The 288,358-nt window shown below is 46.6% G+C and overlaps 6 protein-coding genes across 8 annotated transcripts; 1 reads left to right on the forward strand and 5 right to left on the reverse strand.

Moving 5' to 3' along the window:
• Positions 1 to 19,571: 19,571 nt before the first annotated feature.
• On the reverse strand, positions 19,572 to 21,091 carry LOC142498167 (chemerin-like receptor 1). The gene is made up of 2 exons (XM_075606676.1): positions 21,009 to 21,091; positions 19,572 to 20,595 (listed from the first exon to the last, which is right to left on the reverse strand). The coding sequence occupies exons 1-2, from the start codon at positions 21,089 to 21,091 to the stop codon at positions 19,572 to 19,574; spliced, it is 1,107 nt and encodes a 368-aa protein (XP_075462791.1).
• An 11,071-nt stretch (positions 21,092 to 32,162) lies between these two features.
• LOC142497915 (chemerin-like receptor 1) lies at positions 32,163 to 142,028 on the reverse strand. 2 transcript variants are annotated; one of them, XM_075606360.1, is made up of 4 exons: positions 141,892 to 142,028; positions 139,441 to 139,571; positions 36,407 to 36,514; positions 32,163 to 34,331 (listed from the first exon to the last, which is right to left on the reverse strand). In XM_075606360.1, exon 4 carries the CDS (start codon positions 34,328 to 34,330, stop codon positions 33,410 to 33,412), a length of 921 nt encoding a protein of 306 aa, XP_075462475.1. In that variant the 5' UTR covers position 34,331; positions 36,407 to 36,514; positions 139,441 to 139,571; positions 141,892 to 142,028; the 3' UTR covers positions 32,163 to 33,409. The 2 variants fall into 2 exon arrangements, with proteins under 2 accessions (XP_075462475.1, XP_075462476.1); XM_075606361.1 differs by lacking the exon at positions 139,441 to 139,571.
• On the forward strand, positions 53,342 to 61,204 carry LOC142496587 (putative G-protein coupled receptor 33). The gene is made up of 2 exons (XM_075603253.1): positions 53,342 to 53,575; positions 58,418 to 61,204. Exon 2 carries the CDS (start codon positions 58,424 to 58,426, stop codon positions 59,477 to 59,479), a length of 1,056 nt encoding a protein of 351 aa, XP_075459368.1. The 5' UTR covers positions 53,342 to 53,575; positions 58,418 to 58,423; the 3' UTR covers positions 59,480 to 61,204.
• Positions 142,029 to 207,823: 65,795 nt separating the features above from the next.
• LOC142496589 (formyl peptide receptor-related sequence 1-like) lies at positions 207,824 to 211,603 on the reverse strand. The gene is made up of 2 exons (XM_075603254.1): positions 211,538 to 211,603; positions 207,824 to 210,221 (listed from the first exon to the last, which is right to left on the reverse strand). The coding sequence occupies exon 2, from the start codon at positions 210,206 to 210,208 to the stop codon at positions 209,126 to 209,128; it is 1,083 nt and encodes a 360-aa protein (XP_075459369.1). The 5' UTR covers positions 210,209 to 210,221; positions 211,538 to 211,603; the 3' UTR covers positions 207,824 to 209,125.
• A 20,554-nt stretch (positions 211,604 to 232,157) lies between these two features.
• Positions 232,158 to 235,721, reverse strand: LOC142496590 (formyl peptide receptor-related sequence 1-like). The gene is made up of 2 exons (XM_075603255.1): positions 235,656 to 235,721; positions 232,158 to 234,305 (listed from the first exon to the last, which is right to left on the reverse strand). Exon 2 carries the CDS (start codon positions 234,290 to 234,292, stop codon positions 233,210 to 233,212), a length of 1,083 nt encoding a protein of 360 aa, XP_075459370.1. The 5' UTR covers positions 234,293 to 234,305; positions 235,656 to 235,721; the 3' UTR covers positions 232,158 to 233,209.
• Positions 235,722 to 268,955: 33,234 nt separating this feature from the next.
• On the reverse strand, positions 268,956 to 279,922 carry LOC142496591 (formyl peptide receptor-related sequence 1-like). Of its 2 annotated transcripts, XM_075603256.1 has the most exons (4): positions 279,830 to 279,922; positions 274,171 to 274,270; positions 273,967 to 274,103; positions 268,956 to 270,883 (listed from the first exon to the last, which is right to left on the reverse strand). In XM_075603256.1, the coding sequence occupies exon 4, from the start codon at positions 270,868 to 270,870 to the stop codon at positions 269,788 to 269,790; it is 1,083 nt and encodes a 360-aa protein (XP_075459371.1). In that variant the 5' UTR covers positions 270,871 to 270,883; positions 273,967 to 274,103; positions 274,171 to 274,270; positions 279,830 to 279,922; the 3' UTR covers positions 268,956 to 269,787. The 2 variants fall into 2 exon arrangements, with proteins under 2 accessions (XP_075459371.1, XP_075459374.1); XM_075603259.1 differs by lacking the exons at positions 273,967 to 274,103; positions 274,171 to 274,270 and having other exon boundaries at positions 279,830 to 279,895.
• Between the last annotated feature and the right edge of the window lie 8,436 nt (positions 279,923 to 288,358).

Genomic DNA, 288,358 nt, shown 5'->3' on the forward strand with positions numbered 1-288,358 from the left:
TAATGGGGAATATCACCATGACAGGCGTCTGAGGTAGTGTTCTGAGTCCTACTCACATTTGGTACAGCGCCTCCACCCCATCAGGATCCCTACAGCAGCAGGGAGGAGTATCTGACGGGGAACTCCTAGGTGCATCTTCTTGTGGAATAACTCCAGACTCACACAGGAAGGGTATCTTGAACCAGGGCATCTTTAATTGCATGTTACTTGGCAGACTGCCCATCACAGCGGCCGACACTTAGCCGCACATTTCGATGAGGTACTCCATGCAGAAGGTTCCTCCTCTCTCTCTAATCGAGTTGCTCTCCCACCTCTCCCCTAAGGGAGATCTCCAGCTGTGCCAGGTCCCTGGACACAGGGTGTAGTAGATTGTCACGTGCCACTCTGACCAGCAGAGCTTAACCTTGAACTTCACACTTCCCACATTCTTAGACCGACTAACTTTTGGCAGTGGTGTGTAATATATAGACTCCAGAAAGACCCATCTCTGTGTCACTAACAGTGGACACAAAGCATGCTGTCACTTCCTTTGCTACATATGACACTTCACCAGGGTTTGAGGGCAAACCTCCATGATAGTTACTGGCAACCCTGCCTTCTTACCAGGATTACTGCCAGCAAGAGAGAGATCTTTACACCAATTTTACACATGGCTACAGATATACAGTAATAAGAATGCTGATATAAACAGCCATTTTAAACAAGGGATTGTACATTGAACTCACAGTTGATCTTACAGAATAGATACAAAGACTAATAAATATAAGCACGCAGTGTGGCACAATATACAGCGTGACGGTGCATCAGAGGAAGCGCCCCAGATCCCACTCGGAGTTGAGTCCATGGGGTTGGAGTTGTACCCAGAGTGAAGATCCAATATGCCTCTCTCTGATGCAGCGTCCTAGCCCGGTTACCACCTCTCTTAGGGACAGGAATATGTTCCAACGCTATGCATTTGAATGATTCGAGAGAACCTGATTGACACTCCAGAAAGTGTTTAGAAACTGGATGATTGATATTCTCAGGGCCGCCAACAGAAATCATGGGGCCCGGGACAAATGAAAGGAGCAGGCCCCCCCCCCCCCCCAACCCATAGCGCACCAACCATGGAAAAAAATTTTAGCGCGAAACTTTTACTTAACCACCCAATACATATAAAAAATACACCCCCAATACAAATAAAAATTAGACTTACCTTGTGGATGGGGGGCCGGTGGCTGCTACTGGGGGTGGGGGCACCGGTGGCTGCTACTGGGGGGTGGGGGCACCGGTGGATGCTACTGGGGGCTGGGGGCACCGGTGGCTGCTACTGGGGGGTGGGGGCACTGGTGGCTGCTACTGGGGGGTGGGGGCACCGGTGGCTGCTACTGGGGGGGGGGAGCACCGGTGGCTGCTACTGGGGGGGGTGCCGGTGGCTGCTATTGGGTGGGGCACCAGTGGCTGCAACTGGGGGGGGGGGCACCGGTGGCTGCTACTGGGGGGGCGTGCGCCAGTGGCTGCTACTGGGGAGGGGGGCACCGGTGGCTGCAGGATGGCTGGGGGGGAGGGAATGGCGGCTATAGTCGCCAGGTGGCTTGTCCAATAATACTGAACACAATGCTAAAATATGCGAGACACCCCCAATACACATAAAAAAAATACCCCAACCCCCCCATTATATATAAAATACCCCAGCCCCCCCAATTAATATATAAAATACCCCGACTCCCCCATTACATAAATATCACAACCCCCCCCCCCCCCAATACATATAAAAAATACCCTGTGGACGGACGTTCACAGAGGTACACAATTAGGAGGCTTTATAATGTGAAATTATAATAGGCTTTATTGTGCCTGTTCCTTTTCATCAGGAAAATTATCCAAACACAAGGGGGGGAACAAAGCTTCCATTCACTTGGGAGTATTTCTAGTGAAACCCTATGCAATAATTCACATCTCCCTTAGTCAAGAATTTCTCGCAGCCCCAAAACATATAACATGAAATAAGTAGATATAAGCAGTCTCTTAAGAATAAAAGTCTTATCTGTTTCTTGGAGGGAAAATCTCACTTCCTGGTTCAGCTTCAGGAGTAGTAGTTTTCCCTGTGTTTTGAATTCAGCTCTGCTGTGCAGAGCTCAAGACCGGTCAGCTCCAGAGATCTGGGTTTCTTTTGGTCAGTCTCTCCTGGGACTCAAGAACCTCTGCTCTGTCTCTCCAAAGGTCAGCTCTCAGTCAGAGCTAGGGAGGAGTTACTTCCTGTCTCAAAGGCAGGCTTTTTCTACTACCTGTAATCAGGCAGGTGGTGCTAGTTAATTTGCTACCAGCAGTTAACCACTACACTGCTGGATTAGAGGCACCTTTGTGAACAGGGATAAGTCCCCTGTTACATACCCCAACCCCCCAATACATATAAAAAAATACCCCAACCCCCCAATACATATAAAAAATACCCCAACCTCCCCAATACATATAAAAAATACCCCAACCCCCCAATACATATAAAAAATACCCCAACCCCCCCAATATATATAAAAAATACCCCAACCCCCCAATACATATAAAAAATACCCCAACCCCCCCAATACATATAAAAAATACCCCAACACCCCCAAAACATATAAAAAATACCCCCCCCCCCCAAACAAAATATATAAAAATCAGACTTACCTGGGGGATGGTCTCAGGTCAGGCTTGGTGGCTGGGGGGCGGTGTGCCGGTGGCTGCAGAGGGCTAGTTGTTGGGGGGGAGGGGGCAGTGACCGGCAGTACAGGGGGGGGGCAGCAGAGCCCATTGCTGCATGGGGGGGCGGTTCTGCCGTGGGCAGGGTCAGTGGCTGATGGCACTACGGGAAGAGGGCCGGCCGCGGGGGATGGCGGTGCTGGGGGGGGGGGGGCGGTAGCACCCTGGAGGCACAGCGCGGGCCCAGCGGCGCTGGGGGGTGGGCGCCACAGCGGTAACTGCTGCGGGGGCAGCCTGGTAGCATTGCGGGGGCCCAGCGCGGCGCCTAGCGATGCTGTGGGGGGAGCGCCATGGTGGTGACTGCTGCGGGGGAGGGAGCACTCTGGCGGCGCTCGGGGGGAGAGCAGCGACGGTGCTTTGCGATGCTGCGGGGGCCCAGAGGCAAGCACCTGTTCCCCGAGGCTGCTCCCGCATGCGCCAGGCCTCGCTCTCACGCTGGCGCGCCGGAAGCTTACCCAGCTGCTGACTTCCGGCGCTGCCAATAGGAAGACCCGGCAGAGTTTTTTTTTTAAAAACTAACTGGCAAACTGGCGCCCGGCCGCGCAGGGGGCCCGTGCGGCCGGGCCCCCCTGACACCCGGGGCCCGTGACGCCAGTGCCATTTGTCCCCCCCTCTTGGCGGGCCTGGATATCCTTATTGGAGATCAATCTAACCTTTTCCTGTACACGCACCTTTTGTAGTTAATCCCACATATTGTTTAAGACAACCACATATGAGAAGATGTGTAACGGGACTGGTCTGACATGTAATAAAGGATGTGATGACATATTTAAAAGTTTTGTCTTTATTTTCAAAAGTTGTTGTTTTCTGAATATAGGGACAGATATTACAATGTCCACATTTATGTGAACCCTTAAGTGATGGGGGGAAAAAATCCTTCTTTCTAGTCATATTGCATGTGTAACGCATATCCCCCCACCCACAATCGCAGATAGAGTGCAGGTGAGGGGAATCTCTATATGTTACCAGGTGTGTGGTGCTTTTACCTGTCAGGTTCACAGGAGGCCTGAACATCCGCCATTGAGAGCCTGGGGTGTATCCTCTGGAACGATCTTGCATAACAGCGCCGCCACCTGTGTAGGATTCTAGGAGTGTAGAATGATCCCTGACACAGGACCCACATACAGTAACCCATACACCAAAGGTATATATAACACAGGTATACTATATGGGCAGATAAACACAATACACATACATCAACAGTAACCTTCAGTGTCACCCTGTAACACTACTAAGCACAACTATCCTCCACCTCGCAGGGCCTTAACCCCACACTGTATTCCCAAAGTCTTTGTACCCAAAAGTCCCACAACCCCACCCACGTGTGGGACAGGGTTGCCCACTAAGATGAGGTGTATGTTGGTGACCTTAGTGATTTGGATAGGACCTGCGTGGTGCTCCTGCAACTGGGTACTGCAGAACAATGGAAGAGGACCCGTCTGTGTCCAGCGCCGAAGCCTCAGCGATGGCGTCCTCCTCCTGGTGGATGGTCTCCTTCTGATCAAGCTCACCGCTCAGACTGTCTCTGCTCTGCAGAGAATGATTCACTGCAACACTGACCCTTCTGTCAGAGCACGCAACACTGCAGCTGTGTCCTTGACTAAGCTGACTGCTAACAGGGCAAAGTCTCTACCTAAGAGGCCTTACCTAGAGCAGCCACAAACTGAAGGGGAGTTGGGCCTAGGTGGGGCCTCGGGGGTAACCTGGCCTAGTGTAGGAGCACTGCTCCCTACACACACCTCCCCCTACCTTATCCCAGCACCAACTGACTCACATGGTCTGTGCGCAACATTGTATCTTTCTCCAGCAGGAGAAGCTGCAAGCCCCATTGGCTGTCTGGCTGCATGTGATAAGGAACATAGGGCAGTCCCCAGAGGCTGCTGGTTGTTGTAGTTCCCCATAGAGCTTTCTATCATTGGGGCCACATGCGTTATCTGTAATGGCCGCCGCTGCTAACTGCGCATGTGCGAACTGGGGGATGTCCCTGACTATGGAGCGCCGCTTCTGCCACTTCTCACTCCCTGTAATTGCTGCAGCATCGCGTCTTCACAAGCGCGAGCCCCCACACCTGCGCAGACACAATAAAGATGGTGGCGCCCTGCCACTGATGTCGACAGGGAGCCCCTGACGACGCAGTCGCCCCCGCAGCATCACACACGTAAGGGGAAAGGGAACCGGGAGACAGGGGGCCAGGGGGACCCTGGCTACACATGTTTGAAACATGCTTGGTGAAATACGATTACCTAAGGTTTGAGATTTAGAAAAAACTATTTTAGGATCATTAGATACCATATCATGTATATGAGGATCTAAAGAGAGAATTGATCAACGTTTTCTGATAATGGCCGATATACAGTAGCACATACCGTTTATCATAGTTGTTTCACATTTTTATGTTTTTGTTTGATTATTATCTCATATTTGTTTATCAACTTAGAGGCATTATTTGTCTTTTTTTTATTAAAATTGTTTATGTATTTTTTGTTTTTTTGACCATGGGAATACAATGCATAGGAGATACCAGCACCCCATAACGGGGCCTGTATCTCGGGAAGTAGGGGGTCCCCGGACCTGAAACCAACGCTGGAGACCCCTTGCTCACCTGCACAATGAATAAAATTAAAATGTAACAACTTTAATTTCCGGCGAGATCTGCAGCAGATAGAACTCGCCGAGGCCTTTTAGGAGGCCGATCATCTCGACACCGGCTAATCGCCATTTTTGCAAATGTTGCTATCACTTTCTGCATACCGTGATAGCAACGCTATAAAAAATGGCGACTTTTTTACCGGCCCTTAGTGCATAGGCCCCTATGACATTTTCTGTTGCGAATCATTCTTATATTTATATGCACCCAGAATATTTCATACTGTCTATTGAGTGTTTGATATCCTTTTTAAATCTGTAAAACTATAACCAAAGCGGGGGGGGGGGGGGGGGGGAGGAGTATGTTTAACTGCCTGTGCAGATGCATTATTAACTATATTGTTTCTAATGTGCCTGATTATGTAAATTATTATTAACAGTTTCTGTCTTCTAGTTAAAAACACATTTTTTGCTCCAATTTCTCTATTCTGTGTCTTGCCTTCCTAATCTCTGATCACTTTTGTGTTACTTTTTAACTAATTTCCTTTCAAAATTCTCTACCCTTTCATTTATTTTGTTATCCATATTAATAAATATCTCTGAATCCTTAAAATGATGCAGTTTCCCTTCTAATGTTTCTATTTCTCCTTCCACCTTTTTAAATGTTCTTATCTTTATATTCTATTTACAACCTCATTAGATTGTATGAACAACCTTTTAAAATATTATTCCAGAAATCAGTGAATTATTCATCATCAAATCTTGGATTGCTTCCAATTCTCAGGCCTCGGTGTTATATGTTTACTATTTAAATATTTTAGCAGTTTCTTTTTTTAATCAGTAAGTGGAGAGGGGATCCCTGCTCTAACTCTCAAAACATTAATAGATAGGGGGCGATACCTGGGACATAGCAAAAGATATTTAAAATTGTAGAAGGGCGTTCAGAGACGGCAGAGATCCTATACGGTGCTTACAGGGGGCGTAGCTACTGTATGGCCCAGGCAGATTGGGGACCCGTGCTCTTGGGGTGCCCACTCTCCCCCCCACCTCCCCCTGTCGGGCACCCACCTGTGTCTCTTCAGATAGAGACAGGCTTGGGCGGGTAAGGGCTCGTCCAGGGTGGCGCTGAGCGGGCAGGCGCGCTCACACTCGCCACGATGAGACACATTGCGACAATGTGTGTGGCCTGCGTGAGCGCCCGCCTGCGCGTGCCCGTGAGCTCAGATTTAAGAGTACAAATCTTTTGAATCTGTAGCTCCGACTTCTGATCACCTGACTTACTTTACCCAATCAGAGGACAGCAAGTCAAAACCAATGCAATACAAGCATTGGGAGCTTGTATTGTATTGCATTGGTTGTAGACTTGCTGTCCTCTGATAGGGGGAGGGACGAAACGGAGAGATGTAAACGGGCGGGGGGGGGAGAAACGGAGAGATGTGAACGGGGGGGGGGGAACGGAGAGAGAGAAGGGAGAGAGAGCTCTCAGGGGGGGTGGGAGAGAGAGCAGGGGCTAGGGAGAGAGAGCAGGGGGGGTGGGAGAGAGCAGGGGGGGTGGGAGAGAGAACAGGGGGGGCGGGAGAGAGGGCGGGGCGGGAGAGGGAGCACGGGGGGCGGGAAAGAGAGAGAGCGCCGGGGTGGGTGGGAGAGAGCGCAGGGGAGCGGGAGACAGAGAGCGCGGGGGGGGGGGTGGGAGAGAAAGTGCGCAGGGGGGGTGGGAGAGAGAGCTGGGGGCGGGAGAGAGAGCAGGGGGGGCGGTAAAGAGAGCAAAGGGGACGGGAGAGAGAGGGTGGGACGGGAGAGAGAGGGTGGGGCGGGAGGGAGCAGGGGGAGCAGGAAAGAGAGCAGGGGGGGCAGGAGAGAGAGAAGCGGTGGGGAGAGAGAGCAGGGGGGGGGAGAGAGAGCAGAGGGGGCAGGAGAGAGAGCATGGGGCGGGAGAGAGCGCAGGGAGGTAGGTGGGAGAGAGAGTGCAGGGGGGGCGGGAGAGAGCGCAGGGGGGAGACAGAGCACGGGGCGGGAGAGAGCGCAGGGGGGGAGGCGTGAGAGAGAGCGCAGGGGGGGCGGGAGAGAGTGCAGGGGGGCGGAAGAGAGAGAGAAGGGGGCGGGAGAGTGCGGGAGCGGAAGAGAGCGCAGGGGGCGCGGGAGAGAGAGAGAGCGCGGGGGTAGGAGAGAGAGCGCAGGGGGGTCGGAGAGAGCGCAGGGGGGGCGGGAGAGAGCACAGGGGGGGTGGGAGAGAGCGCAGAGGGCTCGGGAGAGAGAGTGCGGGGGGCGGGAGAGAGCAGGGGGGAGAGAGCTCTGGGGGGGCGGGAGAGAGAGGGCACAGGGGGGGCGGGTGAGAGAGGGCACAGGGGGGGGCGGGAGAGAGAGGGCACAGGGGGGGGTGGGTGGGTGAGGGGCAGAGGCAGGGGCGGTGGCGGGTGGGTGAGGGGCAGGAGGTGGGTGGGTGAGTGGCGTGTGGGTGAAAGGTAGGGGCGGGAGGGTGAAAGGCAGAGGTGGGTGGCGGGAAGGCAGGGGTGGGGGGAAGGCAGGGGGGGAAGGCAGGGGCGGGGGGGAAGGCAGGAGTGGGGGGGGAGAAGGCAGGGGCGGTGGGGAGAAGGCAGGGGCGGGAGGAGAAGGCAGGGGCGGGGGGGAGAAGGCAGGGGTGGGGGGGGGAGAAGGCAGGGGTGGGGGGAGGGGAAGGCAGGTGCGGGGGGGAAAGGGGGGTGTCACTGTGTCTGTCACTGTGTATCAGTCAGTGTGTCTGTCACTGTGTGTCACTGTGTGTGTGTCACTGTGTGTGTCTTGGGGGGAGGCAAAAACGGAGCTGGGGGAGGGCAAAAACGGAGCTGGGGGGAGGGGCAAAAACGGAGCTGAGGACGGGAAAAAACAGAGCTGGGGGGGGTGCAAATACTCACACGTCTCAATTAAGCCCCCCAGTAGTAACAGCCAGCACCACACCACCACCAGGGAGCATTACCTCACCTCAGGCAGCAGCAGCAGCAGTGTGGCCGGGGGTTGGGGACTCCTGGGTTAGAGCGCACCGGCCAATAAGAGCCGTGGGGGGGCGGGACGACACACGGAGGGGTGAGACACACCGGCCAATGAGAGCCGTGGGAGGGCGGGTGGACCGACGGACCAATGAAATTGTCTGCAGACACTCACAACCAAGATTTTCAGTTTTATATATATATAGATACACTGTTACTGCAATAGAAGCCTCCGCATCCCATTGATACGCCCCCGCATCCCATTGCCACGCCCCCCGGGTCCCATTGACACACCTCCGGGTCCCATTGACACGCCCCCCGCGTCCCATTGACACGCCCTCCCCCCTTGCAAATTTCCTCTTGCAGGACTAGATTTGTCTCCAGCTTACATGCATGCACATGGCGCCGGCTTCACGCTTCCCTTCACCCTGGACGCAGCCTAGGAGGAGAGAGGCAGAGCCTGGATACTGCGGAGTGCGGAGCTGATCAGAGAACAGCTGTAGCCAGTAGGAGGGAGGAGGAGAGTAGGGAAGTCTGGCTACTTAACCACTTCCAGGCAACAGGAGGCCCTGCAGAGCTCTCCATAGCTCCACTCTACATCTCACAGTTCCTTGTGTGTGTTGGTAAGTGTGTTTCTGTGTTCGCTCTGTGTGTGTTGGTGTGTGTGTGTGTCTGTGTCTGTGTTGGTAAGTGTGTGTGTGTGCCTGTGTTGGTATGTGTGTGTGTGTGTGTGTCTGTGTTGGTAAGTGTGTGTTTGTGTGTCTGTGTTGGTGTGTGTCTGTGTTGGCAAGTGTATGTGTGTGTCTGTGTTGGTAAGTGTGTGTGCGTGTTGGTAAGTGTGTGTATTTGTAATGCATATGTGTGTTTGATGCATTATGCACATATACATATATTGTATATTTTGTGTTTTTTATATGTTGAATATAAATGTGTATTGGAGAGGAGAGATAGGATGGGGGGAGGGAGCAGAGAGGATTGGGTTGAGGAGAGAGAGAAGATGGGGGAATGGAGGAGAGGGGGAGAGGATGGGGGGAGGAGAGAGAGAAGATGGGAGGAGAGAGGATGGGGGAGAGGATTGGGCGGAGAGGGAGGACATGTATAATCACTATATATAATGTGACTACATGTATAATAACTGTATATAACGTGACTATATGTATAATCACTGTACAGTATATAACTTGATTATATGTAAATCACTGTATACTGTATAATGTGACTACATGTATAATCACTGTATAGGATATAACTACAATTCCAAGTATACAAACAGGGAAAGTTGTAGAAGTTAATATATGAACAAGATACCACAATCAGATATTATACTATGAAATGAGGGTGTTCTTTGGGCCATACAGATTTTGGAGAAAGAAAGTTTCATCCGTGCACCCCAAAACTGGAACAACCTACCAGAGACTCTCACATCCACCACCAGTTTAAGTTCTTTCAAATCTAAGGCTGTCTCACATTTTAATCTGGTCTGTAACTGTTTCATACGCCCATAATATATATTTTCTTTAACTGTGCATTCAATGTCTTGTATATAATGTATACGCTGTTCATTTATGTAACTGTACTTGTAACCATGTATTATTTGTCCTAACTCTGTGCCCAGGACATACTTGAAAACGAGAGGTAACTCTCACTGTATTACTTCCTGGTAAAATATTTTATAAATAAATAAATCTGGGAGGAGCTGATAACAAAGTAACTGTTCATGTCTGCAGTGTATTTATCATGATTGCCATTTACAGATTAGACGGCAAAAATCAGGATAAATACTTTATATTTTGCTTGACTGATTGTGCAAACACAATTTTTGGTTACAGACAGATGATAACCCCAGTTGTTCTGTGCAGGTCCCCCCTGACCAAGCGACAAACTCATTTTCCCAACAGGACGCACTTGAATACACAGTGACTTTGCTGTACTTATTTATTTATTTATAAAATATTTTACCAGGAAGTAATACATTGAGAGTTACCTCTCGTTTTCAAGTATGTCCTGGGCACAGAGTAAAACAAATAATAAATGGTTACAAATACAGTTACATAAATGAACAGGGTATACATTATATACAAGACATTGCATGCACAGTTAAAGAAAATATATATTATGAGCGTATGAAACAGTTACAGACCAGATTAAAATGTGAGACAGCCTTAGATTTGAAAGAACTTAAACTGGTGGTGGATGTGAGAGTCTCTGGTAGGTTGTTCCAGTTTTGGGGTGCACGGTAGGAGAAGGAGGAACGTCCGGATACTTTGTTGAGCCTTGGGACCATGAACAGTCTTTTGGAGTCTGTTCTCAGATGATAAGTGCTGCATGTGGTAGCGGTGAGGAGCTTGTTCAGGTAGCTGTGTAGCTTGCCAATGAAGAATTTAAAGGCAAGACAGGAAAGGTGAACTTTGCGCCTAGACTCTAGTGATGACCAATCTAGTTCTTTGAGCATTTCGCAGTGATGTGTGTTGTAGTTGCATTGGAGAACAAAACGACAAATTGAATTGTAGAGGGTGTCAAGTTTGCTAAGGTGGGTTTGAGGTGCCGAGCCATATACTATGTCTCCATAGTCAATAATTGGCATTGGCATCTGCTGTGCGATACGCTTTCTGACCAGGTGACTTAGGGAGGATTTGTTCCTGTAAAGTGTTCCTGTAAAGTACCCCTAGTTTGGCATAGGTCTTGGTTGTCAGGGTATCAATGTGCATCCCGAATGTTAAATGGGAGTCAAACCATAAGCCCAGGTATATACAACTAGTGACAGGGGTTAGGGTGGTGTTAGCGTTGGTTCTAATCAGGAGCTCAGTCACTGGAAGCTTTCAAAATTTAGTCTTGGTCCCTGTAGACGGACGTTCACAAAGGTACACAATTGGAGACTTTTATAAGGTGAAATTATAATAAGGCTTTATTGTGCCTTTTCCTTTTCATCAGGAAATCCATCCAAACACAGGGGGGGGGGGAACAAAGCTTCTATTCACTTGGGAGTATTTCTAGTGAAACACTATGCAATTAATTCACATCTCCCTTAGTCAAGCATTTCTCCCAGCCCCAAACACATAGCATGAAATAAGCAGATATAAGAAGTCTCTTAAGAATGAAAGTCTTATCTGTTTCTTGGAGGGAAAATCTTCTCAGTTCCTGGTTCAGCATTTGGTTTTCTGCCTGAGTTCAGTAATTTTCAGTCTCATCTTTGGGTATTATGGCATTCACACTTCCCCGTAAGAGATGTCTTCCTCTTTATTGGACTGGAAGGGCCACTCTTCCGTGGGGTAGGGTTCATTACAGGAACGCTGCATCTTGTCCTCCATTTTTAGGCTATCAGGTGTCATTTTTTTCCTGACGCTATTGCAGCTGTTGCCACTGTTTTTGCTAGAACCCCCAATTGTGGTAGTCCTATAGGTGGGCATATTTTGCGTGTAGAGGTCGTAGCTCTCACAGGCATCTCTGTAGAATTTTTCTTTCTTTGATAAGTTTTACAATATCAGCAGTACTGTGCATGCATTTTCTCTTATCAGGTATACAAGATGTGCAGTTGCTAGGTAAAAAAGTCTATTTGCTTTACACCATTTACTTGTTAGGTACATCCCTCCGCTTCAGCAACAGAATTTGGTTTTCTGCCTGAGTTCAGTAATTTTCTGTCTCATCTTTGGGTATTATGGCATTCACACTTCACACTTTGGGTGTCTGTTTTTCTCCCAAGATATATATAGGCAGACTTTTTTTACTTGCAGAAAAAAAACATTCTTTGCAGTGGACTATTTCTTTCATTCCCGGCAGGGTGACTCAACACTCAGCAATTGGCTTTGAAATACCTTTTACACAGTTCAGAAATCCCTTTTCCCCCTATAGGGCAATTTTACACTCAGCATTTGTTTGCTAAAAATTCCCCTGCTTCAGCACAGTCTTGTATCAATTTTCATACTTTTCTGCATATACTCCATTCACAGCTGGTAGCCCTATGCGGTGTGGCAACCTTTATTTGCAAAATCAGTACCACTTGTGGGTCACCATCTGTATTCACTGCTTCAGCGAAACTTTTGAAAACAACAAACACCTATCCCTTTTTAAGGGCTGACTCACTTCTTGAACCCTGACTATGGCTGGAAGGTAACACCCCTATTTCAATGACCATATTACACTTTGTGATAGGCAAATAAGGTTTAGCTGCTTCAGCATCTCTCTCCTCTTGGGATTAGGGCAAAGAGTCCATCTATGGTTTTGTAAGTTTTCAGTGGTGTGTATCCCTTTAACTCTGATCTCTGCTGCATGAGGTTTTTTTTTCTAAGTTGCTCAGACTGTTTGTAGGCAAAAAGCATAAAAAAAATTTTCACATAAAAAATCTCCGGTCCTATTTAACTACAAAGACACCTCTCGTCCCACTTCGGACACCATATGTAGACGGACGTTCACAGAGGTATACAATTGGAGACTTTTATAAGGTGAAATTATAATAAGGCTTTATTGTGCCTTTTCCTTTTCATCAGGAAATCCATCCAAACACAGGGGGGGGGGGGGAACAAAGCTTCTATTCACTTGGGAGTATTTCTAGTGAAACACTATGCAATTAATTCACATCTCCCTTAGTCAAGCATTTCTCCCAGCCCCAAACACATAGCATGAAATAAGCAGATATAAGAAGTCTCTTAAGAATGAAAGTCTTATCTGTTTCTCAGAGGGAAAATCTTCTCAGTTCCTGGTTCAGCTCCCTTCCCCCAGGGTGTGTCAGCTTCAGGTTTAGTAGTTTTCCCTGTGTCTTGAAATCAGCTCTGCTGTGTCTTCTGGCAGAGCTCAAGACATGGTCAGCTCCAGAGATCTGTGTTCTCTTGGTCAGTCTCTCCTGGGAGACTCAAGAACCCCCGCTCTGTCTCCAAAGGTCAGCTCACAAGTGAGCTAAGGAGACACACTTCCTGTCTCAACAGACAGGCTTTTGTAAGCAATCTAAATCAGGCAGGTGGTGTTTATTAATTGACTACCAGCAGTTAACCACCACACTGCTAGATTAAAGGCACATTACTTGAACAGGGATTACTCCCCTGTTACATATCTCCCCTGTTTGTGGGAAGCTCGGGCTAGCCACGGCCAAAGCCCATCCTTCCACTCTCATTCTAGATATCTCTGTGACTTGAATGAGAGTGGATGGAGGAAGAGAACCCTCAGTCCTGCTGGGATTGGAGCCCTTTCTCCAGTTTATTTGTGTCTCCTCCTGAAGGTGCTTGAGATCAGCACCCCTCAGTCGCTCGAGGAGGACTTTTTCCAAGTGTAACGGTTTTTCTGGCCTGGCCTGACCCACCCAATCTCACATTGGCCCCTGAGGTCTAACCGGTCCCCATTACAGTGTGATAGTGTCTGGTGGTGCACCTGTTGGCAACAGGACTCCTGAGTCTCCCGCATGATGGTGTGTGGGGAGGACCCGTCCAGACAGGCAGCTGAGGTAGTGTGCTGAGTCATACCTAGTTCCAGTGCAGCGCCTCCACCTCATCAGGGTCCCTGCGTCCGCATGGGGATGGTCCTGTTGAGGAACTCCTCCGTGGTGCTCCTCTCTGTACATTCACTCCACACATGTACACGAGAGGGTTTGTGATTAAGAGCATCTTTATTGCTTGAGGTGGGCTAGATGCCCTCCACAATGGGGTGTACTTAGCCCTCCATCTTCCAGCTGCTTCCCTCCGAAAGGTACGCCTTCCCTTAATAGGTGGGTTCCCTATCCCCGCAGGGATCTCGGCCCTGTGCCAGGTCCCTGGTCACAGTTCTCTCAGGCAGCTTGTCTCTGTCTGCTTGTGCTGCCAGACTCACCGCTCTGCATTCAGACTACTGCAACAATGTTACAGACCTCCATCTGCCTCTTACTGAACACAGCAGCACAGCAACAGGAACTCCTCCTCTAACAACTCCTAACTTTGGATCAGTGCTGTGCCTTATGTATACTCTGGAGGCTGACACACCTCTGACATCACTAACCATGGAGTCAGAGCATGTGACCACTCCCATCCATACACAGGGCACCTCACCAGGGTGTGAGGGCAAACCTCCATAATTACTGCTGGCATGCCCACAACTTACCAGGCCTTACTGTCAGCAGGAGAGATGACTGCAGCCATTTTACATGACCGCTACACAAGTATAGTCTTTTTTTCTACGTGCGCGGTCATGAGATCTCCCTCGCGTCGGGTGCTCGTCCCACTGTAGGCATACTGTATGGCAGCAGTTGCAGAGCGTTTAAAAACAGCCCCGTGAGCCCTCCGCTCCCAAAGCTGTCTCTCTGCCCTTTTCCCACTCAATGGGGTTGCTAGTTCAGCCCCTTTTAGATTAAGTTGTAATTCCACACCCACTTCCAGAGAATGTCCCATCTTTTCAGCTTCATCAGCTAAGGATTCTTCTGGTTTTAATTCAGCACGTGTACCTTCTTTTGTTGCCTGCTGGGTGGCTGAAGGTTTTGCTAGTGCTTGTTTAGGTGCTTCAGATTTTGCAACCTTGTCTTTCAGATGAGCGGTATTCCCAGCTCTCACTGTACCCTTGTCTTCATGGGTTTTTGAGGCTGTGGGATACTGACGCTTAGTCAGGGTCAATACTTGTCCTTGTAGGACTGTAATCTCATCCGCGAGAGATCCCTGTTTTTTGAGTGCGTCTTGCAAGTCTCTTCTCAGGGAATTTATCTGCATGCTTTGCTTTCTCTGAGCTTGCTTCCACATTTTTATTGCATTGTGAAGCACTATGAACTTCTTTGCTTGGGCCACAGTTACTTGTTTCAGTTTCTGGACCTTCTTGTGCTCCCTTTTGTGCTGCGTCACCTGGGTTCTAAGCTTGACTTTTAGCGTTGCTTTGGTGATGCTCAGGGTAGCCTTCAGTTTCTCATGCTGCTTTGCGGGGACATACTGAGTCATCAGACGTTCCTGCAGCACTTGAATTTCTTTAACAGCCTGCAGATTGTCATACTGCAGAGTTCGCTGCTTCTCCTCTGCTTTCTCGAGGTGCGTACGCAGACCTTGCAGTTGGTTCTGCAGTCGGTGCTCTGCTTCAAACTTCTCACCTTCCAAAAGTCTATTTATTTCTTTAAGCTCGTGCAGCTTTTCATTTTTTTCCTTGACGTCGTTTGTCAAATTAAAATTTTCTTCTTTGAGTTTTATGTTTTTTCTTTGTAATCTTAAATTTTCTCCCTTTTCAGTCTCTGTATTATTCAGGGCCTCTTTGCAGTCCTCCTTCCATTTACGCACTTCTGCTTTGAGACTGACAGTCTCCTGGCGTGAGACATCCTTCTCTAAGTTGAGGGTCTGAAGCTCCTTCTGGGAGACTTGGAGATTTGTATTAAGATTGGCAATAGTTTCTTTAGCAATGTCCAGCTCCTCAGTGAGACTGTGTAGTTCCTTTCTGGAAACTTCCAGGTCTGTGCGGCAGCTGTTGGTCTCATGATGTGAAGCATCCAGTGCTCTGCGGAGTGTCTGAACCTCTTTCTGAGATACGTCCACCTCTATCCGGACACTGTTGACCTCCTGTCGTGAGGCATTCAGCTCTATGCGAAGAGTATGAACCTCTTGCTGGAAGACTGTCATCTGCTTCAGTGCCTCCTCATACTTCCGCTTTAGCGTAGCCACCATTTTATCAGATTGGCTCTGCTTTTCATTCATGGCGGAAATAGTAGCATTTGCAGTATCTAGCTCAGTCTTGAGATCGTCCAATTCTGTCCTGGCTAAAGAGTACATTGCAAGCACATATTCCTGTAGCTTCACGTTATTTTTCTGTAGCTCTGTGTAACCATCTTCCTTTTGTTTCAATTGTTCATGGAGCATATCACAGTCATGCCTGGCATTTTTCAGGGCATCTTCAGGGTTGGTCAAGGAATCGTCACTCACTGGTTCCGGCTCCACTTCCCTGGGATGGTTGGTTGAGGGTTCCTCACTGTTGGCACCGGACAGACACTTCTTTGGGGTACACGACTTCTGCCTTGGGCCCTCTGGATATTCGGTTAACCGCGGGACGAATTCTCCATTTTCTCTAGGCAGCAGGGCAACTAGGTCCCCCTTTTCCTCCACAGGATCTGCGGACGTGTCTGTTCCTTCCACGGTAAGTGAAAAACCGCTTTTCTTTTTCTTTTTCCGCTTTTTTGTTTTGGATGACTCCGTCCCATCAGGAATACTGGGGTTTCCTTTATTTTAAATTTTAGCAGCGTCACTGGATCCACCTGGCTTTTCTTGCAACTGTAATAGCTGACGGAAATATTCGGTGATCCACTGCTCCCGCTCTGTCTCCTGCTGATCATATTCGTCATCAAAGGGAGCGGTCTTTTCTGTTCGTGCCGAGTTCAGGCACCCCCACCATTCTTGGGGTGTTTTGTGGGTGTTACTCGGTTCGGGTTCCCCGTAAGAGATGTCTTCCTCTTTATTGGACTGGAAGGGCCACTCTTCCGTGGGGTAGGGTTCATTACAGGAACGCTGCATCTTGTCCTCCATTTTTAGGCTATCAGGTGTCATTTTTTTCCTGACGCTATTGCAGCTGTTGCCACTGTTTTTGCTAGAACCCCCAATTGTGGTAGTCCTATAGGTGGGCATATTTTGCGTGTAGAGGTCGTAGCTCTCACAGGCATCTCTGTAGAATTTTTCTTTCTTTGATAAGTTTTACAATATCAGCAGTACTGTGCATGCATTTTCTCTTATCAGGTATACAAGATGTGCAGTTGCTAGGTAAAAAAGTCTATTTGCTTTACACCATTTACTTGTTAGGTACATCCCTCCGCTTCAGCAACAGAATTTGGTTTTCTGCCTGAGTTCAGTAATTTTCTGTCTCATCTTTGGGTATTATGGCATTCACACTTCACACTTTGGGTGTCTGTTTTTCTCCCAAGATATATATAGGCAGACTTTTTTTACTTGCAGAAAAAAAACATTCTTTGCAGTGGACTATTTCTTTCATTCCTGACAGGGTGACTCAACACTCAGCAATTGGCTTTGAAATACCTTTTACACAGTTCAGAAATCCCTTTTTCCCCTATAGGGCAATTTTACACTCAGCATTTGTTTGCTAAAAATTCCCCTGCTTCAGCACAGTCTTGTATCAATTTTCATACTTTTCTGCATATACTCCATTCACAGCTGGTAGCCCTATGCAGTGTGGCAACCTTTATTTGCAAAATCAGTACCGCTCGTGGGTCACCATCTGTATTCACTGCTTCAGCGAAACTTTTGAAAACAACAAACACCTATCCCTTTTTAAGGGCTGACTCACTTCTTGAACCCTGACTATGGCTGGAAGGCAAAACCCCTATTTCAATGACCATATTACACTTTGTAATAGGCAAATAAGGTTTAGCTGCTTCAGCAGTCTCTCTCCTCTTGGGGTTGGGGCAAAGAGTCCATCTATGGTTTTGTAAGTTTTCAGTGGTGTGTATCCCTTTAACTCTGATCTCTGCTGCATGAGGTTTTTTTTTTCTAAGTTGCTCAGACTGTTTTTTGGCAAAAAGCATAAAAAAAAAATTCACATAAAAAATCTCCGGTCCTTTTTAACTACAAAGACACCTCTCCTCCCACTTTGGACACCATATGTAGACGGACGTTCACAGAGGTACACAATTGGAGACTTTTATAAGGTGAAATTATAATAAGGCTTTATTGTGCCTTTTCCTTTTCATCAGGAAATCCATCCAAACACAGGGGGGGGGGGGACAAAGCTTCTATTCACTTGGGAGTATTTCTAGTGAAACACTATGCAATTAATTCACATCTCCCTTAGTCAAGAATTTCTCACAGCCCCAAACACATAGCATGAAATAAGCAGATATAAGAAGTCTCTTAAGAATGAAAGTCTTATCTGTTTCTTGGAGGGAAAATCTTCTCAGTTCCTGGTTCAGCTCCCTTCCCTCAGGGTGTGTCAGCTTCAGGTTTAGTAGTTTTCCCTGTGTCTTGAAATCAGCTCTGCGGTGTCTTCTGGCAGAGCTCAAGACATGGTCAGCTCCAGAGATCTGTGTTCTCTTGGTCAGTCTCTCCTGGGAGACTCAAGAACCCCTGCTCTGTCTTCAAAGGTCAGCTCACAAGTTAGCTAAGGAGTCACTACCTGTCTCAACAGACAGGCTTTTGTAAGCAATCTAAATCAGGCAGGTGGTGTTTATTAATTGACTACCAGCAGTTACCACCACACTGCTAGATTAAAGGCACATCACTTGAACAGGGATTACTCCCCTGTTACAGTCCCAAATACCATTGTTACAGTCTTGTCAGTGTTTAAAAACAGTTTGTTTTGGGAAATCCAGTTTTCGAGTCTCAAAAAGTCAGACTGAAGTATGTGTTGAAGGTCAGAGAGGCTATGGCTGTGTGCATATAGGATTGTGTCGTCTGCATACATGTGTATTGAGGCTTCCTTACAAGCTGTGGGAAGATCATTAATGAACACTGAGAAGAGTAGGGGCCCCAGAACAGAGCCTTGCGGGATACCACAGGTGATATCCAGGGGGTTGGAGTTAGAGCATGAGATGGACACATATTGGGATCTTCCTGATAGGTAGGACTGAAACCAGTTTAAAGCATGCTTCCCTATTCCGGAGATCAGGAGTTTGTTAAGCAGGATAGCATGATCAACTGTGTCAAAAGCCTTTGCAAAATCTAGGAATATTGCACCAGTGAGTTGTCCCCGTTCCATTCCACACTGGATTTCATTGCAAACTTTTAGCAGGGTAGTTACGGTGGAGTGTTTGGGACGAAACCCAGATTGGAATTGGCTAGGGAAATTTGTCTTGGTATACTTGGAGATGCTGTAGGAATGATGATAATCCCTGAAGATGAGCTTGGTTAGTACAGATATAGGTAACATTTGTGCATCATTTGCAGTTTATTTTTTTTACAAAATGTGCACAAATGGCAATCTTTGCAAAAAAATCCCCAAGTATTAAAGTTCAATGAGTGAGGCCACAGGGTCTTTTATACCCTGCCTTTCACTGCCATATTCTGGTGAGAAGTGGCAACATTCAAGTGAAATTGGCAAAATATGGTGATATTGGTGAAATTCTGAGCAATGTGAACTAACATAACATTTTTTATAAATGCAAAATGAAAACAAAATCCAACACAGTTTGCAAAGTAAAATTGAAAACATTCGCACATCTCTAATGATTAGTGGGAATCTGAGCTTACAACTGGGATTCCTGTTTCCCAGCGATTACATTTCTATTTGATGCTCTTATACATTATTGTATTAGATTATTGTATCGGTATTGATCTGTAATAGCATTATTTGCACAAATTAAGTGTAAAATTACATGCACTTCTTTTGCTTTACAAAGGCCAAGTATTAAATACATATTGGGATCGCTACAGGAAATTATGGCTGGAAAGTCTCCAGTTCGGATCCAACCCTGGTCTGATCATGTTGACCCTCAAAATCAAGGTTACACCTCTCACTAAAGGTATTTTCCAGAAGAAATGGAATAGACTTCTTTAAGCTCTCCTTGAAGTCACGACCGATAAAGACATAGAGCAGGGGATTAAGGCAGCTGCTGAAGAAAGCCAAGCAAATGGAAATGCTAAGAAATTGGGAATCATAAATCCATTTATTGTCAATGTCCATGATTTGCAATAGATGGAAGATGTTGAAGGGGAACAAGCAGCAGAAGAAGCAAAGTACAATGGCAATCATAATCTTGAAAGGTCGCCAAGACCTGGAAAGACTTTCACTTCTCCTCAGCCTGAGTGCGATGAGACAATAACAGACCAGATTGATGACGAAGGGGATCAGGAACATGGACAAAAATCGGGTGATGGACATAGCAGTATGCCTCAGTTTCCGTGTGTGATAGTCAAATGTGGTCCCGTTATTCCTGGAGACATATGCAATATAACAGAGGGAGATATTCTTACCAGGGTCATGCAGAGTATCATAGAACGCGAGGTACGGGGAACTGGGAAACAGACACAACAGCCAGGTAACTATTGAAATGACGGAAGCTAACCTGGGTGTCCTATGATTTTTTGACCATACCGGGCAAAGAACAGAGGTGCAACGGTCAACACTGATGACCATTAGGAAAGAGACACTGACCAGCATGTTTAGCAAAATTGCAGTGAAGATGACCTTGCACATTACCCGACCAAAGGGCCAGTGATTATTCATAGCAAACCTAGTTATCTGAAGTGGAAGGAAGATGTCGAATAAAAAGTCGGCCACACCCAGGTTGAGAAACCATATGGTATTAACCATCTTCTTCATCTTCTTCATCATCTCCATCAAGTGGAAGGTATCGTCAACCAGAAAACCCTTCTCCAGATCCTCCTCTGGAACACTGGTCTCAGGGCTACTGATGGTGAAGGGAACAGGATGAACAGCAGTACCAATTTCTAGCAGTGTCCTGTCATGTGCAAGCAAAATACAGAGATTAATGTTATGAAACTAAGATGTTATCTATAATACAGAACTGGCGGGACTTTGAATGGATGTTGTGTTTTTAAACTTTTGTGCACTAAAGATGCCAGGCAAAGTGTGTTTCCATTTGTGTCATTGTATTTGCATATGGCCTACATCAAATAAATGAAATCTTTAATATATAATAAATCAAATTTAAATTTGTGGGGAACAGGTAACACATTTGAACTAATTTACTTGCTCGAACGAAGAATCTCTCAATGAAGGGAGTAGATCAGCGGGCACTGCTAGCAAAAAGATGATGAGGCTGGAAAGCGCTAAAAAATGCCTTCATTAAACCATGAGCAAAAATCAGGTAAAAAGAGGGCGTGACCCCCTGTGCGCGCTAACGCGTTTCACCCCTTTGCGCAGTCCAGCCTCATCATCTTTTTGCTAGCAGTGCCCGCTGATCTACTCCCTTCGTTCAGAGGTTCTTCGTTCATTCATCCCAAACAGCTTGGAGCACGCCTATCCGGACGGAGCAGCACAATTGGAGTAAGTGACTCCTTTACATATTTTTTCTGTCAAGCCACCCCAGGTGCACCAGCCACATGTGCGGGATTTATATGTAGAGGGGTCCGTAGCCGGCTGAGAGACCGCCTTCGGTCAGCCCTGCGTTTACCGCTAGGCTACTCCCACATTAGGGGTTAAGTCAGGAGACTTTGCTTGCATTATGTGTTCATTGACTCCTTATTGTCCGGAGCTGTTGGCAATAAGTATACAGACTGCATATCCCTGGATTGTATACTCTGCAGCACACGTCAGGTTGAGGGGGCTCATCCCTCCCAACATCATTTTTTTTTTCTCTTTAATTTACGTGCTCATTTGCATACACTGTGCTAAATATATTGCCAGCCTATTGCAGCTGTAACATTCTCATCCTCACTGCGTCACCACTGTGATACAGAATTAGGGAATAGGTTAATAAATAAAATTGGTGTTAAACACTAATATTCCCAATTTTTCATTTAATCGATTATTAGTGAATTTAGACCATAGGGCCCTAGGGGAATAAAGGGGATTAAGAGATATTTGTCACATTCCTCTGCAAACTATGATAAGAAAGGGCAGTTATATGTTAGATTGAGAGATAGTTGGTAACACGAGATGAGAAGAACGACAGCACGTACATGTAACACAAGTTTAATACGCCTCCCTGAGATCAGAGGGCCTCTATATATGGGATATTAACCTGAAGAGCTGGCACTCTGTCCTGTTAGGCATGTATAAAACTAACCCCATTACAGCTGACTTTCTGATACCGATAATTAGATGCTTGAATGCACAGACTGGCAATGCTGGGTCTCTCATTCTTGTGCCCTTCTCATTTCATGCTTACTATTAAGGTGCCAGGATCCGCACACTGTGCCCCCCTCACCGAACATTACTGAGATGCCAGGCTCTGATCTACTGCACTCATCCTTATCTACTACACTCAACTACTTGCCCACTCTCCACCTACCCACTCTCCACCTATCCACTCTCCACCTACCCACTCTCCACCTATCCACTCTCCACCTACCACCTCTCCACCTATCCACTCTCCACCTACCACCTCTCCACCTACCCACTCTCCACCTACACAGTCTCCACCTGCACACTATCCACCTACCACCTCTCCACCTATCCACTCTCCACCTATCCACTCTCCACCTACCACCTCTCCACCTACCCACTCTCCACCTACACAGTCTCCACCTGCACACTATCCACCTACCACCTCTCCACCTATCCACTCTCCACCTACCACCTCTCCACCTACCCACTCTCCACCTACACAGTCTCCACCTGCACACTATCCACCTACCACCTCTCCACCTATCCACTCTCCACCTATCCACTCTCCACCTATCCACTCTCCACCTACCACCTCTCCACCTACCCACTCTCCACCTACACAGTCTCCACCTGCACACTATCCACCTACCACCTCTCCACCTATCCACTCTCCACCTACCACCTCTCCACCTACCCACTCTCCACCTACCACCTCTCCACCTATCCACTCTCCACCTACCACCTCTCCACCTATCCACTCTCCACCTACCACCTCTCCACCTACCACCTCTCCACCTACCCACTCTCCACCTACCCACTCTCCACCTACCCACTCTCCACCTACCCACTCTCCACCTACCCACTCTCCACCTACCCACTCTCCACCTACCCACTCTCCACCTACCCACTCTCCACCTACCCACTCCATGACAGTAGCAGGTTCTCTTTCCCTGCATCCTTTACATTATTTTCCCTCCCCCTAAAAGGGAGAAACTTCACATAATATTCATTCTAGCGTTTCCTTGGTTACCGCTCCTATAAAAGGTATCTGCCTGGATTTACCAAGACTGGAGCTTATTCAATAACATGCCGGCAAAAATTAATGCTAAGATCTAAATCCCTGCACCCATCTCATGAAGTGTCCGGTCCCAGCCTTAAAGGAGCAAAGTATTTAATATCCTACATACAGCAAGTCTTATTTTTTTTTTCTTTAAATAAAATCAGTTTTGTAGTATTAGATAATACTTACTGCATAAAAAATATAAAATGTAATGCTTAATGCCATTTCTAGTGAGTTTTAATATCCTGGGCATCCTTTGGTGTTAGCTCACCTCAGCAGTGCAAGATATTTAGCAACAAATAATCACAACCAGTAAAGTGAAGCAATGTTCCCACCAGGAGACTGCGCTGAGCTGCAAACTGTAACAATACACAATGTTACCTTAGTAATATAAGGATACATTGTAGCTGCTGAATTACACTGATTGAAGGATTGACTGAAAGTGAAATGCGGCCGTAACATGAACTCGGGTGAGCAATATCTTAGCTTGATTACAGAACATATTAATCGGCAGCTTGGTAATTGGTTTTCATTAAAGGTAATCAAATGCTGCAAATATTAAACAAAAGCAATACAACTTTTTTTTAACCTTTTTTTTAAAGTAAAATGGTGACACACAGCAGGGTACATTGTTATTTTTATGCCATATTGCATGTTCCCCTGGCATATTCTGTCAGTCCTACCTGTGCTGGGGTCTTTGGGGATTATACATGAAAGTCTCACAGCGGCAAAACAGGGGCAAGAGCAGCGGGAAAAAACTGCACCCGAATTAATCGGGTGCTATTTTTTGCACTGCTTTTGCCCCAGTTTTGTAGCTGGGAGACGATAGTAAGAAGATCCTTTTATTCTTGTGCCACTTCTCTGCGTTATAAGGATTTCAGCATCAAAGACTGAAACCTTTATATCTGCAGCACTTATTCTGTCATGTTGGGTGATGCAGAAACCTCCAATGTAATATCTCTGGGGAAGGGCCATATGCAGCATTGTTTGGATGAATACAAACTAAGATTCAAAGGGGGTTATCCATTAAACCGTATTAGTGCCCATCGTGGCACTAACACAGAACCTACCATTGAGCTCAATTGTACCTTCCATGCAATAGTGGCCCGATTGGCACTATTGCAGTTTAAAGAACAAACCACCTACAGTAAGTGTCTGAGGATTTATTACCTAGAGGTGACACTGTCAGTACTTTATTACACCATAGCATGTTTATACTGCAGATCAGGACATTGATGATATCTCTTTTACAGTAGAGGCAACTCTTATTCTAACAAAAACCAGTGGCAATTCCCCAAAATACCCAGGTACATTCTGAATACACGCCTTAAACTTTCCTTAAACTAGCCCCAGCATTTCTGCATTGATTAATGGCCTATCAGATTAACAGCGGGGGTCCCTGGCAGTCCCATTCAAACTGAATTGGACTGCCAGGGATCCCTGCTGTGTTAATCCTATGGGTCGTTAGTCAATGCAGAAATGCCTTAAACGTGCCTCAAACTAGCCCAGAACATACCCAGCACATACCCAGCACATACCCAGCACATACCCAGCACATACCCAGCACATACCCAGCACATACCCAGCACATACCCAGAATGTAACCTGGCTAGTTTACGGCAAATGTTAGAATAAACGTTGCCTCTACTGTACTGCACCGACACACTTTATTCGAGCAAATACCCGGTATGTACCTGGCAGATACCTGGAATGCGCCGCTCCTCACCTCTGACAAGCCCCGTTGCGTTTGCCTTCCCAGCCTGGGTTCATGCCTGGCTGACGGGCGGCTGATCTGTTAAATGATAATGATTAGGATTTAATAGGCTGCAATGCTTCGCGTGTCTACCAGATGGCATAAATTCATGAATTGTAATGCAGTATATATATATATACTGTGCAGTATTGCAGCCAGCAGGAATAAAATGCTTCAATCCCTGCCTGGAAAATATCTCAATGCACTCGGGCAGAAAACAGTCACAAACCTCAATACACCCGGGTATACCCGAATTCGTGGGACTAGCCGAGCTCGAATAAAGTGTGTCGCCAGTGTATATATATATGTGTGTTCTCGTGAGGGGACATCTCGTCTGCGGTGGGATCCTCACAGGTGGAGGCGCTGCACCCTGCACCCCAAGCTCCCTATGAGCGGAAACTTAGGCCCCCTGTATCCCCAAACAGGTTAGCACCACAGAACCAGTAACACCCAGTACAATCAGATCTCCATTAGGGAGGGGGATAGGGGTGTTACAGCTTCAGCAGTTTTTATTATACAATACAAAAATATAAAGTAAGATGAGATCAACCCCGTGTATATATTTCTATGTCCAAAAGCAGCGTATGTGTAATTCTTATATACGCTTGCGGCCAAAAATGAGGAAGAATATACGTACCGAGCGTAGCCTGATTTCTATGCCTCTGGTCTCCCAATCTGGGATAGCTCTCTCAATACATGACTACTAGTCTACATTATATATAGGCAATTATTACTTCCTCTTTCCTAGTACCCTGATTTACATATTTGTGCTCTTGCCCACTTCTAGTCCATTCTCAATTTCTGGGATAACCTGACTTTTTATGCCGAATAAGACATTGTTCTGCGGCGTTCTCATTTTGTGGGGCTTATTCACTAAACTTCGATACGTGCATTATAGCACTATAAATGCCCTTACAGTGCGATATTGCATGTGCAGCTATTCACAAAGCTCCAATAACCGTGCAATATCACACAAAAACGACTTTTTATAGTACTATAAAATTTTGGCTAGAACAAGCCGTGCGGTAAGTCAAAAAATGCCCCAAATAATTGCTATTGACTAAATGCCAAAATGCATATAGTACTATAAAAACTTGCAACCTTCATCACATAAAGGTTGGCGCTAAAGGAATTACAATATGCAGAGCAAGGAGTTTCTTTTATTTGTACTGCATAGTATTGATATTGGGAGTCCTCGGGGAGTCCTGCGGGTCCCCGGGGGCCCCCACATCTCTGCGAGTACCCGTGGGTCACCGCTGGTCTCCGGAGCTGACCAGCGTATTTCTTTCAGCCCCGGTGATTCCCGGATTCAATCCTCTGCAGTAAATATAAAATTACAGCCAGTTTCATTACCTTAGCAGCTAACTGGTAAGGCAATGAAGGGGATAAATAGCAGGCATTGCTTTGTTGTTGATAGAGGGGTAGATGAAGCTTGCAGTTGACCCAGGGAGGGTGTTTACGCCTCGCAAAAGGGTCGCAGTAGGAGTTAACCCCTTAATTACCTTAGCGGTTACAACCGCTATGGTAAGGAATGGGTTAAACCCTCGCGCTACCCTCCCACAATGCCTAAACACCCACCCAGGGGCAACTACCCCCTTCACCCACCCGCTCCCCGTACCAACAAAACCACACTGCAATGGGTAAAAATGCTATTAGCCAAAGATGGCTTTTCCCCATTCAAAAAAACATAACAGTGCAATACAATACAAATCAATACAATCACATTCTCCCCCCCCCCCCAACACATACAGTGGCGGCCGCCTTTATCCTAAAACGGCCGCCACCGCGGGAATTTTCAAACAGTACAGAAATGGGCAAAATTCCTATTATCCAGATATTGATAATAACGCATTTGCCCATTAAAAATAAAACATTACCCAGCCAGCATAAAATAAATGAAAGTGCTACTTACCCCTGCCAGGATGAAGGCCATCCTCATCTTCCTCCTTGTCCTCCGCGGGCAACAAAATAACAATAAAAAAACAAACTAATGGCCACTAACCCATTAATCACCTTAATATGGGAATGGATTGCCACACTTACAATGAATGGGCAAGCTACAAATAAAAAAATAAGCACTGAATAAAAAACATTACATTTATAAACAAAATGCCAATAAATCAACTGATTGGCACAGTGGTAAACCATGCCCATAATATGGGCATGTTTTGCCACTATTGCAGTCAATGGGTAACCTAAAAAAAAAACAAGCGCCAAATAAAATACATTACAGTTATAAAAAATGCAAAAAAATGCATTGCTTGTCACTGTGCTTATTTATATCCAGAAAGGGGAAGTCAACAGGCAACCTAAAAAAAAAACCACAATGAAATAAAATACAATCAATGTGTTTATTACCTTTGCTGTCTTCACCCTCCAAATTTTAATCCATCAGCAGCTCTTGACCCACGACACAATGCTCCTCTAACAGCCGATGCAGAGAAAGTCCATTATCATATGTTGATTGAAGAGACGTCTCCGGTAAGTTAGTCCTTCATTTCTTCCTTCTTCTTTCTTTCTTTTCTTCCATCTTCTCTTCTGTACTGTATACAGGGCTAAGTACCCCCTTCACCCACCCCCTCTATTCCCAATAAACCAGCTAATGTGGCTTAACCCTTTCCTTAAGGGAGGTCCTGGAGGATATTGTCAGGCCCGCAGACAGATTTCCCAGGGCCCTGGACTAGAGTTATGTCCGGCCCCCCTCCCCCCCGGTGGTATTGACAGCCTCCCCCCCCATTTCCCACCCTCTTCCCATGTATTTCTCTCCCCTCTATCGCACTCCCTCACCCCTTATCACCCACTCCCGCCTCGCAAGTATTTATCTCCCCTGCATCTCCCTCTTACTCCCTCTTTTCCTCACTCACTCCCTCCCCCCTCTCTCCTCTCACTCGCCCCCACCTTCCGTCAATTACCCCACTCTCACTCAACCTCCCACAAAATACATAATAAAAAGACCCCCACTCCCCCAATACATAATAAAAAGACCCACTCCCCCAATACATAATAAAAAGACCCACTCCCCCAATATATTTTAAAGAGACCCCTACTCTCCCAATACATTTTAAAAAGACCCCCCACCCACCAATACATTTTAAAAAGACCCCCCACCCACCAATACATTTTAAAAAGACCCCACACCCACCAATACATTAAAAAAAAAACCTACCTCCCAATACATATACAAAAGACCCCCCACCCCTCAATACATTTTAAAAAGCCCCCCAATGCATTTAAAATGACCCTCACCCTCCAATATATATTAGAAAGACCACCACCCCTTCAATACATATAAAAAACAGACTTACCTTGTGGATGGTCTGTGTGGGGCCCGTCCGGCTAGCACTACACACAGCTGTCGATCCTTTCGTGGCCGGGCCCCACTCTCCCTTGTTGCAGGTCTCTATCCCTTTGTCCCACACAAGATGGTGTGCGCCGGGTCTCCCTCCATGCCGTCGGACGGCGGAAGCTGGGCCAAGCCTACTTCTGGCGCGCTGACATCAGAGAAGCCCATCAGCGTGGGACAAAGTAGAGGCCTGCAGGTGCAGCTAAGGGAGAGCCAGGGCCTGGCTGCGAGAGGACCTGGCCAGAGGTCGGACCCAACTTTCGCCGCCAGCCCCTGATATAGTATTGCATAAATCTTCTTACCTCCTAGTGTAGACCCACTGCGAAGCTCTAAGTCCTGTTGGCCATTGAAAATAAAGACCGCTCATCCGCGGGGGTATAGGAGTCACAGGAAGTCACAGTAAAACTGCAGCAGGAGATCCAGAGCACCAGCGCAAAATCACAGAGACAGCGAACCCAGGTAATAAAAATGACGCAAGGCTTTACTGAGACTTTAAAAGAGGTGGCAGTGTGAGAGCAGACAGTGTCCTCCTGTGATGGTTATGTATCTCTATAAGACATGTGATGTCACATTCAGGGTCAGACTCACACATCTGTCCAGTGAGCTTTATTTTAACGGAGTCAACTTGCGCTTATACTGACTATTTATAGACCCAAGTTTTATATTTAAATCAAAAAATGTGAACTCTGGCAAAGAATATGTTAACTCTGTTACACTCTCGAGAAAAGTAAAGAATGTGGACATGGTGCGTGTTATGAAGACAGATTGATGTCTTTGAAAGTGTTTGCACATCATATGCTGTAGTAAGTTTAGTCCAATAAGCAACACTTCTAAGTATGATAACAACCACTGACCACATGCGAGCAAAGAAGGAACACGCAGTGCTGCTTAACCCGGAGAAAGTCTTCCTGGGAAACTGACTGAATGAAGTGATCACTTGATCCCTCGGCTGGAAGAGAGCCAGCATCTCGCACAAGATACTTAGCAATTTATTTATTACTATGACATGTTACTTGGGAAGATAAAGAGATCTCCCACCTGGTGGGGAATCTGTACCAAGGGGGTTATTATAATCGGAGATGGGTGAAATGTCAAAACTCAACCCGCAAATACTTTGCGTCACTGTTCTTAGAGTCCCAAGTGCTATATACACCCCCTCAAACAACACGGAGAGAGACAACTGTGCAGAAAATGGGCACCCCTGAGATAACGGGAAATTATGCTAATCGGATATGCAAATGACTCCTATTAGCATATTTCCCAGGTAACTTAGGGAGTGCCCATTTCTCTCTCTCTCTCTCATACAAAGAGTGGCCAGTGGGAGGAATTATATACATTCACACGGATGCTTAAAGACATTTTTAAGATACTGTAGGCGAATGTCATGTTTTCCCCTTAAATCAATCAGCGAATATTTGAATGTTGACGAATAATTTGCCCATCTCTAATTAGAATTGGTGACACTGTTAGAGAAGATTTGAGGTGATAATTAAGATTGATAATGTCAGAATTCTGCATTGTGCATTCAGAGGTCTTTAGATCTGTCCCGTGTGTGTCTGTGTGTCTGTGTGTAAAGTTCTAGTGACTGCATTGGGCGATGACATCTTTTCAAGGAAGGTTAAGCAGTGCTGTGGTTGTTGTGCAAACAGTACGTGTCACCGCTATTAGTCACTGCTGGGATTCAGTGCCCACACATTGTACTATTAATTAATGCTTTTGGGGATATTTTTGTGATGGAACTCCGAGATCTTCTAGCACCTCTTTTTTAAGTATCCATAAGAAACTCCATATAGGATTGTGAAATGATTAAGGAATGGGGTTGGAATGATACCTGGGAATGGGATAGAACCGGGGTGTTCAACTCCAGTCCTCAAGCCGCCCAACAGGTCAAGTTCTCAGGCCTAGAGACCATCAAGCCTTAAGGCCCTATAATATCGGGGCAGCACATCTAGAAGTCCTGGGACATTGGAGACACCATACTGCTGCTTTGAAGAGCTGCTGCAGCTGTGCACAACAATAAACCCTGTTCAACTATACCTCTCAAAAAAATGTGTGTGGTGCTCTCAAGACAATACTTAAGCCAGATGAGTGAATAACAGGAAAACAACCCTTGAATGAATATATATATATATATATAGTGTCTCTAGGAATGTAGCCCGGTAATGACAATCCCACAGACCAGGTAGTAAGGAAATGTCAATGACACCAGCAGGTGACCGGTAGAAGAAACATCCTATGACAAACTATATTGTAATAAGGGCAAAATGGAACGAACTCACTTGGGAATCTTCATCCACCATAAGCAGTAAGTCCAGTTGGGTTCCAGTGTCCAGGGTTGAATGTGCATCCGTAACAGTACTCAGAATGTAGAACAGGGAAGAAAAACGAAGCACCAAGTCCAGCTGTAGAATAGCAATAACACCAACAGGGATACGTACCAAAAATAAGCTATTTAATAGGATCCAGGCAAAGTAACAAACACACCTACGCGTTTCGGACCTCTACAGTCCTTTATCCTATCCTATTAAATAGCTTATTTTTGGTACGTATCCCTGTTGGTGTTATTGCTATTCTACAGCTGGACTTGGTGCTTCGTTTTTCTTCCCTGTTCAACTATACCTCTGCCTGGTGTCAGTTCCTGGGCAGGAGGGGTAAGGAGTGCAGTGATGGGGACTGACATCCAAATACCATGGGTCTCATCACCGCTGGAGGCGCTGAACCACTGATAAGAAGAACACAGAGATCCCCCTAAGCCTGTCCAGGTCCCTTTACCATCGATGCAGACGATCAGTACTCCCCCCTGGGATAGACACTTTTTCAACCACATCGTTATTTAAAGCTAACCTATTTATTGTAGTTTATATATAAACTAGCTTTTGTGCCCGGGGAATGCTGCTGGATGTAGTGTGGGGTGAGATTTGTCTCTGTCTATGTGTGTCTATGTGTGTCTGTCTGTGTGTGTGTATATGTGTGTGTGTCTGTCTGTGTCTCACCCCGCTGCCGGAAATGGCCCCGCCCCCCTCCCCCCGCTGGTGGCACATCTCCCCGCGCTGCTGTGGCATGTCCCCTCGCTGATGGCCACCGCCCCCCATTGGTATCTCTCCCCTCGCTGGTGGCACATGTCACCCCCCCGCCCCGCTTTCTCATCTCCCCCCGCTAGCTTGCACATCTCCCCCTGCTAGCTGGCACATCTCTCCCCTCCCCCCCTGCTGGAACATCTCCCCCGCACATCTCATATCGCACACACACACAGCCCAAATCCAGGCAAGGACATGCCCCCTTCCTTAGTAGCCACTCCTCCCGCCCCTGCTCTAACAAATTTGCTGGACAGCCGAGAGAAACTTAGAATGTCCATAATTTGGGAGGTGATTCACATTAGAGGCTCAAAATAGTTGCGTTGACCTACAAATCCGCAGCAGAATGTACTGTACAGTGAAGGTTTTGTTGTGCTACGTGGTGCCGTTTCTGAGATTTCGATGCTTCGGACATACAAACAAACAGACAGAATCCAACTTAGAATTATAGTATAGATGTATTTTTCTATGCACCTTTTCCCTACAAAACATCCTACCTACATCGCCATAGAGCGAGAATGTAGGGGGAAAATGTAGTAAAGAAACTAAAAGGAAAGGGGGAATAGTGGAAGATACAAGGAATACAGGAGTACTGTATCTGGGGTATTAATAACAAAGCATTGAGCTGTTTTTTGGCATCACTTTATGGCTATAGCTCTCAGGTGCACAATGACAATAACATTGTTTGCAGGCCGAGACTACTAAATATTACTCCATGGGAAGCCCATGAAGTTCTGTTTACTGGAGACTATTATGACCATTTCCTCTGATCTCCAGGAAGTCCCAAGACACTAACCTATACTTTGCATGCCTTCCAAGCTACACACGGTGTATGGGCTGCTGGTTGTCATGGACCGGCAGAGTACTGGTACTCATGGCAGGAGTGGCTTAAAATGTCGAGCTTGGAGAACCCAGTTTGAGACCCAGAGCGAATTTCATGTGACTTTGAACAAACTAATTGATTCCCAAGCACCAAAACGGGGAGTCAGTAACAGGATTAAAATATACAGGGAGACCCTTAGGCAATTAATGTGAAAGTGATTGCATATTATGCAGACAAGCCCCCACACAAGATTTCTAGGCCCGGACTCTTGATGGGGGTGTCAGACGATTTGTTGAGCAAGGAGAGAGGATGCTAGTTTAAGTGTGGGGCGTAATCAGGAGTGGGTATAGTGTTGTGGGTAGGGAGTTGGTCTTCAAAAAATATGTTTGTGGTTTAAATCCCAGCCAGTCATTCTTTTCTTAGTCTGTAAACTCTTGAACGGTAGCTTATCTATTTATTAAATGTTTTGCCAGGACATCATTCATTGAGAGTTACCTCTCGTTTTAAAGTATGTCCTGGGCACAGAGTTATAACAATACATAGTTACATTACATGAACTGGGCTATACATTCAATTCACAGACATTTCATGGACAGAGAGAGTTGGAAAATTGGGTACAGGGGATAAGGGGCAGGTGAGTTTCAGATTGAAATAGAGAAACTTTAACATCAGCGAACAACAGCAAACGGCTCAACCCTCTCAGGTAACAAAGGGAATAAACATATTGGACTCATTTCACAAGACTCCATAACACGATCTATACCAAGGACACACATGGCTTTAAAAATATACACAATTCATGGTTTAATATGAGCACCATGCAGCAGGGACAATCGGATCCGAGGAATGATACAGCTGGTCTGTGCTGGTTTCCATTCTGTCAGACTGTAACCCTGTCTGTTATATTGCAGTGTGACTATCCCCAGATCTAGGTACAGCTCAGAAGTTATTTATCTCAGTGAGTCTAGAAGGTTATCTACTGTGTACCATAACTAGGATAGAGGCTCAAATAACGATTCTTGGTGCCCTAAATTTCAACCATATGATTGTAGGATTGGGTGTGATAAAACCCATTATTCACTCAACTAAAATCAGAGGGCTCGCTTATACAGTATGACACTGTTCTTCAATGTGAGGTAGAGGGCGGAGAGGGGGAAGGTTTTAGATTAATTTCAGTTGTTGTCTATTCTATTCCCTCACTATATCAGCGGTTGGATTGACCAGTGCCAGACATTTCCTGGGGTTTCAGTCTATAGGCCGCAGTACATCCTGCTATTGTAGTGGAAGTCTGGTAGCAGCAAGGAGAAGAAAAGTCAATCAGTTGGCTTTTGTTTCCAATTGTTCTGCATAATCCGGACAGCTTCTTATTTAGATCTTGTTTCTATCGATGGAGTCCCAAGTCTGACAATTATACATTTGTTGTCTCTTTACTAGGGCACTTCCTCAAAGGCGGTTTTAAAAGCTTGGGTCAGTGACCTCTTGACTGCATCTTTGAATTCCCGTCCAACAAAAACATAGAGTATAGGGTTGATGCAGCTATTGAACATGGCCAAGCACTTGGAGAGGGGCACAGCTACTAAGTTGACCAAAAGAGGTAGCCCCCCCAGAGATACCCGAGCCAGTGCCAAGGCATGATAGGGCAGCCAACATAGAAAAAAGGAGAAGACCACTGCAGTGACAACAATTAAGGGCTTGCTGGACCTGTTCAGCTTCTTCCTATGGAGTGTGCACAGAAGAATGGCGTAGGAAATAAGTATAATGCTCAGGGGGACCAAAAACTGGTAGAGAAAGATACAGACTGTGAAGATTCCGGCCTCTCGTCTCTCCCAGTCCTCAAAAACATCCAGGTTTTTGCAGGAGCTGCGGTTCCTCTCTGTGGACATCTCTGATAAGGTGTAGGAGCCTGGTACCAGAGCCACAGACAGGATCCAAATCACCAAGCACATTGCTGACACGAGCCTGGGAGTGCGATAATTTTGGCACCAGACCGGGAAGAGCACCAGCACACAGCGATCAATACTTATGGCACTCAGCAGGAGGATGCTGGCATAGATGCTGAGTCCAAAGATGCAGTTAACCAGCTTGCATAGGATGGGCCCAAACGGCCAGTGGAGGTCCAGTGACAGGTAAAGGACAGTGACCAGAACCAGGAATGTGGAGACAAAGTCCGCCAGGGCCAAGTTGAGAAACCAAACTGTATTGATGGTTCGCCGGAGGCGGCAGCTCGTAATCCAAATGACAGTCCCGTTCCCCGTCACTCCCAGAAGGAATATAAGGCTGAAGGTCACTGTGACCGCCACCTGTACGACATGGCGCAGCTCGGCGTTTTCAGAGTCTGTTGTGGAGTTCATCCTGTAAAGCAGTCACGGGTTTCAACACAGGAAAACCTACCGTGGGTTTCTTTCTCAAATACATATTTATAAATGTGGGCATTATATTCCAAACAGAGTTAATGTACACACACACATAAATGCACACACTCGCACATAAATGCACACACTCACACATAAATGCGTGCACACACACACACACACACACACACACTCACACATAAATGCGCACACACACACACACACACACACACACTCACACATAAATGCGCACACACACACACACACACACACACACACACACACACACACACACACACACACACACACACACACACACACTGCCTTGCCACTCGCTGCTGCATGCGGTCTACCAACTATAGTCTCCCAGCTGCCTAACTGGAGAACAAACAGACCACAAACCGCACCGTATTTATAAGAAAAGGAATCTCATTTAAAGTTAATTGGAATCTTCATTGTGATAAATACGGTGTAATTTGTTTCCACTGGTTCTTCCCCTGTTTTACAGCACAGAGACTTTAGCAATCAGACGCTTGTGTGTTTGTAGACCGCACACACTGCAGCCAAACATCCCTCATACAGTATACATAGAACATACAGTTTCTTCCATGTCCCTATGTGGACAGGCCCACTGCCATCATTCTCCCTCCAGCAGAGGTAAATGAGTTTTTTTACAGTTAGTGTTAGGACCTGCTTACTGGTCATGCTGTGACGTGGCTGCACACTGGTCATGCTGTGGCTTGCAGGCTTATAACGCTTTGGCCAAAGGGTTTAATTAAATGAACCTTACTCACGAGAATATTGAAGTATTTTACTATGTATTTTGTCACACTGGATGTAGTATTGGGCATTTCTGTCTTATGTTGTATACATTTGGCCACGTTCTGTAGTACTCCTTTTGACACACACACACACACACGCACACACGCACACACGCACACATGCACACACGCACACGCACACGCACACGCACACACACATACTAGAGTACTACTACTGTGTGTACTTAGCTGGACTGTCTGTCCTGTCTATATATGGAGTGGTAGTATGTTCTATGTATTAATAAACACAATCCCAGCAAGCTCAAAACCCCAAAACCCATTATATATATACAGTTGTGTGATATAGAAAGTACACCCTCTTTGAATTCTATGGTTTTACATATCAGGACATAATAACAATCATCTGTTCCTTAGCAGGTCTTAAAATTAGGTTAAATACAATCTCAGATGAATAACACATGACATATTACACCGTGTCCATTAAGGTTGAAACAGTCTGGCTGTGGGTGGGTTTTCTGGCTATGCATCTTAACCCTGGCTGTGCTTAAATCTGTGACCATGCAGCAAGCTTAAGCCTATAGGGAACCATGTTAAAAATGGTTTTGAAGCAAAAGGTGACACTGTGTGCCCATTTGCATGTCATTTCCCAGAATCCCTTGCTGCAGTGGAAGTGCTGTGTGCTGGGTGATAATGGTGAAAGGCGGGGTTGCAGACCTGTCTAAGACATGCAAATGAGCATGCAGGAATATTTTCATTTTATATATATATATATATATACACACACACACACACACACACACACACACACACACACACACACACACACACACACACACACACACACACACACACACACACACACACACACACACACATATATACACCTACACACACATATATACACCTACACATACACACCCCATATATACACCCACTGCCCTACCAAACACTCCATATACTGTAGATACACACAGTCCTGACAAAACACTACATATATACTGTACACTACACACATACAGTTCTGTGAAAACGCTCCATACATTAACACACAAAACACAACACACACACACAAAGCCTTCATATGTACACACAGCTCTGACAAATACTGCATACAGTACTGTACTGTATATACATACACATCCCTGACAAATACTCCATATGTACATACTGTACACACACAACACAAACACACACAGCCTGGACAAAACACTTTGTATACACACAAGAAGCTCTGTTTTTAAAAAGAAGAAACCATGACAGGCAGAAGAAGTTTCCACCTTCACATCTCACTTACTTTGAATGAATTGAAGATCACAGCATCTGTACAGTATGTGCAGCTCCGATGTCAGCCTCCGATAACCACCTCTCCCACCATGATATGCAGCATCCCCATGCAGAGTAACTGTATAGGAGGGTATAGGCACAGACATGCAATTTAACACACTATGGAGGGAGGCGGGGTTATTAAATTGTGACTGAGAATTGCGACACTAACACAAACTCCAACTGAATTCAATGGGAGTTTCCATGCGATGGTGCCCCAATCAGAAACTGTTTTGGACATTTTTCCTAAGGAAATGCCAAGGCAAAAGAAGAGAAACTAATTACACCAACCCACAAACCTGCATTCCATTACTTTCCCTCATTTTAGGAGCACGGATTTAATTTAGAAACGAGAGCATGGGAAGATCCATAATACTTTTACATCGCTTATTTTTTTTGTAATTAATATCTATTTCTATTGGTACAAATCCCAAATATCAATGTGACAGCTTACTAGGAAAAGCCGTGGGTTCTTGGCACACATTCCGAGAAAGCCAAGTTAGGAAAGTACAGTTTGATATATTTGTAGCTCTGAGGCCCTTATTCAGGGCCGCCGACAGGGGGGGACAGTCGGGACAAGTGTCCCGGGCCTGGTGGCTGCGGGGGGCCCGGCGGCTGGACAAAGCAGTTGAGTCTGACCGCTTCTGGCCACCAGGCCCAGGCTCTCCCCAAGCTGCGGCCTCCCTACTCACTAACTGTCCCACGCCGGGCCCTCTGACATTGGCGTGCACCGGAAGTAAGCTGGGCTACGATTTCGAGGCACCAGCATGAGGGAGGCCCGTTGCGCTGATGTCAGACGTTTGGCGTGGGACAGTGTGAGGGAAAGGCCTGCAGCTTGGGGAGAGCCGGGGCACGGCAGCCACGAGAAGTCGGTCCCAACTGCTTAGTCTGGTCACCAGGCTCCCTGCAGCCAGTGGGCCTGGCCAGAGGCCTGACACCTGTAACCAGCAGCAAGGTAAGGGTTTATATGTATTGTTTATTTTTCTATGTATTGTTTTTTCTTCTATGTATTGGGTGTTTTTTTTCTATGTATTGGGTGTTTTTTTCTATGTATTGGGTGTTTCTTTTCTATGTATTGTTTTTTTTCTATGTATTGTTTTTTTTCTATTTATTGGGTGTTTTTTTTAAAATGTATTGGGTGTTTTTTTTCTATGTATTGTTTTTTTCTATGTATTGTTTTTTTTTTCTATGTATTGGGTGTTTTTTTTTCCTATGTATTGTTTATTTTTCCATTTATTGTTTTTTCTTCTATGTATTGTTTTTTTCCCAACGTACAGCTCAACCCCCTTATACCGCTGTGCTTGGGGTCCAAAGAATCACATCGCGCTATAAGCGGATCACGTAGAAATAATGTACAATTATTTCTACATTGTACAATAAAGTATTTAAGATACCAATAACCGTGTTGTAAAGTATTCATAAGTATGCAAATTGGGAGCCACGCTTGCATCGCACTATATGCGGATCCACGTTGTAACGGATCACGCTATAACGGGGTTGAGCTGTATTGTTTTTTTTTCTATGTATTGGGTGTTTTTTTCTATGTATTGGTTTTTTTTTCTATGTATTGGGTGTTTTTTTTCTCTATGTATTGGGTGTTTTTTTCTATGTATTGTTTTTTTTCTATGTATTGTTTTTTTTCTATGTATTGTTTTTTTCTATGTATTGTTTTTTTTCTATGTATTGTTTTTTTCTATGTATTGTTTTTTTCTATGTATTGGGTGTTTTTTTCTATGTATTGTTTTTTTCTATGTATTGTTTTTTTCTATGTATTGTTTTTTTCTATGTATTGTTTTTTTTCTATGTATTGTTTTTTTCTATGTATTGTTTTTTTCTATGTATTGGGTGTTTTTTTCTATGTATTGGGTGTTTTTTTCTATGTATTGGTTTTTTTCTATATATTGTTTTTTTCTCTATGTGTGAGTGGGGAGAGAATGAGTGTGAGGAGGAGGAGGGATTGAGAGAGTGGAGTAATTGATGGGGGAGAGTGAGAGGAGTGAGGGAGTAAGAGTGAGACAGGGGAGAGAAATACATGTGTGGCTGGGACCAGGGATTGAGTGAGAGTGGGGTAATTGATGGACGGGGGAGAGGTGAGACGAGGGGAGAAAAAAACATGGGAAGAGGAAGGGAATAGTGGGGGCTGGCGAGGTGTGAAATGGGGGGGCTCGCAAGACCAAAGACGGGGACCCAGTCATAACTCTAGTCCTGGGCCCCGAGAAATCTGTCTGCGGTCCTGGCCTTATTCAATAAGCCCTTTCCTGGAGAAGATTTGAGTCCAGTCCATTTGAATGGAGGGGAACATATCTCAAGCACTGGGAAGCCTTCTTTTAATGGAGGCCTGCGAGCTTAAACAGCATAAATCCTTCACTACACTGGCTGTTTAACCCAGTGATTTCTCCATACAATAGGAAGACTTCCTGGACACACTGCCAGTGCCACCCCATCGCTAAATCAGAAGTGCGGCGTGCCGGGAAATAGTGGGTGAAGGTCCAGGGCCACACATACAGTAACTATGATTGTCCAACAGCAAAATGCAATAATATTACAGCTATCTACTTGTATTCGCGTTTAACCCCTTCAGTGCCATAATGACGCATGGTGCCCATCAAGAAAAGAACGACACCAGGACCCATTTGATGCCACTGTACGTCATTACCCTTTGTTTGGGTCCTGGTCGTTCCAAGGAGCGGTCAGGTGGCCAGGAAGTGCCGGAGGGAGGTGGTACAACCCGCTGGCAATGAAGGGGTTAGTAAGGGCTATGAAACTCTATAATTCAGGGTCAGACTCACGCATCTGTCCAGTGAGCTTTATTTTAGGGACGGAGCCAACATGCGCTTATACTGACTATTTATAGACCCAAGTTTTATATTTAAATGAAAAGATTTGAACTCTGGCAAAGAATATGTTGCGCTCTCGAGAAAAGTAAAGAATGTGGACATGGTGCGTGTTATGAAGACAGATTGATGTCTTTGAAAGTGTTTGCACATCATATGCTGTAGTAAGTTTGATCAAATAAGCAACACTTCTAAGTATGATAACAACCACTGACCACATGCGAGCAAAGACAGAACACGCAGTGCTGCTTAACCCTGAGAAAGTCTTCCTGGGAAACTGACTGAATGAAGTGATCACTTGATCCCTCAGCTGGAAGAGAGCCAGCATCTCGCACAAGATACTTGGCAATTTATTTATTACTATGACATGTTACCAGGCAAGATAAAGAGATCTCCCACCTGGTGGGGAATCTGTAACAAGGGGGTTATTATAATCGGAGATGGGTGAATGCCAAAACTCAACCCGCAAATACTTTGCGTCACTGTTCTTAGAGTCCCAAGTGCTATATACACCCCCTCAAACAACATGGAGAGAGACAACTGTGCAGAAAATGGGCACCCCTGAGATAACGGGAAATTATGCTAATCGGATATGCAAGTGACTCCTATTAGCATATTTCCCAGGTAACTCAGGGGGTGCCCATTTCCCTCTCTCTCCTACAAAGAGTGGCCAGTGGGCGGAATTGCATACATTCACACGGACATTTTTAAGATACTGTAGAGAAATTTCATTTTTTTTCAAATCAATCTGCGAATATTTGAATGTTGATGAATAATTTGCTCATCTCTAATTAGAGAGAAAGAGATGGGAGTCCAACACCCCCTAGTGGCGCTTCTCAGTAAATTCCAAACTCTGTAAATACATGAGCATAATAATCCTTTGTCACAGTAATCGCCTAAGTGAAGTGTCCCACGTAGCCACAATGTAACACAGTGGTCAGGTCCCCCCAATAGCCTCTGGCATGAGGTATGTCTTGTATGAGCAGGACCAACAATAAACCGGAATTGACTCACTGTTTGGACGTGGGCTCCGGACGCTGGCGGTGACGGCGTGCTTTCTACCGAAGGTAAGCAACGGAAGACAGATTGGTGAGGCGGTGCAGCTGCCTTGTGAAAAAGATGCAGACCGGCACTGGACTCAGGTCAGTGCAAATGCTTTAATGGCACATAACAGCAAAGAGATCCACTCTTACGCGTTTAGCATGAGAAATCGCGCTTTATCAAAGAGTACTCTTTAATAAAGCGAGGTCTCCAGTGCGAAACGCGTAAGAGTGGATCTCTTTGCTGTTATGTGCCATTAAAGCTTTTGCACTGATCGGAGTCCAGTCCCGGTCTGCATCATTTTCACAAGGCAGCTGCACCGCCTCACCAATCTGTCTTCCATCTCTAATTAGAATTGGTGACCCTGTTCGAGAAGATTTGAGGTGATAATTAAGATTGATAATGTCAGAATTCTGCATTCAGAGGTCTTTAGATCTGTCCCCTGTGTGTGTGCGTGTGCGTGTGTGTGTGTGTGTGTGCGTGTCAAGTGTCACCGCGGTGATTCAGTGCCCACACATTGTACTATTAATTAATGCTATTGGGGATATTTTTGTTATGGAACTCCGAGATCTTCTAGTACCTCTTTTTGAAGTATCCATAAGAAACTCCATATAAGGATTGTGAAATGGTTAAGGTATGGGGTTGGAATGATACCTGGGAATGGGATAGAACCGGGGTGGTCAACTCCAGTCCTCAAGCCCACCCAACAGGTCACGTTATCAGGATATCCTAGCTGAAGCAGGGACTGATTGAGCCACCTGTGCTGAAGCAGGGATATCCTGAAAAGCTGACCTGTTGGGGGGGCTTGAGGACTGGAGTTGAGCCCCCCCGGGATAGACACTTTTTCAACCACATCTTTATTTAAAGCTAAACTATTTATTGTAGTTTATATATAAATGTATTTTTCTATGCACCTTTTCCCTACAAAAACACCCTTCCTACATCTCCATAGAGGGAGAATGTACGAGGGACACAGTATATAGTGAAGAAACTGAAAGGAAAAGGGGACTAGTGGAAGATGGAAGGAATACAGGAGTACTGTATCTGGGGTATTAATAACAAAGCATTGAGCTGTTTTTTGGCATCCCTTTATATAGCTCTCAGGTGCATAATGAGAATAACATTGTTTGCAGGCCGAGACTACTAAATGTAACCCCTTTTCCCCCACCCGAAGGGAGATTTGGTTCTGGTTACCAGGTGTATTGCTGCTCACCTGTCAGGCTCTCAAGTGTAAGAGCATCAGATCCGAAAACCTGTCCTGTTTATCCCCACTAACATCGGCGGAAGCTCAGAATTCGGAGAGCCTAGCAGGTGAGCAGCACTACACCTGGTAACAAGAACCAAATCTCCCTTCGGGTGGCGGAAAAGGGGGTTACATAAACATTACTCGATGTGCAGCCCATGAAGTTCTGTTTACTGGAAACTATTATGACCATTTCCTCTGATCTCCAGGAAGTCCCAAGACACTAACCTGTACTTTGCATGCCTTCCAAGCTACACACGGTGTATGGGCTGCTGGTTGTCATGGACCGGCAGAGTACTGGTACTCTTGTCAGGAGTGGCTTAAAATGTCGAGCTTGGAGAACCCAGTTTGAGACCCAGAGCGAATTTCATGTGACTTTGAACAAACTATTTGATTCCCAATCACCAAAACTGGGAGTCAGTTACAATATACAGGGAGACCCTTAAGGCAATTCATGTGAAAGTAATAGCATATTACGCAAAACAAGCCCACAGGCAAGATTACTAGGGCCAGGCTCTGGATGGGGGTGTCAGACAATTTGTTGAGCAAGGGGAGAGGATACGAGTTTGTGTGGGGAGCGTAATCAGGTGTGGGTATAAAGTAGTGGTTCGGGAGTTGGTCTTTAAAAAATATGTTTGTCGTTTGTGGTGTGGACCCTTGAAGGGTAGCTCATCGTGCCATATTTTAGTATGTCCAACAAAGCATTCCATGATAATGTGATATTCATTTATTATCTCGTGTTGCATCATATATGAAGTGCTGTTTGTGATGCTGCTCTTACACACTCCTCTAACTGAAACCATCCATAATTGTGGCTGTGATCTTTTGTCACTGTGGTTACTTGGTAGATATGCTAACGTTACTGGAACAGTGAGAGACATGCCAGCTACTGCATGTGGCATGCCAGATCCCATAATAACTTACAAGAGGATTTCTTGGAGGGATATTCTATACATTGAAATCCTGTACATAGTACATTAGGTAAAAAAATAAATAAATACATACAGTTGTGTGAAAAAGAAAATACACCCTCTTTGAATTCTATGGTTTTACATATCAGAACATAATAACAATCATCTGTTCCTTAGCAGGTCTAAAAATTAGGTAAATACAACCTCAGATGAACAACAACACATGACATATTACACCGTGTCATGATTTATTTAACAAAAATAAAGCCAAAATAGAGAAGCTATGTGTGAAAAACTAAGTACACCCTTACTGCTTCCATAGGAATTAAGATGCTAAGTAGCAGACAGGTGCTGCTTGATTAATTGATCATCAGCAAGTGTGACAACCTCTATAAAAGCCGAAGTTTTAGCAGTTTGCTTGTCTGGAGCATTCAGGTGTGTGTTAACACAATACCAAGGAGCAAAGACATCAGCAATGATCTTAGAGAAGCAATTGTTGCTGCCCATCAATCTGGGAAGGCTTAAAAGGCCATTTCCAAACAATTTAAAGTCCATAATTCTACAGTGAGAAAGATTATTCAAAAGTGGAAAACATTCAAGACAGTTGCCAATCTTCCCAGGAGTGGACGTCCCAGCAAATTCACCCCAAGGTCAGACCGTGCAATGCTCAAAGAAATTGCAAAAAACCCAAGAGTTACATCTCAAACTCTACAGGCCTCAGTTAGCATGTTAAATGTTACATTTCATGACAGTATAATTAGAAAAAGACTGAACAAGTATGGTTTGTTTGGAAGGGTTGCCAGGAGAAAGACTCTTCTCTCTAAAAAGAACATGACAGCACGACTTAGGTTTGCAAAGTTGCATCTGAACAAACCACAAGACTTCTGGAACAATGTCCTTTGGACAGACGAGATCAAAGTGAAGATGTTTGGCCATAATGCACAGCGCCATGTTTGGCGAAAACCAAACACAGCATATCAGCACAAACACCTCATACCAACTGTCAAGCACAGTGGTGTAGGGGTGATGATTTGGGCTTATTTTGAAGCCACAGGACCTGGGAACCTTGCAGTCATTGAGTCGACCATGAACTCCTCTGTATATCAAAGTATTCTAGAGTCAAATGTGAGGCCATCTGTCCGACAGCTAAAGCTTGACTGAAATTGGGTCATGCAACAGGACAATGATCCCAAGCACACCAGCAAATCATAACAGAATGGCTGAAAAAGAAAAGAATCAAAGTGTTGCAATGGCCCAGTCAAAGTCCAGACCTCAACTCGATTGAAATGCTGTGGCGGGATCTTAAGAGGGCTGTGCATAAACAAATGCCCGCAAACCTCAATGAACTGAAGCAACGAGTGGGCCAAAATTCCTCCACAAAGATGTGAGAGACTGATAAAGTCACACAGAAAACAATTACTTCAAGTTATTGCTGCTAAAGGTGGTTCTACAAGCTATTGAATCATAAGGTGTACTTAGTTTTTCACACATGGCTTCTCCATTTTGGCTTTATTTTTGTTAAATAAATCATGACACAGTGTAATATGTCATGTGTTGTTGTTCATCTGAGGTTGTATTTACCTAATTTTAAGACCTGCTAAGGAACAGATGATTGTTATTATGTCCTGATTTGTAAAACCATAGAATTCAAAGAGGCTGTACTTTCTTTTTCACACAACTATATGTCTGTCAAGTTGAACTTTTGCTCGAATTGTGTGAGTTTCTCATCCTATAGTTTTATTGCTCCAGGGTAAGGAAAACAAAAGACGCGAATAAAAAAAAAATCCAACTGCATCTCACAGGGGAAAGAAGATGCTTTCTGACTCCAGTAATGGCAATCAGATTTTTCTCTCACTGGTTATATCCCTGTATATATCTCCTTTCTAAAAATATATCTAACCTTTTCTTAGACATCTTCTGTATCTGCCATCACAGTCTCCATAGGTACAGTACTAAATCCCCCATTTTGACAGAGCTTACTAAAGAATAAACAGTAAGATGGAACTTTAACCAGCTAAAGCTTCAAGGCAACACTTTCTGTAACAACTTCACGCACAATCTTCCCCCCAACGCCTTACATGTTTCGCCTGTGACTCAACTTCATTAGGGGTAGTGTATGGTAGGGTTGATTAACCCTTACTATTGTATTGTATGTCTTTATTTATATAGCGCCATTAATGTACATAGCGCTTCACAGCAGTAATACATGTGGTAATCCAATAAATAACAGATAATATAAATAACAGATCATGGGAATAAGTGCTTTAGACATTAAGGAAGAGGAGTCCCTGCTCCGAGGAGCTTACAGTCTAATTGGTAGGTAGGGAGAACGTACAGAGACAGTAGGAGGGAGTTCTGGTAAGTGCATCTGCAGGGGGCCAAGCTTTATGTGCCATGTGTTCAGAATAGCCACAGTCCTATTCATATGCTTCTTTAAGCAAGTGTGTCTTAAGGTTGGTCTTAAAGGTGGATAGAGAGGGTGCTAGTCGGGTACTGAGGGGAAGGGCATTCCAGAGGTGAGGGGCAGTCAATGAAAAAGGTTTAAGGCGGGAGAGGGCTTTAGATACAAAGGGGGTAGAAAGAAGACATCCTTGAGAAGAACGCAAGAGTCTGGATGGTGCATAACGAGAAATTAGGGCTGAGATGTAAGGAGGGGCAGAAGAGTGTAAAGCTTTAAAAGTGAGGAGAAGAATGGAGTGTGAGATGCGGGATTTGATCGGAAGCCAGGAGAGCGATTTCATGAGGGGAGATGCTGAGACAGATCTAGGAAAGAGTAGAGTGATTCTGGCAGCAGCGTTAAGGATAGATTGTAGGGGAGACAGGTGAGAGGCAGGAAGGCCGGACAGCAGGAGGTTACAGTAATCAAGACGGGAGAGAATGAGGGCCTGAGTCAGAGTTTTAGCAGTCGAGCAACAGAGGAAAGGGCGTATCTTTGTTATATTGCGGAGGAAAAAGCGACAGGTTTTAGAAATGTTTTGAATGTGAGGGGCAAATGTGAGAGAGGAGTCGAGTGTGACCCCAAGGCAGCGTGCTTGGGCTACTGGGTGAATGATCGTAGTTCCAACAGTAATGTGGAAGGAGGTAGTAGGGCCAGGTTTGGGAGGAAGTATGAGGAGCTCTGTTTTAGCCATGTTGAGTTTAAGGCGGCGGAGGGCCATCCAGGATGATATAGCAGAGAGACATTCAGAAACTTTGGTTTGTACAGTAGGTGTAAGGTCGGGTGTTGAGAAATATATTTGTGTGTCGTCAGCATAGAGGTGATAATTAAACCCAAAAGATGTTATTAGGTCACCTAGAGAGAGTGTATACAGAGAAAAGAGAAGAGGTCCCAGGACAGAGCCCTGGGGTACCCCCACAGAGAGATCAATAGAGGAGGAGGAGGTATTACTATTTACAGCCCTTAGTGTAATTGACAGTGCCTCCCCTCTTCAGATTAAAATCCCTAATTTCTAAGTGCCCATATCTACAACACTGCATAATAAATAATAGCGGGGCCCCTCAGGGATGGAGACAAATGCTACTTACTAAGCATCCCATGGACTTACCTGGAGCTGTATTCATTATGATGGAAATGCTGCTAATCTGCCCTAGTTCTGAGTGCAATGCTATTGTGTGTTATTGGATGAATACAGCCTACTACACTATATGCACTTTTCTTGTCTCTTTTCTTCTTTTTATTCACCGATGCATTTTCCTTTACAATGGGAGTCTCTGATTGTGTAAGGGAGATCAAATCGATGGGGATGTTTGTCACAAAACTTCCCAAACCGCACTGTGGTATTTATAGAATAGAGATGAACTATATACAGTACTTGTTTCATTTTGTATTTCCTGTAACATCTGCGGTTTCTCTTTATTGTTCAACAGGCCATTTCTTGCTACAGAGGCACCCTACATGTGTACAACGTCCAACGTCCAATGTCCCTCCCTACAGAGGCACCCTACATGTGTACAACGTCCAACGTCCAACGTCCCTCCCTACAGAGGCACCCTACATGTGTACAACGTCCAACGTCCAACGTCCCTCCCTGCAGAGGCACCCTACATGTGTACAACGTCCAACGTCCAATGTCCAATGTCCCTCCCTACAGAGGCACCCTACATGTGTACAACGTCCAACGTCCCTCCCTACAGAGGCACCCTACATGTGTACAACGTCCAACGTCCAACGTCCCTCCCTACAGAGGCACCCTACATGTGTACAACGTCCAACGTCCCTCCCTACAGAGGCACCCTACATGTGTACAACGTCCACATTAAAGCAGCCCAGCAAGACCAGAGGCAGGTCTGTCCATGCAATGCACCACTTAATGACAGAGAGAATAGAACGATGCTGGAAAGACCCGCGTGGGTACACTTTCCAACGCTGTGTGACAGAGGCAAAGGAAAACTGGAGTATGACACAGTGACACAGATACAGAACAAACCAATCTTCGGAGACCCGCTAAGAGGTCCATTTGCTAAAGTCTCTTTGCTTCTAACTTGGGGAAAACCTGTGCAAAAAAACACAGTACACTCCATTTTTCAACGAATATTAAACCCATGGGAAGAAATCAGTTTTCCCTTTGACCCGCCTGGTGCTGGTTGTTTTGCATTTGGTTGTGCACATGTTCTGCAGCCTGGAGATTTTAGTAATGAATCCCGGATGTCTTTTCCACACATTGTGCTTGTAAGAGACATCTAATAATAATCCGTCCCACGCGTACAGCTACAATTCCCTGGCCCAGATTCACTCCCGGAGGTAAGGCGTGCTGACATTTAGCACACTAAAGTGAATCTGGGCCATTGAGCCTGTTACTCCCACTGCAGGGTGACAGGGTGGCACTCCCAGTTTCAGAATCCCAAGCTTTATAATAGTTAAGCCCACGCTGTAACTGAACTTTTATTAACAATATCTTTGTTTTGCAGATACAGATGCAGCGGCCGTTATCCGATCATTTACCTGGGTGAATGATGCGTCGTGGTCCGAGATGTCCTCTGCAGACTAAATGGCCCATTGGATTAACACAGCAGGAGTCCCTGCTGTGTTAATCCTACCGGGTTGTATCTGTCGGTAAGAGACGCGCAGTAGAGGCTGAATCAGTCACTCTAACTGTGCGCCTCTAACAGGCGATCACGGGGGGGGTATTTAAATTCTAACATGACAGTATTGTAGCAGGGTGTCTCCGGAGCTTAACCGCATTGATTTCAGGTCCAGGGCCCCCCTACTTCCTGAGATACTGGCCCCATTATGGGGTGCTGGTATCTCCGCAATGGTAAAGGACTCAGGTCATATGACGGAGAGGATTTTTACATGGCTTGGATATAGGGTTGCCAGGTGGCTTCTCCAAAAATACTGGACTCAATGGTGAACGGTGCGTCAGGTCACTATGTCCAGGGAGGAAAATACCGGACACATACATGGCCAGTATTACAGTACCTCTCATTTTTTACTGGACAGAGTATCCAAATACAGGACAGTCCAGTTCAATACCGGACACCTGGCAACCCTACGTGAAGGCCTGTATCTCGGGAAGTAGGGGGTCCCCAAGGCTGAAATCAACTTTATTCAGCTCAGGAGACCCCCTGCTCACGCACACTGTGAATACAAATAAAATGTATGCAGCTTCATTACCTTAGCAGCTACCCGCTAAGGTAAGGATTTTTTTATTGGGGGGAGGGGGCGAGGGGGGGGGGTTGATATTAGTGTGCGGGAGCAGGGGATGTTCTGAGCTGAACATACTTGACTTCAGCATTGGGGACCCCCTACTTCCCGAGATACAAGCCCCGTTATGGGGTGCTAGTATCCCGCTGCTTTGTTTAGGTCGCACGGTCACGTGACCCATAGGATTTTAACATGGGGATAACGGGACTTCTATCTCGGGAAGAAGGGGGTCCCCGGACCTGAAATCAATGCGGTTCAGCTCCGGAGACCCCCTGCTACAACACTGTAGTGTTTAAAATTAAATAAAAACCCTGCGATTGCCTGTTAGAGGCGCTCAGTTAGAGTGACTGCTTCAGCCTCTCTCTCTTACTGCACGTCTCTTACAGACAGGTAGACACCGGTAGGATTCACACAGAAGGGACACCTGCTTTGTTAATCCAATGGGCCATTAGTTTGGCATATTATTTCGGGGAAATCTCGAAAACCAATTCAATAAATGATCGGATAACAGCCGCTGCATCTGTATGCAAATACATTGCAGGCAAAAACTGAATAGTATTTTTGCTGCAATAAATGACAAAGTTCCAAAATACTCGAGCTGAGGAAGTGAGGAGAGCGCGCAAAAGCTTGTCCTATAATATAAATTGTTAGTCCCAATAATAAAGGTCTCCTCTAATACCTAAGGGCTTATTTATTGTGCACGATTGCAACAGGACTAACACGACTAGTTCTACTTAATTCAAAAACTAGAACAGAAATCCGCTTTTTTACTGAACCATATCCTGTACACTTCTTCTAACGCAGTTCTTCTAATTGCACAGGAAATCTAAAAATAAAGTGATGAAAGATAGAATGCGGGACATGACATATCAGGTTTATAAAGGACTAAAATAAAATGCTTTGTCAAACCATAACTTTTTTTACTCCCCTCCCGTTTATACAGTATTACCTCCCCTCCCTCACTGTTGCATCTGTCCATCTTTATCATGTTTACTTCTGTCGATCAAGCCTTTCCATTTTGCTGTAATTAGTTCTCACCATGAATTATTCATTTGATTGTTGTTGATGTATGTAAAGTGTGTTTACATTCATTCTTTCTCCAGTCTCTTCGGGTAATACCAGCATCAATCCCTCCATACTTCTTTGGGTTGTTTGAAGCTTCTGAACTATCTTCACATTTGGGGTCCAATTTTCACATCCATACGCGAGCACGGGCAGGATACACTGGGTCCAAAACGTTCTTCTTCAGGCAGAGGAAGGTTCCCTTGACCGATTGCTTTGTGTCTTCAAATGCCTCCATCTAGGGGTATTCAGCACCGTAAGTGAACCTTCAGCCGTGCGCTCCCCCAACCCCCCCTACTTTTGGATTAAAATTTTTTTTTACACAGTAGCCCCTCTATCTTGCACCCCCTCCTCCTTTCTCCCCTCCTCAACCCCCCTCCTTCTCCTCTCTCATCCTGTCTCCTCCTCTCACTCCCTCATCCTCCACTTCTCCTACTCCCACTGCTTCTCCTCCTCTTCTCTCACTCCTCCTCCTCCTCTTCTCTCACCCTTCCTCTTCTCTAATCTCCTCCTCTTCTCTCACCCCTCCTCTTCTCTAATCTCCTCTTCTCTCAACCCCTCCTCCTCCTCTTCTCTAATCCCCTCCTCCTCCTCTCTCCCCCTGTATAGCACCACCCAATGTTCTAGAAGCAGGTTCCGCGTAATTCTGTTAGAGGCCTTCACTCTGAGTTCTGTAAATAGGTTTAAGCATATAGACAAGTATATTAAGAGTGTCCTGTCCCTGTATATTGTTTCCAGTTAAGGAACGCGACCTATTGAGTTAGCGCCATGCGGGTGACAGAGAAAGCTTGTGCTTAAGAGGAGGTCTCAGAGCAGTAGTTCTGTAGCATATTTGGCTCAGCCAAACTGGAAGGTCCTTAGCATACTCCCAGTCAAATATGCATGGAGTACACAGTACCAGGATACAGATCCATGAAGCGGCCCACTTGAGCTGGGGCATTATTGACACAATGCCGGTGATTGCCAATCTAACCAAATAGTAAGGGAACCAAGCATAAGTACCCCCCCAGTGTAGGAATGAGAGCCACCTGGGAAGAAGCACAGAGTAACGTATACTCTATACATGGCGAGTGTTATCTACGGATGTGAATAAAGCTCTTTTTTTTACTATAAAAGATCCTGGCGCCCATCCTTATTCTATCTGCATATCCACCCCCAGCCTGCACCTACCCAGCACCCTGAGCAGGTCTGAGAGACTGAGCCCAGCCTGCACCTACCCAGCACCCTGAGCAGGTCTGAGAGACTGAGCCCAGCCTGCACCTACCCAGCACCCTGAGCAGGTCTGAGAGACTGAGCCCAGCCTGCACCTACCCAGCACCCTGAGCAGGTCTGAGAGACTGAGCCCAGCCTGCACCTACCCAGCACCCTGAGCAGGTCTGAGAGACTGAGCCCAGCACACTGAGCAGGTCAGAGAGACTGAGCCCAGCCTGCACCCACCCAGCACCCTGAGCAGGTCTGAGAGACTGAGCCCAGCCTGCACGGACCCAGCACCCTGAGCAGGTATGAGAGACTGAGCCCAGCACCCTGAACAGGTCTGAGAGACTGAGCCCAGCACCCTGAGCAGGTCTGAGAGACTGAGCCCAGCCTGCACGGACCCAGCACCTTGAGCAGGTCTGAGAGACTGAGCCCAGCCTGCACCTACCCAGCACCCTGAGCAGGTCTGAGAGACTGAGCCCAGCACACTGAGCAGGTCGGAGAGACTGAGCCCAGCCTGCACCCACCCAGCACCCTGAGCAGGTCTGAGAGACTGAGCCCAGCCTGCACGGACCCAGCACCCTGAGCAGGTATGAGAGACTGAGCCCAGCACCCTGAACAGGTCTGAGAGACTGAGCCCAGCACCCTGAGCAGGTCTGAGAGACTGAGCCCAGCCTGCACGGACCCAGCACCTTGAGCAGGTCTGAGAGACTGAGCCCAGCCTGCACGGACCCAGCACCCTGAGCAGGTCTGAGAGACTGAGCCCAGCCTGCACGGACCCAGCACACTGAACAGGTCTGAGAGACTGAGCCCAGCCTGCATGGACCAAGCACCCTAACCAGGTCTGAGAGACTGAGCCCAGTCTGCACGGACCCAGCACCCTGAGCAGGTCTGAGAGACTGAGCCCAGCACCCTGAGCAGGTCTGAGAGACTGAGCCCAGCACCCTGAGCAGGTCTGAGAGACTGAGCCCAGCCTGCACTGACCCAGCACCCTGAGCAGGTCTGAGAGACTGAGCCCAGCACCCTGAGCAGGTCTGAGAGACTGAGCCCAGCCTGCACGGACCCAGCACCCTGAACAGGTCTGAGAGACTGAGCCCAGCCTGCATGGACCAAGCACCCTAACCAGGTCTGAGAGACTGAGCCCAGTCTGCACAGACCCAGCACCCTGACCAGGTCTGAGAGACTGAGCCCAGCACCCTGAGCAGGTCTGAGAGACTGAGCCCAGAACCCTGAGCAGGTCTGAGAGACTGAGCCCAGCCTGCACTGACCCAGCACCCTGAGCAGGTCTGAGAGACTGAGCCCAGCCTGCACTGACCCAGCACCCTGAGCAGGTATGAGAGACTGAGCCCAGCCTGCACGGACCCAGCACCCTGAGCAGGTCTGAGAGACTGAGCCCAGCACCCTAACCAGGTCTGAGAGACTGAGCCCAGCCTGCACGGACCCTGCACCCTGAGCAGGTCTGAGAAACTGAGCCCAGCCTGCACCTACCCAGCACCCTGACTAGGTCTGAGAGACTGAGCCCAGCCTGCATGGACCCAGCACCCTGACTAGGTCTGAGAGACTGAGCCCAGCCTGCACGGACCCAGCACCCTGACTAGGTCTGAGAGACTGAGCCCAGCCTGCACTGACCCAGCACCCTGAGCACGTCTGAGAGACTGAGCCCAGCCTGCACTGACCCAGCACCCTGAGCAGGTCTGAGAGACTGAGCCCAGCCTGCACTGACCCAGCACCCTGAGCAGGTCTGAGAGACTGAGCCCAGCCTGCACCGACCCAGCACCCTGACCAGGTCTGAGAGACTGAGCCCAGCCTGCACCTACCCAGCACCCTGAGCAGGTCTGAGAAACTGAGCCCAGCCTGAACGGACCCAGCACCCTGACCAGGTCTGAGGGACTGAGCCCAGCACCCTGACCAGATCTGAGAGACTAAGCCCAGCCTGAACGGACCCAGCACCCTGAACACGCATGAGAGACCGAGCAATGACATGCATATAGTCCTTCTAATGTAAACCCTTGCCACAGTTTGGGATACTGCCTGTTTTATTTTATAGCATGTGAGTTGACCTCTTAGGATGTGTCCTTACTCCTCCTATTACACCATTGGTGTTTTCTGTGTTGCTTCTTTTTTCCGGTGTCCCACTCTCGCCTTCGTTGGAGGATATTGTTTGTGAGAAGGTGCGGAGGAGACGGTTCCTGCATGTGTTGGGTTCGAGTCGGGGACTGCATTTATTTCTTTTTTTCACGCACTATCTGAGTTACTCTTTGATATTTAGATTGGTTACGGTTTACATATTTTTACACTTTTGCACTGTTAGTATTTACTATTTAATCACTTTTTCACAAATTGTAAGGAACCATTCCTACCAGTCTGTGTAGTATCACTTATCTTATCACTTATATACACGAACCACTCGGCACAGGGAGTGCTACCGAAACGCTTCTCTCCATCATTTTGAACATAAGCTACATTTCGCCGGAATATCAATCTGTTGCCAAGAGTATTCGGAAAAATTGTAAAATGTTGCAAAAACAACACATTTTTTTCAAAGTCACCAAAACTTCTCACAATCGGGTAAAATGAAGGCCCCAAGCAACATGTGGAGCAAAATGTTTCAATACACATTTTATTGCAATCCTTTTTTTCGCTTATGTGCCAAATTGTAGTTTGTGAATCTTCACAGATTTTATTCCCATTTCTGCTTATGGAATCCAGTGGCGAAAGTTACATAAAGATAGACGGGTGTATACCAGCTGCCCACTCTCAGAGCTGTCACTGGTTCAGTTATTGGATTGGGGTCCCTGATAATCTATATGTCAGTATTCTTATTCAGAGATAATCTATTTCAATATTAGAGGGTTGAGTTCTCTGAGGTTGGGCGGTACTGCATGTCTTTTTTATTTTTATTTCTGTGGGCGTTGACGTGGTTTAATACAGAATTAATACCGGAAGATAAACCAGAAAGTATTTCTTAAAGTGAAAAGCCACCGACTTCTCATGAAAAGAGAAGTATAAATAATACTGTATGTGTGATTTCTGCACTTTGCTGTTGCATCCCCTGCAGTTATTCCTTTGGGAGGGAATGAATGGATTAATACTGATAAACTCCACTCCATCAATACAGAATACGTCCTCCAGTGTCATTGTGTCATTGTGACATTTTCCTGCAGTGTTGGACCTGAAAGTGCAAGATTCTGAAGATTGCAATCTCTGCCAGGTAAGGACACCAGGATAAGTACAAAGTAGTAGATGCATGTTCTTCTTTACACACACACACACGCACGCACGCACACACACGCACACACACACACACAACACACACAACACACACACACACCATAAAGCCTCCAATCTATGCACATGTATTGAGTGAGCAGCAGCATACCGTATATATCCATGCCCTTGTACAAAGGACAGAAGGATGGGTAAACCAAATTCTACACCGCAATCATAAAAAGTACACAAATGTCGCAATGCTTAGAAACCAAATGTGGTATGTTTACTGATAGATAAATACAAAGAGCTAGAGTAGCCTCACATAGTGCAAAAAAAACCCCAGGAAAATCACAAAAAATAGGTATTGGTGTGTCTCAACACAAGCTACAGTATATCAAGTGCTGAGATCAGAAATAAGAGATGGGTAAACCAGACCGTATGCCAACAAAAGGGGAGAACCACAGGGCAATGTATGCAAACAAGTGAAAAAAATACATCCACAAAAAGGTAGACAGTAAGATAAGGGGCTTGTCTCCCCAGCACTATTGCTTACATCTTCTGATATACATTATATGCTTTTTACATAGGTGGTGCCGTCTGCCATTTGTTAGATGTCTAAAGAACAGCAGGATGCCACCCACTGAGGACATGTCCCAATTTAGTACATATTCATCCAGTCAAGGTGTTACCCTCCCCAAACACCTATTAATGTCTAACATGTTACAGGAGATAGTGGTTATGTCTTGGATTGTAACACAATGTATGTGTGAAGAGCACACTGTTAAATGCTGATAATCCAGCACCCTGACAGCTGCCTATAATATGCAGACGGTGTAACACTTTCTATCAGTAAGGAAGGTCTCACAAGCTTTAGAAATATTCTTACTGTGCGGAGTCACCGCCTCATTATGTGTAATATGCTTTACATGGACACACACCTGCCATGCACACAATTAATACTGACATTAATATCCTTCTACAACTAGCACTGTGGTCCTACAGTATCAAGTGTCTATTTGAGCATAAAATTAAAGTAGTCTGAATAAACGTAGTGTAAAGTCTCTATCAACACCGCTCACCCATTCTTCATTTATCTTATAATATATTATTGAAAGCACTGTATGCCTGCCTGCCTGCCTGCCTGGATGTCCGGTGGCCTGTCACTCCGCCTCAGGCCATGCCCGCCCCCGCACCATGCCTGCCCCCGCACACCTGTCATTGGTCAGCCATGCACGCCCCCCGCACCATGCCCGCCCCCGCACACCTGTCATTGGTCAGCCATGCACGCCCCCCGCACCATGCCCGCCCCCGCACATCTGTCATTGGTCTGCGGCCAACAACACTGCCACACTGTGACAACCCTCACTGAGCTACACCACTGACACACTCTCCCACCCCTCACTGAGCTTTGGGAATCGCAGCACCTAACCCTCACTGCTCTGAGACATTTGCACCATTTTTGGGACCACGCTTCACAACTCTCAACAGAGAAAACCCTGACCACCTGCTACCAATCAGAATCAGGTACAGACTCTTTCCTCCATACATATTTATTTCACCACTGCAAACATACACCGCACGATCACATCCACACACCGCCTCTTCAAAACACCCCCCCCCAGCCCACATCGCTGTCTGCTCCAGGCCTACCGACTCAGCATTAACCACCATTAAACACCCCCCCCCGCTCCTCACCTCCACAACGGACACCGCATGGAGCTCAGCATTAACCCCCCACCCCCCCGCTCCTCACCTCCACCGCATGGAGCTCATCATTAACCCCCCACCCCCCCGCTCCTCACCTCCACCGCATGGAGCTCATCATTAACCCCCCACCCCCCCGCTCCTCACCTCCACCGCATGGAGCTCATCATTAACCCCCCACCCCCCCCCGCTCCTCACCTATACCGCATGGAGCTCATCCGGGGACATGCTGGCACAGCATTAACCCCCCACCCCCCCCGCTCCTCACCTCCACCGCATGGAGCTCATCAGGGGACATGCTGGCACAGCATTAACCCCCCACCCACCCAAACACCATTAATCCCCCCACCCACCCACACACCATTAATCCACCCACCCACCCACACACCATTAATCCACCCACCCACCCAAACACCATTAATCCCCCCACCCACCCACCATTAATAAACCCATTAAACCCACCCACCATTAATCCCCCACCCACCCACCCACCATTAATCCCCCACCCACCCACCATTAATCCCCCACCCAACCACCCACCATTAATCCCCCACCCACCCACCCACCCACCCACCATTAATCCCCCAACCATTAATCCCCCACCCACCCACCCACCATTAATCACCCACCCACCATTAATCAACCATTAATCCCCCACCCACCATTAATCCCCCACCCACCCACCCACCATTAATCCCCCACCCACCCACCCACCATTAATCCCCCACCCACCCACCCACCCACCATTAATCCCCCACCCACCCACCCACCCACCATTAATCCCCCACCCACCCACCCACCCACCATTAATCCCCCACCCACCCACCCACCAACCATTAATCCCACACCCACCCACCCACCCACCATTAATCCCCCCACCCACCCACCCAAACACCATTAATCCCCCCACCCACCCAAACACCCAAACACCCAAACACCATTAATCCCCCCACCCACCCAAACACCATTAATCCCCCCACCCACCCAAACACCATTAATCCACCCACCCAAACACCATTAATCCCCCCACCCACCCACCCAAACACCATTAATCCCACCACCCACCCACCCAAACACCATTAATCCCCCCACCCACACACCATTAATCCCAACACACACACCATTAATCCCCCCACCCACCCACCCACACACCATTAATCCCCCCACCCACCCACCCACACACCATTAATCCCCCCACCCACCCAAACACCATTAATCCCCCCACCCACCCACCCACCCAAACACCATTAATCCCCCCACCCACTCACCCAAACACCATTAATCCCAAACACCATTAATCCCCCCACCCACCCACCCACCCACCCAAACACCATTAATCCCAGAAAACACCATTAATCCCAAAAACACCATTAATCCCCCCACCCACCCACACACCATTAATCCCCCCACCCACCCACACACCATTAATCCACACACCCACAAACCCACCCACACACCCACACACCCACACACCATTAATCCCCCCACCCACCCACACACCATTAATCCCCCCACCCACCCACCCAAACACCATTAATCCACCCACCCACCCACCCAAACACCATTAATCCAAAACACCATTAATCCACCCACCCACACACCATTAATCCACCCACCCACACACCATTAATCCCCCCACCCACCCACCCACACACCATTAATCCCCCCACCCACCCACCCACCCACACACCATTAATCCCCCCACCCACCACCCACACACCATTAATCCCCCCACCCACCACCCACACACCATTAATCCCCCCACCCACCCACCCAAACACCATTAATCCCCCCACCCACCCAAACACCATTAATCCCCCCACCCACCCACCCAAACACCATTAATCCATCCACCCACCCACCCAAACACCATTAATCCACCCACCCACCCACCCAAACACCATTAATCCACCCACCCACACACCATTAATCCACCCACCCACCCACACACCATTAATCCCCCCACCCACCCACCCACACACCATTAATCCCCCCACCCACCCACCCACAGACCATTAATCCCCCCACCCACCACCCACACACCATTAATCCCCCACCCACCCACCCACATACCATTAATCCCACCACCCACACACCCACACACCATTAATCCCCCCACCCACACACCATTAATCCCCCCACCCACCCACACACCATTAATCCCCCCACCCACCCACCCAAACACCCACCCAAACACCATTAATCCCCCCACCCACCCACCCAAACACCATTAATCCCCCCACCCACCCACCCAAACACCATTAATCCCCCCACCCACCAAAATTTAACCACCCAAACACCATTAATCCCCCCACCCACCCACCCAAACACCATTAATCCCCCCACCCACCCACCCAAACACCATTAATCCCCCCACCCACCCACAGAAACACCATTAATCCCCCCACCCACCCACCCAAACACCATTAATCCCCCCACCCACCCACCCAAACACCATTAATCCCCCCACCCACCCACCCAAACACCATTAATCCCCCCACCCACCCACCCAAACACCATTAATCCCCCCACCCACCCAAAAACACCATTAATCCCCCCACCCACCCACCCAAACACCATTAATCCCCCCACCCACCCACCCAAACACCATTAATCCCCCCTCCCACCCACCCAAAAACCATTAATCCCCCCACCCAAAAACACCATTAATCCCCCCACCCACCCACCCAAACACCATTAATCCCCCCACCCACCCACACACCATTAATCCCCCCACCCACCCACCCAAACACCCACCCAAACACCCTTAATCCCCCCACCCACCCAAACACCCACCCAAACACCCACCCAAACACCATTAATCCCCCCACCCACATTAACATACACTTAACAAAATTCCCCTCATATACATGTGCTTTCTACTGTTTTTCTTTTACAAATACAATTTTAAATATATTACATAACATTCACATAACATTACAAGTTTACAATACAACATTTACACATACTTATTCACGGCTCACATCCCGGGCAACGCCGGGTCTCTCAGCTAGTAGATTATATAATATCGTTAAAAGAAGGTTAGCGTTCTCTCACCCAGACATACTGCCCTACCAAACCTCCCATTGGAATCAGAGTATCCCTTAATTCACATGTTCAATCTTTCTTCTATCCTTAGCACACAATGGCTGTGGACTTCACCTCAGACTTTCAAATCAACAGTACGGCTGGGAGAGGCCCTGCAAATATCCCGACATCCCAGTTAATATCTGCTCTCGTCTTACTCCTCACTTTTCTGTTTGGACTGATTGGGAACAGTCTTTACCTTTGGGTTCTTGGGATCAGGATGAGCAAAACTGTGAATACCACTTGGTTTTTTCATTACATTCTGGCCAATGTCGTTTTTAATTTCACCATCCCATTCCTAGCTGTGTTTGTCCTCATGTATCCACACTGGATGTTTGGTACCCTCTTGTGCAAGCTCATTAACTCACTGCTGTCTTTATGCATGTATGCAGCTGTCTTCCTTCTCACCGTTATCAGCCTCGACCGTTACTTGTTGGTCTTTTGCCCACACTGGTACAGAAGACACATGAACCCTCGGTATGCCTCTGCCATCTGCCTTTTGTTGTGGGGTTTGGCCATCCTATGCAGCTCCCCATATCTTGCATTTCGTCAGGTCAGATACATGCAGGACAACAAGACCACTATCTGCTACAATGATTACACCTTCTCTGGGAGATGGGATGAGCAGCAGAAGCTCCACAGACAGGTTAAGTGGAGTATGTTCTACTTTCACTTACTTTTAGGTTTCCTGCTCCCTTTCTTTGTTATTACTATTTGTTATCTCCAAATAGCTCTCAAAATGAAGAGTGAACGCCTGGCCAGATCCAATAAGCCTTTCAAGATAATATTTATTGCTATCACGTCTTTCTTTATCTCCTGGATACCCTACCATGTGTGGTATGGCATGAGTGTTGAGAATGGCAGATTCCCACAGAGTCTCCTGAACAAGCTCCAGGTCCTTGCCACGTGTTCGGTCTGCTTCAACTGCTGCTTCACCCCAATACTTTACCTCTTCATTGTTGAGAGTTTCAAGGTAGTGTTCAGGAAGTCCATCCTGTCCCTGATTGAGTCAGCTTTTAAGGAAGGCTTTGTCTCAGGGGACCGGAGCCAAGACGACAAATCAGAGGCTCTGTCATCTATTGAAAATGATGGAAACCAAGGACAGACCATTTGAAGCAAACATAATGACAAGAAGCTACAGGAAATGTCCCAACTTTTAAACGTACTGATAATTTCTTGCTGCCAAAGTCTAATTTCTCTCAGAGTAAAAATCAGCCATTACTTTCACTCTTTAAGCCCCTGCAAATACTGTGCAGTGTGTATGTATATCTGTATTTATATAGTGCCTCCCATGTAAAACGTGCTTCACAGCATAATAATATAACACATAACGGGAATAAACGCTTCAGACATAAAAGTAACAGTATGAAAAGGAGTCCCTGCCCTAAAGAGCTTACAATCTAAGTGGTGATATTGTTAAATAAAGTTACCTATCTGCTGGACTGGGACATCTAGTTGCGGATGTCTCGCTGAATAACTGCCGGTGTTTGGCCACAGACAGAACCTGCTTCCAGGAGAAGGTGTTTGAGGGGTTTTAGGGGTTAGGGTAGGGGCTCAGGGTAGAGGTTTTTGGGTAAGGGCTTAGGGTAGAAGATTTTAGGGTAAGGGCTTAGGGTGGGCACTTACCTTAGCAGTGAAGCAGCCGGTGGTGACAGGTCCCGGCAAGGGGGTGAGTCATGGCAAAGCACCAGCAGTCATTGGGCCACGACCAAGTGTCCTAGACTGCTATATGCTTCGTTAAGGAGGTGGGCCTTAAAGGTGGAGAGAGAGGGTGCTATTTGGGTATTGAGGGGAAGGGTCTTCAAGAGGTGTGGGGCAGTCAGTGAGAAAGGTTTAAGGCGGGAGAGGGCTTTAGATGCAAAAGGAGGTAGAGAGAAGACATCCTTGAACAGAACGCAAGAGTCGGGATGGTGCACAGCGAGAAATTAGGGCTGAGATGTAAGGAGGGGCAGAAGAGTGTAAAGCTTTAAAAGTGAGGAGAAGAATGGAGTGTGAGGTGCGGGATTTGATCGGAAGCCAGGAGAGGGATTTCATGAGGGGAGATGCTGAGACAGATCTAGGAAAGAGTAGAGTGATTCTGGCAGCAGCATTTAGGATAGATTGTAGGGGAGACAGGTGAGAGGCAGGAAGGCCGGACAGCAGGAGGTTACAATAGTCAAGACGGGAGAGAATGAGGGTCTGCATTAGAGTTTAGTAGTAGAGTGACAGAGGAAAGGGCGTATCTTTGCAACGTTACAAAGGAAAAAGCAATAGGTTTGAGCTACATTGTGAATGTGAGAGGAGAGCAGTCAAATACCTATAAACTGTTTACTATGCCAGTAATAAAAAGCCTATGTGCTGTGTACCGTGCCCTATACTGTAATTGTGAAGCTCGCTTGTGATACTGGGTGTATGATAGTTCTGCCAACACTAGTGTGGAAGGAGGTAGTAGGGCCAGGTTTGGGAGGAAGTATGAGGAGCTCTGTTTTTGCCATGTTGAGTTTAAGTCGGCGGAGGGCCAACCAGGATGATATAGCAGAGAGACATTCAGAAACTTTGGTCTGTACAGCAGGTGTAAGGTCCGGGGTAGAAAAGTACATTTGTGTTTCATCAGCATAGAGGTGATATTTGAACCCAAGAGATGTGATGAGGCGAATGGAATCCACCGTTGTCTTGAAATAGTTAGCAAATATCCCAAATTATTATAACTAAGCACGTACAGTTGTTAAATGCCCAGTCTACTTTTGGTGGATTGGAGCCAGTTTAGGTAAACCATGTTAGCGCTTCTGTATTAGCCGCATTACTCGGGGTGCACAAGGTAACGTGTATCTGTTCTCTGGGTGATGTTTTATACAGTATACATGGGCCAATTATGTTAAGAATAATATACTTTTTTTTTTTTCAAATAAACGTACATATGTGCTTCCAAAATGGGAACTTGGAAAACTATACAGCGCAGAACGGAATAAAAGCCTGAGTGTGAACTGATTCTTGTGAATAAAAGCCTGAGTGTGAACTGATTCTTGTGAATAAAAGCCTGAGTGTGAACTGATTCTTGTGAATAAAAGCCTGAGTGTGAACTGATTCTTGTGAATAAAAGCCTGAGTGTGAACTGATTCTTCTGAATACAAGCCTGAGTGTGAACTGATTCTTCTGAATAAAAGCCTGAGTGTGAACTGATTCTTCTGAATAAAAGCCTGAGTGTGAACTGATTCTTCTGAATAAAAGCCTGAGTGTGAGCTGATTCTTCTGAATAAAAGCCTGAGTGTGAACTGATTCTTCTGAATAAAAGCCTGAGTGTGAACTGATTCTTCTGAATAAAAGCCTGAGTCTGAACTGATTCTTCTGAATAAAAGCCTGAGTGTGAACTGATTCTTCTGAATAAAAGCCTGAGTGTGAACTGATTCTTCTGAATAAAAGCCTGAGTGAGAACTGATTCTTCTGAATAAAAGCCTGAGTGGGAACTGATTCTTCTGAATAAAAGCCTGAGTGTGAGCTGATTCTTCTGAATAAAAGCCTGAGTGGGAGCTGATTCTTCTGAATACAAGTCTGAGTGTGAACTGATTCTTCTGAATAAAAGCCTGAGTGTGACCTGATTCTTTCAAAAAGGAGCAGAACAAATATTTTTTTCCAGGCAACATTTTGCCAAAATGAGATTTGTTATTTAAGTTAAAACTTGATGAATTGATCGGAGATAAAGGCAGAACTGAGGAGAAGTGAATTGAAGAAAAATAACAGAAATGTATTGAGAAAAAGCAGTTTGTTCCATGTACCTTAGTACAGAAATGTATGCCATCCATCTGCCATGCACCCTGCCACCTCTTCCCCTGCTAATGGTGTTAACCTTCTGATTTAATCCTGACTAACCTTAAAACTCGCCCCACATATCAAGCATCCCAACAGCCTCATGGCTATTGTCCCACACCCGCAGTCACTCCTTCCACCCATTGTGGCCAAGCACTGCCATCTAGAGGACTTATTCCCTCACCTGCTGTCTCTGTAACTCTCCCATCATACCACTTAGATTGTAAGCTCTTCGGGACAGGGATTTCCTTTCCTATTGTCTGATTTTGCTGCGCTTATTATATTATTATAATTCCCTATACTGTTTTCTTTGTGAACGCTGAGCACACTTTTATTGTATTAAATTGTGTCAGAAATGTGTTATGTGTGTGTCTTACCGCTCACACTGATCTGAGGCCGCAGCTTATCGTTTCTACTTACTTGTGCAACAAGGCAATACAATGTTAGTCTTGAAAATACACGCTAAGTCAGGGCTTCCTCAAGTCCCCCCAACAGGTCAAGATTTAAGGATATCCCAGCTTCAGCACAGGTATCTCAATCGGTGGCTCAGTTGAGGACTGCACCACCTGTGCTGAAGCAGCGACATCCTTAAAACCAGACCTGTTGGGGGGGTTTTGAGGACTGGATTTGTGAACCCCAGGTATCCAGTTTATGCTAGGGCCGCTTACACTCTGTTCGGGGGATTCACAAAGCTCTGGTAAGGGATATCAGAGCTCGATTGGCCTGGCCAGCCATTGGTAACAGAATTACATTACTTCTAAATGTTACCTTTAGTACTGCGCTATCCTCATATAAAAACCTCCCAGTACTCTGCATATTGCCCTTTCTGCGTCATTTACCACACACGTTATTTAAAACATATCTTTAAATAGGTAAACACACACACACACACACACACACACACACACACACACACACACACACACACACACACACACACACACACACACACACACACACTGTAAGATAAACATTTGTAGTAGGATGTCACCAAATAAATGTGCTGTTAATCCCTGTTTATGAAAGGGGTAAGGTGACACTGCACAGACATGGCTTCTCTCTGAAGAAGGAAAGAATCAAAAAGAAGACAGTGCAAAGCAAAAAAGTTCCAAACGCAACTAAAATATAAAAGGCTTGTTTAATGAAAAAACGGACAAAAACTTTACATCACCAATCGCACTCTGTTTCATCCCGTTCGTGATTTTCAACAAAAATGTGTCTGGTAGGCAGCAGAGAGGGGAAGCTGTGTGTGGAGCTCCAGCGCCCAACAGCTCCTCTTCTCCCAGGCTGGCTCCTCTCTGCTGTGTGCTGCTGGTAATGGCAAGTGTGTGTTGTGTGTATGATGATGCATATATATAATATATTACTAGCTGAGAGACCCGGCGCTGCCCGGGACCAAAACCTCCCGCTCCTTCATCTCTCCACCCCCCCGTTTCTCCCCCCTGTTCCCCTCCCCCCTCTCTGCTCCCCCCTCTCCGCTCCCCCCTCTCTCTCAGCTTCCCCCCAGCTCCGCGCAGCTGTGGTCCTCCCAACCCCTGTGCAGCTCTGGTCCCCCTCCCTTGTGCAGCTCCGGTCCCCCCACGCGCAGCACACAGTGCCACACACACCGTGAGACACAAACAGTGCCACACACACCCAGTGAGACACACATACACACACACACAGCGGATACCAGCCACCTCTGTCCAGTCTCCGAGCTCCCACCGGTCCAGAAGGCGCCTCTCTCCTGTCCCGGCGCTCTGACCGGTCGGTCCTGGGTGATGGGGGTGGAGCATGCAGCGCAGGCTGCCGAGCGCACGGCGACCCGGAGCAGGCGCACAGCGACCCGGAGCAGGCGCAAGCCGGCGACCCGGACCGGGCGCGAGCCGGCGTCGGGAGGACACTGAGGCGCCCGATGAGCCGGAGTAGCCACAGGCTGGAGCCGCAGCGTGCGCGCACCGCCAGGCCGCTGGACAACGAAGCACACGTGCAAGGCGCATGTGACAGGGGGGCACCGGGGGCAGGGGCTGGGGGGGGACCGACACAGAGGGCAGTGGGGGTGACACCCGGTGGGCATGGGGGTGCGCTACCCAGGGGGGGGGGCAGGTGGAGGTGATACCTGGGGGCAGGGGGACTCAGTAGGAGACAGGGACACAGAGGGGAAAAGGGACACAGAGGACACAGGGCGAAGAGGAGAGCGGGCGAGGCCACAGAAGCAAGCAAGCCAATGAGAGGCGTGCGGGGGCGGGGCAGACCGATGGACCAATCAGATTGCCCATAAGAACAGCCAACATACAACGGAGAGAGAGAGAGAGGGAGAGAGACATGTCCAATTGTTCCAATTAGCATCGAACTGTTGACATTATAAGATATGGGATCACAGGTTACCACTATCCATGGTCATTATTTTCTTTACAGTTGGATTTCTGTACAGTTAATAAAGCCTTCTCAAACATGCTTTCGGGTGATCGCCAGTAATGGATCCTACATCCCTCACGTAGGATATTGGGAAGCTGATGTTTCCATAAATGGCACAAATCTCACTCATCAAGGGTTTACCGTTGCTGACATTGATAATGAAGGCTTACCACCAGTCATTTTAGGCATACATGTCTTACAGCATTGTTGTGAAGAATTAGTAAAGGTATTGCAGGAAGGGATATCATTGCTATCATTTCCTGCAAAGAAAATAATGCAACAGACTATTCACTTACTACATAGTTACCAATACTTTTTCCAGTGAAATGGAGACCAGGTTCGGAAAACACCATATGATGCAAAGCTAGAATTGGTCACGGAGGAGAAGACTATGAGGAGCTGGTAAAATCGCATTATTGTGATTACAGAGACTCTGTTACTGTGGCCACAAGTTTAGTGACAGTGATTCATTGCAGAGTACCCATTATAATTTTGAATTATGGTACTAAATCGCTGTGGTTATTTAGAAATCAGCCAATAGCAAAACGTTGCAAAGTAACTTTCCAGGATGTACTGTATGGGAACCATCTGAACATCATTGGGATGACAGATACCCCCATGTAGAGTTGTAGTGAAGCATCATAAAGCGTTTAGCCAGCATCCCTTAGATTTTGGTCAGGCCATTTCTGTCCAACATCATATCCCTTCAGGAACTCATCCACTGATAAGGGAACGTTTTAGGCTGCTTCCCCCAGCCATGTACCAGTCTGTAAGAGATATTCTTAAAGAAATTGAAGGCTAGAGTTATCTAAGAAAGCTGCAGACTATGTGTCACTCCTCGAATTTTAGTAAAAAACAAAACATGGCAAAATTTGCTTGTGTGTTAGTTATAGGAAATTGAATAATATCACTCATAAAGACGCTTACCCTCTTCCAGGGATTGAGGAATCTCTAATGTAACGTCCCTGAAGTCAGCCACTCTTTTCTCAACACTTGATCCGAGAAAAGGATATTGGCAGGTCTCTATGGCACCAAAGGATCAGGAGAAACATTTATTTGTTACTCCTATGGGACTTTTTGAGCTCACCCGAATGCCATTTGGACTGTGCAATGCTCCAGGAATGTTCCAACAATGAATGGAACATTGTCAAAGAAGTTCATTTTCTTAAATGGTTTTGCTGTACTTAGCTGACACAATTGTTTATTCCAAAACCTATGAAGAACATCTGCAACATATGGATGACGTTTTGGAGCAACTCACCCGGTATGGATTAAAAGCGAAGCCTTTAAAGTTTCATCCTCTGAAATCCAAGAGTTAATTATTTAGGACATATAGTGAGTGCTGGGGGAGTTGCTCCAGATCCAGCAAAGATTGAAGCCATAATGAACTGGCCCTATATTGGGAACTATCACAGATGTTAGGACATTTTGGGGATTTGCTGGTTACTACAGAAGATTTGTGAAGGATTTTGCAAGGCTGGTCACTCCTCTCCATGAGTTTCTGCGGGGAACTTTTAGAGGCAAGACCCCGATCTGTACTGTGGACAGATACACAACAAGCTGCCTTTGAAACCCCTGTTGATTGAAGCACCAATGTTTGTACAGTATAACCCGATTATACAAAACCTTTCCAGTAATATACAGATGCAAGTGATCAGGGTCTACGAGCGGTCTTGGCTAAAGAACAGAATGATGAACATTATAGCTCTTTCAAATTCAACTTTCTAGCCTTAGTTTGGGCGATAACTGAAAAGTGTCATGATTATTTGGCAGTGACTCCTTTCATTGTATTTATGGACAACAATCTATTGGCTCACGCCAGTACTGCCAAACTGGGAGCCATGGAACAAAGATGGGCCTCTAGGCTTGATAATTATAATTCTACTATAAAGTATTATACAGAGGGATCTAATGCAAATGCAGATGCATTGTCCAGACTACAGTACCAGCCGAGGTAGAAGCAGAACAAGATGATTCCTGTTGGGAAGACATGGAAATGCGACTATTTCTTCAGGCTAATACGGAGTTAGTCCAAGTCTGTGAACCAGTACATTCAGATAGACCGGACCAGGGACTGATTGAGTTACCCAACAATGTAAGATTGGAAGAAGACGTATGGACTCAACTGCAAGTGAAAAGTTCAGCCACCCAATGTCTAAACAAACTAATTACTCTAATTACATTTCTAAATCACGATGAACCATGGTGGCCGACACTGATTTGAGGAAATTATTTAGACAAGGGAATAGAATGTTCATAGATAATGGCCAATTTATACAACATAGCGTAGACCCAATTTCCCATCATCAGATTTATCAGATTGTGATACCCAAACAAGAGCCATCTATTGTCTCAAATGCATGCCACAATTGATCAGGATATTTTGAATTTAAGAAAATGGAAGCCAACATACAGAAGCGGTTTTACTGGACTGGAATGAGAGAGAATATAGAACAATGGTGCGGGCAATGCCAAACATGCAAACACAACCAGGATTGAAAAACTGATCAGCGAGGACCATTACATCCCATTATCAACACTAGCCCTTAACAATCGGTTACACTGGACCACCTAAATCTAGAACCTAGCAGATCATTATTCTAAATGTGTTGTTGCTGTACCAGTAAAAGGTCTAACTGCCAGCGATTCTGCAGAGACCTTCTGGCGTGTGTTAGTTCGACCCAACGAATACCAAGAAAAGATTCTAAAGGGTCAAGGTCCCACTTTTGAATCCCAATTATTCAAGGAATTATGTACTTTGTATGGATGCAAAAAGGTAAGAATCACTATATATCATCCCCAGTGCAATGGTTTATATAAAAGAATGAATAGGACCTTGATCGAGATGCTCCTCCCGGGGTTGACAATCTATATAACAACAGTGTTCAGTGTTCCACAGGCTATACCTCATGTTTCCTTCTGTTTGGGTGCCATAAAACACTACCTGTGGGTTTGGCTCTGCCTGTTCCATCAGGCAATTTATCGGTTGACATCTTTCAAAAGAAATTGCGTATAAGGCCGTGGTGAAGCCATTTCAGATAGGAGAAAACGTGATATTGAAGAAAATCCACAGAAGTGGTAAACTTGATACAAAGTATGTCGTTGAAGCCATACCTTATCCAGACCTAGCTGTCTATCAGACCAAGAAGGAGGGTGAAGATTGTACAAGAGTCGCTCATAGTAATCTGCTGAAACCCTGTCTATTTGAGAAGAAACTTGAAGTGGTAGATGCTGCTGATTCTGTTGCTGGGGAGGGACAGCGGGGCACAGGAGGCAATTGGGCAAAAGACAGTTGAGTCAAGTCTCCCATTTTGTTGGACTTTTGTCCCCTGAGTTCGTCTGACAGTCCCATATTTCCTCATGAATAGCCTTGAAGGGGTTGATCCAATACAGAGTAGTCCCTCAGATCCACTCCCTTGCAGGTCTAAAAGAGTCACCAAAGGTGTTCCTCCTCAGATATGTATGGGAGGTTGTTCAGTGGAACATGGAGTTAAATACCCCAGCTAATTTATATATATATATATATATATATATATATATATATATATATATATATATATATATATATCATTATATTTAAGGTAGACATCCTTGATTGCATGCATAGAATTACCAGGTTATATATATATATATACTGTATATAATTATATTTGAAATAATAATTATAATAATTATATTAATATGTGTATTTTATACTTGTTATATAAGTTTGATGAAATGCAATTGCTAATAAGTCACTGAAAGTTGTAAACCACTAATGTTAATGCATGAGGACGTGCATGTTTAAGAAGGGAAACATGTAATGCCTCAGAGGAGGGAAAGACTTTACAGGAGATCAGCTGCTGTTCATGGAACCTTCGGAGGAGTCGCCAGCGTGGGGTGAGAAAGGCGGTTACTGCTCTGGAAAGGCAGAGCACTCTAAAGAGGAGCTAAAAAGAAGAATAAAGTGCTGCATCTATACAGGGACCGCAAGCAACAATAGTGAGATTGCTGGGGAAGAGAGAGACAGCCTGAGAAAGGAAAGAGAGAGACAGCCCGAGAGAGGGAAGAGAGAGAGACAGCCTGAGAAAGGAAAGAGAGAGAGAGACAGCCTGAGAGAGGTAACCTCACTAGAACAGCAGACACAGGTACAAGTGAGACAGCCCCAGCGAACAAAATGCCCAAACACCCAGAGGAGGGGAGAGAGGTAACATATTTTCTACATTAAAAGACACTCAGTCTGCGGATTGGGTAACAATGTGTGGCACAGTAACGAAAGAAAAGAAACAAGGAACGTTACAAAGTAATGCGCGTGTATTTACATATCAAAGAACAGTATATTATTTAATCTCTCTCTCCAAAGATACATCATATAATTCTCACAGAGGCATAGAGAAATGTTGCTGCGGACAGCTACCAATAACTGAAAAAATCCTGGCCAGGTACATTAGAGAAAGGACTATTTAAGTATTAATTTGTTCGTATAGAAATATTTGCTAATAAACGGCCTTCTGGTTAATTTACGAATTTGTTTCTTCATTAACTTATGTTTTTAAAGATTTACATATATATATATTTATTACGTTATTTAACAAACGACCTTGTGTCGGTAGATATCGGAAGTATTACTCTTCTACGTTAACAATTCCACGAATGTTACCAATTAATCAATTGGTTCACTGTCCAAACCTTTGTGGGTTATTGACTCCTGTGTCTCTTCGGATAGCGGGTTATTGACTCCTGTCTCTTCGGATTGCGGGTTATTGACTCCTGTCTCTTCGGATTGCGGGTTATTGACTCCTGTCTCTCTTCGGATTGCGGGTTATTGACTCCTGCCTCTCTTCGGATTGCGGGTTATTGACTCCTGTCTCTCTTCGGATTGCGGGTTACTGACTCCTGCCTCTCTTCGGATTGCGGGTTATTGACTCCTGTCTCTCTTCGGATTGCGGGTTATTGACTCCTGTCTCTCTTCGGATTGCTGGTTATTGACCCCTGCCTCTCTTCGGATTGTGGGTTAGTGACCCCTGTCTCTCTTCGGATTGCGGGTTATTGACTCCTGTCTCTCTTCGGATTGCGGGTTATTGACTCCTGTCTCTCTTCGTATTGCGGGTTATTGACCCCTGCCTCTCTTCGGATTGTAGGTTAGTGACCCCTGTCTCTCTTTGGATTGCGGGTTATTGACTCCTGCCTCTCTTCGGATTGCGGGTTATTGACTCCTGTCTCTCTTCGGATTGCGGGTTATTGACCCCTGCCTCTCTTCGGATTGTGGGTTAGTGACCCCTGTCTCTCTTTGGATGGCGAGTTATTGACTCCTGTCTCTCTTCGGATTGCGGGTTATTGACCCCTGCCTCTCTTCGGATTGTGGGTTATTGACTCATGTCTCTCTTCGGATTGCGGGTTATTGACTCCTGTCTCTCTTTGGATTGCGGGTTATTGACTCCTGTCTCTTCGGATTGCGGGTTATTGACTCCTGCCTCTCTTCGGATTGCGGGTTATTGACTCCTGCCTCTCTTCGGATTGTGGGTTAGTGACTCCTGTCTCACTTTGGATTGCGGGTTATTGACTCCTGTCTCTCTTTGGATTTTGGGTTAGTGACTCCTGCCTCTCTTCGGATTGCAGGTTATTGACTCCTGTCTCTCTTTGGATTGTGGGTTATTGACTCCTGTGTTTCTTCGGATAGCGGTTATTGACCCCTGCCTCTCTTCGGATTGTGGGTTAGTGACCCCTGTCTCTCTTTGGATTGCGGGTTATTGACTCCTGCCTCTCTTTGGATTGCGGGTTATTGACTCATGTCTCTCTTCGGATTACGGGTTACTGACTCCTGTCTCTCTTCGGATTGTGGGTTATTGACCCCTGTCACTCTTCGAGTTGTGGGTTATTGACTCCTGTCTCCCTTCGGGTTGCGGGTTATTGACTCCTGCCTCTCTTCGGATTGCGGGTTATTGACCCCTGCCTCTCTTCGGATTGTGGGTTATTGACTCCTGTCTCTCTTCGAGTTGCGGATTAGTGACTCCTGCCTCTCTTCGGATTGCGGGTTATTGACTCCCGCCTCTTTTCGGATTGCGGGTTATTGACTACTGTCTCTCTTCAGATTGTGGGTTATTGACTCCTGTCTCTTCGGATTGCGGGTTATTGACTCCTGTCTCTCTTTGGATTGCGGGTTAGTGACTCCTGCCTCTCTTCGGATTGTGGGTTAGTGACCCCTGTCTCTCTTTGGATTGCGGGTTATTGACTCATGTCCCTCTTCGGATTGCGGGTTATTGACTCCTGTCTCTCTTTGGATTGTGGGTTATTGACTCCTGTCTCTTAAGATTGTGGGTTATTGACTCCTGGCTCTCTTCGGATTGCAGGTTATTGACTCCTGTCTCTCTTCGAGTTGTGGGTTATTGACTCCTGTCTCTCTAACGAGCTCCACTGGGCCCAGGACACTTTTCCCGGCACTCCCCCCCCTCCACCCCCACCTGCCGGCAGCCCTGTTTCTAGCTACTGAGCCCAGCGAGGAGCTCGTTAATCACAATCTGAGGCAATTAGCCATCTTCCACCTGGCTCATTAGCTGGGTTTTAAAGCCTGGATTACAGCAGTCTAGGAATCACTGATCCATGAAGGTTCTCGCCATATACTGCTCTAGAGACCACGCCACACTGGACCTTCCCCTCCCCCCCCGTTATACCCCATCCAGAAGGAACACGGGGTCCTGAAGGTATCCTCACCTGGCACTGACTTTGTGTGTTGTTGTTGGTAAGGGGATTAGCCCTCCAACCTATTTTCAGAGTGTAAGCAATGTAAATAGTCAGCGCTCCAGATAGGAGCTGGGCATGTTTCTTTTTGTTCCTGCTTTATGTTGAACGTAAGCTTGTTTTATGTTGTTAGAACCGCGGCTGTTTAAAAGACTATATTATTGTTCCCCCAAACAAGTCCCCTGTTTGAACCTCTGCACGCATCTCCTACACACCATAACTGGGAATGTATCGAGAAGGTCCCATGGTGGCCAGATATTTGTGCACACGTGTTCATGATTTCACCAAGTCATGGCAGCTTTCTTCAGATTTCTTTCATTTTGAACATAAGCTACATTTCTCTGGAATATCAAACGGTTGCAAAAAATATAAGGAAAAATTGAATTGTTGCAAAAACAACACATTTTACAAAAGTCACCAAAACGTGTCACTATCAGGGGAAAAATGAAGTCCCCACGCAACATGTGTAGCAAAATGTTACATTTCAGTGCAATCCTTTTTTCGCATATGTGCAAAATTTTAGTTTGTGAATCTTCACAGATATTATTCCCATTTCTGCTTATGGAATCCAGTGGTGAAAGTTACATAAAGATAAAGGAGTGTACACCAGCTGCCCACTCTCAGAGCTGTGACTGGTTCAGTTATTGGATTGGGGTCACTGATAATCTCTGTAATACTGATATATAGATGATCTATTTAAATATTAGAGGGTTGAGTTCTCTGAGGTTGGGCGGTACTGTATGTCTTTTTTCTTTTTCTTTCTGTGGGCGTTGAAGTGGTTTAAAAAAGAGAAACAGCCCTCCCCATCCCTTCCTACCCTCCCCCTCCCACCATCCCCCTTTGGTTTGTCTTTATTAATTTTTTTTTTGTTTGTCAAGTTGAATTAATCGTATTATGTAAATTATGTTGTTATCTTTATTGCTAGTCCACCCAAAACAACCCGGTCGAGTAGGGCCCGAAAAAACGGGATATGTCTCAAGAGCTGACATACGGTACTGTCTATAGCGGAGATTTACACCAAAAATGAATGTAATGTATACTGTATTCTGTATCACTTGTTTGGAAAAAATGCAATAAAATCTAAGTTACAAAAAAAAAAAAAAAGAGAAACAGAATTAATACCGGAAGATAAACCAGAAAGTATTTCTCAAAGTGAAAAGCCACCGACTTCTCATGAAAAGAAATAAGAATGTGTGATTTCTGCACTTTGCTGTCTTGCATCACCTGCAGTTACATCTTTGAGAGGGAATGAATAGGTTAATACTGATATACTCCAAGCCATCAGAACAGAACACGTCCTCCAGTGTCATTGTGTCATTGTGTCACTGTGACATTTTCCTGCAGTGTTGGAAGTGCAAGATTCTGAAGGTTGCAATTTCTGCCAGGTAAGAACACCAGGATAAGTACAAAGTACAAAGTGTCTGTTCCTCAATACACTTACACACTTGCACACTTGCACACTTCACTATGATGCCCCTAATGTATACACATGTAGTGAGTGGGCAGCAGACTATGTATCCATGCCCTTTCGTTGCAGCCAAGAACAGCAGGATACCACCCACTGAGGACATGTCCCAATTCCGTACATATTCACCCAGTCAAGGTGTTACCCTCCCCAAAACACCTATTAATGTCTAACATGTTACAAGAGAGAGTGGTTATGTCTTGGATTGTAACACAATGTATGTGTGAAGAGCACACTGTTAAATGCTGATAATCCAGCACCCTGACAGCTGCCTATAATATGCAGACGGTGTAACACTTTCTATCAGTAAGGAAGGTCTCACAAGCTTTAGAAATATTCTTACTGTGCGGAGTCACCGCATCATTATGTGTAATATGCTTTACATGGACACACACACCTGCCATGCACACAATTAATACTGACATGAATATCCTTCTACAACTAGCACTGTGGTCCTACAGTATCAAGGCTCTATTTGAGCATAAAATTAAAGTAGTCTGAATAAACGTAGTGTAAAGTCTCTATCAACACCGCTCACCCATCCTTCATTTATAGATTATATAATATCGTTAAAAGAAGGTTAGAGTTCTCTCACCCAGACACACCGCCCTACCAAACCTCCTATCGGAATCAGAGTATCCCTTAATCCACGTGTTCAATCTTTCTTCTATCCTTAGCACACAATGGCTGTGGACTTCACCTCAGACTTTCAAATCAACAGTACGGCTGGGAGAGGCCCTGCAAATATCCCGACATCCCAGTTAATATCTGCCCTCGTCTTACTCCTCACTTTTCTGTTTGGACTGATTGGGAACAGTCTTTATCGTTGGGTCCTTGGGATCAGGATGAGCAAAACTGTGAATACCAGTTGCTTTTTTTTCATTACATTCGGGCCAATGGCGTTTTTACTTTCACCATCCCATTCCTAGCTGTGTTTGTCCTCATGTATCCACACTGCCTGTTTGGTACCCTCTGGTACAAGCTCATTAACTCACTGCTGTCTTTATGCATGTATGAATGTCAAAGACTGAGCCACTGATTGAGCCGTTTTGCTGAAGCTGGGATATCCTTAAAACCTGGCCTGTTGGGGGGGGCCTTGAGGTCTGCAGTTGAGAACCTCCGAGGATTCAGTTTATTCCATGGGCAGTTTACACTATGTTTGGGGGATTAACAAAGCTCTGATAGGGGAAATCAGAGCTCCATGGTCCTTACCTGCCTTTCAATTCAATAGCAGCTAATCCTGATTGAGCTCTGATATCCCTTATCAGTGCTATATGAACCCCCTCCTCAGTTTGAGCAGGGATACATTCTGCCTCATTGGTAACAGAATGACATTACTTCAAAAAGTAAATGTTAGCCTCAGCTTGTACTTATTGCACTATCCTCATATAAAAACCTTTCAGTACTCTGCATATTGCCCTTTCTTAATCACTTTTCACACAATTCACTTATAACATATCTTTTATAAGTAACTGTCTTTCCTACATGCCCTTTGCCTCCTTCTCTTTCATCTCTTTGGGAACATGTTCTCTCTAAGTGGGATTATCTTAATTTTAGCTTAGTTCCCCCCCACCCCCCCCGTGAAATGCAAGATAAACATTTGTAATTAAATGTCCCCAAACAAATGTGCTGGGATATAAAATCCCTGGGTATGAAAGGGGTAATACAACTGTAGGCGGACGCTCACAGAGGTATGCAAGGGAGACTTGTTATAGTGAAATTAAATAAGGCTTTATTGCGCCTGTTTCCTTTATATCAGGAAACCATCCAAACAAGAGGTAAACAAAGCTTCTATTCACTTGGGAGTATTTCTAGTGAAATACTATGCAATCCACCACTCCCTTTAGATAAGCATGTCTCCCAGCCCCAAACATATACAGTAGAATGAAATGAACAGATATAAAAAGTCTTGTATATGAAAGTCTTATCTGTTTGTAGTGGTTTGGAGGGAAAATTTTCTCTGTCCCTGGTTGCTCCCTTTTCCTCAGGGTGTGTCAGCGTTCAGTTTAGAAGTTTCCCCTGTGTCTTGAAAGCAGCTCTGCTGTTTCTTCTGGCAGGGCTCAAGACAAGTTGTGAGAGTCAAGGACAATCTCTGCTCTGTCTCCAAGTTCAGCTCAGGTGTGAGCTAAGGAGTCTCACTTCCTGTCTCAAAAGACAGGTGGTGTTTGTTAATTGACTACCAGCAGTTAACCACCACACTGCTGGATTAGAGGCACATTACTTGAACAGGGATAACTCCCCTGTTACAAAGACATTGCTCAGACAAGGCTTTTTTCTGAGCATCATTCACTTAGGCTACGGCCCCAGTGCCTGCGCAGCATGCGCACCTGCAAAGACAGGAGATGGGGGGAGGCGTGACGGGGGTGTGGCCATGACATCACCCGGCAGGTTTACCCTCATTGGCTGAACCACTGGGGACGTGGCCTAGCGCTCTGTCGCCCGTGTCCATCTCAATTTTCGGGTCTGGAAGAAAAACGCGCTGCGTAGCGGCCCCGGCTCCATTGAGAGGTGGCTCTTGTCCCCGCAGCGTCCGTAATAGCGAACGCTGCAGCAGCCAGTGGGGACCAAGCCTTATATGATTTCAGCTAAATATTTACATATTTGTTAACAGGAACAGTGCAAAACACATCTCTGCACCATGCACACTGGGGCACAAGAGATATAACATGGGCAGCAGCATGTGATACATTGTACTCTGCCCTGATACATCTCTGCAACATGCACACTGGGGCACGAGAGATATAACATGGGCAGCAGCATGTGATACATTGTACTCTGCCCTGATACATCTCTGCAACATGCACACTCGGGCACTAGAGATATAACATGGGCAGCAGCATGTGATACATTGTACTCTGCCCTGATACATCTCTGCAACATGCACACTGGGGCACTAGAGATATAACATGGGCAGCAGCATGTGATACATTGTACACTGCCCTGATACATCTCTGCAACATGCACACTGGGGCACTAGAGATATAACATGGGCAGCAGCATGTGATACATTGTACTCTGCCCTGATACATCTCAGCAACATGCACACTAGGGCACGAGAGATATAACATGGGCAGCAGCATGTGATACATTGTACTCTGCCCTGATACATCTCTGCAACATGCACACTGGGGCACTAGAGATATAACATGGGCAGCAGCATGTGATACATTGTACTCTGCCCTGATACATCTCTGCAACATGCACACTGGGGCACAAGAGATATAACATGGGCAGCAGCATGTGATACATTGTACTCTGCCCTGATACATCTCTGCAACATGCACACTGGGGCACAAGAGATATAACATGGGCAGCAGCATGTGATACATTGTACTCTGCCCTGATACATCTCTGCAACATGCACACTGGGGCACGAGAGATATAACATGGGCAGCAGCATGTGATACATTGTACTCTGCCCTGATACATCTCTGCAACATGCACACTGGGGCACGAGAGATATAACATGGGCAGCAGCATGTGATACATTGTACTCTGCCCTGATACATCTCTGCAACATGCACACTGGGGCACTAGAGATATAACATGGGCAGCAGCATGTGATACATTGTACTCTGCCCTGATACATCTCTGCAACATGCACACTGGGGCACAAGAGATATAACATGGGCAGCAGCATGTGATACACTGTACTCTGCCCTGATACATCTCTGCAACATGCACACTGGGGCACGAGAGATATAACTTGGGCAGCAGCATGTGATACATTGTACTCTGCCCTGATACATCTCTGCAACATGCACACTGGGGCACTGGAGATATAACATGGGCAGCAGCATGTGATACATTGTACTCTGCCCTGATACATCTCTGCAACATGCACACTGGGGCACGAGAGATATAACTTGGGCAGCAGCATGTGATACATTGTACTCTGCCCTGATACATCTCTGCAACATGCACACTGGGAACTGGAGATATAACATGGGCAGCAGCATGTGATACATTGTACTCTGCCCTGATACATCTCTGCAACATGCACACTGGGGCACTGGAGATATAACATGGGCAGCAGCATGTGATACACTGTACTCTGCCCTGATACATGTCTGCAACATTCACACTGGGGCACGAGAGATATAACATGGGCAGCAGCATGTGATACATTGTACTCTGCCCTGATATATCTCTGCAACATGCACACTGGGAACTAGAGATATAACATGGGCAGCAGCATGTGATACACTGTACTCTGCCCTGATACATCTCTGCAACATGCACACTGGGGCACTAGAGATATAACATGGGCAGCAGCATGTGATACACTGTACTCTGCCCTGATACATCTCTGCAACATGCACACTGGGGCACTAGAGATATAACATGGGCAGCAGCATGTGATACATTGTACTCTGCCCTGATACATCTCTGCAACATGCACACTGGGAACTAGAGATATAACATGGGCAGCAGCATGTGATACATTGTACTCTGCCCTGATACATCTCTGCAACATGCACACTGGGGCACTAGACATATAACATGGGCAGCAGCATGTGATACATTGTACTCTGCCCTGATACATCTCTGCAACATGCACACTCGGCACTGGAGATATAACATGGGCAGCAGCATGTGATACATTGTACTCTGCCCTGATACATCTCTGCAACATGCACACTGGGGCACTAGAGATATAACATGGGCAGCAGCATGTGATACATTGTACTCTGCCCTGATACATCTCTGCAACATGCACACTGGGGCACTGGAGATATAACATGGGCAGCAGCATGTGATACATTGTACTCTGCCCTGATACATCTCTGCAACATGCACACTGGGGCACTAGAGATATAACATGGGCAGCAGCATGTGATACATTGTACTCTGCCCTGATACATCTCTGCAACATGCACACTGGGGCACTAGAGATATAACATGGGCAGCAGCATGTGATACACTGTACTCTGCCCTGATACATCTCTGCAACATGCACACTGGGGCACTAGAGATATAACATGGGCAGCAGCATGTGATACATTGTACACTGCCCTGATACATCTCTATTAAACCAGCAGTCCTACATTCCACCCATTTTATTTTAATTTTTTTGTGTAAGTAAAGCCTGTGGCAATCGTTTGGTGCTCCTGTTATAAATCTGTAAACATCACGATTGTATGACTAATATAACGGCTGCTTTAGTCAGTGTAACTCAGCAGCTACAATGTATCCTTATATTACTAGGGTAACATTATCTATTGTTACAGTTTGCAGCTCAAACTGCTGGGAACATTAACCACAGATTGTCACAAACAGGAAAGTGTTACTCAGGTCTTGCAATACTGGGGAGTTGGGCTATTCCTGCTATAGGAATCAAAGAATGCTTTAACACTCATAAAAAATGGCATTAAGTGTTGAATAATATTTTTTTTTTTAAATACAGTATTATCTAATACTACCGAAGCATATTTTTTTTTTTAACAAATCATGTTTTGCTTCCTTAATACACAGGAGAGATGTAGTCCAGACAAACAACTTAATAAAAACAGAAGCAGATGCTCCAAACTACTCACAAACATCTGTAGGTTAGGGGAGATGTGTGGATGTTTGGGAGAAGTTTGCAGCATCTGCTTGTGTTTTATTAAATTGGTCATAATTGCTGCACGATTAGTACATAATGGACATTTTGCTGTGTTCTGTTTCTTTTCCGCGTTTCCTGAATGAGCGGGGGATTCGCTGACCACGAAGCAGCAGCAGCAACATCTCCCCAAGAGCCCTGACTACTGTGCACATCCTGTGCAACTGTGCACTCTCTGTGCACTCCCTGTGCACTCCCTTTGCCGCTGTGCACTCCCTGTGCCGCTGTGCACTCCCTGTGCACTTCCTTTGCCGCTGTGCACTCCCTGTGCAGCTGTGCACTCCCTGTGCCGCTGTGCACTCCCTGTGCCACTGTGCACTCCCTGTGCATTCCCTGTGCTACTGTGCACTCCCTGTGCCACTGCGCACTCCCTGTGCAGCTGTGCACTCCCTGTGCCGCTGTGCACTCCCTGTGCCACTGTGCACTCCCTGTGCCACTGTGCACTCCCTGTGCATTCCCTGTGCTACTGTGCACTCCCTGTGCCACTGCGCACTCCCTGTGCCACTGCGCACTCCCTGTGCCACTGCGCACTCCCTGTGCCACTGCGCACTCCCTCTTCCACTGTGCACTCCCTGTGCCACTGCGCACTCCCTGTGCTACTGTGCACTCCCTGTATCTGAGCTTTCCATTGAGGCTGCACGTGTGCATCAAACTGACCATTAGGGGGACCCCTGGGGGTTCATACCGAGCACTATTTATTTATTTACATTTTTTAATTTAATGTTATCATCAACACAAAGACTAAAGCGCTTCAGCGCAATTGCAACATTTTATTTCCGCAATAAACATTGTGACCTCTCAATGTCAATGTCAAGCCCACTGTTTATGTTACACGTACCCTACCAAACACGTTATATATACACTGTATACACAGGGCAACAGAGGTACATTGTGGAAAGCTGAAGCTGAAATCTAATATACAGTATACATATTATTCCCAAAACAATCAATGTGACACATATACCCATATCAATACTACACCAACCTTACAACCCCCCCCCCCCCCCACAGGACATATAACATATTCTCACACACACACTGCATTGCCGATGTCTCTATTCATAGTCATAGCAGCAGCACAGTGTTCTGCTTCTCGGAAGTGGCTTCTCTCACATTGAAATGAACATACTTTCATTGGGTCAGCAGGAGACAACTTTCGGTAGATCTATTACATCTCCGTCTGTCTATTTGGTCAGTAGGTGGCTCCTTACTGTGAGTCAGTTGTGTCACCGGGAGGATTGGGTAGAACTTCTCTGTGGTGAGTAGGGGGTTCCTTTCTGGGCATCAGTGGGGTCTCACCACTCATTATGGTCTTTTCAGGGGCTCATTTTGGGACATGGTGTTTGGATGCTCTAATTCTCTGGGATTTGTTCAGTCAGTATATAATGCTGCTTTTTCTGCTCTCAATAGGTCTCACTCATTAGGAATCTCAACATGGCTAGAAGGGAAGTCCACTTCTTAGAGGGTCCGATTCATTAAGGTCCTCACCGCGGGAAGCTCCTCATTCTCTCTATAGAGGAGACTTATTGAGTATCGGTGGGATCTCAAGACTAGATGAACTGGTCCAATTCTCCTTTGTGGACTTTCCCAGGCTTGTAATAAAAAAATCCAAGAGACGCGTTAAAATCCGATTTCTGATTGTACCAATTTTACTCTGAGCGGATTATTTCAAATCCATGAAGCTCCGTTTCTCTGATTTTAACTAATCTGGCGCCGGATTTAACGTAAATCCAGTCCACTGACCGTGTTTATATCAAATCTGATGTCCGATTGGAAAGAAAAAATATGGTGGAGTAATCTGCAGTAGTATTAAAAAACACCCAACCGTGGATTTATCCGCCGCCAAAAACATGAAGCAGAGTATAAATCAGCATCCTATAATTGACCGTATTCTTATTAATATGATTATGAAATACTAATATAGTGCTGTATAATTTATTTACTAGTCACAGAAACAAGACAGGAGCACGGGCCACTAAATCCAGGCAGGCCACAGCCCAGGAGTGAACACACACAGACAGGGGTCAGTCCAGTCACTTACAGGTTAATGGTTACACTAAAAAGAGTCCAGATGGGTCCTGGGGCTCAAGAGTTAAAAAAAAAACCAGAAATAAATATATATTCTTTTGCACAAAACATGTTGGTCCGTTTCACCTCATTTTTATGATCAAATACATTTGTTATTGCTGGAGTCGCCCTCTCTACCTCGTTTTTGTCCTGGTGGAGCGACGCAACCTTCTACCTACTAATGGTTAAACTACCCTTTTTAATAAGTAACTCATGTATAAATGTTTGAGCTCCAGTATAGTACTACAGCAGCAGCATCCTAACCAACCCCTGCAACACAATGGGGCTGCACCCCATTGGGGAAGCACCATTATTTATACTTGGGGCTGCACCATTATTTATACTCCGCAGCTTCCCCTTCCCCCTATTATATTTCTGCTCATCTGATTCAGGTTCAGATTTCTAATCCGACGGGCGGATTTTCAGTGGCAGGAAAAAAACCCGCCGGGTGTGACTTTTTTGAGCCTGAACGGCGGAATTCTGCAGCGGAAAGAAACGGACCATTCCGCGTCGGATTCAGATTCCAAGAAAACATTCGCCCGTCTCTACTCACGACCCTGTAGAGTGATGTGGAGTAACTTTAATGGCCGTTCCTATTGATGTCCATGTGTGCCATGGGATCTGTATCCCTCTCTGGCAGATTGTGAGTGAGCTGTGGGAACATGAGAACAGCTGATTTGTGTTATCCCTTCACAGCTGGAGACATGTTCACGGACCCCCAGCTGCGAAGGAATTAGGACCCCTCCTTCTACCGGACATACCTACATACAGAACACAGCCATCTGCGTGTCATTATTCTCAGAGCTTGCCGGCCTTTCTCTATACACCCCCTCTCCCCTCCTCCCCTCCTATTTCCTCTTTAATTCTCTCTACCGGTTTCCTTTTATATCATATTAACCACTACAGACACCATATCTTATAAATGATCTTCAAAAGGCATTGTGCTTAAGACTAACACAAATATTACATAGAGTTTATAAATATTACACTATATATATATATTATATATATATATATAAATATATATATATATATACAAATGTAAATACAACTGTATGCTCATCTGCATGTCTTAGGCAGGTCTGCAACCCCGCCTTTCCCCATTATCACCCAGCACACAGCACTTCCACTGTCCAGCAAGGGATTCTGGGAAATGACATGCAAATGAGCACACAGTGCCACTTTTTGCTTTAAAAACCATTTTTAACATGGTTCCCTATAGGCTTAAGCTTGCTGCATGGTCACAGCTTTGAGCACAACCAAGGTTAAGGTGCATACCCAGAAAACCACCCACAGACAGCTGTTTCGACCTTAATGGGTCTCATCAGTGTGGGGTTGATTAACTGGGTATGCAAAGAAGCTAAAGGATAGGCCAACCATAACACTGAGTTAAGTTATGGTGAGTAAAAAAAGTGACAAAAACCCTCCACAACAAAGCAAATATGCAAATGTAAATACAACTGTATGCTCATCTGCATGTCTTAGGCAGGTCTGCAACCCCGCCTTTCCCCATTATCACCCAGCACACAGCACTTCCACTGCAGCAAGGGATTCTGGGAAATGACATGCAAATCAGCACACAGTGCCACTTTTTGCTTCAAAAACCATTTTTAACATGGTCCCCTATAGGCTTAATTTTGTTGCTGAATTTCACAGCTTTGAGCACAGCCTGGGTTAATATACTGTATGTATGTATGTATGTATGTATGTATGTATGTATGTATGTATGTATGTATGTATATATATATACTAGCTGATATACCCGGCGTTGCCCGGGATGTAATTTTGGGGTGGCGTACGACAGGGTTGGGCTTCCCCCCCCCCCTTGACAGATAGGTGGGTGACTGAGTTGACTGAGTGTGTGGGTGACTGTGAGGGTGGATGGGTGACACTTGACTGAGTGGGTGGGTCGGTGACTGAGTGGGTGGGTGACTTTGGGTTGGTGTCTGGTTGGGTGACTTTGGGTCGGTGGTTGGGTGGGTGACTTTGGGTCGGTGGGTGGGTGACTTTGGGTCAGTGGGTGGGTGACTTTGGGTCGGTGGTTGGGTGGGTGACTTTGGGTCGGTCGGTTGACTTTGGGTCGGTTGACTTTGGGTCGGTGGGTGACTTTTGGTCGGTGGGTGGGTGACTTTTGGTCGGTGGGTGTGTGGGTGACTGGGTGACTTTTTTTGGGTCGGTGACTGGGTCAGTGACTGGGTGACTTTTTCTGGGTCGGTGACTGGGTGACTTTTTCTGGGTTGGTGACTGGGTGACTTTTTTTGGGTCGGTGACTGGGTCGGTGACTGGGTGACTTTTTCTGGGTCGGTGACTGGGTGACTTTTTCTGGGTTGGTGACTGGGTTCGGTGACTGGGGGGGTCAGTGACTTGGTTGGGTGGGTGAGTGGGTTTCGGTCAGTCGGTGAGTGGGTGGGTGGGGTCGGTGAGTGGGTGGGTGGGGTCGGTGACTGACTGAATGGGTGGGTGGTTTTGAGTGACTGAATGGGTGAGTGAGTGGGTGACTGACTGGGTGACTGACTGACTGGGTGGGTGACTGACTGGGTGGGTGACTGACTGGGTGGGTGACTGACTGGGTGGATGACTGACTGGGTGGGTGACTGGGTGGGTGACTGTGGGTGAGTAGGTTGCCTGAGTGGGTGGGGTGACTGAGTGAGCGGGCAGGTGACTGAGTGAGCGGGCGGGCGACTGAGTGAGCGGGCGACTGAGTGAGAGGGCGGGCGACTGAGCAGATGGGCGACTGAGTGAGCGAGTGGGTGACTGAGTGAGCGGGTGGGCGACTGAGTGGGCAAGCGACTGAGCGAGTGGATGACTGAGTGAGCGGGCAACTGAGTGAGCGGGCGACTGAGTGAGCGGGCGGGCGACTGAGTGAGTGGGCGGGCAACTGAGTGAGCGGGCGACTGAGTGAGTGGGTGACTGAGTGAGTGGGCGGGCGACTGAGTAAGCGGGCAGGCGACTGAGTGAGCGGGCATGTGACTGAGTGGGCGGGTGACTGAGTGGGCGGGCGACTGAGTGGGCGGGCGACTGAGTGGGTGGGCGACTGAGTGGGTGGGCGACTGAGTGGGCGGGCGACTGAGTGGGCGGGCTACTGGGTGGGCGGGCGACTGGGTGACTGAATGGGTGGGTGACTGAGTGGGTGGGTGACTGAGTGGTTGGGTGACTGAGTGGTTGGGTGACTGAGTGGTTGGGTGACTGAGTGGGTGGGTGACTGAGTGGGTGGGTGACTGAGTGGGTGACTGAGTGGGTGAGTGACTGAGTGGGTGGGTGACTGAGTGAGTGGATGAGTGACTGGGTGAAAGTGGGTGGGTGAGTGAGTGACTGGGTGGGTGAGTGACTGGGTGGGTGTGGGTGACAGTGGGTGTGGGTGACTGGGTGGATGTGTGGGTGACTGGGTGGATGTGTGGGTGACTGGCTGGGTGTGTGGGTGACTGGGTGACTTAGACTGGGTGACAGTGGGTGGGAGACAGTGGGTGACTTACCTTGACCGGGTGGTGGTTCCTGGCGGCAGACGGTTCCCCTCCTGGCACTGATATTCACGTGGCATCTGGCTGGGGCTGGAGGTGGGTTCGGGAAGTTGGCGGGGGGGGGCAAGAGTGGCAGGAGACCCGCGCCGCGCTTCCCCTCCGTCCGGGAGCCGGTGCACGTGAGGGTGAGTGCAGGAGGGCCGCGCCGCGCTTCCCCTCTGTTCCTTGTTGGGAGCGAGGGGGGAGGAGCCTGGAGTTTGCTGCTGAGCTGGAGGGCCGCGCCGCGCTTCCCCTCCGTTCGGCAGCCGGTGCAGGCGGCGCACTTGAGGGTGATGGTGCGGCTGGGGATGTTGCGGAGCATCCGGGTTTGGGTGAGGTGGGGGGGGGGGGGAGAGAATGCGGGCCACCGGGAGAGGGGGGAGGGGGTGTGTTTGGAAGGTGAGCTGCGGTCCGGCTGATGGGGGAGAGTGAGGACAAGCAAGGTCAAACCTCAACACCCACCACACACGTGTGTGTGTGTGTGGTGTTGGTCAGAGGCGCACGTGGTCACGGTGTGAGGAGAGTGTGTGTGTGTCTCTCCTCCCTGCCTGGCCCGCAGGCCAATGAGCTGTCCAGCAGACATACACACACAAACATTATTTGAGATATATATATATATATATATATATATATATATATATATATATATATATATATATAGCAAATGTAAATATACTGTATGCTCATTTGCATGTCTTAGGCAGGTCTGCAACCCCGCCTTTCACCATCATCACCCAGCACACAGCACTTCCACTGCAGCAAGGGATTCTGGGAAATGACATGCAAATGAGCACACAGTGCCACTTTTTGCTTCAAAAACCATTTTATACATGGTTCCCTATAGGCTTACGCTTGCTGCATGGTCACAGCTTTGAGCACAGCCAGGGTTAAGATGCATAGCCAGAAAACCCACCCACAGACAGCTGTTTCAACCTTAATGGGTCTCATCAGTGTGGGGTTGGTTAACTGGCTATGCAATGAAGCAAAAGGATGGGGTTTACCATACTGAGTTAAGTTATGGTGAGTAAAAAAAGTGACAAAAACCCTCCACAGCAAAGCATATAGCAAATGTAAATATACTGTATGCTCATTTGCATATCTTAGGCAGGTCTGCAACCCCGCCTTTCACTATCATCACCCAGCACTTCCCCTGCAGCAAGGGATTCTGGGAAATGCTGTGCCACCTTTTATCTCAAGCTCATATTAAACGACCAACCCTTAGGCCAATGCATGATGCTTTAAACACAGCTTTTAAGCAAAGGCTGGGGTAAGATTCAAAGCCAGCAAACCCACTCACAGACATGTTTCAACCTTGATGGGAATCATCAGTGTGAGGTTGGTTGCTGGTTTGAGATTAAGAGTAGTGTAGCCCTGGTAAGAAATGGGGCTATATGTCTTTCCTCCTACTGGTATAAGCCCGGGTAAGGGCAGGCTGCCAGTAGTTATCATGGGTTTCCCCCACATTAAGCCCTGCTCTGAGTGGTGGAAGTAGGTCGCCTGACCCTGTGTGGAAGGCATAGACACAGGGGCGGTACCTGCTGATGTCATGAAGGGGAGGGCTGTCTCTATTTAGTGTGCCTGTTCCTGTCAGTGACAGTTGAGTCCTGGGTTCAGTCCTGGCCAGTTCAGTCTTGAGTTAGTGTCAGAGTGAGAAGTGCATGAAGTGCACAGCTGAGGAGGAGAACTGGCAGGCCCTGTTTAGAGCTGCTAGAACTATAGGTGGACCAATACCTCTCACCCTGCATAGGGGGTGAGGGAAGAGCTAGCCCCACCCTTGGTGCCCGTGGCCTGGTGGCAGGGAACAAAGATATCATCCTGAGGGAGAGCAGTCTGGAGGAAGGGAGACCAACTGTACCCGCTTGTGTTCCTGCTGCTATTCTGCTGTGCTGCACTGAATAAAGAGTTGCTGCTACTTTTAAGTAAGAGACTGTGTGAGACTGAAATCTCTCGTCCCTGAGAGGGGGACTCTCTGGAAGGATTTCACCCTACGTTGATAGGGCTTACCAGAGATGGAGGCGCTGCACCCTTAAATGAAACGGAGGCATTCACCCCAGTAACCTGGTCCTGTCATCCCCCATACCATCGCGGGAGACTCAGGCCCTCCTGTTGCCAGCAGGTATGCACCACCCAGACACACGTAGCCAGATCCTAGTACAGAGGGGGGCCCTATCTGCGATTGGCCCCGGGAAGAGGGGCTACAGTAGGTATTCACCACACTTATTAAGGTTATGGTGGGTAAAAAAAAGTGACAAAAACCCTCCACAGTAAAGCATATAGCAACTGTAAATATTACTGTATGTTCATTTGCATGAATATATATATATACATATATATAAAAAAAATTCCCATTTACCTCTGCAGGAGGGAGAGTTACCTCAGTGCGTCTGTCCTGCACAGGAAAATGAAAAATCCTGCTACTTAAAAAGTGGGAAGGGGTGAGCTTAAACCCAAGGAGGAGGGGTCACCAACCTCCAACCAACAGTAGATGAGACTTTTCACTGGTAGTGTTAGGACCTGCATACTGGTCATGCTGTGACGTGGCTGCATACTGGTCATGCTGTGACGTGGCTGCATACTGGTCATGCGGTGACGTGGCTGCATACTGGTCATGCTGTGACGTGGCTGCATACTGGTCATGCTGTGACGTGGCTGCATACTGGTCATGCTGTGACGTGGCTTCATACTGGTCATGCTGTGAAGTGGCTGCAGGCTTATAACGCTTTGGCTAAAGGGTTTAACTAAATGGCCCTTATTCACAAGATAAGTCTGTTTGATGGCTACAATGGGACATAACATATGGCTTATCTGTTTTGGGCTATAAAATAAAAGAAGTATCGTGGAGCACAATATTAATCCTGTCTGTAAATTATACAGTACATACGCCCATAATCATATAGCATCTCTGTCCATGAAATGTCTGTAAGCTGAATGTATAACCCTTTGTCCATTTAATGCAACCATATATTATTATAACTCTGGCTTTTCCTGCCTGGCTCTTGTGTAACAAAATAATTGTATTTAATCGTAGTCGTTCTCAAACTGACTGTAAAGTATTGTGGTGCCCGCTTAAGTGGAGGCCTGTATTTACTTAAAAAATAAATAATGATGATGAGCACGAACGTTGAACTTTGCAGCGATGGTTAATTTCCTGTTTTCACGTGCTAATTCTAGCCTTTTGTTCTGTTTTATTTCCTGAACCCCGCCATTTTTTCCTGGCTGATTTTCCTGGTTTGACAATATAGCCTGCAAAATGTGAGCTGCTTGTATAGTGCCGGAGCGGCCTGCGCTTTATAACAACGCGTTCTGGGCTCCCGTGGCACATGAAGGATAAAGATTGCAACCTTTTGATTGAAGTCAGCACTGTAAGGTTAGGAGCAGAGAATTGAAGGTGCAGCACCTCTTAGCAACACCCAGGGTTGCCACCACTCCGGGTTTGACCCGCAGACCACGGCTTTTGCCCACGTATTTCGGAGCCGTGGGTTTACCTGAAAAATCTCCGGGATGCATTGGCGTTTCCCCCTGCAGGGTCCCATAAAATGGCGCTGCGCTGCCATGACAACAGGATGCTGCGTGACATCACGCCATCAGACGTGACACATTGCCATGACAACGGGGCATCAGGTGACTTAATGCAGGGGTGCGCAACGTGGGGGGGGGGAGAGGGTTGGCGGTTACAGTGGCCCTCGCGATTCCCCGAAGGCATCTAAATTAAATGCCAGGGATCGCGTGAGGCCTCTGTAAAACTCCCTTACCTTTCAGCGTCTCATCTTCATGCCAACCCGGTGGCAAATGACGCCATGTAATGTCGTGTTGCCGTGACGTTTCATGATACTGCTGCATCATTTGACGTCGGAGCCATGCAGGGAGGGTGGCACGAGCAGGGGGGGTGGGGGGGAGACCAGGCAGGGGGGTACAGGAAGAAAACTTTGTGCACCCCTGACCCACGACATCTTGTTGTCATGGCAACTTGACACATTGTCATGGCAAAGCGGCGACGTGACTGGATCTTGCAGGGGGAGATGCCGGCAGATTCCGCCGCCGGGTAAGGTAAGAGAAATAAATCTATAAATTAAATAAGTAAATGTAAAAAATTTAATTTAATTGCAAAAAGTTGCCATGTTTGCCTTCAATAGAAGGTGAAAACACTAGCAACACCAAATGGGGTAGCAAAGGAAAGCTCTCAGTAACAGAACTTCTGTTTGTTGTTTTTCTCCCTGGCATTGCCTGTACCTCTGTTTAGTAAACTTTCCCCTCCATGTCTGTGGCACCATTACATGATGAAGCCAAAACCCTCATAAAACGCGTCGGTTGATTGCTCGTGGTCCGAGCCAGACATTGTGCTGTTTCAGCCAGCTCAGTTCCTGTTACGAGAAAACCGGAATTGATGCAAGGTCCCGAACCGGAAGTGACGTCACGATCGGGGAACAGCCCACGGTGGTGGCAAACTTTGCTATGGGCTTGGTTTGTCAAAAAGAGCAATGTTCTTCTATAACAGGCAGTGGCGAATTTCCCATTTCCCTTTCCCCCGCCTTCCCATATACAGAGAATGTTTGGCCGTGCCCGAAATGCCACCGCCGTTTCGCAGCCAGAACCAGGGCCGCCAACAGGGGGGTCTGCAGGGGCTGGTGTCCCGGGCACGCTGGCTGGGGGGGGCCTGACCAGCACTGTAAATTTCCTCCAACCTCTGCCCAGGCCCTGCTGCCGTTCTTGGCCGGGCCCCCAGTGGGGTTCAGTCAGGCACGTTGGAACTCCCCGCACCTGACCCCAATCCCTCCTCCTGACTTCGATTTCCCCCCGCCCCCCCTTCCCCCGATCCCCACAGCTGCTGCCCAGGTGGGAGTTAAGCTCATGGGGACGAAACTGGCCTCCCCCGGTCCCTGTGGCTACTGCCCGGAGTGGGAGGTAGGCGCGGGGGTTGGAGGGGGGGGGGGTGCGTGGGAGATAGGCGCACAGGGGGGTAGGAGGTTGATGCACGGGGGGGCAGGAGGTAGGCGCACCACCCAGTCTGTCACCCACCCACCCAGTCAGTCAGTCACCCACCCAGTCAGTCACCCAGCTAGCCAGTCACACACTCACACACACAATTCTTATTAGGAATTTATTCCATTTTATAAAAGTGGGGCGGGGCTAGGTTGCGACTGAGCGGTAGGTCTATGCAGTGTAGCGGTCCTGCGTGGGACATATAAACCTGCGCTTATCACAAATGGCCTGTGGGGGCGGGCTGGCGGTTTGGAGCAGGGTGGACATCGCGGCCAAATATCCCGGTGGTGTTTGTGACGCGGCCAAATGTCCTACACCATATATAGAGGTGGCAATGGCGACGTGACATCACATGGCGTCACATGGTCATGGAAACGGGGCGTCATGTGACATCGCGAGGGCATTTGATACCGCAACGCTGAAGGAGGAGGGTGGCATGAAGGAGGAGGCGGCCACAAGGTCAGATTTTTAAATCCGCCACTGATAACGGGGGTGGCCAACCGCACGTGGCCCTTCAGCACGTCATGTGAGGCCCGGCTGCAGTTACAACATAGGACAGTGGGTGGGAACCTTGTTCTTTTAGCAACTACTGTCACAATGTGGCCGGCAGGCACTTCTGCCTTCCTCTGTGTTCCTCCTCTCTCCCCTGCCTATTACTGTGTGTGTGTGTGTGTGTGTGTGTGTGTGTGTGTGTGTGTGTGTGTGTGTGTGTGTGTGTGTGTGTGTGTGTGTGTGTGTGTGTGTGTGTGTGTGTGTGTGTGCGCGTGTGTGTGTGTGTGTGTGTGTGTGTGTAGAATTGAGAGTACAGGGGAAGAATTGAGAGTGAGGGGGGAAGAATTGGGAATGGGGAGGAGGGAATTGAGAGTGAGGGGGGAAGAATTGGGAATGGGGAGGAGGGAATTGAGAGTGAGGGGGGAAGAATTGGGAATGGGGAGGAGGGAATTGAGAGTGAGGGGGGAAGAATTGGGAATGGGGAGGAGGGAATTGAGAGTGAGGGGGGAAGAATTGGGAATGGGGAGGAGGGAATTGAGAGTGAGGGGGGAAGAATTGGGAATGGGGAGGAGGGAATTGAGAGTGAGGGGGGAAGAATTGGGAATGGGGAGGAGGGAATTGAGAGTGAGGGGGGAAGTATTGGAAATGGGGAGGAGGAATTGAGAGTGAGAGGGGAAGAATTGGGAATGGGGAGGAGGGAATTGAGAGTGAGGGGGGAAGAATTGAGAGTGGGTGGAAGGGCAGAGAGTGATAGAGGAGGGAGGGGAGTGAGAGAGGAGGGAGGCGAGAGTGTTGGAGGGGGAGAAGGTGGGAGAGAGGAGGAAGAGGGTATGAGAGATATGAAAGATAATCATTGTTTCATAATTAACTGTCACAATTTTAGAAGTAATTTAGGTGACCAAAATATAAATGGATGAATAATTAAAATATTTGTGAGTTCTGTTCAGTATAATAAATGATTAGGGTATTAATTTGCTTTTTATTTTTTTATCGCTGCACTTTGACAAAGACACTGCTAAATTCTGGCTCCAACTCCCAGTGAAGTTGGCCTCCCCTGTTGTATAAAATGAGAGTTTATCTCACCTACAGTTTGATTCTTATTCAGGTGTAACACAGCTAGCAATCTGCATTACATCATTTTCTATATCACTTCTTTTTCTTGGGTTGCGCTTCTTTGGAGTGTGTTCGGAGTGAAGACTCATACACCTCCTGAAATCTATCAGACCCACACATACCATTGTACCGTACCACGCTATACCATTGTAGCCGGGACCCTTTTTGCCACCAATAGTTGTTGTGGGGGGGGAGAGGTTGCACCTAGGGAACGCTCCGATAACGGAGGTTCCGCGTAGAGGGAGCCACCATGTTGAGGTTGGCGCAGGCGCAGACCTGGCCTGCGAGGAGGTTGCGCATGCGCGGGGCAAGGTGAGAAAAGCCCGCGAAGGAGGAGAACTCGGATAGGAGGGAGGTTAGGGAACTACGGGTCCCAGCAGCCCCGCGGGTCCCCGTGACGTGCAAGGACCAATCAGGTGTGAGGAGGAGAGGAAAAGGAAGTAGGGGCGCGCACGTTGTGTCAGAGCTGGCTGTAGGAGGAAGGAGAAGGAGCTGCGGTGTAGGGAGGCAGTCCGCCCTTACCTAGGCCTCATGCCCCAGGCCCAGTTAGGCCCTGAGCCCCAGTAGTGTGGAGCGGAGTTAGGGACTGGCCATAGACAGGTTCCGGATTCCTTTATTGGCTAAGTGATCGCTACCGGGACAGTTCTAACAGGCGGGAGGTCTGGGCTCTGACCCCGCTACCGAGTTGCTGCGTGTCTGGGTGGGATCAAGTGCTGCGTGTCTGGGTGGGATCGCCCCGGACACCCACAGGTGACGTCATCTAGGCACACGCTGATCCTTTGTGAAGACTGTTGCAGGACCGGGTACTGGAGTGCCCGGCAGGTAAACGTCAAGTGCACCAACGGTACCATCATTCACTCAGGACACGGTGGCTGCGCAGTCACATACATATACATTCACTGTCTCACTTGAGGGTGGGGGGACTTATTGCAACAGGGAACTGGACACGGGGTGGGATCACCCGGTGAAGGGAAGGGGAGAGTGAGCGTTCGGCAGGACGCTGAGTGTAGTGTCCCCTCCAAGAGGTACACCGGTTTATGATAAGAATAAGAGAGAGGTTGTGTCATTGAGTTCGTGCAAGTAAAGTTAATTGGTTAAGGTACACTGCTGTTTGTGTGTTCATGTACATAAGTGTCCTGCGAAGAACCACTTCCCCTCGGGCGGACGCTGTCGCAGGTGGAGGCGCTGCACCAAGTTATACGTATTGTACATACCCCAGGCTCTCCGTGGCAGAGGCTCAGGCCCTGTGAGCTTACAGGTTATACAGCATACGGTAGTGGTCTGTGTTCGCTAGGAACCAGGGCTACACCATTTATATGTATATATTTATATACATCCTCTCTGACTGGAAACTAGCAATCCCACAGTGCACGGATATCTGCTTCTATCTGAGCATCTCCAAACCCACAGAAGAATCCTGTGAGGTTCAGAAGCCTGAATACGGTAACCTCGTTTCCTCATTTCCTTATTAAAAGCTGTCTGAACATAAATTGTTCGTCTCATGCAGCGGTAAAGAGCAGAGAGAACGTTTTCTTTGCGTCCGAATCTGTTTGCTGTGCTGCACTTTTTGTGCCAGTAAAATACAAAGCTCGGTGCTTTCCATTTCCTAATTTAACCATTACAGTGCCGGGGTTTTCGAATGTACCGGAGTGTCACCGGACTTGCTGCCCATCCATGTCGTGTGATTGGTCCTGCGGCGACCATATGATGGGGGGGTTCGGGTCTCTCCGGTCTGCGACATGCGCACAGGCAAATGTAAAAGCGCTCAACGCGTTAAACACGTAAGTATAAAGTTCCCAATATTAACCCTTCGAGTGTCCCAAGAAGTAGCTACTCGGGTCCTGGCTCTCCGCGTGCCCAACGATGTGGTAGATACGTCCAAAAAAATATGCTGGTTATCGTAGGGGACATCGTGTCCTGCGTTGGACATAATCTGAAAGGATGGTTCACAGAAGGGGGATGGCTCCTCCCCTTCTGCTCTGTCACCAGTGACAGAGCTGTCACGTGATCGCTAGTGCACTCTGGCTCTCCGACCCATCCAGCACTCAAAGGGTTAAACGTGCACACAAATAAGCACGGAGTACCCAATAGGTAAACATGTGCACAGGTGAGTGTAAAGGACCCAGATCATATCAGTCTGTGACATCAGAGAAAGTTCATTGACAATGATGGTAGCACTAGAGATGGGCAAATTGTTTTGGCAGCCACAGATCCGCCACGGATCCACTGGTTCCTTTGGTCCGCGGATATCCCGGGATCAAACTCCAAAAAGGGCGATTCGATTTTTCTGGATTATTTTTTTTTATCATTGACAATACAATCCCCCGATTCCGCAATCCCCCAATACCGCAACCCCCCCTGATACCGCAATCCCCCGATACCGCAATCCCCCGATACCGCAATCCCCCTGATACCGCAATCCCCCTGATACCGCGATACCGCAATCCCCCGATACCGCAACCCCCCCGATACCGCAATCCCCCTGATACCGCGATACCGCAATCCCCCTGATACCGCAATCCCCCTGATACCGGGATACCGCAATCCCCCGATACCGCAATCCCCCGATTCTGCAATCCCCCAATACCGCAACCCCACCGATACCGCAATCCCCCGATACCGCAACCCCCCTGATACCGCAACCCCCCCGATACCGCAACCCCCCGATACCGCAATCCCCCGATACCGCAATCCCCCCCATACCGCAATCCCCCTGATACCGCGATCCCCCGATACCGCAATCCCCTGACACCGCAATCCCCCTGATACCGCAATCCCCCTGATACCGCGATCCCCCGATACCGCGATCCCCCTGATACCGCGATCCCCCGATACCGCGATCCCCCTGATACCGCAATCCCCCTGATACCGCGATCCCCCGATACCGCGATCCCCCTGATACCGCGATCCCCCGATACCGCGATCCCCCTGATACCGCAATCCCCCTGATATCGCAATCTGCCGGTCAATTTTAGGAATCCAGCCCGAGAATTCAACAATCCACGCCAGATTGGTAAAATCCACCAGCGCAGTGCATCCAATGGCGGTTTTTAATTAATCCACATGGATAGGAACGGTAACATTCCGTTGATGGATTTTACACCGCGGAACGGATTTTGAATGGAAAATTCCGGATTTTTAAGTTCTGCCCATCTCTAGGTGATACTAGTTACATGCGTTATACATGTTTAGACACAGCTAGTGCTCAAGTATAAAATTCCCAGATTTCCATTGGTTTGCCGATGTCTCTTACCGGAAAATGTTAGATGAATTCCGGTTTGTACTCATCCTTGACTTCGAATCCATATTAACATGGGGCCCTATGGTGTACTGTAACTACACTTTTTTGGGCCCCCTTCCAAAAACTGTGATACGGGCCCCTAAAAAACCCCACTAAATTAATTTAGTTTCTACCGGAGTCCCCATGTCAGTGGCCTGGCGAGCCCCTTCTCACACACCTCACAGCCCCCTCTCATATTCACAGTCCCCTCTCATCCTTACAGTCCCCCTCTCATCCTCACAGTCCCCCTCTCATCATCACAGACCCCCTCTCATCCTCACAGACCCTCTCTCACGCTCACAGTCCCCTTCTCACCCTCACAGCCCCCTTCTCACCCTCACAGCCCCCTCTAATCCTCCCAGCCCCCCTCTCATTCTCACAGCCCCCCTCTCATCCTCACAGCCCCCCTCTCAACCTCATAGCCCCCCTCTAATCCTCACAGCCCCCCTCTCATTCTCACAGCCCCCTAATCCTCACAGCCTCCCTCTCATCCTCACAGTTTCCCTCTCATTCTCACAGCCCCCCTCACCCTGACACCCTCTCATCCTCACAGCACCCCTCTCATTCTCACAGCCCCCCTCTCATTCTCACAGCCCCCCTCTCATCCTCACAGCCCCTATCTCATTCTCACAACCCCCTCTAATCCTCACAGTCCCCCTCTCATCCTCACAGTCCCCCTCTCATCATCCCAGACCGCCTCTCATACTCACAGACCCTCTCTCACGCTCACAGTCCCCTTCTCACCTCACATCCCCCTTCTCACCCTCACAGCCCCCTCTAATCCTCACAGCCCCCCTCTCATCCTCACAGCCCCCTCTCATCCTCACGGCCCCCTCTCATCCTCACAGCCCCCTCTCATCCTCACAGCCCCCTCTCATCCTCACAGCCCCCCTCTCATCCTCACAGCCCCCCTCTCATTCTCACAGCCCCCCTCTAATCCTCACAGCCCCCCTCTCATTCTCACAGCCCCTCTCATTCTCACAGCCCCCCTCTCATCCTCATAGCCCCCCTCTAATCCTCACAGCCCCCCTCTCATTCTCACAGCCCCTCTCTCATCCTCACAGCCTCCCTCTCATCCTCACAGTCTCCCTCTCATTCTCACAGCCCCCCTCACCCTCAGACACCTTCTCATCCTCACAGACCCCTCTCATCCTCACAGCCCCCCTCTCATCCTCACAGACCCCTCTCATTCTCACAGCCCCCCTTTCATCCTCACAGACCCCTCTCATCCTCACAGCCCCCCTCTCATTCTCACAGCCCCCCTCTCATTCTCACAGACCCCTCTCATCCTCACAGCCCCCCTCTCATTCTCACAGCACCCTCTAATCCTCACAGACCCCCTCTCATCCCCACAGTCCCCTTCTCATTCTCTCAGAACCCCTGTCAACCTCACAGCCCCCCTCTCACGCTCACAGTCCCCCTCTCACCCTCAGACCCCCGCTCATCCTCACAGACCCCCTCTCATTCTCACAGAACCCCTCTCATCCTTACAGCCCCCTTCTCACCCTCACAGACCCCCTCTGATTCTCACAGACCCCCCTCATCCTCACAGCCCCCCTCTCACCCTCACAGACCCCCTCTGATTCTCACAGACCCCCCTCATCCTCACAGCCCCCCTCTCACCCTCCCAGACCCCCTCTCATCCTCAGACTCCCTCTCTCCCTCACAGCCCCCTCTCACCCTCACAGATCCCCTCTCACCCTCACGGCCCCCCTCTCACCCTCCCAGACCCCCTCTCATCCTCATAGACTCCCTCAGTCTCACAGCCCGCTCTCGCCCTCACAGACCCCCTTTCATCCTCACAGACCCCCTCTCATCCTCACAGTCCCCCTCTCATTCTCACACTCACCCCTCTAATCCACACACACCCTCTACCCCTCTGTCTCCCTCCCTGCTTTTTCTCCGTCTAGCCTTAGCTAACACACACACACACACACACACACACACACACACACACACACACACACACACACACACACACACACACACACACACACACACACACACACACACACACACACACACACACACACACACACACACACACACACACTACACACACTAGTTCTTCCTCTCTGCTCTCCTATCTCACATCGCCTCATTGCATTTACTTGTGGTTTTCATATCATCATTAGCTTACTTCCTTTCCTATGTAGCTCCCTTTCCTCTGCCCAATTCTTTGCCAACACAGTTGTGAACTTTACACTTTTGAACGTCCTCAGCATCCGGCTGCCTGGCATGGGCAGACATGTAGTGATAACCTCTCTCAGGTCCTCCTGCTGCCTGACATGGGCAGACATGTAGTGATAACCTCTCTCAGGTCCTCCTGACCCAACCTGCCAGCTCTAGCTCCCCCAGGAGCTGGTAATGTTGGTGAGTAATCAGACTCCCATGTTAGGAAACACTGTCTGAAACCTGACATTAAGACACTGTGGGGAATAGTTAAAGATGCAGCCAGTTAAGTATAACATGCACAATGGGAATAAAAAGCCATGGTAATGCAATTATACTGACTGATAATGAAATTGCTGTGTCAAAAAGCAACTCTGCGTTGCCTTCGCAAACAATTTGTTACTTACAGTAGTGCTGGGCCAGCTCTAGAAAAGCGGTGAATCAAGTGTCTTACTGCACATTCGATGCAGCTCACTGCCCGAGGAAGTCCATGCAATCTCAGGACTTAAACAATAAAGGGAAGAAATACAATACTTACCACGCTATGTACCGTAGGATAATCCCTCTCTGGAAACCCTCCTGTGGACACTCGCCGTATTGTGGTGACTGACGCACATGGGGCTAAAAAAGTAGAGACGGGCGAAACTGTCCGATTCCGTTTCGCTGACTTTCCCCGCGTTTTCCATTCCAAACCCGCGGTGTCAGATCCGTTAACGGATTGTTCCTGTTTCACTCCGTGTGGATCAAAAACCGCCACAGGATCCAATCCGCCGGTGGATTTTAAGAATTCAATCCACGGATTCCGTAATCCGCTGATAGATTTTAAAAATCTGCGGGTTGTATTTTCAATGATAGAAAAATCCGTGAAAGGCGAATCCCCCTTTTTGAGATTGATCTGCGGAAATCCGCGGACTAAAAGGAAGTGGCAGCGCCGCGGCTAATCCAAATCCGCCAAACTAATTCACCCATCTCTATTAAAAAGTATATTGTCCATTACCAAAGCGTCATGGCGGCACAACTGCGGCAAAACCGTGGACACAATAAACTGCACCATATTTATCCAAGAGAAGGCATCCCAAGGAAAGTAGAAAGAGTTTTTTTTTAATGATAAATCTGAAAATAAAAACCCTCTACAGCTCCTGTTTAATATCCGGTGAAGTCGTCTCTCTACCTTGGTTTAGGAAAACATAAGAACAATTCCTGACAAGGTGAAGATTGCTTTAAAGCATATTCAATAAGGGGTTAAGTGGCAAGGGATGAAATGACAATCCATCTACCAAAGAAAGCACAGCAGACATTCCTTCATGGTGTGGAATATCATTCAGTAAGGCAAATCAACTGGTTACCATGAACTTATAGACGTACAAATATAGGTGCATCGTCCTTTTGGTTTCTATGTACTGAAGCTTCTGGATGATTCTCTACTACTGTACGTGTCTCCATGGCTGAAGCTTAGTGCGCTATTGGAGTATATATGTCTTTATTTATATAGCGCCATTAATGTACATAGCGCCTCACAGTAGTAATACATGTGACAATCATATAAATAATACAAATAACAGATCATGGGAATAAGTGCTTCAGACATAAAAGTAATATTTCGGAAGAGGAGTCCCTTCTTCGCAGAGCTTACAATCTAAGTGGTAGGTAGGAAGAACGTACAGAGACAATAGGAGGGCGTTCTGGTAAGTGCATCTGCAGGGGGCCAAGCTTTATGTATCATGCGTATAGTATTAGCCACGGTGCTACTCATATGCTTCTTTAAGGAGGTGTGTCTTAAGGTGGGTCTTAAAAGTGGGTAGAGAGGGAGCTAGTCGAGTATTGAGGGGAAGGGCATTTTGAAGGTGTGGGGTAGTCAGTGAGAAAGGTTTAAGGCGGGAGAGGGCTTTAGATAGAAAAGGGGGTAGAGAGAAGACATCCTTGAGCAGAACGCAAGAGTCGGGATGGTGCATAGCAAGAAATTAGGGCTGAGATGTAAGGAGGAGCAGAAGAGTGTAAAGCTTTAAAAGTGAGGAGGAGAATTGCATGTGTGATACGGGATTTGATAGGAAGCCAGGAGAGTGATTTCAGCAGGGGAGACGCTGAGACAGATTTAGGAAAGAGTAGAGTGATTCTGGCAGTAGCGTTTAGGATAGATTGTAGGGGAGACAGGTGAGAGGCAGGAAGGCCGGAAAGCAGGAGGTTGCAGTAATTGAGACGGGAGAGAATGAGGGCCTGAGTCAGAGTTTTAGCAGTCGAGCAACAGAGAAATGGGCGTATTTTTGTGATATTGCAGAGGAAAAAGCGACAAGTTTTAGAAACGTTTTGAATGTGAGAGGAGAATGTGAGAGAGAAGCCGAGTGTGACCCCAAGGCAGTGTGTTTGGGCTACTGGGTGAATTATAGTACTTTCAACAGTAATGTGGAAGGAGGTAGTAGGACCAGATTTGTGAAGAAGTATGACGAGCTCTGTTTTTACCATGTTAAGCTTAAGTCGGCAGAGGGCCATCCAATATGAAATCGCAGAGAGACATTCAGAAACTTTGGTCTATAGCAGGTGTAAGGTCAAGGGTTGAAAAGTACACTTGTGTGTCGTCAGCATAGAGGTGATATTTAAACCCAAGAGATGTGATTAGGTCACCTAGAGAAATTGTGTACAGAGAAAAGAGAAGAGGTCCCAGGACAGAGACCTGGGGTTCCCCCATAGAGAGATCGATAGAGAAGAAGGAGGCGTTAGCAGAACAGACACTGAAAGTAAGATGGGAGAGGTAGGGGGAGATCCAGGATAGAGTATTCCCAGGGCTCCCTTCTGTGTGAATGCTCATCTCTGTGAAGGTCAGGAAAACATCCAACGCGTTTCACAACAGCAATGTTGCTTCATCAGGGGTGAATGCTGATGTGGAGCGTAACCATTTTATAATTTCTCAGCATAGCACCCACCAATTGGAGGATGAATCAAAACCCCCCATGGCTTTCATTGTAAAAATCATAACACTAAGCACATTGAAATCGAATAAAATAAAAAATAGGTAAGAGGAGAAACAATATATATACATACATATGTATTTTTTCTGCAGCCATAAGCAGACAGCTGTGTTTGCTGCAACGCCTGACCCCCTCTGCCTATAAGAATCCACCTGTTATTTATCTCTGGGCTTCTGAACAGCCTTGCTAGCTGGACTCTGTTTCCTGTCCTGTTCGCTGTCTGTTTCCTGTCCTTTTCGCAGCTCTAGCTCCAGTCCTGTCTATTGATCCACCTTACTGCTGTTCCTGTCCTGTTTACGGATCTACCTCACTGTTGATCCTGCCCTGATCTTCGGTCCGTCTTGTTTGTCCGTCCTGCCGCCTGTCCTGACTTCAGAACGACCAGCTACAACTTCTCCTGCTTCCCTCTGGACTCTCTACGGACCATCGCTCCTCAGATCGGGATTCCTGCTCCAGCTTTCTGCCTCATCCCCAGATAATTCTGCACTACTCAATCCCCCCATGGATTTCCCCCCTTCAGACCTGGCATTGTGTATATGAAAAAAAAATCGGATTCCAGCTTACAACGCAATTAGCACCACTAAGGGTTGAATACCCAATGGAGAGCTATTGATAAAGAATAATACAAAACATGTAAATACATTAAATGAACAATTAAAATTCACAAAATTCAAATAAAATAAATAAATGGTGGTGCAACTTTGGATAACATTCATGCTGATAAAAGAAATACAATTAGAATGCGTGTGTGTGTGTGTGTATATATATATATATATATGTATACATACATACATACACACACACACACACACACATATTACATATAGACATGTTAAAAGGTGTAAAAATGGCAATGTACAAAGATAAAAAAAAATTGATAGAAAACGCATTTAAAAAATATATATAAAAAAATAAAAGAAATAGCCCGTTATTTAGAACATCTCTCAGCTAGAGATGGGTGGATTTTTTGGCCGGATATGGATCCAAAGCGGATCGGCCGGTTCCTCTGGTCTGCGAATTTCTGTGGGACAATCTCGTGGATCGATTTGCAGAATTCTTAAGAATCCGCCTCGGATCGCTGAATCTGCTGATTGGATTCTACAAATCCGTTCACGGGTTGTATCCAATGGCGGATTTTGATGAATCCGTGCAAATTGGAACCGCCCAAACCTGTCTGCGGATTTTACACCCTAAAACAGATTTGGGGGCGTGGGGTAGGAGGGTGGGGGTGGGGGTGGGATTGGGAATTAGATCAAATCCGGGAAACAGATTAGGGCGGATTCGCCCATCTCTACTCTCGAGAACATATGTGGTGGTAATCAGGAATATTTAACCCAATCATTCTGCTATAGGGATGTCCAGATGTGGTTCCGCCTGCTGTACTTCCCCTAATTTATGTATTGATTTATATTTTTTTACGTCTTAGATGCAATAATGAAATCCCCTCCACTGATATTGTATTGGACCAGTTCGATACCCGGGATACGCAGGCCTGTCACGTCTTTCTTGTGAAATGTATGAATTATCCATGTTCTGGGAACTCATTCTGGATATTACTGCATGTTTTCTTCCAGCGATGTCCATAGTGGTCCTGTAGTCCTGACAACATACTGTTTGTTACATAAACATGTCATTGCTTATACTGCATTTAATTGTATATACTACACAAGGGGATATTGCAACTAGCCAGAGGGACATGTAAAACATAAATAAATGTAGCAGTTCCTCTCCTGTAAGGCACTGTAATTATTTATGCTGCTGTTCGATCCATTCTCCTGTGATCGGTGAAGACCCTGCTTCCCAGAGTACCCAATACGTCAGCTTAAGAGGACGTGGTGGGCCATTCTAAATAGATGCTTTAGAAACCCGAGGGAGTGTATTACATTCAAACGCATATAAAGGGCATAAAGAATGGGAAAAATAAAATACAAAACGCAGTAAGTATTTTCTAATACTGCTTTATTAAAAACATATGGGATTTTGAAGATAATGCTGCTTTGTGTTATATTGTACAATCTTCCTCTGCACTGTAACTACTGAACTAACATGGTTTCTCCCCCCTTCTATTTCCAAGAAATCCCAGGCTTCTGGGACCTGCTGTGCTCTGTCCACATTTATTGCACCATGATGATTTCTCGGGAAGCCACTTAGAAATTATGTCAGTCGGCCAATTTTTTGGAAGCTGTAGGTGCCCGTGGGGTTTTAGGAATTCTGGTCTTTCCGAAAAATCACACGGCTGTTTTGATAAAATATCTCCAAGGGCTGTGTCTGAAAGCCGTATCCCCCAACATTATTTCTTTATATTCTGATCATCTCTGGGGGGTTCTTGATGAGATCTCATTACGAAACGGGCAGTCTCTGTTCTTGCAGTGGTACTCATGGATGTATATATATCTTCGTCTTTTTGAATCTTTCTGTAAGTAGAGAATCGCCTGGAACCCATAGTTCTAAGAGAGGAGAGAAGGAACCCATAGTTCCAAGAGAGGAGAGAAGGAACCCATAGTTCCAAGAGACGAGAGAAGGAACCCATCATTCCAAGAGAGCAGGGAAGGAACCCATAGTTCCAAGAGAGCAGGGAAGGAACCCATAGCTCCAAGAGAGCAGAGAAGGAACCCATAGTTCCAAGAGAGCAGAGAAGGAACCCATAGTTCCAATAGAGGAGAGAAGGAACCCATAGTTCCAAGAGAGGAGAGAAGGAACCCATAGTTCCAAGAGAGGAGAGAAGGAACCCATAGTTCCAAGAGAGGAGAGAAGGAACCCATAGTTCCAAGAGATGAGAGAAGGAACCCATAGTTCCAAGAGCGGAGAGAAGGAACCCATAGTTCCAAGAGAAGAGAGAAGCAACCAGGAACCGCAGCACATGGAAACCAAATTCACGTATCGGACTCTCAGATGAGCACCTTTAAATTCTTTATGGGCAAGCTACCCAGCTATCTGAACAAGCTCCTCACCCCTACCACATGCAGCACTTATCACCTGAGATCAGACTCGAAAAGACTGTTCATGGTCCCAAGGCTCAACAAAGTATCCGGACGTTCCTCCTTCTCTTACCGTACACCCCAAAACTGGAACAACTTACCAGAGACTCTCACATCCACCACCAGTTTAAGTTCTTTCAAATCTAAGGCTGTCTTACATTTTAATCTGGTCTGTAACGCTTTCATACGCCCATAATATATATTTTCTTTAACTGTGCATGCAATGTCGTGTATATAATGTATACCCTGTTCATTTATGTAACTGTATTTGTAACCATGTATTATTTGTCTTAACTCTGTGCCCAAGACATACTTGAAAACGAGAGGTAACTCTCAATGTATTACTTCCTGGTAAAATATTTGATAAATAAATAAATAAATATGTTTTTATGCCTGTGAGAGCATTGTAACCAGTTGCTGTGCCTTATTAAATGGTATCCCACACCATGGAGGGCTGTCTGTGGCACTTTCTTTTGTAGATGTTATGCTGTTTTAAATTCTGGGATCACTTTCCTAAACCTTTCCACAAGAGACCGTCTACTCTCTTTCCACTCATTCATTTGGCGTTTCCTCATCACAATCTAGTACATGTTTTATTTATTCATCTATTTTCTGGCCGGATCTTACTCTCATCACTGTTGTACGTTTTCACAAACTTTTATATTTATTTTGTTTATATTTCACATCTGCTTCATCCTATTTCTTGCTTTCATGGCCTCCATCTGATTTATGAGCGTTCTTGTTTTTGTTTATTTTATGCAAAGCATTACATGAAATTACTTTCAAAATGTTAATTTAATTGCAAAACCCCAGTTTTTGCTTTGACGCAGAGACCCCTCTTCAATAAGCCCTTTGTCAGGAAATCTACAACCTCCAGTTACATTAATTGACCCTAGATCATCCGTTCCAGAGAGAACGCAGCCGCACAGGATATTGGGTATAAGCCAGAGGCCGTAGTGAGGGGCAGAGATGTAGAGATCAGAAATCTACCAAATAATGACAAATGCCGTCCCTAAATGTATCTTTTTTTCCCCCCAATTTCACTTCCTTGTGAAATGTTTCGGCGAGGCCCCGAGAGGGAAATAAGGTTGCGATATTGATCTTAGCTTTTCCAATTTCCCAGACATTCAGCGAACTATCGCCAGACGCTGAGTGAAACACGCAGTGTGTGCCGCGATTATAGCCTCAGCATTAAGGGACTCCAGCAGTTTGAGAGAATATTGCAGATTAGTATTGTCACCAAACTTTCCTCTCAGCTTCTGGTATCTTCGAGCACCTAGACACATTCCTTGCACAACAGGGATCCGTTATTTAGAAATTAATTACAGCAACAAATCACCTGGACTGGGGCGCCGGCAAAACCCAGTACCAGGAGCATGTGACTCTGAGAGCACTGGACACAGCATGGGGAAGGCTTGTCATAGGAACTGTGATGGGTCTCTGGAAGGTTTCAGTTTAGAAGGAAGTTTAGCAATGAAGCGAGAAATGCCTCCTTCAGAAGGAAGTCTACCAATATACTCAGAGGTCCATCCTTCCACCTCCAGTAAGACGAATCTTGAGAACCTTCTCTAAGTTCGCCCTCGCCTCCTGTTAGTAAGTCCAGGAGCAGGGATGCACCAGCACTACACTCCTGTTGTAGCCCCTGCATGGGTAACTATAAACAGGACATGTAATAACTAAGAAATGAGCACTCTGAATGGAATCTGGGACTGACTTGGCCAAGTTCAGCACCCTTATTTAGACCTTTCTGAGACATGTGAATGTGCTCACATGTGTTATTTTTATTTGCTGCTTTCTGTACGGTGGAGGGTTTTTGTCACTTCTTTACCCACCATAACTTATTTGATGTGCGGTTGAAACCTATCACAGTTTCACACAGTGAAGCCAGTACATCCAGTCTTGCCCTGATGAGACCTAAAAGATTGACATAACTGTCTGTGAGTGGAGTTACTGGCTCTGCACTTCTTTAACCCAGGCTGGGCTAAAAAGCTGTGTAATGTTGCAGGTATACTCTTAAAGTGGTCCATGTTAAAATGGATGAGGACCAAAAGGTTAGCGCTATGTGCTCATTTGCATGTCATTTCCCAGAATCTCTTGCTGCAGTGGAAGCACTGTATGCTAGGAGATAATGGTGAAAGGTAGGGTTGTAGCCCTGTCTGAGACATGTGATTGTGCTCACAAGCAAATTTTGCCTTGTTCACAACCTTGGCCGAAGGGTTTGCACATGTCAATTGAGGAGGCTTCATAAGGCCTTCAATCCCACCGCTACCACCTGCTGCTTATTCATTCACAGGCAAGCCTCTTGCACATATCCTTCTCCAGGGCTTATATAAGGCTTCTGTAACATTAAAAAGCACATCTATTATGGAGAAAATATACCTTGTTGTCACTTAAAGGGGCACTTTAAAAAAAGGAGAAAAAAAGAATTAAATACAAATGTATCAATGTAATTTGATTCCTTAGATTCAGTCAACAATAAAAGAATTTCCTTATGCTCCTGGTGTGTTTGCCGGCTTGTGATTCTATTCTTAACTTAAATTTATTATCCTCTATCTCTTTGGCTAATGACGACACCATAATACATTTATACAAAAAAACAAAAATGAGATCCATTGTAGGTTGTGGCAACTTTTAGTGATGAACCTTAGCGTTATTCACAATATTATACGTACAGAGCTTTAGAAAAAAACCTTATAAGTATCTTCTTGCTTTTACATACAGTATGTAGTCAGACGTAATGTTCTCACTGTCGGGGGAACACGTGGTATCCTGACCGTGGCCTCCCCTGGCAGTGGGAAATGTCTCTCAGTGGGGTCCCATTCCAAAGGGAACCCTTCCCCACCGCCCCCCCTCTGCCGGCATCTGTGGCTTTTACTGTCCCCAGAGCCAACGCGTTTTGCTTTTCATTCCACGGCTCTGGGCCAATAAGTCTGGCTGCATCTGCATCTATAAAGACCTTTATGGGGGTCTATCATGAAAAAACGCGACAGCGCCAATCATGTCTTCATTGGGAGTTTCCGTGCGATAGTGCCCCAATCGACACTCTTACAAACAAATGAATAACCCCCCAAGGTTTATTTGATTTAAGGTAGCACAGCCTACAGCAAATCTACATTTCTCCAGTGCCAATATGGGTACTAGAGCTTTGAAATAGAACAAAAATAAGAACACATATTTTCCTTGTACTAAAGAGATGTTGTATAAACATTCCAACGCATTTAATTACTGTGAAAACATTCAAACCTAAAAAAAGAAAGCTTAGACTTGTCTGACATAACGAATTACACAAGCCACTGCTATTAGTTCACGGTGAGAGTCTCCTTTAAGTATCACTACGCGATTCTCTACTTCTAGCAGAGAATTTCCTGTGACTCGTGGTCACCGGCTGCTTCTCAGTTTGATACTTTCTCTCTGTTTACTTTATTTAGTAGTTTAACTCTGACCATCTCTTGCATTTAGTTCCCACTGGTCCGTTCCAGAGGACTGCAGTTATATTTTGGAGGAGTTCCTCCAGTCTATTACTGGGGTGTAATCCTGCCAGTGCATTCCTAGCACACGTCTGCCCGGCGGCCTCCAGAGGGGAGAAAGCAGTCATTATATGATTATCTCATTTTTTTTATTGGATGCCGATACACAAATGGATTTATACAAGCTGACAGGGAGTAATAGAAAGCTATTCAGCAAAGTATATGAGCTGCAACCTCAGATGAAGGAAACAACACCAATTTTACCTAAGGGAACACCCTTTCTTTATTCTTTAACAAATATATTTCATTTTTTTTTTTTTTGCTCGAAACTTTGATAAATAATCCCACAACTCGTTAAAAGAGTCATTTATCACAGTGTCCTGACTACAAAAGTGGGCAATACCCGTGGGAAAATACAGTACCAGATTTAGCAAATAAGAGCAGTGAAACGGTTTGGATGGGAATGTTTTTGTTGTGTGTATGTGTGCATGTATGTGCGTGTGTGTGCATGTATGTGCGTGTGTGTGCATGTATGTGTGTGTGTGCATGTGTATATATATTTGAGCAAAAATAGTCGCACACGGAGTGAAATTCCTGTGATGAAGCGTTCGTGGTGCACAGTGGAAGGAGAAAGATATGAAAGGTATTAAAACAAGAAAAAAGCGCAAAACGCAAATAGTGAAGTATGTCAATTTCTATATTTAGTAAAAAATGGTGAGTATTCTGTGTACATTTAAAACATAGATAATTCGCATTCACGTGTATCAATACACGAAAGTTACCACACAGCAAAACTTCAGAGTGGATGATTGGAGGGCGTAGCTCTGGTGGATCATCTCCTGCTGGCTCTGGCAGCCATCTGCGTCTGTGTGTAAGGAATCCACACCTCAGTTTACTGTTTGCCTTGCCTTACAGACATGCAGTCCTGGAGAACTGCTCCTGATATTTACTGCAGCTTCACCCTCGGTTCACACATTAAAGCAATGCTGTCACACGCCCCTTCACTGGGCGTTGGTTCACTGACCTTTAAAGACAGCCTTCCCCACAATGCTCCCTGCCGAGCATAGTCCTTCCTGGATGTCACAAGTGTTCTGCCATAAGTGCTTGGCTTGTCTGTGTATGTATTAACCTCTCTAGTTGTTATTCCCTAGTTCCTGAGGCCTGCTGCTAGTCTTCATGCAGGGGCCTGTACTTCCTGATTATCCTGTGTATCCTCAGGCCGGCTGCTAGTCTCATGCAGTGGCCTGTTCCTGTGGTGAAGCGGAGTACTCTTCATGTTAACTTCAGATCCCTGTTTCCTGAGGCCGGCTGCTAGTCGCACGCAGCGGCCTGTTCCTGTCTCCTGTGCTGAAGCGGAGGTCTCTCCAGTGTTGACTTCAGCTCCCTGTTTCCTGAGGCCTGCTATCCTTCTACTGCAGAGCCTATCTACTGGTTCCTGGGGCCTGCTGCTCATTCTCAATTGCAGAGGCCGTGTCCGGGTTTCCTGTGCTGAAGTGGAGGATTCTCCAGTGCGTACTTCAGCTTCCAGTTTCCTGAGGCTGGCTGTCCTTCCCTAGTAGAGGCCGGTCTACGAGTCCTGAGGTCTGTAGCTCTCTCTCTCCTTGCACAGGCCCGCTCTGGACTCTTGCGCTGAAGCACTGGTTTACCAGTGCTGCCTGGCAGTGTGCCCACTCCGGTCTGCCTATCCCTTCCTGAGAGCAGTACCATGGGCCATGGTCGCCACACGCGCAGAACCCACGCTCACGCTCCTAAGCTGAAGCGGGGAACTTCTGATTACCTGTTGCCGAACTCCTGCTTGAATAACGGTTACCCTGATCTCTCCTGTCCTGACCATGGCTTGTCCACTGATGATGCTACCTTCTCCAGTCCCAACCCTGCTACGTACGACTACGAACTGCGCAATCCGGATCAGCCTGCGCGGTCTAAGGTTGGTGCTTATACAACCCCACCTCAGCCACGCGGTCCGACCCAGGTTTGTGGCGAGCACAACCGTGACACTGTGATGGTATCCGCAACCAGCGTCTGGATGTCCCAAGCAGTGATGAAGTGGACGATACTGGAATGTCTGCCCTGAGTCCCGCACTCAATGTGTGCTAAAGATATAGTCCATGCATTTGCTACACAGGTAATAGCATACGAGGAAATGCTCCCAAACACAGTCAGCCTGACCGGCACTCAGCGTGGGGAATCAGCCTTGGTGATCGCGCGTCAGTGTGACGTCACCCGTACGGGAAGCAGTATCACACAAGGCGCACCCAGGCAGTAAGGCTCGTGGCTGGATAAGCACAAAAAATGCCCAATCCGTCTTTACGAAAAAGCTATTAGCAAGACAGTAAGATATCTATCCCTGATGAAGAAGCATTATTGAGCTTCGAAATGCGTAGGATAATTTGAATTGCTTTTATGCGGTACCTTTTAGCCTTACTGTCTTGCTAATAGCTTTTTCGTAAGACGGATTGGGCATTTTTATGCCTATTACCAACGGTTTTGTATGGTTTTTTCACTTTTTTCACTTCCACAGTAAGGTTGTGCTAGATAGCATTCACCAATTACTCACCTAGTGTTTTTTAAACACAAATGACTAGTTTTGTATGTCTCACTATTAGACATTGTCTTTTACACGATTAAGTTGTGTTTTGGGTTGCGCACTTTTATTTTTGTTTATATGAAAGGTATAAGTCAATATAAATCACAAACGTGACCTAGAATACTGTACCAGTTAGAGCCAAGAGTGCAAACAAAAGACTGCAACGTCGGCTCCTGTGTGCCGTGTCCCGGGCTAACAAAGGGCCCTTCTCTTTCAATAATTGTGCTGTGCTGGTATTCTAGATCACTTTTGTGATATATATTTGTTTTTTGGGGGGGGGGCAACATTGATAAGCATCCCCGTGTTTCTGCATTGTCCGTTCTTCAGCCCGTTCACCCACATCACATACCTAAATCCTGCAGTCGTTTTCTATTTTTGAGTGTTTTTTTTTGTACAGGAACTTCTAAAAAGGTCCCTCATTGTGGTTGACAATAAATGTATTTAGTTATAAAATGTGTTACAAGGAAGTAATACATTGAGAGTTAGTTACCTGTCGTTTTTTTTAGTATGTCCTGGGCACAGAGTTATGGTGACAAATACATGTTACATTAAATGCACAGAGGTTATACATTATATTTACAGACTTTTCATGGACAGTTAGAGATAATATGATTATGGGCATATGTACTGTAACAGTTATTATTATATTATTGTTATTGTTTATGTCGCATCAACATATACTTATTCACACAATCCAGGGGGAGCAAACAAAAGAACAAAAGAAAATAGTATAAGGGCAGAGTGGGTAAGATGGCGGCTCAACATCCCAGAGGAGGAGGGCGGCAGGGAGTTGCGGCCGCGCAATAGCTCCTTTGTGCCACCGGGAGTCGGCGGAGGCCACGACGGGGGAGAGAACCAGTGGCAGCCCGAGGAACGTGGCATGCTGCCAGGTGAGGAAATGCAGGTGGAGGAATCCATGCCTTTGACGCCCCCCCCCTGCCTTTGATGCCCCCATGCCTTTGACGCCCCCCCCTGCCTTTGATGCCCCCCCCTGCTTTTCACGCCCCCCCCTGCCTTTCACGCCCCCCCCTGCCCACCCCTTGCCTTTCACCCCCCCCTGCCTTTCACGCTCCCCCTGTCCACCCCCTGCCTTTCACGCCCCCCCTGCCCACCCCCTGCCTTTCACGCCCCCCCTGCCCACACCCCTGCCCCCCCCTGCCCACACCCATGCCCCCCCTGCCTCTCACGCCCCCTCCCTGCCTTTCACGTCCCCTCCCTGCCTCTCACACCCCCTCCCTGCCTCTCACGCCCCCTCCCTGCCTTTCACGTCCCCTCCCTGCCTTTCACACCCCCTCCCTGCCTCCGGGCAACGCCGGGTATATCAGCTAGTTATAGACTAAAGCAGTAAAATTCAGGGCATTATTGAAAACCCTGCTCTCTGATTGGTTAAAATTCCGGGCATTATCCAATCAGTAATGCCCGGAATTTAAGCAGCAGAATGTGTAGTTTTCAATGTGTTTATTTCCAGCCAATCAGCTTTCAGAACAGCTAAGACAGGGCAGGGGATTCGTCTGATTGAAGTAACAGCTCTGAGACAGGGCAGGGGATTGGTCAGGAAGTATCAGCCACGGTTGGCTCCTCCCTCTCCCAAGCTGACTGAGATTTTTTGAGCAGATTCAGTTGAATTGGGGGGGGGGGGGAGGGGGAAGGGAGAGGGGGGAGGGGGGAGGGGCAAATAAGTAAGTGGCTGCCTGCTGTTTCTTTGTGGCTGCATTTTGTGTGTGAGTGTCAGTAGCAGTGTGTGTGTGCTGTGCTGTTGTATATCTGTGTAGAGGTGCTGAGTGTGTGTGTGTATAGAGCTCCAGTGTGTGTGTGTCAGCAGCAGTGTTTATGGGTGTAGCATGTGTGTGTAGCAGCAGGTTGTGTGTGTAGAGGTGTTGGTTGTGTAGAGGTGCAGTGTTGTGTATAGAGGTGCAGTGTTGAGTGTGTAGAGGTGCTGTGTTGTGCTGTGTTGAGTGTAGAGGTGGGGGGGGGGAGTGCATAGTTTAGTAAGTGGCTGCATTTTTTATTGTGGCTGTAGTGTGTGTGTGTGTTGTGTTGTTGTATGTGTAGCAGCAGTTTGTGTGTGTAGAGCTGATGTGTGTGTATAGAGCTCCAGTGTGTGTGTGTGTGTGTGTGTGTGTGTGTCAGCAGCAGTGTTTATGGGTGTAGAATGTGTTTGTGGCAGCAGAGTTTGTGTGCGTAGAGCTGCTTTGTTGTGTGTGTGTGTGTGTGTGTTGAGCTGCTGTGTTGTATGTGTGTAGAGCTGTTGTGTGTGTGTGTGTGTGTGTGTGTGTGTGTAGAGATGCTGTGTGTGTGTGTAGAGCTGCTGTGTGTGTGTAGAGCTGCTGTGTTGTGTGGTGTGTGTGTGTGTGTGTGTGTGTGTGTGTGTGTGTGTGTGTGTGTGTGTGTGTGTGTGTGTGTGTGTGTGTGTAGAGCTGCTGTGTTGTGTGTGTGTGTGTAGAGCTGCTGTGTGTGTGTGTGTGTAGTGCTGCTGTGTTGTGTGTGTCAGCAGCAGTGTTTATGGGTGTAGAATGTGTGTGTGGCAGCAGAGTTTGTGTGCGTAGAGCAGTTTGTTGTGTGTGTGTGTTGAGCTGCTGTGTTGTGTTTGTGTGTGTAGAGCTGTTGTGTGTGTGTGTGTGTGTAGAGCTGCTGTGTTGTGTGTGTGTGTGTGTGTAGAGCTGCTGTGTTGTGTGTGTGTAGAGCTGCTGTGTTGTGTGTGTGTGTGTGTGTGTGTGTGTGTGTGTGTGTGTGTGTGTGTGTGTGTGTGTGTGTGTGTGTGTGTGTGTGTGTAGAGCTGCTATGTTGTGTGTGTGTGTACAGCAGCTGTGTTGTGTGTGTGTGTGTGTGTGTAGAGGTGCTGTATTGTGTGTGTAGAGGTGCTGTGTTGTGTGTGTGGGGTGTGTGTAGAGGTGCTGTGTTGTGCTGTGTTGTGTGTAGAGGTGGGGTGGGGGGAGTGCAAAGTTTAGTAAGTGGCTGCATTTTTTATTGTGGCTGCTGTGTGTGTGTGTTGTGTTGTGTTGTGCTGTTGTATGTGTAGCAGCAGTTTGTGTGTGTAGAGCTGATGTGTGTGTATAGAGCTCCAGTGTGTGTGTGTGTGTGTGTGTGTGTGTGTGTGTGTGTGTGTGTGTGTGTGTGTGTGTGTGTGTGTGTCAGCAGCAGTGTTTATGGGTGTAGAATGTGTGTGTGGCAGCAGAGTTTGTGTGCGTAGAGCTGCTTTGTTGTGTGTGTGTGTGTGTGTGTGTGTGTTTAGCTGCTGTGTTGTATGTGTGTAGAGCTGTTGTGTGTGTGTGTGTGTGTGTGTGTGTGTGTGTGTGTGTGTGTGCTGTTGTGTGTGTGTTGAGCTGCTGTGTGTGTGTGTGTGTATACACAGAGGGGGCGGCAGTGTGTCATATAGAAATCTGCAGTGTAAGCGTATATAGAGGTGGTTTCATGTATTTACCATTTTATTTTAATAAAAAAATCTAACTATACAAAGTGTCTATTATTTATGAAAAAAGTCTACATTTAGCCTATAATAGTAATAATCCCCTCAGAACAGGGCATTACTGGCCAGTAATGCCCTGTTCTTCGGGGATTATTACTTAAATATAATGAAATCGCACTTAGAATAAATACGATTATAAAAGGCAGGTAGCACACAAATAGTGACATCGTGAGATGAACTGCTCACCGCCTCCGCCGTGACGCCTCTTGTCTGGGGAATCCTCCTCACGGGTATCGATCCCAGGCGCCGCTATGTCACTTCCGGTCTTAGCCGCGTCACATCCGGTTTCGGTCCACAGCTTAGGAACGCGTCTGTCAGTGCCCTGCCAACCGATTGCTCCCACTCAACGCGTTTCACCAACGATTAGGCTTCATCAGGAGTAACCCCCCCTCTCTTTTGGAGCAGTATATATACGTTGGATAATTACCAATGATGCAATTAAAACATTAATGACCTATCAAGCGCCCAATTAATCACTGTTTCTGTGTGCACCAACATATTCCACAGCGCAGTACAATAGGGTTGGGGCCTAAAAACAATAACATAACCACTAGCATACATTAACTGCAGATAAGGGGTCCCTGCCCCAAGGGGCTTACATTCTATAAGGAAGGCTAAGTGGAAACCTAGGTTACAGGGGGGGGGGGTGTGTTCTGAATTGTAACAGGGCATCTCTAACCCCAGCGACGGCAGAACACACCTGACACCCTTTGGCTGCCGCCTTTGGTGCAAGTCTTGTGTTCTCATCTCAAACACAGTCCTGGGAGGAAGTGATAGTGGCTGCATAGCACACATACTGTACCCTCCCAGCAAAAATGCAGGGGTGGGGAGAGACGGTGAAGGACTCCAGGTTTTTCAATAATAATAATAATTGTTCTTGTATAGCGCTGCTAGTTTTACGTAGCGCTTCACAGAGACATTTTTGCAGGCACAGTCCCTGCCCCGTGGAGCTTACAATCTATGTTTTTGGTGCCTGGGACACAGGGAGATAAATTGACTTTCCCAAGTTCACAAGGAGCCGACACCAGGTTCCCCTGCTTCAAACACAGCAACACAGTCCCCTGCTTCAAACACACACACAAACACAGTCATTGTCTTTACTCACTGAGCCGCTCCCTCTCCCCTCAAGCTGTGTCCATCCTTTCTTGATGAAATGAACCCTGTTGACACTGGTTTAGAGGATAAGACCAGTGCAGGGGAGGCAGTGTGGGGAGACTCTCTTTGGGGGGCCGCCTTTGGTGTGACTCCTGTGTTCTCATCTCAAAGAGAGCCCTGAGGGGAGGGGATATCAGCTGAATAGCAATGGGTTTATAAATCAGCCCTTTACAAGCGCTGCGGCAGACTTGATCATACAAAACACGCAGGTTTTTTGTGATATTGGGTGTAATTCATTAAGCTGCGATATTGCCCTGACTGGCACTATTGCAGCCTAATCAACAAACCCCATCGGGAATCCCTAAGCGCCAATACAGAGTATCGAACTCTGATTAAAGTCAGCGGCAGTTAATGTCGATACCCCGCACCGCGCTTCAGGAATCTGCCCCTTTGAGTTGGTTTTTAACGGTTTAGGAACCAGGGTCTCTCTAGATGAACCACTTTAATTTCAGCTCCGGGGACCCCTGCTTCATGAGACACTTACCTCTGTAGGTGTTGCCGGTGGAGGTTTAAATCCCCTGTATCACGTGGCCCAATGGGAAGCCACGATGGGTGACACGTGTCATCCTCCATGTTGTTCACCCACCCGGGCGTGCTGCCGGCAGCACTTACAGAGGTATCTCAGGAAGCAGGGGGTCCGACGAGCTGACATAACGGGGTACAGCTCGGGGAACCCCCTGCTTCCCACCTGTACGAGACAAGAAAATACTCCTTATCCGAAACGGCTCCTTTCAGATTTGGGACGTGATGTGATGAATACAGTATATTATAATGGCATTTATCAAATTCTGCATCATGGTCCATCATGCAGTTAGTGTAAAAAACAACAAATCCCCCTGTGGGGAGAAATTCCTCTGAGTCCAATATCAGGCATGTTATTAGCAATGTTCCGTGTCCAATATCAGGCATGTTATTAGCAATGTTCTGTGTCCAATATCAGACATGTTATTAGCAATGTTCTGAGTCCGATATCAGGCATGTTATTAGCAATGTTCCGTGTCCAATATCAGGCATGTTATTAGCAATGTTCTGAGTCCAATATCAGGCATGTTATTAGCAATGTTCTGAGTCCGATATCAGACATGTTATTAGCAATGTTCTGAGTCCAATATCAGGCATGTTATTAGCAATGTTCTGAGTCCGATATCAGACATGTTATTAGCAATGTTCTGAGTCCAATATCAGACATGTTATTAGCAATGTTCCGAGTCCAATATCAGACATGTTATTAGCAATGTTCTGAGTCCAATATCAGACATGTTATTAGCAATGTTCTGAGTCCAATAAAAGACATGTTATTAGCAATGTTCTGAGTCCAATATCAGACATGTTATTAGCAATGTTCTAAGTCCAATATCAGACATGTTATTAGCAATGTTCTGAGTCCAATATCAGACATGTTATTAGCAATGTTCTGAGTCCAATATCAGGCATGTTATTAGCAATGTTCCGAGTCCAATATCAGACATGTTATGTTATTAGCAATGTTCCGAGTCCAATATCAGACATGTTATTAGCAATGTTCTGAGTCCAATATCAGACATGTTATTAGCAATGTTCCGAGTCCAATATCAGACATGTTATTAGCAATGTTCTGAGTCCGATATCAGGCATGTTATTAGCAATGTTCCGAGTCCAATATCAGACATGTTATTAGCAATGTTCTGAGTACAATATCAGGCATGTTATTAGCAATGTTCTGAGTCCAATATCAGGCATGTTATTAGCAATGTTCCGAGTCCAATATCAGACATGTTATTAGCAATGTTCTGAGTACAATATCAGACATGTTATTAGCAATGTTCTGAGTCCAATATCAGACATGTTATTAGCAATGTTCCGAGTCCGATATCAGACATGTTATTAGCAATGTTCCGAGTCCGATATCAGACATGTTATTAGCAATGTTCTGAGTCCAATATCAGACATGTTATTAGCAATGTTCCGAGTCCGATATCAGGCATGTTATTAGCAATGTTCCGAGTCCAATATCAGACATGTTATTAGCAATGTTCTGAGTACAATATCAGACATGTTATTAGCAATGTTCTGAGTACAATATCAGACATGTTATTAGCAATGTTCTGAGTCCAATATCAGACATGTTATTAGCAATGTTCCGAGTCCAATATCAGGCATGTTATTAGCAATGTTCCGAGTCCCATATCAGACATGTTATTAGCAATGTTCTGAGTCCGATATCAGGCATGTTATTAGCAATGTTCCGAGTCCAATATCAGACATGTTATTAGCAATGTTCTGAGTACAATATCAGACATGTTATTAGCAATGTTCTGAGTCCAATATCAGACATGTTATTAGCAATGTTCTGAGTACAATATCAGACATGTTATTAGCAATGTTCCGAGTCCAATATCAGACATGTTATTAGCAATGTTCTGAGTCCAATATCAGACATGTTATTAGCAATGTTCTGAGCCCAATATCAGACATGTTCTTAGCAATGTTCTGAGCCCAATATCAGACATGTTCTTAGCAATGTTCTGAGTCCTATATCAAACATGTTCTTAGCAATGTTCTGAGTCCAATATCAGACATGTTCTTAGCAATGTTCTGAGTACAATATCAGACATGTTATTAGCAATGTTCCGAGTCCAATATCAGACATGTTATTAGCAATGTTCTGAGTACAATATCAGACATGTTATTAGCAATGTTCTGAGTCCAATATCAGACATGTTATTAGCAATGTTCTGAGTCCGATATCAGACATGTTATTAGCAATGTTCCGAGTCCGATATCAGACATGTTATTAGCAATGTTCTGAGTCCAATATCAGACATGTTATTAGCAATGTTCCGAGTCCGATATCAGGCATGTTATTAGCAATGTTCCGAGTCCAATATCAGACATGTTATTAGCAATGTTCCGAGTACAATATCAGACATGTTATTAGCAATGTTCTGAGTACAATATCAGACATGTTATTAGCAATGTTCTGAGTCCAATATCAGACATGTTATTAGCAATGTTCCGAGTCCAATATCAGGCATGTTATTAGCAATGTTCCGAGTCCCATATCAGACATGTTATTAGCAATGTTCTGAGTCCGATATCAGGCATGTTATTAGCAATGTTCCGAGTCCAATATCAGACATGTTATTAGCAATGTTCTGAGTACAATATCAGACATGTTATTAGCAATGTTCTGAGTCCAATATCAGACATGTTATTAGCAATGTTCTGAGTACAATATCAGACATGTTATTAGCAATGTTCCGAGTCCAATATCAGACATGTTATTAGCAATGTTCTGAGTCCAATATCAGGCATGTTATTAGCAATGTTCTGAGTACAATATCAGACATGTTATTAGCAATGTTCTGAGTACAATATCAGACATGTTATTAGCAATGTTCTGAGTCCAATATCAGACATGTTATTAGCAATGTTCCGAGTCCCATATCAGACATGTTATTAGCAATGTTCTGAGTCCGATATCAGGCATGTTATTAGCAATGTTCCGAGTCCAATATCAGACATGTTATTAGCAATGTTCTGAGTACAATATCAGACATGTTATTAGCAATGTTCTGAGTCCAATATCAGACATGTTATTAGCAATGTTCCGAGTCCAATATCAGGCATGTTATTAGCAATGTTCCGAGTCCCATATCAGACATGTTATTAGCAATGTTCTGAGTACAATATCAGACATGTTATTAGCAATGTTCTGAGTCCAATATCAGACATGTTATTAGCAATGTTCTGAGTCCAATATCAGACATGTTATTAGCAATGTTCCGAGTCCGATATCAGGCATGTTATTAGCAATGTTCCGAGTCCAATATCAGACATTTTTATTAGCAATGTTCTGAGTCCAATATCAGACATGTTCTTAGCAATGTTCTGAGTCCGATATCAGGCATGTTATTAGCAATGTTCCGAGTCCAATATCAGACATGTTATTAGCAATGTTCTGAGTCCGATATCAGACATGTTATTAGCAATGTTCCGAGTCCAATATCAGACATGTTATTAGCAATGTTCTGAGTCCGATATCAGACATGTTATTAGCAATGTTCCGAGTCCAATATCAGACATGTTAATAGCAATGTTCTGAGTCCGATATCAGGCATGTTATTAGCAATGTTCCGAGTCCAATATCAGACATGTTATTAGCAATGTTCTGAGTCCAATATCAGGCATGTTATTAGCAATGTTCTGAGTCCAATATCAGACATGTTATTAGCAATGTTCCGAGTCCAATATCAGACATGTTATTAGCAATGTTCTGAGCCCAATATCAGGCATGTTATTAGCAATGTTCTGAGTACAATATCAGGCATGTTATTAGCAATGTTCCGAGTCCAATATCAGACATGTTATTAGCAATGTTCTGAGTCCAATATCAGACATGTTCTTAGCAATGTTCTGAGTCCAATATCAGACATGTTCTTAGCAATGTTCTGAGCCCAATATCAGACATGTTATTAGAAATGTTCTGAGTCCAATATCAGGCATGTTATTAGCAATGTTCTGAGTCCAATATCAGGCATGTTATTAGCAATGTTCTGAGTCCTATATCAAACATGTTCTTAGCAATGTTCTGAGTCCAATATCAGACATGTTATTAGAAATGTTCTGAGTCCAATATCAGGCATGTTATTAGCAATGTTCTGAGTCCAATATCAGACATGTTATAAGCAATGTTCCGAGTCCAATATCAGACATGTTATTAGCAATGTTCTGAGTCCAATATCAGACATGTTATTAGCAATGTTCTGAGCCCAATATCAGACATGTTCTTAGCAATGTTCTGAGCCCAATATCAGACATGTTCTTAGCAATGTTCTGAGTCCTATATCAAACATGTTCTTAGCAATGTTCTGAGTCCAATATCAGACATGTTCTTAGCAATGTTCTGAGTCCAATATCAGACATGTTCTTAGCAATGTTCTGAGCCCAATATCAGACATGTTATTAGAAATGTTCTGAGTCCAATATCAGGCATGTTATTAGCAATGTTCTGAGTCCAATATCAGACATGTTATAAGCAATGTTCCGAGTCCAATATCAGACATGTTCTTAGCAATGTTCTGAGTCCAATATCAGACATGTTATTAGCAATGTTCTGAGTCCAATATCAGACATGTTATTAGCAATGTTCTGAGTCCAATATCAGACATGTTCTTAGCAATGTTCTGAGTCCAATATCAGACATGTTATTAGCAATGTTCTGAGTCCAATATCAGACATGTTATAAGCAATGTTCCGAGTCCAATATCAGACATGTTCTTAGCAATGTTCCGAGTCCAATATCAGACATGTTCTTAGCAATGTTCTGAGTCCAATATCAGACATGTTCTTAGCAATGTTCTGAGCCCAATATCAGACATGTTATTAGCAATGTTCTGAGCCCAATATCAGACATGTTATTAGCAATGTTCTGAGTCCAATATCAGACATGTTCTTAGCAATGTTCTGAGTCCAATATCAGACATGTTATTAGCAATGTTCTGAGTCCAATATCAGACATGTTATTAGCAATGTTCTGAGTCCAATATCAGGCATGTTATTAGCAATGTTCCGAGTCCAATATAAGACATTTTATTAGCACATTTCCCATGCCTGATGCAGACGCAGGCGAAGGAGAAAAAGATCGGTAGCCACATTGATGCTAAGAAACTCAGAATATTCCCATAGTTTTATTTACGTATCTGCCCACTGGCTCCAGGTCGACAGAGTGGTAAAAATAGTGTTACACACTCAGGACTGGATCACTATCACTCGCGCGGCTGAGCTGGGGTTAGCAGCTCCGGTAGGTATATAACCCATATATGCGTGTAGGGGTTATTAATAATAAAGGGGTTAGCAGCTCCGGTAGGTATATAACCCATATATGCGTGTAGGGGTTATTAATAATAAAGGGATTAGCAGCATTGCTGCTGTCATAGGGAACAGTCTATTTGCAGAGGAGTCTCACAAACATCACAGTGAAGGTTAAGTGGGGATCAAGCAGACAGACCACCCAATCTGAGTGTGGCAGGGGAAGGGGAGAGGGTGCCGCGCGTGGCTTCACCTACATCACTACAGCATTAACTGTTTCACTGCCAGGGAGGAAATACACATCTCACGGCACCGCGAGAAAGATGCGCATTGAAACCACCGCAGCTGATAAAAGAAGCCAAGACAGCTGCACCGAGGGAGAGGTGCCAAGCATACTCTGTTAACCCATTCATTGCTAGAGACACAGAGCAAAGGCTTGCTCCATTAACCCATTCATGGAGAGGCACAGAGCCAAGCATGCTCCATTAACCCATTCATTGCTAGAGAGGCAGAGCAAAGGCTTGCTCCATTAACCCATTCATGGAGAGGCACAGAGCCAAGCATGCTCCATTAACCCATTCATTGCTAGAGAGGCACAGAACAAAGGCTTGCTCCATTAACCCATTCATTGCTAGAGAGACACAGAGCAAAGGCTTGCTCCATTAACCCATTCATGGAGAGGCACAGCCAAGCATGCTCCATTAACCAACTCATTTCTAGAGAAGTAGAGAGCAAAGCATGCTCCATTAACCCACTCATTTCTAGAGAAGTAGAGAACAAAGCATGCTCCATTAACCCATTGCTACCGAGGCACAGAGAAAACCATGCTCCATTAACTCCTCCGTTGCCAGAGAGTTGCAGAACAAATCATGCTCTATTGATCCATTCATTGCTAGAAGCACAAAGCCAAAAATATATTAACTCCTTTATTGCAATAGTGCTGCACCGCAAACACGTTCCATTAACCCCTTCATTGATAGAATCATACTGAGTTTGCTCCATTAGCCCACTTTTTAGAAATCCTCATTATGAGTAACCCCATTAGTGTTAGAAGGCACTTCGGGTGCTTTGTTACTATTCCCGATGTTGCTACTACAGTATATATAGGGTTACCAATTTTCCATCACGTGAGTTGTGATCGCGGATGACATGACACTGCATCTGGTCACTGTGACACAATGGTTGTAGCGGTTACAGCATTTTCTTCCAAATGCAATCTCTAGCCCCATTATAAATATCTGACAGCACTCCCTGCCTTCCTGTCCCTGTCTGCTCCTTCTCACTGATCCCTCTGTGTACCTCTAATCTAATCCATAATAACCTGTTACTAAACTCAGTTCAAAGCCCCAAAAAGCAAGATGTCCCCCATATAGGCAACTTTGAGGTCCAAACAGATTGAGTTGGGACATTGCCTTTACATTTAGAGCAATCCCACTGTGTGGTGTAGATGACATCCCTTCAGCTATAAAGAAAAACCCTGATCTACTACTGTAGGTGAAGGTAGCATGACCCCAGGCCCAAGGGGTCATGGAGTGATGTCTTGGGGGGGTGTGAGGAGGTGGGAGGGAGAGGTTAAGTGGTACTTGACCTGTGACTTATCTCTCTTACCCTCTGACCGCCTCCCCAAATATTTCCGCTGGACTACCACTTTTGGTGTTCAGGTTTATGGGTAATGTTACGTTTATGATTATTGTTATGATTGTGTTGTAATATGTTCTACTTAAAAAAAATTAATAAAGAAAAATGAGAAAGAAAAAGTATGGTTATAGGTGTTGGTGGGGGTATTAGGTTTGTCAAAGCCGGAGGGGAGTGAAATGGTCAGTTTTGCTCGGGTGGTAATTTGGGGAAAAGTGAGGGGGTCAAAAGGATGCACTTTTGGCTCAGGGCCATGTGCGGTGGGCCTAAGGATGTACTCCTAAGAGGGACCTCTGGTGATGCGAACCATGAATGCTCACTTGGTCATGTAGTGGCAGTGAGCAGAAGGGGGTTCACTGGTTGGAGCTACTTCCTGAGAAGATCCAGGAGGTTGCTTTATATTTAATAAAAGGTTGGGCCCTTTGTACCCAACAAAGGTGTCTGTTTTGATTTGGATGGGTAATGAAACGGAAGGGCCAGAGTTGAGAAGGAAAGGGTCCACAAAGCATGGACCATTGTCGAGGGTACAAGGGTCATGATATCGATGGCATATGCTTCACTGACTCCTTCAATGTTCGAAAATGAAGAGATGTTGGAGATTGACCATGCTCCGTTTCCTCTTTTACTCACAGAGAGACGCAGAACAGGCCCCACAAACCTCTTTACTGTTACATTATACAAAGCTCTATTAAACTGGGCACTTCATCTGTGTGTAAGTGGGGGAAGTTAATAAACCTGCTGTGCGGGTCAGTCTGGTAGTGAGACAAACAATGCACTGGGTGGGCTCGTAAAAAAGCAGAGGATCCAAGCACAATCCTGCAGATCTTTCTACTGGCCAGGATGAAAAAGCATCGTTCACATGTCGTGTCCGTGTAGTGATAAAGCAGAGCTGTGTAGGTCTCTATTGTATTGTTGTATGGATGTATGTCTTTATTTATATAGCGCCACTAATGTACATAGCGCTTCACAGCAGTAATACACTTGACAATCATATAAATAATATAAATAACACATAATGGGAAGAAGTGCTTCAGACATAAAAGTAACATTTAGGAAAAGGAGTCCCTGCCCCGAAGAGCTTACAATCTAATTGGTAAGTAGGAAGAACGTACAGAGACAGTAGGAGGGCGTTCTGGTAAGTGCGCCTGCCGGGGGCAAGGTTTATGTATGAGGTGTAAATTATCAGCTATGGAGCTACTCATGTGCTTCGTTAAGCAGGTGTGTTTAAGGTGTGTTTTAATTGTTATACTGTAGAACACCAAGGAAGACTCTCCAGGTCTCCAGTAAGGTGCTGGCCTCTAACAAAAAGGGACAACGCAGCGCAGAACACGTCCATAATAATAATAATAATAATATATAACGCAGCGCAGAAAACGTCCATAATCATAATAATATGAAGAATGTATAATGCAGTGCAGAACACGTCCATAATAATAATAATAATAATAATAATAATAATAATGTATAACGCAGTGCAACAAATGTCCATAATAATAATAATAATGTATAATGCAGTGCAGAACACGTCCATAATAATAATAATAATAATAATAATAATAATGTATAACGCAGTGCAAAACACGTCCATAATAATAATAATAAGAAGAATGTATAATGCAGTGCAAAACACGTCCATAATAATAATAAGAAGAAGAATGTATAATGCAGTGCAAAACACGCCCATAATAATAATAATAATAAGAATGTATAATGCAGTGCAAAACACGTCCATAATAATAATAATAATAATAATAATAATGTATAACGCAGTGCAAAACATGTCCATAATAATAATAATAATAAAAATAATGTATAACGCAGTGCAAAACATGTCCATAATAATAATAATGTATGACGCAGTGCACAACATGTCCATAATAATAATAATAATGTATGACGCAGTGCAAAACATGTCCATAATAATAATAATAATAAGAATGTATATGAATAGCACTGTGGATATTCTGAACACGATACATAAAGCTTGGCCCCCTGCAGACGCACTTACCAGAACTCCCTCCTACTGTCTCTGTACGTTCTCCCTACCTACCAATTAGACTGTTAGCTCCTCGGAGCAGGGACTGCTCTTCCTTAATGTTACTTTTATGTCTAAAGCACTTATTCCCATGATCTGTTATTTATATTATCTGTTATTTATTTGATTACCACGTGTATTACTACTGTGAAGCGCTATGTACATTAATGGCGCTATATAAATAAAGACATACAATACAATACAATACAATGTATAACGCAGTGCAAAACATGTCCATAATAATAATAATAATAATAACAACGAATATCGCAGTGCAGAACATGTCCATAATAATAATAATTATTATAATAACATATAACGCAGCGCAGAACATGTACATAATAATAATAATAACATATAACGCAGCGCAGAAGATGTCCATAATAATAATAATAATAATAATAAGATCATATAACGCAGCGCTAAACATGTCCATAATAATAATAAGAAGAACATATAACGCAGCGCAGAAAATGTCCATAATAATAATAAGAAGAACATATAACGCAGCGCAGAAAATGTCCATAATAATAATAATAAGATCATATAACGCAGTGCAGAAAATGTCCATAATAATAATAAGATCATATAACGCAGCGCTAAACATGTCCATAATAATAATAAGAACATATAACGCAGCACTAAACATGTCCATAATAATAATAAGAACATATAACGCAGCACTATACATGTCCATAATAATAATAAGAACATATAACGCAGCACTAAACATGTCCATAATAATAATAATAAGAAGAACATATAACGCAGGGCAGAACATGTCCATAATACGAATAATAATAATAATAATAATAATAATAACAGATACTGCAGGGCAGAAAATGCCCATAATAATAATAATAATAATAATAATAACAGATAATGCAGTGCAGAACATGTCCATAATAATAATAATAACAGATAACGCAGTGCAGAACATGTCCATAATAATAATAATAATAACAACAGATAACGCAGTGCAGAACATGTCCATAATAATAACAACAGATAACGCAGTGCAGAACATGTCCATAATAATAACAACAGATAACGCAGTGCAGAACATGTCCATTATAATAATAATAATAATAACAGATAACGCAGGGCAGAACATGTCCATAATAATAATAACAGATAACGCAGTGCAGAACATGTCCATAATAATAACAACAGATAACGCAGTGCAGAACATGTCCATAATAATAATAACAGATAACGCAGTGCAGAACATGTCCATAATAATAATAATAACAACAGATAACGCAGGGCAGAACATGTCCATAATAATAATAATAATAATAATAATAACAGATAACGCAGCGCAGAACATGTCCATAATAATAATAATAAGAACATATAACGCAGCACTAAACATGTCCATAATAATAATAAGAACATATAACGCAGCACTAAACATGTCCATAATAATAATAAGAACATATAACGCAGCACTAAACATGTCCATAATAATATTAAGAAGAAGAACATATAACGCAGGGCAGAACATGTCCATAATACGAATAATAATAATAATAATAATAATAATAATAACAGATACTGCAGGGCAGAAAATGCCCATAATAATAATAATAATAATAATAATAACAGATAATGCAGTGCAGAACATGTCCATAATAATAATAACAGATAACGCAGTGCAGAACATGTCCATAATAATAATAACAGATAACGCAGTGCAGAACATGTCCATAATAATAATAATAACAACAGATAACGCAGGGCAGAACATGTCCATAATAATAATAATAATAATAATAATAATAATAATAACAGATAACGCAGCGCAGAACATGTCCATAATAATAATAATAATAATAACAGATAACGCAGCGCAGAACATGTCCATAATAATAATAATAACTGATAACGCAGTGCAGAATATGTCCATAATAAAAATAATAATAACAGATAACGCAGCGCAGAACATGGCCATAATAATAATAACATATAACGCAGCGCAGAACATGTCCATAATAATAATAATAATAACAGATAACGCAGTGCAGAACATGTCCATTATAATAATAATAATAATAACAGATAACGCAGCGCAGAACATGTCCATTATAATAATAATAATAATAACAGATAACGCAGCGCAGAACATGTCCATAATAATAATAATAATAATAACAGATAACGCAGTGCAGAACATGTCCATTATAATAATAATAATAATAACAGATAACGCAGCGCAGAACATGTCCATAATAATAATAATAATAATAACAGATAACGCAGTGCAGAACATGTCCATAATAATAATAACATATAACGCAGCGCAGAACATGTCCATAATAATAAAAATAATAACAGATAACGCAGTGCAGAACATGTCCATAATAATAATAATAATAATAATAATAATAATAATAACAGATAACGCATTGCAGAACATGTCCATAATAATAATAATAATAATAATAATAATAATAATAACAGATAACGCATTGCAGAACATGTCCATAATAATAATAACATATAACACAGCGCAGATGATGTCCTTAATAATAATAATAATAATAAGATCATATAACGCAGCGCTAAACATGTCAATAATAATAATAATAAGAACATATAACGCAGCGCAGAAAATGTCCATAATAATAATAATAAGAACATATAACGCAGGGCAGAACATGTCCATAATAGTAATAAGAACATATAACGCAGCACTAAACATGTCCATAATAATAATAATAAGAACATATAATGCAGCGCTAAATATGTCTATAATAATAATAAGAAGAACATATAACGCAGGGCAGAACATGTCCATAATAATAATAATAATAATAATAATAACAACAGATAATGCAGGGCAGAACATGCCCATAATAATAATAATAATAATAATAATAATAATAATAATAACAGATAACGCAGTGCAGAACAGTGTCCATAATAATAATAATAATAACAGATAACGTAGTGCAGAACATGTCCATAATAATAATAATAATAACAGATAACGCAGCGCTAAACATGTCCATAATAATAATAATAATAATAATAACAGATAACGCAGTGCAGAACATGTCCATAATAATAATAATAATAATAATAATAACAGGTAACGCAGGGCAGAATATGTGCATAATAATAATAACAACGGATAACTCAGCACAAATTATGTAAATAATAATACAGGATAATACAGTACACTGTATATCCCAGATGATAAAGAGTAAGGCAGTGCATTGCGTATCCCAGCTGATAAGGATTAAAGCAGTGCACTGCATATCCCAGATGATACAGAGTAAAGCATTGCACTGCATATACCAGATGATAAAGAGTAAAGATGTTCACTGCGTATCCCAGATGATACAGAGTAAAGTAGTGCACTGCATATCCCAGATGATAAAGAGCAAAGCAGTGCACTGCATATCTCAGATGATAAAGAGTAAGGCAGTGCATTGAGTATCCCAGTTGATAAGGAGTAAGGCAGTGCACTTCATATCTCAGCTGATAAGGAGTAAAGCAGTGCACTGCATATCCCAGATGATAAAGAGTAAAGCAGTGCACTGCGTATCCCAGATCATACAGAGTAAAGCAGTGCACTGCGTATCCCAGATGATAAAGAGCAAAGCAGCGCACTGCATATCCCAGATGATACAGAGTAAAGCAGTGCACTGCGTATCCCAGATGATACAGAGTAAAGCAGTGCACTGCGTATCCCAGATGATACAGAGTTAAGCAGTGCACTGCATAACCCAGATGATAAAGGGTAAAGCAGTGCACTGCGTATCCCAGATGATACAGAGTAAAGCATTGCACTGCGTATCCCAGATGATACAGAGTAAAGCAGTGCACTGCATATCCCAGATGATACAGAGTAAAGCAGTGCACTGCATATCCCAGATGATAAAGAGCAAAGCAGTGCACTGCATATCTCAGATGATAAAGAATAAGGCAGTGCACTGCATATCCCAGCTGATAAGGAGTAAAGCAGTGCACTGCATATCCCAGATGATACAGAGTAAAGCATTGCACTGCATATACTAGATGATAAAGAGTAAAGCAGTGCACTGCGTATCCTAGATGATAAAGAGTAAAGATGTGCACTGCATATCCCAGATGATAAAGAGTAAAGCAGTGCACTGCGTGGCCCAGATGATAAAGAGTAAAGCAGTGCACTGCGTAGCCCAGATGATACAGAGTAAAGCAGTGCACTGCGTATCCCAGATGATACAGAGTAAAGCAATGCACTGCGTATCCCAGATGATACAGAGTAAAGCAGTGCACTGCGTATCCCAGTTGATAAAGAGTAAAGGGGTGCACTGCGTATCCCAGATGATACAGAGTAAAGCAGTGCACTGCGTATCCCAGATGATACAGAGTAAAGCAGTGCACTGCGTATCCCAGATGATACAGAGTAAAGCAGTGCACTGCGTAAACTAGATGATAAAGAGTAAAGCAGTGCACTGCGTATCCCAGATTATAACGAGTAAAGCAGTACACTGCATATCCCAGATGATAAAGAGCAAAGCAGCGCACTGCATATCCCAGATGATACAGAGTAAAGCAGTGCACTGCGTATCCCAGATGATACAGAGTAAAGCAGTGCACTGCGTATCCCAGATGATACAGAGTAAAGCAGTGCACTGCGTATCCCAGATGATACAGAGTAAAGCAGTGCACTGCGTATCCCAGATGATACAGAGTAAAGCAGTGCACTATGTATCCCAGATGATAAAGAGTAAAGCAGTACACTGCATATCCCAGGTGATAAAGAGTAAAGCAGTGCACTGCGTATCCCAGATGATACAGAGTAAAGCAGTGCACTGCATATCCCAGATAATGCAGAGTAAAGCAGTGCACTGCATATCCCAGATGATAACGAGTAAAGCAGTGCACTGCGTATCCCAGATGATACAGAGTAAAGCAGTGCACTGCGTATCCCAGATGATACAGAGTAAAGCAGTGCACTGCGTATCCCAGATGATAAAGAGTAAAGCAGTACACTGCATATCCCAGGTGATAAAGAGTAAAGCAGTGCACTGCGTATCCCAGATGATACAGAGTAAAGCAGTGCACTGCATATCCCAGATAATGCAGAGTAAAGCAGTGCACTGCATATCCCAGATGATAACGAGTAAAGCAGTGCACTGCGTATCCCAGATGATACAGAGTAAAGCAGTGCACTGCATATCCCAGATGATAACGAGTAAAGCAGTGCACTGCGTATCCCAGATTATAAAGAGTAAAGCAGTAAATGGCATATCCCAGATGATAAAGAGTAAAGCAGTGCACTGTGTATCCCAGATGATAAAGAGAAAAGCAGTGCACTGCGTATCCCAAATGATACAGAGTAAAGCAGTGCACTGCGTATCCCAGATGATAACGAGTAAAGCAGTACACTGCATATCCCAGATGATAAAGAGCAAAGCAGCGCACTGCATATCCCAGATGATAACCAGTAAAGCAGCGCACTGCGTATCCCAGATGATAACGAGTAAAGCAGTGCACTGCGTATCCCAGATGATAAAGAGTAAAGCAGTACACGGCGTATTCTAGATGATAAAGAGTAAAGCGGTGCACTGCGTATCCCAGATGATAAAGAGTAAAGCAGTGCACTGCGTATCCCAGATGATAAAGCGTAAAGTAGTGCACTGCGTATCCCAGATGATAAAGAGCAAAGCTGTAAACAGCGTATCCCAGATGATAAAGAGTAAAGCAGTGCACTGCGCATCCCAGATGATAAAGAGTAAAGCAGTACACTGCGTATCCCAGATGATAACGAGTAAATCAGTGCACTGCGTATCCCAGATGATAAAGAGTAAAGCAGTGCACTGCGTATCCCAGATGATAAAGAGTAAAGCAGTACACTGCATATCCCAGGTGATAAAGAGTAAAGCAGTGCACTGCGTATCCCAGATGATACAGAGTAAAGCAGTGCACTGCATATCCCAGATGATAACGAGTAAAGCAGTGCACTGCGTATCCCAGATGATAAAGAGTAAAGCAGTGCACTGCGTATCCCAGATGATACAGAGTAAAGCAGTGCACTGCATATCCCAGATGATAACGAGTAAAGCAGTGCACTGCGTATCCCAGATTATAAAGAGTAAAGCAGTAAATGGCGTATCCCAGATGATAAAGAGTAAAGCAGTGCACTGTGTATCCCAGATGATAAAGAGAAAAGCAGTGCACTGCGTATCCCAAATGATACAGAGTAAAGCAGTGCACTGCGTATCCCAGATGATAACGAGTAAAGCAGTACACTGCATATCCCAGATGATAAAGAGCAAAGCAGCGCACTGCATATCCCAGATGATAACCAGTAAAGCAGCGCACTGCGTATCCCAGATGATAAAGAGTAAAGCAGTACACGGCGTATCCTAGATGATAAAGAGTAAAGCGGTGCACTGCGTATCCCAGATGATAAAGAGTAAAGCAGTGCACTGCGTATCCCAGATGATAAAGCGTAAAGTAGTGCACTGCGTATCCCAGATGATAAAGAGTAAAGCTGTAAACAGCGTATCCCAGATGATAAAGAGTAAAGCAGTGCACTGCGCATCCCAGATGATAAAGAGTAAAGCAGTACACTGCGTATCCCAGATGATAACGAATAAAGCAGTGCACTGCTTATCCCAGATGATAAAGAGTAAAGCAGTACACTGCATATCCCAGGTGATAAAGAGTAAAGCAGTGCACTGCGTATCCCAGATGATACAGAGTAAAGCAGTACACTGCGTATCCCAGGTGATAAAGAGTAAAGCAGTGCACTGCGTATCCCAGATAATACAGAGTAAAGCAGTGCACTGCGTATCCCAGATGATAAAGAGTAAAGCAGTGCACTGCGTATCCCAGATTATAAAGAGTAAAGCATGCACTGCGTATCCTAGATGATAACGAGTGAAGCAGTGCACTGCGTATCCCAGATGATAAAGAGTAAAGCAGTGCACTGCGTATCACAGATGATAAAGAGTAAAGCAGTGCACTGCGTATCCCAGATGATACAGAGTAAAGCAGTGCACTGCGTATCCTAGATGATAACGAGTAAAGCAGTGCACTGCGTATCCCAGATGATAACGAGTAAAGCAGTGCACTGCGTATCCCAGATGGTAACGAGTAAAGCAGTGCACTGCATATCCCAGATGATAACGAGTAAAGCAGTGCACTGCGTATCCCAGATGATACAGAGTAAAGCAGTGCACTGCGTATCCCAGATGATAATGAGTGAAACAGTGCACTGCGTATCCCAGATGATAACGAGTAAAGCAGTGCACTGCGTATCCTAGATGATAACGAGTAAAGCAGTAAACTGCGTATCCTAGATGATAACGAGTAAAGCAGTGCAGTGCGTATCCCAGATGATAACGAGTAAAGCAGTGCACTGCGTATCCCAGATGATAACGAGTAAAGCAGTGCACTGCGTATCCCAGATGATAACGAGTAAAGCAGTGCACTGCGTATCCCAGATGATAACGAGTAAAGCAGTGCACTGCATATCCCAGATGATAACGAGTAAAGCAGTGCACTGTGGCTCCCTAATGATACAGAAGAGAAGGAATGCAGGCCTGTGATGATTAATAATAGCTACAGTATCTTGCAATGTTATAAACATCTTTATGGATTGTGTTCTGTGCCACTGTTCCCCTCCTCCTGCAAACGGCATGAGAGAGAGATAAACTGTCAAACAGTGTGAAAGTGTCAGCTCTTGTATATATATAAATATATATATCGCTGCTTATTCAAAGGGCTTCATGCAGATCTTGGACAGAGAAGCAGACTGGGAACAGAATGGTTTGTACCTGGTGTATTTATAAATCTAAGACTAAGCAGAGCAGCGCGTGTGAGGGCAAGACGTGTACAAGGAAAAGTTCAATCTATCTATCTTAATGCCCTGTATACTGTAGCACATACACAGAGCGAGCCCTGCTCCTATGTGACTATCTCACTATCCTGTATAGCGCATACACAGAGCGAGCCCTGCTCCTATGTGACTATCTCACTGTCCTGTATAGCGCATACTGTACACAGAGCGAGCCCTGCTCCTATGTGACTATCTCACTGTCCTGTATAGCACAAACACAGAGCGAGCCCTGCTCCTATGTGACTATCTCACTGTCCTGTATAGCGCACACACACAACGAGCCCAGCTCCTATGTATTGTATTGTATGTCTTTATTTATATAGCGCCATTAATGTACATAGCGCTTCACAGTAGTAATACAAGTGGTAATCAAATAAATAACAGAGCATGGGAATAAGTGCTTTAGACATAAAAGTAACATTAAGGAAGAGGAGTCAGTCCCTGCCCCGAGGAGCTTACAGTCTAATTGGTAGGTAGGGAGAACGTACAGTAGACAGTAGGAGGGAATTCTGGTAAGTGCGTCTGCAGCGGGCCAAGCTTTATGTATCATGTGTTCAGAATATCCACTGTGATATTCATATGCTTCTTTAAGCTAGTGTGTCTTAAGGTGGGACTTAAAGGTGGATAGAGAGGGCAGCCTGGACGACAGTCTGTTTGGACATCGGTTCCGAATGTAAAAACACATTACATTTACTAAAGTATATTTTACTACATTAAGGTATGTTTGTAATATACTTCTGAGTCTCTGGGTACAGGGTACAGAAGAAGAAAGATGTTATACTTTTATGTATATCTGCCTTATTCCCACACACTATATTTTGTACTCAGTCTGGACACTCAGAGTCCTCCCTCAACCTTATATACGGTTGGGGCACCCACAAACCCTACACTGGTCCTGAGTCACCTGGGCACTAGCTGAGGTACAGTATGCCCCTTAACCTAGGGATTCCCTCAGCTATAGGGATACCTAATCATCCCTGTGTCTCATTCTCCTTTCTGGGCTGTGCTGAAGCAGGGAACCCTAGTGCTGAGTTGCGCTTGCGTTTTCAAGGGGAGGTATTGTCGGGACAATGTGCCTACATGTATCCGAGAATCAGGCAGAATTCTGGGGTGCGTTTAAAGGGGAACTGACAACTCCGGACCCCAACCTCCCAGGCACATTCTGTCAACGGTTCCTATGCAACCCCTCCCCCTTGAAACTCGTCCCCTAGCAATCCCTGCTCGCTGGCACACCCGGAAAGGGGAAAACACAAAAATTAACTTTTATTACATGCAACACATTGTGCCATTTCAATGTTACTGGGCCCAAGAGCTAACTCTCTTGGACCCTTACATACGGATCAGGGGTAAACAAAACGGGCTTAACCTTTATTTGAGAGCCTGGTTACCCCCTCCCGTCACAAGCGTTTAGGGACAGCTTCGGCAGCTGGTCAATGAATAAACAGACTTCAGATGCGTTGCTGCTTTCAATCCCATTATGTTCACAATTGAAGTAAATGAACAGAACATTGAATTTGTCATGTTCAGGCGCTCGCTGAATATTAACAGGTTATAAAGGCGAAAGCATTTCCATCACTTATTCTGTTTCTCAATGTTTAAAGTGAATGGGGTGTATAAGGAATGACAGGACGGGGTGCAGGGTGTATAAGGAATAAGACAGGACGGGGTGCAGGGTGTATAAGGAATGACAGGACGGGGTGCAGGGTGTATAAGGAATAAGACAGGACGGGGTGCAGGGTGTATAAGGAATAAGACAGGACGGGGTGCAGGGTGTATAAGGAATAAGACAGGACGGGGTGCAGGGTGTATAAGGAATAAGACAGGACGGGGCGCAGGGAGTATAAGGAATAAGACAGGACGGGGCGCAGGGTGTATAAGGAATAAGACAGGACGGGGTGCAGGGTGTATAAGGAATAAGACAGGACGGGGTGCAGGGTGTATAAGGAATGACAGGACGGGGTGCAGGGTGTATAAGGAATGACAGGACAGGGTGCCGGGTGTATAAGGAATAAGACAGGATGGGGAGCGGGATGTATAAGGAATAAGACAGGACGGGGCGCAGGGTGTATAAGGAATAGGACGGGGCGCAGGATGTATAAGGAATAAGACAGGACAGGGTGCAGGGTGTATAAGGAATAAGACAGGACGGGTGCAGGGTGTATAAGGAATGACAGGACGGGGTGCAGGGTGTATAAGGAATAAGACAGGATGGGGCGCAGCGTGTATAAGGAATGAAATGACAGGGTGCAGGGTGTAAAAAGAATGACAGGATGGGGTGTAGGGTGTATAAGGACCAAGACAAGAGTGGGTGCAGGGTGCAAAAAGAATGAGACAGGACAGGTTGTAAGGTTTTATAAGGGAAAATGCAGGACAGGTGCAGGCAGGGGGCCCAAGGACCAAGATGGCACAGAGTGTGGGGCGCCAACGGATAAAGACTGTACTGGGGCAGGGGAGTCAAATGGCCAAGACGGGACGGGGTGCAGGGTGTAAAAGGAATAAGACAGGACAGGGTGCAGGGTGTATAAGGAATAAGACAGGACGGGGTGCAGGGTATATAAGGAATAAGACAGGACGGGGTGCAGGGTGTATAAGGAATAAGACAGGATGGGGTGCAGGGTGTATAAGGAATAAGACAGGACGGGGTGCTGGATGTATAAGGAATAAGACAGGATGGGGTGCAGGGTGTATAAGGAATAAGACAGGACGGGGTGCAGGGTGTATAAGGAATAAGACAGGATGGGGTGCAGGGTGTATAAGGAATAAGACAGGACGGGGTGCAGGGTGTATAAGGAATAAGACAGGACGGGGCGCAGGGTGTATAAGGAATAAGACAGGACAGGGTGCAGGGTGTATAAGGAATAAGACAGGACGGGGTGCTGGGTGTATAAGGAATAAGACAGGACGGGGTGCAGGGTGTATAAGGAATAAGACAGGACGGGGTGCAGGGTGTATAAGGAATAAGACAGGACAGGGTGTAGGGTGTATAAGGAATAAGACAGGACGGGGTGCAGGGTGTATAAGGAATAAGACAGAATGGGGTGCAGGGTGTATAAGGAATAAGACAGGACGGGGTGCAGGGTGTATAAGGAATAAGACAGGACATGGTGCAGGGTATATAAGTGTAGCCCCGAGGTAAAATTTGACTCCCTGACCCCCCTCCGCGCTTACCGGGTGGTCGCGGGTGCCGCCGGAGGCAGCGGTGGACCCGCCGGGAGAACGCGAGGGTGGGGGCCAGTGCAGGGAGCAGAGCGGGACTGTGAGGCGCAGGCCGGTTGCCGGGGACGCGATCGGGCCGTTGCTAGGACCGCGATCGCGTTGCCACCGGCCCGGCGGCTTAAGGAGAGGGCGCCGCCTTTGCGCGTTAGTTCGCGCATGCGCAGTAGGTGGCCAGCGCAGGGAAGGCTCCAGACAGGTCGCGCATGCGCAGGTAGGATCCCCAGAGCTAGGGAGAGATCGCGCGAGGGCAGGCATAGGGAGACAGAGGTCAGGTGTTACATTGCGGCCAATAGGGCTGGAGGAAGCTCAGCCCGGGAATATAGATACATTTCCCGGGCTTTGCAGAGTCAGGCTGAGAAGTAGGAAGGAGAAGGAAGGGTGCAGGGAGCGCGTGGCTCCGGCACCAGGTAAGGGTTCTCCTTAGGTCCCCAGGCAGGCCCCAATTCCCGGTAAGGGCAGGGGGTAACTGAAGAGGGACGGCCCTAGATAAGGAGGTTACCCTTAGGTGCGGAAGGTGCAGTTTGGCAGTGCCACAGCGGATAGGGCTGTGCGCACTGGCAAATAGGCACAGCGTACGAGCAGTGGATTTGCTGCGGGTTCCAGTGAATGGTGTGTATCGTTCTGTGTGTGTTGCTGCATGTGCTGGGCGCAGTGTGTGCAGCGTGTGTGAAGTCTGCAGGCTGACGGTGAGAGCTGTGTGTCTGCTGCAGGCTGTTAGCATCTGGGAGTTAGGAGTAGCTAGAGAGTTACAGATAGGATTTGGTAGCTAGGGGAGGGGGGCAGGTTATTGTTCCACAGGCCCTAGGAGTTTTCCCCAAGCCACCCCAGGTTGCGGTTCATCAGGGACAGGCCCTAGGTTAGGGTCCCTGTCACGTTAGGGATAGATAGGGATAGCGGCGGTTGCTGTTCCCGTGCGACGGTGGTGTGACCGAAAGACGGTTGCTGTTCCCGGGAAGCGGTGGGACCCTCGTTGGGGTCCACGGAGAGAAGTACCTGGATAGGATCAGACGGACGTCTGACCCTTTTAGAAGAGTGTTGCAGGCCCGAGCATCGGAGTGCTCGGAAGGTACCTCTGAAGTATATAAGTGCACCAACTGGGCCCTAGCTTAATTTAGTGACTGCGCAGTCACCCACGACCTCCGTAGGAGTGCGGGACATTGGGTGTGGGGGATCACAGGACACTGGGTGGGAACACCAGACATTGGGCTGAGGTAATGCGGATAGAGCATCAGGTTATGATGTTGTGTACTGCTTTGTTTGTGTGTTAGTAAAGTGTTAGTATTATATCTATGAGTGTTGTATTTCTTACCCAGGGCTATCTTTCATAACAGGGATCCTGGGTAAGTGGAGGCGCTGCACCAGGTAATGGTAAGGGTTTCCCCAGGCTCCCAGCTAGCGGAGGCTCAGATCTCCTGGAGCCACAGGTGTTACGCAGTTACCAGTAGTCCCTTAGAGCAGGTGTGTTGCGGGGAAAGGAACCGGTTAGACCACGAGGGGCCAATGTGAGATTGGGTGGGTCAGGCGGTTCACAAAAAGGGCTACATAAGGAATAAGACAGGACAGGGTGCAGGGTGTATAAGGAATAGAAAGGACGGGGCGCAGGGTGTATAAGGAATAAGACAGGACGGGTGCAGGGTGTATAAGGAATAGAAAGGACGGGGCGCAGGGTGTATAAGGAATAAGACAGGACGGGGTGCAGGGTGTATAAGGAATAAGACAGGACGGGGTGCAGGGTGTATAAGGAATAAGAAAGGACGGGGTGCAGGGCGTATAAGGAATAAGACAGGACAGGGTGCAGGGTGTATAAGGAATAAGACAGGATGGGGTGCAGGGTGTATAAGGAATAGAAAGGACGGGGCGCAGGGTGTATAAGGAATAAGACAGGATGGGGTGCAGGGTGTATAAGGAGTAAGATGGGATGGGGTGCAGGGTGTATAAGGAATAAGACAGGATGGGGTGCAGGGTGTATAAGGAATAAGACAGGACGGGGTGCAGGGTGTATAAGGAATAAGACAGGACGGGGTGCAGGGTGTATAAGGAATAAGACAGGACGGGGTGCAGGGTGTATAAGGAATAAGACAGGACGGGGTGCAGGGTGTATAAGGAATAAGACAGGACGGGGTGCAGGGTGTTTAAGGAATAAGACAGGACGGGGTGCAGGTTGTATAAGGAATAAGACAGGACGGGGTGCAGGGTGTATAAGGAATAAGACAGGACGGGGTGCAGCGAGTATAAGGAATAAGACAGGACGTGGTGCAGGGTGTATAAGGAATAAGACAGGACGGGGTGCAGGGTGTATAAGGATTAAGACAGGGCGGGGTGCAGGGTGTATAAGGAATAAGACAGGACGGGGTGCAGGGTGTATAAGGAATAAGACAGGACGGGGTGCAGGGTGTATAAGGAATAAGACAGGACGGGGTGCAAAGTGTATAAGGAATAAGACAGGACGGGGTGCAGGGTGTATAAGGAATAAGACAGGACGTGGTGCAGGGTGTATAAGGAATAAGACAGGACAGGGTGCAGGGTGTATAAGGAATAAGACAGGACGGGGTGCAGGGTGTATAAGGAATAAGACAGGACGGGGCGCAGGGTGTATAAGGAATAAGACAGGACAGGGTGCAGGGTGTATAAGGAATAAGACAGGACGGGGTGCTGGGTGTATAAGGAATAAGACAGGACGGGGTGCAGGGTGTATAAGGAATAAGACAGGACGGGGTGCAGGGTGTATAAGGAATAAGACAGGACAGGGTGTAGGGTGTATAAGGAATAAGACAGGACGGGGTGCAGGGTGTATAAGGAATAAGACAGAATGGGGTGCAGGGTGTATAAGGAATAAGACAGGACGGGGTGCAGGGTGTATAAGGAATAAGACAGGACATGGTGCAGGGTATATAAGTGTAGCCCCGAGGTAAAATTTGACTCCCTGACCCCCCTCCGCGCTTACCGGGTGGTCGCGGGTGCCGCCGGAGGCAGCGGTGGACCCGCCGGGAGAACGCGAGGGTGGGGGCCAGTGCAGGGAGCAGAGCGGGACTGTGAGGCGCAGGCCGGTTGCCGGGGACGCGATCGGGCCGTTGCTAGGACCGCGATCGCGTTGCCACCGGCCCGGCGGCTTAAGGAGAGGGCGCCGCCTTTGCGCGTTAGTTCGCGCATGCGCAGTAGGTGGCCAGCGCAGGGAAGGCTCCAGACAGGTCGCGCATGCGCAGGTAGGATCCCCAGAGCTAGGGAGAGATCGCGCGAGGGCAGGCATAGGGAGACAGAGGTCAGGTGTTACATTGCGGCCAATAGGGCTGGAGGAAGCTCAGCCCGGGAATATAGATACATTTCCCGGGCTTTGCAGAGTCAGGCTGAGAAGTAGGAAGGAGAAGGAAGGGTGCAGGGAGCGCGTGGCTCCGGCACCAGGTAAGGGTTCTCCTTAGGTCCCCAGGCAGGCCCCAATTCCCGGTAAGGGCAGGGGGTAACTGAAGAGGGACGGCCCTAGATAAGGAGGTTACCCTTAGGTGCGGAAGGTGCAGTTTGGCAGTGCCACAGCGGATAGGGCTGTGCGCACTGGCAAATAGGCACAGCGTACGAGCAGTGGATTTGCTGCGGGTTCCAGTGAATGGTGTGTATCGTTCTGTGTGTGTTGCTGCATGTGCTGGGCGCAGTGTGTGCAGCGTGTGTGAAGTCTGCAGGCTGACGGTGAGAGCTGTGTGTCTGCTGCAGGCTGTTAGCATCTGGGAGTTAGGAGTAGCTAGAGAGTTACAGATAGGATTTGGTAGCTAGGGGAGGGGGGCAGGTTATTGTTCCACAGGCCCTAGGAGTTTTCCCCAAGCCACCCCAGGTTGCGGTTCATCAGGGACAGGCCCTAGGTTAGGGTCCCTGTCACGTTAGGGATAGATAGGGATAGCGGCGGTTGCTGTTCCCGTGCGACGGTGGTGTGACCGAAAGACGGTTGCTGTTCCCGGGAAGCGGTGGGACCCTCGTTGGGGTCCACGGAGAGAAGTACCTGGATAGGATCAGACGGACGTCTGACCCTTTTAGAAGAGTGTTGCAGGCCGAGCATCGGAGTGCTCGGAAGGTACCTCTGAAGTATATAAGTGCACCAACTGGGCCCTAGCTTAATTTAGTGACTGCGCAGTCACCCACGACCTCCGTAGGAGTGCGGGACATTGGGTGTGGGGGATCACAGGACACTGGGTGGGAACACCAGACATTGGGCTGAGGTAATGCGGATAGAGCATCAGGTTATGATGTTGTGTACTGCTTTGTTTGTGTGTTAGTAAAGTGTTAGTATTATATCTATGAGTGTTGTATTTCTTACCCAGGGCTATCTTTCATAACAGGGATCCTGGGTAAGTGGAGGCGCTGCACCAGGTAATGGTAAGGGTTTCCCCAGGCTCCCAGCTAGCGGAGGCTCAGATCTCCTGGAGCCACAGGTGTTACGCAGTTACCAGTAGTCCCTTAGAGCAGGTGTGTTGCGGGGAAAGGAACCGGTTAGACCACGAGGGGCCAATGTGAGATTGGGTGGGTCAGGCGGTTCACAAAAAGGGCTACATAAGGAATAAGACAGGACAGGGTGCAGGGTGTATAAGGAATAGAAAGGACGGGGCGCAGGGTGTATAAGGAATAAGACAGGACGGGTGCAGGGTGTATAAGGAATAGAAAGGACGGGGCGCAGGGTGTATAAGGAATAAGACAGGACGGGGTGCAGGGTGTATAAGGAATAAGACAGGACGGGGTGCAGGGTGTATAAGGAATAAGAAAGGACGGGGTGCAGGGCGTATAAGGAATAAGACAGGACAGGGTGCAGGGTGTATAAGGAATAAGACAGGATGGGGTGCAGGGTGTATAAGGAATAGAAAGGACGGGGCGCAGGGTGTATAAGGAATAAGACAGGATGGGGTGCAGGGTGTATAAGGAGTAAGATGGGATGGGGTGCAGGGTGTATAAGGAATAAGACAGGATGGGGTGCAGGGTGTATAAGGAATAAGACAGGACGGGGTGCAGGGTGTATAAGGAATAAGACAGGACGGGGTGCAGGGTGTATAAGGAATAAGACAGGACGGGGTGCAGGGTGTATAAGGAATAAGACAGGACGGGGTGCAGGGTGTATAAGGAATAAGACAGGACGGGGTGCAGGGTGTTTAAGGAATAAGACAGGACGGGGTGCAGGTTGTATAAGGAATAAGACAGGACGGGGTGCAGGGTGTATAAGGAATAAGACAGGACGGGGTGCAGCGAGTATAAGGAATAAGACAGGACGTGGTGCAGGGTGTATAAGGAATAAGACAGGACGGGGTGCAGGGTGTATAAGGATTAAGACAGGGCGGGGTGCAGGGTGTATAAGGAATAAGACAGGACGGGGTGCAGGGTGTATAAGGAATAAGACAGGACGGGGTGCAGGGTGTATAAGGAATAAGACAGGACGGGGTGCAAAGTGTATAAGGAATAAGACAGGACGGGGTGCAGGGTGTATAAGGAATAAGACAGGACGTGGTGCAGGGTGTATAAGGAATAAGACAGGACAGGGTGCAGGGTGTATAAGGAATAAGACAGGACGGGGTGCAGGGTGTATAAGGAATAAGACAGGACAGGGTGCAAAGTGTATAAGGAATAAGACAGGACGGGGTGCAGGGTGTATAAGGAATAAGACAGGACGGGGTGCAGGGTGTATAAGGAATAAGACAGGACGGGTGCGGGGTGTATAAGGAATAAGACAGGACGGGGTGCAGGGTGTATAAGGAATAAGACAGGACGGGTGTGGGGTGTATAAGGAATAAGACAGGACGGGGTACAGGGTGTATAAGGAATAAGACAGGACGGGGTGCAGGGTGTATAAGGAATAACACAGGACGGGGTGCAGGGTGTATAAGGAATAAGACAGGACGGGGTGCAGGGGGTATAAGGAATAAGACAGGACGGGGTGCAGGGTGTATAAGGAATAAGACAGGACGGGGTGCGGGGTGTATAAGGAATAAGACAGGACGGGGCGCAGGGTGTATAAGGAATAACACAGGACGGGGTGCAGGGTGTATAAGGAATAAGACAGGACGGGGTGCAGGGTGTGTAAGGAATAAGACAGGACGGGGTGCAGGGTGTATAAGGAATAAGACAGGACGGGTGCAGGGTGTATAAGGAATAAGACAGGACGGGGTGCAGGGTGTATAAGGAATAAGACAGGACGGGGTGCAGGGTTATCTATGGAATATAACAATATAGTGTGCAGAGTGTATAAGAAGTAAGACCGGCCAATTCCACCTGCGGTTACACCCCCTGGTCATTCAGCAAGGTAATATTACCTGAGGGTAACCCAGCTCCTAACTATCTGCCTGGCTGTTTTACTAAAACACTGTGCAAAGCACAGATCAAGAAATTTCAATTACAATCCAACGTAATTACCATGATGTGATTAGAAAGGTGCCAAGAAAGCAGATGAAAGATTGCAGACAATTCAGCGTGTCCCTGCTGACGTTCCACGAGATCTAAGCACATTCCAGTGTTCCCAACACGTCGGATCAGACTGTCAGCTCCTGTGATCAGGAAAGTGTTAGCTGTGCCTGTCCTGTCTGTGCATCCATCACGTAGCAATGAATATAGTCTAACCCTCTGCAAATGTTACATAATTAGATCCATGCTGATTGTTGTTCCTAATTAGTAATTACATGTCTCAAGTCGTTATTAATTAATCCCACATCTGTTTCTCTCTCGTTTACATTATTTCTGTCTCTTGCTCAGTCTCCCCCTCTCTCCCTCTTCCTCTCCCCCTCTCTCCCTGTCTCTCTCCATCTCTCCCTCTCCTCTCTCTCTCCCTCAAACTCTCCTATCTCTATCCTCTCTCTCCTATCTCTCTCTCACTCTCTTCTATCTCTCACCTATCTCCTATATCTCTATCCTCTCTCTCCTATCTATCTAATTTCTCTCTCCTATCTCTCACTCCTCTCTATCTCTTATCTCTCTCTTCTCTCTGCTATCTCTCTTCTCCTATCTCTCTCTCTCTCTCTCTCTCTCTCTGCCCATATGCAGGCGAGCAGGCGAGCCAGCGGGCGCGATCGGGAGGCAGGGGGAGACTGAGGGAGGCGGGGCACCGACGTCAACGGCGCGGACGTCATGGCGCCGTGACGTTGGTGCTGCTCCGCGCTGATTGGATGTTTTCAGCCGACAGCGCTCTGTTGGCTGAAAAATCCAGCGCCTCAGCACGCCTGCGGACGCTCGCGTGAGCCCCCCTCTAAAGACATCCTCATGGAGGATGCAGGGGCTCAGCGCGGAGCATCCGCACGGCTCAGCGCGGCCTCCACTGCTATGGACTCGGCCTTACACGACTTTCAGCACAGCCTGGGTTACAGAAGTGCAGAGCCAGTAACCTGCTCACAGACAGTTGTGTCAACCTTTTGGGTCTCAGTGTAAGGCTGGTTATTCTGAATTTTGTACTAGATATTTATACACACACACATATATATATACATATATATATATTTCTATATAAAAACTTCAAAATTCCAAAAGGTATAATTGTTGAAACGGTCTCGCATTGATCACTGACGCTCTATTTGTGACCTTCTCTCTCTCATTCACTCACTAACTCACACTCTCCCTCCCTAACACTGAGGTCTATGTATCATTACATACATATTCCCGCAGCTGGTGCTGCGCTATTCCTGAATTTTCTTGTCCGTCTGCGCTGGTTTGAGATAAGAGGGAGATGTATGCCGCACGTAGAAGACATTCATGGCGCGGTTATATATGTATGTATGCATGTATGTATTACAAAATGTGCGGCTTGTGTTACTTTTCTTTACAGATTCCTGCGGTGGTTTTCGCCGTCACCTTAAATGCTTTCACGCAACAGTGCGCCACATTGAGTATAACTACAGGCAGTCCTCGGTTATCCGACACAATGCGTTACTCAAAATGGCGTTGGATAGCGAAACGTCTTAAAGTGAAACACGTTTTCCCATAGGAACACTGTTTAAATAAAAGGTTCCCTCCTGAAGGCATTTTTAACACTAAAATACACCAAATATTTTACGCAGACAATAAGATATGCAGCACACACAAATTATATAGTGTATACACTGTATTATATATATAAACTGTCATATATAAATATAATATTATATAATATATATATTATATACACATAATCAACTTTGCAAAGCGTTGTAAGAGCGTTGGATAGCCGTTTTGCGTTGTAAAAATGAATATAGGTATGCATTGCACAGTGTTGGATAAGCCGTTTTGGCGTTGTAAAAATGAACATAGGTATGCATTGCATAGCGTTGGATAAGCCATTCGTTGTAAACCGAGGACTGCCTGTATTTATTACACACAGTGGCAACAACACAGCAAGATGCTAATTTACAGACACACATGTTTCACCGCAGACCCCACTTCCTGATACACAGGGGAACATTTACCAGGGGCTGGTCTGTGTGCGTGCCCGGTGCCTCCCATGGACTTTAATAACACCGCAGCGGGTCTGCTGAGCGGTGCGGGCACCTGATGCATGTGTGTTTCCCTCACCTCTGTGACATACACGTGTCCCCTCTCTATCTGTCCGTTACACACTCAGCGTCTCACAGGCTGTCTTCCTTACAAGCCTCTCAGCCGGGGATTAGAGTCCCCGGGGCACAATAACCAGCGGTTAACCCAACTCCCAGATACCGGCAATTATTACTTACTCCGACCCTTATTATTAGTATGAAAGCTGGCGTGTTTCCCACAGATTCCTGGCACGTATCACATTAACCCTCTCCACACCGCACTGAATGCAGGGCTATCGCTCTGGACGGCAGTATTAAGTGTAGATCTGCCGGCCTCACAGGAAGAGGTGGCATGTACGGGCGCACTTACCTGAACCCCCACCGCACTCGGTGTCAGGCAGGTGAGTGTGAGACAGCAGATGCCTGGCAGTGCCTCCACCTGCAGAGGGACGCTGAGAGAGGGCAGTGTGCCGACTCGCTGGGAATAGAGCAGGAAAAACTCTCCGCTCGTTTCCCAGTGTGCATTCAGATCTCCCTTCCCTACGCCCGTCCCCTGTAACCCTTTCCTGCCGAGGAGTGCACAGTGGATGCAGCGAGTGATACACCAGGAAGGCATCTCCTACGCCCGGGGAGAAACCCGTGTGGCTAACTTGCTCTTCTAATGCCCTCCAAATAACAAGCAATAATAATAATAGTAATCATTTTACAAAAAGCAGCGGTGCTGTGTTTGTTTGCAGGAGGGCACAGGGTGTTACCCCTTTCGTGGCCTTAGGTGAAACCGCAAGGTGTTGCCGGTGTCTCTGGCAGTGAAGGAGTTAATCAAATGTGCAGATCTCCTTAGGAACCTTTATTTATATATATATATATATATATATATATATATATATATATATATATACAGTATATATATATATTTCTGCAGAATTTTATGTGTAAGAACCTTTTTCTCCCCGTGAAGCGAGGGTTATGTAATAAAGGGGATCACAAAAATGTGGGCACTGCCGTGGTCTTTAAATAAAGAGGAATATCAATGTATTAAATAAAAAGATATATTTTATTAAATAAATTGATATTATTCTTTACGTAAAGACCCAGAGAGCGCCCATATTTTTGAGATTCATTCCATACACGGATCCAGCCAGGTTGTGCGCCCGTGGCAGTGCTCCTGTGGCAATGTGCACATGGCAGTGCGCCTGTGGCAGTGTGCATGTGGCAGTGCACCCATGGCAGTGTGCATGTGGCAGTGCGCCCGTGGCAGTGCATCCATGGTAGTTTGTCTGTGGCAGTGTGCACGTGACAGTGCGCCCGTGGCAGTGTGTCCGTGGCAGTGCGTCTGTGGCAGTGTGCACGTGGCAGTGCACCCATGGCAGTGTGTCTGTGGTAGTGTGTCTGTGGCAATGTGCACGTGACAGTGTGCACGTGGCAGTGTGCATGTGGCAGTGTGCACGTGGCAGTGCATCCGTGGCAATGTGGCTGTGGCAATGTGCACGTGGCAGTGTACGCATGGCAGTGCGCCCGTGGCAGTGTGCACGTGGCAGTGCGCCCATGGCATTGTGTCTGTGGCAGTGTGTCCATGGCAGTGCGTCTGTGGCTTTGTGCATGTGGCAGTGCACACATGGCAATGTGCCTGTGGCAGTGTGCACGTGGTAGTGTGCATGTGGCAGTGTGCACGTGGCAGTGCGCCCATGGCAGTGTGTCTGTGGCAGTGTGCACGTGGCAGTGGGGACATGGCAGTGTGCACGTGGCAGTGCGCCCATGGCAGTGTGCACATGACACTGTACTCCTCAGTATCGGGAGTGCTCCTAGTTAACGATATTATTGTGCACAATAAAGTACAGATGTAGCAGGCGTTATTGCTATTACATCTGAAGCTGATACAAATTTATATGTACATACAGTGTAGGGATTTGGATTTTGAGGTTTGGGTTTGTGGTGTGTGCCGCGCTCCTCCTTTGTGCCGCCCTCCTCCTCATTCAGCGTCAAATGACGCTGCAACATAACATGGTGTTGCGTTGCAACGGCAACGCGACGTCACATGTCGTCTTGTTGCCATGGCAATGCGACACCATGTGACATCACATTGCAATGGCAACACGACTCTGTGTGATGTCAATTTGCCATGGTGACATGGCACCATGTGATGTCGCAGCGTCATGTGATGCTGAAGAAGGAGGAGCGCGGAATGATGGAGAAGGTAAGAAGAGTACAGAGGCCCCACCCCCTCCCCCTGCAATAAGTTTAGAAGAGAGGGGGGCCTCTGTACAGTATATAAGGGTTGGGGGGCCTCTGTACAGTATATTGGGGTTGGAGGCCTCTGTACAGTATATTGGGGTTGGAGGCCTCTGTACAGTATATAGGGGTTGGAGGCCTCTGTACAGTATATAAGGGGTTGGGGGTCTCTGTACAGTATATAGGGGTTGGAGGCCTCTGTACAGTATATTGGGGGTTGGAAAAAAAGGTAAATTTGCAGCCCCAAAATTTTGCTGCCCTTATTTATTTATTTCAAATGTAGGTTGGAGACAACTATTGGGAGGTATGTGACCCTTCCTCCCTGGTTTTAAGAACAAACAAGTATAGGGGGCGCATGGGATTAGAGAAGTATACAGCACAGCTCTGCGATCCGGCTACGGAAGCCTCCGTGGGTCAAAATCAGCTAGTGTTTAGAGCAACGCGTTTCGCCGACTAATCGGCTTCCTCAGGCTCATCGGCCTTTGCAGCCAAGCAGGACAGTTTCTTTCTCCTGCTTCCCGGACGCGGGAACGGTGCAAACAGCTGCTAATACCCGATCCTGGACTGCGTGAGGAGGCCAGGGGTTCACCCTTTATGTATGTGAGTTTTGTTGTGGATTTTAATTAATAAATGTTATTTTTAAACCACTCCATTGAAATCGTGCCTCACTTGTTCCCCTCCCCCCTCCACCACAACACCGGGGAGAGACCCTGCCTGACGCCTGAGACTGGGGAGTGAGTCCCATGCAGACGTCTAGCTTGAGGGCAGTTCCTATTGTGCGGCCAGCAGATGTGGATGGGCTAATTTAACCCCAAAGTTACCAACCCTCTGCAATTACTCACACTGGGCCGTGTGCGTATATATATTTATATATATATATTCTTAAACCACACTGTTTCGCTTGCACTGACGTTGGGAGGGGCCAGAACTGCCTAAAGCAAGATACCATTTACTATCTTTGCTTACACATGGCCGTGTAAGTACATTAGTATCCTATTTTTGCCCCCTGCCCAACCTTTAAGACCTTTGTCACTACTATATCGTTATTATTTGATGTGCTGTATACTTCTCTAATCTCATGCTCCCCCTATGCTTGTTTGTTCCTATATCTTTGTAAGGGCTCTGGATTATCCCTTTATTGGGGTCGAAGCAGAAGGGATCTTAAAGTTGGCTCAAAGCATCTGCTAGAGAGCCGTTGTTGATTTGATTGCTACATTGTAAGCACACTTTTGTTTTAAACTCAAGGTAAGCGCCTGGTTGTTTTTTCTATATTGTCTCCCTGGTTTTAACCCCACTTTAATTGGCAGTCCTGATATATAATTATGAAGGACCTGTCTCTTGGGAGAGTTCTTCCTCTAGAAGGGTATAGATAACATGTTCAGGTAGTGTAGGACCTGCAGTGAAGGGACGTCAGTGTAGCAGGAGCCGGCAGAGAGGAGGGATGCATCCAGTGTGCCAGCAGCCCCTGGACTAGGCCAGAACTCTGCCCCTAGGCTCCAGTTATTCCCTGAGACACCTGAAGAGCAGTATTGCAGGGAAGGCCCCAGATAGGGACCCTTCCCTTTATTAGTATTGTTGCGCCGGTGGCGGATGGCCACGCGGGATCTGGGACCAGGCCACAGTATCCCAGAACACTTGGGTGAGACACTCCGGGTGGAGCTCACCCCACCAGGAGGATCAGGACCCTTTGGAGAGAGGAGAATTGTATCGCAGGCCCCGCTGCGTGGGACCTGCTCCAACACACCGTGCCAAGCAACACCTGGTTACTGGAGTACCCAGGCAGGTACCCAACATGCACCAACATCTACAGGGGGTAGGGCTACTTCACATTTGGGTGGGATTGCTGGGACGGACACCAGGGGTTATTGATGCCACGGCACCCTCAGTACTTTGAGGAACCACTCAGTGTTTGGGGTCACTGCATTATACTGTTGTTACCTGATAGTGTGTGTTATCTGTGTTTAGTGTTGTGTACAGTAAAGATTAGTTATATACATTGTGTGGTGTATTGTTTACTACTGTGTATTGGTTCCTGTAAGAGGTTATCCCGCCAACGCTGGGAGCCCTCATAGGTGGAGGCGCTGTGCGCAAGGAGACAGAGCTCACCCCAGGCTCCCAGAGGCGGAGGCTCCGGCCTCCTGTGAGGCGCAGGCCTCCTGTGAGGCTCAGGCCTCCTGTGAGCAGCACACGTAGTTGCCCGCGTAGTTCCCGTAGGCATAGGGAAAGGGGGCTACATAATTATGAATTACCAGTCTCTTGAGAGAATTCTTCCCCTAGAAGGGTAAAGATAACATTTGCAGGTAGTGTAGGACCTGCAGGGCGGGGGTAACCGTGACGTGGTTACAGGCGTATAATGCGTTGGCCAAAGGATTGAGTAATGACCCTTACTTATGAGAAGGATAACAGGTAGTGTTTAACTTAATAATTTGTTATGTTGGATGTAGCATTTGGGGTTTCTTTGTCTTTTGTTGTATACATTAGGTCACTATCCAGTAGCACTTTAATTGATACAATATATGTATATAGTAGTTAGTTTTAGTTTTGAGCTTGCAGGAAGTGTGTGTGTGTGTGTGTGTGTGTGTGTGTGTGTGTGCGTGCGTGCATGCGTGCGCGCGCGCGCGTGTGTGTGTGTGTGTGTGTGTGTGTGTGTGTTTTTTTACATCTGTACTGTAGCTGTACTCAAGCCCTCAATGTATAATTGTACTGAATGTTTGCTAAGACTGCTGCAGCTATTTGGTCATCTCTAAATGAATACTCCTGTAATTATTCTGGTAATAACCAATTACCTGCCCATGTAATTTGTGGTATATCGGCAAAACTACAAGGCCGCTTAAGACTAGAATTGGTGAGCACATCAGTGGAATTAAAAATGGCCAGATTAATATCTCTATGGGCAAGAAAGTCCACAATCTTGCTCATCACTTCCTTTCACAACATGAAGGAAAGGTGGAAGGCCTGCGTTTTAGAGGAATTGAGATTGTTCCTAGAGACCCCAGGAGAGGCGATAGAGACAATATGCTGCTCCAAAAAGAACAATTTGGGATTTACACTCTAGGCAGCAAATCTCCTGGTGGTCTTAACGAACACATCAAATTGGTCCCTATCCTGAAATAATTATACTATGACTTACATCTGTGACATATGGATACTCCTTACATGTCTTATTCAGAGTTAAATACTTTTCTATGATATCTAGATTAGTAGGATCTATAAGATCAAATGAGCTCTTGTTCATTCATGTATTTATTTTATATATCAATTTTCATTTTCAATTTTTATTATTTATTACTTTTTATTTTCAATTTATTTTCAATTTTTTATTTTTAATATCATTTTTCTCATCATTATTTTTGGTGATCATAATTATTATTCTTTGTGATCATATCTGCGGATGATTAAGGTATAATGTGGTTCAAGCTGATATTTATGTATAGGGTGGCACTAAATGAACTGTGTACAACTATTGTAATCTCATGCATTTATTGTATTTCTAGTAATATCTTCGATTACCACATATGCATATATTAATAACTGCTGCTTGTCTCAAATGAGATTCAGTATGGTTATTTCGTATCGTACAATATAATCGCAAAACAATCTTGAGGAGGTGACTTTACACTTTGCACTTACCTCAATACTTATTAAGATTTCTACCAGGTTGGTGAACTAGGAACATTTATCTCAATCTCCTCATTATTATATTGCCAGCACTGTTCATACAGTTATAACTGTGTTAATTACAGTTTATTCTGATACAGCTACAGTTTATTCTGAGTCCTTAGTTACTTTTGGTACTGCTGTAAGTTTAAGAAAATAAAACTTAACAGCAATTCAATTTAGTTTTGTCATATATATTATGGATTAATCTATTTGTTATCTATTTTTCATTATTATTATTATTATTATTTTATTTGTAGTTTAACATTATTATTTTTAATGTGACAAACAAGTTTGTCTGTCATCATTTTTTAATGAGGTCTGATTGATTAGTATTAATAAATTCTATATACTACATTATGATGTTCTTAATTATTATGGGTTATATTATTTGTATGCCAATATAATATGATTTATTGCTTTATATTCTGTGTCTTGTTTTCATGTTTATATGTTTCTTGTTATGCTTGCTATGGTGTAAACTAATTAGAAGGCTGATTGTATCACCTCCCCAGACGAGTGTGTATCGATCTTATTGGTTAGCTGGCTGTACTTAGTGAGCACCAATGATTAGGATGGCTACCACCTGACGAAGTGTCTCACGTGACACGAAACGCGTAGGAGTACCAGTGCATGCTGGGTAGTGGCGTGACGACGCGATACGCCCAGCAGCTTCACACCAGTGCAGGAACTTTCACACGGAGATGCCGGTCTAGAGATTCCCCTAAGCTTTATCATCTGCTATCCGGAGAGGGGTTTTCTGCCCAGATTGCGGACTATTATATATTTCATATTATTAATTATTATTTATTTATCAATCTATTTATATATTAGTGAAAAAGGACATGAAGATATCGCACCATGAAGAGATAAAGGTACCCCAACTAAACCGGCATATAAAAATTAACTATTGAATGCCACTGGTGCTCCTGGGACGTGGATATATAAATGCAAAAGAGAAAAAAAATATCCCATGGGGAGCACACAGGTATACCGAAATTGTTACAAAAGTTTCTTTATGTTCACATATGAGTAAAAACAAGTGCAAAGGGGGATTAAAATGTCCGCATGGATACCCCACACGAATCCGCAAATATAGTACATCAATTCATATACATTTCTAAGACTATATGTGTCCAGTATATTGAAATCATGAATAGCATCACATGCTGTGCAGTATACGACAGAGCTCAATCCCAGCCAAAAGTGTGCAATAAATTGGCATTTATAAAGGAGAGGGTGGTTTCCATGCAAGCAGGGCGGCGTCTATTCAAAGACCTTCTTCTGAACACTGAGTTACTCTTTGATAAAGTGACGTAGAGGCAGGAAACGTGTCGGAGGACTTACCTGTATGTTCGTGGTTTGGCATTATGCCTATTAAATAGTTGATTTTTACCCGCCTCCAGCCCAGCTTTTTTTGCAGTGCTCAAACCTCACTTTGTTTCTACTATTATAAAGACGACACAAACGGGGGAGAAATCGGTGCTTCTGTGGTTAGTATAATCAATATCACAAAACACAACTCTACTACTGAGAAAAACTCCCCATGTATACAATGGAGAAAACACATCTATCAATTGTGTGATGATAATTACATATGTACTGTAGGGGGTGTACTCCATGAATCAGGAATAACCAGACTGCAAATGAAAAAACTCCCCGTGTATTAAAGGGAGAAAACACATTCTGATTTGTATTCTGATGTGTAGTAAATTCCTGTGGGATGCTTTTTATCTTTTGTATAACTATATGGAGGCGTGGGGCTCCTGCTCTCCTCTCTCTGCCGTTACAGAACAGTTTCTATTCCCCCCTCTCTTGCTTTTCCCTCCTTCGAGGCTCACACAGTCCAGATCTTCTCTCCTCTCCCGGTCCATGTGGCGGTCATCTATCGCCCACCTACCTCTACTCATCCCCCTTCTGCCTTTCTCTCTCACTTTGAATCCTGGCTCTCTTTCTTTCTCTCCTCAGACTCCCCTGTTCTTCTCCTTGGGGACTTCAATTGCCACATTGATGACCCCTCTCTCTCTTGGGCTTCCCGCTTTCTTTCTCTAACCTCTTCTTTTGGCCTTCAACAGTGGACTGCAGCCAGCACCCACAAGGATGGCCACTACTTAGACCTGGTTTTCACTAAAAACTTCTCTCTCTCCGACTTCTCCATTTCCCCTTTTCCTCTCTCCGACCATCACCTCATCTCATTTTCTCTCTCTCGCTTCTCTCCATCTCCATCTCCATCTCGCCCTCGTTTTTGCAGAAACCTGCGCTCTATTAACCTACCAGCTCTTGATTCCACTTTACGCTCCTCCCTCTCCTCTCTCAGTTCTGCTTCAGACCCTGACAACCTGGTCAGGAACTACAACTCTGCCTTATCTTCCTCTTTTGATCTTCATGCCCCACTTTCTCTCTGCCGTCCTCGCCCTTCTAACCCCAGACCCTGGCTAAACTCCCACACACGCATGCTGCGTTCCTCCACTCGTTCCTCTGAACGCCTCTGGAGGAAATCTCATACGCTCGCAGACTTCATTCACTACAAATTTATGCTATCCTGTTTTAACTCTGCCCTCTTTCAGGCTAAACAAACCTACTTTTCATCACTAATCAACACACACAAGTCTAACCCACGCCGTCTCTTTTCTGTCTTTGACTCTCTACTCAGACCACCCTCAGCTGCCTCCTCTTCTTCCTCCATCTCACCTCAGGACTTTGCTGACTTTTTTAAGAAAAGGTGGAGTCCATACGGCAGAACATCCCATCTGTTGCCTCCTCCCATCCCACAATGCTTCCCAACTCTCCTCCTGTCTTTCTTGACTCTTTTTCTGCTATCTCGGAGGAGGATGTTTCACTGCTGATCTCCTCTTCTCCCTCTACCACCTGCCCTCTTGATCCCATTCCCTCCCATCTCCTAAAACCTCTTGCTCCTTCTATAATCCCTATGCTCACACAGATCTTTAACTCTTCCCTCTACTCTGGTACCTTTCCTTCATCCTTCAAGCATGCAACCGTTATACCATTACTCAAAAACAGCAAGCTTGACCCTACCTGTCCTTCTAACTAACGACCTGTCTCCCTCCTGCCTTTTGCCTCCAAACTCCTTGAACGTCTTGTATTCTCTCGATTGCTACACTTTCTCAACACCTATTCTGTACTAGACCCTCTACAATCTGGCTTCCGCACTGCTCACTCTACTGAAACAGCCCTCACTAAAATAACTGACGACCTCCACGCTGCCAAAGACAGAGGTCATTACACTCTGCTCATATTACTTGACCTCTCTGCAGCATTCGACACCGTGGACCACCCTCTTCTCCTTCACATTCTCCATACTCTTGGTATTCGGAACAAAGCTTTATCCTGGATCTCCTCTTACCTCTCCCATCGTACCTTCAGTGTCTCTTTTGCTAACACCTCCTCCTCCTCTATTGATCTCTCTGTGGGGGTACCCCAGGGCTCTGTCCTGGGACCCCTTCTCTTTTCTCTCTACACACTCTCTCTAGGTGACCTAATCACATCTTTTGGGTTTAAATATCACCTCTATGCTGACGACACACAAATTTACCTTTCAACCCCTGACCTTACACCTGCTATACAGACCAAAGTTTCTGAATGCCTCTCTGGAATATCATCCTGGATGGCCATCCGCCGACTGAAACTTAACATGGCAAAAACAGAGCTCCTTATACTACCTCCCAAACCTGGCCCTACTATATCCTTCCACATTGCTATTGGAAATACGATCATTCACCCAGTAGCCCAAGCACGCTGCCTAGGGGTCACACTTGATTCCTCTCTCTCATTCTCCTCTCATATTCAAAACGTTTCTAAAACTTGTCGCTTTTTCCTCCACAATATCACAAAGATACGCCCTTTCCTCTGTTACTCAACTGCTAAAACTCTGACTCAGGCCCTCATTCTCTCACGTCTCAATTACTGCAACCTCCTGCTGTCCGGCCTTCCTACCTCTCACCTGTCTCCCCTACAATCTATCCTAAACACTGCTGCCAGAATCACTCTACTCTTTCCTAAATCTGTCTCTGCATCTCCCCTCCTGAAATCCCTCTCCTGGCTTCCGATTAAATCGCGTATCTCACACTCAATTCTACTGCTCACTTTTAAAGCTTTACATTCTTCTGCCCCTCCTTACATCTCAGCCCTAATTTCTCACTATACACCATCACGACTCTTGCGTTCTTCTCAAGGATGTATTCTTTCTACCCCCTTTGTATCTAAAGCTCTCTCCCGCCTTAAACCTTTCTCACTTTCTGCCCCACACCTCTGGAATGCCCTTCCCCTCAATACCCGACTAGCCCCCTCGCTATCCACCTTTAAGACCCACCTTAAGACACATCTGCTTAAAGAAGCATATCAGTAGCACTGGATAATCATGGACACATGACACAAAGCTTGGCCCCCTGCAGACGCACTTACTAGTATTCCCTCCTACTGTCTCTGTACGTTCTCCCTACCTACCAATTAGATTGTAAGCTCCTCGGAGCAGGGACTCCTTCCTTAATGTTACTTTTACAGTATGTCTGAAGCACTTATTCCCATGATCTGTTATTTATATTTGTTATTTATATGACATGTATTACTACTGTGAAGCGCTATGTACATTTTATGGCGCTATACAAATAAAGACATACATACATAAAGACATACATACAACTATATATTCCTAGAATTTTGACATTGTCACTATATGCATTAGGCTTCTGGTTGTAGCTAGTTGTAACTGCAACACACACGTAGCCTAGTTCTATTCTGTAGTGGAACCCCATGACAGGTTTTGAATCTGTGTCCATGGACCTTGTTTCACCTGTACCACCTGAGTCAGCTACACCAAGCACCTCTATGACTGTTCTTTCTTGGGTACAGGAAGCTTCAGCGCATGGGTATGTGGGTACTTAGGACGGAATCACAGGAGGAGTCGGTAGTAGCAGATAGTCCTTCAAGCAGTCAGGAGGTTCTGATGGTCCTGTCTGGTCCAGGGAGTGCCCCAATGACATTTGGAAAAACTGGTGTGGTCATTGTGGTTTTTCCAATGAGCATAAGGAGAAGTGTGATGGTGTGAGTCCCCAGCCTTGCTCATAGGTATCACAAGGGCATAGTGGCCTGCCCAGAGGAGCCATCAGCATTGTGTGGTCATACTTCCAATTGCCCAGCCATTGCTTGGTGACCTTCTCTGAGGTGATCAACTGCGTACTATGTCATGCAGCTTTACGTAGGGGCAAGAGTGACGTGCGCCGGGGGGCGAGTGGTCTTCTGCAGCATTTGCGGAACAAGCACTGTGACATTTTGTCGTGTGTTTCTCTTTCTTCCCACTCGTGCTATTTTGCAGAACCCCGTTCTGAATTGTCCGCATTACTAAACCAGATCTTCAGAGATGACCCTGGCTGGCAGCATCCATCTGACTTTAGCAGACTTTACAGGCACGCCGGTTGTTGGGGCCAGGGGCTTCACCCTATCGCGAGGGCACCAAAAAGTTGTGCAAATCTACTTGTTGCTGGTCTGGAGCAGTGTGAGGAATGACACAGGGAGTTCCCTTCCCACTTGGAGGGAAGAGGGGTGGTGAAGGGTTAGAGGGAACCAGCAGGTCTTCATTGACTTTAAATATCTCGGGGGGGGGGGGGTGGCTAGGGGGGTGAACAACTAAGCGTCCTGCCGGGAGGGAGGCATGAAAACATGGAAACGGAAGTCACACGGGAGTGGTCTGTTTCGAACTTATGGTTCTTTTTCTCTATCTGACCACACCACGTTTTTTGGACAATACTTTACATGAAGGCCGCTTGAGAAGGTGACAACAGCAGTCGCTTGGGTCACCACGGAGTCTCATAGAACAGGATGGGGTCGGAAAATGTTAAGTGGTGATTCAACGTAGAAAAAGGATATAATATGAGGAGAGAGGACAGGATAGAAAAGTTTGGGAAAATGTGTTATTTGATTCTTTATTATCACTTAATTTATTTCATTTCTTGTCACCGATTTAGTGGGAGGACGTCTGCTGATCTGAGAGGAGCAAGATAGCTCTATCTGTCTGTGCATTGATAAACATCCTGTAGCTGTAAGGGAGAGATATGGACATATCATTTATGATAGGATTGTATTGGGAGTGTGTTGGATTCCCAGGAGATATGTGCAGTTTATACCTGTCCTGAATGCAGAGCAGTGTTTCCGAGAGCGTCCTGCTCTACAGAGGAACCTGGAGCTGTGTTAGATAAATGAGAAATGTCACTGTGTGAGACGCAGACAAATTGTGTTGCTGCAATCTTTAGCTATGTTGAGTTAGTTTCATACACAGTCAGCATCTGTGACAACCGATTGTGTTAATTATTAATTAATAAACTCATTCTTTTGAGTTGGACAATCACTCAATGCTACTAGGCATGTAGAAGTGGCATCTAGTGGAGTGGACAATGCATTGATTCACACAGATGTAACACTCAAAGGGGTTTATTCATTAAACTTTGATAAGTGCATTACTGCACTAGAAGTGCCCTTTTAGTGTGATATTGCGTGTGTGGCTTTTTACAAAGCTCCGATAACATGACAATATCATACTAAAACAGGGTTTATACTACTATAACACTTTAACTATAACAAGTAGTGTGATAAGCCAACAAATGCCCAAAATTCAATTTTTTGTCAGAAACTGTTATTCACTAAACTCTGATATGCATATACTACAGGCATACCCCGCATTAACGTACGCAATGGGACCAGAGCATGTATGTAAAGCGAAAATGTACTTAAAGTGAAGCACTCCCTTTTCCCACTTATCGATGCATGTACTGTACTGCAATCGTCATATACGTGCATAACTGATGTAAATAACACATGTGTAACAGGCTCTATAGTCTCCCTGCTTGCGCACAGCTTCGGTACAGGTAGGGAGCCGGTATTGCTGTTCAGGACGTGATGACAGGCGCATGCGCGAGCTGCCGTTTGCCTATTGGGCGATATGTCCTTACTCGCGAGTGTACTTAAAGTGAGTGTCCTTAAAGCGGGGTATGCCTGTAATGATATTCAGTGTAAAGTCATATGTACTGTATCACTGTGTCATGTTCCAAGTTCTATTTTATGTCCTGTTACCAGTGTGATTAATAACACCTGTAGTATTTAATACATATGTAACCCCACATGAAAACATCATGAGATAATAAGACAGAAAGTGCTTGTTCAGAAGAGCTTACAATCTAATGGAGGTTGGTGTCTTATTTTTTTAATAGTATTAAAGATGCTGACTGTTTTTTTCTCTTCTCCTAGTACTTCTTCTGCTAGTAGGGGTAGGGGAGGAGAACAGGAAGCGTGGGGGAAGAATACCACGCTAGGAGAAGGAGTTGGAGTTCCGAGGAACAGGGAGTGTGAGAGCAGGGGGTCCGTGACCCACCTGCCTAGGCCAGAGACTATCCCCAGGCCCCTAGGAGTATTCCCCGTGTCACTGTAGGTTGCGGTACTGTAGGGCCGCCCGTAGTGAGGAGCTATTGTCACATTAGACAGAGTCAAGCGCACAGAGTTGTGGACTGATATTGCCGTTTGGGTACAGACGGAGGAGCCAGCGACCGCGGAAGGTCTGGAACCAATGCTACGGACCCTTTGAGAAGAGGTGTGGTCACCGCCGTGACCGGGAGGTATTTTGTATTCTGCAAGTGCACCGACACCGGTCATCAGGCGCTGATCCCGCCTTAGTATTAACTTGAACAGACACTAGCAAGTGGCTAGCGGACATTCTCTTCAAGGTCACAAGGACAAACTCTATGAGAGCGTGGCCGAGCCACGAGTGTACAGGACAATATCCCCTTGGAGGTGTGGCCGAGCCACTTTAGCATAATAGCTGTTATATGTGTTGGGAATTGGTGTTCATGCTATGATACAGTCGCTTATATATATGTGTGCATGTTATGTTGTCAAGGAGGTGCCACAGACAGATGCAGTAAAGTTTGGTTGCCCCACGATGTATGGTATGGTTCTTGCCCAGGGTAAATCTTTCGAATCGGGGATCCTGGGTAAGTGGAGGCGCTGCGCTATGTGATGAGTGTGTATTGCCCCAGGCTCCCAGCTAGCGGAGGCTCAGATCTCCTGGAGCCACAGGTGTTAAACAATGACCAGTAGCCTTTAGGTAGGTGTTCAGAAAAAGGACTACAAAATCAAAAGGATTTTGCCCCGGAATTGTACCACATTTGCCTTGATACATATGTCCCAAAGTCACCCGGCTGCAAAACTGGAGCCAAAAAACCTGCACCATGTTTATTAAAGCAAGAAATCCCATTGCATCATATAAACTGGTAATAGACAATATGATAAACGTCAAGGGTCGCGTGTGCAGCACCTGAGGCCCTCGAGCCCTCAAAAGGGTCGCACGTTACCCAAATATATATGGTGCACAGGCACGCGGGACGCTGCAGCTGTGGGAAGGAGCTTCTCCCCACCCCCTGCAGTGAGCTGAATAATGCCGGCGTGTTGGTGAATACTGTCCCGCTCCTCTCACGTGGGGGTGGTTAGCAAAGGGGAGGAGTGGGGAGTACAGTACGCACGTATCAGCGCACTCTTACTAAGCAGACGAGGGAATAGGGAGAAACGATGATCCACGCCGGCAACATCTCTGTCCCCTTCTGCGCTGGGGAGAAATGGCTGCTGGGGCAGCTAGAGATTTTGGCCCCAGGTGAAGCTCTTGAGGGTTGCATGCAGCCCCCTGGTCACCTTTTTCCCACAAATGCTATACAACCTTTGCCTTGATAAAGCTAGTGCAATTTTCTGCACCTGTTTTGCAGCAAGCAGACATAACCCCCTAAATGTCAACCAAGCGATTTGTCATATAACTGGCATGTTATGCTATATACAGGCATACCCCGCATTAACGTACGCAATGGGACCGGAGCATGTATGTAAAGTGAAAATGTACTTAAAGTAAAGCACTACCTTTTCCCACTTATCGATGCATGTTCTGTACTGCAATCCTCATATACAGGCATAACTGATGTAAATAACGCATGTGTAACAGGCTCTATAGTCTCCCCGCTTGCGCACTGCTTCGGTACAGGTAGGGAGCTGGTATTGCTGTTCAGGACGTGATGACAGGCGCATGCGTGAGCTGCCGTTTACCTATTGGGCGATATGTACTTACTCGCTAGTGTACTTAAAGTGAGTGTCCTTAAACCGGGGTATGCCTGTATTATAAAAACGTGCAATCTTTTCTCGGCAGCTAAAGGTTGGCGCTAAAGGAATTGTAATATGCATAACAAGGGGTTTCTTTTATTTTTACTGCATAGGATTGATACCGGGGGGTCCCTGTGGGTCCCCATATATCTAGGGGTCCCCAGGGTTCCCCAGAGGTCCTCGCGGGTCTCCGGAGCTGAGTTTCATTACCTTAGCGGCAAACCGCCGCACAACCCTCCCGCAAGCGATGGCGGCCATTATTTTTTTTGCTGAAGTGTCATCATCTTAAAGGGAGGGAAGCTTCCTGATTGGCTGGTTTTGCTCCCTTTTTGACGATGTAACATCCTTAAAAAGAAGTGGATTCTGTCACATGGCGCACCACCCGATCGGATTCGGGGTGTTCCATTTGACACTCAAATGTGATGGTACAGGCCTTGTATAAGGCCTGTCCCAACTCATTTGAAGCCAAGAAGATGACGGAGTAACATCCGGCCTCATTGGATTATACAGTAGAGAAGACAGAAGAGAAGAAAGAAGGAAAGAAAAGAAAGAAGAAAATAACTTACCGGAGACGTCTCTTCAATCAACATATGATCATGGACTTCTTCGCATCGGCTGATGAGGAGCATTGCGTCGTGGTTCAAGAGATGGTGACGGAGAAGGATTCGGAGGGTGAAGACAGCAAAGGTAATAAACACATTGGTTGAATTTTATTTAATTTTGTATTTTTGTAGGTTGCCCATTGACTGCCAATGTGCTTATCTATGCCCCTTTCTGGGTATAGATAGTCACAGTGACAAGCAATGCATATTTAGGCAAATGTTTATTTTTAATTCATTGTAATGTATTGCATTTTTTATGTGTTTTTTTTTTAGCTTGCCCATTCATTGTCAGTGTGGCAATCCATGCCCATATTCTGGGCATGGCTTACCACAGTCACAATCAATGATTTTAACAGGCCGATAGAGAAGCCCAAAATGTCGTGTTTTCATGGCTCAATAAATGCAATTTTCTAAAACTGGAGTGCCGTAATTCTCTTCTATACATTGGATAACACTGGATTATTCACAGGTTTTCCCAGGGATCGGTAGTTGTATCAATTTACGTTATTCTTGGCATGTAGCCTATACTTCTGTTTTCATTCTTGGGATTGCCACAGAAAACCCCTCTGTTCTAATCAATCCCACCTCGTATCAAAGCTAACCATCTGGCATCGTACCTCTGGAATTTGTCTTTAATTCACATTTGAAGATGCATCTTTCTTCACTTTATTCATGTGTTTTTCTACATAATGTGTGTTTTTCTACATCATGTGTATATTTCTCTTGTGCAACTTTTAGTAACAAAATGTGCAGTGATTTGATGGAATGTGCCCCATTCCACTGAGGCTAATGAATGGCTGGATAAGTAAATAAATACATAATTAAAAGAGCCCAGGTTTTTCCAAACTGCTGCTTCTGTAATATCACTTATCCCAGCACTACATCTTTTATCTTTTACTATATATTTCTGAAAGCGCCATATGTGTCCGTGTCTGTATGTGTCTCCCTGTGTCCCTCCCTGTGTCCCTAGCGGCAATCCCATTGGACCTTGGGCCAGGCCAATGAAATTGCTCCCTTGGCCCGCCCGCCCCCCACACACCCCCTCTGTCCCCTGTCCGTCCCCCCCATCACGTGCGCCGCCCTGCACCGGCTCCCGGACGGAGGGGAAGCGCGGCCCTCCTGTCCCTGCCGCCAACTACAGGTTCCTCCCGCCTCGCTCTCAACCGGCTCCCGGAAACACGGAGGGTAAGCGCGGCACGGCCCTCCTACCCCAGCCGCCAACGCTCCCTTACCTCCCCGGCGCTACCTTTACTCCCCGGCGCTCCCTTAACTCCCCGGCGCTCCCTTAACTCCCCGGAGCTCCCTTAACTCCCCGCCGCTACCTTAACTCCCCGGCGCTACCTTAACTCCCCGCCGCTCCCTTAACTCCCCGGCGCTCCCTTAACTCCCGCGGCGCTACCTTAACTCCCCGCCCGCTGGGGGGGGCAAGCAGCCTCCTCGGATCTGTGTGTGTGTGTGTGTGTGTGTGTGTGTTCTGTGTGTGTGTGTGTGTGTGTGGACATTTTACTCCGGCCAACAATTTGTGCCTCACTTTCATGCCCCACCCCCGCCCTTCACCCCCCCTACCCCTGCCCTTCACCCCCCCTACCCCTGCCCTTCACCCCTACCCCTGCCCTTCATCCCCCCTACCCATGCCCTTCACCCCCTCTACCCCTGCCCCTTCACCCCCCTGCCCTTTACCCCCCCTACCCCTGCCCTTCACCCCCCCTACCCCTGCCTTCACCCCCCCTCCCCTTCACCCCCCCTGCCCTTCACCCCCCTGCCCTTCACCCCCCCCCCTGCCCCTGCCCTTCACCCCCCCTTACCCCTGCCCTTCACCCCCCTACCCCTGCCCTTCATCCCCCCCTACCCATGCCCTTCACCCCCCTACCCTTGCCCTTCACCCCCCCAACCCTTGCCCTTCACCCCCCCTACCCTTGCCCTTCACCCCCCCTACCCTTCACCTCCCCTACCCCTGCCCTTCACCCCCCTCCCCTTCACCCCCCCTGCCCTTCACCCCCCCTGCCCCTGCCCTTCACCCCCCATGCCCTTCACCCTCCCTACCCCTGCCCTTCACCCCCCCTACCCCTGCCCTTCACCCCTACCCCTGCCCTTCATCCCTCCCTACCCATGCCCTTCACCCCCCCTACCCTTGCCCTTCACCCCCCCAACCCTTGCCCTTCACCCCCCCTACCCTTGCCCCTTCACCCCCTCTACCACTGCCCTTCACCCCCCTGCCCTTCACCCCCCTGCCCCTGCCTTTCACCCCCCCTGCCCCTGCACTTCACCCCCCTACCCCTGCCCTTCACACCCCCCTACCCCTGCCCTTCACCCCCCCCTACCCCTGCCCTTCACCCCCCCTACCCCTGCCCTTCACCCCCCCTTACCCCTGCCCTTCACCCCCCCTTACCCCTGCCCTTCACCCCACCTACCCCTGCCCTTCACCCCCCCTACCCCGGCCCTTCACCCCCCCTACCCCTGCCCTTCACCACCCCTACCCCTGCCCTTCACCCCCCACCCCTACCCCTGCCCTTCACCCCCCCTACCCCTGCCCTTCACCCCCCTACCCCTGCCCTTCACCCCCTACCCTTCACCCCCCTACCCCTGCCCTTCACCCCCCCTACCCCTGCCATTCACCCCCCCACCCCTGCCCTTCACCCCCCCTACCCCTGCCCTTCACCCCCCTACCCCTGCCCTTCACCCCCCCGGCCTGCCCTTCACCCCCCCACCTGCCCTTCACCCCCCCCCGCCTGCCCTTCACCCCCCCCCCACACCTGCCCTTCACCCCCCCCACGAGGAGCGGGAACATTACATCCCTTCATCCCCCCCCGCGTATGCCCTTTGACTGACGCACGCACACAAACCCTGACAGGCGCACGCAGACACACCCTGACTGATGCACGCACACACCCTGACTGACGCACGCACACAACCTGACTGACGCACGCACACAAACCCTGCCTGATGCACGCACACACACACACTGACTGACGCACGCACACACACACTGACTGACGCATGCACACACTGACTGCCACACGCACACAACCCCTGACAGCCACACGCACACAACCCTTGACAGCCACACGCACACACACTGACTGACACTGACTGACACACACACACACACACTCACACACACACACACACACACACACACACACACACACACACACACACACACACACACACACACACACACACACACACACACACACACACACACACACAAACTCCCCGGCGCTCCCTTAACTCCCCGGCGCTACCTTAACTCCCCGCCCGCTGGGGGGGCCAAGCAGCCTCCTCGGATCTGTGTGTGTGTGTGTATGTGTGTGTGTGTGTGTGTGTGTGTGTGTGTGTGTGTGTGTGTGTGGACATTTTACTCCGGCCAACAATTTGTGCCTCACTTTCATGCCCCACCCCCGCCCTTCACCCCCCGTTACCCCTGCCCTTCACCCCCCCTACCCCTGCCCTTCACCCCTACCCCTGCCCTTCATCCCCCCTACCCATGCCCTTCACCCCCCCTACCCTTGCCCTTCACCCCCCCTACCCTTGCCCTTCACCCCCTCTACCCCTGCCCTTCACCCCCCTGCCCTTTACCCCCCCTACCCCTGCCCTTCACCCCCCCTACCCCTGCCCTTCACCCCCCCTCCCCTTCACCCCCCCCTGCCCTTCACCCCCCCCTGCCCTTCACCCCCCCTGCCCTTCACCCCCCCTGCCCCTGTCCTTCACCCCCCCCTGCCCCTGCCCTTCACCCCCCCCTACCCCTGCCCTTCACCCCCCTACCCCTGCCCTTCACCCCTACCCCTGCCCTTCATCCCCCCCTACCCATGCCCTTCACCCCCCTACCCTTGCCCTTCACCCCCCCAACCCTTGCCCTTCACCCCCCCTACCCTTGCCCTTCACCCCCCTCTACCCCTGCCCTTCACCCCCCTACCCTTTACCCCCCCTACCCATGCCCTTCACCCCCCCTACCCTTCACCCCCCCTACCCTTGCCCTTCACCCCCCCTACCCTTCACCTCCCCTACCCCTGCCCTTCACCCCCCTCCCCTTCACCCCCCCTTCCCTTCACCCCCCCTGCACTTCACCCCCCCTGCCCCTGCCCTTCACCCCCCCTGCCCTTCACCCCCCCTACCCCCGCCCTTCACACCCCCCTACCCCTGCCCTTCACCCCTACCCCTGCCCTTCATCCCCCCTACCCATGCCCTTCACCCCCCCTACCCTTGCCCTTCACCCCCCCAACCCTTGCCCTTCACCCCCCCTACCCTTGCCCTTCACCCCCTCTACCACTGCCCTTCACCCCCCTACCCTTTACCCCCCCTACCCCTGCCCTTACACCCCCCCTACCCTTCACCCCCCTACCCCTGCCCTTCACCCCCCCTGCCCTTCACCCCCCTGCCCCTGCCTTTCACCCCCCCTGCCCCTGCACTTCACCCCCCTACCCCTGCCCTTCACACCCCCCTTCCCCTGCCCTTCACCCCCCCTACCCCTGCCCTTCACCCCCCCTTACCCCTGCCCTTCACCCCCCCTTACCCCTGCCCTTCACCCCACCTACCCCTGCCCTTCACCCCCCCTACCCCGGCCCTTCACCCCCCCTATCCCTGCCCTTCACCACCCCTACCCCTGCCCTTCACCCCCCACCCCTACCCCTGCCCTTCACCCCCCTACCCCTGCCCTTCACCCCCCTACCCCTGCCCTTCACCCCTTACCCTTCACCCCCCTACCCCTGCCCTTCACCCCCCCTACCCCTGCCATTCACCCCCCCACCCCTGCCCTTCACCCCCCCTACCCCTGCCCTTCACCCCCCTACCCCTGCCCTTCACCCCCCCCGCCTGCCCTTCACCCCCCCACCTGCCCTTCACCCCCCCCGCCTGCCCTTCACCCCCCCCCCCCCACACCTGCCCTTCACCCCCCCCACGAGGAGCGGGAACATTACATCCCTTCATCCCCCCCGCGTCTGCCCTTTGACTGACGCACGCACACAAACCCTGACAGGCGCACGCAGACACACCCTGACTGATGCACGCACACACCCTGACTGACGCACGCACACAACCTGACTGACGCACGCACACAAACCCTGCCTGATGCACGCACACACACACACTGACTGACGCACGCACACACACACTGACTGACGCATGCACACACTGACTGGCACACGCACACAACCCCTGACAGCCACACGCACACAACCCTTGACAGCCACACGCACACACACACTGACTGACACTGACTGACACACACACACACACACACACACACACACACACACACACACACACACACACACACACACACACACTGACTGACACACACACTGAAACACACACACACACAAACTGACTGACACACACACACACTGACTGACACACACACTGAAACACACACACACACACTGACTGACACACACACTGACAGACAAACACACACACTGACAGACAAACACACACACTGACTGACAAACACACACACTGACTGACACAAACACTGATTGACACACACACTGACTGACACACACACTGACTGATGCGTGCGTGCGTGCACACACACACAAACACACACACACACACAGTGGACTGACGCACGCACACACACACACTGACTGATGCTCACACACTGCCGCACACACACTGACTGAGGCGCACACGCACGCACACACTGACTGAGGCACACACACGCACACACTGACTGTGTGTGTGTGCGTCAGTCTGTGTGTGTTTGTGTTTCTGCGTCACACTCACTGACGTGCGCGCGCACACACACAGTGACTGACTGACGCACACACAATGACTGACGCACACACACTGCATGAAGCTGTAAAGGGGGACAAACAGAGCTGTAAAGGAGGGAGGGGGGGGGACTGGATTGATGTGAATGGGAGACAAACAGAGAGAGGGGGGAGGAGAGAGGAGAGAGGAGAGAGAGAGGAGCGGGAACATTACATCCCGGGCAACGCCGGGTCTCTCAGCTAGTCTTTACTATATATTTCTGAAAGCGTCATATGTGTCCGTGTCTGTATGTGTGTCTCCCTGTGTCCCTCCCTGTGTCCCTAGCGGCAATCCCATTGGACCTTGGGCCAGGCCAATGAGATTGCTCCCTTGGCCCGCCCGCCCCCCACACACCACCTCTGTCCCCCGTCCGTCCCCCCCTTCACGTGCGCCGCCCTGCACCGGCTCAAGGATGGAGGGGAAGCGCGGCCCTCCTGCCCCTGCCGCCAACTGCAGGTTCCTCCCCCCTCGCTCTCAACCGGCTCCCGGAAACACGGAGGGTAAGCGCAACACGGCCCTCCTACCCCAGCCGCCAATGCTCCCTTACCTCCCCGGCGCTACCTTAACTCCCCGGCGCTCCCTTAACTCCCCGCCGCTACCTTAACTCCCCACCGCTACCTTAACTCCCCGCCGCTACCTTAACTCCCCGCCGCTCCCTTAACTCCCCGCCGCTACCTTAACTCCCACCCGCTGGGGGGGCCAAGCAGCCTCCTTGGATCTCTGTGTGTGTGTGTGTGTGTGTGTGGACATTTTACTCCTGCCAGCAATTTGTGCCTCACTTTCATGCCCTACCAATACCCCTGCCCTTCACCCCCCTACCCCTGCCCTTCACCCCCCCTACCCCTGCCCTTCACCCCTACCCCTGCCCTTCATCCCCCCCTACCCGTGCCCTTCACCCCCCCTACCATTGCCCTTCACCCCCCCAATCCTTGCCCTTCACCCCCCCTAACCTTGCCCTTCACCCCCTCTACCCCTGCCCTTCACCCCCCCTGCCCTTCACCCCCCTACACTTTACCTCCCCTACCCCTACCCTTCACCCCCCTACCCTTCACCCCCCCCTACCCCCTGCCCTTCACACCCCCCTCCCCTTCACCCCCCCTGTCCTTCACCCCCCCTGCCCTTCACCCCCCCTGCTCCTGCCCTTCACTCCCCCCTGCCCCTGCCCTTCACCCCCCTACCACTGCCCTTCACCCCCCCTACCCCCTGCCCTTCACCACCCCTACCCCCTGCCCCTGCCCTTCACCCCCCACCCTACCCCTGCCCTTCACCCCCCCTCCTACCCCTGCCCTTCACCCCCCCTACCCCTGCCCTTCTCCCCCCTACCCCTGCCCTTTACCCCCCCTACCCCTGCCCTTCACCCCCCTCGGCTGCCCTTCACCCCCCCACCTGCCCTTCACCCCCCCCCACCTGCCCTTCACCCCCCCCACGCCTGCCCTTCACCCCCCCCCACGCCTGCCCTTCACCCCCCCCCGCGTCTGCCCTTTGACTGACGCACACGCACAAAAACCCTGACAGGCGCACGCAGACACACCCTGACTGACACATGCACACACTGACTGGCACACACACACAACCCTGACAGCCGCACGCACACAACTCTTGACAGCCACACACACACCCTGACGCACACACACACACACACACACACTGACTGACACTGACTGACTGACTCACACACACACACACTGACTGACACACACACTGACTGACACACACACACACACACACACACACACACACACACACACACACACACACACACACACTGACTGACACACACACTGACTGACAAACACACACACTGACTGACAAACACACACACTGACTAACACACACTGACTGACACACACACTGACTGACACACACACTGACTGACGCGCGCACGCAAACCCCTCCCCCACACACACACACACAGTGACTGACGCAACGCACACACACACTGACTGACTGCCTCACGCACACACTGACTGACGCACACACACTGCCGCACACACACTGACTGAGGCGCACACGCACGCACACACTGACTGAGGCACACACACACACACACACTGACTGTGTGTGTGCGTCAGTCAGTCTGTGTGTGTTTGTGTTTCTGCGTCACACACTCACTGACGCGCGCGCGCACACACACAGTGACTGACTGACGCAAACACAATGACTGACGCACACACACTGCATGAAGCTGTAAAGGGGGACAAACAGAGCTGTAAAGGAGGGAGGGGGGGGGGACTGGATTGATGTGAATGGGAGACAAACAGAGAGAGGGGGGAGGAGAGAGGAGAGAGAGAGGAGCGGGAACATTACATCCGGGCAACGCCGGGTCTCTCAGCTAGTATCCCATAAATTACTACACGATGTGTCCCGGCATTGACATAACATTGCCTGGGTAATTTGTGCCGCACTGTTCCGCACAATGGAGAACTCAGAGACTAATCCCAGAATCCCAATGAATCACACGTTTCTCAGCTGGTGCTGAAATTGCTTTACAAATAAAATCTAATGCTTGTTGTACCTGTAAACCCAATCTAGCATCTAACATCCTAGAATACAGAGTACAGTGATCGGGTAATTACAGGGAATTAGAAGTACAGTGATAGGGTAATTACAGGGCATTAGAAGTACAGTGATAGGGTAATTACAGGGAATTAGAAGTACAGTGATAGGGTAATTACAGGGAATTAGAAGTACAGTGATAGGGTAATTACAGGGAATTAGAAGTACAGTGGTGGGGTAATTACAGGGGTGTTGTAAGTAGAATGATAAAGTAATTTAGGAGTGTTGTATTTACAGTAATAGGGTGTAAGATATACAATGATAGGGGATGAATAACAGCAGGGTAAGTGTCCAGTGATTGGGTAAACACAGATGTGTTAGATATGCATAGATAGGGTAATTACAGGTTGTTATATATGCTGTACAGTGATAGGGTAATTACAGGGTATAAATCTAACATTCATGTAATGACCCCATTGCTGTACGCCTAACACCCTGTAATTACCTTATCACTGTACATCTACAACTCCTGTAATCACTATAGATGGGCAAAATGTTCCCAGGAATTCAAATCCACCACAAGTTTGCAAGTTCATTTCAGTCTCTGCTGGGGCGGAGGAGAGAGAGAGTAGCAGACCTTGGATACCTGGAAGATATGTGTAAGTAGTGTATATTTAAATGACTCACGCTTCCTAAAAGGATTTCCATATGAACTATATTGACAAGCCTAAGGCATATTGTGAGGAAGGAGGTACTGGTGTCAGGTCCAACAGGATAGGAAGCCACAACTTCTGCTATTCTGGGCAGCAGCTCTAATAGTGTGAACTAAACCAGAGCTGCTGTGTGAGCACCACTGTCAGCACACTATTGAGCTCTCTGTGTGCAGATCAGATTTTGGTAAAAAAAGCGGAAAATCTGCAGATCCGATTTTGACAGTTTCACACATCTCTGCTAATCACCCTATCACTATTACAGTATATATAACACCCTGTAATTACCCTATCACTATACAGTATATATAACACCCTGTAATTACCCTATCACTGTATATCTAACACTTCTGTAAACACCCTATCACTGGAACACTTACCACGCTGTACTTTCTCCTTATCATTTGTATATCTAACACCCTATTACTGTAAATCCAACACCACTAACATGACTTGATCCTTCAACATGTAATACACCTATCATTACTCTATCATAGTAATTCTATTACCATGTAATCAGCATATAACTGTACTTCTAACACATCTGTAATTACCTTATCATTGACAACTGGACACATCTATAATTACCTCACCTCTGTATATCTAACACCCTGTAATTACCTTATTATTGTACTGCTAACATCTTTGTAATTACCCTACCAATGGACACCTAACATGCTGTAACTACCTTCCTATCATATATCTAAACCCTGAAGTTACCCTATTACTGTAAATCCGATACTCCTATTATTACCTTATCATTCGACACCCCTATATTTTCCCTATCACTGTACACCTAACACTAATTATACTCATATCCCACATACCACCTTATACCCAGGCGCCCGCATTTCTATTGTGTATGGTGTTTGAGTCAAAAGGTTTATAATTAGCTCTTGTCTTGCCCGAAATTCACTTTGAGGATGACTACAGAGAGGTCTTAGCTGAGAGGACAATGATACTCTAATGACTTCAATAACTGCTCAACGTTTACAAATCCCGGTATCATCTCATTATTCCCCTATTACCCCAACATCGACCCATTAATGCCTCAAGTAATTACCTATAGCACACATGAGTATTCATACATATTCTTTGGGAGAAGGCAGTGAAGGTGTTAAAGAGAGGATATTGGTGCTATTGTCTGGGGGTGACACTAGGCAGAGACGAGATGGGTAACTGGATCTAGGATTAGCAGAACCTTGACTAGCGCACGGAGAATCTCCCTAATTGGACTTTTGGTTTTCAGAGCTTAATTATCTCAGTGTCAGGTTTGTGTATTGGTGAGTCCCACGCGTCACACCGTGCAGATCCTAATCCCTGGTATTACAGCACAGAACGGGGAGACAGGTGCAAGGTCCATCTTTACGTACAGAACAGGTAACACAATGATCGGGCAGAGCCAAAAACCTGTACACATGACAGGTGCAGGATGAGCAGCAGTAGCACATGCCTGGCTTCCACCCATACTGCTGCTCCAATACCTCAATCTATACACAGCATGGATACAGTGTTAGCAATGCTTGTTCAAGTCTGCACTCATACTGACATTGCAAACCCTCCACTAATACACTCAAGAGGTACGCTCCATTTCTGTGCAGTGGTTACAAAATCAGTTTAAGTCTCCTCCGTACATCCATTCCAAGATCCCCAGTTATACACAAAGTGGGTGCAGTATGTGTAGAGGGAGTCTTCTGCCCACCTTTACACCCAAGACCAAGTAATTGGGGTATTGCTGCATTGCCAGCTTCCTCCCATGCTGCTGTTCCATGACTTCAATTATACAGATTGGTACACTGCAGGCAGCAGCCATGCAAACCTATCCCCATATACCTATTTGCAGTATACACAGAACATGTACAGTGCAGACAGCTGTAGTACAAGTCTTCCTCAAGCAAGCACTGCCATGCAAACCATTCATTAACCCCAGAATAGGTAGCGGGCAAACCTTTCCTTTATAGGGCATTTCAAAGTCATTGCATTCTCCCTGTACATATCCAGCTGAGAACATGGCACGTCTCTGAATGTACCTGAAATAAGAGCAGTAAAGAGACAATCCAAGACTGCAAATGTTGTGACTGAAAACATTTTTCTACATTGGGTCTCCAGAGCTAAACCCCATCAATTTCAGCTCCGGGGACCCCTGCTTTTGGAGATACTTACCTCCTGAAGTAGGGGGTTCCATAGCTGAAATTAATGGGGTTCATGTCTGGATACTCTCTGCTTCAATGCTATATATATATTGAAGTTTGCCTTTAAAGGAACAATCTAAGTCAGCAAATGATTTTGCACATTATATATACGGTGTGTATATATATATATATATATATATATATATATACCGTATATATATATACCGTATATATAATGTGCAAAATCATTTGCTGACTTAGATTGTTCCTTTAAAGGCAAACTTCAATATTTGGGTTTGGGTGTGCAATAACTCGTGGGGAATTCTCGTTCCTGGCACTATGAATATATTCTTTGTCCCACATATCCTCTCACAACTGAACTAGTTAAATATTAACTTCAGCCATTGTTTCTGTGCTCTGTGTATGTATGTGTGTGTGTCTGTGGCACTGTGTGTGTGTGTGTCTGTGGCACTGTGTGTGTGTGTGTGTCTGCGTAAAGATAAAACCTGCTCCTATCTTGCTCTGCTGCCTATACAATGTGTGAGTGTAACAGGGGACTTATTACTGTTTGAGAGAAACTGCTTCTAAATCCAGCAACGTGCTGGTTAATTGCAGACAGGCAATCAACCAGAATCCATCTGGCTTATTAGGACTCTTGAGAAAAGCCTGATGTGAGAAACAGGAGAGAGATTCCTGAGTTCACATTTGGGTTGACAGAAAGAGAGCAGAGAAGTCTGCACACATACAGTGTCTTGAGCACAAAGGTGTGCTGAGATCAAGACACCCAGAGACCTATATTTCCTGGATACAGAGTACCCTGGAACCTGGCAGAGACTGACATGGAGGGCCACCTGCTTAATGTACCTCCTGAGACTTTGGGGTGATAGGCTGGTAATGGGAATATCCCTCCATTCCTGCAGATAGGGTCTGGGTAAATAAGTTAGCCCTTACACAGGGATAGGGGTTTGTTATTTTGTTGTTTTTGTCTGTTTTGCCTGGATAAAGGAACAGGTTCAATGAAGCCAAGATATACTAATTTCACCCTAATTGGTCTCCATTATATGAACCTCTGCACACATCTCTTGCAGTGAGTCGCAGTGTTGAACGCCGGGGGACTCAGGTGTAGGGATGTCACATACTGGCCTACTGTACATGCAGCAGCTTTGCAAGGAATCTAAAGAGGTCTTCCATTGATTTCCATTAAGATGAGTGAACTGTTATTAAGGAGAAGGAAGAAAAAGGATGCATTTTCCATTATGAACAGTAAAAGTAAGTTTTACCTATAAAGAAAAATAATAGGCCAGTATGACAGGCACCTCTACAGTTGCAGTTAAACGGCATCCTGCAGTTACACGACGGCGATACTATTTTATGTAGCAGTATCGCCACCCAGAGTATATAATAAGAACTGCAGATTAACATTTAACCTTAAATTTGCAGGTTGGAGGTTACTTAATCTCCCTTCTGCAAAGTGCTAAACTACCACATCAAAGATAAGCACCACTTTTTTTTTTTTTTTTAAATCCCATTGCTTTCAAATAATAATGTTTTTGAAAAAATATGGTCCTGAGGTGTTAATAATACAGTACAGTGGCTTCTAACATGTTTTGTTATGTCCCATAAGAGAGAGACACAGCTACATACAGTATGGTACTCTCCCATAAACGTACCACATGGCTTTGTATCACGGCTTTGTATCACCTGGGTGTTGCAAGTTTGATGCTGTTCCTGAATCACAAATAATAACTTCTAAACTCCTGTGACGGGAGGGGGTAACCAGGCTATCTAATAAAAGGTTAAGCCCGCTGGTTACCCCTGAACCAGTGGGGTCCCTGGTACCTCCATAAGTAGGGTGACCACCCATCCCCCTTTTGCCGGGACAGTCCCGGTTTTTCGGTTGCTGTCCCGGTTTCCTGTGTGTCCCGGAAATGTCCCGGTTTTTCCCTGTGTGTTCCCGTTTTTTTTAATGTCCGCGGCGGTGCGCGAGTAATTAGCTGCGGTGCGCGAGTGAGCGGCGGCGCGGAGGAGGAGATTGCAGCAGCCCGGCGGTGAGTATTTTTTTTAATGCCAGGGGTTGGGCTTCTCCTGTAGAAACATGCTGGGCCTAGCTGATTGGAGGATGCGGCCCGGCATTGAACAAAGTCCCGCCCCCGCGGCATTTGCTACCTTATAATAAGAACTGCAGATTAACATTTAACCTTGAATTTGCAGGTTTGAGGTTACTTAATCTCGCCTGCTCGTGGCTGCCTTTGTCTGTACTCCACTGTGTGTGTACCAGTGTGTGTGTGTGTGTGTACCAGTTTGTGTGTGTACCAGTGTGTGTGTGTGTGTGTGGGTGTACCAATGTGTGGGTGTACCAGTGTGTGTGTGTGTGTACCAGCGTGTGTGTGTGTGTATCAGTGTGTGTGTGTGTACCAGTGTACGTGTGTGTGTACCAGTGTGTGTGGGTGTGTGTGTGTGTACCAGTGTGTGTGTGTGGGTGTGCCAGTGTGTGGGTGTACCAGTGTGTGTGTGTGTGTGTACCAGCGTGTGTGTGTGTGTGTACCAGTGTGTGTGTGTGTACCAGTGTGTGTGTGTGTACCAGTGTACGTGTGTGTGTACAGTGTGTGTGTGTGTACCAGTGTATGTGTGTGTGTGTACCTGTGTGTGTGTGTGTGTGTGTGTGTGTGTGTGTACCAGTGTGTGGGTGTACCAGTGTGTGTGTGTGTGTGTGTGTGTGTGTGTACCAGTGTGTGTGTGTGTGTGTGTGTGTGTGTGTGTGTGTGTGTGTGTACCAGTGTGTGTGTGTACCAGTGTGTGTGTGTGTGTGTACCAGGTGTGTGTGTACCAGTGTGTGTGTGTACCTGTGTACCTGTGTACCAGTGTGTGTGTGTGTGTACCAGTGTGTGTGTGTGTGTGTGTGTGTGTGTACCAGTGTGTGTGTGTGTGTACCAGTGTGTGTGTGTGTGTGTGTTTCCCTCTCTCCCTGTCACTCCTGTCTCCCCTCTCTCCCCCTCACTACCTGTCTTCCCCTCTCTCCCTCTCTCCCTGTCTCTCTCTCTGTCTCTCTGTCTCTCTGTCTGTCTGTCTCCCTCCCCGTCTCTCTCTCCTCCCCGTCTCTCTCTCTCTCTCCCTCCCCGTCTCTCTCTCTCTCCCTCCCCGTCTCTCTCTCTCTCCCTCCCGTCTCTCTCTCTCTCCTCCCCGTCTCTCTCTCTCTCTCCCTCCACGTCTCTCTCTCTCTCCCTCCCCGTCTCTCTCTCTCTCCTCCCCGTCTCTCTCTCTCTCCCTCCCCGTCTCTCTCTCTCTCCTCCCCGTCTCTCTCTCTCTCTCCCTCCCGTCTCTCTCTCTCTCCCTCCCGTCTCTCTCTCTCTCCTCCCGTGTCTCTCTCTCTCTCCCTCCCCGTGTCTCTCTCTCTCTCCCTCCCCGTCTCTCTCTCTCCCTCCCCGTCTCTCTCTCTCTCCCTCCCCGTGTCTCTCTCTCTCCCTCCCCGTGTCTCTCTCTCTCTCCCTCCCCGTCTCTCTCTCTCTCCCTCCCCGTCTCTCTCTCTCTCCCTCCCGTGTCTCTCTCTCTCCCTCCCCGTGTCTCTCTCTCTCTCTCCCCCGCCCGTCTCTCTCTCCCTCCCCGGCTCTCTCTCTCTCCCTCCCTCCCTGTCTCTCTCTCTCTCTCCCTCCCTCCCCGTCTCTCTCTCTCTCTCCCTCCCTCCCCGTCTCTCTCTCTCTCTCCCTCCCTCCCCGTCTATCTCTCTCTCTCCCTCCCTCCCCGTCTATCTCTCTCTCTCCCTCCCTCCCCGTCTATCTCTCCCTCCCTCCCCGTCTCTCTCTCTCTCTCTCCCTCCCTCCCCCGTCTCTCTCTCCCTCCCTCCCCGTCTCTCTCTGTCTCTCTCTCCTCCCCGTCTCTTTCTCTCTCCCTCCCTCCCCGTCTCTCTCTCTCTCTCTCTCTCCCTCCCTCCCCCTCTCTCTCTTTCTCTCCCTCCCTCCCCCCTCTCTCTCTTTCTCTCCCTCCCTGTCTCTCCCTCCCTTCCCGTCTCTCTCTCTCCCTCCCTTCCCGTCTCTCTCTCTCTCTCTCCCTCCCCGGCTCTCTCTCTCTCCCTCCCTCCCCGTCTCTCTCTCTCTCTCTCTCTCTCTCTCTCTCTCTCTCTCTCCCTCCCCGTCTCTCTCTCTCCCTCCCTCCCCGTCCCTCTCTCTCTCTCTCCATCCCCGTCTCTCTCTCTCTCCCTCCCTCCCCTTCTAGAACTGTGACATTTCTTGTGTGTCAGTTTTAAGGGGATATTTGGGTGGAAATACAATTATTTTGGTTGCAGGAGTTGGGGGGGCCAAAGTTGCCGGTAGTCATTTAATTCTCCCCAGCGAGCAGGCATGATTTGCCGGTACGCGGGGTGAATTACACCGGGCTTCCTTGTGTCCCCCAGACTCCTGGATTTCGAACCCAAAATCCCCAAGTTATTTCCCTTATAAGTATAAGGTCCCCCAAAGTATATTCTGTAATAAAGTGTACTTTAATACTAAACCCCCTCCCCTCTCCCCATAACTACTAAACTCCTCCCCCTCCATAACTACTAAACTTCCTCCTCCTCCCCATAACTACTAAACCCCCCTCTCCCCATCACTACTAAACTCTGACCACTCCCCATAACTACTAACTCCCCCTCACCATAACTACTAAACTCCCCTTCCTCATAACTACTAAACCCTCCTCCTCCCAATAACTACTAAACTCCCTCCCTCTCCCATAACTTCTAAACTCCCTCCCCCTCACCATATATACTAACCCCTCTCCCTCCGTATAACTACAAAACTCCCTTCCCCTCCCCATAACTATTAAACTCCCCCCTCTCCATAACTACTAACCCCCCTCCCCATAATTACTAAACCATCCTCCTCCCAATAACTACTAAACTCCCTCCCTCTCCCCATAACTACTAAACTCCCTCCCGCTCCCCATAACTACTAAACTTCCCTTTCCCCATAACTACTAAACTTCCCTTTCCCCATAACTACTAAACTCCCCCTCCCCATAACTACAAAACTCCCCCTCCACATAACTACTAAACTCCCTCCTCCTCCCCATAACTACTAAACTCTCCCTCCCTATAACTACTAAACACTTCCTCCCCATAACTACTAAACTCCCTCCCTCTCCCCATAACTACTAAACTCCCTCCTCCCCATAACTACTAAACTCCCTCCTCCCCATAACTTCTAAACTCCTGTGACGGGAGGGGGTTACCAGGCTATCTAATAAAGGTTAAGCCCGCTGGTTACCCCTGAACCCGTGGGGTTACTGGTACCTCCATAAGCCAGAGACCAGGGATAATACATGCTGGAAAATAAAATCACCCTGATTTTTCCTATTTCATGCTCACTTAGCCTTAGAACTGTGACATTTCTTGTGTGTCAGTTTTAGGGGGGATATTTGTGTGGAAATACAATTACTCCTGGATTTCGAACCCAAATATCCCCAAGTTATTTCCCTTATAAGTATAAGGTCCCCCAAAGTATATTCTGTAATAAAGTGTACTTTAATACTAAACTCCGTCCCCCGCCCCATAACTACTAAACTTCCTCCTCCTCCCCGGAACTACTAAACTTCCTCCTCCCCATAACTACTAAACCCCCCTCTCCCCATCACTACTAAACTCCGCCTCCCCATAACTACTAAACTCCCTCCTCCCCATCACTACTAAACTCCGCCTCCCCATAACTACTAAACTCCCTACCCCTCCCATAACTACTAAACTCCCCCTCACCATAACTACTAAACTTCCTCCTACTCCCCATAACTACTAACCCCCCCTCTCCCCATCACTACTAAACTCCGCCTCCCCATAACTACTAAACTCCCCCTCACCATAACTACTAAACTCCCTCCTACTCCCCATAACTACTAAACCCCCCTCTCCCCATAACTACTAAACTCCCTCCTACTCCCCATAACTACTAAACCCCCCACTCCCCATCACTACTAAACTCCGCCTCCCCATAACTACTAAACTCCCCTTTCCCCATAACTACTAAACCCCCCTCTTCCCATCACTACTAAACTCCGCCTCCCCATAACTACTAAACTCCCCTTTCCCCATAACTACTAAACCGCCCTCTCCCCGTAACTACTAAACCCCCCTCCCCATAACTACTAACCTCCCTCCCCCTCCCGATAACTAATAAACTCTCCCTCCCTATAACTACTAAACTCCCTCCCCCTCCCGATAACTACTAAACTCTCCCTCCCTATAACTACTAAACACTTCCTCCCCATAAGTACTTAACCCCCTCCTCCCCATAACTACTAAACTCCCTCCTCCCCATAACTACTAAACTCCCTCCACCCCATAACTACTAAACTCCTGTGACGGGAGGGGGTAACCAGGCTATCTAATAAAGGTTAAGCCCGCTGGTTACCCCTGAACCTGTGGGGTTACTGGTACCTCCATAAGCCAGGGACCAGGGATAATACATGCTGGAAAATATAATTGTACTTTAATACTAAACTCCCTCCCCATAACTACTAAACTTCCTCCCCTCCCCATAACTACTAACCCCCGCTCTCCCCATCACTACTAAACTCCGCCTCCCCATAACTACTAACCTCCCTCCCCCTCCCCATAACTAATAAACTCCCTCTCCCCTTAACTACTAAACTTCCTCCCCCTCCCCATAACTACTAAACTCAATTTAAACCCAAGCCTCTTTTAAGGTTTGTCACTTTCTCTTAGAATATCCATATCTGCAGCCGACAACCTCTTTTTCTTCAAAAAGTTAAATGACGCTGTCACACCACCTCTAACCTTCCCATAACCGGAGCCGAACTGAAGTGGCAACAGAGACACATGTGAGTCACAAGGGATGCCGTGCGGGTCAAACGGCAGTGCTTTTATTACCTATGTAGCCATGCCTGGCTACCAGTCTTCCCTTCCTGTCATGTAAGCCCTGGTAACAGTGCAGGCAGTGGCAGGACCAATCCTGGGTTTTCCCCACAAGGACTGCTCCTTTGAGTGACAGGGGAGGAGGTGGGACTAGGCCTGTGTTCTGCCCAATCCTGGGTTCAGACCTGGTATCTTCCCTTTTTGTTCTTAAGGGGCTGCACCACTACATTTGATCAGTTGTCTCTTCCCCTGAAAGAGACAGGTACTCACACAGAGGTGTATCTGGCATTGGCACCTACTGTCCCCTTCCCTTAGGGGGAGTGCAAAGTGATACCTTACCCCTGACTCAGTTAGAGAGTTAAGGAAGTGCAAGGACTGCCTTGGGAGCCCTTGGTCTGGGGTGGATGTCCAGGGACCATCTGGAGGGTGAAGCCCAAGACTGTGCCGTACAGAATCAGTGTATGCTGTGTTCAATAAAGTTTTCCTGTGTTCAATTATACTCCTGCCTTGGCGTGCAATCTATCTGGGGGAGTAGAAGTAAGTTCTCCTGCAGGGATTGTCTCCACATCCTTGGAGCCTGCAGCAGATAGAGGTGCTGCACCGAAAGAGATAAAGACCACTAATGTACCCCAGAAGCCTGCCCGCCCCCACAACCACCGGCACACCACTCAGCATTCTGTGAGCCAACAGGTAGTGAGCACTACACACCGTTAAAGGCAGAATCTTACAGAGAGTGGGGGAAACACCGTTAAACCTATAAAGCTGTATTTGTTTATACCAGCTGCACCATCGTTCACCATATTTTCCATTTGAAGTTTAATCCTGAAATGCAGACAAACTTTCTGAAGAAATAGAGGCCAGCTGCAAACTTTTACAGATCTCTGCACAGAGGTTTGGGGATTTCCCATCTTTATGTGGAGTTATCTCTTTCACACTTTTAAGAGTTTCCTTTGATTCCAGCCACCTATAAATGCATGAGATATATATATTCACTGCACTGATATTTTCGATAACCATTTGCATATTTATTATTTAGATACAGCTGAACCCCGATATAATGTTGTGCTTGGGGTCCACATAATGCGACAGTGTTTGAATAACATTAGTCTTTTCTCTTGTCAGGACTGCATGAACATGCACAACCTAGGAAGAATTTGGCCATCGCCCTGAGTTCACAAGGTCTCAGCAAACAGACACAACGAGCGTTCGGAGAAATGAAGATTTCAGACACAAGCAGTTCTTCTTCTACACTTCTAATTTTATTAAGGCTGCAAGCAGTTTTTATAGGTATTCACAAAGGCATTTCTAGGACATAACAGAGAATACAATCAGCATTATTTCTGGTGGAAACCATAATTTAAGGTCTACGTGTTTTCCTTAGCTTGTTATTTGTAAAGAAGACCATGTTTATGTCCACCTAGCTGGGGTCTTCAGCTGTGGCTTGTTTACTTAACAAACATCTCAAAAGAAAAGATAAGGCTTCTTGCTGAGTACAAAACTGGTTCAGAGTTCAGTTTTCTAAAAAGGTTAAGTTAAAACTAGAACTTACAGCAACACAAAATGGAAGACAGAACATGAAGGACAGATTAATAATTTTAACCCTTTCAATTCCCTCCTTTTGTTCTCTAAAGAACAATCACTTCTAGCCTGGCCCTTTTATCCCTCATACCCCACTCAGGAGAGGAAAAACTCATAAAGAGAAACCTCCAAGGGACCATGGGTATTGAGGACGAATACCTTATTGGTCATCATGCTGGATAATCAGTGATGAATAAATGGGCAGCTTCTGATCAGTGGCAAGCATACTTTTGTTAGAGGGGGGTTTGATACATACATAGATATGGAGGTAGAAGCGGGTTTGGATACACTGTTACACATAGATCTGATTATACATGTGGCAAGTTGGAAGATTGCATAAAAACCAGTAGGAGTCCAACAATTACCATTATACCATACAATATTGCAATACTATTGCTCTAATTTGTTGCTTTTTTCTGCTAAACCTTAAAATAGCATCTTTAGTATTGTTAAAAGCGGCATCTATATCTACCACCAAAAGATCTAATTTTTGCATATAAAGCATATATTCATAAAAAGGGTATTAGACCTCCCGCAACTCTCTTAGCTGAGCTACTTTCAATAGTTAATGCCCTTCAATTTCGTGTTCTTTCTTAGGTAGGTGGACATTATTTGAAAAGCAGGTGAATTCTATTTCTGAGAATTAGGGGGGGTTGGTGGGGGTTAATATTTCCTAGGAGCGACTGCACAACACCATACATCTTACATACTACATTTACTCAAAATATCGGAGAGACAAAATGGCTGCCATGGTCAAAATGACTGACATGTGATCCTTTCCTTGTGGTTGACACACGCCCATGGGTGACCTCCTCACCTTCCTCACATCCAATCTTCTCAGCCGCCTCTTATCCTTAAGAGATAAGGTTGTGTAGAAAGCCAGTGCATCAGAAAAAACAAGTCCTGTTTGGCATAATAAACTCAGGTTTAGGATAAACTCCTTCAATGTAAGCATATAGCATAACGAAGCCCTAATAGGGTTAGGGGACTATTACCTAATGCCAGCGGCGCCATAAATAAATAGTACAGACCAACGTCCCATATATCAGAGAAAAAAGGGGTACAGCGACGCACAAAGTGAACTCACTCAGTTTCTCCTGGAGTATCCAATCTCAGAATCTTCATAGGCTGCAATCTCCCAGGTGATGGCAGGAACAAGTAGAAAAATAAGGCAGTGCACTGCCCAAAGTAACAGAAGGAGTCTCACGGTTTTAAGCAACAAAAAATAGATTTATTACATAAAAAGTGGACTAAAGGGTCCCCACTGGGCTGCAGCAGGGGTCCACCAACTAGTTTCAAGTAAAAATGCCCTTTATCAAGGTGTACAGAACAACCCAAAAAGCCCCAATTTATAATACAGCGAGAGGAGCGAGAACAGGCATCTCACAACCCTGACCGAATCGTTCAGACAGAAGGGATACAAACCAAAGACCATTGCCAAAACTATTACATCTGCACTAAAAGCCCCACGAGAACACCTGCTACAATACAGACAGAAAGAACCTACCACACGCATACCACTAGTGACCACATACAACCCTACCCTAGAGGGTATACGAAAAATAATCAAAGATCTGCAACCCATGCTGACAGAGGATGCGACATTAAAAGAAATCTTTCCCAAATCTCCCATTCTTGCATTCCGGCAACCACCAAACCTCAAACAGAAATTAGTCAGCAGAAAACTTCACAACGATTTAAATACATGGATAATGGCACAAAACCGTGCAGCAACAAACACTGCAAACTCTGCAAACATATTTGCCAGGATCCCACAGCCAGTCACAACCATAGAACATTCAATGTTAAAGGATCATACAGCTGCACATCCAGGAATTTAGTGTATATGATTCAGTGCAACAAATGTGACCAAGGTTGCTACATTGGGGAAACCAGCCAAAAACTACAAGGAAGAATGAATATGCACAGACACTCTATATTCCATCACGAAGAAGGAAGATACTGCTCACCTGTGGGACATCACTTCTCACAACCAGATCATTCCATAAATGATCTAAAAATCAAAATCCTCAATGGAATGTTTAAAAGCACCCAAGAACGGAAAACATTTGAACTCAGAATGATAAGACTCTTTGACACCAAAACCAAAGGACTTAATGCGGTCATGGGTTTTCTCACACCCTATCAAAATTGCTTGTAATTATCCTGCTTGCCTCTATTCTTATCCACACTTTCTCTCCCCCCCCCCCAGTATCTCTCCCCCTCCCCACCTTTCTTTGACACTGTCCCCCTGGCTTCAAAACACTTAATACCCTACCTTATCTACAGTAAATATCTGTTGTTTTTTTTTTTTTTCCTCTCTCCACACTGTTTTAACCATAGATTCCTTTATATATCAGTATTGCTTGACCTGAAGAAGAGAGGAGAACTCTCTAATGCTTGTCCTATGACATAAATTGTTAGTCCAATAAAAAAGGTATCACCGAATACTGATGAACTAATTTATTCTGCACTATCGCAACTGGACTAACACAGCTATGTTCTGCTTTATATATATATATATATATATATATATATATATATATATATACACAACTGTGTCTATTCCAACTGAGAGCGTAACTCAGGCGTACACTGTAAATGGGGACTCAAACACCCACTTTACAATAACAACAGGGACTCAAACCCTACTTATGCCAGTCCTACCAGTGAATAAATTCCCAGAGGGAATGTGAGACTCCAAAAATTAGAATGTACTGACGTTTCCCTTTGTGAATCCCACTTCTGACACCACTTGAAAAATATTAGACTTTTCTTTGGTCAGGACTGCATGAACATGCTCAACCTAGGGAGAATTTGGCCATCTCCCTGAGTTCACAAGGTCTCAGCAAACAGACACAACGAGCGCTCGGAGAAATGAAGATTTCAGACACAAAGCAGTTCTTCTTCTTCACTTCTAATTGTATTAAGGCTGCAAGCAGTTTTTATAGGTTGTCACAAAGGCATTTCTAGGACATAACAGAGAATACAATCAGCATTTTTTCTGGTGGTAACCAGAATTTAAGGTCTACGTGTTTTCCTTAGCTTATTTGTAAAGACGACCTTGTTTATGTCCAACTAGCTGGGGTCTTCAGCTGAGGCTTGTTTACTTAACAAACATCTCAAAAGAAAAGATAAGGCTTCTTGCTGAGTACAAAACTGGTTCAGAGTTCAGTTTTCTAAAAAGGTTAAGTTAAAACTAGAACTTACAGCAACACAAAATGGAAGACAGAACATGAAGGACAGATTAATAATTTTAACCCTTTCAATTCCCTCCTTTTGTTCTCTAAAGAACATTCACTTCTAGCCTGGCCCTTTTATCCCTCATACCCCACTCAGGAGAGGAAAAACTCATAAAGAGAAACCTCCAAGGGACCATGGGTATTGAGGACGAATACCTTATTGGTCATCATGCTGGATAATCAGTGATGAATAAATGGGCAGCTTCTGATCAGTGGCAAGCATACTTTTGTTAGAGGGGGGTTTGATACATACATAGATATGGAGGTAGAAGCGGGTTTGGATACACTGTTACACATAGATCTGATTATACATGTGGCAAGTTGGAAGATTGCATAAAAACCAGTAGGAGTCCAACAATTACCATTATACCATACAATATTGCAATACTATTGCTCTAATTTGTTGCTTTTTTCTGCTAAACCTTAAAATAGCATCTTTAGTATTGTTAAAAGCGGCATCTATATCTACCACCAAAAGATCTAATTTTTGCATATAAAGCATATATTCATAAAAAGGGTATTAGACCTCCCGCAACTCTCTTAGCTGAGCTACTTTCAATAGTTAATGCCCTTCAATTTCGTGTTCTTTCTTAGGTAGGTGGACATTATTTGAAAAGCAGGTGAATTCTATTTCTGAGAATTAGGGGGGGTTGGTGGGGGTTAATATTTCCTAGGAGCGACTGCACAACACCATACATCTTACATACTACATTTACTCAAAATATCGGAGAGACAAAATGGCTGCCATGGTCAAAATGACTGACTTGTGATCCTTTCCTTGTGGTTGACACACGCCCATGGGAGACCTCCTCACCTTCCTCACATCCAATCTTCTCAGCCGCCTCTTATCCTTAAGAGATAAGGTTGTGTAGAAAGCCAGTGCATCAGAAAAAACAAGTCCTGTTTGGCATAATAAACTCAGGTTTAGGATAAACTCCTTCAATGTAAGCATATAGCATAACGAAGCCCTAATAGGGTTAGGGGACTAGTACCTAATGCCAGCGGCACCATAAATAAATAGTACAGACCAACGTCCCATATATCAGAGAAAAAAGGGGTACAGCGACGCACAAAGTGAACTTACTCAGTTTCTCCTGGAGTATCCAATCTCAGAATCTTCATAGGCGTGCAATCTCCCAGGTGATGGCAGGAACAAGTAGAAAAATAAGGCAGTGCACTGCCCAAAGTAACAGAAGGAGGCTCACGGTTTTAAGCAACAAAAAATAGATTTATTACATAAAAAGTGGACAAAAGGGTCCCCCCTAGGCCGCAGCAGGGGTCCACCAACTAGTTTCAGGTAAAAATGCCCTTTATCAAGGTGTACAGAACAACCCAAAAAGCCCCAATTTATAATACAGCGAGAGGAGCGAGAACAGGCATCTCACAACCCTGACCGAATCGTTCAGACAGAAGGGATACAAACCAAAAACCATTGCCAAAACTCTTACATCTGCACTAAAAGCCCCACGAGAACACCTGCTACAATACAGACAGAAAGAACCTACCACACGCATACCACTAGTGACCACATACAACCCTACCCTAGAGGGTATACGAAAAATAATCAAAGATCTGCAACCCATGCTGACAGAGGATGCGACATTAAAAGAAATCTTTCCCAAATCTCCCATTCTTGCATTCCGGCAACCACCAAACCTCAAACAGAAATTAGTCAGCAGAAAACTTCACAACGATTTAAATACATGGATAATGGCACAAAACCGTGCAGCAACAAACACTGCAAACTCTGCAAACATATTTGCCAGGTTCCCACAGCCAGTCACAACCATAGAACATTCAATGTTAAAGGATCATACAGCTGCACATCCAGGAATTTAGTGTATATGATTCAGTGCAACAAATGTGACCAAGGTTGCTACATTGGGGAAACCAGCCAAAAACTACAAGGAAGAATGAATATGCACAGACACTCTATATTCCATCACGAAGAAGGAAGATACTGCTCACCTGTGGGACATCACTTCTCACAACCAGATCATTCCATAAATGATCTAAAAATCAAAATCCTCAATGGAATGTTTAAAAGCACCCAAGAACGGAAAACATTTGAACTCAGAATGATAAGACTCTTTGACACCAAAACCAAAGGACTTAATGCTGTCATGGGTTTTCTCACACCCTATCAAAATTGCTTGTAATTATCCTGCTTGCCTCTATTCTTATCCACACTTTCTCTCCCCCCCCCCAGTATCTCTCCCCCTCCCCACCTTTCTTTGACACTGTCCCCCTGGCTTCAAAACACTTAATACCCTACCTTATCTACAGTAAATATCTGTTGTTTTTTTTTTTTTTTCCTCTCTCCACACTGTTTTAACCATAGATTCCTTTGTATATCAGTATTGCTTGACCTGAAGAAGAGAGGAGAACTCTCTAATGCTTGTCCTATGACATAAATTGTTAGTCCAATAAAAAAGGTATCACCGAATACTGAAGAACTAATTTATTCTGCACTATCGCAACTGGACTAACACAGCTATGTTCTGCTTTATATATATATATATATATATATATATATATATATATATATATATATATATATATATACAACTGTGTCTATTCCAACTGAGAGCGTAACTCAGGCGTACACTGTAAATGGGGACTCAAACACCCACTTTACAATAACAACAGGGACTCAAACCCTACTTATGCCAGTCCTACCAGTGAATAAATTCCCAGAGGGAATGTGAGACTCCAAAAATTAGAATGTACTGACGTTTCCCTGTGTGAATCCCACTTCTGACACCACTTGAAAAATATTAGACTTTTCTTTGGTCAGGACTGCATGAACATGCTCAACCTAGGGAGAATTTGGCCATCGCCCTGAGTTCACAAGGTCTCAGCAAACAGACACAACGAGCGCTCGGAGAAATGAAGATTTCAGACACAAAGCAGTTCTTCTTCTTCACTTCTAATTGTATTAAGGCTGCAAGCAGTTTTTATAGGTTGTCACAAAGGCATTTCTAGGACATAACAGAGAATACAATCAGCATTTTTTCTGGTGGTAACCAGAATTTAAGGTCTACGTGTTTTCCTTAGCTTGTTATTTGTAAAGACGACCTTGTTTATGTCCAACTAGCTGGGGTCTTCAGCTGAGGCTTGTTTACTTAACAAACATCTCAAAAGAAAAGATAAGGCTTCTTGCTGAGTACAAAACTGGTTCAGAGTTCAGTTTTCTAAAAAGGTTAAGTTAAAACTAGAATTTACAGCAACACAAAATGGAAGACAGAACATGAAGGACAGATTAATAATTTTAACCCTTTCAGTGTTTTAACAGGATTACGAAAAAATGGCCGCGATCAGGGGTTCAACGTCCGCCAGAGGGGGAGAGCTGGGATAACTCTACCAGCAGTCCCAGACCTGGTGGCGCAGCAGCACCCCCATGCAGGACTTACCCAGAGCAGCTTCGCAGGGTGCTAGGGATCTGACACCACGGGTCTGCCATCGCGGTAGGTGTGTGTGTGTGTGTGTGTGTGTAGGAGGAACTTGTATGTTTTCATTTGTGTGGGCAAAAAGCATTAGCTTTCCATGAACAGGAGCTGGAGAAATGTGGTCTAGTCCATAATTGAGACCAGTGGCCAAAATAGCATGATGGACACCAACCCAACGTGCAATAAATATAGAAGCCTAGTTGACACTTCTTAAAGAAGCTCCAACCAGGTGTGCCATGTGCTGTACATTACTTTTCTTAGATACAATAGCCAACAACGAGAGGCTGTCCCCATTGGATGGTTATCTATTGATGTTTGAAGGAGGTTAAAGAACACAAAATGCTGTCAGTGGACATCAACAGCACACACCCAACAATACTCCTTTGCTTCTTTCTTCAATGAAAGCTTTAAATAGCTGGCAATATGAAGTAGTACACAGTACCGTATCAGTTGCAGGATGAGGAGCAGACATAATCAAATGAATCATACCAAGACTAGTTTGCCATAATCTGGAGTCATGAATGGGTTAATGGCCTGGGGCACTGTGTGCTCTCTCACAATGTGTGTCCTCTCTTCTGCAGATACATTCCCAGTGTGACTCCAGCAGCCAAAAAGCAGATTATTATCTCGTAGACTAGGAGACTCAGGTTTATTAACTAACTTCTGCTGATCTGTTTTCTACAGATTCATTCTCTCCATAAAAAAACCCACGTTATTTTTTCTAAAAGCGATCATTTAGCAACATAGCTTTTCAAAGACTTAAATGGTATGTCTAATAAATGCAACCTAACCTTGAAATGTCTGCAAATTAAATCCAACATACCATAGCACAAAAAGCAGAGGTTGTATATAAAAAACAAAAACAAAAAAAAGCCAACCACGGCTACATAGTTACATAGTTACATAGTAGATGAGGTTGAAAAAAGACGTACGTCAATCAAGTTCAACCTATGCTAAATTTTGACAGCTGATATCATTTGCGCGGCGTCGCGTCCGGGTCAGTCACGTGTGTTAGGTAAACATCGTAAACAGTTGTCAGAGGAGCTGTCTCGTGTCATCAGCCGCACGAGTTGCATGGGGGTGCTGGGGGAATTGAGAAAGGTAGGAGATGTTATAAATTGGAATCCACGCTCAGACCGCGTTATAAACGGATCCGCGTTGTAGCGGATCATGCTATAACGGGGTTGATCTGTATACAGTATTTATATATAAGATTTTAAAACTATCTTTCTGTTTGGGTTTGGAGCATTATTTCTTTATTGTTCACTTAAATAATGTTGATTACATTACAGTCTATATTTTTCTAGTCACTATGACACTTTAAATCTATTAATTAAATTTTTTCTTTCACACTGTTTGGGGAGCACCTTCTTATTTTTCTCTATGTTCATATGAGATATAAGGGGTTATTTATTAAACTGTCAGCGGGACACTATCTTCAATGGGAGTTTCCATGTCATATTGCCCTGATTGGCACTATTGCAGTTTAATGAATTACCCCCACAAATATGGTAGTATGCTTTTTTTTACTACATTTTTGTACTCTGTATGATACAAAAGGGCACACAACATTGCTACAACAATAACCACAGAAGCCCCAATGCACGTCCAATCTGACACAGGAATTAGTTCCTTTCTAAATGTTCTCTCTTCTCATCAGTGTCATTTATTTCAATCTTTGACCAGAACATGTCAAGCAGCAGCAGCATCAAGGTTAGACCTTTTCAGCAGGTTCCTACACTACCAATATTATACTGTGTGCTTTGCATTTCCTCCCCTGCCCAGAGAAAAGGGCGATTCAAACACTTACCCCCCCACCTGCTGTCTCTGTAAGTTTCCCATTAAACCACTTAGATTGTAAGCTCTTCGGGGCAGGGATTTCCTTTCCTATTGTCTGATTTTGCTGCACTTATTGTATAATTATAATTCTCTGTACTGTATTCTTTGTGAAGCGCTGAGTAAACTTTTGGCGCTATATAAATAAAGACATACAATACAATACAATACAACAATGATATAGTCAATAGATGTGTAACGTGACGTATTCAACTAAGGTCGCCGGGTGACTTCTCTAAAAATACTGGACACAATGGTGAAAGGTGCGACATGCTCCAGATATTGATGCTCAAGACACACACACGCGAGAGAGACACGCACCCTCTCTCTCCGCTACATTCTGTTTCCTCCTCTCCTTGGCCCCAGCCTCAGACACCTGACATCTCCCCCTGATTGGCTGCATAGCCAAGCACCAGCCAATAAGGATGGAGGAAACTGCCCAGCCCCCTAGCAGCAGCCATGCTCTCTCCCTGTTCTGGGAAATCCTGCTGCCCCCCCAAGATGGTTAGGTCACTATGTCCAGAGAGGTAATACCGGTATTCACATACACGCCCAGAGAGGTAATACCGGTATACACATACACACCCAGAGAGGTAATACCGGTATACACACACACACCCAGAGTGGTAACACCGGTATACACATACACGCCCAGAGAGGTAATACCGTTATACACATACACGCCCAGAGAGGTAATACCGGTATACACATACACGCCAAGAGAGGTAATACCGGTATACACGTACACGCCCAGAGAGGTAATACTGGTATACACATACACACCCAGAGAGGTAATACCGGTATACACATACACACCAAGAGAGGTAATACCGGTATACACATACACGCCCAGAGAGGTAATACCGGTATACACATACACGCCCAGAGAGGTAATACCGTATACACATACACGCCAAGAGAGGTAATACCGGTATACACACACACGCCCAGAGAGGTAATACCGGTATACACATACACGCCCAGAGAGGTAATACTGGTATACACATACACGCACAGAGAGATAATACCGGTATACACATACAGTACATGCCCAGAGTGGTTATACTTATATACACATACATGCCCAGAGAGGTAATAACGGTATACACATACACGCCCAGAGAGGTAATACCGGTATACACATACACGCACAGAGAGGTAATACCGGTATACACATACACACCCAGAGAGGTAATACCGGTATACACACACACGCCCAGAGAGGTAATACCGGTATACACATACACACCCAGAGAGGTAATAGCGGTATACACATACACGCCCAGAGAGGTAATACCGTAATACACATACACGCCCAGAGAGGTAATACCGTTATACACATACACGCCCAGAGAGATAACACCGTTATACACATACACGCCCAGAGAGGTAATACCGGTATACATATACACGCACAGAGAGGTAATATCGGTATAGATATACACGCCCAGAGAGGTAATACCATTATACACATACACACCCAGAGAGGTAATACCGTTATACACATACACGCCCAGAGAGGTAATACCGGTATACACATACACGCCCAGAGAGGTAATACCGGTATAGATATACACGCCCAGAGAGGTAATACCGTTATACACATACACGCCCAGAGAGGTAATACCGTTATACACATACACGCCCAGAGACGTAATACCGTTATACACATACACGCCCAGAGAGGTAATACCGGTATACACATACAGTACATGCCCAGAGAGGTAATACCGGTATACACATTGTGAAAGTTGTGAATAAAAAACACAAGTCTGAGGATATGTTTTGCAGAATGACAAATAAGTTTATTGCAGTGTACGGTGCACACGCAGAGGACAGTTTCAAAATAAAACTCCCAACGACATGGTGGCATACCGGCCTTATTTATACACAAAATACTAAGCCCACGCCCCCTATACGAGGTTGCGTGTCGTCACTACGTAAACAAAATATGAATCTGAACACATTGAGTTAAAGCATTATTATGGGATGCATAAATGAAATGATTCAGCAATATTCCTTATACAAGCCGGTGCCCTTTCCTCTACATACGGAACTTCATGGGCCCCCCCCTCGGAATGCGAGACAGTGCCTATCTGTCTCATATTTTCATAACATTGGCACTTTCCTCTTCTGCTCAAGGTCTTGTGGCTTAAGTGAACCGCTCAATATCAATTGGAACTTCAGCAGAAAAAAAATGTATTTTAAACTAACTTCTATACCAACTTTCATACAGACAATAGACAATATCAAGCACCTAAGATGGATGCTTACTTAAAATGGTTGCTTAGATCCCAGTGCTGTTATGTCAGACCTCCCCCTTAAGTCATATTCTCACTTTGTCACTCCCTCCTTTTTTTATTCTTAAAACATAGCTTTTGAGAATTAAGTTTATGATGATAGTCCAGGGATAAGTCAGAGGACAAGGGTGCGTGCCCTTCACTGTCATAGTCTCGTAAGGCGCTGCGGCCCCAACATGTCTTTTGGAGTTGAATAACTGTGGTCAGCATCTTCTTTCTTCAAGGGACTGCTGTTTCTGGCATCTGTAAAGAGTGGCATCAGATTGGGGGAGGGGGTCGCACACTTGTGGATCATACCTTTGCAACACGTGACACCCACATATATGACAACAAGTAACACCCCCAAACACACCAAAGCATTCATAAGTTTTTGCTCCAAGTGATCTAAGCCATTCACCTAACCCCAAGGGTGATATTCTGTCACTTCCCTTTGTAAACCTCTTTTTTGAATCTCTTGTATTTCATCTAGTTCATGCTGCACATTGCTACACTGATCTGGAATAAAAACACATCATTGTTCCTCAATTAGGACACATACCCCTCCTTTTGAAGCTAAAACATAGTCTAAAGCAATTCTGTTTTGTAAGGCCATAAGCCTAATCTGAACCTGTTCTTGGTTTAATGATGAAATTAAAAACGGCAAAATTAAGGCCACATCCTTCCTGTAAATTGTTATCTGACTAAACATACATTTTTACACAGGTTTCATTGGTTGGTGGAGACACTTGACCCATAAATTGATTCTTGTTCCTAGTGTGTGATACACCCTTTTAAGAGGTTCCCTTAAAAAAATTGGAAAAATACAGAAATTATACACATAATACTAAAAACCTTATTTTATGCAAGCAACCTTTCTTTGGATATGCAGTTGCTAGATAAAAGAAATTGCATCTATCTCTATCATCATATATTTTCAGAATCATCACAACATTCTATTACTGAGAATTGAGGGGGTTTGGTATCTGTGGAAGCGAAATGCATGATCCTCACCCCTGCACGCATTGCATACATCATTCACTCAGAATATCAGAACAGACAATGTCTGCGATGGTCAACATGGCTGACTTATGATCCTTTCCTTGTGGCTGACACACGCCCCTGGGTGACCCCCTCCTTTCGGTGGAGGTGCAACACACTTCTGGATCAAAGTTTTGCTGCACATGACACATACATAGAGAGTGACGAGTACTGCCAAAACACATACAAGAGCTTTCACAAGCCACGTTTCCAGGAAACCAATCCTCCCATCAAGGCTCAATTGTACATACACCTTAAATTTCTAACTTAACACACTCTAAAAAATAAAAACATTGAGTCTCTGAAAAAAATGAAATGTTCTGATAAAACCGGGCCTTAACCTGGTGTCTTATTTTCCTCGTTGGTTAACGGTTAGAGTTTTGACTCGGCAAGACGTTAACTTGCTGCGGCTGTGCTTTAGGTGACTTTGGTCTTTGGTGGCGCTGGAACGAGCTTTACTGTACTTTGGGTCCAGGGAAAGAACTCTGCCACTTTAATTGCTGTATTGGTGGTTACTTTAGGACTTTTCACCTGGGATGAAGAGCATGCTTGCGCCGGAAATATGTGACTATTAACCCCATCTCGAGTAGGTGCACTTTCAACTTTGCCTAGAGAGACTCAAAAAATGTATTAGTTGCATACAACTTATTGTTTTATTACCAATAACATGGTCCTTAATTCGTTCCTTTGGACTGCTGATAGTCACAAGTCATCCCATATGTGTCTCATAGGGAGATAATTTATACCTAGGAATAAATTCTTGTATCAATGTGTTTACTCCTGTCTTAGCATCCGCATATAGACAGAGGTATTCCCTATTAATGTTTCTCAAATTTATACTAAGTAGCCAATGTGAACCTGACTTTGATACAATCTAAGTTCCTGAAACTTTGGGGCCTCATCCCTTGCCAAACCACTTGCTTCCATAATTAATTCTATCCTGTCTGCAGGTCATATCCCTAAGACCTGGGAAACTACCAGAGTTTGTCCCAATCTTCAAAAGTGGGGACAAAAAAAACACTGTCTCTAACTACAGGCCAATCTCTCTTCTCCCAATACTATCCACAGTCATGGAAAAAAATATTCCCTCCCAATTAAGCAATTATTTTACCCATACAAATTTCCCTAGCCAATTCCTATCTGGCTTTTACCCCAAACACTCCACTGTAACTATTCTGCTAAACAATTTGAAATGCCTTGTATATAATGCATACCCTATTCACTTATGTAACTGCTTTTGCAACTATGTATCCCCTGTATTTAACCCTATGCACAAGACACACCCACAAATTAGAGGTGACTCCCAAATTCACCCCTTCCTGGTAAACCCATTCTAGATTACACAGCAATTTTTGACAATAACCACTGCTTATGGACACCTTTGGAAAAAAATAAATGGTTAAAAGTTATAACATACATCACATTCAGTTAATAGACAAATAATTTTGTATAAGACTTCACACTAATGTCTTGCTTTATATAATCTCTTTGCACAGTGCTAAGCACATGGTCAGCTTTATAATTTTAAGACACTCTGCATATTCATCTGACTTAAAAAATAATTTTATAAGACTTGTTCCTGGGCAAAAAGCCATTTTGTTTCTGGGCGTTTCGCCAATTGACCCTGAACAGATAAGACAACGGCACACCACGGCTTCTTCCTGAAAAACAATAATTATTAGATTGGAACTTTCGCTTAAAGTTTAAATCCATGGAGCTTTATCCAGAGCCCTAAGAACTACATTTTTTTATGGCCTCTCAAAAATTAACCAACGGGCTTTTATATAGCTGAGGTTTATATAACTCCTTAACACACAAATAACTCCACACGCTGATGCTATTTCCCTCCACTCAGTTCTTTTTAATGCCTTCTGTTTGAACTTTCATAGTTTCACTGACTTCATTCACTACAAATTTATGCTATCCTGTTGCAATTCTGTCCTTTCTCAAGCTACACACACCTATTTCTCTCCATTAATCAACACTCACAAGTCTAACCCACACAAACTCTTCCTTCATCTCACCTCAGGACTTTGCTGACTATTTTAAGAAAGAGGTTGAATCAATACTCCAGAACATTCCCTCTGTTTCCTCCTATCCTACTTTGCTTCCTACTCTCTTCCTGCTTTCCTTGACTCTTTTTCCACTGTCTCAAAAGAGAGTGTCACCATCACTGTTGATCTCCTTTCTCCCTTTACTCTGCTACATTTCCATTCTCCTTAAAACATGTAATAGTTATACCAAGACTCAAAAATAGCCAGCTTGACCCTACCTGTCTTTCTAACTACTGAACTTGTCTTGTATTCTCTTGCTTGCTCCATTTTCTCAACACCCATTCTCTCCTTAACCCTCTACAATCTGACTTCTGCACTGCTCCCTCCACGGAGACAATTCTCACTAAAATAACTGATGACCTATATGCTGCCCAAGACAGAGGTTATTACACTCTGCTCATATTACTCCACCTCTCTGAAGCATTTGCCTCTGTGGACCACACTCTTCTCTTTTCTCTGTACACACTCTCTCTAGGTGATAGAGCTTTGTTCCGAATACCAAGAGTATGGAGAATGTGAAGGAGAAGAGGGTGGTCCACAGTATCAAATGCTGCAGAGAGGTCGAGTAATATGAGCAGAGTGTAATGACCTCTGTCTTTGGCAGCATGGAGGTCGTCAGTTGTTTTAGTGAGGGCTGTTTCCGTGGAGTGAGCAGTGCGGGAGCCAGATTGTAGAGGGTCTAGGAGAGAATAGGTGTTGAGAAAATGGAGCAAGCGAGAGAATACAAGACGTTCAAGGAGTTTAGAGGCAAAAGGCAGGAGGGAGACAGGTCGATAGTTAGAAAGACAGGTAGGGTCAAGCTTGCTGTTTTTGAGTAATGGTATGACTGTTGCATGTTTGAAGGAGGATGGAAAGGTTCCAGAGCAGAGGGAGGAGTTAAAAATGTGTGTGAGCGTAGGGATTATAGCAGGAGCAAGAGGTTTTAGGAGATGGGAGGGAATGGGGTCATGAGGGCAAGTGGTAGAGGGAGAAGAGGCGATCAACAGCGACACATCCTTCTCTGAGACAGTGGGAAAAGAGTCAAGGAAGGCAGGAGGAGAGTTAGGAAGAGGTGTAGGATGGGAAGAAGAAACAGAGGGGATGTTCTGACGTATGGATTCCACCTTTTCCTTAAAATAGTCAGCAAAGTCCTGAGCGGAGATGGAGGAAGGAGAGGCAGCTGAGGGTGGTTTGTGTAGAGTATCAAAGACAGAGAACAGTCGGCGTGGGTTAGACTTGTGCATGTTGATTAGTGCAGAAAAGTAGGCTTGTTTAGCTTGCGAGAGGGCAGAGTTGAAACAGGATAGCATAAATTTGTAGTGAAGGAAGTCTGCGAGAGTTTGAGACTTCCTCCAGAGGCGTTCAGAGAAACGAGTGGAGGAACGCAGCATGCGTGTGTGGGAATTTAGCCAGGGTATAGGGTTAGAAGGGCGAGTGCGGCAGAGAGAAAGTGGGGCATGTAGATCAAGAGAGGAGGACAAGACAGTTGTAGTTCCTGACCAGGTTGTTGGGGTCTGTAGCAGAACTGAGAGAGGAGAGGGAGGAGCGTAAAGTGGACTCAAAGTCAGGTAAGTGAATAGAGCACAGGTTTCTGCAGAACCGGGGTGTAGATGGTGGTGGAGAAGGGGAGAAGCGAGATAGAGAAAATGAGATGAGATGATGGTCAGAGAAAGGAAAAGGGGAAATGGAGAAATCGGAGAGAGAGAAGTTCTTAGTGAAAACCAGGTCTAAGTAGTGGCCATCCTTGTGGGTGCTGGCTGCAGTCCACTGTTGAAGGCCAAAAGAAGAGGTTAGAGAAAGAAAGCGGGAAGCCCAAGGGAGAGAGGGGTCATCAATGTGGCAATTGAAGTCCCCAAGGAGAAGAACAGGGGAGTCTGAGGAGAGAAAGAAAGAGAGCCAGGATTCAAAGTGAGAGAGAAAGGCAGAAGGGGGATGAGTAGAGGTAGGTGGGCGATAGATGACCGCCACATGGACAAGGAGAGGAGAGAAAATCTGGACAGTGTGAGCCTCAAAGGAGGGAAAAGCAAGAGAGGGGGGAATAGAAACTGTTCGGTAGCGGCAGAGAGAGGAGAGCAGGAGCCCCACGCCTCCACCCCTGCCATCAGTGCGCGGAGTGTGGGAGAAGGAAAGGCCACCATAGGAGAGGGCAGCTTCCAGAGCAGAGTCAGACTGAGTGAGCCAGGTCTCAGTTATAGCAAAGAGAAACAGAGAGTGAGAGAGAAAGAAGTCATGCACAGAGAGGAACTTGTTAGAAAGGAAGCGAGCATTCCAAAGAGCACAGGAGAAAGGGAGAGAGGAGGGAGGGTGGCAGGGGATGGGTATGAGGTTGGAGGGGTTGACACCAGAAGGAGTAGAGGTTGCAGTTGGCAGGCGAGGACGAGCGCATGTAGGAATAAGCCAGGGACCAGGATTGGGAGAGATATCCCCAGAAGCAAGGAGGAGAAGCATGGATAGAAAAAGGATGTGTGAGGATGATTTGTAGGGGTGATTTTTAGTGCAGGGGATATAGCTGTGTTGTGTCAGAGGACGCAGGTAAGAAAGGAGTTCATGTGAAAAGAGAAGTGGTGAAGGAAGGAGAGATGGAGATATATGAATAGAGTTAGAGACATACAGAGGCTGGTAAAAAGAAGTGCATAATTTGAGAAGAAGTGAAGTCACAGCAAATATAAATAGTAAAGGCAGCATCACAGCAGTAATGATGCAGTTTGGTATAGATGATAACCTCCTTTCCAGCGTAGTTCAAATGCAGGAATCAGGGCCAGATGGGGTGTCCACTTCTTCCTCACTTCTTTTGTCCTTCCTTTTAAACTTCAGTTGTTCAGTAGTCATGCCACTTATAATGGGCCAATTGGATATGGGCTGCAGGCAGACTAGCTGTTCTGACTGGGTTTATATAGGCCTAAAAAGTCACCTGACAGTGTGGTTCTGTCTGCTTAATTAGCACAGCGCAAAAAAAAACATTGTGTAGTATATTAAAAAATTATTTATAGTATAAAGGTGAGTATTGCACGTACATCAACAATAAGGGTTAATAGCATGACATGTTAGGGACATGTTACCACTCAGTAGGCACAGCAGGATACAGACACCGGTTGCAGGACGTTCACCCTCAGAATGCTGGTATAAGATTCCAGAGTAAACAGCTCAGCTTAGGGGAACCTTCCCACGCCGTCACAGGGCTCTCAGCAGTAATTTCCTAAGGGTTGATCACCACGATACTTCCGGGTTACTCCACGCCGGCGTGTGACGTCATCAGGCGGCGTCTCTAGGCCGGTCGCGTCTTTGATGCGTCACTGCCTCACACTCAGCAATCCAGCGGCACACAGAGTCCCAAACACGTCCCGTAGCAGAACAAATGTTCGAATAAAAACCGCAATGGGGATACAAATTAAAAGAATGAAGGAACGCGCCCTCTCCTACGCGTTTCGTACTTCCGTACTTCATCAGGGAATGAAGGAGGAGGTTCCGAGGGCGGTTCTTATACACTCAGCATTGCTGGTATTGGCTGGGCTGATTGCCTTCAACTCCCCCCACCTGGAGAGACACTTAGTTTTCCCGTGGGGGCGCTCGATCGACAATTTGACATACATAAGATAAACACTTAAATTGAAAAACTTTAATGACATATATTGATGCGGACAGACTCTAAAAATAAAGAAACAAAAGTTAAGCACACCGTAAAATCACACTTAAAACGATGTATATTGCTATCTCACAATTATATTGAACCATAGATTTGTATATGACTTCTAGCAAGTACATATAGCTGCATATGAAAACCTTTATGCTAATGAAATGGTGAAGGAATAGATCTTGGGGGATGGACATTAGTTATGAAAATTCAGAGAGAAAGAGTACCTAAATGAAACTTTTAATTATTCATTAAATATAAAAATTCACGATTGAATATAAAACTCGCAATTGAGTATAGAATGTATATATAACTGAAAACACTGGTGTTTGGGGTTAATTAGAAAAGGGACCATACGTCAATCTCCTCATTAAGACCTGATGGAGACAGAGTCTGGAGTTTATATATCCACAAACTTTCTTGTTTGGATAATTTTTTGTCTCTGTCTCCACCACATCTTCCTGATTGTACAGTCTGGATACCTATATAGGTCAGGAGTGAGGGGTCACAGTCATGTTTGATCTTAAAATGCCTAGACACGCTATGTTGTTCAAATCCTAGTCTAATATTTCTAGCGTGTTCTAGAATCCTGACTCTTAGAAATCTTTTAGTTCGCCCTACATATTGATATCCACAGGGACACTGTAATAGGTAAACCACATATGTGGTTTTACAAGAAATACAATCTTTCACTGTAAACTTTTCCTTTGTTGTATTGGATACGAATGATTTACGGTTGGAATTTAGCATTTTACATGCTTTGCACTTCCCACAACAATAGTTGCCGTTTGGTTTACTCGGCATCCATGGTACCGCTAGTGATGTATTTATTGAAGTACCTATATCGCTGGGCGCTAAGAAGTGTTTAAGCGTCTTCGCCCGACGATAAATAAAGCTTGGATTTTTTTGGAGGGAGGGGCCCAATACAGGATCATTACAGAGAATATTCCAGTTCCTGTTTATTATTTTTTGCACACTAGTGCTGACTGAGCTAAACTCTGTAATGAAAGGAATTTTGATTGTTGCATCTACTTCATCATTTTTTATTATTCTTTTATTCTGAATCAGCAGTGAGTCCCTATCCATTCTAACCACTTTTTCAAGTGAGCTGAGCAAAAGAGCCTTATCATACCCACGTTCCAAGAATTTCTCCAAAAGGGAGACCGATTGAGTTTCAAAGTCAGCCTGGAGACTGCAGTATAGCGCCCAGCGATATAGGTACTTCAATAAATACATCACTAGCGGTACCATGGATGCCGAGTAAACCAAACGGCAACTATTGTTGTGGGAAGTGCAAAGCATGTAAAATGCTAAATTCCAACCGTAAATCATTCGTATCCAATACAACAAAGGAAAAGTTTACAGTGAAAGATTGTATTTCTTGTAAAACCACATATGTGGTTTACCTATTACAGTGTCCCTGTGGATATCAATATGTAGGGCGAACTAAAAGATTTCTAAGAGTCAGGATTCTAGAACACGCTAGAAATATTAGACTAGGATTTGAACAACATAGCGTGTCTAGGCATTTTAAGATCAAACATGACTGTGACCCCTCACTCCTGACCTATATAGGTATCCAGACTGTACAATCAGGAAGATGTGGTGGAGACAGAGACAAAAAATTATCCAAACAAAAAAGTTTGTGGATATATAAACTCCAGACTCTGTCTCCATCAGGTCTTAATGAGGAGATTGACGTATGGTCCCTTTTCTAATTAACCCCAAACACCAGTGTTTTCAGTTATATATACATTCTATACTCAATTGCGAGTTTTATATTCAATCGTGAATTTTTATATTTAATGAATAATTAAAAGTTTCATTTAGGTACTCTTTCTCTCTGAATTTTCATAACTAATGTCCATCCCCCAAGATCTATTCCTTCACCATTTCATTAGCATAAAGGTTTTCATATGCAGCTATATGTACTTGCTAGAAGTCATATACAAATCTATGGTTCAATATAATTGTGAGATAGCAATATACATCGTTTTAAGTGTGATTTTACGGTGTGCTTAACTTTTGTTTCTTTATTTTTAGAGTCTGTCCGCATCAATATATGTCATTAAAGTTTTTCAATTTAAGTGTTTATCTTATGTATGTCAAATTGTCGATCGAGCGCCCCCACGGGAAAACTAAGTGTCTCTCCAGGTGGGGGGAGTTGAAGGCAATCAGCCCAGCCAATACCAGCAATGCTGAGTGTATAAGAACCGCCCTCGGAACCTCCTCCTTCATTCCCTGATGAAGTACGGAAGTACGAAACGCGTAGGAGAGGGCGCGTTCCTTCATTCTTTTAATTTGTATCCCCATTGCGGTTTTTATTCGAACATTTGTTCTGCTACGGGACGTGTTTGGGACTCTGTGTGCCGCTGGATTGCTGAGTGTGAGGCAGTGACGCATCAAAGACGCGACCGGCCTAGAGACGCCGCCTGATGACGTCACACGCCGGCGTGGAGTTAACCGGAAGTATCGTGGCGATCAACCCTTAGGAAATTACTGCTGAGAGCCCTGTGACGGCGTGGGAAGGTTCCCCTAAGCTGAGCTGTTTACTCTGGAATCTTATACCAGAATTCTGAGGGTGAACGTCCTGCAACCGGTGTCTGTATCCTGCTGTGCCTACTGAGTGGTAACATGTCCCTAACATGTCATGCTATTAACCCTTATTGTTGATGTACGTGCAATACTCACCTTTATATTATAAATAATTTTTTAATACACTACACAATGGTTTTTTTTGCGCTGTTCTTTTTTGTTTCCATGTAGCTTTGGTGTTTGAGCCATTCCCACAGACCAGCTGCACAAAACCTCACCAATTAAGGTTGTATTGTATATTTTATACATACCTTTTATGTGTTAATCACTATTTCTATCACAAATCACTTATGAGCGCAAGTCCTGTTTTTGTTTTTGCTTAATTAGCACATCTGAGGCACATTCAAACAAATGGTTTTCTACACAGGGTGTTCCCTGCCTAGGTGGCAACACTTAATTTGATTAGGGGTAGACAGAAAACAGCATTCAAATATGGTTTTTACCTAGCATTGGATCACTTGCATATACTATATAATACACACAGCAAAGGCTTCAAAGAGGATTTAGAGATGGTTTTTTACCTAGCATTGGATCACTTGCATATACTATATAATACACACAGCAAATGCTTCAATGAGGATTTAGAGATGTTTTTTACCTAGCATTGGATCACTTGCATATACTATATAATACACACAGCAAATGCTTCAATGAGGATTTAGAGATGGTTTTTACCTAGCATTGGATCACTTGCATATACTATATAATACACACAGCAAATGCTTCAATGAGGATTTAGAGATGTTTTTTACCTAGCATTGGATCACTTGCATATACTATATAATACACACAGCAAATGCTTCAATGAGGATTTAGAGATGGTTTTTACCTAGCATTGGATCACTTGCATATACTATATAATACACACAGCAAATGCTTCAATGAGGATTTAGAGATGGTTTTTACCTGAGGAGAGAAGAAGGATAAGATCCATTAGGGTAAGAGTTCCTTCCTTTTAAACTTCAGTTGTTCAGTAGTCATGCCACTTATAATGGGCCACTTGGAATATGGGCTGCAGGCAGACTAGCTGTTCTGACTGGGTTTATATAGGCCTAAAAAGTCACCTGACAGTGTGGTTCTGTCTGCTTAATTAGCACATCTGAGGCACATTGAAACAAATGGTTTTCTACACAGGGTGTTCCCTGCCTAGGTGGCAACACTTAATTTGATTAGGGGTAGACAGAAAACAGTATTCAAATATGGTTTTTACCTAGCATTGGATCACTTCATATACTATATAATACACACAGCAAAGGCTTCAATGAGGATTTAGAGATGGTTTTTACCTGAGGAGAGAAGAAGGATAAGATCCATTAGGGTAAGAGTTCCTTCCTTTTAAACTTCAGTTGTTCAGTAGTCATGCCACTTATAATGGGCCACTTGGCTATGATGTTATTTGGGAGCGACTGTTAAATGGTGTTCACTGAAGTCTCTTCAGTTTGCTGCTAACCACGCGATGGACACTTCCAAGCTGCAGTCCTATCACAATCTTCCGACGTTCTGAGCAATGTAAATGACAAGGGAACTTAGATTACACCTTACTGCAGGGGTTCCCAACTCGCCCTCAGCATCCCCCAACAGGTCAGGTTTCAAGGATATCCCCACTTCAGCAGAGGTAGCTCAATCAGTCCCTGCTTCAGCACAGGTGGCTCAATCAGTGGCTCAGTCTTTGACTGAGCCACCTGTGCTGAAGCTGGGATATCCTTTAAACCTGAGCTGTTGGAGGGTCTTGAGGAGTTTAGTTGAGAACACCTGTACTATAGAATGAGCTCGCTGTGTCTTTTCTGTGTATAAGTGCACTGCATTGCGTTGTGTGAGTGTGAGTAGAGAGACATGAGATTTGAAACGAGGAAATGAGTCATGTATTCTTTTCAAAAGAAACACTAGAGGGTACAGTACATGCATCAAAGAGATTTATACCACCGCTGATTTCCAGTAAACAGGCCCACAGGAGAAAAATACACTCATTTTCTAGATACCAAAACTGATGCATCCCAATGAGAGACAGGTGAATACGCCCAAAACCACCTCCTGGATTTCCTCCCCCCCACCCCCTCCCCCAAATCCGTTTCGCGATGTAGAACCCACAAACGGATTTGGTCGGTTTTAATCCGCTCAACTGGATACAATCCGTTAATGGATTTCTAAAAATTCGCCGACGGATTGCACAAGCCGTGGATTGTATTGGCAACCATGATAAAAAATCCGCAAATCGCCCTTTTTGAGATTGATCCGCACAGCCTGCACCTTGTTATAAGCGTCACATCTGTATCTACACAACATTATAAGTATGTGTAATTGGCACTGATTGCAATACTTTGCACTCTCCTCAAACACTTTAAGAGTTGCTCATGCTGGACGTTTTGGTGATTAGTTCTTATATCTTGTGGCCGTTTCAAGCAGCAGACCTCGGGACAGACCTGTCAGTATACTGTGATAAGGAAGGACCGTTACATACTAGAAGAGAGATAAGTGTAATAAGAGATCCGATAGGAAGGAATGAGCAGTAGTGACAATACATTGTGCAACCCCTGCTACAAAATATTTGACTGTGTGGCCGGTACCCAGGCAGTATAGTTTCCTGAGCTCCTAGGGAGAATGCACACTTAACAGGCTCCCATGCCTGCTCCCTGCTCCTGTGCCTGCTGATTGCTCCTGTGCCTGTTTCCCGTTCCTGTGCCTGCTCCCTATTCCTGTGCCTGCTGCCTGCTACTGTGCCCGTTGCCTGCTCCCTGCTCCAGTGTCTGCTCCCTGCTCCTGTGCCTGTTGCTGTTCCCTGCTCCTGTGCCTGTTGCCTGCTCCTGTGCCTGTTGCCTGCTCCTGTGCCTGTTCCCTGCTCCTGTGCCTGTTGCCTGCTCCTGTGCCTGTTGCCTACTGCTGTGCCTGTTACCTGCTCCCTGCTCCAGTGTCTGCTCCCTGCTCCTGTCCCATTTGCCTGCTCCTGTGCCTGTTGCTGTTCCCTGCTTCTGTGACTGTTGCCTGTTCGCTGCTCCTGTTGCCTGTTCCCTGCTCCTGTGCCTGTTGCCTGTCCTGCTCCTGTGCCTGTTACCTTCTCCTGTGCCTGTTCCCTGCTCCTGTGCCTGTTGCCTGTCCTGCTCCTGTGCCTGTTACAGTACCTTCTCCTGTTGCCTGTTCCCTGCTCCTGTGCCTGTTGCCTGTTACAAGCTCCTGCTCATGTGCCTGTTACCTGCTCCTGTGCCTGTTGCCTACTCCTGTGCCAGTTGCCTGCTCCTGTGCCTGCTCCCTGCTCCTGCTCCTTTTCCTCCACCTGCTGCCTGCTCCTGTACCTGTTTCCTGCTCATGTGCATAGGAAGGGCAACTCAGAACTCTCCTGTTAGATAAAGCCCACATGAGCTTAAAGTGGTCACCTTAGCACACCTTATACCACCACTTCACGGGTGGCTACAATTGTAGTCCGAAAAAGGTGCCAGAACTCTGTTCCCCTAATTTCTCCCACAATTAAAATGAAGTCCTGCTGCTGATCTACCTTGCCTGCTGAACCGCTCTTTCTGCTCCATCTTTTCCCATTTCACCTCTCAATCTTTCTCACGTTATTATTATTGAGTTTTGCTGCTGGGACATGCTTTCTTCTTAGTCTGCTGATCCCCTCGCTGTGAGCAGCGCCCTTATCTCTGGGCCATCACCCCTGGGAGAAGCTACAGTATGTGTCCGTGATTTTAATTGGTCAATGAAACATGACTTATCAGAGTCCAAAGAGATTTCTTTTGGAGATATAATAACTACTGTAACCAAGTATGGTGATGCTGATATCAAACAGCCTTATCTATAACTCCTACACTGCCAGAGCAATGAGAATCTTACAGTGCTAGAGATGTTTTTTTTAAGCTTTCTGTTTCAAAGGTTAATATACAGTATTCTGTGCCCTAATGCCTATTAACATACAGAATAATGTGTGTCTGTGTCCTGCATTTTCCATGACATACAGAATAATGTGTATCTGTATTCTGCATTTTCCATAACATACAGAATAATGTGTATCTGTATCCTGCATTTTCCATAACATACAGAATAATGTGTATCTGTATCCTGCATTTTCCATAACATACAGAATAATGTGTATCTGTATCCTGCATTTTCCATAACATACAGAATAATGTGTATCTGTATCCTGCATTTTCCATAACATACAGAATAATGAGTATCTGTATCCTGCATTTTCCATAACATACAGAATAATGTGTATCTGTATCCTGCATTTTCCATAACATACAGAATAATGTGTATCTGTATCCTGCATTTTCCATAACATACAGAATAATGTGTATCTGTATCCTGCATTTTCCATAACATACAGAATAATGTGTATCTGTATCCTGCATTTTCCATAAGATACAGAATAATGTGAATCTGTATCCTGCATTTTCCATAACATACAGAATAATGTGAATCTGTATCCTGCATTTTCCATAACATACAGAATAATGTGTATCTGTATCCTGCATTTTCCATAACATACAGAATAATGTGTATCTGTATCCTGCATTTTCCATAACATACAGAATAATGTGTATCTGTATCCTGCATTTTCCATAACATACAGAATAATGAGTATCTGTATCCTGCATTTTCCATAACATACAGAATAATGTGTATCTGTATCCTGCATTTTCCATAACATACAGAATAATGTGTATCTGTATCCTGCATTTTCCATAACATACAGAATAATGTGTATCTGTATCCTGCATTTTCCATAACATACAGAATAATGTGTATCTGTATCCTGCATTTTCCATAAGATACAGAATAATGTGAATCTGTATCCTGCATTTTCCATAACATACAGAATAATGTGAATCTGTATCCTGCATTTTCCATAACATACAGAATAATGTGTATCTGTATCCTGCATTTTCCATAACATACAGAATAATGAGTATCTGTATCCTGCATTTTCTAAAACATACAGAATAATATGTATCAGTATCCTGCATTTTCCATAACATACAGAATAATGTGTATCTGTATCCTGCATTTTCCATAACATACAGAATAATGTGTATCTGTATCCTGCATTTTCCATAACATACAGAATAATGTGTATCTGTATCCTGCAGAGCGATACTGTGAGTATCGTGAAAACATGCCGATTAGTTTATATGTATCTGTAACATTGAGAGCAAAGTGTAAATGAAAGACCTGTTGCCCTGTGGATTTCCTTCTATCTCCCTTGAATTACTACCCTCATTCAGCTCCTTTCTCCTTGTACCACTCCTCAAGAGATTCAACTGGAGACTGTCCATGGCTTGCTGCTCTATAGAGTTTATCTTCTAATGCATCAGGGAGAAGGAGCGGCTCAGTGAGAAAAGTCACTGACTGGCACTGAGTTTGAAGCCCGGGAACCTGGTTTCAGCTCCTTGTGACCTTGGGCAAGTAACTTTATCTCCCTGTGCCTCAGGCACCAAAAACATAGATTGTAAGCTCCACGGGGCAGGGACCTGCGCCTGTAAAATGTCTCTGTAAAGTGCTACGTAAAACTAGCAGCGCTATACAAGAACATGCTATTATTATTATTTCATATATTCTATATCCATAAAACACAGTATGCTATAAAAAGTTACAATACAAGGTAAATACAATACAAAAAATGGGGATAAGTGCAGTGGTAAATGACAACAGAGAAAAAGAAAACCCGGGCCGAAGAGCTTTCAATCTAAATGGTAAAAATAATGTAAATTATGTATGAACTTTGTGTATTCAGATGTGCGCACATACCCTTAATTCTCAGGCCTCGGGGTTAACATTTATTATCAAAGTATTTTTGTAATGTAACCATATCCCACCAGAGGGCCGTTTCTTTTATAAGCAATTTGTCCAGAAACGCCCATTGGTGGGATACGGTTACATGGAAAAATATCCATCTATTAAATGTGGTAAGACACTTCCCTGCAGTCAAACTGTAACATGTGGATACGGCTGTGCTGAGAGTCTTATTCAGTGACGAGCAAAGTACATTCACTCGAGTCTATTGGGATTATACAGCAAAGTGAGAGAACCCCGATTCAGGACGTTCTGCCCTTTATTCATGGATCCCCAGTGTATCAAGGCAGATGTGGTGCAATTCTAGGGTAACGCGCTGCACGAGGTGTATCAAATAAATAAATAGAGGAAGATCATAGAAGTGATTGCACTGACTAGATACTAAATTGACTACAAGTATAATCACTGTATATAAGTTAACTACATGTATAGTCACTGTATATGATTTGACTACCTGTATAATAACTGTATATAATTTGACTACATGTATAATCACTGTATATAATCTGACTACCTGTATAATCACTGTATATAATCTGACTACCTGTATAATCACTGTATATAATCTGACTACCTGTATAATCACTGTATCAGAGATAACTAGAATACCAAGTATACAAACACAGAAAGTTGCAGAAGTTACAGTAATATATAAACAAGTTACCACCATCAGATATTATTCGGTGAAATGAGGGTGTTCTTTGGACCGAATGGCTGCTCCATTCCCCACCCTGTTGGAGGCAAAATGTGTATTACAGTAACATGAAATCTATACTATAATTCTAAATTGGATTTCGTTTTCCGTTCGTTTGTATGTCAGAAGCATCGAAATCTCACAAACGGCACCACGTAGCACCACAAAACTTTCACTGTACATTCTGCTGCAGATTTGTAGGTGAACGCAACTATTTTGAGCTTCCAATGTCACTCACCTCCCAAATTATGGACATTCTAAGTTTCACTCTGCTGGACAGCAGTAAAAGCAGGGAGCGGGGCTACCAAGGGAGGGGGCGTGGCTACTAAGGGAGGAGGCGTGAGTGGGATTCAGCCGAACATGGCTGCAGGGGGAGATGGGATGCGGCAGGGGGAGGTGGGCAGCGGCAGGGGGAGATGGGATGCAGCAGGGGGAGGTGGGCAGCGGCAGGGGGAGGTGGGCAGCGGCAGGGGGAGGTGGGCAGCGGCAGGAGGAGATGGTATGCGGCAGGGGGCTTCAACTATTAGCCGATAGTAGAATCACTTGAGTGAGAGTCAGAGCAGGACTGCAGGGGAGGTGCGCCATCTAGCAGCCTGACCCGGAACTTCCTGTCTGCTGCTACCTCCCGCTCCTCACCTCCTGCTCTGATTCAAGAGATTCTACTACCGGCTAATTCTTTCAGCCGCTCCCATGTGCCTGAGCACCCAGCTAGGCATGGAGGGGGAGCGAGGTGTGTCAGAGATGTGAGGGGGGCTGTCAGAGATGTGAGGGGGGCTGTCAGAGATGTGAGGGGGCCTGGGGGAGATGTGAGGGGGCGGGGGGAGACAGGAACATGAAAAAAGAAGATAGCGCACTGCAAAAGATAGGGCTGGAGGCAATGTAGAAAAAAAAATGCTTTATTTAAGTGTGCATAATAACCAGAGCTAAAAAAAAAGCGAAAGAAAAGGAAAAAAGGAGCTCCCCTAACGCGTTTCACGCCGGTGTGGCGCTTTATCAAAGGGATATCTTTGCAGTGCGCTATCTTCTTTTTTCATGTTCCTGTCTCTGCTATTGGATTGACACACGCCACTTCCGGGATTGTTGGAGACCCTCAAGGATTGCTTTTTGTGAGTTCATTGCCCTTGATTGTTTATTATTATTATTATGTTTGTGGGGATTTTGTAGTGCTCCAGCCTTTAGATCCAGGGGTCTCCTTGCAGGGTCTATAGTGTGAGTTCACCTATATGTCGGCTCACGTCTGTCTTCCCAGCTAAGGTTATTCCCCATTCATACTATTGGGTCTATTTTTTTAGGCTTTATTGAGAGCAATATTTCTCCACACACATAATTTACAGGGTTTATGGTCATTGGACATTCCGGTTATCAGCTATATCGCTGCCATCATTTGGTTTTTAGAAGCACCCATATTGAGATTAATTTCTCTCTCTTTGCTGGGGCTGGGGGAGAGATGTGAGGGGGGCTTGGGGAGAGATGTGAGGGGGCTGTGTGACATGTGAAGGGGGCTGGGAGATATGTGAAGGGGTCTGGGGGAGATGTGAGATGTGAGGGGGTCTGGGTGAGATGTGAGGGGGGCTGGGAGAGATGTGAGGGGGTCTGGGGGAGATGTGAGATGTGAGGGGGTCTGGATGAGATGTGAGGGGGACTGGGAGAGATGGTTTCTCCCCCCCCCCCCCTCAGTCCTGTTCAACTGAATAAAACATTAAAAGAAAACATAAATAGGAAACAAACACAAAACATCCCCCAGTCTCTCCCCTCCTCCCGGCTCTCTCTTCCCCCCACCCCCCTCCTCCCGGCTCTCTCTTCCCCCCACCCCTTCCTCCCGGCTCTCTTTTCCCCACACCCCCTCCTCCCGGCTCTCTCTTCCCCCCACCCCCCTCTTCCGGTTCTCTCTTCCCCCCACCCACCCTCATCCCGGCTCTCTCTTCCCCCCCCAGCCCCCTCCTCCCGGCTCTCTCTTCCCCCCCTCCTCCCGGCTCTCTCTCCCCCCCCCTTCCTCCCTGATCTCTCTCCCCCCCCCTCCTGGCTCTCTCTTCCCCCCCTCCTCCCAGCTCTCTCTCTCCCCCCTCCTCCTGGGTCTCTCTCCCCCCCCTCCTCCCGGCTCTCTATTCCCCCCCCCCTCTTCTCCTCCCGGCTCTCTCTCCCCCCTCCTCTTCCCCCCTTCTCCTCCCGGCTCTCTCTTCCCCCCACCCTCCTCCCAGCTCTCTTCCCCCCACCCTCCTCCCAGCTCTCTTCCCCCCCTCCTCCCGGCTCTCTCTTCCCCCCCTCCTCCCGGCTCTCTATTCCCCCCACCCTCCTCCCGGCTCTCTCTTCCCCCCACCCTCCTCCCGGCTCTCTCTCCCCCCCTCCTCCCAGCTTTCTCTTCCCCCCCCTCCTCCCGGTTCTCTCTTCTCCCCACCCCCATCCTCCTGGCTCTCCCTTCCCCCCCCCTCCTCCCGGCTCTCTCTTCCCCACACCCCCTCCTCCCGGCTCTCTTTCCCCCACCCCCCTCCTCCCGGCTCTCTTTTCCCCCCACCCCCTCCTCCCGGCTCTCTCTTCCCCCCACCCCCCTCTTCCCGGTTCTTTCTTCCCCCCACCCCCCCTCTTCCCGGCTCTCTCTCCCCCCCCCCCAGCCCCCTCCTCCTGGCTCTCTCTTCCCCCCCCTCCTCCAAGCTCTCTCTCCCCCCCCTTCCTCCCTGCTCTCTCTTTCCCCCCTCCTCCCAGCTCTCTCTCTCCCCCATCCTCCTGGGTCTCTCTCCCCCCCCCTCCTCCCGGCTCTCTCTTCCCTCCCCCCTCTTCTCCTCCCAGCTCTCTCTCCCCCCCTCCTCTTCCCCCCTTCTCCTTCCTGCTCTCTTCCCCCCCTCCTCCCAGCTCTCTTCCCCCCCTCCTCCCGGCTCTCTCTTCACCCCACCCTCCTCTCTCTCCCCCCCTCCTCCCAGCTTTCTCTCTCCCCCCCTCCTCCCAGCTTTCTCTTCCCCCCCCTCCTCCCGGTTCTCTATTCTCCACACCCCCCTCCTCCTGGCTCTCCCTTCCAGCCTCCTCCTCCCAGCTCTCTCTTCCTCCCCCATCCTCCCGGCTCTCTCTTCCCACACTCCTACTCCCGGCTCTCTCTTCCCCCCCCTCCTCCCGGCTCTTCCCCTCCTCCTCCCGGCTCTCTCCCCCATCCCTCCTCCTCCTTGCTCTCTCTCCCCCCCTCCTCCTCCTCCCGGCTCTCTCTTCCCCCCCCTCCTCCCGGCTCTCTCTTCCCCCCCCTCCTCCCGGCTCTCTCTTCCCCCCCCTCCTCCCGGCTCTCTCTTCCCCCCCCCCCTCCTCCCAGCTCTCTCTCCCCCCCCCCTCCTCCCGGCTCTCTCTTCCCCCCCCCCTTTTCCTCCTGGCTCCCTCTTCCCCCCCCTCCTCCTCCTGGCTCTCTCTTCCCCCCCCCTCCTCCTCCCGGCTCTCTCTTCCCCCCGGCTCTCCCCCCCCCCTCCTCCCGGCTCTCTCTCCCCCCCTCCTCCTCCCGGCTCTCTCCTCCCCCTCCTCTTCCTGGCTCTCTCCCCCCCCTCCTCCTCCTCCCGGCTCTCTTCCCCCCCTCCTCCCGGCTCTCTCTCCTCCCCCCTCTTCCTCCTCCTCCCGGCTCTCTTCCCCCCCTCCTCCCGGCTCTCTCTTCCCCCCCCTCCTCCCAGCTCTCTATCATCCCCCTCCTCCCGGCTCTCTCTTCCCCCCCTCCTCCCGGCTCTCCCTCCCCCCCTCCTCCTCCCGGCTCTCTCTTCCCCCCCCTCCTCCTCCCGGCTCTCTCCCCCCCCTCCTCCCGGCTCTCTCTCCCTCCCCCCCTCCTCCCGGCTCTGTCTCTCTCTCCCCCCCCTCTCCACCCGGCTCTCTCCCCCCCCCCTCCTCCCAGCACTCTCTTTGCCCCATCCCCCCCCCCCGGTAAGAGAACCTGTTGCAAAAAATTTTTAATCCCACCACAGATGGGCGCATGTCCTTGCCTGGATCGGGGCTCTGTGTGTGTCTCTGCGCACCCCCCCCCCCAGTCCCCGCTGCGCATCTCTGTCCCTGCTGCACATCCCCCCGGTCACCGCTGCGTGCACCCCCGGTCCCTGCTGCACACCCCCCGGTCCCCGCAATACCCCCCCTCCCCCGGTCCCCGCTGCACACACCCTGGTCCCCGCAATACACCCCCTCCGCCCCCCGCTGCCCCCCACCTCCCCCCCCCCCGGTCCCCGAAGCTCACATTCCCCCCTGGTCCCCACTGCTCACATTTCCCCCCGGTCCCCGCTGCGCACATTCCCCCCCCCGTCCCCGCTGCGCACATTTCCCCCCCGTCCCCACTGCGCACACCCCAGCCGCACGCTCCGCACCCGGACGCTCGCCTGCGTCTGCTGGGAATTATCACATATCGCTGGGCTGCAGGAGCCAGCGGCGGAGGCGCGCATGGAAGCAGTAGCAGGCATTACAATGTTTTTTTTTTAATATACACTATATTCAATCAACAACACATTCCCCGGGCAAAGCCGGGTACAAAAGCTAGTTATAAATAAATAAGTTCTATAGTGTAATCCGAATGTAGTAAGGAGAGACAGTGTTATCTCTGTAACTTTGTTAACTTGTTACATGATTACTGCACACTGCATGGTCATCCCTTGATTCCCCACTCTACCTCAACATACTGAAACATAACTCCACTAGTACTGCACATACTGGGCCTCCCACTGTGGGATTATACACTCTTTATTTTAAACACGTGTACAATTTGTAAAAACAATGAAAGAGACAAAAGAGGCACAAATAATAATAATAATAAAAAGGCTCCTCTGCCAGCAAACGGGGAATTATTCAACTTACCTTTTTGAAATATAATTTACAACTAATATCCAAATGAATTTATAATGCCATTGTGTGTGCTGGAAGATTTTAAATGACGTACAAACAATACAAAATATACTGTAAGTGGGTCACACAGATTTGGAGAAAGAAAGTTGGATCTGGCAGGAGCTGATAACAAAGTAACTGTTCATGTCTGTACAATTTCTGGTTACAGTCAGATGACAACCCCAGTTGTTCTGTGCAGGTCCCCCCTGGCCAAGCGACAAACTCATGTCCCCAACAGGACGCACATGAATACACGGTGACTTTGCTGTACTTGGAGATGCTGTGGGAATGATGATAATCACAGAAGATGAGCTTGGTTAGTACAGATATAGGTAACATTTGTGCATCATTTGCAGTTTATTTTTTTGCACAAAATGTGCACAAATGACAATCTTTGCAAAGAATCCCCAAATATTAAAGTTCAATGAGTGAGGTCACAGGGTCTTTTATATCCTGCCTTTCACTGCCAGATTCTGGTGAGAAGTGGCAACATTCAAGTGAATTTGGCAAAATATGAAAACATTTGTGATATTGGTGAAGTTCTGGGCAATGTGAACTTTCATAGAAATGTCTTATTATCGCAAAATGAAAACAAAATCCATCAAAATTTGCAAAGTAAAATTGAAGACATTCGCACATCTCTAATGATTAGTGGGAATCTGAGCTTACAGCTGGGATTCCTGTTTCCCAGCGATTACATTTCTATTTGATGCTCTTATACATTATTGTACTAGATTATTGAATCAGTAATTATCTGTAATTAATAATTCAGTTTCAAATTACATGTACATATTTTTCTTTACAAGGGCTAGGTAAAAAATAAAATATAACATTATTTTATAAGTGTACATATAATAAAAATAACAGAAGAGATACAAAAAGCAGATAATGATTGTCACAAACTAAATGATGTTTTATAGTTATCTCTCTCTCACTGTTATTCCTGATTTATTTATTTCTGTTTATTAAAAGGCGCACACGGGACAGTCAGTGAAGCTAGGTTTAAACACACTGACTAATTGGGAAGTGCCCAGCATGATGGAGGATCTCTACAGGAAATTATGGCTGGAAAGTCTCAAGTTCGGTTTTAACCCTGGTCTGATCATGTTGACCCTCAAAATCCTGGTTACACCTCTCACTAAAGGTATTTTCCAGAAGAAATGGAATAGACCTCTTTAAGGTCTCCTTGAAGTCACGACCGATAAAGACATAGAGCAGGGGATTGAGGCAGCTGTTGAAGAAAGCCAGGCAACTGGAAATGTTAAACACTATGAAAAAAAAACCCCAGTCAATTTCAATGTCCACGATGTCCAATAGATGCAAGAAGTTGTAGGGGAACCAGCAGCAGAAGAAGCAAAGTACAATGGAAATCATGACCTTGAAAGGTCGCCAAGACCTGAAAAGTCTTTTACTTCTCCTCAGCCTGAGTGCAATGAGACCATAACAGACCAGAATGATGATGAAGGGGATCAGGAACATGGACACAAATCGGGTGATGGACATAGCAGTAGTCCTCAGATTCCATGTGTGATAGTCAAATGTGGTCCCGTTATTCCAGGAGACATATGAAATATAACAGTAGGAGATATTATCATCAGGGTCATGCTCAGTATCATAGAAAGTGAGGTACGGGGAACTGAGGATCAGACACAACAGCCAGGTAACTACTGAAATGATGGAAGCTAACCTGGGTGTCCTATGATTTTTTGACCATACCGGGAAAAGGACAGTAGTGCAACGGTCAACACTGATGACCATTAGGAAAGAAATACTGACCAGCATGTTTAGATGAATTGCAGTAGAGATGACCTGGCACATTATCCAACCAAAGGGCCAGTGACCATCCATAGCAAGCTTAGTTATCTGAAGTGGAAGGAAGATGTTGAATACAAAGTCGGCCACAGCCAGGTTGAGAAACCATATGGTATTGACCATCTTCTTCATCTTGAAACCAGCAATCCAGATGACCAAGCCATTCCCTATAATCCCTAGGACGAATGTTATGCTGAAGCAAATTATACATATTACTTGTATCAAGTGTTCGATATAATCAAACAGAATCTCATCCTCCAGATCCTCCTCTGGAGCATCGGTCTCAGGGCTACTGACGGTGAAGGGAACAGGATGAACAGAAGTCTCCATTTCTAGCAGTGTCCTGTCATGTGCAAGAAAATACAGAGATTAATATTATGAAACTAAGATGTTATCTATAATACAGAACTGTCGGGACTTTGAATGGATGTTGGGGTTTAACACTTTTGGTGCACTAAAGATGCCAGGCAAGTGTGTTTCCATTTTTTTCATTTAATTTCCATATGGCCTACATCAAATAAAAGAAATCTTTAATATATAATAAAACAAATTTACATTTGTGGGGAATAGTTAACACATTTAAACTAATTGACTTGCTCTTTTGCATACACTGTGCTACATTTATTGCAGCAGTAAAAATCTCATTGTCACTGCGTGACCCCTGGTGATACAGAATAAGGTCAAAACCTGATATTCACAATTTTTTATTTATCGACCATTAGTGAATTTAGACCTCATTGCCCTAGAGGAATAAAGGGGATTAAGAGATGTTTGGCTGAAAGCTAAGTCACATTCCTCAGCAAACGGTGATCAGAAAGCGCAGTGTTACAGCACAATACTGGGGCAAGAGCAGCGGGAAATGAACTGCACCCGATTTATCCAAAATAAAACTCTGACTCTCAGATGAATGTATTTTCTGTGATTAATCTGGTGCTATTTTTTGCACTGGTTTAGCCCCAGTTTTGTAGCTGGGAGACGATAGTAAGAAGATCCTTTTATTCTTGTGCCACTACTCTGAGTTATAAGGATTTCAGCATTAAAGACTGAAACCTTTATATCTGCAGCACTTATTCTGTCATATTGGGTGATGCAGAAACCTCCAATGTAATATCTCTGAGGAAGGGCCATATGCAGCATTGTTTGGTTTAATAAAAATTAAGATTCAAAGGGGGTTATTCATTAAACTGTAAGAGTTCCCATTGTGGCACTATCACACAGAACCAATCATTGAGCTCAATTGTACCTTCCATGCAATAGTGTCCCGATTGGCCCTACTGCTGTTTAAAGAACAATCTCCCTACAGTAAGTGTCTGAGGATTTATTACCTAGAGGTGACACTGTCAGTACTTTATTACACCATAGCATGTTTATACTGCAGATCAGGACATTGAGGATATCTCTTATGTCACGCAGCATTACCTGTCACATGCTATGTATCTCTACACTCACATACTGGCTGCACACTCCCAACTGGAGATACAAGTGATAGGATAGGTGAGTGATTCCCAATAATCTCTGCATCCCCGCACTCATACCCACAGAGTCACACTTAGAAGACCTGTTCCCTTTACTGTTAAAATGGAATAACAGGAGACCCTCCTTACTCTGCAGTTCCCCTTTCCCATGAGCACTTCTCTCTGGTTCCATACCCCTCCTTACCAGGTAACTCTGCGGGACCTGCTCACCTCTGTGGCTTTGCTCTGTTGTGTCTCTCAGAGCCGCAGCCGAAAGCTTCAATGATCCTCACAAGGGGAGAACTTTTTATGTGAATGATTCTGATTGGTCTACAGGACAACGTGATTTTATTCTGAGATATAATAACTGCTTTAACCAAACATGGACATTGTCATATCTAACAGCTATCTCCTGCTGTAAGCATGGACCCGTATCTATCTAACAGCTATCTCCTGCTGTAAGCATGGACCCGTATCTATCAAACAGCTATCTCCTACTGTAAGCATGGACCCGTATCTATCTAACAGCTATCTCCTGCTGTAATAAACATGGACCCGTATCTATCAAACAGCTATCTCCTACTGTAAGCATGGATCAGTATCTATCAAACAGCTGCACTATCTCCCAAACATGGATCAGTATCTGGTACTGAACTTCACATGGGGGGGGGGGGGGGGGGGGGGGTTATTATGTATTAAAGTTTTCTGGTAGCAAAATTGGGGCACAAATGAGCACCAGATTTATCAAAGAAAAAACACCTATTTCTTTCAATAAGATTGTTTAAATTGCTATTTTTGCCACACTTTGTTCCCCAGTTTTGCTGCCGGAGACATTACTACAGTACACGTTTCCCTAATTCCTGCACTCTAACTTTAAGCCCCCTGCCTCACGTGATCATATCCTCCTGCAAACCCCTCTGCCTATGCTGTATCACATCAGTCCTATAACTGATGGGAAAAGGGGAACTGATGGGCTTTGTGCACCTGTATAAAACAAGAGATGTGCCTGCTCTCTTTTAATGTGCCTGCTCCCTGCTCCTGTGCCTGCTCCTGTGCCTGCTCCCTGATCCTGTGCCTGCTCCTGTACCTGCTCCCTGCTCCTGTGCCTGCTCCCTGATCCTGTGCCTGCTCCCTGCTCCTTTACCTGCTCCCTGCTCCTGTGCCTGCTCCCTGCTCCTGTGCCTGCTCCCTGCTCCCGTGCCTGCTCCCTGCTCCCTGATTCTGTGCCTGTTACCTGCTCCTGTGCCTGTTACCTGCTCCTGTGCCTGTTGCCTGCTCCTGTGCCTGCTCCTCCACCTGTGCCTGCTCCCTGCTCATGTGCCTGCTCCCAGCTTCTGTGCCATGCTCCCTCCTTCCTGCTCCTGTGCCTGCTCCCTGCTCATGTGCCTGTTGCCTGCTCCTGTGCCATGCTCCCTGCTCCCTGCTCATGTGCCTGTTGCCTGCTCCTGTGCCATGCTCCCTGCTCCCTGCTCATGTGCCTGTTGCCTGCTCCTGTGCCATGCTCCCTGCTCCCTGCTCATGTGCCTGTTGCCTGCTCCTGTGCCATGCTCCCTGCTCCCTGATCCTGTGTCTGCTCCTGTGCCTGCTCCCTGCTCCTGAGCCTGTTGCCTGCACCTTTGCCTGCTCCTCCACCTGTGCCTGTTGCCTGCTCCGGTGCCTGTTGCCTGCTCCTGTGCCATGCTCCCTGCTCCCTGCTCCCTGCTCCCTGCTCCTGTGTCTGTTGTGTCTGTGGCTACAATTGTAGTCCGAAAAAGGTGCCAGAACTCTGTTCCCCTAAGTTCTCCCACAATTACAATGAAGTCCTGCTGCTGATCTACCCTGCCTGCTGAACCGCTCTTTCTGCTCCATCTTTTCCCATTTCACCTCTCAATCTTTCTCACGTTATTATTATTGAGTTTTGCTGCTGGGACATGCTTTCTTAGTCTGCTGATCCCCTCGCTGTGAGCAGCGCCCTTATCTCTGGGCCATCACCCCTGGGAGAAGCTACTGTATGTGACCGTGATTTTAATTGGTCGATGAAACATGACTTATCAGAGTACAAAGAGATTTTTTTTGGAGATATAATAACTACTTTAACCAAATATGGTGATGCTGATATCAAACAGCCGTATCTACTGTATAACTCCTACACTGCCAGAGCAATGAGTATCTTAGGCCGCGGACATGGTCAGCGCTTAGGCGCTGACCTGCACTGACCCCCGCTGACGCTAAGCAGTGAGTCCCTGCAGCCGCAATGAGAGCAGCTTTAGCAGGGGCTCGCGCACGCCTCCGCAGGCGTGTGGAACCGTGCTGACTTTCACCCGACAGTCGGATTTTAGTTTGAGCGCTGAGTCCGCTCACGTGACTCCAAAGCAGCCAATGTGGAAGAGGTGAGTGGAGCAGGGGGAGATATGTGGACGGGGGAGAGATTGCCTGGCAGCGGGGTGAGTTGTTGCCGGGGGGAGGAGGGTCCCAAGGGGATGAGGGAGAGACTGGCTGCCAGCGGGGTGCCTCCCGCCCACCTCGCAAGCGCGCACACTGCCTCGCCGGCCAGGCACAGCGTGAGCGCGCCTCAGCACGAGAGGCAGACAGTGCTAGAGATGTGTGTTTTTTTTTTTTTAAAGCTTTCTGTTTTGAGAGTTAATATACAGTATTCTGGGTCCTTATGCCTATTAACATACAGAATAATGTGAATCTGTTTCCTGCATTTTCCATCATATACAGAATAATGTGTGTCTGTATCCTGCATTTTCTATAACATACAGAATAATGTGTATCTGTATCCTGCATTTTCCATAACATACAGAATAATGTGTGTCTGTATCCTGCAGAGTGATACTGTGAGTATCGTGAAAACATGCAGATTCGTTTATATGTATCTGTAACATTGAGAGCAAAGTGTAAATGAAAGACCTGTTGCCCTGTGGATTTCCTTCTATCTCCCTTGAATTCCTACCCTCATTCAGCTCCTTTCTCCTTGTACCCCTCCTCAAGGGATTCAACTGGAGACTGTCCATGGCTTGCTGCTCTGGTGCTTTCCTTCCTCGTTATCTCTGGCACATTAAGCCAGGGAGGAGATTAGAGTTCTATAAAGTCATGTTCTACTGTACCAACCCATTCCAGTTTGTGGTGACTTTATTTAGGGACAAAAACAATGGTCTTTACCTGAAACATTATCAGATCCAAACCCCATACTGCCCGGTATATAGTGCTGGAGGTAAAATTACTATTGAGCTTATCTTCTAATGCATCTGTTTTTAGTTCATATATTCTGTATCCATACAAAAATGTGTGCTTTAAAAAGTTACAATAAAGGTAAATATAATACAAGGCATAAATGGGCATAAATGGAGACAAATGGGAGAAGGAACAACTCAGTGAGTAAAAGACACTGACCGGCACTGAGTTTGAAGCAGGGCAAACTGGTTCAATTCCCGGTGTTGGCTCCTTGAGACCTTGAGAAAGTCACTTTATCTCCCTGTGCCTCAAACACCAAAAAAACCCATAGATTGTAAGTTCCACAGGGCAGGGATTTCTGCCTGCAAAATGTCTCTGTAAAAGCGCTATGTAAAACTAGCAGCGCTATACAAGAACATGCTATTAGTATTATTATAAGTGCAGTGGTAAATGACAACATAGGGCAAAGGGGCACCCGGGCCAAAGAGCTTACAATCTAAGTGGTATAAATAATGTAAAATATTTATTATCTTTGTGTATTCAGATGTGTGCACATACCCTTAATTCTCAGGCCTCAGGGTTAACATTTATTATCAAAGTATTTTTGTAATGTAAGTATATCCCACCAGTGGGCCGTTTCTTTTATAAGCAATTTGTCCAGAAACGCCCATTGGTGGGATACGGTTACATGGGACAATATTCAGCTATTAAATGTGGTAAGACCCTTCCCTGCAGTCCAACTGTAACATGTGGATACGGCTGTGCTGAGAGTCTTATTCAGTGACGAGCAAAGTACATTCACACGAGTCTATTGGGATTATACAGCAAAGTCAGAGAACCCCGATTCAGGACGTTCTGCCCTTTATTCATGGATCCCCAGTGTATCAAGGCAGATGTGGTGCGGCGCTGCTAGGGTAACGCGCTGCACGAGGTGTATCATATAAATAAATAAAGATCATAGAAGTGATTGCACTGACTAGATACTAAATTGACTACAAGTATAATCACTGTATATAACTTAACTACATGTATAATCGCTGTATATGATTTGACTAAATGTATAATCTATACTATAATTTTAAGTTGGATTCCGTTTTCCGTTCGTTTGTATGTCAGAAGCATAGAAATCTCACAAATGGCACCACGTAGCACCACAGAACTTTCACTGTACATTCTGCAGCGGATTTGTAGGTCAACGCAACTATTTTGAGCTTCCAATGTCACTCACCTCTCAAATTATGGACATTCTAATGTCCATAATCTATTAGTGCAGGAACAGAGGGGCGGGGGTCGTGGCTACAAAGGGAGGGGCGTGGCTACAAAGGAGGGGGCATGTCCTCTCCTTGGTAGAGCTGTTTGTCTTTCATGTGCAGTTTTTCCCAACCCGGGCTCCGTGGAGCAGTCCCAGGGGTTCAGCCTGGTCAGGCGCACTCACTGCTTCTCCTGGCTCTCCCCCCTCCTCTCCCCTTCCGCTCTCCTCCTCGGAGCTGCTCTACCAGCCCTGCACTTGGGGGGAGGAGGGGATGGCGGGCTGCTGCTTCTGCTTCTCCTTACATGTGAGCTGAGGGAGGGACAGATGCTACTTTTGCTGAAAACGTTGATGTGTGTGTATGACTGTGTGTCTGTGTGAAAGTGTGCGTGTGTGTGACACTGTGTGTGACACTGTGTGTGACTGTGTGTGTGACACTGTCTCTGTGGGAGAGAGGGAGGGAGAGGCAGAGGAGAGGCGGGTGAGAGAAGGAGGGAGAGGAAAGAGAAGGGGGGAGAGAGAGAGGACAGGGAGATGACAGGGAGAGAGGAGAGGGGGAGAGAGATTGGTCGATCCATGGTGGGTGATGTGAGATGCAGGGGGGAGGTGATGTGAGATGCAGGGGGGTGGGGGTGTTTAAACCAAAATCATTACAAAATATATACACATTGTTTATTCAAAAGAATGTTAATTATTATTTATTACCCCTACTGCTTTACACATCTATTTTGTGATTTACCCCTGTTGAACATGTGTCATCCAGATAGGGGTTTCCCCGAAATTTTACAAAATAATTAAAGGGTTCCTCCAAACAAAAAAGTTTGGGAATCCCTGGTCATGTGAGATGTGCCAGTAGGGGGGGAGGGTGGATATGTTCCAGCAGGGGGGGGGGGGAGATGTGGCAGCAGGGGGGGAGATGTGCCAGCTAGCGGAGGGAGATGTATTTTGGGGGAGGGGGAAACAGGGGGGAGGCGGGAAAATGTGCCACCAGTGGGGGGAGATGTATCAACGGGTGGGGGTGGGGGATGAAAAGAAAGAGGAAAAAGCGCAGAGGGACTGGGATATGCGCTGGAGCAGCAGCCGCCGCCAGTCTGACCTTCCCTCGAGTATCTGCTTTGTTAGAGCAGCAGCCGCCACCATGAGCGACATGGATGAGAAGCAGTTGGAGGGCAGAGTGAGTATACAGAGCAAGGACCCTCCTGTACAGCATCATGTATTTTATGTGTGTAGCATTGGTGCCCCTAGACCACCAGAGACCCCCCCTCCTTTGTGTCGTCGCGGTCGCGGTCGCCGTCGGAGGCAGCGACGGACCCGCAGGCTGTTCACAAAGGTGGGGGCCAGTGCAGGGAGCGCTCGGCATCCCTGGAGCTCTGGCGGCACAACGCGAGGGTGGGGGCCAGTGCAAGGAGTGCTGAGAGTCTCGGCGGCGCACCCGGCTAGCGAGGGCCGCCATTGCAGACACTCGCGCATGCGCAGTGATAGCGCATGCGCAGAAAGTACCCCAGAGCCAGGGAAAAGTCACGCGAGTGCAGAAAAAGCCCAGGAGAGGTTGCGGCGGCCCCTAAATGTTCGCGCATGCGCAGGAGAATCGCGCACGCGGCCCCAATGTATTTACAGGCGCCCCAGGACTACAATTCCCATAGGGCCTAGCGAGGGAGGCACCAGGTGCTTCATAGGAGCCAATAGGGCTGCAGGATTGCGCTGGAGAGAAAGATACATTTTGCGGGCTTGCAGCACGCTAGTCAGTTGGAGCTGGGGAGCTGAAGGGGAAGGAAGGGTGCAGGGAGCAAGTGAAGCTCCTGCACCACGTAAGGTCCCCCACATCCCAGGTAGGCCCCAACTCCCCACCAGGCTAGTGGGTAAGTGCTAAGGAACGGCCCAAGATAGGGACGCTGCCCTCAGTGTGTGTGCTGTCTTGTTAGGGTCATGGCTGGCAGTGCTGTGAGGCCTGATAAGAAGGCAAAGGATCCAGTAGGTTGCAGCGCGTAGTTGCGAGTGCTAGTTGTTAGTGAGAGTCAGGACTGGGAAGAGTTAGGGGAGCGGAGCAGGCTATTAACCCCTTAGGTCCCAGATAGGTCCTCACTCCCCAGTTTGTGGTTAGGTTAGGGATCCTGTCACAGTAGCGCTAGAGTTAGATAGCGACACAGCGGACGCTGCGTTTCCCTGGAAGAGGTTCGGGCTCAGTCGGGGCTCACAGAGACTATCTCCAGCTTGGGATCAGACGGAATCGCCGAGCGACAGATCCTTTGTGAAGTGTTGCAGATCCGAGCACTGGAGTGCTCGCGCAGGTACTTTAAAGCCATAAGTGCACCAACTGGCCATTAGCTTTAATAGTTACTACGCAGACACCCATATCCTCTCTCTGCAAGAGTGTTGGACATTGTGTGGGAATCCTATGGACACGGGGTGGGATCATCCTGTGTTGGGGAAGCGTCCTGCGCGACGCCGTAGTCAGTGTCGCCTCTAAAGAGGGACACCCGTAGATATTCTATTTGTGCTGTATGCTGTTTCTTATGTTCACAAGTAAACGTTATTGGTTATCATACATTACGGTGTGTGAGTTATTGTATGTGTCCTGCGAGGAACCATTCCTGCTCATCTAGGAACCATCGCAGGTGGAGGCGCTGCCCCGAGTACCGTGTTACTCTTAATATAATTGCCCCAGGTTCCCCGTGGCGGAAGCTCAGCCCTCCTGTGAGCCAAACAGGTAAAGCACCACACCTGGTAACCCTGTATGTTCTCCGCACCCACACCAGATCTGCGATTGGCGGGAGGAATACCCGTTACATTTGGAGGCGCTGCTGAGATAGTCCTGGGGCGCCCTGTTCCATTTTTTTTTTCAAATTTGTCCAATATATTTTTCACCATGTTTGTAAAGTCCGGACATGAGGTCCTTGCCTGGGCTTTGAGGCAATGTATGGAACCTGGCCGGGTGGTGGCGGTAGGAGGCCTTCCCGCAATTATACCCGTGGTTGGGGTTCAGTACTATATGCGTAGAATTCCTGGGTGGCCGTGTGCATGTGTCTTAGATGAAGAACAGGATCCCACGTCCACATGGAAAACCATACTTTTTGTGGCAATCCCCACTGCGGATATATGCCTGGCAGAGACACCGTCCGCCCTGTGTATGCCCGGGGGCCCGTCTGAGGGGTACCCCCTAGTCTACGCCTACCCAGCCAAATGGCGTCTCCCGCCAAAGCAGGAGAGCGCACGTGCTGCTGACTGCAAGCCTGCACTAAATTGTGTCGAAGAAATCTGTCCGGGTTTGGCGCGAAAATCAGAGCCCCTCCATTGTGATGTGAGCGCAGAGCTAGAACCACTCCCTTGTAGAAAGTGCCCCTCCTTCACATTCCACCAGGGGGAGCAAGCCCTGTGTTTTTCAACCATACAGTGATGCAGTAATAGACTCTTTGTTCTCTGAGGATGAGATAGACTGTCAGGACATACACCCTAATGTATATGTGCCCTGGCGAGCGCCAGGAATAGATGTCATTGTGCTAATGTGCCCCTGCCTGCAAGAAGCCTATGACGAGGGAGCCGACATGTCTCAGTTACCGCTAGACTTCAAAATGACTGAGGTAGGCGGAGAACCGGGTATACAGTGCTTTAGTCCCACACTGACTGTCATAGAGGCGCACTGGTGTGGGAGCCCGAATGTGAATGCTGCGGTGTACGGTTCTTGAAGCCTATTTCACCCCAGGCTACGGAGCCAGTTGAGGAAGAAGCAGGGAAGCCTGACCCCCCTGCAAAAGTGAGTGACACTGCTAATCAGTCTGTCCTAATTCCAGAGGCCTCAGTGGACCCGTGTGTCCAAAACCATGTTGCAGAAATGGTTCCAGACCCTCTCAAAAAGGACGTCTTAGTGGTAGAGCAGGAACCACAGAGCCCAGACTCGCAGATGCCAGAATCACAGGGTAAGGTGTCTATACCCCCATCTTCTTTTAGTGATTCCAGCGACCAACCTCTCGTGGTGATGCGCCTGCCGGCGGACCACTCTAGTGAAGTCATGGAACCAATTATTTCGGCGGATACAGAGCCTGCAGTGGGCCCGTGTGCCCTAGAGGAGGTGTATCCAGATGTTGCGGACCCTGCTGTGGGCCCGTGTGTCCTACAATGGCCAGTCTGGCCTACTACGATGGTACCATTGGTCCTAGAATGGGGACCAGTACTTAATGAAGACAAGGGTGAGTTGACTGCCCCAGGGGTGTTGGGTGTGAGCCTCCAGGTGACCGCGGAGCACGATAGCTCCTTAAGTCTGGTCACCAGGGCGAATGGCTCCACTCTGCATCGCGTCCTGGCGGAGGTGTCTCCCTTAGAAGGTAGCTGTCCAGTGGTGCGAGTGGACCCATACCTACCTGCCCGTGTTCCAGATGAAGAGGAACCAATCGCAAGCCAGCGGAGTGGTGAGGAACCTCCTTACTTCACACTGGCTCCTGATCTGAGTGTGAGCCCGTGTGCTCCGACATCAGTGGTGCCAGGACTGGGATCCCATGCTCCTGAGTTTCCAGTGAGTAAGTGGCCTGCCCCAGAAGTGCCGGGGGCAGGTCCCAAGACAGCCGAGGTGGGACCTGACAGCGTCCCCGAGGACCTGTTGGCCACCGTGAATCACCGCAGTGGTAATGTATCTACCCTTTACTCACTGCTAGGTGAAACAGAGACTTTGAGGAAAGAGACATTGTCCATTTCTCGCTTCCCAGTGGAAGCCTCGCAAGTATGTAGGGACAAGGACTGTGTGAAGAGGGATTCAAGGGAAGTTGCCTCCTTTAAGCCCAAAAAGGAGCGCTCCATTCACCATGTGGTGGACCGAGGGAAAGGTCCCAGCCTCCTGGCCTACCGCATCCATGCTGCGGATGGCCGGGTAAAGGCCTGCTCAAGAGACACTGTGCTATTCCTTCCACCAGGGGGAGGAAGTAGTACAGAACCGGTGACTGTCAATCCAGAGTGTGCTGTTCAAGAGATTTTTCTGGGGGAGGCTCACGGACGCAAAAGTGAGGTACCCCCACATGATCAGTTAGGGGCACCCACAAATGGTCTCAGCTAGTCTCGGGTATAGTATGTGAATTGCATTGTACCCTGATGTTTAATGCCACAAATGATAAGTTGTACATATTATGCACTGCATTTTCGTTGTATAACTGTATGTCGAGTGATGTCGTGCCCCAAGCGGGGACGTTGGATTTATCACCAGGGGGAGAGTGTAGCATGGTGCCCCTAGACCACCAGAGACCCCCCCTCCTTTGTGTCAGCGCGGTCGCGGGTGCGGACCCGCAGGCTGTTCACAAAGGTGGGGGCCAGTGCAGGGAGCGCTCGACGTCCCTGGAGCTCCGGCGGCACAACGCGAGGGTGGGGGCCAGTGCAGGGAGCGCTGAGAGTCTCGGCGGCGCACCCGGCTAGCGGGGGCCGGCATTGCAGATACTCGCGCATGCGCAGTGATAGCGCATGCGCAGAAAGTACCCCAGAGCCAGGGAAAAGTCGCGCGAGTGCAGAAAAAGCCCAGGAGAGGTATCCGCGGCCCCTAAATGTTCGCACATGCGCAGGAGAATCGCGCACACGGCCCCAATGTATTTACAGGCGCCACAGGACTACAATTCCCATAGGGCCTAGCGAGGGAGGCACCAGGTGCCTCATAGGAGCCAATAGGGCTGCAGGATTGCGCTGGAGAGAAAGATACATTTTGCGGGCTTGCAGCACGCTAGTCAGTTGGAGCTGGGGAGCTGAAGGGGAAGGAAGGGTGCAGGGAGCAAGTGAAGCTCCTGCACCGCGTAAGGTCCCCCACATCCCAGGTAGGACCCAACTCCCCACCAGGCTAGTGGGTAAGTGCTAAGGAACGGCCCAAGATAGGGACGCTGCCCTCAGTGTGTGTGCTGTCTTGTTAGGGTCATGGCTGGCAGTGCTGTGAGGCCTGATAAGAAGGCAAAGGATCCAGTAGGTTGCAGCGCGTAGTTGCGAGTGCTAGTTGTTAGTGAGAGTCAGGACTGGGAAGAGTTAGGGGAGCGGAGCAGGCTATTAACCCCTTAGGTCCCAGATAGGTCCTCACTCCCCAGTTTGTGGTGCTACAGGGACAGGCCCTAGGTTAGGGATCCTGTCACAGTAGCGCTAGAGTTAGATAGCGACACAGCGGATGCTGCGTTTCCCTGGAAGAGGTTCGGGCTCAGTCGGGGCTCACAGAGACTATCTCCAGCTTGGGATCAGACGGAATCGCCGAGCGACAGATCCTTTGCGAAGTGTTGCAGATCCGAGCACTGGAGTGCTCGGGCAGGTACTTTAAAGCCACAAGTGCACCAACTGGCCATTAGCTTTAATAGTGACTGCGCAGTCACCCATATCCTCTCTCTGCAAGAGTGTGGGACATTGGGTGGGGTTCCTATGGACACGGGGTGGGATCATCCTGTGTTGAAGAAGCGTCCTGCGCGACGCCGTAGTCAGTGTCGCCTCTAGAGAGGGACACCCATAGATATTCTATTTGTGCTGTATGCTGTTTCTTATGTTCACAAGTAAACGTTATTGGTTATCATACATTACGGTGTGTGAGTTATTGTATGTGTCCTGCGAAGAACCATTCCTGCTCTGCTAGGAACCATCGCAGGTGGAGGCGCTGTACCGAGTACCGTGTTACTCTTAATATAATTGCCCCAGGTTCCCCGTGGCGGAAGCTCAGCCCTCCTGTGAGCCAAACAGGTAAAGCCCCACACCTGGTAACCCTGTATATTCTCCGCACCCACACCAGATCTGCGATTGGGGGGGGAATACCCGTTACATGTGTATATGTTCGCGTTGGCCAGTTCCCGGGGCAGTGAGTGGCACAGCCCTGTCCCAGTAATAAAACAAATAATACGACCGGAAACTATTGCGAATCCGGATGAAACATCCTTTTACGGGTGGCAGCGGTGTTTGCTGTGTGCCGATGGTCGGTGGCTATGAGGTGATGGCCTGTGGGTCTGTCACAAGATGGCTCCTGACTGCCTCACAGAGAGGAGTGGGGGCTTCTCAGATATATATCCTTATACACCCGATAACATGTGGGGACATGTTCCGGCAGCGGGGGGAGACACACACACACATATAAACACACACACAGACAGAGACAAATCTTACCCCGCACTACATCCAGCAGCAGGGGGGGAAGGGGAGATGTACCGCCGGGAGGGGGGGGGGGGTCGGGGAGATGTGCCATCAGCAGGGGGGATAGGGGGGGCGGGGACATGTATTTAATATTACATTCTCCGGGCGAAGCCGGGTACAAAAGCTAGTCAGTACAATAAACTACATGTATAATCACTGTATATGACTTGACTATATGTATAATTACTGTATATAGATGACTACTTGTTTAATCACTGTATATAATTTGACTACATGTATAATCACTATATATAACTTAACTACATGTGTAATCGCTGTATATGATTTGACTAAATGTATATCAGTATATATAACTACATGTATATTCATTGTATATAACTTGAATACATGTATAATCACTGTATATAATTTGAATACATGTATAATCACTGTATATAATTTGAATACATGTATAATCACTGTATATAATTTGAATACATGTATAATCACTGTATATAATTTGACTACATGTATAATCACTGTGTATAATTTGAATACATGTATAATCACTGTATATAATTTGACTACATGTATAATCACTATATATAATCTGACTACCTGTATAATCACTGTATATAATCTGACTACATGTATAATCACTGTATATAACTTGAATACATGTATAATCACTGTATATAATTTGACTACATGTATAATCACTGTATATAATTTGACTATATGTATAATCACTGTATATAATTTGACTATCTGTATAATCACTATATATAACGTGATTACATGTATAATCACTGTATATAATCTGACTACCTGTACTGTATAATCACTCTATATAATCTGTCTACCTGTATTATCACTGTATCAGATAACTAGAATACCAAGTATATAAACCCGGAAAGTTGCAGAAGTTACAGTAATATATAAACAAGTTACCACCATCAGATATTATACTGTGAAATGAGGGTGTTCTTTGGACTGAATGGCTGCTCCATTCCACACCCTGTTGGAGGCAAAATGTGTATTACAGTGTAGCGGTCATGTAAAATGCCTACAGTCATCTCTCCTGCTGACAGTAAGGCCTGGTAAGTGTGGGCATGCCAGCAGTAATTATGGAGGTTTCCCCTCACACCCTGGTGGGGTGCTCTGTGTATGGCTGGGACTGGTCACATGCTCTGACTCCATGGTTAGTGATGTCAGAGATGTGTCAGCCTCAGAAGCTTACATAAGGCACAGCACTGTGTCTAAAAGTTGTGTTGCTGTGAAGTTGTGTGTTGTAGTTGTTCTGCTGAGAAAGGAGTTCCAGCTCTTGTCAGAGCTGAGGAAAGGAGTTCAAGTTCTATCAGAGTGTCAGTTATGTTATAGTAACTCCATGGGAGGCTGTGTCCAGGGACCTGGCACAGGACAGTGATTCCTGCGGGAATAAGTGAATCCCTGATCTGGGTGACATACCTAACTAAAGGGAGCACTGGCGAGATGAGCGGCTGAAGATACTCCTTGTGGAGGGCAGTTGCCCTGCCGTGTCAATAAAGATGAGTTCAGCCAGAAACCCTCTCGTGTATCTATCAAGAATGAGTGTACAGAGAGGAGCACCACGGAGGAGTTCCTCGCCAGGATCATCCCCATGCGGACGCAGGGACCCTGGTGAGGTGGAGGCGCTGCACTGGAACTAGGTGAGACTCAGCACACTACCTCAGCTGCCTGTCTGACGGGTCCTCCCCACACACCACCATGCGGGAGACTCAGGAGTCCTGTAGCCAGCAGGTGCACCATCAGGCATATTCACACTGTAATGGGGTCCGGTTAGACCACAGGGGCCAATGTGAGATTGGGTGGGTCAGGCCGGGCCAGAAACACCGTTACATTTGGAGGCGAGCTGCTGAGATCAGATCCGTCAACAGGACAGGCTTTTAGCTAGGTCACTTGGAAACAGGGAGAGTGTCTGCTGCCACTTTGTGCTGCGTAGGGACGGACCTAGGGGTGGTCAGGGGGCTGACGGGATATTGTCAGTTCGCAGGGACAACCTAGGGGCCTGAAGGGAGTGAGGGGTCTGGAGCGGGCTATAGCTGACCGAGTCACCTTGAGGCAGTGCTAGTTGGTAGGATGCCAGAAGGGACAGCCTGTTAACTTGGTCAGGAGTCCTGGAGAGGGTCTGCGCTAGGCTGACCAAGACAGGTAGACGCCCCAAGTACTGCATGGCAGAGCCAGCCAGAGTACCTAGCCATTCCAGACACTCACCGTAGGGAGCACAGACTGGGAGGAAGGAGTCACAGCAGACACTGAGAGAGTGAGCCTAGCCTGAGGTAGTGCAACACTGGGTCACACCTAGATAAGGTACACATGTGGTGGTGCATCTGAGCTAATCTTTATTGTACCGGTGTGGTGGCTGCCCCGCAGAGTGGAGCCTCATGTACGACAACTGTTATGAGAGAGTGGAGGATCCGCGTGGCGCGGAGAACGTAAAATGGCGGACAGAGGCTGATGGGGAGGGCACCCGTGGCGTGCAACCCACTGAAGAGCAGACTGTCGCTGAATTGTCCTTAACGAGTTTGCTCTGGAGCGGAGCAAAGGCCGTGGCTGCCCCGTTTTTATCCTGCCTGGGACAGCGAGGGGCCACCTTTGAAGAGTGTGAGGACATTGCAATAATTGGGGGAGAACCCCGTGAGGAGAGCGAACGAATGGACTTTTTGGGCGCCAAAACCAACCAAAATGGCGGTTTCCGCTTGCTAGGGAAAACGCATGGGCCAGGCGCAGAAAAAATGGCTGCTGCAGGACTTGCACAGAGCTGTCCGGGAATGGCGCGAACAGCAGAGCCCCGCCCTGATGGGGGGCATGGCGCGAAAGCTATGGCTGCGCCGGGATGGACAGTGACTAATTCAGCCCCTGTGCTGAGTCAACCGTTGAGTCTATGGGACCCTCCCCTGATTTCTACCAGGGGGAGTGACTTTCAACTATGGCCTGTGGGAATGCACCCACTGGGCCCAGGGACTGATATCCAGACGGCGCCACTACAAAAAGTAGTTCCGGCCGCGGAGGTGATTTGCAAGCAAAGGTACCTTGTGCAAAAAGCTGCTGCAAGGAGAAGGCGGGAACTAGCCGCGGGAAAGGACTCCAGCTCTGGGGAGGAAATTGGCGCGAAAACGCAGACCGCGCCCACCAGGACTGAGAGAGGTGCGGCCTTAATTAAGGGGCATGATATTCCCCTGTGGGACCCGCCCATTATTGCAACCCCTGGGGGCGGGTTCCAACTCTGTCAGAGAAGGGAGGAGCCAAAGCAGGGAGTGGCGGATCCAGCAACTTCCACCAGTCAGTTGCGAGGAACCACAGAGAAGGAGAGACCTGTACAGGAAGTGACTCCTGTACAAAGAATGGCCTGCTCCTCCACTGTGGGCACTATGGTCTCCACCCAGCCCTACTCAGTGCCCGGCGGGGTGCTGGTGGTGAGGGTGGCCAATACTGAGACGGTGGTCGGGCTCTGCCTACAATGCGGGCTGCCCGGAGGTACTGTGAATACGATGGCACGTTGCCCTCATTGCGGGACTTTGTATCTGTGGCCTATGCCCACATTCGTCCCAATACAGCCTGCTGACCCCCCGGTGGATGTGACACGGCGCTCTGCTGAGTCCCCGGGCGCGCTGTGGATGAACCGCGCGAGTCCCGGAGACAGGGGACTGGAGCCGGTCAAGTCGGCTGGGTCACTGGCCATTGAGGCGGCTGGATTAAACCCCGCGACAGGGGCAAAGAGACTTTCACCCCGCCCCGCGACCCCTAGGTCGGGGCGAGGGGACTACTCTGATGAGGACCTTCGTGAGCTGGCGGTAGCAAGAACGGAGCGGAAAAGACAGACGGGGAGAACGACGCCCCGTGGGGTGAGTGACCGGACGTCCCCCGCAGATCGGCGATCCGACCGACGGAGTCCCGCCATCCCAGGACCTGGCGGAGATGGGAGAGAGACGCCTACACCCCTGCGGATGGGTAAGCCAAAAAGCCCTATCTCTTACCTAGTCACAACAGACGGCGAAGCGCTGGAAGGGCCGCGCCAGGCCCAACGCGCACGTGGAGGGACGGCATCACTTCCGGTGGCGACGGCGGAGCAACCGGATGTCGTGGGAGAAGAGATCCCGCATGGGGGTCCAACGCGAGATGGCGACGCTTCCGGTTCCGGGGAGGACGTCACTTCCGGTGGCGACGGCGGAACCCAGGAAGGGGGAGCAGCGACGCTTCGGCGATTGGGGGAAGGTCCCCGACCGCTCGTATTGCCCAGAAATCGGAGAGACGATCTCAGGACTGAGGAGGGTGAGACATCATCCTTGGACCAGTCTACGGACAGCCAGGAGCGGGTCGTAACCCCGTGGGGTCCCGTTCCCTGCCCCTATACCCAACCCCATGCCCTAGCTAATGCCCCTACCCCTATCACACGGTCACCGGGTTCACCGCCCAGCTTGGAACTTGTGGACATACCTTTGGGGGGGGAGGAAAAACGGACTGGGGAGAGGCAGCTCAGTGGAGCTACGGAAGGTGATTCACGGGGAGGAGGGGAACTGAGGGTGGCGGATACAGCACCCCAACCGGCAGTAAAGGCTCCGGGGTCCTCGAGGTGGTTCAACTCGCGATCCACAAGGTCGTCAGGGGTATTTTCATTTGATGACGACCGGGAACCAGGGCCTAATCCCTTTAAGGAGACCCGGTGGTGGGCTCCACTATTTGAGGGGTACTCCGCATGGATGGACCGTACTCGGTTCCTCATCCGGCGGGAGGACGTGGTAGATTTCTGGTGGAGAGAGGGAGAGTTTACACCCGAGCAGAGGGACAGGGAATTACAGGAGAGGTGGTTCCAGCTGGAGCGTAGAGACATAGCGCCCATGGGTCCCGACACACTGTCAGATCCAGTAGATTCTGATGAGCCCCTATCATGGGTGTTACCTGGGAGGGCAGGTAATGCTGATCTGACCAGGGTCAGTAGGGCGGAGAGGGCTATAATAGTCAAATATAAAAAATCCCATGGGTTGGAGTATCCCTATGTTCCGGAGCCCCTGATGGATGAAATTGAGGACAATAGGGAAACGTGGCTCCAAGAAACTATAGAGCTGTATTTAGCCAATAGGGGGAGCGACATTGTAGGTAAAAAGGCGGAAGAAAGAATAGACACCCTGATGCGAGTGTGGAGCATAGGGAGAAATGTTCACAAACATAGGGTGACCTATGTGCCAGAGAGAGGATCACCTAGGCATTATTATGTTACGGTCCTGGATATGGGTAACCGGGAAGTGAGGAAACCTGACCCAGATCACTATTATTAAGGGGGTACTGAGACATTACGCGGGTTCGTGGCTGCTGGTCGGGGCGGGCTTGGCGGATGACTGTATTCATATGTACTGTATTATGAGGAAATTTGTGTGATGTTAATTATGTTTTCCGTTACAGTGCTTCCTGGAAAGAGGTATACAAATTTAGGTCCCAGCGAGGATGATGGGATTCACCAGGGGGAGAATGTAGCGGTCATGTAAAATGCCTACAGTCATCTCTCCTGCTGGCAGTAAGGCCTGGTAAGTGTGGGCATGCCAGCAGTAATTATGGAGGTTTCCCCTCACACCCTGGTGGGGTGCTCTGTGTATGGCTGGGACTGGTCACATGCTCTGACTCCATGGTTAGTGATGTCAGAGATGTGTCAGCCTCAGAAGCTTACATAAGGCACAGCACTGTGTCTAAAAGTTGTGTTGCTGTGAAGTTGTGTGTTGTAGTTGTTCTGCTGAGAAAGGAGTTCCAGCTCATGTCAGAGCTGAGGAAAGGAGTTCAAGTTCTATCAGAGTGTCAGTTATGTTATAGTAACTCCATGGGAGGCTGTGTCCAGGGACCTGGCACAGGACAGTGATTCCTGCGGGAATAAGTGAATCCCTGATCTGGGTGACATACCTAACTAAAGGGAGCACTGGCGAGATGAGCGGCTGAAGATACTCCTTGTGGAGGGCAGTTGCCCTGCCGTGTCAATAAAGATGAGTTCAGCCAGAAACCCTCTCGTGTATCTATCAAGAATGAGTGTACAGAGAGGAGCACCACGGAGGAGTTCCTCGCCAGGATCATCCCCATGCGGACGCAGGGACCCTGGTGAGGTGGAGGCGCTGCACTGGAACTAGGTGAGACTCAGCACACTACCTCAGCTGCCTGTCTGACGGGTCCTCCCCACACACCACCATGCGGGAGACTCAGGAGTCCTGTAGCCAGCAGGTGCACCATCAGGCATATTCACACTGTAATGGGGTCCGGTTAGACCACAGGGGCCAATGTGAGATTGGGTGGGTCAGGCCGGGCCAGAAACACCGTTACAACAGTAACATGAAATTATAAATAAATAAATTCTATAGTGTAATCCGAATGTAGTAAGGAGAGACTGTGTTATCTCTGTAACTTTGTTTGTTAACTTGCAAACAAACAAATCAATATAAGCCCTCTAAAAAGTGCTGACCTACACACTGTGAAATTAAAGGTGATTATATCAAAAAATATGTGATTGACAATAATGTGATATAAAATAAAGCAGCCTAAGGAACAAAAAAACAGCAGATTATTCCAAATCTGTACAAACAATATATATACACAAATTAATCGTTCCTGGCGCTGTGGATAAAGTCCAAAATACCGTGAACCAACAAGGCAGTCTCTAATGCAGGCTTCCTTCAGCGGGTTATTGGTCTTGATAGTGGTGTTTTAGACAGGGGAGTTGTAGTCCTTGTAAATGATGTTCAGCTGTTTCTGGAATAACAGAAAAGACAACAGGGCACACCAATTGCGTAGTGTGTTTCTTCTATTGTCCCCCTGTCTAAATTCTAGAATCCTACTTACAGGATATGGGCTGGCAACATTCAGTTGAGAGAATCTGTGACATCCGTCCCTTTCCTTCAGATCATCTCACGGATCCCACGTGGTCTGGTCTGCTGGAATCTCCCTCATTCAGTGTCGATTTTTCACTCCAACACTCCCACAGGTTCGAAAGTGGGAGGGGGGGGGGAGGGGGTGGAAATTAAACAATACTAGTGTGATACCGTACAGGATTTAATATCTTAAGAAAAAATGTTAAAATCACACTTACATACATACAGTACAGGGTATCAAATACCGCACAAAATGCCGTCCGCAACCTGCACTGCTCCTATAGACTGCCGAGGAGAGAATCGCCGCACGCTACACTCGATACCGGCACCTCGAGTGACGTCAGCGATGCCGCAAACCGGAAACTGGAACTCTCCTCGCGTCAGGAACTACGGGTGCTCAGACATTCCAAATCACTAAGCTCCTCCTCCCTACGCGTTTCGTGACCCGTTGTCACTTCGTCAGGGGGTAATGGAGCTTAGTGGATAGGTTATTTATATACAATCCTAAATGGAAGGACCTTCCTATAAAGGGATGGGCTAGGCATTTAAAGCTGTACACTATATGAATCTACAATTGATTGAAAAGCAATTTGCGGCCTGCAATATGTAGGCCGGACAGGAAGACCCCTCAAAAGACGGTTCGCAGAACACGTCTATAACATAAAGAGGGGCCTCGAGACCCACAGTGTCTCCAATCATTTTAAAATACACCATGATCAGAATCCCGAAGGTCTGGTATGTGTAGGAATCGATAATCCTAAAGGTAGCTGGCGTGGGGGAGACAGACTGAATCTGGTATCCAAAAAAGAAAGCTATTGGATTTATGTACTTAAGACACTGTCCCCTCACGGCCTGAATATCGATTTTGATTTAGCGGCCTTTTTAAAAGATTCCTAAAAACAGGCCATTAATAATGTTTTAGCGATTAATTGGTGTCTTTCAACTATTTTTAATTGTCTTAACATATTGGTAGTAGTGTACAATTCCATATATCTGTTTTTGTATCATTTTAGTGTTATTGACTTTAATGTACAATTCTTTATATCTGCATTCAATTTTTATATAATTTTATATATATGTAATGTTACAAATCAGTTGATAAGTTTATTCTAATTGAGTGTAATTTTTTAACTATTCATTCATTTTAATTATTTATTCATTTTAAGAACACAGGAGTAATTTAGGGTGTCCCTTCTTAATATTCCTCCTACCTTTTGTTTATACTATTGATGTTGTTTAGGTATAGTAGTTGCAGGCACTATCATTTGATCCCATTTTGCTGCAGTGCAGGTTGCGGACGGCATTTTGTGCGATATTTGATACCCTGTATGTATGTAAGTGTGATTTTAACGTTTTTTCTTAAGCTATTAAATCCTGTACGGTATCACACTAGTATTGTTTAATTTCCACCCCACCCCCCTCCCACTTTCGAACCTGTGGGAGTGTTGGAGTGAAAAATCGACACTGAATGAGGGAGATTCCAGCAGACCAGACCACGTGTGATCCGTGAGATGATCTGAAGGAAAGGGACGGATGTCACAGATTCTCTCAACTGAAGATTGTTTGTTAACTTGTTACATGATTACTGCACACTGCATGGTCATCCCTTGATTCTCCCCTCTACCTGTACATACTGAAACATAACTCCACTAGTACTGCACATACTGGGCCTCCCACTGTGGGATTATACACTCTAGCTTAAACACATGTACAATTTGTAAAAACAATGAAAGAGACAAAAGATGCACAAATAAGAATAGGATGCGCTTATAGTGCCGGCGACCAGGCACACAGGTTCTATAAAGTTCAGGGAGACAGAGAGGTCTGGGGGGGTTCTAGGACTTCCCCCACACAACTCTCTGTATATTCCTGCTAGACCGTGTGCCATCTAGGGGTTAATGCACACAACCTCAAGCATGCATTCACAATACCATGTGATCCGGTTTTAAAAGCAGAAAGACATTCATTATTTTTCAACAGTGGGTTAACCAAAAGCTCTGCAGCACTGGCTGATTGGGGCCTCCACCCCAGTATTTTTTGTTCTCTTGTGCACAAATAAGAATAGGCCGCGAAAACAAATACAATGCTGCCGCATGCGTTTACAGTGCGCGTGACAGCGACAAAGCGACGTCGCCGTTGCGAAAACTTGAAACTGGCAAAATTTGATTTTTCAAAGGCCATTGCGTCACGTGACGGCCCTTGAACAAATCAAATTGCCGGAATCCCGCGACGCTGTCGCCTGGTGAAACATAACTTTCGCCAGTGTGACGGGTGAAGTCACCCGTCGTGTCGCCATCGACGGCACTATAGGCGCGGCCTAAGGCTCCTCTGGTAGCAAAGGGTGAATTATTTAACTTGCTTTTTTGAAATATAATTTACAACAATATTCAAATGACTTTCTAATGCCATTGTGTGTGTGCTGGAAGATTTTTAATGATGTACAAACAATACAAAATATAAGTGGGTCACACAGATTTGGAGAAAGAAAGTTGGATCTGGGAGGAGCTGATAACAAAGTAACTGTTCATGTCTGCAGTGTATTTATCATGATTGCCATTTACAGATTAGATGGCAAAAATCAGGATAAATAGTTTATATTTTGGGTGACCGATTGTGCAAACACAATTTCTGGTTACAGACAGATGACAACCCCAGTTGTTCTGTGCAGGTCCCCCCTGGCCAAGCAGCGACAAACTCATGTTCCCCAACAGGACGCACATGAATACACGGTGACTTTTCTGTACTTGGAGATGCTGTTGGAATTATGATAATTACAGAAGATGAGCTTGGTTAGTACAGATATAGGTAACATTTGTGCATCATTTGCAGTTTATTTTTTGTACAAAATGTGCACAAATGACAATCTTTGCAAAAAATCCCCAAATATTAAAGTTCAATGAGTGAGGTCACAGGGTCTTTTATATCCTGCCTTTCACTGCCATATTCTGGTGAGAAGTGGCAACATTCAATGGAATTGGCAAAATACTGTATGGTGATATTGGTGAAGTTCTGAGCAATGTGAACTTTCACAAAAATGTCTTATTAACGCAAAATGAAAACTAAATACATCAAAATTTGCAAAGTAAAATTGAAGACATTCGCACATCTGTAATGATTAGTGGGAATCTGAGTTTACAGCTAGGATTCCTGTTTCCCAGCGATTACATTTCTATTTGATGCTCTTATACATTATTGTATTAGATTATTGTATCAGTAATTATCTGTAATTAATAATTCAGTTTAACATTACATGCACAGATTTTTCTTTACAAGGGCTAGGTAAAAAATAAAATATGACATTATTTTATAAGTATACATATAATAAAAATAACATAAGAGATACAAAAAGCAGATAATGATTGACACAAACTAAATAATGTTTTATAGTTATCTCCCTCTCATTGTTATTCCTGATTTATTTATTTCTGTTTATTAAAAGGCGCACACGGGACAGTCAGTGAAGCTAGGTTTTAACAGACTTACTAATGTGGAAGTGCCCAGCATGATGGGGGATCTCTACAAAAACTCATGGCTGGAAAGTCTCCAGTTCGGTTTCAACCATGGTCTGATCATCTTGACCCTCAAAATCAAGGTTACACCTCTCACTAAAGGTATTTTCCAGAAGAAATGGAATAGACTTCTTTAAGGTTTCCTTGAAGTCACGACCGATAAAGACATAGAGCAGGGGATTGAGGCAGCTGTTGAAGAAAGCCAGGCAACTGGAAATGCCAATTACTAGATAATCTAAAGTCCAGCTAGTTTCAATGCCCATGAATTCCAATAGAGGCCAGACGTTAAAGAGGAACCAGCAGCAGAAGAAGCAAATTACAATAGAAATGATAACCTTGAAAGGTCGCCAGGAACTGGAAAGACTTTTACTTCTCCTCAGCCTGAGTGCGATGAGACCATAACATACCACAATGATGATGAAGGGGATCAGGAACATGGACACAAATCGAGTGATGACCATAGCAGTATGCCTCAGTTTCCATGTGTGATAGTCAAATGTGGTCCCGTTTTGCCAGGATACATATGTAACATGACAGTAGGAGATATTTTCATCAGGGTCATGCAGAGTATCAAAGAAAGATAGGTAAGGGGAACTGGGAATCAGACACAACAGCCAGGTAACTATTGAAATGATGGAAGCTAACCTGGGTGTCCTATGATTTTTTGACCATACCGGGCAAAGGACAGAGGTGCAACGGTCAACACTGATGATCATTAGGAAAGAAATACTGACCAGCATGTTTAGCAAAATTGCAGTGGAGATGACCTTGCACATTATCTGACCAAAGGGCCAGTGATTATTCATAGCCAACTCTGTTATCTGAAGTGGAAGGAAGATGTTGAATAAAAAGTCAGCCACACCCAGGTTGAGAAACCATATGGTATTGACCATCTTCTTCATCTTGAAACCAGCAATCCAGATGACCAAACCATTCCCTATAATCCCTAGGATGAATGTTATGCTGAAGCAAATTATGCATATTACTTGTATCAAGTGTTCGATATAATCAGACAGAATCTCATCCTCCAGATCCTCCTCTGGAACACTGGTCTCAGGGCTACTGACGGTGAAGGGAACAGGATGAACAGAAGTCTCCATTTCTAGCAGTGTCCTGTCATGTGCAAGAAAATACAGAGATTAATATTATAAAACTAAAATGTTATCTATAATACAGAACTGGCGGGACTTTGAATGTATGGTGTTTTTAAACTTTGGGGCACTAAAGATGCTAGGCAAAGTATGTTTCCGTTTTCTTCGTATTTGCATATGGCCTACATCAAATAAATGAACATGTTAATATATAATACAACAAATTTAAATTTGTGGGGAACAAGAAATACATTTGAACATTTTTGTGTGCTCATTTGCATACACAGTGCTAGAAAATATTGCAGTATATTGCAGCAGTAAAAATCTCATTCTCACTCCTTTACCCCTGGTGATACAGAATTAGTGAATAGGTCGATAAATAAACTTGGCGTTAAACACTGATATTCCCATTTTTTATTTATTGACCATTAGTGAATTTAGACCACATTACCCTAAATGAATAAAGGGGATTAAGAGATGTTTGGCTGAAAGCTAAGTCACATTCCTCAGCAAACGGTGATCAGAAAGCGCAGTGTTACAGCACACTACTGGGGCAAGATCAGCGGGAAATAACTGCACCCGATTTTTCCAAAATAAAACTCTGACTCTCAATTGAATTTTTTTCTGTGTTAATCTGGTGCTATTTTTTGCACTGGTTTAGCCCCAGTTTTGTAGCTGGGAGACGATAGTAAGAAGATCCTTTTATTCTTGTGCCACTGCTCTGAGTTATAAGGATTTCAGCATTAAAGACTGAAACCTTTATATCTGCAGCACTTATTCTGTCATGTTGGGTGATGCAGAAACCTCCAATGTAATATCTCTGGGGAAGGGCCATATGCAGCATTGTTTGGTTGAATACAAATAAAAATTAATAGGGGTTTATTCATTAAACTGTAATAGTTCCCATTGTGGCACTAACACACAGAACCAACCATTGAGCTCAATTGTACCTGTCATGCAATAGTGTCCCGATTGACCCTATTGCAGTTTAAAGAACAAATTCCCTACAGTATGTGTTTGAGGATTTATTACCTAGAGGTGCACACTGTCAGTCCTTTATTACACCATAGCATGTTTATACTGCAGATCAGGACATTGATGATATCTCTTACTGTATGTCACGCAGCATTACGTGTCACTAGCTATGTATCTCTACACTCACATACTGGCTGCAAACTCCCAACAGGAGATACAAGTGATAGGATAGGTGAGTGATTCCCAATAATCTCTGCATCCCCGCACTCATACCCACAGAGTCACACTTAGAAGACCTGTTCCCTTTACTGTTAAAATGGAATAACAGGAGACCCTCCTTACTCTGCAGTTCCCCTTTCCCATGAGCACTTCTCTCTGGTTCCATACCCCTCCTTACCAGGTAACTCTGCGGGACCTGCTCACCTCTGTGGCTTTGCTCTGTTGTGTCTCTCAGAGCCGCAGCCGAAAGCTTCAATGATCCTCACAAGGGGAGAACTTTTTATGTTAATGATTCTGATTGGTCTACAGGACAACGTGATTTTATTCTGAGATATAATAACTGCTTTAACCAAACATGGACATTGTCATATCTAACAGCTATCTCCTGCTGTAAGCATGGACCCGTATCTATCTAACAGCTATCTCCTACTGTAAGCATGGACCCGTATCTATCAAACAGCTGCACTATCTCCCAAACATGGATCAGTATCTGGGGCCGAACTTCACATTTTATTATGTATTAAAGTTTTATGTTAGCAAAATTGGGGCACAAATGAGCACCAGATTTATCAAAGAAAAAACACCTATTTCTTTCAATAAGATTGTTTAAATTGCTATTTTTGCCACACTTTGTTCCCCAGTTTTGCTGCCGGGGACATTACTACATTACACACCTTCCTAATTCCTGCACTTTAACCTTAAGCCCCCTGCCTCACGTGATCATATCCTACTGCAAACCCCTCTGCCTATGCTGTATCACATCAGTCCTATAACTGATGGGCTTTGTGCCCCTGTATAAAGCAAGAGATGTGCCTGCTCCCTGTTCATGTGCCTGCTCTGTGCTCCTGTGCCATGCTCCCTTCTCCCCCCTCCCTGCTCATGTGTCTGCTCCCTGCTCCTGTGCCTGCTCCTGTGCCTGCTCCTGCTCCCTGCTCCTGTACCTGATCCCTGATCCTGTGTCTGCTCCTGTGCCTGCTCCGTGCTCCTGTGCCTGCTCCCTGCTCCTCCACCTGTCCCTGTTGTCTGCAGCTGTGCATGCTCCCTTCTCCCCCTCCCTGCTCCTGTGCCTGCTCCTGTGCCTGCTCCTGTGTCTGCTCCCTGCTCCTGTGCCTGCTCCTGCTCCTGTACCTGATCCCTGATCCTGTGTCTGCTCCTGTGCCTGCTCCCTGCTCCTGAGCCTGTTGCCTGCACCTTTGCCTGCTCCTCCACCTGTGCCTGTTGCCTGCTCCGGTGCCTGTTGCCTGCTCCTGTGCCATGCTCCCTGCTCCCTGCTCCTGTGTCTGTTGTGCCTGTGGCTACAATTGTAGTCCGAAAAAGGTGCCAGAACTCTGTTCCCCTAAGTTCTCCCACAATTACAATAACGTCCTGCTGCTGATCTACCCTGCCTGCTGAACCGCTCTTTCTGCTCCATCTTTTCCCATTTCACCTCTCAATCTTTCTCACGTTATTATTACTGAGTTTTGCTGCTGGGACCCAATGCTACATCCCATATGACAAAAATACACAGTAAAATACTTTTATATTCTCTTGAAAAAGGGTAATTTAGTTTAACCCTTTGGCCAAAGCATTGTAAGCCTGCGAGCCAAGACAAGGCAGACCCTGTTCGCAAGTCCTAACACTGCCAGATAAAATACTAATATAGCTCTATTAGGATTAAAATTCCCATTTACCTCTATTAGGAGGGAGAAAGACCACATTGGATCTGTATCCAGTAGAATGAAAGGACCTACTAACTAGGGAAGTGGGGAGGGGCTTAAACCCTGGGAACGAGGAGCCACCAACCTCCAACAGCTGAGACAGCTGAGAATAAGTTAACAAACACAAAACCCCAGCAAGCACTTTTTGGGAACCCCTGGCATATGTAGCTTACAATGCTTTGGCCATTGGGCTTCTCTGTCGTTTGTTGTATACATATGCCATGCTCATTAGCTCTCCTCTTTGACACATATACATATATATTTTGTGGGGGCTCAGGGGTTCCCAAAAAGTGCTTGCTGGGGTTTTGTGTGTTTGTTAACTTATTTTCAGCTGTCTCTGCTGTTGGGGGTTGGTGGCTCCTCCTTCCCAGGTTTTAAGCCCGCCCCTCCCCATTTCCCAAGTTTGTTGGTCCTTTCATTCTGCTGGATATAGATCCAATGTGGTCTTTCTCCCTCCTAATAGAGGTAAATGAGACTTTTAATCCTATTAGAGGTATATTAGTATTTTATCTGGTAGTGTTAGGACTTGCGAACAGGGTCTGCCTTGACGTGGCTCGCAGGCTTATAATGCTTTGGCCAAAGGGTTAAACTAAATTGCCCTTTTTCAAGAGAATATATAAGTATTTTACTGTGTATTTTTGTCATATAAGTGTGTAGCATTGGGCTTCTCTGTCGTTTGTTGTATACTGAACATATGCCACGCTCAATAGCACTCCATTTTAACACTTCTATACATATATATATTGTGGGGGCTCAGGGGTTCCCAAAAAAAGCTTGCGGGGGTTTTGTGTGTTTGTTAACCACATATGGTGATGCTGATATCAAACAACCTTATCTATATCTCCTACACTGCCAGGGCAATGAGTATCTTATAGTGCTAGAGATGTGTTTTTTTTTTGTTTTTGTTTGTTTTTAAGCTTTCTGGTTAATATACAGTATTCTGGGCCCGTATGCCTATTAACATACAGAATTATGTGTATCTGTGTCCTGTATTTTCCATAACATACAGAATAATGTGTATCTGTGTCCTGTATTTTCCATAACATACAGAATAATGTGTATCTGTATCCTGCATTTTCCATAACATACAGAATAATGTGTCTGTATCCTGCATTTTCCATAACATACAGAATAATGTGTGTTTGTATCCTGCATTTTCCATAACATACAGAATAATGTGTCTGTATCCTGCATTTTCCATAACATACAGAATAATGTGTCTGTATCCTGCATCTACTATATATTTGTGAAATCACTGTATGTCTGCGTCCCAAGGGTCAATCGCATTGGACCTTGGGCCTGTCACTCCTGCTCAGGCCATGCCCGCCCCCGCACACCTCTCATTGGCCTACGTCCAACACCAATGCCACACTGTCCCACCCCTCACTGACTCTCATTGGCCTGTGTCCAATGCCCGCCCCCGCACACCTCTCATTGGCCTGCGTCCCACCCCTCACTGACTCTCATTGGCCTGCGTCCAATGCCCGCCCCCGCACACCTCTCATTGGCCTGCGTCCCACCCCTCACTGACTCTCATTGGCCTGCGTCCAATGCCCGCCCCCGCACACCTTTCATTGGCCTGCGTCCAACACCAATGCCCTAATACTTCCACACTGTCCCACCCCTCACGCTTTGCTTTTGCAACACCTAATCCTCTAATCCTCAACCTGCTCTGGGGCCACGCTTCACAGCTATCAAAACCTTCACGTCTGCTACCACAGACTGCCGAATCAGGTACAGCAGTGTTTCCCAAACTGTGCGCCGCGGCGCCCTGGTGCGCCGCGGCTTGGCTAGAGGGGCGCCGCGATCAGGGCCGCCAGCAGCGGGAAACAAGGGCTGCTAGCTCATTTAAAAAAAAAACAAAAAAACCTCTGAGGGGAAGCAGAGGAGCGGTGTGTGTTGTGTGTGTGTGTGAAAAACGGGCTGCAGGGTGTGTGTGTGTGTGTGTGTGTGTGTGTGTGTGTGTGTGTGTGTGTGTGTGTGTGTGTGTGTGTGTGTGTGTGTGTGTGTGTGTGTGTGTGTGTGTGTGTGTGTGTGTGTGTGTGAAAAACGGGCTGCAGGGTGTATGTGAAAAACGGGCTGCAGGGTGTGTGTGTGTGTGTGTGTGTGTGTGAAAAACGGGCTGCAGGGTATGTGTGTGTGTGTGTGTGTGTGTGTGTGTGTGTGTGTGTGTGTGTGTGTGTGTGTGTGTGTGTGTGTGTGTGTGTGTGTGTGTGTGTGTGTGTGTGAAAAACGGGCTGCAGGGTGTGTGTGTGTGTGTATATATGTGTGGTGTGTGTGTGTATATATGTGTGGTGTGTGTGTGTGTGTGTATATATGTATATATGTGTGTGTATGTGTGGTGTGTATATATATATATATATGTGTATATATATATATATATATATATATAATGTGTGGTGTGTATATATGTATGTGTGGTGTGTATATCTACTATATATTTCTGAAATGTCTGTATGTTTGTCTGCATGCCCTGTGTCCCTAGGGCCAATCGCATTGCACCTTTGGCCTGTCACTCCACCTCAACACTGTCCCACCCCTCACCACACTGTCCCACCCCTCACTGACTCTCATTGGCCTTTGGCCAACACCACTGCCACACTGTCCCACCCCTCACCCCACTGTCCCACCCCTCACTGACTCTCATTGGCCTTTGGCCAACACCACTGCCACATTGTCCCACCCCTCAGTGACCTTTGGGAATGCTTCTAAGCACCTAACACTCACCGCACTGCCTCTTACAAACACCCCCCTCCACCACCACCCCCCCAACCTCATGCACCCCCCTCCACCACCACACCCCTCAACCTCATGCACCCCCCTCCACCATCACCCCCCCCCCAACCTCATGCACACTACAAACGCACGCCACAGCTCTCCCGCTACTGCAGCCCATCACCAACCCCCCTCACCCAAACATACAACGCACGATGCTCCATCACCCCCCCCTCACACCAACAGCAAACGCACGCTGCTGAACATACAACGCACGATGCTCCATCACACCCCCCCCCCTCACCCGAAGATCCCCGGAGCACACCCAAAACTACCCCACCCCCCTCACCCATACATCCACCGCACGATGCTCCTCCGGAGCCCCTCACCCCCCCCCCCCACCATCCACCGCACGATGCTGCTCCGGAGCCCCTCACCCCCCCCCCCACTCACCCGAACATCCACCGCACGATGCTGCTCCGGAGCCCCTCACCCCCCTCCTCACCCTCTGTCCGCCCCCCCCCCCTTTCCTGGCCGCTGGCCCGCAACAACGGAACTACCCCCTATCACCACTCCGCGGGACCTCAACATCACCCGCTCTCCCGGAGCACCCTCTCCCCCGGTGCTCCCCCCCTCCCCCCCCCCAGAGCACCCTCCCTCCCTCCCCCCCAGAGCACCCTCTCTCCCGGTGCTCACCCGCTCTCCCGGTGCTCCCCCCCCCCAGAGCACGCTGTCGCCGCTCTCACCTTCAGGCCTAGAGGCCGCGCCCCCAGCTCCCCATCCCCGCGCGCGCTGCTCCGGCTCTCAGGCCTAGCTGTCTCTGTCGGGAGCTGCACGGGCCACGGCCCACACACCCCCTCACCTGAGCGTCTCAGCTCCGCATCGCCGGGGGGAACCGCCGAGGAACCCGAGGAGGAGCGCGGCCCGGTGCGAGGTAAGTAACCGCACGGGAAGAGATCTTTCACCCCCGGCCCGGCCCTTCACCCCCCCCCCCCCGGCCCTGCCCTTCACCCCCCCCCCCCGGCCCTGCCCTTCACCCCCCCCCCTGCCCTTCACCCCCCCCCCTGGCCCTTCACCCCCCCCCCCCGGCCCTGCCCTTCACCCCCCCCTGCCCTTCACCCCCCCCTGGCCCTGCCCCCCCCCCCCCCCGGCCCTGCCCTTCACCCTCCCCCCCCCCGGCCCTGTCCTTCACCCCCCCGGACCTGCCCCCCCCCCGGCCCTGCCCTTTACCCCCCCCCCCCCGGCCCTGCCCTTCACCCCCCCCCCCCCCCCGGCCCTGCCCTTCACCCCCCCCCCGGCCCTGCCCTTCACCCCCCCCCCCGGCCCTGCCCTTCACCCCCCCCCCCGGCCCTGCCCTTCACCCCCCCCCCGGCCCTGCCCTTCACCCCCCCCCTGCCCTTCACCCCCCCCCCCGGCCCTGCACTTCACCCCCCCGGCCCTGCCCTTCACCCCCCCCCCGGCCCTGCCCTTCACCCCCCCCCCGTCCCTGCCCTTCACCCCCCCCCCCCGGCCCTGCCCTTCACCCCCCCCCCCCCCCTCCGGCCCTGCCCTTCACCCCCCCCCCCCCGGCCCTGCCCTTCACCCCCCCCCCCCCGGCCCTGCCCTTCACCCCCCCCCGGCCCTGCCCTTCAACCCCCCCCCCCCGGCCCTGCCCTTCACCCCCCCCCCCCGGCCCTGCCCTTCACCCCCCCCCCCGGCCCTGCCCTTCGCCCCCCCCCCCCCCGGCCCTGCCCTTCACCCGCCCCCGTCCCTGCCCTTCACCCCCTGCCCTTCGCTCTCGCCCTTCGCCCCCACCCTCCCTGCCCTTCGCTCCCACCCTCCCTGCCCTTCGCCCCCACCCTCCCTGCCTTTCGCCCCCACCCTGCCTGCCCTACACACGTACACACACGTACACACACACGTATATACACACACGTAGGCACATGTATACACACACATGTAGACACACACGCGTAGACACACACACGTACACATACACACGCAGACACACGTAGACACGCAGGCACACGTAGACACGCAGGCACACGTAGACACGCAGGCACACGTAGACACGCAGGCACACGTAGACACGCAGACACGCAGGCACACGTAGACACGCAGGCACACGTAGACACGCAGGCACACGTAGACACGCAGGCACACGTAGACACGCAGGCACACGTAGACACACAGGCACACGTAGGCACGCAGGCACACGTAGGCACGCAGGCACACGTAGGCACGCAGGCACACGTAGACATGCAGGCACACGTAGACACGCAGGCACACGTAGACACGCAGGCACACGCAGGCACACGTAGACACGTACACACACGTATACGTAGACACACACGCACGTGTACACACACACGTGTACACACACACGTGTACACACACACACACGTGTACACACACACACACACGTGTACACACACGTGTACACACACACACGTGTACACACACGTGTACACACACACACGTGTACACACACACACGTGTACACACACACGTGTACACACACACACACACACGTGTACACACACACACACGTGTACACACACACACGTGTACACACACACGCACACGTGTACACACACACGTGTACACACACACACACGTGTACACACACACACGTGTACACACACACGTGTACACACACACGTGTACACACACACACACACACGTGTACACACACACACGTGTACACACACACACATACGTGTACACACACACACACACGTGTACACACACACACACACGTGTACACACACACACGTGTACACACACACACACGTGTACACACACACACACACGTGTACACACACACACGTGTACACACACACACGTGTACACACACACACACGTGTACACACACACACACGTGTACACACACACGTGTACACACACACGTGTACACACACACACATGTACACACACACACGTGTACACACACACACACACACACACACACACACGTACACACACACACGTGTACACACACGTGTACACACACACATGTGTACACACACACACACACGTGTACACACACACACACGTGTACACACACACATACGTGTACACACACACACGTGTACACACACACACACACGTGTACACACACGTGTACACACACGTGTACACGCACACGTGTACACACACACACACACACACACACGTGTACACACACACGTGTACACACACACACACACACACGTGTACACACACACACACACGTGGACACACACACACACACGTGTACACACACACACACACACACGTGTACACACACACACACGTGTACACACACACACACGTGTACACACACACACGTGTACACACACACGTGTACACACACACGTGTACACACACACACGTGTACACACACACGTGTACACACACACGTGTGTACACACACACACACACGTGTACACACACACACACGTGTACACACACACACGTGTACACACACACACACACACACACGTGTACACACACACGTGTACACACACACACGTGTACACACACACACGTGTACACACACACACACACGTGTACACACACACACACACGTGTACACACACACACGTGTACACACACACACACACACACACGTGTACACACACACACACGTGTACACACACACACACGTGTACACACACACGTGTACACACACACACGTGTACACACACACGTGTACACACACACACACACGTGTACACACACACGTGTACACACACACACACGTGAACACACACACACGTGTGTACACACACACACACGTGTACACACACACACACGTGTACACACACACACACGTGTACACACACACACACGTGTACACACACACACACACACGTGTACACACACACACACACACACGTGTACACACACACACACACGTGTACACACACACACACACACACGTGTACACACACACACTCACACGTGTACACACACACACACACGTGTACACACACACACACGTGTACACACACACACACACGTGTACTCACACACGTGTACACACACACACACGTGTACACACACACACACGTGTACACACACACACACGTGTACACACACACACGCGCGTACACACACACACACACGCGTACACACACACACACACACGTGTACACACACACACACACACGTGTACACACACACACGTGTACACACACACACGTGTACACACACACACACGTGTACACACACACACGTGTACACACACACACACACGTGTATACACACACACACACGTGTATACACACACACACACACGTGTATACACACACACAAGTGTATACACACACACGTGTATACACACACGTGTATACACACACACACGTGTGTACACACACACGTGTATACACACACACGTGTATACACACACACACATGTATACACACACACACGTACACATACACAATGTATACAAACAAACATGTATACACACATGTATACACACACGTGTGTATATATACACACACACGTATACACACACATACACTATCCCCAGCACCACCACATCAGCACACCGGTATCCCATGCCCCCCCCCCCCCCCCCCCAGCACACTGGCATTCTCGGCTCCCCACCATTCCCAGCCCCCATCAACACCATCAGCACCCACACATTGGCACCTTCGCACCTCCCCATCGGCACACCCACATCCGCACCCCCACATCAGCAACAAACCCTCCCAAATCAGCACACCGATACAATCACCATCAGTACAGCCACAGCAGCAGTACCACCGCACACTGCCATGGGCCGCGTGGACCACTCCCCACCCAAATGCCACCCCCACACCACAAACATCCCGGGCAACGCCGGGGCTCTCAGCTAGTTTTCTATAACATACAGAATAATGTGTCTGTATCCTGCATTTTCTATAACATACAGAATAATGAGTATCTGTATCCTGCATTTCCCATAACATACAGAATAATGTGTGTCTGTATCCTGCATTTTCCATAACATACAGAATAACGTGTATCTGTGTCCTACATTTTCCATAACATACAGAATAATGTGTGTCTGTATCCTGCATTTTCCTTCACATACAGAATAACGTGTATCTGTATCCTGCATTTTCCATACATACAGAATAATGTGTATCTGTAGCCTGCATTTTCCATACCTACAGAATAATGTGTATCTTTGTCCTGCATTTTCCATAACATACAGAATAATGTGTCTGTATCCTGCATTTTCCTTCACATACAGAATAATGTGTATCTGTATTCTGCATTTTCTATAACATACAGAATAATGTGCATCTGTATCCTGCATTTTCCATAACATACAGAATTATGTGTCTGTATCCTGCATTTTCCATAATATACATGTAACGGTATTTGTGACCCGGCCTGACCCACCCAATCTCACATTGGCCCCTGTGGTCTAACCCGGTCCCCATTACAGTGTGGTAGTGTCTGGTGGTGCACCTGTTGGCAACAGGACTCCTGAGTCTCCCGCATGATGGTGTGTGGGGAGGACCCGTCCAGACAGGCAGCTGAGGTAGTGTGCTGAGTCCTACCTAGTTCCAGTGCAGCGCCTCCACCTCATCAGGGTCCCTTCGGTCACTTGGGGATGGTCCTGGCGAGGAACTCCTCTGTGGTGCTCCTCTCTGTACATTCACTCCACACATGTACACGAGAGGGTTTGTGATTAAGAGCATCTTTATTGGTTGAGGTGGGCTAACTGCCCCTCGCAGTAGTCTCTCTAGCCACTCATTGTCCCTCAGTGCTTCCCTTTGAAAGGTGTAATTCTCCTTTAATAGGGATTCCCTATCCCAGCCGGGATGTCTTTACCCTGTGCCAGGTCCCTGGACACAGTCTTCCTACTCAGCTACTATAACATAACTCTTCTCAGAACCACGCAGGACACAGAACTACTCAGAACTCTGGCAGAACTAACTTTTAGACACAGTGCTGTGCCTTATGTACACTCTGGAACTGACACACCTCTGACATCACTAACCATGGAATCAGAGCATGTGACCACTCCCATCCATACACATGGCACCCCACCAGGGTGAGGGCAAACCTCCATAATTACTGCTGGCATGCCCACAACTTACCAGGCCTTACTGTCAGCAGGAGAGATGACTGTAGCCATTTTACATGACCGCTACATACAGAATAATGTGTATCTGTATCCTGCATTTTCCATAACATACAGAATTATGTGTGTCTGTATCCTGCATTTTCCATAATATACAGAATAATGTGTATCTGTATCCTGAAAGCAGAGAGAAGGATATTCAGCGCTCGTGCTGCAGATGTAGAAATTGGAAAATCCCTTTGCTGCACGTGCATGCAGCGTCTCCCCAGATGCGCCCACTTCAAAGGTGATCCCCCCTAAAAAAGGGGGGAGGGCACTCTGACCTCTAGGTCACGACAGGTCATCCTGCGCGTGTTTGCTGAGAGGCTGAGACGGAGCCTGCCTGAGGCACAAGTGGGTTTTTTTTTTCATCTTCTGCGGTGCCGCGATCCGGATCCTGTGCGGTCATCCGTGGACCCCCACCTCTGCCCCAGTGTGAGTGTTCGTTTCCCCCTGTCGGCGGTATGATAGTCCTCTATGGCAGTTTTAACTTAAATTACATTGGGCTGTTGCTATTTTCTTTGTTTGTGTATTATTTATAACATTGAATGTTGATTTTTATTGTGTGTGTTTTACTGTTTAGGGTATTCTATTTTTAGAGTCCATATGTATGGTTTATGTATCTGGGCAGTTTAACCCATTTAGCTGAGGAGGGGTTGGATCCTCTCAGCTGTTTATGTGTATTTTTTAATAATAAATAATACTAATCTCATCCCTGGTGCGCATTTGTGCATTTTTTCTTTTCTGTATCTGTATCCTGCATTTTCCATAACATACATAGTAATAATGTGTATATGTATCCTGCATTTTCAATAACATACAGAATAATGTGAATCTGTATCCTGCATTTTCCATAATATACAGAATAATGTGTATCTGTATCCTGCATTTTCCATACATACAGAATAATGTGTATCTGTATCCTGCATTTTCCATACATACAGAATAATGTGTATCTGTATCCTGCATTGTCCATAACATACAGAATAATGTGTGTCTGTATCCTGCATTTTCCATACATACAGAATAATGTGTATCTGTATCCTGCATTTTCCATACATACAGAATAATGTGTATCTGTATCCTGCAGAGTGATACTGTGAGTATCGTGAAAACATGCCGATTAGTTTATATGTATCTGTAACATTGAGAGCAAAGTGTAAATGAAAGACCTGTTGCCCTGTGGATTTCCTTCTATCTCCCTTGAATTCCTACCCTCATTCAGCTCCTTTCTCCTTGTACCCCTCCTCAAGGGATTCAACTGGAGACTGTCCATGGCTTGCTGCTCTGGTGCTTTGCTTCCTCGTTATCTCTGGCACATTAAGCCAGGGAGGAGATTAGAGTTCTATAAAGTCATGTTCTACTGTACCAACCCATTCCAGTTTGTGGTGACTTTATTTAGGGACAAAAAAAGTGCTTTACCTAAAACCCCATACTGCCCGGTATATAGTGCTAGAGGTAAAATTACTATTGAGTTTATCTTCTAATGCATCAGGGAGAAGGAGCGGCTCAGTGAGTAAAGACACTGACTGGCGCTGAGTTTTTCAGCTCCTTTTGACCTTGGGCAAGTCACTTTATCTCCCTGTGCCTCAGGCACCAAGAACATAGATTGTAAGTTCCACGTGACAGGGACCTGCACCTGTTAAATGTCTCTGTAAAGTGCTACGTAAAACTAGCAGCGCTATACAAGAACATGCTATTATTATTATTTCATATATTCTATATCCATAAAACACAGTATGCTATAAAAAGTTACAATACAAGGTAAATACTATACAAAAAATGGGGATAAGTGCAGTGGTAAATGACAACATAGAGAAAAAGGAAACCCGGGCCGAACAGCTTACAATCTAAATGGTAAAAATAATGTGGTAAGACCCTTCCCTGCAGTCCAACTGTAACATGTGGATACGGCTGTGCTGAGAGTCTTATTCAGTGACGAGCAAAGTACATTCACACGAGTCTATTAGGATTATACAGCAAAGTGAGAGAACCCCGATTCAGGGCGTTCTGCCCTTTATTCATGAATCCCCAGTGTATCAAGGCAGATGTGGTGCAATTCTAGGGTAACGCGCTGCACAGGGTGTATCATATAAATAAATAGAGAATGATCATAGAAATGATTGTACTGACTAGATACTAAATTGACTACAAGTATAATCACTGTATATAACTTAACTACATGTATAGTCGCTGTATATAATCTGACTACCTGTATAATCACTATATATAATCTGACTACCTGTATAATCACTGTATATAATCTGACTACCTGTATAATCACTATATATAATCTGACTACCTGTATAATCACTGTATATAATCTGACTACATGTATAATCACTGTATATAATTTGACTACATGTATAATCACTGTATATAATCTCACTACCTGTATAATCACTATATATAATCTGACTACCTGTATAATCACTGTATATAATCTGACTACCTGTATAATCACTGTATATAATCTGACTACATGTATAATCACTATATATAATCTGACTACATGTATAATCACTGTATATAATCTGACTACCTGTATAATCACTGTATATAATCTGACTACATGTATAATCACTATATATAATCTGACTACCTGTATAATCACTATATATAACTTGACTACATGTATAATCACTGTATATAACTTGACTTCATGTATAATCACTATATATACAATCTGACAACATGCATAATCACTGTATATAATCTGACTACCTGTATAATCACTGTATATAATTTGACTACCTATATAATCACTGTATATAATCTGTCTACATGTATAATCACTGTATATAATCTGACTACATGTATAATCACTGTATATAATCTGACTACATGTATAATCACTATATATAATCTGACTACCTGTATAATCACTGTATATAATCTGACTACATGTATAATCACTGTACTGTATATAATCTGACTACATGTATAATCACTGTATATAATCTGACTACCTGTATAATCACTATATATAACGTCACTACATGCATAATCACTGTATATAATCTGACTACCTGTATAATCACTGTATATAATTTGACTACCTGTATAATCACTGTATATAATATGACTACATGTATTATCACTATATATAATCTGTCTACATGTATAAACACTGTATATAATCTGACTACCTGTATAATCACTGTATCAGATAACTAGAATTCCAAATATACAAACCCGGAAAGTTGCAGAAGTTACAGTAATATATAAACAAGTTACCACCATCAGATATTATACTGTGAAATGAGGGTGTTCTTTGGACTGAATGGCTGCTCCATTCCACATGCTGTTGGAGGCAAAAATGTGTATTACAGTAACATGAAATCTATACTATAATTCTAAATTGGATTTCGTTTTCCGTCAGAAGCATCGAAATCTCACAAACGGCACCACGTAGCACCACAAAACTTTCACTGCACATTCTGCTGCGAATTTGTAGGTGAACGCAACTATTTTGAGCTTCCAATGTCACTCACCTCCCAAATTATGGTCATTCTAAGTTTCACTCTGCTGGACAGCAGTAAATGCAGGGGCGTGGCTACTAAGGGAGGGGGCGTGGCTACTAAGGGAGGGGGCGTAAGTGGGATTCAACCGAACCTGGCTGCAGGGGGAGATGGGATGCGGCAGGGGGAGATGAGATGCAGCAGGGGGCTTCAACTATTAGCCGGTAGTAGAATCACTTGAGTGAGAGTCAGAGCAGGACTGCAGGGGAGGTGCGCCCCTACTTCCCGAGACACAGGCCCCGTTATGGGGGGCCAGTATCTCCTATGCATTTAAATGTCTGCGTCACGTGACCATGGGAATAAAATGCATGGGAGATACCGGCACCCCATAACGGGGCCTGTATCTCGGGAAGTAGGGGGTCCCTGAGGCTGAAACCAATGCAGTTCAGCTCAGGAGACCCCCTGCTCATCTAAACTATTAACAAAATTAAAATTTATACACATAAATTTCGGGCGATATTTGCACAGGAAGAGACCTCTCAGAGCAGCTGTTTCTGCAGCAGATACAACTCGCCGGGTAAGGCATTTTCAGAGGGTCGTTCATCAGATCACCGGCTTATCACCCGTTTTGTGAATTTTTGCTATGACAGGTAATGAAGGCTTTCTGGATACCGTGATAGCAACGCTCATAAAAAGGGTGATTTAAATGGTCCGGTGATTTTTTTTATGAACCTTCTCTGAATGAGGCCCTAAATGTGGTAAGACCCTTCCCTGCAGTCCAACTGTAACATGTGGATACGGCTGTGCTGAGAGTCTTATTCAGTGACGAGCAAAGTACATTCACACGAGTCTATTGGGATTATACAGCAAAGTGAGAGAGCCCCGATTCAGGACGTTCTGCCCTTTATTCATGAATCCCCAGTGTATCAAGGCAGATGTGGTGCAATGCTAGGGTAACGCGCTGCACAGGGTGTATCAAATAAATAAATAGAGAAAGATCATAGAAGTGATTGCACTGACTAGATACTAAATTGACTACAAGTATAATCACTGTATATAACTTAACTACATGTATAATCGCTATATATAACTTATTATTATTATTATTATTAAAATTCCGTGCATTATCCAATCAGTAATGCCCGGAATTTAAGCAGCAGCATGTGCAGTTTTCAATGTGTTTATTTCCAGCCAATCAGCTTTCAGAACAGCTGAGACAGGGCAGGGGATTCGTCTGATTGAAGTAACATCTCTGAGACAGGGTAGGGATTGGTCAGGAAGTATCAGCCACGGTTTGACTCCTTCCCCTCCCGAGCTGACAGATTTTCTGAGCAGATTCAGTTGAATTGGGGGGGCGGGGGGGGGGGGGGGGGGGGGCTTCGGGGAGAGAGACTGCAAAGCTTAGCAAGTGGCTGTCTGCAGTTTCTTTGTGGCTGCAGTTTGTGTGTGAGTGTCTGTAGCAGTGTATGTGTGCTGTGCTGTTGTATATCTGTGTAGAGGTGTGTGTGTATAGAGCTCCAGTGTGTGTGTCAGTGTCAGCAGCAGTGTTTATGGGTGTAGCATGTGTGTGTAGCAGCAGTTTGAGTGTGTGTGTAGAGGTGCTGTGTTGTGTGCAGAGGTGCTGTGTATAGAGGTGTAGTGTGGTGTGTGTGTGTGTGTGTGTGTGTGTGTGTATGTTGTGTGTGTGTGTGTATGTTGTGTGTGTAGAGGTGCTGTGTTGTGTATAGAGGTGCAGTTGTGTGTGTGTGTGTGTGGTGTGTGCAGAGGTGCTGTGTTGTGCTGTGTGGTGTGTAGAGGTAGGGGAGGTAGTGCAATGTTTAGTAAGTGGCTGCAGTGTGTGTGTGTGTGGGTGTGTTGTGTTGTGCTGTGCTGTTGTGTAGCAGCAGTTTGTGTGTGTAGAGCTGATGTGTGTGTGTGTATAGAGCTCCAGTGTGTGTGTGTGTGTGTGTGTGTGTGTGTGTGTGTGTGTGTGTGTGTATCAGTGTCAGCAGCAGTGTTTATGGGTGTAGCATGTGTGTGTAGCAGCAGAGTTTGTGTGTGTAGAGCTGCTTTGTCGTGTGTGTGTGTGTGTGTGTGTGTAGAGCTGCTGTGTTGTGTGTGTGTAGAGCTGCTGTGTTGTGTGTGTAGAGCTGCTGTGTTGTGTGTGTGTAGAGGTGCGTTGTTGTGTGTAGAGCTGCTGTGTTGTGTGTGTGTAGAGCTGCTGTGTGTGTAGAACTGCTGTATTGTGTGTGTGTGTGTGTGTGTGTGTGTAGCAGCCGTTTGTGTGTGTTGAGCTGCTGTGTGTGTGTGCGTGTGTGTACACAGAGGGGCGGCAGTCTGTGATATAGATATCTGCAGTTTAAGCATATATAGAGGTGGTTTCATGTATTTACCATTTTATTTTAATAAAAAAATCTATTTAACTACAGTATATGTAGCCACGTCCCCTCTGGCTCCCCAGACATTCGGTTCTCTCTCTCTTACCTGCGACAGCGTGAGGGCAGTTGCAGGGGTGATCGCGTCACCGGGGGCTCCCGGCGACATCAGCTACAGGGCGCCGCCATCTTGTGTGCGTTCGCACATAGGCGGAAGCTCGCGCACGCGCAGTATAGCCTCAGATGCGATATGGCAGCCATTACAGGTAGTGAGAAGAGGCGCTCCATAGTCAGGGACATCCCCCAGTTCGCACATGCGCAGTTAGCAGCGGCGGCGGCCATTACACAACGCGCACGAGTCCCCAATGTTAAAGAGAGCCACCAAGGACTACAGTTCCCAGCAGCCTCTGGGGACTGCACTTTCACCCTGGTCACAGGCAGCCAGACAGCCAATAAGGCTGACAGATTCTCATGCTGCAAAGTTGCAACAATGTTGTGTGAAGACAGGGATTGTCAGTTAGGAGCTGGGACACAGAGAGGGGAGGATGTGTTTGTGCAGGGAGGAAAGTAGCCTCCTGCACTAGGCCAGAAGTCTCCCCTTAGCCCCCAGCTAGGCCCTACTCACCTCAGCTTGTGGTTACTACAGGGACTCCCCTTAGACTAGGGACAGGGTCCTGTAGAACCTAGACAAGTGAGGGTCCAGCCAGGAACCGTGACTATCCTGGCAATTGCTGTGAAGGTAATACATCCTCTGCGTTAGCAGAGATAATAGACATTATAAAGGTGGATCACTCCATGCGGGAGCCACCCACTGTTGAGGCGGAGGCATCTTGGATCATCTCCTGGAGCAAGGGATTCCAAGCAAAGGTCATCTGCGCACCCGGTAGCAGGAGCACCGGGCAGGTATTATCCAAGTCACCAAGTGCACCACCTATACACTTCATCTTAGTGGGCAGCGCTGTTCCACACGTGGGTGGGGTTGTGGGACTATTGGGACTTTGGGTACAAGGACTTTGGGGATACTGTGTAAGGAGGTTATAGCCCAGTTAGGGGCAAGGTTATAGCTGCCAGCTAGTGGCAGAGGGTGGCATATATATCGTTGTGCATACTGATGATGTTGCACTGTGAACGTATGATACTCTGTTGTGTTGCTATACAATATGATGTGATGTTATTGTGTTATTTGCTCGTTCAGTAAACCTTTTAGCCATAACCCTGGTGTATGTGGTTTCTGGGTGGGTTCCTATGCTGGGCCCATTCTACATTCCTATAGAATCCTACACAGGTGGAGGCGCTTACTGACAAGAACGTTCCAGAGATTTACCCCAGGCTCTCACTAGCGGAGGCTCAGGCCTCCTGTGAGCCTGACAGGTATAACGCACCACACCAGGTAACATTAGGTTCCCCGCACACACACACTGTATGCGATTGGGTGGGGGGGAATACCCGTTACATATACAAAAGTGTCTATTATTTATGAAAAAAGCCTACATTTAGCCTATAATAGTAATAATCCCCTCAGAACAGGGCATTACTGGCCAGTAATGCCCTGCTCTGAGGGGATTATTACTTAAACAACATGTATAGTCGCTGTGTATGATTTGAGTACATGTATAATCACTGTATATAACTTGACTAAATGAATAATCACTGTATATAACTTAATTAGATGTATAATCACTATATATAACTTAATTACATGTTTAATCACTATATATAACTTGCCTACTGTACATGTATAATCACTGTTTATAACTTGACTATATGTATAATCACTGTATATAATTTGTCTACTTGTATAATCACTGTATATAATTTGACTACTTGTATAATCACTGTATATAATTTGACTAAATGTATAATCACTGTATATAATTTGAATACATGTATAATCACTGTATAGGTAGTCCTTGTTATCCAACGTTTCACTTGACAATCAATGGCATATCCAATGCTTTACAATGCAACCCTTTCGATGCCTGAATGCGTTATCCAACGCTCACTGCCACCGATTAACATGTGACTCACTTTACAACGGTTTCACTATCCAACGCTTCTTCCAGAACGGATTCCGTTGGATAACCGAGCATTGCCTATATATAATTTGACTACTGTACATGTATAATCGCTGTATATAATTTGAGTACATGTATAATCGCTGTATATAATTTGACTACATGTATAATCACTGTATATAAATTGACTACTGTACATGTATAATCATTGTACAGTATATAATCTGACTACATGTACAGTATAATCACTGTATATAATCTGACTACATGTAAATTAATCATTATAAATAATCTGACTACATGTATAATCACTATATATAATCTGACAACATGTATAATCACTGTATATAACTTGACTATATGAATAATCACTGTATATAATTTGACTACCTGTATAATCACTATATATAACGTCACTACATGTATAATCACTTTATATAATCTGACTACCTGTATAATCCCTGTATCAGATAACTAGAATACCAAGTATATAAACCCGGAACGTTGCAGAAGTTACAGTAATATATAAACAAGTTACCACCATCAGATATTATACTGTGAAATGAGGGTGTTCTTTGGACTGAATGGCTGCTCCATTCCACATGCTGTTGGAGGCAAAATGTTTATTACAGTAACATGAAATTATAAATAAATACATTCTATAGTGTAATCCGAATGTAGTAAGGAGAGACAGTGTTATCTCTGTAACTTTGTTAATTTATTACATGATTACTGCACACTGCATGGTCATCCCTTAATTCCCCCCTCTACCTCAACATACTGAAACATAACTCCACTAGTACTGCACATACTGGGCCTCCCACTGTGGGATTATACACTCTTTAGTTTAAACACGTGTACAATTTGTTAAAACAATGAAAGAGACAAAGAGGCACAAATAATAATAATATTAATAAGGCTTCTCTGAAGTTGTGTTTTTAAACTTTGGTGCACTAAAGATGCCAGGCAAAGTGTGTTTCTGTTTTCTTCATTTTATTTGCATATGGCCTACATCAAATATATGAAGTTTTTAATATATAATACAACAAATTTCAATTTGTGGTGAATTGGTAACGCATTTGAACTTATTTACTGCTCATTTGCATACACAGTGCTAAAAAATATCGCCGGTATATTGCAACAGTAAAATTTAATTCTCACTGCTTCACCCCTGGTGATACAGAATTAGTGAATAGGTCGATAAATAAACTTGGCGTTAAACACTGATATTCCCAATTTTTTATTTATTGATCATTATTGAATTTAGACCACAGTGCCCTAGAGGAATAAAGGGGATTAAGAGATGTTTGGCTGAAAGCTAAGTCACATTCCTCAGCAAATGGTGATCAGAAAGGGCAGTGTTACAGTGGCAATACTGGGGCAAGAGCAGCGGGAAATAACTGCACCCGATTTATCCAAAATAAAACTCTGACTCTCAGATGAATTTATTTTCTGTGTTAATCTGGTGCTATTTTTTGCACTGGTTTTGCCCCAGTTTTGTAGCTGGGAGACGATAGAAAGAAGATCCTTTTATTCTTGTGGCACTTCTCTGCGTTATAAGGATTTCAGCTAAAAGCATTAAAGTTATATACAAATGTAACGGGTATTCCCTCTACCCCAATCACAGATATAGTGTATGTGAGTGGGAACCTATGTGTTACCAGGTGTGGTGCGTATACCTGTAGGTTCACAAGAGGCCTGAGCCTCCGCTTGCTGGGAACCTGGGGCGAGTCCTCTGGATCGATCTGGTTTGCAGTGCCTGCACCTGTGTAGGGTTTTAGGAATGTAGAAGGTTGCCTACACAGGACCCACATCTATAATACGTACATACACGGAGATGTATTTAACCAGTTTAATCATACACTTTACATACTTATCAGTAACCATTACTGTGTACTTATAATACTACTCCCCCTAGGGGGTAACTCCACACCATGTGCCATAGTCCCAAATGTCATTCACTCCACTGGGAATGTACCTTGCACTCACCACCGTGTACCCCCACACCGTGTCCACAGTCTAACCCCTTTGTCCCGTGGTCAGCGCTGCCACTATGTGTAAATATATATGGTGATACGTTGGTGCACTTATGAAGGTACCTGCCGAGTGCTTCTGCACTCGGGCCTGCAAGCTGCTTCAAAAAGGATCCGCCGCTTGGTGATCCCATCTGCGGTGTCCTGCCTTTCCTCGCACGAGGTCCGCCAGGGGCGATCCCACCCTGGAGATAGTCTTTGTCTCTTTGGGGCATAGGCTTGAGCCCAAACCTTTTCTTGGGGAGCGCAGCGGCTGCTGTGTCCCTAACTGACACTGGTACTAATGGGGCCAGGTCCCTAACCTAGGGCCTGTCCCTGCAGTACCACAAACTATAAGGGGCTCAGGACCTAACTGGGGCCTAGGGGGCTGCTGGCCTAATGCAGTGGGTCACAGACCCCTGCACTCACCTCCTTCCCCTAGCTCTTCCTGGTCCTGACTAACGTGCTTCTCCAGCGCGCGAAATGTATCTAAATCCCTTCTGCAGGGAGATCCTACAGCCCTATTGGCTCCCTGGCATCACGTGGGGTCCCCTAAGGCTCATGGGACTCGTAGTCCCGTACAAGAGCCTTCCCTGGTAGGCTAGGGTTCGCGCGCTTGTCCTCGCGCATGCGCAACTGATCCGGCTGCCCAAGCTCCCACTGCACATGCGCGAACTCGCGCAAGATGGCGCGCCCTGCACGGAAGCTGCCGGGAGCACCGGAGCGCTCCCTGCTCGGCCACGCTACCTTCCAGCAGTGTCAGCGGGTCCCCGCTTAGCTCTGGTAGCACTCGTTTCTGCCCCGGAGAGCGGTGGTAATGGGGGGTGGGGGGGAGCAGAGGGGGACCTGGCTACACAAACCTAACTAAAAACCTAAATGAAAAAGCGCTAGACCTATAATAAGTGCACCAAATGAATAAACAAACAGTGTTCGTGCCAACAAATGAATAAGTGCAGAGGGGATAATAACCTATAAATTAATATACCCACTAATGACCTGGATAAAGAATAATCAGCTCCTCCCCAAGCATGTTGCCGGTTGAGGAGTGTGGAGTAAGCCTTACAGTGACGTCATCGGGGCGCGCGCCTGGCACGCGAGCGCAATCTCGGCGGTGAGCACACAGCACAGAACTGGGGCTCTGCTTTGGACACGCTGCGGACGGCAATAGTGTTTCACTTTAAGCAGAGATACATTGGGGAACTGATGTGGTGCTTAGTGTGGGAGTGCAACAACGGATTCCAGGGAGCTGCAGCACATGGGGTTGGTGAAGCACCAGGGGAAGACGTTTGACACAAGCACAGATTCTATCAGCTGAATACATCACAAGTTTATCATGTAACTAGGAATTTATTCAGCTCTGCAGGGCACCATTTTGGGACTTTGGCATACTGCACTATGGCGTGTCCCTTTCTCTTTCTGTATATTATGCATTAGGAAAAAGACACACAGCAAGCAGGATACAGGACTGGGAGCACACTATTTGGAACATACTTTTGGACATTTGTTGTGGACTTTTATTCATTATCGTGTGTATCCACTGAATGATTGCTGTCAGGTACAAGCGCCAGGGATTGCTTTTGTTTTTACTGTTTTTCATGTGAAAAGCATTAAAGACTGAAACCTTTATATCTGCAGAACTTAATCTCTCATGTTGGGTGATGCAGAAACATTCAATGTAATACTCTCTGAGGAAGGGCCATATGCAGCATTGTTTGGTTGAATACAAATGTAGCCGGGACACCCCTTTTCCACCAGTTGTTGTTGTGGGGTGGGAGATGCTGCACCTAGGAAACGCTCCGTTAACAGAGGTTCCGCGAAGAGGGAGCCATCATGTTTAGGTTAGCGCCGGCGCAGAACTGGCCTGGTAGAAGGTTGCGCATGCGCAGACAAGGGGAGCAAAAGCCTGCGAAGGAGGGGAGTGAGGGAACTACGGGTCCCAGCAGCCCCGCGGGGCTCCGTGACGCTCGCGGGCCAATCAGGTACGAGGAAGGGAGGAAAAGGAAGTGATGGGGCGCACGTTGTGTCAGAGCGAGCTGTAGGAGGAAGGAGAAGGAGCTCCAGTGTAGGGAGGCAGTCCGCCCCTACCTAGGCCGCATGCCCCAGGCCCAGTTAGGCCCTGAGTCCCAGTAGTGTGAAGCTGAGCTAGGGACTGGCCATAGACAGGTTCCGGATTCCCTTACTGTTACACGATCACTACCAGGACAGTTCTAAGTCAGTGGGAGGTCTGGGATCAGGCCCCGCTACCAAGTCGCAGCGTGTCTGGGTGGGATAGCCCCGGACACCTACGGGTGACGTCATCTACGCCCACACTGATCCTTTGTGAAGACTGTTGCAGGACCGGGTACTGGAGTGCCCGGCAGGTAAACTTCAAGTGCACCAACGGTACCATCATTCACTCAGGACACGGTGGCTGCGCAGTCACATACATATACATTCACTGTCTCACGTGAGGGTGGGGGACTTATTCCAAGAGGGAACTGGACACGGGGTGGGATTACCCGGTGAAGAGAAGGGGAGAGTGAGCGTTCGGCAGGATGCTGAGAATAGTGTCTCCTCTAGGGAGGGACACCTGTTAATAAAGCTTATGGTTGCTACAAGTAAAGTATATTGGTTAAGGTATATTGCTGTGTGTGTGTATTAATGTACATAAGTTCCTGCGAAGACCCACTTCCCCTCGGGCGGAAGATGTCGCAGGTGGAGGCGCTGCACCAAGTTATAAGTATTGTGCGTACCCCAGGCTCTCCGTGGCAGAGGCTTAGGCCCTGTGAGCCTACAGGTTATACAGCATACGTTAGTGGTCTGTGTTTGCTAGGAACCAGGGCTACATTTGGAGGCGCTGCTGAGAGCTTAGACCTAGGGTGCCTCTCGAGCCAAAAATCCCGCCACCATGGCCCTTCCCTCACATCAGGAAATACGCGACTGGGCGCGGCAAATGTGCACGCCCGCCCGTCGCGCAGTGGCTGTGACCCGAGTACCCATGGCCCTACCTTTAGAGACATTGCAAACTGCCCTACGACAACTACCGGGTTTTGCCAAAGCCCGCCTGGTAGATGTGCTCATAGATCAAGATGCTAAGTGGAACACCTTACTAGTAGATTGCCGGCGAGATCTAGTAGTCCTCGAGCCTGCAGTCCCTCAATATCTGCCGCTCCCAGAATCTCCATCCGGTGGCAGCCCCTTGGTCTACCCACTTTGGGAGCCCCCTGTGGGGGAACTAGGTGACGACGACCCTACACTCCCCTTTGCTCACTACCCCGCGAGCGAGGCGGGTAGCGGTCAGTCAGAAGTTAGCTATCCCGGATCTAGCGCATCCGAAGAAGCGGGGGTGCAGAGTGACATGCTGCAGAAACTCAATGACAAGATAGACCAGTTAACCACCCCCTCAAGCTTACCGCCATTAGTAGAAGCACTTACCCTAGCCACGCATTCCCAAAGCTACCGGAAATTAAAGGCCTTCTCGGGGACTCTACCTGTGCCCACGGGAGAGGATGGGATAGATCCTTGGAAGGAGCACACTAGGGGAGTAATGGAAGAATGGTCTTGTACAGACGTGGTGAAACGCCAACGGCTCATGGAGTGCTTGAGACCCCCGGCGTCCACTTTGATCAGCATTCACCGAGAGCAGTACCCCGACCTGACCTCTCGTATGATGATCGAGTTCCTCGTCGAGGCCTATAGCGCGACCGAGGATGATGAGGCCTTGTGGGCCAAATACTGCGCCATCAATCAAAAGGAGGGAGAAGATTTGTCTGCCTATATCCACCGCGTGCAAATCTCCCTAGGACCCCCGCTGCATCATAAATATGTGACCGCCTCACAGATGGACGAATATCTCCGCAAACAATACCTACGGGGGTCCAGTCCTACTCACCCTATTGCCAACATGATTCGCGATAACCTCACTCGAGAACCCCCCCCTCGTTTATCAAACTCTTACAGCAAGTCAAAGAGCATGAAACCTCGCCTCCGTATGACCGCCGTACCCCACCCAGAGATATGTCCTGCTACAAATGCGGGAAAAAGGGACATATCTCCTACGATTGTCGGATGGGGGAGTCTCGCCACCGGAGCCCGTTACCCAAGAAGTTCACACCCCAGGCCATGATATGCGGTGTTTATGCGGCCAGCCCAGAAGCCCCTGTTCCCACCCAAAGTGGCGACGGACAAGAGGAGTGTAACCGCATGGGATCGGTAGCGCTGATCCGGGTGCTAGTGTACGGTATCTACTCCTCCGCACTACTGGACACACGGGATCTCAAGTAACCATCATATATCGAGGATTCTATGATCCACACCTCCAGAAGCGGACTCTGAAATCGGCAGGGCATAACAAAGTAAGAGGCCTAAGCAATGACGACTACACAATCGATGGCATAGTGACCGTGGACCTGGAGATACAACAGCTCAACACTGGGAAGTCTCACCCCTTGAAGGTGGATGCCTTGTTGTGTCCAGAACCCAAAGAGCCCCCGAAGTATCCGATCCTCAGACAGGCTCAGAGTGATGTAGGAGGTATACAGATGCGGGAAGCCGACAAATTCAAAATACGAGACAATTTACTATACAGAGTTGTAGAGTACATAACCACCTGAATAGGAGACAATTAGTACTGCCAAAATGATTACAGTACTTGGTACTGAGGGCTCTACACGATAAACGTGGTCATTTCGGGGTTGACAAGACCTTCGGACTAGTGAGAGATCGTTTTTTCTGGCCAAAAAATGAGAGAAGCAGTAGAGCATCACTGTCGACGGTGTGTGCGGTGTATTCAGCGGAAGACATTGCCCACCAGGGCCGCCCCAATGGGCCACTTAAAAGCACTGGGCCTATGGACTTAGTGTGTATGGACTTCCTATGCATTGAACCCGATAGCCGTGGCATAGGCAATGTGCTGGTCATCACGGATCATTACACTAGATACGCCCAGGCCTTCCCAACAAAAGATCAAAAAGCCATTACGGTGGCCAAGGTGCTCTGGGAAAAGTACTTTATGCATTATGGGCTTCCTCAACGACTACATTCCGATCAAGGAAGAGACTTTGAAAGCAACTTAATAAAAGAACTGCTGAAAATCTTGCATATCGCTAAATCCCGAACTACCCCATATCACCCCGAAGGGGATGCACTGTTGGAACGATTCAACCGCACGTTACTGGACATGTTAGGCATGTTAACTGGGGTAGAAAAGACTGAATGGAGTCGTCATGTGGAAACACTAGTGCATGCCTACAATTGCACGCGACACGATTCCACGGGGTTCTCTCCTGTTTGGCCGAGAAGCTCGACTCATGTTTCTCATGTTTGGCCGAGAAGCTCGACTGCCTGTGGATATACTGTTGAGAGTCTCCACAGATGGGGTGCATAATACTACTCATTTTCGATATGTACAGCGATTGCAAGAGAATCTGCAACGGGCCTAACTGCAAGCCGAGAAATCTACTGAAAAGCTGAACGCCAGGAATAAACGGCGGTACGATCATAAGGTTAAACACAGAGACATTAAACCAGGTGACGCCGTGCTCCTCCGTAACCTGGGAGTACTGGGAAAACATAAATTGGCTGATCAATGGAGGGAGTGTATGAGGTGGCCTCGCAAATGCCCGGCCTTCCGGTCTACCGCATTAAGGACTCAGAGGGTCGGGTGAAGACATGGCACTGAAATCATTTGCTCCCTATTCCCCGAGTGGAGGAGGGGGATGTGGAGTGGCCTGCATCCTCGTTGGATGGGGAGGTGACATTGAAAGATGACGAGCCAGGGAACTCAGTATTTCAGGAAGATCCCCAAGAGGGAACCTCTCAAAGGGGCCCTCAACAGAGAGCACCTCCTGGCGGAGCTACGGGTAAAGAGCTCGAGGAGCACTCGCCCCATGGGGTGGCTTCGGAATATTCGTCACTAGACCCGCTGAGCCCGTGCTTTGTACCAAGTCATGATAATTTAGAGACTGTAACCCCCTCAAGGGAAGAACTTGAGATTCAAGACCAAGATAGTCACTCCCCCAAGGGAGTAACAGAGCAACAGTTAAGGCGAAGTCAAAGGAACGGGCAACCTCCCATGAGGATGGCCTATGATCAGATTGGGGCACCCCACTATGAGGCTCAGCAGTGGGCTCGCAACCGAGTGAAATCAGTGATTGTGATGTTTAGCGAAATGTACAATCTGATTTAGAAGAGAAAATGTTGTGGTTATGCATTTTTCATTATTAAATGTTGTACCAGTTTAAAGGTATCATCCAAGCGAGGGCGTTGGAATCCACAGGGGGGAAGATGTAGCCGGACCCGTTTTTACCACCATGGTTGTTGTGGGGTGGGAGAGACGGCACCTAGGGAACGCTCCGATAACGGAGGTTCCGCGTAGAGGGAGCCGCCATGCTAAGGTTAGCACAGGCGCAGAACTGGCCCAAGAGGAGGTTGCGCATGCGGGGGACAAAGTGAGGAAAGCCCATGAAGGAGGAGAGCTCGGATAGGAGGGAGGTTTGCGAACTACGGGTCCCAGCAGCCCCGCGGGTCCCCGTGATGTGCAATGACCAATCAGGTGCGAGTAAGGGAGGAAAAGGAAGTGGGGGCGCGCACGTTGTGGCAGAGCTGGCTGTAGGAGGAAGGAGAAGGAGCTTCGGTGTAGGGAGGCAGTCCGCCCCCTAACTAGGCCTCATGCCCCAGGCCCAGTTAGGCCCTGAGCCCCAGTAGTGTGAAGCGGAGTTAGGGACTGGCCATAGACAGGTTCTGGATTCCCTTATTGGTTACGTGAGTGCTACCGGGACAGTTATAAGTCGGCGGGAAGTCTGGGCTCACAGCCCGCTACCAAGTCGCTGCGTGTTTGGGTGGGATCGCCCCGGACACCTACGGGTGACGTCATCTATGCCCACACTGATCCTTTGTGAAGACTGTTGCAGGACCGGGTACTCGAGTGCCCGGCAGGTAAACTTCAAGTGCACCAACGGTACCATCATTCACTCAGGACACGGTGGCTACGCAGCACATACATATACATTCACTGTCTCATGTGAGGATGGCGGACTTATTCCAAGAGGGAACTGGACACGGGGTGGGACCACCCGGTGAAGGGAAGGGGAGAGTGAGCGTTCGGTAGGACGCTGAAAATAGTGTTTCCTCTAGGGAGGGATACCTGTTGATAAAGCTTATGGTTGCTACAAGTAAAGTATATTGGTTAAGGTGTATTGCTGTGTGTGTGTATTAATGTACATAAGTTCCTGCGATGACTCACTTCCCCTCGGGCGGAAGCTGTCGCAGGTGGAGGCGCTGCACCAAGTTATAAATATTGTGCATACCCCAGGCTCTCCGTGGCAGAGGCTTAGGCCCTGTGAGCGTACAGGTTATACAGTATACGGTAGTGGTCTGTGTTCGCTAGGAACCAGGGCTACACAAATAAAACTTCAAAGGGGTTTATTGTACCTATCATGCAATAGTGTCACGATTGGCACTATTGCAGTTTAAAGAACAACCCCGTTCAGTATGTGTCTGAGGATTTATTACCTAGAGGTGCACACTGTCAGTACTTTATTACACCATAACATGTTTATACTGCAGATCAGGACATTGATGATATCTCTTATGTCACGCAGCATTACGTGTCACATGCTTTGTATCTCTACACTCACATACTGGCTGCAAACTCCCAACTGGAGATACAAGTGATAGGATAGGTTCGTGATTCCCAATAATCTCTGCATCCCCACACTCATACCCACAGAGTCACACTTAGAAGACATGTTCCCTTTTCTCTTAAAATGAAACAGGAGACCCCCCTTACTCTGCATTTCCCCTAGCAGTGCAATACAAGAACATATTATCATTATTATTAGTTCATATATTCTATCTCTCTACAACACTGTGTGCTTTAAAAAGTTACAATACAAGGAAAATACAATACAAACAATGGGGATAAGTGCGGTGATAAATGACAACATCGGGAAAAGGGACACCCGGCCAAAGAGCTTACAATCTAAGTGGTATAGATAATGTTAACTATTTCTTTATCTTTGTGTATGTGCGCACATACCCTCAGACCTCGGGGTAAACATTTATTATCAAAGTATTTTTGAAATGTAAGCATATCCCACCAATGGAACGTTTATTTTACAGTATAAGCAATTTGTCCAGAAACGCCCATTGGTGTGATATGCTTACAGGGAAAAAAATTTCAGCTATTATGAACTAAGGGCATGGTGCCTTATGCATAAACCAAAAGCCATCGTTCTTACAGAAACATGGCTAACCCCTAAAACCCCTGATGCACATATTACCATTCTAGGATACTCCATTTTTAGGAGAGATAGGTCAAAGAGAGGAGGAGGGGTGTTATTTTATATTGCAGACACCTTACAATTTACACTGGTAAACTGCCCCCCAAGACCAACCTCTTTTGAAATCCTAGTTGGCAGAATCTGCCTCCCCTTCTCTAAGCCCGTCCTGATTGCTGGCATCTACCGCCCCCCTAAAGCCCCTCTACAATCTCTGACTGATATCACCCAGTTTCTTGGCTCCATTTCCTCTCAGAATGAGAAGAGTGAGCTGCTAGTTCTTGGGGATTTCAACTTCAATTGGCTTGACCCTAAAAACCACAAAATCCACACACAAATCAAGTCGCTTAACCTATCGCAACTCATTTCCCAACCCACACGAACAAACCTGAAATCGCACAACCATTCCCTGCTTGACTGGATTCTCTCCTCAAATCCCAGCAGAATCCAATCCTCTGGCATTCTTCCTGACATTTTCAGTGACCATGCAATAGTGTACTGTGTAAGGAAAATTAAACCGCCCCAATCAAGCCCTAAAGTTTTCCTCACTAGAACATTTAGAAACTTTAACCCACAACAGTTTCTGGATGACCTTACCAATTGCCCTTGGCACAGAATCGATTTAATTCCCGACCCTGATTCTGCGCTCGACTATTTCCAATCCGAGTTCTTAAAACTCTGTGATACCCATGCTCCACTACGCAGAATAAGGGTACGGGGTGCCCACCTTCCATGGGTTACACCTGACCTTATAGCACTCTACCAGTTCAGGGATGCCTTGTGGAAAAGCCACAAAATAACTGGCACTACCTAGGATCTCAATCACTACAGATGCCTGCGGAACGTGTGCACAAGGCAAACAAGGCACGCAAAAGCACAATATTACTCTGACAATCTCCTCCAGAACACATCAAACCCAGCTAACTTCTGGAAGGTTATCAACAACATATTCCAGCCTTCTAACCATCAACAGCCAAGTAATATCACTAAGGGCGATATTACTCTGACAAACCCCACCGACATTGCAAATGCATTCAATGATTACTTTGTGGGGTGTGCTACTAACTTATTAGCAAAACGCAACCCAAACCACAAACCTGAATCTCATCCTGGGAGTAACCCTATAGCCCCACCCCCTCCCAACATTGCCCACAATTTTCAATTTGGCCCAGTATCCGAAGAGGAGATTACACAAGTGCTTCTCAAATTAAAACTAAGCAACCAATGTGGACCTGACCTACTACAATCTAGGTTCCTAAGCCTTGGTGCCCCAGCAATTGCCAAACCAATTGCTTCCATAGTCAACTCTATCCTGTCTGCGGGCCATATCCCTAAGACCTGGAAAGCTGCCAGAGTTGTCCCAATCTTCAAAAGTGGGGACAAAAACACTGTCTCAAACTACAGACCAATCTCCCTTCTCCCAATCCTATCCAAAGTCATGGAAAAATGTGTCCACTCCCAATTAAGCGATTACTATAACAAGACAAATTTCCCTAGCCAATTCCAATCTGGCTTTCGCCCCAAACATTCTATCGTAACTACTCTGCTAAAAGTTTGCAATGAATCCAGTGTGGAATGGAACGGGGTCAACTCACTGGTGCAGTATTCCTAGATTTTGCAAAGGCTTTTGATACTGTTGATCATGCTATCCTGCTCAACAAACTCCAGAGCTCTGGAATAGGGAAGCATGCTTTAAACTGGTTTCAGTCCTACCTATCAGGTAGATTCCAACATGTACCCATCTCTGGCTCTAACTCTAACCCCCTGGCTATCACCTGTGGTGTCCTGCAAGGCTCTGTTCTGGGGCCCCTTCTCTTCTCAGTGTTCATCAATGATCTTCCCACAGCTTGTCAGGAAGCCTCAATACATATGTATGCAGATGACACAATCCCATATGCACACAGCCATAGCCTCTCTGACCTTCAACACATACTTCAGTCTGACTTTTTCAGACTCGAAAACTGGATTTCCCAAAACAAGCTGTTTTTAAACACTGACAAGACTGTAACAATGGTATTTGGGACCAAGACTAAATTTGTAAAGCTTCCAGTGACTGAGCTCCAGATTACAACCAACACTAACACCACCCTAACTCCTGTTACTAGTTTTAAATAACTGGGCATATGGTTTGACTCCCACTTAACATTCGGGATGCACATTAATACCCTGACAACCAAGACCTATGCCAAACTATGGGTATTTTACAGAAACAAATCCTCCCTAAGTCTCCTGGTCAGAAAATGTATCGCACAGCAGATGCTAATGCCAATTATTGACTATGGAGACATAGTATATGGCTCGGCACCTCAAACCCACCTTAGCAAACTTGACACCCTCTTCAACTCAATTTTTCATTTTGTTCTCCAATGCAACTACAACACACATCACTGCAAAATGCTCAAAGAACTAGATTGGTCATCACTCGAGTCTAGGCGCAAAGTTCACCTTTCCTGTCTTGCCTTCAAATTCTTTATGGGTAAGCTACCCAGCTACCTGAACCAGCTCCTCACCCCTACCACATGCAGCACCTATCACCCGAGAACTGACTCAAAAGGACTGTTCATGGTCCCGAGGCTCAACAAAGTATCCGGCCGTTCCTCCTTCTCTTACCGTGCACCCCAAAACTGGAACTGATACAAACAATATAAACAATATTAATATAAAATACAAGTGGGCTATACAGATTTGGAGAAAGAAAGTTGCATCTGGGAGGAGCTGATAACAAAGTAACTGTTCATGTCTGCAGTGTATTTATCATGATTGCATTACAGATTAGATGGTAAAAATCAGGATAAATAGTTTATATTTTGGGTGACTGATTGTGCAAACACAATTTCTGGTTACAGACAGATGACAACCCCAGTTGTTCTGTGCAGGTCCCCCCTGGCCACGCAGTGACAAACTCATGTTCCCCAACAGGACGCACATGAATACACGGTGACTTTGCTGTACTTGGAGATGCTGTAGGAATGATGATAATCACAGAAGATGAGCTTGGTTAGTACAGATATAGGTAACATTTGTGCATCATTTGCAGTTTATTTTTTGTACAAAACGTGCACAAAAAGTCCCCAAGTATTAAAGTTCAATGTCCCAGGTCACAGGGTCTTTTATATCCTGCCTTTCACTGCCATATTCTAGTGAGAAGTGGCAAAATTCAAGTGAAATTGGCAAAATATGAAAACATTTGTGATTTTGGTGAAGTTCTGAGCAATGTGAACTTTCATAGAAATGTCTTATTAACGCAAAATGAAAACAAAATCCTACACAGTTTGCAAAGTAAAATAGAAGACATTCGCACATCTCTAATGATTAGTGGGAATCATGTGGGGAAATACACTTGTGTTACCGGGTGTGGTGCGTTACCTGATAGGCTCACAGAAGACCTGAACCTCCGCCACTGGGAGCCTGGGGTTACCTGATTCGTCGAACAGAGCGCCTCCACCTGTAAGGGTTCCCACCGGAGTGGGATGGTCCTCTTACAGGAACCGCAATAATAAGACACGCACACAGTGTATGCTAATAGCCGTTTACTATTGCTACTAATAATAACTTCGGTACCTGTACCACACAGAATAATGCATATAGGTGAATTCCAGCGTGGATAATATCACCGCGGCTCCTATGTGATGTAATGGCGATCAAAACTCCTCCGCTATTTCTCACACGATCCCCTGAAGAAGTGTGTGTTACGCACACGAAATGCGTAGGGCCATTTATTTATAGTGGACATTGCAGTACATTGCGAGTGAAGGAGTCTTTGTGCCCAATATCCTCACACGGTGAGAAATAGCGGAGGAGTTGCTATCGCCATTACATCCATTAATGCTGGTTCCTGCCCGTGTGTGACGCAACGTCCGGTGACGTCACTACCGGTCCCAAGTTGATCTGGGACACGGAGAAGCACACCAGAGACGTTGTATCCGGATCTGAGGAACTAAGGCATACGGGAGAGTATATGGTGAACTGGAAGCCCTGCAAATTCTCTACATGTGGAGGAAGCAATTTACCAGCCAAGTGGATGCACATTGCCTTTAACTTTCTGCCGTCCTGTGAGTGTTACTCGGGTTTTACCCAACCGGATTGGCGTTCCTGCTATTGTCCACATTCTTTTATTTATCTAGTTATATTAAACTATTTTTAATTATAGCTTTGCTTCTGTGACTGTTAGTCCTGTTGGTGTTTGCTTGTCCTGTTTGTCCAGTCTGTGCTGTTGGTATGTCCAGTGAGTCTTTTGTCTGTGTTATGTGAAAGACACTGTTACTGTGCTCCTGATCTATTGGCCCATAATAAGGGGCAATATTTTATTATTCCTGTCGCTGAATTTGTTACACTGTTTAAAAATGTTTCATTGTTACTTTCTCTTAGTGCTCTGTTGCACTATAATCCTTGTGATCATTTCTATTAAAATATAACATTGGATCACAATAGAGGGGGCATGAACTTCTTATTTTTGTTTTTAGATTTCTCTCATTCTGTTTTGAAGTGAAACTTCTTTGCAGGCACCTCGCAAACTTTTCCTAACACAAATATCCTTCATGGTGATGGAAGGGTGTAAGGAAAGTGACCTGGGTGGCCTGTGTTGGCTGCGCAAGCACAGAGATTTCTGGCACACGACACGCATGCGCAGAGGCGTCCGGCTCACGTTGCGCATGCACAGGGGCGTCCGTGGCATGGCGCGCATGTGTGGAGATGTCGCACATGCACAGAGACGTCCGGCGCACTGTGCGCATGGGCAGAGGCGGGGACACACACAAACACACACCACGAAGTGAAAGAACAAAACATGAACATTTCTTGTAAATGTTTAATAGCATATAAAAAGCAAAGGTAATCTGCAATGATAAAGAGCAGGTTAATATATATTGGATCATAGAGACTTAAGTTATAACAAATTATTGAATGTAGAGAAATAGAAAACATAATAAACGTTTCTTAAAGTAGATAGGTAAGACTTTAACAAGCAAATTACATTTATCCAAGTCCTTCCCTAATTATTGCATTACCTAAGCAAAAGGTAAAACCAATGAGTAATATGAGCCCAACAACTTTCACAACTTGACACAAAAATCTTTGTTATTGGTCTTCAATAACAAAGATTATTGAGTCTAGTTTTGAAAGTTGACAGGGGCAATTTGTTAGGTCGGAATAAGGCAGCATTTCCATATTAGAACCGGTTGAATAGTAGATAATCACTTGTACATTTTCAAAGGGAAATGTTAAAACAGTAAGCACGTTCTAAGTGAAACTTCTTTGTGTTTTGTCACTGAAATTGTATTTTGATTTTTATATTTTTGATTGAATGAAAAACCTTTGAGAGCTGAATTACATTTTCAGTGACAAAACACACAGAAGTTTCACTTGAAATGCGCGTGCTCGCCACACACACCCTTTTTTTAAAGGCTCACAAAGTGACAGTCAGTGAATCTAGATTTAAGCACACTGGCCCTGTATGGTGGGTTAAGTGCAGATGACATCGTTGTCACGAGAGAACAGACAATATATCTAATAACCGGGCCAGATTGAACAAGACTAGGATACACAGATCCCATTAACCCCTCATACGCCGATCATGACAATAGTATCACAGGAAAAGCCCAAATTGAAATCAGTACATGTAATAGCACGTCACCTGTGCTTATCACACCTTATACAATAAAAGACACTGACTAATTTGGAAGTGCCCAGCATGATGGAGGATCTCTACAAGATATCATGGCTTGAAAGTCTCCAGTTCGGTTTTAACCCTGGTCTGATCATCTTGACACTCAAAATCAAGGTTACACCTCTCACTAAAGGTATTTTCCAGAAGAAATGGAATAGACTTCTTTAAGGTCTCCTTGAAGTCACGACCGATAAAGACATAGAGCAGGGGATTGAGGCAGCTGTTCAAGAAAGCCAGGCAATAGCAAATATTTATTACTATGAAATCGACAGCCCAGCCAGTTTCAATGTCCATGATTTCCAATAGAGGCCAGAAGTTGAAGGGGAACCAGCAGCAGAAGAAGCAAAGTACAATGGAAATCATAACCTTGAAAGGTCGCCCAGATCTAGAAAGACTTTCCCTTCTCCTTAGCCTGAGTGCGATGAGACCATAACAGACCAGAATGATAACGAAGGGGATGAGGAACATGGACACAAATCTAGTGATTGACATAGCATTATACCTCTTTTTCCATGTGTGATAGTCAAATGTGGTCACGTTACTCCAGGAGAGATATGTAGTATGACAGTAAGAGATATTCTCATAAGGGTCATCCGTAATTTCATAGAAAACAAGAAATGGGGCACTGAAGATCAAACACAACAGCCAGATAACTATTGAAATGATGGAAGCTAACCTGGGTGTCCTATGATTTTTTGACCATACCGGGCAAAGGACAGAGGTGCAACGGTCAACACTGATGACCATTAGGAAGGAAATACTGACCAGTATGTTTAGTAAAATAGCAGTGAAGATGACCTTGCACATTATCTGTCCGAAGGGCCAGTGACCATTCATAGCCAACTCTGTTATCTGAAGTGGAAGGAAGATGTTGAATAAAAAGTCGGCCACACCCAGGTTGAGAAACCATATGGTATTAATCATCTTCTTCATCTTGAAACCAGCAATCCAAATGACCAAACCATTCCCTATAATCCCTAGGATGAATGTTATGCTGAAGCAAATTATGCATATTACTTGTATCAAGTGGAAGGTATCATAAACCAGAAAACCATTCTCCGGATCCTCCTCTGGAACACTGGTCTCAGGGCTACTGACGGTGAAGGGAACAGGATGAACAGAAGTCTCCATTTCTAGCAGTGTCCTGTCATGTGCAAGCAAAATACAGAGATTAATATTATGAAACGAAAATGTTATCTATAATACAGAACTGGCGGGACTTTGAATGGAAGTTGTGTTATTAATCTGGTGTTAGAGTAATGATGCCAAGCAAAGTATGATTCCATTATCTTCATTGTATTTGCATGTGAGCTATAAAAAAACACATCAACTAAATGAAATCTTTAATATATAATGCAAGACATTTTTATTTGTGGGGGAACAGGTAACACATTTGAACTTATTTGCGTGCTCATTTGCAAAACTGTGCTAAAAGATATTGCCAGCCTATGACCGCGCGTATAGTGTCCGTTACGGGCGATGGCGATGTCACCCAAAAACAAATGCATTGCCGCCGCCGCCGCGTGCACTTATAGTAAGCGTGACGGCGACAATGCGATGGAGCGACGTCGCGTCGTAAATTTGGTAGCTGGCAATATTTGATTTTTCAAGGGCTGTCGCCTCATGTGACAGCCCCTGAATCAATCAAATGCCAGTACGCCCGCGATGCCGCCGCAAAGCGAAATATAACTTTCGCTGGCGGTGACGGGTGACGTCACCCGTCGCATCGCTCGTCGCGGGCACTATACGTGCGGCCTATTGCAGAAGTAAAAATCTCATTCTCACTGCTTTACCCCTGGTGATACAGAATTAGTGAATAGGTTGATAAATAAACTTGGCATTAAACACTGATATTCCCAATTTTCCATTTATCAACCATTAGTGAATTTAGACCACATTGCCCTATGGAATAAAAGGGATTAAGAGATGTTTTGCTGAAAGCTAAATCACATTCCTCAGCAAACTACTGTATGGTAAGAAAGGGCAGTTACATGTTAGATTGAGAGATAGTTGGTAACACGAGATGAGAAAAACGACGGCACGTACATGTAACACAAGTTTAATACGCCTCCCTGAGATCAGAGGGCCTCTATATATGGGATATTAACCTGAAGAGCTGGCACTCTGTCCTGTTAGGCATGTATAAAACTAGCCCCATTACAGCTGACTTTCTGATACCGATAATTAGATGCTTGAATGCACAGACTGGCAATGCTGGGTCTCTCATTCTTGTGCCCTTCTCATTTCATGCTTACTATTAAGGTAGCATGAGCATAGAGGTGTACCTAGGCGGGCACAAGAAGATCCCTAATAAGGCGCACTGCAGACCTTTATAAAATAATATGGTCAGGGGTGAAAAATGTATATAAAATATTTTATTAATTAAAGTGTGGAGTGTACTTTAAAATGATGTATATAGTCTATTTAATGTATACGTCTAGTAGCTAATGTCACTCAATATCGATATACACTACATCAATGTCCCGTGAGACTGAAGGTGCAGAAAATAGGCTCAAGGGGTGTATTCTTGAGTATGAATACACTTGATGTAAATAGGTCGTGTATATATAATTATTGTTACAACCGTGATCCTAAAGCAGGTTCATAAGACTAGTATATAAGAGGAAGATGGTCCTACTACCGGAGACAAAGGAGAAGGAGACGTTAAATAAGAACGACACCATGAACAACATGGGAAAAGTCATTAACCTCTCCAAAGTAATCCTAACAGATGCACAAATTACTCTTTTGGAGAAAGGTCTCTCTTATGTTCCCATGAGCAGATTCGATTTATTTGAAGCAGTTAAAGATGTTAATCTTTTTGCTAGAAAAATGCTTCTGCATAAGTACTTCAAACGAAGAGAAAGAAACATAACACCAAATGACTATGATGAACTAATAAACACACAAGATCAAGAACTCCTTACGAATCTGATAGATCTCCTTGAAGATGGGGAAAAAAATCCAGGAGATGGACCACACACCACCCTTAAACCACAAAGCCGCTTTACTCCCCACCAAGATACATGCTCAAACATCTCCACCTTCCTCAACCTAGTAACAAAAGATCTAGAGGAACTCAAAGTCACAAAAGACAAAAACAACCTGAGTCTACAGGAACAAACAGCATTAAAAGAGATTAAAATATGAATGAAATTACAATCAAACCAGCGGACAAAGGCGGCAATTTAGTGATACTAAAAACAGAGGATTACATTGTTGAGAATCTGAGACTGTTAAGAGACAAACAATGTTACAGGGTTCTTGACAGAGATCCCACAGATATATTCCAAAAATTCTTAGAAACTATATTAGAAAAAGGCAGGACAACAAAAGTCATAACAAAAAAAGAACGAGATTTTATGACTACTAAACAACCAATCATAGCCACATTCTACAGTATCCCCAAAATCCATAAAAACATCCAGAAGCCACCAGGTAGACCGATAGTCTCAGGGATCGGATCCCTTACTGAAAATTCCAGTGTATACAGTACATTGATCAAGTACTCAGGAAATTTGAAACAGCTTTACCGTCTTTTGTACAAGACACCAAGGATGTTTTAAACAGGATCGAGGGGATACAAATTACCAAAGAAACTCTATTAGTCAGTTTTGATGTCGAATCCCTCTATACAAGTATCAAACATGAAATAGGTCTATTGGCAGTCAGACACTTTCTATCCTCACGTAGCCGCTTCTTCTCTGAACACAATGCCTTTGTACTAGGACTCTTGGAATTTGTATTACAACATAACTATTTCCTTTTTGACTCTAAGCATTACCTCCAAATACAAGGAACAGCTATGGGCACTACGTGTGCCCCCACATACGCCAACCTTTACCTGGGTTGGTGGGAGGAGGTAAGCGTTTTCTCTGAAGGCATGTCTCTATACACTGATCACATTGACCTGTGGATCCGGTATATAGATGATATCATGCTGCTTTGGAACGGTACCAGGAAAGATCTGGAAATCTTCTTAAATCTGCTGAATTCTAATGAGCACAACCTTAAGCTTACCTCAGAGATAAGTGCCACCAGCATTACTTTTCTCGACTTACGAATTACCAAAACCGAAGAAGGATATCTCTCCACCAGCAACTATAAGAAAAAAACTGCCACAAACAGCTATCTGAGAGTTGATAGCTTTCATCCTAAACCACTCATTAGGGGTATCCACACGGGACAGTACTTACGCATAAGAAGAAATTGTTCCGATATACAAACCTTCAAAACTCAAAGCATAGAGATGAGGGACAATTTCCTTAGCAGGGGTTACTCCAGACGACAACTAAAAACAGCATACCACCGAGCCATCAATACTCCACGCGATGATCTCCTGAAAAACAAAGCTCAAGAAGAAGCTAAGAAGGAAATAAGATGCATCACCACATACCACAACCAGTGGAAAAACATTAATAAAATACTCACCAAACACTGGCACATACTGATATGTGACGATGACCTTAAATTGGTCCTCAAGGATCGCCCTTCAGTTGTATGGAGACGAGCAGCAAACATCAGGGACCATCTGGTTCACAGTCATTTTTCGGTAAAAAACAAGAAAAGCAAAACATGGCTGAGCATAAAAGGATTCTATAAATGCCACTGCTGCAAAGCGTGTGTTTTTATGAAAGAAAGCAAAAATGTCACTAATATAGGAGAGAACAAAACCTTTACTATCAAACAGTTCATCAATTGCAAAAGCACAGGGATAATTTACCTCGTCACATACTCATGTGGAATGAAATATGTGGGTAAAACGAAAAGGGAACTCAGAAGACGTGTGCTAGAACATATTGGATCTATAAGAAATTCTCTAGACACCTCCGGCTACCCGACACCTTAGGGAAAAGAAGGCAAGCAATATCAACACTTTGACATTCCAAGGAATTGACCATATACCCCCCAGTGTCCGCAAAGGAGATTGGGACAAAAAGCTTTTGCAGTGTGAAGCCAGATGGATATATTTGCTAAACACCCAATATCCATCTGGCATCAATGAAGGGTTTGTGTTCACCTCCTTCCTTTAAATTTCATGACATTTACAGTCATTATCCACTGGTAATCTTCTTGTTCATCCACTCACACTTAGTGAGCACTGTATACACTTTCAACAGTCTAAACAAGGGTCGGAACATTTCAAAACCTAACAGGTCTAATTAGGTGCAGTACCTATGCACCACACTAATTCCTTCGGCAATACAAGCATCCCTCGGTTACCATGGCACCCACGTGGTATAAAGGGGCCAACAGGGACGCAGACACGCCCACCCCGGAAGAAGTCGCAGTAAGCGACGAAACATGCCGCATGTCGGGTCTTAGCCGATATTTATTGTTAAAATCTATTAGCTTAACAAGTTCACTCAGTTTATGAGCTAGTCTCAGACCGTTGTTGAGACATTTTATTCCAAAACTTTATCGTCTGGTTCTCCTATTTGGATATCTCAGGGATCTGTTGAGGTATCACGGTATCCGCAATAGGTAGCAGACATGCTTTACTAGTGCCACAGGATATAACACTATTGAGCTGCGTGCATCCACTGTGCTCTCTTTAAAAACAACAGGTTTACTATATGCTTATTCACCGCGGAGCACACATAGAATATAATGCTCATTAAACATTCAATTTAATGGTACACTCAGTCTCACGATCCTGCCTTATGATCGCACATAAAATATCTTCCATATACATGGTATACTAATGTGTTGATGAAATCACTTGATAACCCGTTACATTTACAACAGACACCAGACTTACCTGTTTGTACCCAGGAGGGTAATAATCCCCCCAGTAAGATCCATCCACCGAGAGTAAGTCACTGATGCTTACTATATCTTTTAGCAACTGCAGAGCATGCGCAGTGAATATTCTACAGCATAGATTACCTATGAGTCTAACAGTGTCCACAATAGGAAGCTGACCTGCCCCATCAAAGGCAAAGGACATTACTTTGCCGGTTTACCAACTGTACTTTCACATTGGTGCAAATAAGCTCATCACGCAGTACCTTCACTTTGGTGTTAGACTAAGTCCCACGAACCTTTCTAAGGATCGCGTTGAAAGTAACTTATGTATACCTGATACACTAACAATTTATGTATCTCTGTGACCATATATAAAAAATCACTTATTTTTGGCAACAGGCAGCAGACCTACCTTGTTGCATTCAAGAGGGTACAATTCCCCTAAGCAAGCTTCACCCACTGTGTTTCAGTAACAGATCTTAACTATATCTGTCACCGACTACGAAGCATGCGCAGTAAATACTCTATTGCACAGATCACCTTTAAACCTATACAGTACCAGCAATAGGCAGCCGATCTGCCTCATAATAAGAAGTGGACATTACACTACTGAGCAGTGCACATCCACTGTGTCCTCTCAATATAGCAATTTCACCAGGTGTTAATTCACCACGGAGCATATAGAGTAAATATGCCCACTAGGCTATGTTTTCACTTTGGTGTTATACTAGTCTTTTGAACCTGCTTTAGGATCACGGTAGTAACAACAATTATATATACACGACCTATTTACATCAAGTGTATTCATACTCAAGAATACACCCCTTGAGCCTATTTTCTGCATCTTCAGCCTCAATGGGACATTGATGTAGTGTATATCGATACTGAGTGACATTAGCTAATAGACGTATACCTTATATAGACTATATACATCGTTTTTAAGTACACTCCACACTTTAATTAATAAAATATTTTATATACATTTTTCACCCCTGACCATATTATTTTATAAAGGTCTGCAGTGCGCCTTATTAGGGATCTTCTTGTGCCCGCCTAGGCACACCTCTATGCTCATATTGCCACTCTCCCTAGGCAGCACGCTTTCACCATCAAGGGGTCAGAGGAAGGTTTCTCTTTATAGTATTTTTACTATTAAGGTACCAGGATCCGCACACTGTGCCCCCCTCACTGAACATTACTGGAGATGCCAGGCTCTGATCTACTGCACTCATCCTTCAAGACATCTAAATTGAGGGCTACTGGAATGCTCCTCACCCACTATCCCCTACCCACTACCCACCTACCCATCAAAGACTATCCCCCTTTCAGAAAAGGGCTCATGACTTGGCTCTGTGAAGTCACCTTTCCAACCCCGATTGATTCTTCGCTCCATGGTTGGAGTTTATAAAAAGCCCATATCGGCAGGGTGCGCTCTGTGTATGCGCTATACAAGACATTGAGACAGATAGATATTCCCCTACCCAATGGCAGTAACAGGTTCTCTTTCCCCGCATCATTCACACTATCTTTCCCCCCTAAAAGTGACAAACTTTACACATTTACTCTAAGCCAAAAATATTCATTCTAGCGTTTCCTTTGTTACTGCTCCTGTGAACATCTCTGCCCTGGATTTACCAAGACTGAAGCTTATTCCATAACATGCCGGCAAAGGTAGATGTCATGATCTAAATCCCTGCACCCATCTCATAAAGGGTCAGGTCTCAGCTTAAAGGAGCAAAACATTCAATATCTTACATGTTTTGGAAGTGAAACTTCCTTAGTGGCATGTACAGTACAGTACCACATTTTGATGGGATAAACCTGCATCGTGGGGACGCAAAAGTGCAACGGATGTGAGGTGCAAGTGACGCCAGTGCTGGAGGATGAGGCCAACACTTACCTCCATGCCCACATTCGGGGGGGGGAGGAGAAAGGAAGAGCGCTGAGTGCGCACGCACGCGCATTACCGTGCCCTGTCGTCTCCTGCTCCGGTCTGGTAATGGGGGGCTTGAGTGAGCTGCATCCCCCGCAGCACCACCAGAGGGGGGGGAGGAAGAGCGCTGAGTGCGCACGCACACACACGCGCATTACCGTGGCTCCGTGCCTCCGGGGGCTGGCTGCAGCAGGACACACAGCTGTGTCCGCAGCTCTGCCGGGGGGATACAGGGTGGCTGACTCAAACACACACACATTGACTGACACATACACAGACTGACTCACACACACACACACACACACTGACTGACACATACACAGACTGACACACACACACACACACACACACAAAAACCCCAGTGATGCGCCGAACACCGCCCCCCCCCCGAGTGATGTGTCTATCCCCCCCAAGCGAGCTGCCGATCAACCCCCCATGCCCCGTACCTCCCCTGGGGTGCTGGCTGCAGCAGGACACACAACCCGCAGCTCAGCCGGGGGGGAGACTCAGACAGAGCCCCTCGTGTCCTCAGCTCAGCCGGGTGGAGGGAGTAAGAGGGGGGGGCAGGACACACAGCCCGCAGCTCAGCCGGGGGGGAGACTCAGACAGAGCCCCTCGTGTCCTCAGCTCCACCGGGTGGAGGGTGTAAGAGGGGGGGGGGGGGCAGGACACACAGACGGGCAAAAAGCTAAAACACGCGGTCAAACTTCTTTGTGTTTTGGAACTGAAATTGTGTTTTGATTTTTAATTAAAAACATCCAACTAGGAAAGTGTAGCAATGTTTCCACCAGGAGTCTGTGCTGAGCGGCAAACTGTCACAATATACAATGTTACCTAATTAATATAAGGGATATAGTGTAGCTGCTGTGTTACACTGACAGAAGGATTGACTGAAACTGAAAGGCAGCTTTACATGAACCTGGAGAAGCGGGATCTTTGCTCACCGATCACGGAAGAACGAATCAGTCAGCAGCTTAGGTAATTAGTTTTAATTAAAGGTAATCGAATGCTGCAAATATTAAACAAAACAAATAACACAATTTTTTTTAATATGGTGCCTGTAAAATGGTGAAACAAATTCTTCCAAGTGCAGGTCTCCTCTGAGACAGAGGTACACTCACACGTTCATAATGCAAGTCTCCACTTAATGTGACAGCCAGGAACCGAGGAAAGACAACGCTTCAATGAAAGGGACATTTGGGATGAGAAACGTTGTATTTCCTCTGAGAGGATTCCCTTTGTGGTTTTAACTTTTAACAGACACGTTGTCTTCCCACGGTTCTTGGCTGTCACATTAAGTGGAGAACGTTATTATGAACGTGTGAGCAGAGCTCTGCGTTGTATCTCTGTCATAGAGGAGACCGGCACTTTGAAGAAATTGTTTGTCTGTGTTGTGTTGGCTGCACAAGCCGGATTCTCCTCGCCTGAGGCTGTTTCACCGCACGTTGGAATTGTAAAATGGTGACACACAGCAGGGTAGATTGTTATTTTTATGCCATGTTGCATGTTGTTCCCCTGGCATATTCTGTCAGTCCTACCTGTGCTGGGGTCTTTGGGGATTATACATAAAAGTCTCACAGCAGCAAAACTGGGGCATGAGCAGCGGGAAATAACTGCACCCGATATATCAAATGTAAAACTCCGACTCTCAGATGAATGTATTTTCTGTGATTAATCTGGTGCTATTTTTTGCACTGGTTTAGCCCCAGTTTTGTAGCTGGGAGACGATAGTAAGAAGATCCTTTTATTCTTGTGCCACTTCTCTGAGTTATAAGGATTTCAGCATTAAAGACTGAAACCTTTATATCTGCAGCACTTATTCTGTCATGTTGGGTGATGCAGAAACCTTCAATGTAATATCTCTGGGGAAGGGCCATATGCAGCATTGTTTGGATGAAAACAAATTAAGATTCAAAGGGATTGTTCATTAAACTGTAATAGTGCCCATCGGGGTACTAACACAGGGAACCTACCATTGAGCTCAATTGTACCTTCCATGCAATAGTGTCCCGATTCCTGATTGGCACTATTGCAATTTATTGCATAACCCCCTATGTATCTGAGGATTTATTACCTAGAGGTGCACACTGTCAGTACTTTATTACACCATAGCATGTTTATACTGCAGATCAGGACATTGATAATATCTCTTATGTCACGCAGCATTACGTGTCACAAGCTATGTATCTCTACACTCACATACTGGCTGCACACTCCCAACTGGAGATACAAGTGATAGGATAGGTGAGTGATTCCCAATAATCTCTGCATCCCCGCACTCATACCCACAGAGTCACACTTAGAAGACCTGTTCCCTTTACTGTTAAGATGAAATAACAGGAGACCCCCCTCACTCTGCATTTCCCCTTTTCCATGAGCACTTCTCTCTGGTTCCATACCCCTCCTTACCAGGTAACTCTGCGGGACCTGCTCACCTCTGTGGCTTTGCTCTGTTGTGTCTCTCAGAGCCGCAGCCGAAAGCTTCAATGATCCTCACAAGGGGAGAACTTTTTATATGAATCATTCTGATTGGTCTACAGGACAACGTGACTTTATTCTGAGATATTATAACTGCTTTAACCAAACATGGACATTGTCATCTCTAACTGCTATCTCCTACTGTAAGCATGGATCAGTATCTATCAAACAGCTATCTCCTGCTGTAAGCATGGACCCGTATCTATCAAACAGCTGCACTATCTCCCAAACATGGATCAGTATCTGGGGCTGAACTTCACATGGTGAGTTATCTATTAAAGTCTTCTGGTAGCAAATGTGGGGCACAAATAAGAACCAGATTTATCAAAAGATAAAAGAAACCCTATTTCTTTCAATGATGGTTTGTTATTTCTGCCACACTTTGTTCCCCAGTTTTGCTGCCGGGGACATTACTGCATTACACGTTTCCCTAATTCCTGCACTTTAACCTAAAGCCCCTTGCCTCACGTGATCATATCCTACTGCATACCCCTCAGCCTATGCTGGATCACGTCAGTCCTATAAGTGATGGGCTTTGTGTCCCTATATAAAACAAGAGATGATCTGGTAACTGTTTGTACAAAAGATATTGCTTAAGTGTGATAAAGCATGTTATAAATATGCTGCAAATATTTTGCAGCTGAGAGACTTTGATACACAGTCCCCTATATCCCTATCTGATTCCTGACCTGTGCATCCATGGAGGTGGCTGCTGCCATTCCTTGATCTGTGTAGCACCCGTATTCCTGCACTAGTTTCATAAGCTGTCCAGCACAAGACGTGTAACACACAAAGTGATGGCTTTTCTTTCCCATCTTCAGAAACAAGAACCTGCAGGTCCAGGACAGAAACACACAGGCGGAGTGATGTTTCACCGCAAATTTGCATCATTTTCATCCCTTGCCTCTTTGCATCTATGTACAAAGGTCATTGCTCCAAGTTTAGTGCCATGTGTCTCCGTTTGCAATCTGGGAAGTGTCAATAGGAGATCGGGAGGAGTTAACTGATGCACAGATTGTACTGAGATGTATCAAACTTTGTGTCTTTATTCGTCATTTTATTATTGTCTATTTGCGTTAAAAAAAAAATCAGCCATATCTGAGGGGCAGAATGTAGGAAAACGTTCTTTTATTTTACGCAAACAGATAAAAGAACAATGCGTCAAAACAAACTTCTATGTGCACTTTTTAAAATGGATACATTTCCACCACTGAGTCAAGTGTAGCGGCATACCCCCTGACTACTAAATCTACCCAATGGGCTGGCCGTAAACCCTGGTGTTCACAGGTTTGCTGTAACGCCTGTATGCCCGCAGACCTGGCCAGTACCCAGTACTGAGGTGGGTAAGGGTATAACACGCACCCACAGCAGTGAGGGCGTGCCCGGAGTGTGGTAAGGTGCGTTGCCGGGCCTGGTGATAAAGGGTTAACGAGATACTTGCTGCATCCGGGGTGCCAGAAGTCCGAGGGTCAATATCCAAGAGCCGTGGGTCAGGGGCAGGAGATAGCAGCGTAGTGAGGTCCAAAGCCGAGTCCAGGGGTAGCGAGGTACACGTAGTCAAACAAGAGCCGAGATCAAATCCAAAGGTATTCAACGGGCAGGGACAAGAACGTGAGCTGTAACAGGGAACAGAGCTTGGCATAGACAACCGCACAACAGGAGTCACAGAGGAACTATGCAGAGCGAGGAAGGAGAGGGCAGACTGGGGTGATAAATGCAGGAGGACCAATGGTAGCGAGGGGTGGAGCGGAGGCCTGTCTGAGCAAGCCCAGGGATAGGTCCAGGTGAGCAGGGTGGGAGTCAGACAGGTAAGTAGTAGAAATCACCTGCAGCCGATGGGGGTCGGAGCCAGCGACACGGGAGGAAAGCCAAGAGGATCGGGTGCGCGCGCTCTGTAAGATTCCCATGCGCGTGCCCTGGCTGCGTGTGGGAGGATGTGGCGTGCGCCACGGAGGAGTGGCATGGCGTCCGAGCAGTAGAGGTAAGGAGCCGACGGGGAGGGGGACCGGAGCTAGCAGCCGCACTGGGAGCCGAGGTGACCCGCTGAGAGGCAATTGTCCCCCGATCCCTTACATTTCCTAGTAGTTATCATGGGGTTTTCCCCCTTCATCCTTTGATGCTGTGCTTGAGTGACAGCACGGGGTGGCATATCCTGTTGTGGCTGGGCCATCGGGATGCCCGCCCCCTGGCTGTATTTAATGGCAGTACCGCCCTAAATCTCTGGCAGTCTCTGCCTCTGATACTGCAGAGGATGACCCACCTTCAAACAACAGTGGCCAGGATATTCGCTCTTCCTGACTGAACCCTGTCCCTATCCTAGGGACGTCCCTGTAGCAGTCACAAGCTGATGGTGAGTAGGGCTGAGCTAGGGCCTAAGGGGAGACTTCTGGCCTAGTGCAGAGGCTACTTGCCTCCCTGCACATATACACCCTCCCCTCTGTGTGTCCCAGCTCCTACTGACTTCCTCTTCCCTGCGCACGAAATGTATTCTTTCTTGCAGGGGGAATCTCCCAGCCCTATAACAGTAGGAAGGATCCGAAGATTCCAGCGGTGCACAGCTTGTAGAGATGAGAGACCAGCAAGGTGTAGATTAAAAATGAAATTTTATTGAAAAAACATATGGTATGGGGGACACACTGACGCGTTTCGGACCTGCGTGGTCCTTAATCATAGAGCTGATTCGCGTCTCCATTACCCCCTGTCTTATAGTGTAAAACCCCTCCCCCTTGCGTCATTGCGCTGTGTGTTTTGGCGCGAAAAATCGATAACTAGTCTATACCTAACAGCTGTGTATGTGTTGGAGGGTGCAGTGAATATTAATTAGCCATGTGTTGTTCTCTACTATCAACGCACGCACGCTGTGGGTTGCTAAGTGACCGCAGTAAACACTGCCTACATCATGACATTGCGTTTATCAGCGTAACCCTGTCCAGCGTGTGAGAATGTGCAGTGAATATAAATTAGCCATGTGCTATTGCCTCTCATAAACACAGGATGTGACTTGCTGGGTGGCCGCAATAGAACACTGCCTAGGTCATAACTCTGCGTGTCTCAGTGCAACCCCAATCAATCATAATGAATTACTGTCTGAATAGATCATCTGCAACCTCCTCATGTGTCCCAAATCACATCTGAGCAACCATAAAAGATGTATAGGGAAACATAATTCACCTCACTTCACTCTATTGTTCTAATGTTGCAGCAAAATGACATGACATAAGGTTCACCCCATGAGGGAGGGGGGGGAGGAGAGGGGAGGGGGGGGAGGAGAGGGGAGGGGGGGGAGGAGAGGGGAGGGGGGGGAGGAGAGGGGGGGGGGGGAGGAGAGGGGGAGGTGGGGGTCGGGGAAGGGGGGGGGGTTGGGAAGGAAGAGGAATAAGACAGTGAATGAGACAAGGGGGAGAAAAACAAAATCATGTGAATATCACCAATAAGTAAATCACATACATATCAAACACAACAATAAACAATACATAAAAAAAAAGAGTTAAAAATACTATATTGCGAATCTTATATCCGCCGTGAAGCTATTCAGGTACCATATGATATCATATCTTATGATAAAGACATACATTGTTGGCTTTAAAATTATTATCATCATACGAATTGTAATTAACTCTTTGTCTTTCCTGTACTCTGAATATTGGACTAGTTTTCTGCTTATTGGAATATCTATTCTTTTGTGTGTACATGTGCGTACTGTGAATTGTATCACTGCGAGACACTTGGGGGTAAATACATTTAGCTCGAGGCACAAAAAACATTTATATTTATTGAACACTCCGGTCAGGGATAATTGAATACCCCAAACTACTCAAGTATAAATATATTATGAGATAATATTTGGTTATACCATAAGTTTATTTTAATTTAGGAAGTGTTTCAATTCCCAGTCCTGGTTTATGCCCCTGGGAGCCATTGTCCCAAGGGCATAAATCCAGAACATTTCTCGACGGTTTAATAGTGCCTCCCTATTTCCTCCTCTAGGATGTATGGAGATCTTTTCAATAGCACTGTATGTAAGGGTTTTGATTGATCCCTGTTTGCATGTATTAAAGTGACGCGCTACTGGGAAACGTTCATCTTTATTTCTGATACTGCGTATATGCTCTGTGATTCTCACTTTCACTGTTCTAATTGTCCTGCCAACGTAAGCCACTACCACATGCACATTTCAAGAGATAAATCACGAACTCAGTGTTACATGTCATAAATGACTCAATCTTATAGATGTGACCAGTGTGTACATCCCTTAGGGATTTGACAGGTTCCGCATACCTACACAGGTTGCAATTGCCACATTTAAAGAATCCCCTTGGTAGCTGTGTGTTGTTTTTCTTTTTTGAGCAAAATAAACTGGGGGATACAGAATTTCCAATGGTCTTTGCCTTCTTAAATACTATTCTAGGCTTGTGTATAGTATATGGATCTAGTTCAGAATCCAATTGCAGAACCCTCCAGTGTTTTTGCAAGATGTGCCGTATTTGCTCTGCCTGTCTAGAGAAGGTGGTTATGAAGAGTGGGACCTGTGCTGCCCCTTCCCGTTTCGAGGACTTCCCAGGTTTCCTCTTCTTAATCAGATCATTGCGATCGGTCATTAGGGCATTTTGGAAGGCATTCTCATGGTCCCCCTCATCATAGCCACGCTCTCTAAACCTGCTCTTCAATTCATCAGCTTGTGCCAAGAAGGACTCATCAGTGGAGCATAGTCTCCTTAGTCTTAAATATTGCCCTTTGGGTATTCCCTTAATCAGGGGTCTCGGGTGGGCACTGTTTGATCTGAGCAGAGAGTTTTTGGAATTTGCTTTCCTATAGATGCTGGTCTGAATTTGTTGTCCAACATCTATATATAGATGAAGATCTAAATAATCAATCTGTGAGTCACTGTAACAATGTGTGAATTTTAAATTGTATGTATTTGCTCCAAGATATTCAAAAAACTCGTGTAGAGTGTCGGTGTCCCCCTTCCAAATGATTAATAGGTCGTCAATAAAGCGACGATAAAAAATAATATTATCTCTAAAGGGATTGTGATCACCGAAAATGTGAGTAGATTCCCAAAATCCCATAAAAAGGTTCGCGTATGAGGGTGCAAATGACGTGCCCATGGCTGTGCCTTGTGACTGTAAATAAAACTGTGCATCGTACATAAAGTAGTTGTGCTGTAATAAAAAAGTGACTGAATCTAACAAGAAAGTGATTTGTGCCATATTCAAATTAGAGTGATTAAGAAAGTGACTGATAGCCCTTGTGCCCAAAGTGTGATCAATTAGTGTGTATAAAGAAGTTACATCAAGGGTAACCCAAGTGTAACCTTTGAGCCAAGTGATCTTTTGAATATCTTGGAGCAAATCTGCGGAGTCTCTAAGATAAGCCGGTAATTCTTTGACTAAAGTTTGTAAGAAATAATCGACGTACCTAGATAGACCATCTCCCAAAGATCCAATACTCGATATAATGGGTCTGCCTGGAGGGCAGACCAGAGTCTTGTGGATCTTTGGAATCTCCCAGCCCTATAGGCTGCTGTGAGTCACCTGTGCTCCAGCTCCTGGGGCTGCAGGGAATTGTAGTCCCTTGCGGACCTCCTTTCCAGTGGGGCCGCGTGCACAATCGCGACTGCGCATGCACGAGTCTGTAATGGCCGCTGCGGACTCTGTCTGTGCATGCGTAAACATGTAATGGCTGCCGCATCGCGCTAACTCCTGCGCATGCTTCTGCGCATGCACGACTCTCGCGTCAACCTTAATATGACCGCCGCAACTCCTGACACTATGCACATGCGCGATCGCATTAAACATGGTTAATTTTTCTCCTTTTAATCCTTGATAAATGCTAGCAGACCCCGGGGTTGCCTTCCATAAAGTAGCTCAAACGGGGAAAATCCTGTTGAGGCTTGTGGTACTTCCCTGTATGAGAACAATAAATAAGGCAACCACAGGTCCCATTTGTTAGGCTGCTCGCCTACCACCTTTCTAATCATCCTTTTTAGTGTCCCGTTTAGCCTCTCTACTAAACCATCAGTTTGGGGATGATATGGGGATGTACGTAGGGTCTGGATTCCCAACAACTGATACACCTCTTTCATTAAATTTGACATGAAATTTGACCCCTGGTCCATGAGAATTTCACGAGGGATTCCTACCCTTGCAAATACTTGAATAAGAGCATTCGCTACATTCTTAGCAGTAACACTGGGCAAGGGAATTGCTTCTGGATACCTGGTGGCATAATCACATAGTACCAGTATATACTGATTACCTTTAGAACTTTTTTGTAAAGGACCCACCACATCCATGGCCACCCGGTCAAAAGCTTCCCCAACTACCGGTATAGGGATCAATTTCCCCCGATCCATGATGTTTACTGGGGCCACCTGTTGGCATATAGGACAAGAGGCACAATATTCTCCCACATCCTTATGTACTTTAGGCCAAAAGGAATGCATTAATATTCTACATAAGGTCTTGTCTCTGCCCATATGACCCCCCATGGGAACATCGTGTGCCAAACATAGAATCTCCTTCCAAAATACTTTTGTCACCATGACCTGCTCCACCTGCAAAGAAGACTGCGGATCCTTGCAGACCCTGGTTAATACACCCTGCCGTAATACATATGATGGTATAGGCCCAAACTCGCTCATCTCTTCAGTCTGGGATACCACCTGCTGAAAAAAAGGGTTTAGTGAGCGGTCCTGCTGTTGCGCCTCTACAATATCCTTGCCCCAAACATTATTGACCTCGTCCAAGTCCTGTACCCCTAATTCTCTAGGACCGAGTGCTTTGTCCTTTCTTTTTTGCCTATGGGATTTCCTGCCTCTCCCTTCTTCACCAAAGATCTCTGGGTGAAAAGGAAAAAGCCTCTCCAAAGAAGTTTTCAAAGACATGTCCTTCTCCTTTTCAGCTTGCTTCTTCGCTTGGGCCCTTGTGGTAACTGCTGAACAGTGTGTCAATAGTCCTACCAGACCTGGAAAGTCCCGCCCCAGAATCACCATGTAGGGCATATTTGCAACTACCCCTGCCTGTACTACATGTGTAACGGTACCCACAGTGATAGGCAGCGGAATGATTGGACACCGCTTATAATGTCCATGGACACATTGTATGTTTGTATGTCCAGAGAGCCCACTGGTATCCCTTTGGAAAAGTGTCCTTTCTTTACCAAAGTACTTTCCCTCCCAGTGTCTATGAGGGCCTTCACCATTTCCCCCCTGATGGTCACTTCCTTAATGAATCCACCAGCATTGGTGATCATAGTACTTGGCCCATTCTTCCCTTGTTGGCAATATCTGGCTATGTGTCCTGGTTTCTTACAGAGATGGCATATTCATGTATCCTGTATATGTGAGCTCTGACCTGCCCCCTGTCTAAATGAAGATTCTCGTAATGGTGTATGTGATGAGGGGGGAGGTCTTACCACTGGTCTCTCACGTTCCAGATGAGCTGCCAAATAGTCCTCAGCCAGGTCTATAGCTTTATCCCCTGTTTTGGGTCGATGTTCCTGTACCCACAGTTGCGCACCTTGTGGCAGAATCTCCAGGAACTGCTCAATGACAAATAGCTCCAAAATTTCCTCTTTTGCCTTCTCAGTCGGCTTAATCCACTTATTCATAAAATCCATCAATTTGGCTTAAGTCTCCCACAGGCCTTATGAATGATTATAGCGGAGGTTGCGGAATCTTTGCCTGAACGTCTCGGGTTGATGTTATATCGCCTGTAAATGGCCTCTTTCACCATCTCGTAGTCTTCGGCATCCCCTGGACTTAGGGCACTGTAGGCCATCTGAGCACTAGCCTCCTTACTCATTGTGATCTTGGCCACTGACAGGCTCTGGCCACCCTCTCAAACATGACGAGAAAAGCTTCAATGTCATCCTCAGAGCTCAGTTTATTTAAGCGGATCTCTTTGAGGATGATTGGCTCAGGTGCCGGTGTTATGGTTCCTGCTTGAAGGAGCTTCATCAAGTCCGCCATCTGCTGCGTCTGTCGCTGCTGCATATCATCAATCCGTCTCTCCTGTTGCTCTATTTGTGTGGCCCATCGCCACTCCTGCTCCTCACGGTGGTTCTCTAGTTCCCTCTGTGTCTCTCTTCCATCTCCTGCCATCTCTCTTCCATCTCCTGTCGCCGCTGCTCTTGTTTCTCTTCCATCTCCTGTCGCCGCTGCTCTTGTTCTGCCTGTTGGACCAACAGCCACTTCAGAAGGTCCTCCTTTCCTTCCGCTCCAGTCTTAACTGCTTCCACTGTATGGGTCTTGGGCTTGGCTCCAAATTCCCCACTGGCCTCCAATCCCTCGTCATCCTCCATAATTACCTCCACGCCCGGCACCAATCTCCTCTGCTCGATCAGCCCTTGTCTGGTAAGGACACCTGGATATCTTCGTCTGTTAGGGCGAGCTGCTACCTTCCTTTATGTCCTTTTCATCAGGGACCATAGGGTTTAGATGTTGGGTACAGCATCAAT

Source organism: Ascaphus truei, chromosome 6, assembly GCF_040206685.1.
Source record: "Ascaphus truei isolate aAscTru1 chromosome 6, aAscTru1.hap1, whole genome shotgun sequence".
In the NCBI taxonomy this organism is placed as follows: domain Eukaryota; kingdom Metazoa; phylum Chordata; class Amphibia; order Anura; family Ascaphidae; genus Ascaphus; species Ascaphus truei.

Bases quoted from the DNA above. Each gene is read 5' to 3' on its own strand.
- LOC142498167 (XM_075606676.1), bottom strand. From the start codon at position 21,091: ATGAACGAAGAACCTCTGAACGAAGGGAGTAGATCAGCGGGCACTGCT. The intron at 20,596-21,008 runs GTGAAACGCGTT...TGCACATGACAG, and splicing joins AGGCTGGACTGCGCAAAGGG to GACACTGCTAGAAATTGGTA.
- LOC142497915 (XM_075606361.1), bottom strand. From the start codon at position 34,330: ATGAACTCCACAACAGACTCTGAAAACGCCGAGCTGCGCCATGTCGTA.
- LOC142496587 (XM_075603253.1), top strand. From the start codon at position 58,424: ATGGCTGTGGACTTCACCTCAGACTTTCAAATCAACAGTACGGCTGGG.
- LOC142496589 (XM_075603254.1), bottom strand. From the start codon at position 210,208: ATGGAGACTTCTGTTCATCCTGTTCCCTTCACCGTCAGTAGCCCTGAG.
- LOC142496590 (XM_075603255.1), bottom strand. From the start codon at position 234,292: ATGGAGACTTCTGTTCATCCTGTTCCCTTCACCGTCAGTAGCCCTGAG.
- LOC142496591 (XM_075603256.1), bottom strand. From the start codon at position 270,870: ATGGAGACTTCTGTTCATCCTGTTCCCTTCACCGTCAGTAGCCCTGAG.